The sequence below is a fragment of the Lates calcarifer genome, linkage group LG19, assembly GCF_001640805.2.
Source record: "Lates calcarifer isolate ASB-BC8 linkage group LG19, TLL_Latcal_v3, whole genome shotgun sequence".
NCBI lineage: Eukaryota > Metazoa > Chordata > Actinopteri > Centropomidae > Lates > Lates calcarifer.
The window spans coordinates 18282414-18516115 of record NC_066851.1 but is presented as its reverse complement, the minus strand read 5'-3'; the positions used below and the strand labels follow the sequence as shown (position 1 = coordinate 18516115).

At 40.8% G+C, this 233702-nt stretch overlaps 6 protein-coding genes and 1 long non-coding RNA gene across 9 annotated transcripts; 1 reads left to right on the top strand and 6 right to left on the bottom strand.

Moving 5' to 3' along the window:
• Positions 1–33230: 33230 nt before the first annotated feature.
• mbip (MAP3K12 binding inhibitory protein 1) lies at positions 33231–40723 on the bottom strand. The gene is made up of 9 exons (XM_018663765.2): positions 40574–40723; positions 39511–39630; positions 39108–39317; positions 38424–38520; positions 38000–38065; positions 37459–37608; positions 36910–37007; positions 33614–33652; positions 33231–33518 (listed from the first exon to the last, which is right to left on the bottom strand). Exons 1-9 carry the CDS (start codon positions 40691–40693, stop codon positions 33411–33413), a joined length of 1008 nt encoding a protein of 335 aa, XP_018519281.1. The 5' UTR covers positions 40694–40723; the 3' UTR covers positions 33231–33410.
• Positions 40724–59213: 18490 nt separating this feature from the next.
• Positions 59214–78746, bottom strand: nkx2.1 (NK2 homeobox 1). Of its 2 annotated transcripts, XM_051078126.1 has the most exons (6): positions 76479–78746; positions 76121–76180; positions 75467–75535; positions 75090–75173; positions 61281–61518; positions 59214–60539 (listed from the first exon to the last, which is right to left on the bottom strand). In XM_051078126.1, the coding sequence occupies exons 5-6, from the start codon at positions 61495–61497 to the stop codon at positions 59863–59865; spliced, it is 894 nt and encodes a 297-aa protein (XP_050934083.1). In that variant the 5' UTR covers positions 61498–61518; positions 75090–75173; positions 75467–75535; positions 76121–76180; positions 76479–78746; the 3' UTR covers positions 59214–59862. The 2 variants fall into 2 exon arrangements, with proteins under 2 accessions (XP_050934083.1, XP_018519287.1); XM_018663771.2 differs by lacking the exons at positions 75090–75173; positions 75467–75535; positions 76121–76180; positions 76479–78746 and having other exon boundaries at positions 61281–62763.
• On the bottom strand, positions 68946–71069 carry nkx2.9 (NK2 transcription factor related, locus 9 (Drosophila)). Its single transcript, XM_018663773.2, has 2 exons — positions 70479–71069; positions 68946–69972 (listed from the first exon to the last, which is right to left on the bottom strand). The coding sequence occupies exons 1-2, from the start codon at positions 70636–70638 to the stop codon at positions 69395–69397; spliced, it is 738 nt and encodes a 245-aa protein (XP_018519289.1). The 5' UTR covers positions 70639–71069; the 3' UTR covers positions 68946–69394.
• A 119-nt stretch (positions 78747–78865) lies between the features above and the next one.
• Positions 78866–84994, bottom strand: LOC108874835 (uncharacterized). The gene is made up of 3 exons (XR_007815154.1): positions 84861–84994; positions 81097–81455; positions 78866–80636 (listed from the first exon to the last, which is right to left on the bottom strand). It is a non-coding gene; the product is annotated as an uncharacterized LOC108874835 (long non-coding RNA).
• On the top strand, positions 84929–93713 carry pax9 (paired box 9). 2 transcript variants are annotated; one of them, XM_018663375.2, is made up of 4 exons: positions 84929–85287; positions 85942–86556; positions 88612–88751; positions 92654–93713. In XM_018663375.2, exons 1-4 carry the CDS (start codon positions 84999–85001, stop codon positions 92906–92908), a joined length of 1299 nt encoding a protein of 432 aa, XP_018518891.1. In that variant the 5' UTR covers positions 84929–84998; the 3' UTR covers positions 92909–93713. The 2 variants fall into 2 exon arrangements, with proteins under 2 accessions (XP_018518891.1, XP_018518892.1); XM_018663376.2 differs by lacking the exon at positions 88612–88751 and having other exon boundaries at positions 84960–85287.
• A 3236-nt stretch (positions 93714–96949) lies between these two features.
• Positions 96950–181180, bottom strand: slc25a21 (solute carrier family 25 member 21). The gene is made up of 11 exons (XM_018663702.2): positions 180931–181180; positions 180707–180794; positions 125425–125473; positions 113012–113095; positions 106406–106472; positions 105444–105503; positions 102398–102505; positions 102104–102268; positions 100300–100481; positions 98795–98847; positions 96950–98249 (listed from the first exon to the last, which is right to left on the bottom strand). Exons 2-11 carry the CDS (start codon positions 180774–180776, stop codon positions 98188–98190), a joined length of 900 nt encoding a protein of 299 aa, XP_018519218.1. The 5' UTR covers positions 180777–180794; positions 180931–181180; the 3' UTR covers positions 96950–98187.
• Positions 181181–183978: 2798 nt separating this feature from the next.
• plekhh1 (pleckstrin homology domain containing, family H (with MyTH4 domain) member 1) lies at positions 183979–211234 on the bottom strand. Its single transcript, XM_018663473.2, is given in 31 exon segments — positions 183979–185698; positions 186728–186874; positions 187521–187604; positions 187865–187994; positions 188278–188420; positions 188546–188687; positions 189025–189122; positions 189427–189582; positions 190239–190416; positions 190511–190608; positions 190705–190881; positions 191942–192054; positions 192839–192950; positions 193046–193225; positions 193459–193539; positions 194881–195039; positions 195449–195535; positions 195830–195940; positions 196095–196214; positions 196216–196232; positions 196695–196842; positions 196937–197028; positions 198471–198549; positions 198942–199340; positions 199342–199718; positions 200066–200248; positions 200609–200690; positions 201320–201403; positions 201503–201652; positions 202575–202637; positions 210942–211234. Coding segments are annotated over 31 exon segments (4287 nt in total). The 5' UTR covers positions 211086–211234; the 3' UTR covers positions 183979–185545.
• Positions 211235–233702: the final 22468 nt, after the last annotated feature.

The following is a 233702-nucleotide window of genomic DNA, read 5'->3' as shown; positions in this document are numbered from 1 at the left end:
TCACAGGGCTGAGTTGAGTTGAGACAAACATACAGAGATTACTTTGATGAATTCAGACAGGATAACACTCAATACAGTATAAAACTAAAAGTATCATACAAATAAAATATATATATATGTATAAAATAGACTAAAAGAAATGGTATCAGATCCCTTAAAGTCCCCATGGTTTACAATTCAGGAGTATGAATAACAAAGGTAACCATAAACTAAAAACAAAATGTAACTAAAGTGCCAAAGGAATCGGAGAATCAAACAGCTGCAGGGAAGCTAATCACTCAGCGTTTAAAGAATAAGCTCTTCCTTAAAGAGAAGAGCTGAGTTTGAGAGATGAAGACAAAATATGTGTTTTTTTACTTTATTATCAAGAAGTTTAGTGTTCCCCAACTGGACTTGAACTGGAGATGTTGCAGTTAAATGGTGAGCATCTTAAACCCTTTGGACATGGAGATGCCCTGGGGCCAACTCTTGACAATCCACTAGTCCACAGTGCAGATGTTTTGGTCCGGTCTCTCTGTGATTTTAGGCTCACTGTGTTAGATTAGGGCGAGGGCTAAGTTTATTGTAAGCCAGCAGGAAGTGAATGTTAGTGAGAGCAGTGTTCTCTCAAGTATGGCAAAACCAATGTGTGTGTGTGTCTTCTTACAGGGCGGGGTTTAGACTGGACTGTAGAGGGGTGAAGTGCCTCCGATCCTTGGGAGTGGAACGCATTTCCTTTTGTTGCCCTCCAATTTTTGACTGGTTTGCCCCAGCACATGAGCATGATGGGGCTGTTTCTATTATCCAGCTTCCCAGACCCCGACCCCACCCCACCCCATTCCTACTCTGTTCTGCCTGTTCCCAAAGCGATTGGCATTCCTGGGGGCCACCAGTGAAGCAGCTTTAGAGGGAAGGCCTGCTGGCTCCTGGGTGGCCTCTTGTGCATGGGCTCCAAGGGGAGGAGACAATGTCTTATTAATTGACTGGGCGTCTTGGGCAGAGTGCAGGAATTTGCAGAAGGGGGAGACGGAAAAGTGGGGATGAGGGATGAGCTGAGAGGGATGGAAGGGCGGGACGAACAGGGCAGATTCACAGTCCACCAATGGAGATTCATTGACCTCTATCTCAGATTTATTTCCGTTTGATTTACATTGCTGCTAGCTGGGTGAGAGTGGTGGTGATGTGGAAAAGAGGCTTTTCCTGTTTGTACAAAACTTTGGACTGTTAAGGTTTAGAGGTCAGCTGGTCTCTTTCATATTTTATTTAATCATTCCACATTATTAAAAATGTCAGGCTGTGCTGCACATTAAGAAGTCATCATCTACACATTAATTAATCCATTTGAGTTTTACTTTTTATGGGTCAGATGTTTGCTGATTTCCATTTACACTGCTACACTAACCACAGAGATTTTAGTACTGAGACTTAAATCTGATTTTAAAAGCCCAAACTTTCCAGAAATTGTGAATATGCCGGGTTAAACTTAAAGCAAATGATGCAGAAGACATCTAGAGTACTGCATTTGATGGAACAGAGCAACTATAATAAACATGAAGTCTTGAGCTTGAATATTTCAATTACTGTAAACATCATTTGGCTTTAACACTGAGATGGAAAAAGCTGATACAGACAGAGAATTAGATGATTTTAACAGCCTTGATTAAGGCGAGACTGGATGTTAAAGGATGTTTTATTTGCAATATGAGGGAAAACTTCCCCACGATAGAAATGATTCTGGCTTCCACTCCATACTTGAGTTTCAATAGCCAGTTGTGAAATGGTTTCTTAAATCCAAGTGCAGCATAAATGTCTCATCATTAAAATTTAAGAAATTTGATTTTCACTCAGCAGTTTTCTGTGGACGGATGTGCTCACAGAAAAGTTGACTCACATTGTGCAGGTTAAAAAACCTCATGGTGGGCAGGCAGCCGTCCCTCTACAGCAGACTCACAGTTTTTGTACATGTTTGATGGAGTGGGACAGGACAGGGAGGGGTTTGGTGGGTGGGACTGGTGTACCATCTCCCCATGTGGTCCCCCCCCAGGTGTCCTCACCCTAATCCTGTTACATGTGTCCCCCATTAGCACTAATGGGGCAGCCATTGTCCCCCTGTTGTGTGCTGTTGTGCCCTCGGCCCAGTCACCTTGAGTCAGTAAACTCAGCCCTGTCATGTTTGGACTGCTTCCCACACACAGGGGTCTCCATGACGATGGTGGACCCCCCCCACCACCTCTCACCTCCTCCCACCAGCAAGCTAACACAGTGCCGAGGCTGCTGGGATGCCTGCAGGATACATAGTTCATGAAAATGGCTTTATCAATAAAGTTTGCCTAATGATTAGAGAGCTTCTAAATATTCATCTTATCTCATATTTTTTCACTTATAATGAATAAAACACAAACGACTGCAGTTCATAGCTAAGCTATTATAGCACTACTGTCACCGATTAAAGGGTCAGTTCACCCCAATCCCCAAAAACAGCCATATTTTCCATTAACTCTGGTGGTAAAGGTAAATGGGTAAATGTGTTTTTTGTGATTTGGGTGAACTTATTCTTCAGGTTTACTGTTCAACTTATGTTACATTAATTAAAATCATTATTATTAACCACTCTCCCAGTACATTAGTTAGTGCAATTGTAGTATGAAGTTATTATTCACATCATCACTGCCCTCTGAAAACCATCTTCAAGACATCAACTTAACATGAGCTGAGAAGAACAGCTGTTTTCAGCTTTATGACAATACATTTATCCAATAATGCAAAGAGGTTTTAAATGTTTTTTTTAGTTTAAGGATGAGAAAGGTTTTCTCCACTTATTCTTAATCCATCGAGTTGATCTGAGAAATACAGAAACACCAAATCTGGTGATGCATAGACACTAAACAGTGATGACATGAGATTTTTATTTCTCTAGCTGCTAATTGACTGCTGAGATTGTAGCTTTGTTGTAAAGTTATATAACAAATTGTTTGGTTAAAAAAATTCTATCAAATGTCCTTACCTCTCTATTTTTCTGCTTAAAAACCCACAGCCTCTATTTTCTGGGTCCTCTAAACATAAATTTTGGTGCACCTGCAAAACCCCTTGTAAAATATCTTTTAAAACTAATTATATCCATAGAGACAGGGTGACAGTACGTATGTGTGCAAGAGGGAGACATGGAGAGGGGGAGAGAGTAGGAGCTGCAAAAAGAACAGGGCAGGGGAGCATGCATTAAGCAATCTTGTTTGGTGCATTTTCAGGTGACCTGGCCCCCACGCTGCATCCATCATACAGAGACTGATTGAGCTGACCTTCAGGCCTGCCCTGTCGACCCCCGGGCTTCCTGTTCTTTGTCAGCCTCTCACAATACCGCTGGTATCACACAGACAGGGGAGGTCTGAGAACCGACCAGGGGAGTCCACCCAGGCCGAGGCGGGGACAGTGGGGTGCTGTTGGGGTGGGGCTGGGGGAGCAGGGGTAGAGGGTCTTCAGGGAGGGAGCTGAGGACCCCCTTTTCAATTTCACCCGGTCTTTCCAAATGAGAGAAAAGGCAGAGAGTGGTGTCCTCTGTCACCCTGCCACACAGGGACCTTTAAAAAGCAGCCTCAGTGGTTTCTCAAGTGAGGTGTCTTCTCAAGAGACAAAAAAAAGAGGAGAAGAATGAGTGGGCGAAGAATTTAATTGTGGTTCTGTGTGACGAACTAGCAGTGGGAGGATTGCCACTCTAGCATTTGTAAAGGACTGAGCCAGTTCACTTGTCCTTCCTCTGTGCAGCTCTTTGGCCCCGTGAAATCTGAGGTGGGCTCAAGCACAGAACCTATACCATTGATCTTTCTCAGGTAACTGATTAACAGTCAAGGGAAAAGTACGCAAATCCTTCCTTAAAGATCCCTCCTATTAGTAAAAGTCCTGCATTCAAAAACTTATTTTAAGTACAGAAATATTATCATGAAAATGTACCAAAAATATCAAAGGGTAAAGTCTGCCTCTTCCTGTAGGTCAAAACCCAGGGGTTTACAGAGTCCCGAGATTCATCTGAGGGGTCGTGAGAAGATTAATTGGATAGGATGGAAGTAAAAACATAGACTTGAGAAAGCATATTTTAGGCAACTGTCCAATGTCTAGTTATACAAGGGAATCCAACTGCTTTTTGTGAGCTGTCACAAGCCAAGAGGGTTTGTGCACCCACTGGTTTAGTCAGTAAAGATTCCCTCCAAACATGTTTTAAGACATATAAAGTCCAAGTCCAACTCGCCAAAGAAGAGTCTGAGTGCGAGTCATCAAGGTTGAGTCTTTGCACAAATCTGTACGAAGGTTGCACACAAATTGAATAATATTACAGTATTAATATGTCAATTTATTACACCAACCCTGCCTCAGATAATAAACTGTCCAAGAAAATCATGCTAACACATAAAACGTGTTGAACTCAGATGGTAAGCGAGTACAGAGAAACTTAACTTCTCCGTCTTCAATGGATAAATGTGAAAACATTCCTCTGGGTTCAAACTGTGAACACTCTGCACAGTGAAGGTCAAATATCCAAGTGAAAGAGCAGTAAGTAAAATACATTTTTGAGTGGACAAAGATTTTAACTATTCATTGTATTTTATATGCTTATAATATGTCTTTTTAATGCAAAAACCTCTCAAAACATCTCAAATGTAACCTTTAAATATTTGTGTCAAATAAATGTAGAGGATTAGAAGTACAATATTCCCCTCTGAACTGTAGTGGAGAATGAGTAGAAATTCATGTAAAATGAAAAGTACCAAATAATTACACTTACTTACAGTTTGTGGCTCCCTCCAGTGACAGACAGGAAGTACGAGGTCAAAGGTCTATTCCTGTGTCACACCAACCCATGAGAACTGAGTTGAGAGAGAAAAACAAAAAGATAAAACGAAATGCATTGTATATTTGTCTTATATTTACAATTCATGCCCCTGGACCTGTGCAGCAGGTAGCATGTAGGCTAGCACATAGCATGAGCTAACACACACACACACACAGGTCTCAGCACTACACTCACACAGCAGTAATTGTACACGCTATAAAATAATAACTGTAACATAATGCTCCTAATTACTACACACATTTTAAACGAACATACCTCGTAGGCTGATTATCACTTAAGAGGGGTCCTTGTTTTTGTCTTCTTTCCTCTATGTAATGTTTGTTTAAATACATATTTTATATTTAAACTTCGCTAGACAGCTCATCTTGTGCCCGACTTCCTTGGCGCCTCGCTCACAAGGTGTTTTTAATTAAATAATTAAGCGTGAAACACAAGAGCGGCGGTGATTAGTTCCGCCTCTAAAACAACTGGATTACAGGTAGGAACCAAAAATAGCACGGTAAACTTAGGGTGTGAGGCAGTTACACAGTACTTGAGTAAATGTATTTAGATACTTGCTTCAGCTGCTGTTTGGGGAACAGCGTCACACATAACTAAGAGTTGAGCTGAACTAAGCATCACATCCATGATGAATTATCTGTCTTATAAACTTTCAGTCTTTCAGCCTCTCTCTAAACACCACCACCTTTGTCTCTTTCTCTCTGATTTTTGTTCTGCTGCTTATGCATTCATGCGCATGTGTGTGTGTTTGAGTTCACACACCATGAGGATACACGCAGCTTTGCCTAAGTGCTCACTGGTTACCATGACAATACTTCTTTGTGGGGGTTTGCAACAATCACCTACCTGTATTGCCTCCCTGAAGAAGTGATATTAGTAAGATTTGTCCTTGGATACTAACATACATGACTGCGTGAAGGACGGGTTTAATGCATTGTGTTAATTGATCCTGTTTTTTTTATAGAGCTGCATTCATCACATGGCCAAAGTAAAGTATTTTCCCTCCATACATGTGATGCTCTTTCAACACAATATGTGCCGAGTACATGCAGCATTGGATTTTTATGAAAAAAAAAAAAAAAAATCAATAATTCTGCATTGATTGACAAAATGAAGAATAAACCACGAGCTACAAGCAAACTTGTTATGTTCATTTCCACTGAGAAATAGTGTAATAAAAATGTCCTAATGGTCATCCCATCAATCAAAACAAACTGCCACAATGAGACAGACGCAGTGATAAAAGCATCATTTTAAATCCGGAGGACTAACTCGTTCTTATCTCAAATGCTAAAGGCATCAGCCCTCGAGGGCTACACATATTCCCTAGAGTTTTACCCTGAGCCAATTAAAAATTGTATTAATAGCAACATCAGTAGCGCCACCATGCGGCCAGTCATTGAGATTTAACATTTTGGCTAATAACTCATGAACTGTGAGACTTAAAAGAGTAATGTATTTTAAACTGCTAGCACGTGCTGCACTTAAATGTTTTATTTCCTGTTTGGGATTAATAAAGTTCTTTTAATTGAATTTGATTGGAGATGACGCACAGTTAAAGTTATGTTACATTATAGCTACATTTGTTTATATTACATACATTTACATTTGTTTTTTTGATATTCCTTACAGTCTTTCTAGAATTGGTGACCAGAGTTCATTACCTACCAAAGTAACCAGGGCCTGTATGAATAAACTGCTTTTAACTTTTCGGTGCAAGGTTCAGTTGCAACCAGATTTAGGTTACATCTGCACAAATAACTGGAGGACCCTGGCCACTGGTCACTATAATGAAGTCATCAAGGATAATATTAACAATGCAATCAAAAGGTCCACTGAAACAGTTTTATCAAAGGTAACGATGGCAGAGCCGTGTCCGTGCTCCTGTTCCACCGTCAGCTGTTCCTCGTCCCACAGCGTCCTGGCAGCACCTGGTCAGGATGCTGAGCCTCTCTCCCAGCCCAGACTGCAGGCCTGTGGCTCAACACACTGAAGCTCCACTTCTTTTTTCTTCTAATTCATTTGCAATGCTAATGCACAGGAGACAGCTGTCATCTTGCAGCGACCATGATCAATCCAAAGCCTGGGGAGGGAAAGGAGGAGGGAAGAAGGAAAAAAAAAAGATAAATAAAACTGCAGGGTAAATAGGTTGGCCTATTATCTTCTGGCCTTGCATGGGTGCCGGTCCTCGAGAACATGAATTTCAATGAAAGTCCCTTTCACTGGGGGAAAGAAGAAAGAGAATAAAATATGGAAAGATGCCTACAGAAACAAATGAGAGCAGGAAATTAAAAGTGGAATGAGGGAAAGCAAACAAGTTTTGTTTTCAGCTGCTTTGTTGAAATTCCTCTTTATAAAGCAGTGAAGGGCTTCAGGAAAAGAAGGGTACATCATCTTCAGCATGTATAGCATGTGAGTGAGTACTCTTCATTTAAGATGGAGATATCTCTCCTCATGAGAACATATATATCTGATTACTCAGGTAGGTTTTCTATTTCCTGGAAGTATGTTTGGCAAGCATTGTTTATAATAATTCAATACAGCAACAACAATGAATTCAATTGTGCACTGTAGTTTTTTCCCCCTGGAGGTAATTGATGTACCCTTACTGCAATAAGCCATTAATTTAAATACAACATCTCCTTCCTGTGATCTCAGTTAGATTGTGTTGGAACCATAGAGTCCAGAGAAAGACTGACTTTTATCTTACATTCATTTTTTTGTGTGTGTCATCTCTCATATTATAAAGCAAAATATGTTCAAACATTATAACTACATTTACTGAGGCTATGTACTTTCATTATACTTTTATTTTGCTTCCATTTTATTCTTAGTTCCATTTTATGCCATTCCACTATTCTGCCCAACATATAATTTAAAAGCCAATCATTGGCAGTCATAGTTACACTTAGAACTGTAATGATAAAATGTTATCAGTGTATTTGTTGGCTGATAAGTACCGCTGTACAGAGAAGCAAAACTAAGGCTGAGGTTATTTAGAAACAGTGTCTCCATTACATAATTTACCCACCAAATGAGTTTATATCTTGGCCACAAAAACCTATCAAAAACAAATCTGTGAGATCTGTATCAAGATTGTTTGGTTATATAATGTGTAATGTTAAAAGAATTGCTACTGGCTAATACATTCTTATTGGATTTATTGAACTCTGTTGAAAACTATTGATTCAGCCTAAAAAATCTAGTACTGGTTAGTTTTTTAGTTTTTAAAAAACATTGAATGCGTGATCTTTACTTGTAATGGAGTTTTTTTCATGTAAAAGATCTGAATGGCTCGTCTACCATTGCAGATATGAAAAAAGAAGATCATATCATTTACGTGGTGGTTTAATTAGTAGGGACAGGAGCCGCTACACTGGAGGTGCAGGGCAAGAATATTCAGACAGTACTCTGTAATTTGTAAACCACACGATGACAATGGAGGTCAGCCAAGACACAAGAAGCTATTACTTTCCCTTCACTGACTTCACTTTCTCTGCTAATAATGTTTGCCTAAGCTGGATTGAGGGAAATGAGGTGGAAAACTCAGAGCGTGTGTGTGTGTGTGTGTGTGTGTTTGGGAGGTGGGGTGGCTCTGTTTCGGTGTGGTGGGTGGGTTTGGTGTGAGAGGGAAATCAATTGATTCCTGTTGTTAAGGAGCAGCGACATTGTTTCATCTTAAGATGTCATCTCTCTCTATCTCCTTCTCTCTCTCTATCTCCCCCCACAGCTCACCCACTCACCCACCTACACACACACACACACACACACACACACACACACACAAACACAAGCCTGTTGATGTCAGAGGCAGCAGCAGTAATCCCTGTGCTAGGCTGCCCAGATCATTATAGACTCTGATCTGCAGTCCCTGAAAGAGGGAATTAGCTGGGAACACAATCCCAGCGACCTCTGTGACACGGGGACAAAGCCTCAGCTGCCGGGGGTCCACATCCCTAAACCAGCCCATATGGCTCAGACAAAACTGTTACAATGGCCGCTACAATGGAAACACGGTGGGAGGGTCTGCTGGCCTGCCTATGTGTGTGAGTGTCCCCCGCATGCTCTGACAGTTTGACTGTGTTTGTACACTAATATGTTGATCTTAGATTGTGGATTGTCAGATGGGAGGCATGGGGTGTGGGGCCTCTGCTCCAGTGAGCCAAAAATAAATAAATAAATAAAAATCCACAGCACTGTAAACCATTTTCTTCATGGAAGTACATAAAGCTGTGGTTCCCAGATTTGTCCACATGTCAGGTGTCTTCCATGCTGTTTCCCACTTCTACAGTATGGAGCAGTGAGTCAGACAGGATTTGAGGATCTCGGTGTGTGTGCTCCTCCTATACAGCCTATTTCCTATATTTACGTCTTTCCTTTGCCCTTTCCCTGTGAGCTGATGGGTTTCCTAAGAGCCCCCCTGGTGTGATCATGCTGAGCAGCTCTTTGTGTTTTTGGCAATTGGAAGAGACCCCCTGCTTTTAGAATACACACAAGAGCTTTCCCTCTCTCTCTCCCCCACTCTCTCCTTCTCTTTCTCTCTATCAAACACACACACACTTTCTCAGGCACTCCAGACATCCATATACTTCCTGTATAATATTTCCATCTCCCACTGTGGCTTCAAATAAATTCCCCATAACAACATATGTTTGTGCGCAGCTACAGGAATAATGACGCTGGCTTATCAGGAGCAAATAAAAACATAGCATGATGTTATCATGAAGCTACAAAGTCTGCAGAAGGAGAGAGATTAGTATTTGTTTCAGTCAGTATTAGTTTCCTGTATGGGGTTTACCAAACCTTAACCAGTTGGTTTTCATTGTAACCATGACAACAAAGGCCCCCTAACCTTACTAAATAATAAATTTTAACCGGAGCCATGATCTTTCTCCAACCCTAACCAAGTTGTTTTTTCTGCCTAAAACCCTAACCAAACCTTCACCACAGCAGCAGCATTTGATCAGAAAACAGTTTTATTTACTTTTTGAAAATGTGGTTTGTGACGGTTTGAAGTGCACAGTGCACTAAGAGGTCTGTGGAAAATGTTCTCCACATCTTAATGACAAAATGATGTTCCTAAACTTACTATACATATGCACACTGGACAGCCTTGATGATGGAAACTGGAGCTTCTATTTAAAAATAACAGTCTTCAAGGCTTAAAACAACAGTTACACCTTATTTCCAAAGGTCAATATAAAAGGTACAAAAATGTGTTTCTATCATACATTTAGAAAAACTTTGTCTGAATAAGGTTTGACTCATGACTTATTTGATACATGCTTTGAACTCAGGAGTGTTGTAAAGATGACCTCGTTTAGTCTTGACTTCTGTACTTCTGTATTACTGATCATATAATTTCATGATCACATATCTTTCTGCACATAGAATAGTGGAATTCTACTTAAGTAGATAATAGATAAGCTCATACATTGTGTGGTTGGTTCTGGAGTTTCATTCTGCAGTGAATAACAAATCAGTGAACTGAACTTGTTCAAGAACATTTTGCAAGTCGTGTCAGGTGGTTTGACCCTGGCAACCCTTTCTTTTAATTTCTCAGTTTTCTCTGTCTCACACCCCAAAAACAACTGTAAGTCTCAGACAACATCCACAGAGCCGACACTAACATATATTTTGTACTGTGGAGACTGTGGAGTATAACCACAAATAAAACCATCTCCATGTTGAATGAATCTGTCTGAAATCTACTCAGCACTGGTATAGATATATTAAATACAGTGTTATGCACATGCTTTTTCTTTTAGTTTTTAGTTGCTGATATGTGAAATCTGTGGAAGACTCTGTTTAATTTTTCTCTTCTCTCTATTTTCTAGTATCATAGTAAAGGATAACAGGCCCTCCCAATCTTTCAATGCTGGACAGCAGTTGTTGTGGCCATCAAAATAATGAGCCTTGCTCTTTTTTTTGGATGTTTTGCACACACTCGCATCAATTTATGCCTCCACAAAAGGAACAGCAACGATATATCTTTCTTTATTATTTTCACTTCTTTTAAACTGTTCAAGAATTAAGAGTGAATTCATTTCATACTCACCTGAACTAGTCTGTCACTTCCAAGCATCTAACAGCCTGTCCAATAACAAAGAAGGTCATCAGTAATAGTGCACACTGTACTGTATCGTGATTTCTTCTAACAATGAATGCAATTCACTGACAAAAAGAGGAGTACTCAGTGCTGCTAAATGGTTATAAGGCTTCTGTTTTCACCTATCAGGCTGAGTTATTTCTCTGATGGTCCTTGCTGATGTGAAGTGGGTTAGAGAGCGCACCACTTTTTGCTCATATGAGGCCCTTCATCAGATGTTTAAAACACTGAGAACAATTATACAAAGATTTATTGAGCTGCTTTTCAAGGTGAGAATACGAATGCTGAGCTACAATGAGCCTCCACATGACTTTCTTTCCAGGCATGTGTCCTTTTTTTTCACTAGTATTAACGTTTGGCATCATGATCCTTGTCGAGTCAATAGTGTTACAGCAGAGGTGCATTTTCTCTGAGGCCATATCCTCTCTTTCTCTTTTCTCTCCACTCTCTTCTCCACTCTTCACCCTCTCCAATTAGGGGAGCTCCAGCTGTGCACCAGTCAGGATCAGAGGCTCCTTCTATTAGCCAAATCCATTTGTGTAGCGATTGAATCACTCCCCAATCTTCTCTTTCGAACCCCCCCTCCTCCCAGGCCTCTGCAGCCCACCAAATACACAAACGCATCCATTCCATACGCCCACGCTTTCAGGAGAGCCCACACACACATGTCAGCCTTCCTGACAGGTCCACATACCCCACATAGAAAAACAGTATAGAAACATAAACCAACTGTGGGGATGGTCCTGACTAAAACTAAACATTTGTATATAATTCACACTGTCTGGAGCTGACTGATCCTATTACTGTTGATTTTTTTGGTGATGTTTTATTTTACAGGTCCACAACTTCTAGATAATGTCCTAATAATTTCTTTAAAAATATTCAGAGGGAAAAAGGGCCATGTTTGTAAGAACTGATTCATAAATTTTAAAATTCAAAACTAAACTAAACTAGACTGAAAGACTTTCTAGGTTACTCTAGCAATTGGAAATTACCATGATTCTTTCCAGAAAGCTTCTTAGGAAATTACTAGTAAATTATAAAATCAAGCATCACCAATAAACAAACCAGTATTTCATGTAGTAGTGTATATATTATTTGATGTGCAATGGACTGCTGAAATTACAATAAGCTGTAAAAAAAAAGAAAAAAGAAAAAAGAAAAAGATCCCCAATTATAGAATCTGTTCATCCAAAGAAAAGAATAAATAAGCAGATCAAGACATTCATGAATGAAGCCAGGATTATTTCCCCTTTTTTTGGTTAAAGTGTATTTATACAAAGTTATCCTTCAACTAAGCCCCTGCTGAAATTTTTCCCTCTCCTTGAGAGATTTTCCCATTTATTCCAGAAGGTGGCACAATTGTGTAGGAACTGGTCACAGGCCAGGCATTCATCATGGGACCATTGATGCAATATAAAAAGCCTGTCACCGAGGTCTTGTTCCTTAGACAGTCATAGAAAACAGTATCTCCATCTTTGTTCACTGCATGCTAAGAGACCTCTTGACCCTTTGCCCTGCAGACAGTGTGAACAAGTTGCCAAAATGTCATGGCTTTTTTTTTTTTTTTTTTTTTTTGCAAAAGAAAAAGGCTGTGAAAAAAAAATGTTGGGTGAAAAGAAAGCCTCAGATGAAGAGTATGTGGCCCTTCCACAGAGTCATATAATTCAAACTCACCAAGGGCAAGTCTTTTGTAAATCCTCTCCTTAATCAAGTGTACTTTCCTGTCTTCTGCTTGCTCTTGCCCTCTTTTCCTTATTCTCCCCCCACATTCTGCCTCCATCACATACTCACTTGCTTTTTCTTTCTCTCCGTCCTTGGCACTCTTGAGTGACAGCGCCTGGTCCTGGTCACATCAGTCTACATTTAAAAAAAAGAAAAGAAAGAAGAAAAAATCAGAGTGGCACTGTGCTGAATGTCAGAGATGATTCCTCAACAGCTTTAATGGCTGTAAATTTTAGCAGCAGGATTAAAGCACCAGAAGAGACAACCAGAAACAAACTCAGTGTTTCCAGGATGACTATAGCCGCAGGAGATTTGTGATATACACTAATTGTGAAAATGATTCAAGAATAGAGCAACATGACTTTATAAACTCACATTACATTATGAATCTCTGGTGTCAATGCACGGTTTAATATCTTCATTGAACTTCAGCTTTACTTTCCTGCTTGATGGGATTCCTCATGAGCTTAATGGGAATTTTAAATTACTGTTGTCACATTTTCAATGATTCTGTTTTTTCACTGAATATGTATTATATTTGTGACCTCTACTGAGGAGATTACAATTTGGGTTAGTTTATTCATCCTCTGTTTGTTAGCCTGACATCTCAAAAACCCTTTAAATGAGTAGTTTTACTGAAACTTTGTGGACAGGGGCCATAGACTAAAGAAAAAAGTGAATAAATTGTGATGTGAATCCAAATCCAGGTGCAGATTTGAGGTTTTTAAAAAATAATTTCAAAATCAAAAACGCAAGGCATCATAGTTTAATGCATGAAATTATCAAGTCACAGTTAGTTTATATGACTGTCACGTGTCAAATCACTTCAGACCTGTTCTCACAGAAATATGAAGCAGTTTTAATCAAACTGCAGTCAGATGTGAACATATCTACATGTTCCTGCATCAATTCCAGAGTCCTCAAACAACATTAATAGCCACGTTTTCTTTCTCACTCCATTAATCTGTAAATGTACAATCAGTATGAAATACAATACAACTGTTTTGCCATAAAGTTGACTTTTATGCTGCCTATAATGCTCAGTTTATGTTCAATGATTCAATGATTCAATTATATGTTTTAGCATTGAGGTCATGGTTGGTGATGGTGTTCTACTGAACCGCATAATACCTTCTAATATTCTCCTATAGAAACAACAAGAACAAAAAAACATTTTGAAATGTTTTGAAATATCATGTGCCACTCTGTGTGTCATAAACAAAGACCTGATGTCCATGCAGAAACATGTAGATGTTTAATAAAACAGCTTTATGTTTCTATGTGAAAAGGTATTGTTGTGCTTTCAGAGAGGTTGATCTGAGAGGGTCTGAAGAGCCCTTTTCAACTGATTTCCATTTCATTTCGTAGCATGTAAATTAATGTAAGAAGTAACTGTGAGTTAACATTTACTAAGTGGCGATCCACTTTCACATAAACTAAGTGACTTGATCATTCTTGATGGTGAACAAAACGATACATCCTGCATTATTACATGCATTAAATACAAAAATAGATATGTTAGGATTGCACTGCCTTGGCAGAGATATGCACTTCAATTGTCTTCTTGTGTGCAGTTTGTGTGTAACACAGGGTTTCAGGTACCTTCATATACATTGGTGGTGTATGATATTTGCATGATATTTTTCCTCTTTTCAAAACACACTACAAAGAAACATTTGGAGGTTGAGGCATTAAATGTATTCATGGGGGAGCACACTTCCTGATCCTCCTAACACTGATGTATTTTCTTGCCCGATTGTCGGCCCACTCCGCCCTCTTAAGTTCAAGCCTGAGAGATGCCTCTGGTGCTCTTGATGACATGAGTTTAAGAAAAATAGCTGTGGCTAAAAGGCTTGGCAAGGTGTTCTGCATGGGCATCCGAGTGTGTTTGTTTGAGGGGGTACACTTGACCTCCTCCCTCTCAAGGAGCGATGGAGGAGACAGTGGAGAGCTTCTCAAGGCTGTCAGTCAAACTTTTGCCTCTCGTGGTGCTGCTACTGCTGCACGGCTCGGCTCACAACTCCACAGCTATAAAACAGTGAATAAATTGACATGTTGAGTATTTGATTTTACACCTGTTTCAATGCAGTGCTGAATTTCTGGCTTTTTGTGCTTACAGCATTAAAAATGTTTGTGGTTTTACTTCTCAATGCCTTAGAGCATTGTGTGGTTGCTTCAGAGTGCTGTCCATTGTGTAAAATTAGAATAAAAACATCTGTGTAGACAAACACAGATAAGAGATAACATAGGGAGTATAACTGAACAATATTTTGAAAACTGCTCTCAATTTATAACTGATTTGACTCATTATCTGTGTATATTTTATTGTTGTTTCTTTATCTTACTGTTTCATTTTTTCATGTGAATTCTTTTCTGTTCTTTTTGCTATATACATAGTGAAAAACAAATAAAATTTGGGAATAAAAAAGAGCAAACAAAATATTATTAAAAAAAACTGTGCACGACAAATCATTGATTTTCTTCTTTGGGGAATATGGGAGCTCACTATGGCCAAAAAAACACTATTGTTGTCAGTGGAAGGCTGTGTGGTGTTCTTGACCTTTGACCTTTCTATGTATCCATTCAAAGGTGTTCGGGTTTTTAATAGATACTGTTTCAACAAAGTAACAGGAAACAGACTATAGATCGAGCTTAAGAGAAAGATTTATACTTTTCTTGCCAAGAGAATGAACAAATGCTTATTTTTATACACCTCATTAGGTTGGAATGATGTAGTTTAATATGTGTTTAGTGGAACTTTGGGCAATGAAGCCTTAATGCTACTAAACATGCAGCAAAAAATGAAAATAAACTTTCATTTTCTTTTTTTATTATTATTTAGTCTAAAAACCTGAAGAAAATGTCAGCTATATCCACTGTCACACATTGTCCAAATACTGTACATTCCCTCTGCAGAAACCTCCAGCAAAGAACAAGTATCTACCACCATCTTAGAACTTTGGATTACGCCTCTAAGTTGGCTTCGTTTTCACTGTCTCTCATCACTCTCAAGATGATAGTGCTGATTGTGATTTGTATTCTCAAAGCTGGGGTGGGAAAGCGCGTGGGTGTTCAGGGGGTGTAGGTGTTTGCAGCAGAAAAAGACAATACAATTAAATGATTAATGCACAGCAGGGCCACTGACAATTAAAACTATTATAGAAATTAAAATGGCATTATGTCACAGTGGAAAGCTGATGATACCCGTGCCGTCTTTTTAAAAGCAATTTTCATAATTCCAATAATTGAAATTACGGCATATTCATTCATTTACTGGGTGAGGAGGGCTAAGAGCGGCTACTAATGAAATGCAATCATTAGCATCCAAACAAAGTAATTGGGTAGTCTTTTATCCTTGGAGATAGGTGATAAGGCACAATCACCCCCATCACCCCCCTCCATCAAAATGCAAAAGCAAGTAATTAAAGCACAGACAAAGATGAGACCAGCGCTGCTGCTGTGCTGTACACCTCTGAAAACAGCACTGATTGCCTTGATTAGAGACCTTACTGTACCCTCTGATTTTGTTTATGGATACTCTGACATTCTTGGGGAATAGGATGGGGTTGGGGGTAGATGGATGAATTTGTTAAAAAAAAAAAATCAGGAAGGATGGGAAATTCTCCAAGATTTCTGTAAATATGTCGTAATCCACAGTGGTACCTAAGGGTCCCTTTTCTGCCTGTGATGGAGCTTGAAATCGCAACTAAATCCACATTTAGCTCCGTTAGATATTAGCTCCTTGTACATACTTAAGTTAATGGAAAATAGTGCCGCTGTGTGTGACAATTACCAACCTGCTCTAGAGGACAGAGCAGCAAGAAAAGGGAGGATGGTGGAGGTGGAGAGGTGAGCCGGAGAAGAAGAAGGGAGAGGTTGAAGTGAGAGGAAGATGGGCACATGAAGAGTCTTGAGAAAAAGAGCTCCTTCTCACTCATCTCTCTAGTGGGGACACCATTCTCTCTCCCTTTTCTTGGCTACCTCCTCTGTGGTGTTCGGGGCGCTTCTTCCCAGTATGTCGGCTCCCACCCCACACCGCCCTCCCTCCTCCTCAAGACCGCCATCCTTGGAGAGCGTCATTAGGCCCTCCTGGAGGGGAGTCAAGAATATAATGCGAGAGGGGCCACCTTCTAAAAAAGAACCCAGTGGAACCTTTTCTACTTGTGCCATCCCCTCATTAACACCCTCCTCTGCTCAGCGCCCGCTTCAAACTTCAATCTCACCCTTTCCTCTGCTTGTATGTTCATCTCCAGCCTAAGGTAGCTTGTGTATCTAACCCCCCCCCCCAAGGGCTGGGGAGGGGTCCTATTTCTTGCCTGTGGGGCAGTGAGTTGATATAGCCACCTCCTCCCATCCCCTCACCCCATACCTCCACCACCTCTGAGATGGACTGATGAGAGGATAACAAAAGGACCTGGAGGGGAAGAAACTCCTCTTCTTATAGCCTTGGCCCTGAAGCCCACCATTCCATTTTGCAGCCTGTGAAAGTAGGGCTTTTCATCTCAAAAGATCAACACATTTCTCTCCTGCAGGCACCTACACCATTTCTCTCTCCCATTTTCTGCCTCTGCCCTCTTTCTATACACCTCTCTCTTTCTTACTCGTTGGCAAATGGGAAAACTGTCCTTGGTTGGATTCTGTTTTTCAAAGGAATCAATTCTCCTTTGTACACACTTGATCTGACCCTGTGACAGGCATTAAGTGTGTCTTCTGCCTGATACAGAGGGCTCGTGTTCTGTGTGCTGATGGACACGGCCCATTATCACACACAAGTGCGAGCATACACACTCATAGAAAAAAGTGCACTTGTTCAAGATGTCCATGCATGCAGACACAAAACTGTACATGTACACAAGCATGGACTTGTGGACATATTACAAATCTGTATACATACTCATGCTACTCACACGTATACAGCATGTAAGTAAGCTCACACACGCACATACTCACACAAACCTGGTGTGGCCTGTGAGCAGGTGTGCAGAGAATAATGGTGAGGGCTGTTTGTGATTGAGGTTTAGGACCATCAGATAATGGCTTTGATGGGAGCAGTGAGAGGGTTGGAGAGGTCACAGGAGAGAAACGTTCAAAACTGAAGATACCTGAATCAAGAAGAGAGGTGAGAGAGTGGTAATTAGACATTAAACACAAGATACACACTAACTCACAGCTAAAACGTCTGGGTCTTTGGAGGGCAATAACCAGAGCTTCACGTAAAAGTACAACACTTACATGTGTTGGACTTGAGTCAGACTAGAGTTATTGAACTGATCAGACTTCAGACCAGGCTTGAGAAAATAAAAAAAGTCATGCAACTCCAATAAGTTTAACTCTAACACCTGTGACTGTGCTTAGAGATGAAAATTGTGGTGTAAGAGACCTGTTACAGATCTTAGCACTAGCATATTTTTATTCAGTGATGCTTTTAGGATTAAAGTGTTTAAGGGGAAAAACTGCACTCAGAGATTATTCTCTTTTCATGCTGAAATCCGAAAAACATAAAAATAAAAAAAATGAGTGGAAATGAAAAACATGGGTCCAGAATCACAGTGTTGGTAAGATTAAATAGAATAATTCTGAAAACATCTCACATCTCACTTTGTGTGCAATTGCACTACAGTTTTTTTTTTTTTTCTGTTGTGCAGTGAAGTGGCTGTCAAAGTGACAGAATACATGTGGAAAAGCTTCAGCATAAAAAGCTTTCAATTTTCAATAATTGGCTTGTGTTTGAATATAAAAACGGCATTAGATTTTGTGAAGAATGCACTGTGATTTGTTCAGGACAATCTAAAGTTTAGGACCTGCTACACCAGCTATTTGTAAATTCCCCAGTATCATTTTGTCTGTCCTAACTTCTTAGTGTTTACTAGCTACAGTAGTTTCACACTAGTTAATCACCATTAAAAACTAGTCAAACCTGCAATAACTGATTTTATGGCCACTTCATACAAACTGTGAATGTGTCAAAGTTGTTACATTATCATTCTTCATCAGTCATGTTTCTGGCCAACTGATAAATATAACTTCAATATTCACTCTCTTTTAGCTTTGTTTTTTGGCCTACACTAGAGGCTGACATTTTTTAAGCCCATGGCATCAAAATCTTTTTCCAGCCAGGTACCCAAAGTTGGTAACCCTGCAAAAATAGAGTCGGAGGATTGAGTGAAGAACCGACAGACTGTGCCCAAAACACACGACACGGGAAGGGGACGGGACGTTATTATGTTTGTGGGAGTGGGATGGGACGGGAGTGAAAATCCACTCGCATGTCACCCTCTAGTCTCCATTAACTCTTGAGGGAAATAAAGAAATAAATGTGATGAACAATGTTTGTTTTTTTTTTAGCTTACATGCTAAAAACAAATGAAAGAGAAAATAACTCTATGGAAGCTTTGTGAGTGAACCAAAAGTAGTTTAGTTATGACCTCCATGTAAAAAGCAGTCAGGATACTTTTGTTCTCTACCTTATACCTGCAGATGTTAAAAGCTCAAGAGACTCTGTCATCACAGTAAATACATAGGTATATAAATAGATGCAGTCTGTCTGAATTAAAATAAAAATAAAAATCATACTGCCAAACAGCTGTCAGAAGTTTTAATTTTGAGGATTACAATTAACTTCCAGATAGGACACTAAACCCTGGGCTGCTCTGATTTCAGTCCTCAGAAAAAAACACAGATCTCCATCACTTGTTCCTGTCCTCATTCTCTGCTCTACCTGTCTTTCTCAATGCTCTTTAATTGTCTGTGATTTCTCCCTTGTTGGTGTGTCTCACAGCTGATACAAAAACCCACCGAGTCTTGAAAAGGCGAAAAATGAGAAAAGAGGCTGAGAAAAAGAGAAAAGGGAAGATGGAAGAATGCGTTTGATTAGCGCAAGTTTGCTGTTCACGGCAGACTGTCTGAGAGCCTGTGGAGCTATTGTGTTCCTCTGTGCATGTGTGAATGTTACAGCGAACAGAGAGGCTAAAAAAAGACAGACATGGGAAACATGCACACTGACATTTCTTAATCAAATATGGCAATCAGGGGGCCAACCAACAGCATACCATTTGCAATCCCTTTTAATTCATAATCAAAAGCTGAGCAAATGAGGGAGAAATTGAGAAAGACTGAGTGGGGGAGGGGGTGGGGGGAATGAGGGAGAAGGAAAGAGAGGGAGAGGGAGAGAGAGATGCAGGTCATTACATCTCTTTTTACTGGCCCGATGAGAGCAATGTAGAATTAATCAGAGGCCATTAGGCTGTATTTACTTACCACTGCAGGCGCTCGGATCACTCACTCACTCTTTCTCTGGATACAAACCCTGATATGATCCTACTGTGCTCCGACCCCATAACAGAAGATAGAGCGGGGCTAAGAATAAGGGTATAACGAGAATGATCCTGCATATAAGTGTGTGTGTGTGTGTGTGTGTGTGTGTGTGTGTGTGTGTGTGTGTGTGTGTGTGTGTGTGCACATGAGCTTGTGTCTGTATTCCTGGACATTGTTGCATCAGGTGGATGTTGTATGCACTGAGGACCCGAGTGCTGCAGAGAGGAGAGGAGCTTGGAGAGATGCTCTTAAATCAGAGTGTGTAATCCCCAGTGGGGTCAGTCTACGGCCTCTGATGTTGACTTACAACTCAGGCTATCACACATCTCTCCCCCTCTCTCTCTCCTAATGCACCACAGCCATTACTCACCCATGTCCTGCCGCTGCCAAAATCTCTGTAATAATGGGCCTGGGTCTCCAAGAGCATCTTGGCACTTAGTTAGTGCCATTTTAAGAAAATGGAGATAAAACCTTTCTAAAAGCCCATGATTGAAAAGTTGTAACTAATAGCTTTTTAATGGTTGATAAATATGTTATTAATGCTTTATAGATCAGTGATGAACCAGGAAAAACTTGGAATAATCCCTGCTGGTGGGGAAAACTTACTTGGATCTTTTACTTGAGTACAAGTAGCAATGACATAGTGCAGAAAGACACTGTTTCAAGTAAAAGGCATGCATTCAAACTTTTACTTAATTAAAAGTACAGTAAGTATGAGCATCAAAAATATAATTAAAGTACCAAGTTAAGTCACTGATCATTCAGAATACCCCATTTCAGTTTACTTTATCACCATATATAACACTGGATTGTAATCATTGATACATCAGTATGACTGATTTGAATGTGAATCACTTTAAAGCTGCTATATGTAAGTTTTTGCTCTACATTAGCCAGTGTCATGCATTCTCAGCTGTTTATGTATCATCAAACTTATACATTAAACTTCATTCCTTCAATTGCCAAGAGCTGTCTCCAGCAGTGGAAACCAACATCAATGTTAGCTCTTGTTTTTCTTCCATTTCTTTCACTTCTTTTCTTCTATTGAGTTAGCACGCTAACCAGCTAACCAGCTAACCAGCTATTCCAACTGTCTTATACTATGACTTTGTGATAGTGAGTCACTGTAGTGTCCAGTCTATAAAGGAGTCCAGGAGTATAAAGTCACATAAAAGAGAATTACTCAAGTACAAGTACCTCAAAGTTGTACTGAAGTACAGTACTTGAGTCTATGTACGTACTGTAGATTACATTCCAGCATTGTTGGTATATATCATCCTCCAGCATATCTTGGTTGGTCTTTTTATTTGGCTCTTTAACTTCTAGTGAAGACCCCAAGGTTTCCAAAGATCAAAAGGAAATGAGATGTAATGATTTTCCAACCTGAAACACAAGAGGAAAACTGTATGTTAAGGGCTGTTACATCCATTCATCCATTTTTCCAGAATCCATTTATTATTGATTTGTGGCATTTACAACTCTGACTTGACGGAAGAGGAGGAACCCCTAATTAATAATTTACTCATTTGAGACTGTCTTAACCAGGAATATGACAGCATCTTTGTTCAAAATTGCTCAGCATGGCTCATGTTTATGTTCTAATCTCAAACTAACTTTTGCAGCCCTGCAAATAATGACTGTTTTCCCCTCAGGAACAAAGGTGGAAGTCGACATCATACTGACACACCTTAGAGGTCAGTCAGGGTGAATGGTTGTTCATACAGAGTGACATCAGAGACCATAGTTTGCAACCTTGATTTCCTAACCTTAACTGAGTAGCTTTAGTTGTTGAACTGATAGACATAAAGGTGGCAGATCAGAAAACGCTCTCACAAGTTATTTTTTTGTTACACCCATATGAGTTGTTTGGAAAACAATGACAACATATTTCATTGTCTGTTTACAATTATAATCAATACACAAGCCAATATACAACATAGACAGTCTATAAAGTCTATAATGAAAGGTCAAGGGTGTTGAACATTTTTAGCATCAGATTCGAGATGTACATGCAAGTCAGGTGGAGTAGCTCTATATTAATGTTAATTGCTATTTATGATGTAACTGCAGATCTATTATTTTATTATAAAGTAAGTGACCTGCAAATTGTTATTGATGATGTAATCATTTTAATAAGCAATCAAGTCTGCAGTTATAAAAGCTGGTACTGCATTAATAAAGGGTAGAAATGTTAACATATGAAAAGTTCTGGGTCTCATGCTTTTAAAGTAATCAGTCAGGTTTGCAGTAATACATGTTAGAGATAAACATGCAACCCTTTAAATATTGGTTTAACAATCTTCTGTTAGTCCATCAGGTCTGCAGTCTGTAACTGTGTCACTCATAAGGACTTACATTACAATAGCTACATTATAAATATTCACTTTACAACAAGCCTTCAGATCTGCAGTTATAAATGTTAGTATGTCATTAATAAAGGGATCTTCCTATAGAACAACCAATTCAGTTATAAATGTTAATAAATGGTGATTAACAGTTTTTGATTTGGATGCTTTGCAACTTGGTTCTGGATCTTTTTAATGAAGAGAGAGATAAAAAGAAAAAGCATGTTACTCCAGAGAAATATAAACAACAATCAAAGGGAATTTTGACAACGTGACAACCATAAAGCTGTCTTTTAATGCCTATTAATGGCTCATTCATAATACTGTAAAGAACTCATAAATTACTTATTAACCATTAATAAATGGATTAGTTACACCTGATAAAGCCTTTATAAAGTGTGCCTTATTAGAAAGTGGTACAGACTTTCCTCCTGCTTATTTGTAGAACCACGCCTTGTCGAAAAAGTATGTGTGCAGGGGTTTCTGGTTGTTTTGCCATGTGACCTCCTGAAATAGCAACTTCAGGGTCAGCTTTCAGTGACCACTGAGGTTAATTCTCCCAGTGAGACGGCACTTCAAAGCCCCTGGCACTGGCTGACCACGCCATTACAGCACAAACCTCTTTAAACAACTGATAGTGAGACAAAGGAGGCTGCAGCATACTTTCTGTGGGCGATATGAGCAAACAGTTAATGACGTTTACTTAAGATTGCCGGGGCTCACCACCAAAGGAGTCTGTCTTGGAAAGAGAAAGAGCCAGCAGAGAAGAGAAATAAGGGAAAGAACAAAAGGAAGGCAATTCAACGCTTTAGTCATTTAGTCCACATTGTTGTTTGTCTGTTTGTTGGGTGTGCCAGAGGAGTGGAGGAATGCTGTGTTTAGAAGTGAATAATTCGCCCAAGCCTTGAATGACACATACAGGCACAACTCTACCTGCACATAAAAGCGTATGACAAAAAGCATTTCATGAATAAAAGATAATTTAAGTAGACTGGAAATTTCTCAAACAGTATCGCTCATCAAGGTATTCAATAAGTTGATTTCAAAAAGAAAGAATGCGTCTTCATGTAGATCATGTTGAGTGGATCGATGATTGATTGTGTTTGGTGATTTTTTTTGTAAGATATAAACAAGACAGTGTATGTCAAAAAGCAATAGATTTTTTTTCTTACTTTACCTTGTGTAGTCTTGTTTCCACAGTGTTAGCGCCTCAGCATTGACACATTTCACCTTCTTCCACAGGTCTCTGAAAGCAGTGAAGACATATCCAGCTGTTTTGCTTAAAGTAAAAGTAGCAATACTACAGTGTTAAAGCATGCAATTGCTCACTGAAATCTATATTATCACAAACTATGTAAACATTGTATATTGGTCCATAACAATGCCACATAGACGATCATATGTTTCTTATCTGAATTTTTAATCTGCAAAATAACAACTAACTAACTAAAGCCATCAGGTGAATGTGATGGAGTAAGGAAGTAGAAGTATAAAGTAGAATCAAAGTACCTCAAAACTGTACTTGAACCTGCAATAACTGAATTTTGGCCACTTGGGAGCAGTGGAAACTCAACCCAGCACTGACATGTTAATGCTGATGTTGATGCAGGAAACTTAGTCATACAGTTGGTTATTTTCACATCCAGCAGATATGGAGAACATTAGCATTCATTTGGATTTATGTCTCTAGACAACTGAAGGCTGCACTTAGTCCAGTAATTAGTCTCTTTTAGCTCTGTGTTGGTTTCCACTAACTCTTTAGCTGCTAAATGCTCCACTATGTTCACTAGCAAGTCACTAACTGTGGATTTCTCACTAAGAGCAACCCCTTTCATGTGCATATAGTCACGTATGTAGATACAAGAGCAATTCCTCTTTCCAGAAAAGATTTTCTGTTAACTTTTCTGATAATCCACAAGTCTCAGTGGTCCATGGATGATCTCGAGTAACTCACACAAAGTTTCAGGAAAGAAAATGTAGGGCATCTCATAACCTCAACACATAAGACAGAAACCATTTGCAAGTCTTGATGTCATATGGGATAGGCAGGGAAAGCCATTTTGCCAAATGCTCCATCACCTTTTATATACATGTAAATGTAGTATCAGCACATTCCTTACTTCAGCCACATAGCTCAGGCAGGGTATGTATATCTAACAGGTGTGGCTGTGTAAGTGAACTGGAGCTCCCACACCTTAAAGTTTACCCTCTAACTCTCCTACTTCCCCCCAACAAACAGAGAGCCAGACTGCTGTCTCCGCCACACAGATAGGACTGCAGCCGTACAGTAAAAGGCACCCCAACAACAGCAGCTGATTCCTCCCACAACGTGTAATTTTCTCATTTAGCTCACAAGCGTTCGGCCCGACACCAATTAGCACGGGCCCTGACCTCAGATGTCTGTACCGGGAGACATGGCGGCGAACGACACACCACGTGGTGCACCTCAATCAGCCGCTTGCACCTTCTTTTCTATTTTGCAGCCATCAAATCATCGCCATATACATAATTCATACACCTCAGATTTGGAGGTTTATTATAACCCCTCTCTAACTCTGAGAGTATGATTATATGTCAGCCTCAACTTTATAAAAATGGAGGATGGGCTGTCTCTCTGTTCCATCTACATATCATCTCTCAAGAACCCTTGTTTAACATAGCCTCAGTGACTGTTGTTACATCTCCTGCTATTAAGACAAAGTCAGGCTTTATACATCACTGATCAATACCTCAAGATCAAGATAAAGCACTGCATGCTGTAATAATTTAAACCTTGAATTCAGATTTAATAAATGCTGATGTTTGTGCTATGCAAAAATGCAGAAGACACAGATTTTCTCATTTTTGGCTGGCCATGTTATGCAATACCAAATCTCACCATAGGGGGGTGGGGTCATACCAAAGTGCTGGTGCTGTCACCCATGCCCTCTCAAAATGAGAGAGCCATGAATGTCAATGAGGAGGGTGTAATGGGCTTTGGGGTAATCTAAATGTAATGGTAAGACGACTGTAGGGAGACTGGCAGCAGAGTCTGTTTTCTTATTCAGGTATATGATGGTGATGAGTGAATTAGGGAGACTAGCAACAGTATGTAAAATAATTTGTAGATCCTGCTTAAGGTTGTGGTTTTCTTACTGTGAACTGCGCAAAACTATCGAGTCTTCTGTCTATAAAGTGACCGCAGTGACATGTAGATATTAGTATTCACCAGTAGCTACAATCAGATGAGCTTTGGTTGTTTCTTCATTAACCTCTTGAGCTCATCTTGTTGTGGAAATTCACATTTAGTGGACTCACATTACATCTGGTCAGTTTCCTGATGCATTTATTTTGATCTAATTTGATGATGTTTGCACTTGTGTCTACAGACTTGTGATGTATACGTATTTACATATCTATATGTATGCAAGTGCATGTCTGTATGAGTCCATTTGCGTGTGTGTGCGCGCGTGTGCGCATATGTGTCAGTGTGCAGCATGCACATGTCTCTCCTCCTTGACGTCGTCTGTGCACCCCACCAGGCAGCTCTTGGCCCCCTCCTTTCATTGCTAAGAAACCATCCATTCTGTGTGAGTAATCAGAGCTGTGCCTCCAGGAGCCCAGCCAAGCCTCTCATCCTTGGGCTGCTCAAGAGCTGCTTTAATTAACCATCATACCACAGATGGGATCGATTTTTTTCCCCCCACCCCCTCTTTCTCGCTCTTTCTCTATGCCTCCCTCTCTCCTTGCCTCTCTCTCTCTCTCCCTTCTATCTCTGCTGCTTCTTTCCTGCACCCTTCTCTCCCATACACAAGCCCCATAATTGCACTGGAACAGTGCCAGCCGCCAGTCGGGCCCCAGACTGCAGGCCTCTCCTCTCCCTCTGTTCTCCTCCTCAGCCCCTGGCCTCACCTGCTCAATACCTTATTAGTGTCAGGATCTGTAGAGAGCCATTGCGGATTAACTAAAGAGATGTGAGATTGATTTCTGCCCCTGCAGATAAAATTGAAGTTTTCTTCTTGTGTGTGTGCATGAGTCCATGTATGTGTATGTGTGTGCGCGTGTGTGTGTGTCAACGAAGGACAGGGGCTGAGAAAGAACAGGAAAAGTGGGAGAGATGCTGCAGAAAAAGAGAAAAAGTCTGTATGATTTTTCATCTTCAGCCTCACAGGAGCATACTGTATGCATGTGCACATGCATGTTGTTTGTGTTTGCACATTACTATTCTCTAGTATGTATGAGGGTTTTTGAAATGAGGGTTTGCTAATTTGCTATTGGAAGACCCACTTGAGCCTCTGCCTCTCTCACAACAAATTAATCCCCGCTCTTGCTTTACCTTCATTGGTTTTCATGTGGCGCTATGAAGGCACTACACAGACCCATATCCCTCTGTGTTACACTGTATTCTAGAGAGAGCTCCTCCATCCATACGCATGCACACCCACCCACCTCCACCACTAATCTGAAAGTCCTATCTCAAATTCTAATCTGCCACAGTAATAGTCACAAGAAATGACCTGTTCTGGGAAATATGTTCACGAAAATAGCGCCCTATTGATTATTCATGGCACAGGGATGGCTATATGTGTGTCAACGAGGTCTCAGAGGCAGCCAGTTAGACGAGAGATTAACATCTATTTCAGAGATAGGTGAATTTCTGGTGGAGGAGAGGTGGAGGTGGTGGGGTGGGGGGTGGAGGCAGATTGTGTGTTTGGGGAGTTGCAGGGAGGTTGGGGCTGGAGCGGGGTGGAGGGTTGTCTCCTCAGGATTGTGCTGTAATCACAGGCCTCCGTCTGCATGGCACATCTCAAGAGTGGTGTCAGCTGGGCTCTCTTCTGTTTGCTGATAGCAGGGGGTCAGGCCTCTCTCACAAAGAGGTGCGTTTGATCCCCAGGTATGGGACACAGAGGGAAAGAGGTGACACCACTGAATACTAACAGGGTGAGCTACACGGCTGTTTATCTTTCATCTGGTGTGTGTGTGTGTGTGGGTGGGTGCACACGTTTGACATCCTAATGGTATTTGTATTTTGTAGGAAAACAGTTAGCTTAGTGGGTTTGAGGCTTGAAAAATGTGTTGTGGATTTATTTGAGAAAACAGGAGAAACTGAAACTAATGATACTATTCTGATACACCTCTAATACTAATATTAGTATTAATACTAATCTAATAAACATGCAGCAGATTAAACAGCTAACTAGCCTTGAGCAAAAGAAACTTTTCAAACAAATCTGCCCTGTTCTTCTTCTTGTGTGATGGCAGGTGCATTGCCTTTGTGTGTTACAGCTGCTGATTTGTATTGTGGTGTTTGTGCGTTTGTATAGCAGCCGTTGTGGTGGCAGTTGTGTAGCAGTTCATGGGTCCCAGGGCCCAGCTGCCAGAGTGAGGCAGAAGAGTCAGACATCATTGTGGTGTGATTTCCTCCTCTCCTTGCAGATGGAGTGTTTTTGTCAGAGCGAGGGCCACTGTGATTGCCTCTTCGCCACCGGTGTCAGCCCAGGATAATACTGCAGCCGTCCCCCCAGGAACAAAACAGGATCAGCGCAATCCATTTTCTTTTTCTCTGCCAAAATGGAATAATTTCAAAGAGACAATCCCTGGTAGTCTCCAAAGCCCAGGAAAAATCAAAAGACAACCATTATGGCAAAAAATCGTGAAAGAGGTGTTCCACCTTTCCCCTTGGCTCCGCCAAATACTATGCCCAGCTCTAACTAACAAGCACAGCCACAGATAGACAATGAAAGTGGATTGAAGAGCAAAGCTAGCAATCTCACAAAACAGAACACTAAAGCGACACATGAAAGACGCATGCACACAGACTGCAGATGAACAAGCAGCGAGCATACTCCCCAGTATGGCCCCTCGTATTAGGGCGCTACACTCAGATCTTTACATTCAAAATATGGTAGTTTTATCTATGAGGCCATACATCTGCAGCAATCCGAGCTCTATGGCAACCTGCCCTTTACAATCCTAATGACACTTCAGCAAAGTGTGGTGGCTGAGAGAGGGCGGGAGCTGGGAGGCTTTCCCTCAGAAAGAGCTGAGAGCATCTTATTGGGAAAAGGGGCTAAGAGTGTTGTTGTGATGCCTGACTCCATATTCTTGGGTCATAGATATTCAAGAACTTCACCTCCCTTTCCTTTCTCTCTTCCTGTTGCCAGAACACGTAAGTCGGAACACAACATGTCCTACTCTGCCACCTGCAAATGAGTATCAGTGATGTGATGGGGCTTGAACTCGATGGTTTGATGTGTAATAAAGACAGGGGCAGGCAGGAAGATTCTTCTACAGGTGCTTTCTGCTGCACATTGAGGTGCAACAGAAATGATCAAAAACAGCTTATCTCTACTTACCTGCAGCTTTTCTTTTGTACCTTCAAGAGAAATAATTCTTCACAGATTTCTCAAGAACTTGGCATGAGACATCACATGATGTTTGAAACTCTGCTATGCACAGGTGCTTGAAGGACAATATCGGAGTAGTAGTCCTATTATTGTACAGTGTGAATGAATGAAGAGTGATTGAGTGCAGTGCTCCACGCCACCTATATAAAGCAGAAGTATTGCAATGTGAGGGCCAGAGAGAGAGAGGGTGAGAGAGCTCTAGAGGCCTAAATGAGGTGAAGGGAAGTGGAAGTGTCCAGTAGGGGGTCTGCTGTTGTGGGAAGAGAGAGGGAGAGGAGGAAGGTGCAGGGGTGGGGAGGGGACAGGGAGAAGGGGGGTGGGGGGCTCGCTCTATGCAGTGCCTGGGCCAATGCATGAGGGTTTGGGGCTAAGTGTCTCATCAGCATCCAGCTCAGGTGCTGCCAGGGCCCACGCACTAACTATGCCCTGACTTGATTGTAATTGCCTGAATTCAACTCCCGCTGCTCCCTCCTGGCAATATCACAGGCACATTTAACTCCAGAGAGCCTGGGGACCATGCAGCAGGGCCACAGAGAGCAGCTGACTGCCTCTTGTTGAAGCCTGTGGGCTGCAGGGGGATCCTCTCTTGTGCTGTCTGCTTTGTGGGGGAGGGTCACAGGTGCATGCACCCCCCCCCCCTTCTTCTCTGGGTGTTTGTGAACATGAAACAAGTGTGACTGCATCGGATGTACTCCGACAGTGATGGCATGAGCATGACGGAGGTATTTGCTGTTTAAAGGTCGCCTTATGGGAAATGAAAATGTCCTGGGGGCCACACACAAAAAGCTCATACAACCTAACCCACAGTAGAAGTTATTTATCAAGAACTGAACTTTTTAAATTTCAGTGGTGTGTCTGCAATTTTCTATGAAAACCACAAATGACTTAACATAATCTTCACACAATCGGACCAAAAAAATAAAGCAACCCACTCCTGGCTCCTGTGTTTATCATGTCCAATTCAAAACCAGAGTATGCACTTGATTGCTTCATATTGCCACCTACAGTACTTTTATTTTACACACAGTCATGAAAGTCATTATCATGCTGTAGTTATGCTAATGTTTTGGATGCTGAAAATTACTCAAATTTGCTTTCAAAAGAAGAACAAAAACCTCTCCAGGTGCCAGAAATAATCGAGTGAAAAACATGAGACCACCATCAACAACTTTACAGTAAGCACATATGGGTTTTCTCCTAACAATGCATATAAATTCGACCACAAATCTGTGGTTAATAGAACATTCAAGCTGCCTACATTCGAGTCCCTTTGTTTGTGACATTTGTGACTGACAAGGGCACGAATGAAGTACTTCCCTCTTTAGCCGACAAAAGCCCTGATTCAAAAACAACATACAAAATTACAAGCAGAAATAGATTTTTCCAGTGGTAACACGTAATCTACGTTTCCCAATCGGCCAGCTTTGGAAACTGCAGCAGGGTTAACTTAAAAAAGTTAGCCTGTGGCGCTCCTCATCCTGTGATAATAGGCCTGTCTGTAATGAAGAACAGGCTTGTTGCCAACAGGTGGTCTCTTTAAAAGACCAGAGCCACAGCACTCAGGATGGGGAAAAAACTGCCATGGCAAAATGTGTCAGAATCTAATGTTCTGCAGAGTGAAAAGCCTGTTTTCTGTCTTTTGTTCCCAGCTAGAGATTCAGCCTTGTTCCTCATTGTTCAGGGCACAAACGAGCAACAGTCTTTTTTGACACGGAGCCACAGATGAATAAAGACTGGAGCTGACTAGTCACAGGAAAGAGCTTTCTTTTTGGAGGGCTTGGAGCCCATTAAGAGTTTGAGATATGAATGGATATGAATCCTCTCCTTCGACCCCACCAAAAAAAAAAATACAACTGGACCCATAGAAGACAAGGAACACCTCTGTGTCTTTTTGCTGAGGTTCCCAAGGACATTACAAGAAATCAGGCAGAGAGAGGACTGATTGACAGGCGGGAATTACATAGAGTCAATGAGGAAGTGGCTCTTTGTTAATCTGAAAGGCTACACTATGCCCACCCAACCTTAGAGCACTAACCACTGACACTAATGTTGACATTTTGACTTTATATTCTTGACATAAGCTGCAGGAAAGAATCCAGGTAATTACAGTGATTACAAACTGCATTGCAGTGATATAAACTTTACATTGTAGTTAAATTCACTGTAGGAAGGTGCACACATAATGTACTGATGTAATAAAGCAGACAGGATAAAGATAATGAGATATTTACTGAGCCACTTCATGCAGACGCTAGTCAGCGTGCTCAGCTCAATGGGCAGATGATGGGTGGATCCCAGCGAACGCAGCCCACAAAATACAACCTTTTGTTCAACTCCATAATCCATTTGTTACACTCAGACCAATTTGTCCTCATTAACCCTCATAAGGGGACTGTGTCTGAGACAAAAGCTCCCGGGGAACAATGAGAACACCCCACCCCTCCACCCACATCCACATCGCCACAACTCAAGTGCTCCCCTTCCCAGCGCATTGTGGGCCCTTGTTGCCCAGAAGGTTCCAGTCTGTGAGCAAGAGACGGTCAGAGCTGAACAACCGGGGCTCACCTGAAAAGAGGGAGCCAAATAAAAAAAGGAAAATTCCCCATTTCCGCATTAAGAATGAAATATCTTCTTACTAAACACAATGCAACGTCTTCTATTATATTCAGGTCACTCCATCAATCAACTCTGAAATAAATCTTGACATGACGTACAAAGGGCAACTCAAAAGAAAAGGAAGGGGAGTTACAGTAATTTCCAGAGACGTGAGAAAGTTTCTGTTTGTCACACCTGTTGCAAAATCAATCCAAAAAACAATGTACATTATTTTCTTTTGTTCTATGAGAGGAAGCACAAAATGTAAATGTAAAATTATCTTCAAACTCCATCCAGTAGCTCTGAAATATAGTCTTTTATTTAGACAGCCATGAACTGGTCAGGGTAGCTACATCAAAGCACCTTTTGTATTTGCAGTTAATCTAGACTTAAAAAAGGTGGATGTGCCAGTGAGGAGGATGTTACTCTCCTCTTTTTTTAAACTTGGCTCAAACAGACAGTCATGGTAACCCAGTACTACACTAACTACAGCTCTAAAGGAACCCGTACTTTACCTGATTACTTCCCTTTTATGCTACTCCTCTAGATTGCAGGGGGAAATATTTAGCTTTTTCCTCCACTAAATATATCTCACAGTGACAGTAGTACTACATTTAATATTTATTTGCTTAGTTTATTCCAGGTACATAGCATTAAACAGTGCCACATACTACAGCCTTAATAACTAACGATAATTTGCAATGCACAGCCCTAGGTCAGCCTTTTAAAATACATAAAACGTAACAATGAAACTCAAATTAAATAACTGTGTGGAGCCTGGAGAGGTTAAATTATCCAATGTCATGAACAGATGAAAGACTGAAGTAAAGTCCAAAAATATAAACACAAATTTGTGAAGCAGAACTTGTTTTTTTCCTCTATTCTACCCGATTAATCATCTCATGACCCCCTGTATATATTATGTCTCTTGGAGGGGCCCGACCTCATATGTTTGCAACCACTGGACTACCTCCACCTTGAGCAGCTACCACAGTATAATTGTGCTATATTAGCATTAACAATCAGCTGCATTCTGAATGCAGGACTTTTACTTATAATGGACTATTTTTAAATTCTTGTATTGGTGGTTGTATTTCTGATTCTTCCACCACTATAGATACCCTCAGAATAAAAATCTCAGTCACATAATCCTTCACTATGGCTACAAGATAATGCAATAACCCCTCTGATTTACTCACAGAAAAGAAATGGCTGTATGTGATTATTGTTTCAGCCGCTTGCTCGGTTAAAACTCTACCCAAAAACCTTTTATGATAAACATGTCAGTGTCAAACGCAGCGGCGTCCCATTTAATGCTGGTTTGTTGGGTCTCCAATATGTTTTCCAAACAGAGTTGCAGTAATCAGGTCATTTGTTATAATGACAACCATTAGGGGTGATCATCGTCACACAGCAGTCAGGCACATAAATCAGGTGCTCTCTCTCTCAGATTCATCTCAATTAGACTTACGCACACAGACGTGAACGCAGGCACACACACACCTTCCCAGCGTTAGACATTAAAGATGAAAATGTTAAACATCCATGAATTAGCTTTAAATCAAATGTATTTCCTGTTCTTTTAAAGGTGTAGTTCAATTTGCACTGTTAGAACTGGAATAATTTGTCAGTTTGTCAGAAAATTAGTCGCCAACACTCAATAATTCATTAGTTGCATAGTTAGAATTTACAAAAATATATTGATTACGGCTCTTCAAATGTAAAATTATGACGTTATATTAAACTGAACATATTGTGTTTTGAACCGTGGTCAGACTAAACAAGACGTCTGAAGATGTCACCCTGGGTTTTGTGAATTTTCCACTCTTTCATTGTGCGTAATAATAATCATTAGGTTCTACCAATAATGGATTGACTGATTGCAATCAGATTACACATTACATTTAACAGTTAATGTAAAGTTACGATAATGATGATGAGGAAAAAATACCTTTATTTACAGAGCAATTATATTTCACTTAACTACAAAACTATTGAGAGGAATTATTCTGATGTTCAAAGACATATCATGGCCACAGAATGAGGCTCATATGAAAACAGAGGAAACATGCTGAATTCATTGACAAATGTGTTGTGTTTGGGATTTGTGTTAGTTACAGTGGACACTCTGTTCCATATCCAGGCCCAAATTCATTCACCCTCTTTAGTAGCGCTGCTTTCACTGCATTGATCTTCTCATCCAGCTCTGTCAGACTGCAGACCTGAAGGACAGGGAGAGAAAGAAAAAAATGGTCAAAACAGGTTAACCTCCAATCACTCCTAATGCACAGAGAAAGGAAACAAAAAAGCTACTAACCTGAGCAGGAGACGTCTTTGGTCGCTTGTGAAGGTGACTCTACAACAAAACAAAACAAAAAAAACAAACAAAAAAAGAACTTAAGTACACATCAGACCTTTTTAATTAGTGCAATTTCTAAACCAGCCTGAGCTTTAACAAACATACTGAAGTACTTGTCTGCTCCCTTTCTTACTTCACCTCAAGGACTGAAAAAAAAAAAAAAATCATCAGAGACACAGACACAATTTAAAGGAAAGATATTTGTAAAATAAACTTAGGCTTGGAATTTCCTAATATCCACATGATGAAATGAAAAGAAGTAAACTTATAAGTAAAGAGCAGCAGACAGCCTCTAAAGAGAGGAATACCATATTTTATTAACATTCACTTAATATTAAGGTTATTCTTAATGGTATTTTGCCTTAACTGGAAATTTTAACAATACTTAGAGGCAGTAAATGCAGGGAGAAAGATAAAGGGGGTGACATCCAACTATGTCCTTGGTCAGAGTTGAACAGAGGACGTCACGATTAGATGGTATGTGTGTAAGAGTGCAGAAAGAAATATGTTTCAACTCCAAAACCTTGTGGAACTGTTTATTTTTATGTCACTGCATAATTTGTCAAGTAGCTTGCTTTGCTGTTCAGTGTTAAAAATGTTGTTCCTGAAGTCACTGGCCGACCGTGCACAGCTCCTCAGCAAACGCCAAACTACAGTATCTTCAGATATTGCAAGAGAAAAAAACAGAAAAAAGTGGTACTCCGAATATAAAAGACCCCATCAGTTTATTCAAAGACACTCAACATCTTTTGCTGTGCTCACACAAACATGCAGTGAGTCAAAAGCAGATGGAAAGCAGCATACTCAGAAGCAGCATGCTGTGCTGAGAAATACCAGTGTGAAGAGACATGCAGTATCTCAAGCACACTTACTCAGATAACTAAACACACGCTGGACAGACTCCTTCAAGATGGGAAATTAGAGTCTGTGTGACTCTGCTGAAGTCTGTCGGGCTGAATATGAAGTCCAATAAATTGCTGCCTTCTTTTGAGTCTGCTCTTCTCTAAAAAAGCACAGTGTAGTGAGAAGTTGTTGTTTCTCCGGTGAGCCATCTGCACTGACCTAAATGTTAAAGTAAATGTAACCAAACGCGTTGCATTTTTGATTCAAATCAACTTAAGTGTAACTCAAGGAGGGAAGCGTGTTGAAGTATCGGGGCATATCAGGGGAAACTCTATTAGCGTCACCCACAAACTCCTCTCAGTAAGTAGATTTCATTATGAAACAATTTTTTCCTGCAGCACACCAATATTCCACATGCCCATTCAGGCATCATACACATTAAATTCTGCAACTGACAGAAAGTGTGAGAAATGGACCAACTAAAAATACTCTTTAAGAGCTTCTCACCAATACACAATGACTCGTCTGAAAAAATGGCAAACTGAGTGAATTTTTTTTCTTTACTCTTTCTTAACAAATTCAAACATCCAAAACACATGATGTACAAACCACAGAGCAGCGGGACCTGGTCAAACATAGTGTCTACAGATTTTCCATTTTAAGATTTAATATTTTTCTGATATCTATCATCTTACATCATATTACCTAATTTCCCATCGTCATTCACTGTTTACTAATATTAAGGCTGAGTGAGTGGTGTGCTATTTACTTAAAATGGTCCATTGTTGCACCTTTACAGGTTCAGATCCCAGCAGCTTAGCCAGGTTTTCTTAAGTTCATACATACAAAACTTCAATTTGTTGCGAAATAAACCTCAAACCAGCACCTGCCACCTTGACTCAAGAGTCTAAAGTCGCTGAGTGGTGCCACCTGGCTATGCTACAGGAAAAGTTAAACTAGTTTTGATTCCATTGGGGAAAGGAAGGAGGGTTGTTTTCGATCCAACTCAACTACGTACAAGTACTTCAATACAAAATGGAGAAGCCGATTGTCACGTTCTGCGGTTCCCAAATTCTCCAAGATATAGCTCCAACAAGCAACTGGGACTTGAATAAGAAAAAAACAATGCTTTGAAACACATCACTTGTTTTCTTCATGCACCAATATTTCGACAATGGAGGAAAAAAAAAAAAACAATCAGAACAGAGTATTAAATTGAAGTGCTAAATGTTAAACATGGTTCTAAGCTTCAGGCTCATGTGATACAAGAGAGATGGCTATTTTGAGTACATATGTGCAGAAGAGTTTCCTCTTTTCCTCATTTTCCACTTAATGTTCAACAAAGATACTGTCTCTTTTCCACAAAACGAGCTCTGGAGCTACTGCCGTTCAGGATTCTTGGAACCTTGGTGCTATTCAGTGAACTAGGCCGCATTTCCACCAGTTTTGAGAGGAACCACTGTGATCAAGGATGTGTCATCAACAGAGGGAGTTGCACGACTGAAATCTTTCCAACCTGCAGACTATGACAGTCTCACTGATGTCAACACGGTTTACGATGGAAAACCTGCAAATTTTTTTATATTCCAGTTGGGAACTGACATTTCAGGTTCTGAAATGATTTATTTTTGATCAAAATACCCTGAGCCTGCTCAGAAGTCGGTGTGTGAACCAGAACAGAACCGGTTCCATGTTGGTGGAAAAGAGGTATGAGTCTGGTGAAATTTAACAGCTGCTGACTATCTGCATCAGAAGGAGGCACATGGCTGTCTACACCTCAACAAGCCAAGAGCAGTTGGAAAGAGCACGGACTGAAAGACGTATTTACAGAAGTGGCTAAAGCTGGCATAGAGCATAAGTCAAGTAAAATCTTATTTATATAGCACCAACTCATAACAGAAGTTATCTCGAGGCACTGTACGTATAGAGCAGGTCTAGACCACAATCTTTATATTATAAAATTTACAAATATTCCCACCATGAGCAAGCACTAGGCAACAGTGGCAAAGAAAAAACATGAAACAATGATATGTTTGTCATGTAAAAACAGTCTGATGTCCAGTTGATACACTGAATAGAATCATCTATGATAAAATCACGATAACTATATCTCAACAGGAAACACTAAAATGTCAACAGACTGTTTCAAAAACCAGAAATCACTTATCAGCTACATTTTGTTTCTGAACTGTAAGGAGCAATAGATAACTGAGATGTAGAAAGTGTTAAGTGTTCAAGAGTTGACATGTCTTTAGTGAATGAAGAATACATCTCTGGCTCTTAGGAGCTTAAATCTGTTCAAACTGTGTAAAATAAATCCTCTCTATGTGTTGGTTGACCTGTGCGTGGTGAGGTTGAGTAATAAGTAATAAGTGCTTTTCATTTGTCTGTTTCAAAGCCAGAGGACTCACCGTAGACTGAAAGTACTCGGGTGAGAGTCCTTCCAACTCCAGGATACGATCCTCCAGCTTCTTCAGCCTCTGGTAGACACTCAGTGGGACTGGACCCGCTGAGGAGTAAAACACTTGTTGAACAGCCTGAATACTGATTATTTTTCATAATTCAACAATCATAAGGTGGAGATTGGGAGTAAGAAGCACAGTCATAAGAAATCATGGGTTAGTTAAAAAAAAAAGGTTATGTCAGATCCTTTATTTATCAGGTAAAAACTAATCAAATGGCTTATTTTTAAATACTGATTTCTTGTCTTATTTGCCCAAAATAAGCTATTTCCAGATTAGTTATACTCTGTAATTACATCTCATAATCACACTTCCATGTGTTACACTTCCTCTGCCTCATAATGGTAACCTGGGACTTTTTCTGAAAAAGGGCAAACATTTCTGTTTAATTGGAAATTACCACCTGATTAAAGTTTTGCACTTAAAAAATATCAGAGCAAGTGAGACCACACTGATTTTAGTATTAATAAAACTTTTGTGTGTTTGTCCTCCTCTGACCTGTTGGGAGTTTCAGGTGATTCTCGATGTTGTGAAGTCGCTCTTCTATGGCTGTGTTTCCACAGTGTCTTACCATTGGGCCCCTCTGCTGCTCCCCAGCCTCTCCCCCACCACGAGTTTGGGGCCCATAAGTGTTTACCACCCGTGTAACTAGGGAATATAACACAGAAACAGAAACTGTAACCCAATATGAACCGGAGACTAGCTGACAACATGTCTAACAGAGTCTTAAGTCATGAACAATGCATGCAGATGCATAGATGCATAATTTCAGGCAAGTTGAACAAAAAACTTGTCATAATACATGCAATGCACAGTAAAGTGACATTTGAATTTAGTCGTATTGTTTTAGTTTGGTTTGAAATTATCAATAAACAAAATTTCTTGTTAAGCTTGTTTTAACAAGACTTTTAAGGATTATGGACTTTTGACTTTTTCAAAAATAATAGTGTGTAATTTAAAAAATGATGGCTGCAGCTCTTTAAATAAAGCTGTTAAGAAATGTCACATTGACATTTGCAGCAAATACTTATTTTCTTACCTTTCACATGACTTTTAAAACCTGGATAAGGAGTGAATACTGCATCTGTTCTGGCACAGCTGTTCTCTAAAGGGGAGAAAATTACTTTTAAACGTTAATCAAAATGTCATGAAAAAATGTAAATAAAAAAGATTAGAAAAAATAATATCTATATCCCACTCAAATGCTATTACCATTAATGTGTCATGATTTCTATTACTGGTGTCTCACACAGGCTTTGAATTTTAAAAAAGGCCCACTGTCTGATGTTTTTCTCGACTAAGCTGGTTGTGTTTTGAGGCCGAGTGTGTTACCTACTTCAGCCCCACTCTTGGAGCAGTTCAGCCTGACCTCTCGCCTGTGGAAATCAGCTCTCTCCCAAACATTGGCAATCTGTGTGCAGGCTCCCTCTCCACCCTGCCCCCAACCTCTTTCCCATTCTCACCCTGATTGCAGTCGATCACGTTGCAAAACTCGCGCACATTGTTTTCATTGATCTCCATCTGCTTGCGTTCCATAAATGCAGATATTCTCCGCTCGATCTAGGGTTTCAACAGAGAGACAACACAGATAATAAGACACGTCGCACTGATGAGCTATTGATAGGTGTCAAGAATGCAATGAGGTTTTCTGCCTACTTAATGTTAACAATCTGAAAACTGCATGCGGCAATTTACATTATGTGGAACGAGAAATTTGGTAGGAAATGATTCCAGGTAACCAAAAAAGTTGAATTGCTTGCCTATCATCATATGATGAAATATGAATACTGTTTGCTTGGCTACCAAAATAAATGCACAACAGAATGGGGCCTCTTGTCCTTCATCCACATGCAATCTCAGAGTAATGAGCATCCACTTCATAATCCATCAAGGACCTGGCCCTCTCTCAAAGCCCTCCAGCAATGTGGTCTGTTCTACCCGACCACAGCACTAAAGGACCCCTTATTCTCTGCCGAACTCGGCTTATCAGGTCTCCATCAAGCATTCGCCTCACTGCGGCGCGTCATGTGCACATCCTCGGGAGCAATTACTTCTGATTATTCATTTGCTTGACAGAGAGTAAAGAGGGCCCTAAAAATGTCACTTCCAGAACAGCTGACAGATCTGCTGACTGATCTGAGACCAACCTCTGACTTCCCAGCTCTGATCTGAACCATGACGTCATCAGCTGCCGCCTTGCTCTCTGTAGCCTCTGAGCTGGGAGGATGGTGCTCAGATAGTACAGTCGTTTGCTCTTTGAGTAAAGATGAAGTGACAGCGTCATCTGATGTGTTGCCCCTCGTAGATAATCGATCGCTTTCAGCATCCACCAGTGTCTTTAAGCTTTCTGAAACAGCCTAAATACACACAAAACTCATGTTGGGATGTGTCAAAAACAACAGTAATATATTTTATTTACAACTGACTCTCATTAACAACCAACAGAAAGGTATAGGTAAATATTAAATTTATGCTGTCCAATAAAATCATGCCATTTAACCATCATAAAAATATATAAATTGGAAATAACTTCCTGTGTGTCCACTTTACCTGTAACTTAATGATATGCTCCTGCAAACAACTGTAGACATTAGCAGCTGAAGATGATGGATGAGGATTCACAGCATCCGTGTTGACTTCAATTCTCAAAGCAGCATCACCTAATTTTAGCTTAAGTGCAAAAATACAAAGAAATTGAAGAAACACTGCCCTGTAAATAAGTATACAGCAGATTAAAAAGATATTGTGCACATTTGTCAGGTAACTGTAAACTACTTGGCTGATGATTTGAAAATCAATTAGCAACTATTTTGATACTCAATTATTCACTGATTCACTTTTCATCTATCTATCTGTGATTTGTGTACTGGTCAGACTAAATAAGCATTTTGAAAACATCTTAACGGAGCTGTGGGAACTTGCAGTGAACATGTTTTAAAATTACTTTCTGCATTTGTGTAAATAAAATGATTTATCAAGAGATAATCTTGGAGCCCTACTTGTAAACAAGTGGCACAATGTCACAATTATGCCACTAATACTGAACATGTACTGTAGTTTTAGTTATGTATACAGTAGATGTAGTTCATGTAGAGCAGATGTAAGAGTTATACATTTTACGTTTTGTCATACATTTGAACTTTATTCCTGCTTTATAAAACAAAGTGTAGGATAGTAATATCACAAATGCAAGTAATAGGAATGAGCAAATAGTCCTAAATTGAGAAAATTAATAATAAAGAGCTACAGGCTGCAACAAGACAGCTGCTATGGGGTAATAATGACTTTAAAACTGACGTAAAGTGGAGATATTTAGCTTAAGATGCAGGGAAAAAAACTTTTCTTGAGTGTCTGCTCGTGTCAAGTATTAAAGGTGTATTTTTAAATAGCTCACAAGTAAACACATGTGCAGATATGGTCTCATCAGTTTAATTGTCAAAACCTCCGCCTGTGTGTTGAGAAACAATGAATGAACGGAGGAGTCAGCTCGAAGTAAGCAGCTCTGCTAACACACCCGGTTGCTAAAAACATTAGCACGTAGCTAGCTAACTGCACGTACTGACAGAAAAACCGTCAACTCAGGGCTACGTGGTTCAAACAGGCGTCAACCAACCTCTTTCCCGAAGTCTGCAAGCAGCTTCAGTAACACACACATGCAGTCCGTGTAGCTGGACATTTCATTGGATTCATTAGGAGGAGCGTGATTTCCACTCGGCTTCATTGTCTCCGCCATTACTGTTCCAACGTTTACAGAATACTGCTCGCTGATTGGTCAGAATGAGGCGGCGGTGTGTGCGCAGTAGATAAAGTAGAGGGACACGGACACACACACACACACACACACATAATAATGTAGAGGATCAGAGGGTTTATTTAAGAGTACTAACACCACATTGTAAAACTACATTCACTGAAGTAAAAGTACTTAGACCCTAAGTACTAATATGCAGTAGAATTTCCCTTGTAAATGTGTAAATCGCAGGTCTATTGTTGCAGTATTTTCATTATTGATTAATTGTTGAGTCTAGGAAACATGAAAAATATATTGAAACAGTCCCCTCACAGCTTTAAAACCCAAAGATATTCACTTTAATGTGATTTGTTACAAATAAAAGGACATCCTTGGAAAAATGACTGTAATGATAAACTGATTATCATAATAGTTGGGGATTATTTGTCTGTAGATCGTTTTAGCCCTGCTTTAGATTATTATCACTCATACATTAATAATTAAAGTAGTATTATACTGTTGTAGTTGGTTTAGGTACAGACATTTAACTATATTATATAAGGCTGTAACTAAAGAGTATTTTTGCTGTGGATTAATCACATTATTATTATTTCTTTTAGTAATTCATTCATTGTTTGGTCTTTTCCTCTGAAATGTGGTGGACTAGAAGCATAATGTGGCATAAAAAGAAAATACTGAAACAACACAAGCACAAGTACAGTATTGGAGTATATGTACTTAGTTATGTTCCACAGCTGAAAGTAATGCTCTGTCTTGCTCTGTTGCTGTTTTCAAAATGTTAATAGGAGTAGATACTTTCAATATCTTCATTTCATTTATTTTTTCTAAAATATACAGTCCCCATATTTATAATTTATAAGCAGCAAATATTTAAAAAATGGTTTATAACACACTGTAATGTTTTATTAGGCACACCCTGGACTAATGCAGTCTACTGCAACCAGTCCTCTAATATATGTTATCATCATAAAGGTAGTAATGTTCAGTTCTATGTTGATCAATGACAAATGATCATATTTTATGATCTTAATCTGCAATTTGCCTACCTTATTTTAAACGATACATGTGTTTTCTGTTGCCTTCTAAAGTCATGTTTATCATTTTAAATTTGTTTCTATTCCTTAATTCTTTTTTTATGTCTTTATTTTCTTTTATTTTTATATCTGGGTTGCTGAATTTGTATGTATGTTCATACCTTCTGTTATTAGCTCTGTCAAAGTTTGTTTTTATAATGTTTAAAGGATGGAAAGCACTTTGAAATGGTCCTGTATTGAACGACATAAAAAGTTTTCTTTACCTTGCCATATAGCTGTAAAATAAATAGATAGTGCAGGTAATGTTGATATTATGAGGGGAGGCTTCAGTAGAATAAAAGGTTACTTATTTCTCATTAAGAGTACACAAATTCCACAAATACTCCCACTGCTCATACAATATATCAGTGCACACTAAAGCTTTTTAGTAATTGATGAAATGCAAGATGACTGATGCTCAAAAAAAAAAAAAAAAATCTTCTGGCTGTACTCACTCAAATGAGCATAATTATACATGCATCTATCTACACGAACCACAATAAGCCTACAATAAAATAATTGAGTATATTGTTCAGGATTTTCACTCTGATTTATATCTGCTGTCAAATGAGAAACAATCCGACATGGCTACCTGCAGACTCAAATGTGAGATTTGAAGCCACATTTAACTGTATTCTCCATCACTTACTTTTCAGACAGGAGAAAGAATGGTCTCTCAATTATAAGAACATTGTCCCTCAGACCACGGCGGACTGTGCAGCAGGGCATAGGGATGGGAACCTGGCCACAATGGCGTATTTTTCTGTGTTGAGTGACTGTGGGAAAATCTCCCTCCTCTATTCAGACATTTTTCCCTTCTTTTCATATAATGAGGAGAGAGACTGATGAAGGCAACAACAGAAAAAGAACAATTACAGGCAATGAGAAAGCACAACCACTCAGAACTCAATAATACTCTCTAGAAGGGTTAATCATTTTAGGAAGGGGTCTGAAGACAAGCCTTTTTAGTTTAATTCATCTCTGGGGTGATATTTTTTTCCCCCTGAAACAGGAAGGGAACTGTAACACTTGACATGGTTTGACATGCTGAGCCATTGCTGAATGTTCCCACACAGCGAGGAGCTCAGAAATTAAAAAACTGCTCATTTAATTTGCCTGGCTGCAGATCCAAGTGTAGTGATTATTATTTTTTCTCTTTAAAATGGAAAGAAATTTGATTTAAGGTACTTAAATGAGCCAAGAAAAAAAAAAACCTTGATGATATTTAACATTTTTTAACCAAATTTCACAGGCTTTGAGTGTCACTTTGTGCTTAAAGTATCAAAAGTAGAAGTATTCATATGCAGAATGGGTCCTGTCAGCATTGTATGATATAAATTGATCATTATTATTGATGCATCAACTCAAAAGCAGTACTTTAATTTAGTAAGTGTTCAAAGGTAAGTGTTCTACACACTATGTATTATATATTATACTCTAATCTGAAAAGTAAGTATGGCTGAGAAATACATATGGTGAGGTAAAAAGTATAAAGTAACATGAAATAGAAATACCTCAACTGTACTTGACTGTAGTATTTGAGTGAATGTATTCAGTTACTTTCCACAACTGGAAATGACTGAATGCACTTAAATGTAGCTCAAAACTGATATCTGCAAGCAGGTATAAAAATGCATTCACAGGCTGCTTTAAAATTGCTTACAAAAGAAAAATTGATTCAAAGTCCACTCACTGGATTTTCCCTTGGCTTTCAGCAACATCTGATGGCCTTCATCAGCAGGTGGAGTCTGCTCAGTTGTCACGAGGAGTGAAGAGGTAGCCTGTTTATAAGTGGACAAATACTTAATTAATGAATATAATGAATAAAAAGTATTCCCTAAAACTTCTTACATGTTTGTAATGGTGTCATGTTGTTTTGTCTATAATTTATTTCATGTTTATGCACATTTCTGAAGCTTAACATGAGTAATTCTATTTGTGGACAAATACTTTCATAACTTAAAATGTCCTTATATCTGCTCACAGTTACATGTATAATGTAACAGCTTTTTAAACATTCTGTGTGTATAGAAAACACATTCAATAGACAAACAAAAGGCAAAACATTTAGTAAAACTTGATTGTTTGAGAGTTTAAAAGTACAGAGTTATAATAACCTATTGCAAACTTTGAGGTGCAAGAGCATAAAAAGAAATTCAAAACCCAAAATGCCCCAAAATTAGCTGTTAATACACTGCTACCTTTGTGTTCTCCTTTGTAAGTTAACTAGCAAATTTTCTACTTAAGCTTACAAGAATGTGGTCTTGGCAAAGAGAGTGAATTTGTGTTATACAGGAAACACAGTGGTGGTGGTGGAGGAGGTGGAGGGAAGTGAGTGAAGAGGGATTGTTGCTGCCTCTTGCCTCAGTCACATCAGCCACCTGCAGGAAAGTAAAAAGGTCCGCTTTTGAGCCTGTCTGCTCCACGGCGGCAGATGATGTTGACAGAGCATGAGACAGAGTAAAGGCCAGACGGGAGGGTCAGGAGAAAGAGGGTGCACAATGTAGAGAGGCAAGTGGATTTCAGTGGGAAGGTTTTGTCTCGTTTTACTGAGAGGGGAATAATTAAATGTACTCCTTTCCTGTGGGTTTGGAACTCAGCTCCCCATGGCAGCTGAACATGTAGAAATGTCGCATTTAATATCCATCAACTGATGTTTTTTAACCATTACGGTGTATTTTGAGAACTCCTTGTTCACCATGGAGCAGGGAAACATCACAGTGAACAGAAGAGTAAAATATGCTGAGATGCCTGGTTATTTCACTATTCAACACTTAACAAAACTACAGCCATGCTAGCTGCTCTATGACGCTCTTTAGTCTTAGCAGTGTTTCACTGGATAAGCAAAAGATTAGACCTATTACCCATAGAGGAAAAGTCATGAGATCACCAAAGTCATTGGGATTCATCCTCAGGGCACCATGAATATCTGAACTAAGTTTTAATAGCAATCCATCCAATAGTTGTAGAGCTATTTCACTAATTTCACTCGTTAGCATGCTAATGCTAGCTAATTAGTGTTCAACACAAAGTAGCCTGGCACTGACACTGATAGGAATTATTATCATTATTTTGGTCACGAAAGTATCGGACAAATTCAACCTGTGACCTCTGACTGTGCCAGATGAAAAGTTAAGGGATCAAGTATAGGATAGTTGATCTATCATGTCTACCTCATGGTGGCGCTAGATGAAAAGTCAGGGGATCATCAAAGTCCATAGGGTTCATTCCCTGGACAAACATTATTGTCTGCACAAAATTTAATCATGATCCAGCCAAAAGCTGTAGAAATATTTCAGTTTGGATTACAGTGGTGAATCACCCCACTCAGGAGAGATGGCAGACCAGCATGGCTAAAAAGCCAACACTGACCACAATGAGACATGAAAATGGGATTTCAGTCCTCACACAGAGGCAAACCCAAACTCTCAGTGAGTTAATACATAAAATGGGAAAACCACCACACTCCTGCGCAATGCAGTCTCCACCGAAAGTTAGTCACAAAGGTAGACAGGCAGGTTATTGCTTTAAGCCACTTCTGACTCTGAAGAGCGTTAATGATATGGACAAATCGCAAAGGATCCTCATAAAGTTATTAACTGGCTTTTACTGCTGTGCACTGCTGTTCCTGCCACATTTCCAATCAGCAAGAGGAAGATGCATGGCCACCAGCACTCCAGCCCTTCCACATGCAGTCGCTTAATCAGCTTAATAAAGGTTCCCATACATGTATGGGGCCATTCAAGAGGTCTCTTTCCTTACCTCTGATCAGATAATTTTCCATTACATGCCTCTGACTGTATGTAAATCATACCTTTTTAGACAGCTCATATCTGACAAGACCACGTGACACATCACACAGGTGGCAAAAAAATCACATAACAAAACTATATCGCTGGTGGGATAACAAAAGCACCATTTGTGGTGTTGTGTTGGTTGTGTTGTTTTCGGTTTTCTTCCAACTCTAGTTGGTCAAATTTCACTTTTGCAACAAGGACGTCTCATACATGTCGTCTTAAAACTTCTGTTTAAGGATCATTCCTGACTTTGGAAACAACAGTTCAGAAAACAAGTGAGGTATCTAAGTCAAACTACAAATACCACAATGTAAGTCCAGCATTCAACACATTTAAGCATCGCAGAGAAGTATTATTTGCAAAATATATATTGCAAAAACACTTACTATGCAGAACGCCCCCTTTGCATTACACTGATGCATTAATATAAAAACAGCAATTCTGATGTTGTAGCTGGTCAATGTGAAGCTATGTTATTATTTAGTACACTGTTGGGTGCAACCTGTTTTACAATATGATGACTGGTTTTGTAATTAGGAATTTAATGGAATAACTAATCTTTTCTAGTTGACTTAATGTAAATAAGTTTGGCTAATTTCAAGTTAATTCAAATGTCTAATCATCTAATAAGTTCACTCAACTTATTGAGTGAAGTTTTTAAAGATTTTAAAGGAAAGATCCATTCGTGATGGAAATTGCATGTGTGTCCTCAGTAAATATTATATTAACTTGTGGTTGTTTCTTTTCATAATAATGAAAACTATGTGAACCACAATGAAGGCTGAAAAACTTAAGGTAAAAAATTTGTAATCTAACCAAGTCAGTGAAGGCAGACTTACATGTCGTCTTACTCACTGTTTTGGTTTTATGGCTTGCAAGGTTTCTGTTTTCTCACAGCTCTCATCAGCATGCAGCTGTCTTCAGAAACTGTACTCTACCTGCTCAGCAGGAGATACCACACAGACAAAGTTAGTGACAAGCTGGTGGAGAGCAAAACAGAGCTAAAAGAAGAGTGGATATTGGACATATTACACTTGCACGGTGGCCAGAAACATGACTCCATATTAATACCAATGTTGCTCCATAACTACTTTATGTATAGATAAGCAACTGTTTAGTAATAAGTTCTCCATGTCAACTTAAAAGGAGATATATGTCAGTGTTGTTTATCGCTTGTTCCTACTGCCCCCAAGTGGGCAAAAAACAAAACAAAAAACAATTAGTTTCATTTTGAGATAATTAAAAAAGCACAAATAACCATCTGTCTTAAAAAACAAAATGTAATCGTAGAAATTAAACTGATTCTTGTGTCATTAAACCCCACAAATTCATTGAAATATTACTGGGACATGACTGCCATCTTACTGACAGCAGCTCTCACTACAGCTGTCAAATGAATGTAGCAGAGTAAAAAAGTACAAAATGTCCTTCCATAATGTAGTGAAGTAGAAGTACAAGATTACAAAAAGTACAAGTCAAAAATGTACTTAGATACAATATTAAATTAAACATATTCTATTCCACCGGTGATCAGCACTGACACCTTCAGTTAAGACTGACCACGTCACAAGAGACAGGTTAGTCCTCTGGTCCTCTGTACATCTGAGACAGTAACCAGCGGAGCCTAAATGGCCAAAGTGAAGTGCAGTGAGTCAGAGTGCTCCAGTCATTCAGCAGTCTTTCCCTGAGAGGCTGTATGTTGATAGTTCCCTTGTCATTACATCCTCAGTCAGAACTATGGAGACTCATCTGAAACATGGCTGCCTGCCAGCACCAGATATACTGATGAAGACATGAAATATTTGCAATGCATAATGATAAACAAATGAGAAATGAAAGTGATGTTGCATAATGAGGATGTGAATCGTTTTTGAGCAGCAGCAGTAGTTTTAGCAGAAGCACGCAAAGTACATTAGTATACACAGACAAACACAGCTTTGGAAAAGTAGGTTCACTATTTGGCAGTGGTGGGAGAAACATGCAGGTCCTTTACTAAAAGAAGTGATAGTACCTGCATTCATAAAACTTATGTAGAGGTACAAATGTATTACCAAAAGGTACTTAAGGTACTTAGTATCAAAGTATGCAGCAGAATAGCCCAGGTCATAGTGTTATATTCTACAATTGGATACACTTTTCTGATATATTACTATGTAACCTGTATTCCAAAAATATTTAACTAGTTTATATATGGCATATACAGTGTATAAAGATGCATATTTTATAAGATGATCATGTGTTTTGTATTTAAAGGCTTGCTTTTTCAAAGTAACTAGTTGTTGTTACTAAAAAAGTATTACAATGGAGTTATAAGCAGAAATAAGTGTTTATTCATGTACAGTATTTTCAACAATTGTGATTTTTCCTATGAAAACATATTGCTATAATTACAGTTGTGTTATATTATCATTCATTATCTGTTCATATACCAGTACTCAGTTATGGATGTTTCACAGGAGAAGTTTAAGATGTTAACAACTACATTAATGACATTTTAAAAAGACCTAATATCAACTTACAGCTATTATCATAGTCTTATAAACCGCTTATTAGAATTTGTAAATACTAAACATAAAATAAAAGCTCAACCTATATATTTCAAATAAATGTTGTGGAGTTAATCTACAAACCCTGTTTCTGAAAGTTAAATTCTGAAGTAAACAAGCACTTTAACACAGTACTTGAGCAAATGTACTTTTCCACCTCTGGCATTTGGTGTATGTGGAGCTAAATTCATATTTCTAGTCATTTGAGTATGATTTTACTTTTCACTCAGACAATCTGTCTCACCTCAGTCTGGAAATCTGTCTCTTGGTGGCCCCGCGAATACATCTTGCTATATTACCCCCCCTTCTCCTCATTTCATGACACCATCCCTGCCCCCACCTTCATCCGACTGCACCTGTCACCTGGGGGCCTCTGCCTACATTCAGGATCAATTTACATAACCTCATTTAGCAGTTCACAAATCAGAGCCATTAAGAGCTACTAACAGGAACCAAGGGTTCTAATTTAGCTTGCCTTTCACAGTGGGAAAATTGTTCAGTTCAGGCCTACAAATAAAGATTCAGGTCTTGGCTTTGATTGTTGATTGTGATGGAAAATGTACAGATGATTAGAACAGATTTTCCCCCCGTATTGATTTCCTGCCAAAACACAGCAGGCACTGGTCCTGCACTGGAGAACCACTGGAGGAGGTGAGTGCTAAAGGGAGCTGGTTGCAGACATTGATATGTACATATATTAAAGTATTTAAGTATAAAATGTTTATTAAAAATCATAAAGTTGCAGTGGTTTGTGCAGGACTGATGCTACAAAATCTAAAATAAAGATGCTGAGGTGCTCTTAGATGTATTAATGGTTGTGTTATTTACTGTATATTATGTTTTTAAAAAAAAAAAAAAAGAAAGAAACACTATCTAGAATTTTAAAACTGAGGATTAATCAAGGATCTCATGATTAATTCAATATAACAATTTATCTACAATAGCTTAACACTGTCATTTTTGGTTTCTCTGTGCACATTAGACAGTATCCCTCAAACGGCAGCCACACAGTCATTTGAAGGATTTAAAATGCTTTTATTTACATTTGTGTGGCAACGTGACAGTAGCAAAACCAATTCAGGGAGCCGTGAATAAGTCAAGAGCTGAAAAATTATTTTCAATCTGCATTCAATTTGGCAAAGATGGGGGCTCATAGAATAAAGAGGCTGATTCAAATTTCCACTTGTTCACCACTAAACTTGGTGGTACGGCATTGTGAACATGTGCTTTTGGGGGAATTTTTGGGGGAGCATGTTTAATTAATCAACAAATCAGCGCTCCTCTCTCGCTGGTGTTTCAGACGCATATGTTTGCACTTCAGGCTGTAGGATAAGGAGGAGGCTCTGCATGAGATGCATCCAGCCAGCCGCCTACAGATTTTGTCTACTGCTGTTTGCAAAAAAAAAAAAAAAAAAAAGTGATTGCATAACAACAGTCATTAGCAGGCAGATAAGAGCTGCAGTAACAGTAGGCCTCACAGAGTTGGCAAGGTTTAGAGGATACGTGCTGAAAGACCCAGACACATGCATTGATTGTATAAAAAGCTTTGGGGGTCAAGTCACACAAAAATGAAAATGTTTATGAGGTATGATTCAGTAAAGTGGCCCTGTCCAGCTCTGGTCCAGCTCGTTTTTAGTCGTTTCACTTGAGGATAATTTATTACAAGTGTGCAGAGCAGGTCTATGTGGGGGTTGGGATTTAGCAGAATGGTGCTTGAAAATGCTATAGCAACCAACAAGAGGTTGTGGGCCTTTGGTAAAAGCAACTCTGATTGTGTAAAAAGGAGATAAGATAGCATACTGATCATGATGGTAAAACATGACATTTTAACATAACACTCAGTTAAACAACAAGAGATCAGACGTTTTTTTTTTCTTCCCCTAACTAAGTAGGCAGTCTAACAGAAATGAAAGTGAATAGAAGTGTTGAACAAATTGCATTTTAATGATTAGAATGGACAACATGGAGATTTTAAAATGAACTCAAGTGTGACTTTGTGGCTGTTTTAACCCTAATAAAGACAGTTTAGCTGATAAACAGAGAAGGACAGCTTTCCTCAAACTCAGAAGTCTCATCCTGAGTGAGATTAAATGCTAAAAAAAAAAAGGGGGGGGGGGGGGGGAGGTTGGACCCTAGCCAGTGTCTTGTCCATCACTCCTTAAAAAAAGGACAAGGGAGGAGACAACTGTTGTTGCTGTGTAGCCTAGACGAATTACTTTTAATGAACATGTAATTAATGGAAATAGACTGAACGGTTTCAAAGCAAACAACGATTCTAATTGATTTGCATTTCCCTTTTTGGGGCCGCTCCGATTCTCTTTGTCCGGCGTCTCTATTGATTACCAGCTATGTGTATCGCTCCGCATGTGTTTTCCTTCATTAAGAGATAACGGGTTCCTGATTACTCCCATCCCTGGGTTTAATGTTGCTTAATGTCTACTTTGTTCCCGTGTCATGTCGGAGGGCAGCGAGAATAATGAGAGAGTGGGTGGGCCGTGATTGGCCTGCAGTAAGGCAATAGTGTTTAGGACGCCGGCTGCAAGGGGATCAGTGGAGAGGTTAGAAAAGCAGAACCTTTTGGGCTGACTGAGACGCAGCATGTGGCCTCTGAGTCCGATTCACTCTCACTTACGCTGCTGTTTTCTGTTAAACTGCCATTTTACTATCAACACCTGACACCCCTTCATTGAGCTGCCTGTCAAGCCTGACATCCCTGAGATGCGTGTTGCAGGCTGCAGGCGTTGCAGGACCAAGTGTTCAACATAAATGCGCCTCCATGTAGAACATAGCTGCTCTTTGGGGATTAGGATATAAGCCCTTATTTTGTCGATTTCCGTTCATTTAGCCTGTAAATTGACCAAGTAAGAAATCACATAGGCTGTATCCTACTGAGCAATTCAGCAACCGGAATAACATACAGTGACAATTGGCCTAAAAGGAGAACTACTGCGTTGTGAACAGAATTGCATGTTAGCTAATTGTTAATTTAAGCGGCTCGCAGTGGCTAATTATGTCGGCACAGCCAAGCCATTTGCATGATGGACCAGCCACCTGCCTGAAGGCGCTGCCAGGGCAAACTATATAATTACTGAACAGCAGTGGGGCAATTTTTGACTGTCGCCCCTTTTGTGTCACATGAATTCCTCGTAATGACATATTTCATTAGGGGGGCAAATATCACCCCTCCTCCCGGCTGCCGAACAAAACACGAAAGTCTCAACAGGTCCTAATATACAGGACCTATTTACATCCACCTCCACCCTGTATTTTTATTAACCTGTAGTTATGTGCGTCTTTACTGTGAGTTAAATGGACGAGTCGCGCCTTTTCTCAGCTCGGCTCATGTAGGGCTGTGCTCGGGTTAAAATGGACCAGGCCTTTTCTTAAAGTGATTGCAGCCTGAACTCATTAAGCTGTCAAATGTCTAGGCTTTGGGATCTTGATTGCTTATTGTGTAGCAACATTCAAGGAATTTTTTCTTTTTTTCCCCTTTTTTTTGTCTGCAAAGAGACGCACCCCACTATTCACTCACACTAAAGAATGGACTCACTGGTGGACTATAGGGTGGTTTCCTCAAGTTTCTCCACTTTACTAGAAGTTTTTTTATTTCATTTTTGCAACGAAACGAAAGAAAAAAATAGGCCTAAATATTTTTATTGATGTAACTTTACATTTGAGCGTTTTCTCACACATTATCATTATACTATTCTAATATTCTCTTAATCAATAGTGGAGTAGGATATCCAAATCAGTTACTTAAGTAAAAGTAGCACTACCTCAACATAAAAAAGTCCTGCATTCAAAACTTTACTTTAGTAAAAGTATTGAAGTATTGGTAATAAAATGTATCCAAAGATAACTATGACCTGGATGAATGAGAATATTCACAGAAAAGTAATAAAATGTACTTAAAGTATTTAAAGTTAAAGTGCTAATTATGCAGAATTACCCCGTCAGATACATATTATTACATAATTGGATACGGATGTATTAATATGCAAGAGGTACTTTAGTGTTGAGCTCATTAGCTCAGCTACTTCATACAGTATTGGACCTAAATCTATGATAATACAATATACTAGAAGCTGATCACAGAGTGTGTTTTGTGTGTAAAATCTAAAACATTTAGTGGAGTATAAGTATAAAGTGCCAAAAAACAAAAACAAGTAAAAGTACCTCAAATGTGTACTTAAATTCAGTGCTTGAGTAAATGTACTTAGTTACTTCACAGCACTGCTCTTAATATTATTTAATGTGCTTTTAACTTTAAACGAACTTTTTCTGAGCTCGTCCCTATAAAAATGTTATATTTTGTATATTTTAAGTGCTGCACTGTTTATGTCATGCACATCAATTTAAATACACTTTAGGTCTTGCCATTTGAAAGAGATAGCCTCACACTATTCAACACCTTCATTAAATGGAGAAGTTATTGCTGCAGGCCTATAGAGCGAGCAGCGGGACCCAGGTCGGTCTGGAGGGTCTGGTGTTAACGGGGTTAGTGATGGCTCGTTGGTTTCTAAAGGACTCCTGCTGGTACTGTACACAGACATGACAACTGCGCTTTAGTACCGGGCCTCCTTTAATTGGCATGTTTAACGGGAGCACGCGCGCACACACACACACACACACACACACACACACACAGTGACACACGCGCACATTCAGGCACGCACACACCTATTCTTGAATTTCTATCCTTCTGAGGACCTACCATATTATGCAAGCTAAACCAGTCCAACAAATGTAACCTAACTCTGATTCAAATCCAAATTTTGATTTAATCTTAACAGTCACTCTCATCCTTGCCTGATTCCAATAACAAATCCAAATACTCACTTTAAATGATCTTAAATCTACCAATTTCCTTAATCTGAAACTCAAACTGGGTTCTCTAAGGACAAATTGTACAACAACAGACACACAGAGAACTGAATGATGACAATGTAAGCACTTGCATTAGTTTAGTTGGGCAGAGCCAGAAAGTACTTCATTAGTTTAGAGGAAAAGAGCCTATCAGCAACTGACTGAAATGGTTTGAGTATGACTGCCAACACTGTCAGACCTCATAGAGCAGATTACTTTATTGTTGTACATAAATGATGCTTTGTTTCATGTACAGCCCTCACTATTTGTCATATCTCAAAACCTATCCCTCAACCAGCCTCAAAGATGTCTGTTTGAGTAATAATGTTATTAATAAAGCTATATTTATTTATTTAGAATTAACCAGCCTGCCAATCTGTCTATGACTTTAAAAAATATAGGTATTTATGGTTTTCTTTGATATCCTCCTTTAGCATTCAAATTTAAGCATTAAATAAATGGCCAGGTTGAACAAACTGGTTGAGATTTAAATCAACTTTGACTCAAAGAAACAGGTGTATCTCAAATCTGTAGGCAAATGTGTATGGTTTGAATCAGAAAATAATGAAGAGTTCTCTGTGTTTACTACAGTACATCATTTTGACAAATGGGTGTCAAGTATGACAGTGAGGTGTTAAGTCTGGGTACAGTACATTTCACTGTTTGTTAGTCAGTCTAGGAGATGGTTGTTTTTTTGTTTTTGTTTTGTTTTTTTTTTTAATTAAACGAAGAGATCTTAGTGCTGTTATCACATAAAATCTCCCAGGTTTGTGATTTACTTGTCTTTGTCACTGCTGGCTTCTTTATGTGGTATGAAATGTTATGTGAAAAATTGAAAATACATTGTAATAACACACAAAATTACTTAAGGAACTTGCCCTTGTTTACCATGCCCCATTTGGTGAGAGCATGGCGGGCTAAAACTAGCAAGCTAACGGAGCAATATCTTTGTAGGAGGTGTGTGCTAAGCCATGCCCACATTTTAAACAATTAAAACACAAGTTAACGACTTGATTTAAATCTCTCCCATAACTTAACAATTCCACATATTATGTTTCACTCAGAAACGGGTCACAGCTAAAGCTAAAGACAAGACTTCTGTTTCACTGTGATCTTAACTTCTATGCAGATGATGCTCTCCTTAAAAGGTATTATCTTAACCAACAAATCCATTATATAAAAGCTAAAAATTATGCTGTTTCAAAACTTCAGAAGAACAACAGTTAGGTGGTTTATTAGCTGAGTGACCAGAAGGGAAAACATACTGTAGCTGTTACTTTGAAATGAGAAACACTAGTACATCAAAATCAGACAAAAGTTCCTCAGAACAATGACAGAGGCATTTTTTCCATTTCATACTTTTTGGGTTTACTTGCTTTAGTTACTGAATTAAAAATGTCATAAGCCTATACATTGGTTATTTTAATGCAGAAAATAAACACATAAACATTTAACACCTAAAACTAAACAGCTTGAGTTCTTCAGAAAACTTTATGCTTGTTAATAGCAAATGTTTGCGTCTTAAGATATCTGGTATATTGTCCATAATTGATTCTCCTTTTCATAAGTTTTGTCCAATGTTCTTCCACATGACTGACCACATTACTGATTAAGAGCAGATTTTTAGATACTAGCATTTTTATATTCATTTTTAGTGAACAACTGTCAACCACTTGGGCTAACTTTATTTGCATTTCTATCCTCAGACCTTTATCAGACAAAGGAAATGCAATATGGTGTCCTTATTTGTGTGTTATAATTGTAAACTTTTTCCAACAATTTTTCTATGTTCTGGAAGTGTGTTTCCTGCAATTTAAGTAAAAGTAGACCTTAATAGTTTCTAGGTCATTACGGTTCTGAAGGTACTAATTATTTAAGAGGGAAATTTCACTATTTTTAATCAGCGTTTTTAATTTTGACACAAAAGGTGTGTGTAAGGAGAATAGAAGTAGCATTAGCAGGTTTCAGGAACAACGTCCAGGCTCGAAGGTGAGGCTCTACAACAGTCTCTGTCTTCCTATGTATTCTGCAGCAAGACGTTGAAATCCTGTTGTCCAGTATCATTTAGCCAAAGGCTTGTCATGTCAAGATGACAAACACATCCATTTACAAGTTTTCTGTTGCTTTTGAGCTAAGCATGAAGTCCATTGTTAAGTCTTAAATTGAGAAATCTTGTGATTTGAGCCTTTTTTCCCCGCCTCAGTAGTATTATTAAAATGACGATAAATTGCAGCCAGTCCCAGAGAAATTTTCTTCAAAAGAAACAAAGCCAAATGAACACCGAAGACGTGTAAAATGCGCTTTGTTCATCAGAGGGAGGGAGAGAGAAAAGACTCCACTCAGCGAGCTCTGAATGCTGCATTTCATGCCTGCAACAATTATGCTGAAAGGTCAAGTATTACAGCATCTTGTGCTCCGCTTTGCATGCAAAGTATTCCAGTTCACAAATGACCCTCGTTTGCGCTCTTTGCACAATGGATTGAAGAAGCAGATAAACGTTGGACAATTAAAGATTTTTGCTGCTAGCTGACAATAACATTTACCAAAGGGGGTGATTGCAGTTGCTGTGTAATTGTGCTGTTTGTAATGCACGTGAATGCTAAGGCCTGCTGCAATGAAATGTTTAGGAACTTAAGAGAGAAGAAGGAGAGTGGCTCCTGTTTTAAAAGAGGAAAATGTATTATTTTAAACCTTTCTCTAAATACGGTTATTAAGAATTCTTATGAAAAATACCTTTGCCGAGTTTCTAGTTATAGTAGGATGAAAATTGTTTGATTTTTCTAATTTTGAATATTTTTCGACTTGGTGTATGCCCTATTTTCAGTTAATAACGCCGGTCTTTCTGCTGACTTCCTATTTACGTATGTATTTCAGCACCGTGGACAGCACCAGATTCATCCTTATGCATCTCTAACAGAAAAAACAACTTTAAAATTACACAAAACACACACAGACACAAACAATGTACATTTTTAAATTATAAGAAGCCACTCTGAAATTCACTGCTAACAGTTTAATTATTTTTCTGAGTGTTAAATGCCACACACATTCTCATATATTCATGGATAGGAATATATGTCAGGAATCACATTTTTACAGTCGCTACACACTAATTAACGAGATCAACGAAAACGTTTTTGTGTACTTCCTGCAAGTCTGATACTCTTAACATATTAATATATATGCTATGCTATAGTCATTTGGAAAATTAGTTTACTTGTTAATGCATATATTCTCTCTCTCTCTCAGATGTATCGTTAAAGTTTTACTCAGCCTTAAAAGTTTGAGTTCTGAGGCTGGTTTGAGGAAACCAATTCATAGTGCTACAAAGACAGACATAATCAACACTGCAAAAATATCAAATTTATTTATTTATATTTTTTTAGTAAAACCTGCAGTATCCTGAGTAGGCTATGTGTCATTTAGACTTACTGTTCTCCCTCCTGCATAGATATTTACTTACTATTTTAGAAATGTTCCCTGACACAGGGAGTGTGCAGTGTCAACAAACGTACAATTTATCATTTTTGTTAAGAAAAAATGCGAATTTAAAAACTAAAACAGGACTTGATCGTGGAAAACGGGCAAGGCTGACATTTTTAGAGTGTAGGGTTGCAACATGCATGAATTAGAAACCAAATTATATTCTTTAAAAAATCTTATGCTTTGCTTTATTTCCGCTTGTCGAAGCCACTATGAGCCACTATTTAAGTCAGCTCTTGCCTGTTTACTTCCTTGTGAAATTTATTGCAGCCACATTTGATATTCTCTTAAACTGTAAATTCATTCCACTGACACATAAACCAGAGGTTCCCAAAAGTGATTCTGAAGCTAAACAGGCGAATAAAATTCACCAGCTCGTCACTAACTCAAATGTGATTACCTTGAGATTAGGGACTAATTGCTTGGGGTTCATGGAGACCAGCCCACCATAAAGCCAGGAGGACTTGGGGAGTTGCACTGTGGGTTTCTACAAAAGAGAGCGATGAGAGCACACACGCTTCCAACAAGTCATTCTCAACAGCTACAAGCTGCACACAAAGACCACACACCGCGCCAAAGACATGTTAATGTAATCCCAAAGTTCTCACTTCTCTCCCGAACAAAACCAGCTCTGCAAAATACCTAATAGAAGATAGTTTCTGATGCTGGTAAGATTTCACTTTAAAGTCCCCAAAAGGGTTTTGGGAAACTGCCTGGTGGCCTGAAACTGGGACTTAAAATTATGCATACAGAAGAGAAGTGTGAATTTAGTTTCCTAATTTTGTGAAAATCACATTTCCCTAATGATTACTTGTCAAAAAATAAAGATATAAATATTTATTAAAAGCTGGATGTCTAAAGACAAAAGTGATTGTCGCCTAAAACTATTCCCTTCAGAAAAACAAGTTCACATTATTATAGTAGCACACTACACCTACATTGTATGAGCCAATGCTGAGTCCGAGCGAAAACCATATCATCAAACCTCTGACGGTTTTGAAAGGTTTCTTCGAAAGAAGAAAAACACATTTAAAGATCGCACTGACAGCAAAATACGGATAGATATTAGATAACGTAGAAGGCCAAACACATTTACAGCATAATATCAGATAGTTACGGCTGGAAATGCATAGGGTTTTTACGTCTTTGCAGCCTGGATACTGTAAATGCCAGGAAACAGAGGGAGGATAATGGGCATTAAACCCCTCCATCAAAACCAGTGATCCCATGTAAAAGACAGGCATTAGGTGGGGGAACAGGAATCAGGTGCAGACTAGGCCTGCAGGATTAATGCAGCTGCATGTCAGCGGTAATCGACGGGGTAACATAGCTACACCTTATAGGCATATTTGTAGCTTAAAAAGTGGACATTTTTGGATGTTTTTTTCTGTTCAGATATGCTAGTTGAATAGTTAGAAGGTGGGTTAAATTAAAGCTGTAAACAAGTTGCTGAAAGTCGTGAAATTTCAAATGAAGGAAGTGTAGGTTCAGAAAGGCCACATCGCCTATAAATAGGGAATACGTTTACTAAACTGGACCATGAACAGAAATAATCCTTCATCTTAAGACATTAGATAAGTATACAGGAAACTGTGTTTAAAAAAAAAAAGATAGCTACAGTTAAAGACATTTAAAGCTAAGGCCTACAAATAAAAATAGAAACTAACATTAAAAATAGCTTTATATAAATTCAGTGAAGTTAGATTGTATCTTATCCAAACCGAAGCTATTTAAAATTATAGCTATAATAGGACACGTGACAACAGTGGATTGAAAACAACTTATTTCTGCCGTAAACGAAAATCACCTATCGTTTCCTCCGTCGCTAGGCAACCACATTGTTTATCATTTAAGACCTATAGCTCTATTACGTGGCGGGAGAATAGTCCCTAATGATTATTATAGCTTTTATTTACAGAGCAAACACCTACAGAAAATAAATGACGGGTTATGTGAGTGAGTGTGTGTGTGTGTGTGTGTGTGTGTGTGTGCTCGTTACTGCGGCCGTTTGAAAAAACAACAAACAAACATGGTTGTAGCAAAGACCGCGTAAAAAATGTTTGTAGAGACTCGTGTTGTGCTGGTTTGTTATTGACGTCGGACACAAACAGCCTCTCGCCGTTTTTCCTTTCAGTTCCCTGATTGATTATTGATAAGGCAGCTGATAGCCCAGCGCCGACAGTGTTCGCCTCGCGCGTTATTCGAGAAGAATACGACGGTGTTTGGTCAGGGATTTCATCGATAAGCTGTCCCCTTTGAGCTGCGCTTGTGTTTGATGTTGGGAGCCGAGAGACCTCACCTTTTCTGACTCACACAGAAAAAACACACACCAGCGTTTCAAAGACACACACACAGAGAGAGAGAGAAAGAGAAAAGAAAAAAAAGCATATAAAGGCTCAGTTTACTCTGCAGGGCATGCTTGTGTGAGCTGCAGCATTTAACGATAAGGCTGAGAGGTGTGTGATTTGTCAGAGGATAAAACCGAAAAATAGGCTCCAGTATTTAACTGTCATGTCAGAATAAGAGCATGAGTGTTGATTTAGTGTTTAGTTTTGTCAGTGTGCCAAAGATATTTAGCAACATAGAGTGTTGGTTGTGGAGACGACCAGTTTCAAAAATGTACAGCCTAAATTTCTCACCCAAGACTCAGTAAAATAATAATAATAATAATAATAATAATAATAATAAAATACTGGTTTTGTAGGACCTATTTCCGCCGCACTTGTTAACATATTTCACAAAAAAAGCTTAACTGTCATGTTTCCATAATTTATTAATAGGACTGTTTTGTAGTAAGTCAAATATCTATATAAGTTACAAAGAAATAAAACGTACAAATACCAATGAAACGACAACAAACCGGCAATAGCGTCAAAAACTTTGTACAACAGATAGCTAAAATTCAAACCTTTTACAGAAATATACAAGCTAGATCTACGGCTTACATTAAATTCTATTATAAATCAGAGTCATCTGGCGTGTTTGTTTGTTTGTTTGTTTGTTTGTGTGCTTGAGAAAGGAGATTTAACAGCACCCATATTCAGCAGTCCTGTAGTCTATGTGCCTCCCTGTTCAGGTTCACTTTGTCCACAACTAATGCGGCCTATGTGACTGCTGATTCCTCTTTTGTCTCAATATAATTTACATAAATAAATCCCAAGACTTTCACATCCGCAGTTTCTGGACGAGTGTTTCTTCCACTTCCTTCCAAAAAAAAAAAAAGAAAGAAAAAAACTGGTGAAAATTTAAGAAGAGCTGCTGCAGCGATTTCACTCGGTTCTTGTTCAAACGCGCACATTTACAGTGAAACTTGTCGAAGTCTGCTGAAAAATGTTTCTTTTTTTCTTTAAATAGAGGAAGGTTTAAATCAAAGCCGGCGCCTCTTGTCACCACGTCCTGCCGTATAACAGGGCTGAACACTGCAGGGCCGAGCCGTACTCTGAGCCGGGGGAGTTGAGGTGGGAGAGGCCGGCCACTTGGCCCTGCAGTGACGGCGGACTAGAGGAGTGAGGCGCCAAATCTGGAGAGTGACCTGTGCTTCCCACCTGCTGGCTCTGATGCTGCCCGAGGCCGGACGTGTTGTTGGACATGATCATGACATTGCCCCCTTGCTGGTGGTGCGTCTGTGCGGAGGACGTGGGCGTGTGGCCGCTGCCCTGGCACGGCTTCCCGTCCTTCACCAGCACCGGCACGGCCACCCTCCGCGGGGACTGCTGCTGCTGCTGCTGGCAGGAGCCGCTCTCCTGCTGCATCTGCTGCTGGGACACCTTGTCTTTGGCCTGCCTCTTCATCTTGTACCGGTGATTCTGAAACCAGATTTTCACCTGGGTCGGGGTGAGGTGGATCATACTTGCCAGGTGCTCCCTCTCCGGCGCCGACAGGTATTTCTGCTGCTTGAAGCGTCGCTCCAGCTCGTAGACCTGCGCCTGGGAGAACAGCACTCGCCTCTTTCTCCGTGGGGTACTGGACAGAGAGCCCATGCCTTTACCCACGTCTGCCAGGGAGCTGAGGCTACCCATACTGCCCATGTTCATACCAGATGACGAGCCCATGAAGCGAGAAACTAAGAAAACAAATACATTTACAACAAGTGTTACACAGTGGAAAATAAGCGTAAAAACTAATAGAACGTAGTTTTAAGATCGGAGTCTGATCGATTTTTGATTGGTAAAACTGGGGGTTACAGCTAACTTCATTAACCCAAGTAATTACAACCCTGATAATTATTTTCATGGCAGTGCAAGACAAGAATATCTGCATTAAATCAATATCAGAAGCAGCTGAGCAGAAATAAAGTCTCAAAATGATTCCTAAAGAAGCAGGTGCCCTTATCCATAAACCCCAAACCCACAACGCGAGTCAAAGTCCAGATTCATAAATAATCAAAGTGTCAAATTGTATCAGCTAACAAGTGTAGCCAAAGCTCATAACTGACAGCGTGTTATTGTTGGATTAATACGATCAAAGAGTCGACACTGGTTAATAAATTATCTTAAATAAACGCGCAAAAGCTTAAAGAGAAATTTTGTTATTCACGCTCCTCTGGTGAGACTTTGTGGATTAAATGCATGAGGATTTTGCTTTATTTGTGCCCTCCATAGTAATAAAAATAAGGAAATCTTAGCTCGAGGGATATGGAGACAGAGCCCACCTTTGCGCACAAATGCGCACAGGTGACAGAAACAAAACAATAAGCGCTAAATGCAGCATAAACACGAAGCATGTGTCCAAAAAAACTCAATTTCATCACGTATCCTGCGATAACTCAAAGCTGGAGTCAAAGGTACAGGTGCAGGATACTCACTGGTGGAGAAGCGCGGGTCTGGGTTGGCTCCGTACCAGCCGGTGGCCGTGGCGCTGCCCCTCATGCCGTCCTGGTAGGACGGCAGGTCGCCCATGTTGCCCAGGTTGCCGTTACAGTAGCCCCCCATAGCCGTGTGTGACAGCTGAGAAACACCTGCCGCAGTCATATGGTAAGCCGCAGACACAGTCCCATTATGGCCCATGTGGTGCTGCTGCATCGCCGCCTGAGAGACCTGCGGCTGCCGGTAAGAAGTGAGAGGTGCCCCCAAGTTGTTATTCTCCATACTTACTTTCTTATAGCTCTCCTCAAGGGGACTCAAGATATCGGAAACAGAAAAAGGAGTCGTATGCTTAGGGCTCATCGACATTGTTCTGGGGCTGGAGAGGGAGAAATTAGAAGGCAAGGCAATCTCTCCTTCTCTTTTTTTTTTTTTTTTTTTTTTTTTTTTTTTTTTTTTTTTTTGGCCAAAGCCCCTCTGGTTCCTGTTGTCTCAACGTCGATCCTGGTAGATGAACACGTAGGAGAGCGCCTCAAGTCCGCCTTAATTGGATTGAGTGGGAGCTCGGTGCTGGCTTTGGTTTGTTTTAGCTGGGTGCCAGGTTTAAGGCTACCATCAGAGGCGGGGCATCGGCAACAATACAAAACAGCTCTAGCCTCTTTTTCGCCGAAGCGTAATTTCACTTACGAGACATGTGCTCCCCTCTCACTAACAATAACATAAGCGCTGTACATGCTCATAAACGTTCATCCTCGCGGCTGCAGGCGGTGTCCGGGGCTCGCTCGCTCTCTGCAGCTGCCTGCATTTTGGAGTTTGTGACTTGTTGCTGTCGCTGATAAACACGCGGCTGCACCTTGGGATCGCAGTGACCACAATACACTTTATTAACTGTAGTGATGTTTACGAGGGCCTCTTGATGAAAGGAGGCCTATATGGACTTGAGAGTTGGAGAACCACTCCTCAGTTGAACTACTGACTTTTAATGGCCATGAGAGGCCTCCAGTGATTGCAGGATTGTTTGTGTTATGCCTTATCGTACTCAGACATGCAAAAGTGCACTTGCGGGGAGGGAAATTGACTGATACTGATAAGTAAATAAATACACATCCGCGTGTTAAGTGGCTGCGTAAATGATTAACCCCCCTCGATTTTTTTCCTTTTGATATCATTGGACGCAAGCAGCGTGTTACCTAAATTCAGATACACACATTCGTCTCAGAGACCTGGTGAAGGAAGAAAAAACCTAACAACAACAAAAAAACAAAAAAAACAAAATAGAGTCTGGAGCAGGAGAGCCTCTCGTGTGAAGTTAACGGCGTTCAAGTACTCTCCTGCAGCACAACGCCAGGTAGCCCTCAGCAGCATCTTTGCCTTAATGCTCAAGGAGCCATAACAGTTTAACTCAATCACATCTCATTTCTAAAATCTTAACGCAGAAGCATGAGAAAGGATCTCTGCCTTTTTTCAAACCAGCTCTGAAGCCAAGAAATACGGAAAGTTTCTGTGCCTTTCTCTGGAGAAAAAAGTGTAATTTTACACAAAGATTTCAGGTGGATTTTTCTGGGCTTTTTAAAAAACAAACAAATGGAAATTAAAACAATTATTTTAGAGCGAAAAATGTGTAAAATACTCGAACATTAATGTATTTGTTCCCTATTATTATTATTATCATCACATTTATATTGGAATTCTAGTTGGGTATTACCAGCAGTAGTTTACTTTTTTGTTGTAATAATCAGTAATAGCATATTATTTTACATGTTAGTTCATATTTCAGTGTAAAGCAGGAGCCTTAAATACAAGTCATGGTTCGGCTGTCAATTTATCCTGTCTCCTACTTTGCAGTTACAAAATTATTGACATGTACAACGTTAGAAAATAAGCAGTGAAGAATTAAAATCGATGCAGTAACTTCTAACTTACAGAATCTGAGGATGTCAGGATCATACCGGAGTTGAAACTATGGCTACTGCAAAAAAAATAAAAAATAAAATAATTATAATAATAATAAAGTTAATATTTAGAAATTGTTGTTATTGTAAAGGTCTTGTCGGGAGGTCTAATGTCTGTCCTGCAGCAGCAGCAGCAGCAGCAGCAGATGCCACCAGCTCCTACAGCAGAGGTCTGCGCCTGCAGGTTGAACCGGTATCTCCTTATACTACAGGAATTAAAGAAACACAGCGTCTTCTGGTGGCAGACCCACTCAGTTGTAACACTGTGATGTTTTTTCCCTGTTGACTCTAATCCTGCGTTTCATTTCTAAAATAAAACCGTGGATATTTGTGACTATAGTGTTTGCTTTTTACTCAAATTAAGGCTGATGCGCTCTAAGCAACGAGCTGTCAAACCGGAGCCGTGGCTGTGAGTGTGGCGTAAAGTCTCATACAGCAGTGACAGTTTGTCACGGGGATCGTCAGCCACAGTTGTGTATTCTACTGGCTTGTGGCTGCCTGCATGTTACAGCAGGATCATTATCAGCGGCACCATGCAGACGCACTGGTTCAATTTAAAGAGCCCCGTAGACACCACAACAATCCATATCCACCTATTGCCTCACAATTATCTTTAATGAAGCAATATTGTCATATAGTCCAAGGCTAAATATTACAGTTAAAATAAATTGTTTGGATGATAGCCGAGGTGCGAGCGTGTAATTCGCAGGCCATATAATCGCAGGCAATTAAAATTACAGCATGCGTCTGCATCCAAGGTAAATCTTGCTTATGCCTTCCTTAATTACGGAATTTCGCAAGACATTCTTAATCATCTAAATCAGTACCTTTCCCCTGTTCTGGCACACGGCTATTATGGCCAATTAGCGGTAATTAGTCCAAATGTTCTGGCTAATTCCTCAGAATAATGAGGACACTTTGAAGTGGAGGGTATGGGGCTATCGAGCCTTTGTTATCGAGGCTTCAGGTTGTTGTTTATGAAGTGATTGGCGCATGATATCATCCAGAGAACAACTTCAGACGGGGAAAATAAGTAGTGCGATGAAAAGTAAACGGGAAGTTACTTGTTATTATCTTCCATTTAAAAAAACAATTTCTTCTCTTGTTTTACTGCAAATGTTCATGTCTACATAAAAATATCGCTGCAGAGACACTGAGGAGTGAACACGAACATGTAATTGAATACACATCGACAGAAATATTATATGAATATTTAAAATGTCTGTCCACAAAGAACAGAAATTCACTGTTGTATTCGCTAATGAACCACAAACACACACATCTGCACATTTATCTCCTATATGAAACAACAGATTATAGATCCAGTGATTTTAATGCTGACGTTACTCGCCATTCAAAAACCATACAGCGTTTTAAGTCCACTCCAACACAAAGACTAATGTTAAATATTATCTGTATCCTCAACAGACTGCCTCAGATATTTGCCTTCTTCCTGCTCTGACAGTACTGGCTCCTCTGAGGGTTTTTCTCCCCTCAGAACTTTTCTGACTTTTTCCTGTTTTTTTTTTTCTTCATCACAACTCTCAACACCTCTTGATCTAATAGGAAATGAGCTGCAGAAAAAAAACAGAAGCTGAGAATGAGGTGACAAAAAGAGAGCAGAAAATTGGACGCTTGGTGTGATTCACCATAAGACGTCAACTGATGATGACCTCAAGGCTTTCTTTAATTTCCAGCTTTCAAGTGAACTAAAGGAGGTTACACTAATTAATAACAACCACTTGTTTTCCTTCATCTTTACCCAAACCAATACACAAATTCACTTGTTGGAGGAAAGAGTTTTTTCTATGACCCTCCATCATCATGGTTAAAAGAGCAGGACGTTTGTAATATGGGACAAGTGACTTTGAACCTTTGAGCAAACACTGGTGCATGGCGTCACTCCGAGCAGCCACGCGTCACTGAGGGCAGCCATCTTTCTGCACCCAATCAGCAGCTGCAAAGCAACACACCTAGTGAGGACTCAGAGAGTAACAGCGCGGTGTTCTTCAGTGAAGCGCGACCCCTAGTGGATCTCCACACTCACGGTCTAGTCGTATCTGCTACAGGAGGTGAGGGACAGGGTTTCCAAAATTATACTGTGTATTATTCTGCCATCTAGTGGAGAGCTGGGTCATAAACGCCAAAGACCTTAGCGCAGTCACGTACTTAGTTAAAATGGAAAAGTTGTCAGCAGGTCACTGCTATTAACAGCTTAGGACTCCAGGTTCATTTTGGATGAATAGTGCCAATCTTCTCTGCACTAATTTTTTATCTTTAACACAGTTTGAACCGCCCCCACCCTACATGGCTGGTATATAAGCAGAAACTCAGCTGTAACACTTCTGAAGAATGACACAAACACCTATAAAATCTACAGATCCTTTGTGATAGTTGCTTAAAGTATTAGAACAGCTGAAGGTTGTGAAAAATATTGTTTTGTCATTTATAGACATAAGTATAAACTATAAAACAATCTATTTACATGTGGAATGGTTTTATTGTGCTTTTGTCATTGAGAGTCTATGTATGGCAACAAATCACTGAAAATATCAATAAGTCAGAGTTTTAAAGTTTTCTTTCAAATGGCATAAAAACACAAATGAGATTGGGTGTCTCTACATCTGTATATAAATAAAGTTATATTAAAACATGCTCAGAGGATTCACTGAAGAACAGACTGACTTCAGAGGGTTAAAGTGCTTTCAAAAGGTGCAGTAATCTACTTCTGAAAGTTGTAGGCTAACAGAGGATTACCAGTTATTATTATAAGTACATACTGCAGCCAGTATGTAAAACACTGAACTTATGAGCATGCACAAATGTCCTATATAAACCTGATTAGGAACTGTAACATTAAAAACCCTCCATCCTCCAACCCTCCATTAAATCCTATATTAACTACACCTTTGCTCTGACCTTTGATCATTATAATAGCTTTACCATTATTAATAATTTGTCTGTAATGTAAAGTGGTCACAAGCCAGAAAAGTTTAGAAACTGTATAAACACATTCTCCTGTTAATAAGCTTTTCAGTGCCTGTGACACCATGGACATAGTTTAAATTAAAACAAAAAAAACTAAAAAATCAGGACAAATATCAACAACACTGGTTCAACTTTTGTTCCATTTCTCATATTGTTTATCATATTGAAGATTTGTCTCAAAATGCTGTTAAACAACCAAACACCACTCATTCAACATGTCGGCAAACTATACTATACTATATACTACGTACTGTATTTACCGATCGCATCATTACACAATGGTCCACCCAGAGCATATCCTCTCTCCACCTGCCGTCATTCACCTGCAGTGAAATCAGACAGGGAGCACATCACTCTGAGCTGCAGGAGAGGCAATAAATCAGTGAGCCTCTCTTCCAAATAGTGTCACATAAGTACATAAAAGTAAATAAGTAAACAAACTGCTTATTTATTGATCCTTCTGGTTTTTAAAAACTTGTTTATCCACTTTTTTTCTCTTTTCCTTCCCCTTTTATTTATCTACCGTATGTATTTTTTATTGAACATGCATTATTTTTCTCTCTTAACAAACCACACGCACTATATTCAGATGTGAGTTTCTGCACCAACCCCTGACATATACACACTAACGCTGTATCCTTAGTCAGAGTCTTTATTAATATAAAGCTCGTCTCACTGTGTGAATACTTCAGGTCTGCCTATGTCAGATCACCTGCTATGTTTGGCTTCAACAATAAAAAACAAATCAGTGCTGTGCATCATAAAACCAAGACACCTAAAAGTGAAGCATTTCTTCAAATATACGAAACCAGCACAGACTAAATACATTTACATTAAACTTGCCTCAATCGTCTTGAAACATCTTTGCTTTAATTTGCACATGAAATTTGATCTTCTGCTTCTAAAAGGATAGAGAAGTACAATAAACCCAGAGGACATAAATGTGGAGTATGGCAAGCAGAGTATAAAGAGTTATATATTGTCAGCTTTGTAGCCAGGTTTTTAGACAAGCATGGTGTCTGCAAATGGACGAGCCAGCAACAAAATCCATCTACTAAAAAGAGGGCAACGTCTGGGGGACTTTAGTGTTTGAAATGTATAAAAAAGATTGGCAGTAAATGACTTGTGCTAAAATTTGATAGTACAGAATCAGTGTTTCTAAGTCTGGGTGACATTAAAACCTAATATATATTAAATGTTATTTGCAACAACTTAACAAAACTCCTCCTGTGGCCTGGTTTACGTGGACCTTATAACTTTCCTAAAAGGGGCCCCGGGGCAGGCCAGTGAGTAAAACTATAGGATGGGCAGGCTAATACAAGCCCATCCTTTTCAGACAATTCTTCAGACCAACTTAAAAAACCAATGGCAACCTCTAAAAGCCTGTCTTTGTCACCCTTAAACCCCAAGATGCTCTAAAACACCATTGTGCAGTTAAACCTCATAAATTTGTCGCAGGGACTGATTAAACATCACGGGAATTGAAACACTAAAGATTTTGTCTCTGGCCCTTTTGGATGAGGGACAATGGTCCATTCACAGGGAGACACACAGACAAAAAGAGTGTTTAAGGGGAGATGCAGCGAGCTGAGGGGTTCGGCCAGTCCCCTCCATATGTGATACAAGGTGGCCCCAGCAAGGGGGACAAAGGGCCAGGTGACAGGGACGATGGGCTGCAGGGTCACAGGACGAGCAAACAACATTATAGGGGGCGTGAAAGCAGAAGACCCCCCTCGTCACTGATGAAATACTGACATGATTTTAAACACTGAAGCATATTTTTCATTATGAAATAGTGAAATGAGATTGGAAATGCTGCAGAGGAGACATTACGACATGAAAAGGAGTCGAGTATATTCAAAAATGTCTACGAATATGAAGATTAACACTGTAGTCAGTGTTTTTCCAACTTAGATGGAAGTAAGTCACTGTTGAGGATAGTTTTAAACAGCTTCCTGAGTGCACACATAACGGTAAGTAAAAATATGTGCTGTGTATAGTACTATGCATCAGAAAACATCACGAAAATTCTTTTTCTTGCTTCTTAAGTCAACCTGCTCAGTTATAGTAAAATATTTCAGATTAGTGCCTGAGGAAAGATAGTCATCTGCCTTTAATTCAGACTTAAAAATCATATTCTCTTCAGACTTACAGTAAACAAACCAAGAGAGCTAATAGCCGTATTTAGCCCACTTGCCTGAGAATAACAAAAGTTAATTGTATAAAAGTGAAAAGCAGCCCATGGGCCCAGACGACAACAGGGTGCTACAGGGTGAGAGAGGCTGTAATGTTTACTGGGTATTCTTATGCTTAAGTAAATCCAGAGCCTTTAGGAGTAATGTTTGCTCAGCTTTTCGGTGCATAATTAGTTTCCTTTAACATTATAAAAGCCTCGGGGCCCTCTGTCATGACCTGCTACATATCTGAGATTTTATAAATTAAATATATTTTAGACTACAAATGATGATTTTAAAATCACTGGACAGATTTAAAGCCCAAAAAGAGCACATTTGAGAGGTTAAAACACCCTATAGAAAAAGAAAACCAACCTTAAACTAAACTTAAAGAGGCCTAAGTATATATTTGTTGGCTGTTTGTGCATCCATATGTTTTGTTTTCAGAAATAGATGCATATTATGCTTTTTCTTTGAGTTAAACTTGAAAAGAGTACATACACTGGAATTTTATCATACAAAATAAGGTTTTATTAATAATTTTGTTCACAAATAGAAACGGTTTCAACAGGTAAAAACTTTAAAGAAAGTCTCCTTAAAGACAACGAATAACATTATTTGTTCCTTCAAACATTCAGGCTATCATAATAGCTTTGCTGCTACCTCTTCTATCAGCGCCTAATGCAGCCTACTGTACATTATCTGCCTGCAACAAGTTATTTATACAAATATTACGTTTAAACGGCTTCAGAAACATACAAATACATTATCTCAGCGGATAATAAAAAAACAAAAACAAACAGGCTACACCAATAAGCCCGTGTATGAGAAAATATTATCAGCATTTTAAAAAATAACACGCGAAATATCAAATAAAATGTGCAAAATACCTTTTGTTCTCTAGTGAAAAATCTAAATGTTTAAGTTGCTCAAAAATCTGCTAAACATTCAGAAAACATTTGATGCAATTCTAAATGAGTTTGTGCATTGAACTGAGGCCTTTCATTTGAAAGAATTAAAGTGGACCGAGTCGCTCCAAAAGTCTCTCCAGGCGAATCTGGAGGCCGCCGCGGTGGGAAAGTGCTGGTACCTGGGAGGAAGAGCGACCGGGGAGGGATGCTGAAGAGACGGGTATGGCAGATGGAAGGGCACCGCCTGAGAGGGAGGAGGTAAACACGGAGCTTTCTCCGTGTCGAGTACGCAGGTGTGAAAAGGTTTCCCGTCCCGCACCAGGATCGGAACGACGAGCCTGCGCAGCACCGGAGGCTGCGCTATCTCCACGTCCAGGAGCGCTCCCTCTGCCCGGCCTCTCTTCATCTTGTAGCGGTGGTTCTGGAACCAGATCTTCACCTGGGTCGGGGTCAGGCTGAGGAGCCGGGCCAGCTGCTCCCTCTCTGGGCCGGACAGGTAGCGCTGCTGGCGGAAGCGTCTCTCCAGCTCCAGGGTCTGGGCCTTGGAGAACAGAACCCGGCGCTTCTTGCTCTTTTTGCTCTTGTCGCTCTTGTCGGGCTCCGAGTCCAGAGATGAGTCGTCCGGCTTGGTTGAGTCTGGCGAGGCCTCGACACTGCCTTCATCGGATGCTGCAGAAATAAATAATACAGGTTAGACCACATTTTAAAGAAATAATGTAATGATACTGACGTTTATTCTAGTCTCCCCTCTCATCCATCCATCCATCCATCCATCCATCTATCCATCTATCTATCTATCCATCTATCTATCTATCTATCCACCTATCCATCTATCTATCTATCTATCCACCTATCTATCCATCTACCTATCTATCCACCTATCTATCTATCCATCTATCTATCTATCTATCCACCTATCCATCTATCTATCTATCTATCTATCTATCTATCTATCTATCTATCTATCTATCTTTAAGCTTAGATACTTCCAGAAAGTGATGCATAACCGTCTAATATTCATATCTAATCGTCTTGATAAACGTTCCTTTCAAAATAAAACTGGTTAAAATTAAAAATATATATCTCTAGGGTATGATTGATGAATGTTTTTTCTAGACACTATATTAATCAAATCCAGCATCATCAGCTCGTAATGGCTCCAAACATGCACTTACATATGCAGGGGCTCCGGTCGCAGTCCATCCAGGAGGTGTAGGGCGAGCTGGAGGAGCAGGAGGAGTAGACGGGGGAGGACCGCGGCGCTGCCTCCGCATCCTGCTCAGGCAAATCCAGGATGCTCCTGACGGAAAAACTGAACTTGGTCGGCGCAGCCATCGCGTCCTTCGGTAGTTGCGTGCAACCCGGTAGTTTGTTTTTGCGCAGAAATAAACAAGCACTCGAAGTTAAGTCTGTCCAAGGAAGAGGAGGAGGAAAAAAAACACACACTGCAGCGGATCCTTTCCACTTTGCGCACTGTCCAAACAGCAGCTCTGTGTGCACCGGGGCTCAGTGTTTACACAAACAGCACTCCATAAGCTGCAAACACAAGGCTGCTCGCTTATAAAGCCTCCTCCTCCGCTGAGTACCTGAATGGCTGGAGTGCTGTCACCCAATGACGGTAGGTGAGGAATAAAGAAAAAAACCTCCGAGCTTCAACAATGAGCGAAGGAAACACTCGTCATCATTACAGATTCGTCCCGTATCGTCAAACGGGGGAAACAGATAATGGTAATTGTTGGAGCTGAATCACGTCTTGGGTGGCAACTGACAACAGAGCCCGTCCCATCATCAAACCACCACCCCCCTCTCCCCCCTCCCCTCCCTCCCTCCCCTCCTCTAGCCCAAACAACGTGTCCATCATTTGCATACAAAGTGAGCAATTAGCCTGATGCCTGCGAGTTGGTTTAACTAATACGTCCATTAGAGGCGTATTAATTGCAGGCGTGAGAAATGTTGACGTTTATGGACGGTGGAGGGTTCCCAAACATGTACATTTGCCCCAGAGACTTCTTATGTTGTACATAGACGTTTTTCAACAAGAAAATCTTCCTTTTTAACTTTTCTGAATGACTTATGATGGCATTTATTTCAGACTTTTTTTTAAAAGGGTAAATCTTAAATGTAACATTAAAAAACGAACCATGATGTAGTTGTGAGCAGGTATGAGCGTTTATTAATGTATTTCTCAGCAACCATAACTCCTCCTACGGATGACTGTGTTTCCACCCATTATCTATAAACGGATAATGGATGACAACACAGTAAAATACTCTTGTAATAATATTTAATATGTCTTCATACGAGGAGTTAGAAATGTTGACAAGTCCTGCACATTATATAAACACTCAAAATGTCCTTATATCTGCTTACAGCTACATTATTGTGCTTTATAAGCAATTTCCTCAGCGTCCAAAAAGGCTTGTAATTGCTAAACACAGAGGTTAAAGTAAATCCATACAGAAAATTCTGTTATAGAGGCAAATTATGATTATGTATGATTAATTATAAGTTCCAAACGCGCCCTATTCAGTTTCTGATAAAGTGAAGCACTGATGCTGACAAGATTTTATCAATTGGTAATCAAGATAAATTATCGACAATTAATCATGCTTCACGCACAGAGCTTAAAGGGATCACTGTTTAATCCGCTACTTTTCTCTGTTTTATCTCATTAATTTAAAAGTAAACAGCCGATCATCCTCTACCCAAACTGTCGCCCACAGGCTGATATCTTGGCTTTTTTTTGTCCAGACATATAAAACACATTAAATGCAAAGCGTGAATTCAGTCTTTCGTGGGGGGGTTGCCTCTCTCTCGTATTTGATATTGATATCGGCCCTCATCCACTTCAGCGAGGTGCATGAGGCCGGGGAGGAGAGACGTGGTGGACATGCCTCCCCAGTCGTCCTGGGTGGTCGGACGAGAGGGAACACAAATACATGCCAACCAGAGGAGGGGAACAAAAGGGGAAAATGTAGCCCCGCGTCCGAGACCCGTTGGAAGCATTTGTTCCAGTCAAGATTTTGCATTTGTTCAGTCCCGCAATAATGCCTGATTGACGCCCCGGCACAATGTCCTTTAACTTTGCAGGATAAATCCGAGCTTGTTCCGTGTTGTCATGGTTTTGAATGGAGCTGAATAGGATCTGGGACACTATCTACTGCTCTGCGTCTACTGCCGCCAAGTCTATAGTCCAGGGCAATATTACATGTGTGATTCAGGACGTATTAAATTCCTTTTAGATTTTCAGAGCTCAACAAAGTCGGTGACCTGTATTATTAGTTCAACATGCACTGGAATCAGCCTTTATCTCTCGTTTTCTCCCCATTAAAAGCCTTTACGCACATTACGCACAAATGTTCCGTTGGAAAACAAACAACATTAAGCAACTTTTAAGATATAATACTAAGAATATCGCCAAAAACTGGGAGGATTACACCCTCCTTCAAGCACCATTTCTGTGTACACATCGGCCTCCCAGTGGTTGACAAACACCAGAGGATTACAGTACCGCAGGTTTGCTGGAGTGGATAGTTTACAGAGAGCACTCGATTGGAGAGCAAAAACACGCAAAGGCAAAGAAAAGTCATGTCCAAAGAGCGGGAATTTTCTCTGTCCACAATGACCCAGCAGCCCCCTTAATCTATTTAACACCCACAGGCTTCAGCCAGAGAGGGTCCTCTGCAGCTCCCAAGAGCTCTCCACTGCCAAATATTTACTCTGTTGTTCAGCTCTCCATTCCCAATCCCTCCTCGGCCAAATGCAGATTTTTCTCACATGGTTCTGGAGTCAGCAGCTGAACTGACAGTTTTAACTGACACTGACTGTTTTAAAGTTCCTCTCCGCTCATAAATGTGTTTTGCTTATTATTGCTTCACTTGGATGTTTGTCCTTCACCCTGCAGAATGATGTATGTACTGTTTGACTTCAATCTGAGTTTAATACCTTCAAATATTGAAATCACGACTTGTCTGGAGGCCAGTTTTGTTCCAGTAACTGCAACTTACTCAAATGTGACCTGGAAACCTGAAACCTTTAAAAGACTTTTCAGTAAATTAGGAGACACTTTGTGTCCAGCTGTTAAACTTTTGAAATGAAAAGTTTTTGCTCATTCTGTTTTTTGAGGTTGAGGGAGTAATTTTCTTATGTTGTAATTAAACTTATTTTGTGCAAAACAAAAACATCAAATGAATATTATTCTTCCAAGCAAACTATTTTTATATGCCCTAAAACATTTATGATGGGAATCATCATACGAGGCCTCTTTTCTCCTCTTTCGTGTCCATACAGTAACCTAATGTCTTGCAGGTCAATTCACCAGTATTTGGATTATCAAGACTCTCACCCTCAGTATATTTTCTTTACTTTTCTTAACTGATGTTTTTCTTGTTGTATTACCTGTTTATTTTATAGGTTGTGTTTAACTGCTTTTATTATTATTTATTGTGTAATTCTAGTCTTGGAAAGTGCTGCACAATTAATGTCTAACAATAAGTAAATGCATAAGGTAGTACTTTAGCAATTTGGGGGATTTTTTTAGTGGAAAAAAAATTCTCAGTTTAAGCTCTAACTTTTAGTAGCTCTAAAACTGTAGTATACACTTTCTATCCAGCTCAGTTGGCTGGCCATCCTTACTTCTTTAAAACCTTCACCTTCAGTTTGTAACTTAAGCTTTCTGTTAAATATTTTAATTCTCAAGCCAAAGCTGAGATAATGAGGAAGCCATCTGGGTTCTTTTTCAGCAACAGAAGATATTACACACAGGCTAAGTCATACTTTTATGACAAATAAACAGAACTTCGCGAGTAAAATTGGTGGAATGTCGCTTTACCTGCTAATCTTAGTTACCCAACATCCACCATGGCACCACTGTACCACCTGCTGACGTCTACACTTACTGTCCAGGTCTGAACATGACACAGTGGCTCAAACATGTAGTAAGCCAGTGAAAAAGATAAACGCCTGAGACGTTTATCTGATTCCAGTCTGATTATTCATCACCTTAACAGCCACAATGACCCCTCTGTTCCTGCTGAGTGTAGCATCATGCTCCAGCAGCTGCACCTGCCGCCTGTCATGTCCTCTCCCTTCTCTCTCTCTCTGTCCTGTAAATACCATTAGCATTTTGGAGAGGGGCTGCGGGGGATAATTACTTGGCCGTCACATCACTCTCTCTCTGCAGTAAACTGGGGTCTTGTGAGGTTGCTTGACTGAGCAGCAGCTGTGTGTTTGCTGCTCAGTGAAAGTGTGTCAAAAAGTCAGGTCTGTTTATATGGCGCTTTAACACACAAAACCAGTGTGTGCCAATGGGATTTTCAGAAAAGAAGTTGCAAAAACAGGGGAAAGGGAGACAGATCCTGGAAAATCCAAGGATTACTATGACATTACTCAGATAGAGGGTGTTTAAAAGTACAAATGAAGGACAGCCACATGTAAAACAACATGGATTTTAAAAGAAGAGCTTAAACTTCTAAGTATTTCACAGCTTTAGAGAAGGCAAAAGCACAATTATATTCTTGATTTTAATGATAAATAAAATACATTTTTAAACGTTTTAGTCTTGAATTGAAAAATATATTTACTTGGAAAGTCACCATGTTCCATCTAAACTCTCTAGCTGCAGTGCAGTGAATGACTGTTTATTTTGATAATATCCTGTGAGCAGTGATCAGTCACCGCTCCAGTCAGAAATATAAAGAATTGCAAAATATTCAAACTTAAATTCTGAGTAAAACACATGCATACATACAAGAGAGTCTCCTAAAAAATAATGAAACATCACTTACTTTTTAGCAGAGTTGTCTCTACACCTGCAGTCACCATAGTCCAGTGCTGCTGCTCAGTCCCAGTACCTCAGCTGATGATATCGGCTGTAAATGGGAAACAACAAAACTACTGAACATTTGAACATCAGGATAGGTGCTTAATTATTACTACTAGTTATGTATTATTTTGTTCTGGAGTCAAAAGTAAATATTTGTAGATTACTAAAAGCAGGTGAGTCTTAAGCAGCTATTTATTACAACAAGACCATCATTTACTGTATTAAACAACATCTCATACACAGTCTATACTTTATACATATGGACTTATTGTTGTCTAATATCTATTGCAGTAACGTCACAGAAATGCTTTGAATTAAGAAAATGTTGAGTTCACTTACCTGCATCAAAACAGGCTCCATAGAAGATCTGCAGCTCCTCCAACTCAGAGGATCATCAGTGTTCACATTCTACAACAGCAGCAGCATTAATCATGAATTAGAACTGGTTTAAAAGAAACAATATCAATAAACAGCAACAAGACTAAGCTTTAGATTTTCTCTCAAATATATGATGAACAGAAAATTCTGTAAGGCACAGAAATAAATCTATGACATGAGGTTGTAAGGAGATAAAAATTGCTGTTATTTACAACTCCCATTCAAAACAGTTCATGTTCTCTACCTGTTTCAGTCTTGTTCCAAACTGTGTTTTAAGACCCTGAATGGTCACCGCTATGTCAGACATGTCTGATACTTGGTTGCCCTCTACAGGACACACACTGATACTGACAAACAGCCTCCCTCGTGTCCACACACAAGAGTTCAGTTCACTTCAGCCTTAATTAAAATCCTAAAGGGAAATGTGGTTTCAGCACAGAGCCACTATAAACAGCAATAACTCTACTCAGTCACCTCTGCTGGCAAACTGATATGACAGGTAATTATTTGATTGCATTTGTGAAAAAGAGTGTTTGTATGTGTTTCCTCATTCTCTGCAGCCAGTTGTGTAACTAAGGGAACATCAATGAAAACTGAATGCAGTGTGAATCGTACCTGCTGGGATAAAAATAGGCTGCTGGTCCTTTGTTGCTGCAGTGTTGCCACCATCCAGACCTGTACATGAACGGGCAAAGGCTCAGTCACTGAGGCTGCAGAAAATTGTAGCCTACAGGCATCTTCAATCTTAGACTGATCAATCATTAATTTGATGCAGTCAAATCTTTTACTTGGACTGATGTAGTTTAAAGTGCCCTACAAGTGAAGGCAAATTCAGCTGACGAGAAAAACTGCTCTGCACTTTTTCATGCACTAGAAGAATGTTAAATGAAAGCAGGGGGAATACACACAGAACTGAGGAGAAATATAAAATAACTGTACATACATACAGCACTTTAGATGTGAAGATTCTTACCCATCATCAACATCAGGAAGAATCATTCTGCAGAAAGACAATGAGCCCAAACACACAGACAGAGTCATAAAGCACTATCTTCAGCAACAAGAAGAACAAGAAGTCCTGCAACAGATGATCTGACCCCACAGAGATCTGATCTCAACATCAGTCTGGGATAAAAACTACTTGTGGCATTATTTAAAAAAAAACAAAAAACAGGTTAGATGTAATAAAATGTTCACTCATAGTAACCCTGCCATGCATTTAATAGCTAGTGAGTGACTCTAAGGAGTAGGACGAACTAAAGAGGAGAGACTAATAGTTTTTAAGTGAGGACTGACATTTATTCCCTACATGTCCATCAGATGGCGCCGCTGTATTTGGAATAAAAACGCTGTGTGGTTACAGTGAGTGTTGGCTCTGTATCAGCAGCATCAGTGACCCTGTGAAGACAGTGTGACCAACAGGGACACACAGGGAGACTTCAGAAAATTAAAACAGATGCTTCAGCTTTTTGGGTCTCATTCACAATTTTTGCCACCAGAGAACAACAGGAGAGATCTTTACCTCAGTGTGTCTGACTGGTTCTGCTGCTCAACAGTGTTCTCGCTTATTAAAGTGCCACTAACTCATGCGACTTGTCTTTAAATTGTGCAAAGAAATGCAGCAGCCTCACCTTGTCTGCAGGTCAGGAGAGTCACCGCGGTGCATATCGGAGGCCTCAGTGTTGAGTTAATCCTGTGAGATGTTCACTTCTTCACTGAGCACAAAGAACGGCAGCTCTCGATGAAAACTTATTCAAATTTCTATCATTCCCGAGTTTTATTCGTTTATTTTCCTGGCGTCAGGCTCCTAATCGAAGAACAAAAATATCAGAGGCCCAGCACTTTGTCACAATTCTCACTGACATTATGCATCTGACTCTGTCCGGCCTCTGTTTGTTTATGAGGATACTAAACCCTCAGTCCACTCAGTAATCTAATAACCCTGTGTAAGAATCTGACGCTCGTGTACCCAAACCTGACTAATTACAGGAATGTTTCTGCGCTTATGCTGGGATCTTAATGGATGAGGAAATTTAATATAAGTCCAATCCAGGTATGACTCAACGATTCCTCGGGTCTAGTGCATAACGCAGCGGTGTGGTCTGTATCAACACCCCATTTGCACTTTTCTGCACAAAGGAAAGGCCGCGTAAAAGCGCAGTAAAGGTAGAGCCCTCCATTTTTCCCAGTGTCCTTGGTCCGGGACAAAGAGAGCTCCAAATTAGGGCGGAATGAAATATTTAATACTAATGGATGCCAGGTGCCAGACGAACAGATGTCAAAGTGATGTATGCTTAAAAGTGTCGTAAATATTGTTTCTTTTTGTCCCTCTCTGCTGAAACCCAGGCCTGGCCTCTGAAACACGGCTACATACGTCGTTAACCCGCGTTCGTCCTCATTAAGGCCGCATTAAAGTTACCGCGCCACTCAGCCCGGGAGAAGTGCTAACCTGCAGAAAGACTTTAATGGTGTCACCGCCGTTTAGGCTGCAAAGGTTAGAGTCATCAGGCCGGGTTATTTTAAAGGCACATTTCCCCCTAAAAAATCTGCAGCCTCCGCACATTAAAGCTCCATATAGTCTTATCTCATTTGTATCAAACAGCTGGAGGTGACACCACTTCCCCTCTCCCCCTTAATAACCCGGATTAGGGGTGCTTTTGGGTGACAAACTGCTGGGGCCTTGTCGCTGAAGGTCTCAAGGCTAGCAACACACACACACACACACACACACACACGTAGAATAACTCTCCGCACGTGTGTATCTCATTGCAGATGTCAGTCAGTTTGGGGACAGTTAGTATGAGATGACAGACCTCCAACCCCCGCTGTGAAATAAGAAATCACTGCGCGTCCCCATAATAACCTATTAGTGGTGGTTTGGATTTCCCTCAGGATCTTACTGGGAACATTAAACCGGGAACTGTGAACACCGCTCTGCTGCTTTCTGCACGGATAATCTGAGCTGCACAGCGGCTCAGCGTCAGTGTGTGCTGCAGATATGAAAATCCGTCTCGCACTATTTTTTCTTGGGACCACAAAGAGGAATCAGTAGCGGATTACAGTCACAGGTGTCTCACTATAATTAGGGCCCGAGAAACGAGTTGCAGGGACCCTCTTGTTTCAGTTGCTTCTCTATTGACAGGGGATTTGTTTTTAGGTTGAAGTCCACTGATACTAAGTTTTGTATCATATCAGGTTGCAATGAATTTTACGCGGATGGATCTGATTATGAAAAACAAAGTTCTACATGGAAAATAGTCTGGTTTAGCCTACATAATAATAATAATAATAATAATAATAATAATAATAATAATAATAATTGAACATTATTTAGATACAGATCAAATGACAGCTTTGATATTTAACTTTCCAGTTGAGCTGTTCTAGTTGTTGCCTCCATTAAAATGTTATTTGCCATAAACTCAGAGTTGGGAAACAACTTAATTTTCCACGATTTCCGCGACTGTTAATGGTCATTACTGTTAACATAGTCGCCCATTGTTTTTTTATTTTATTTTATTTTTTAATTTTTTTATTTTAAACTCTGGAATTAGCTGTGTTATTTAGCTTGTTATTTAGACTTATTATGCAGTGATGGATGAAGCACTCAGATCTTTTACTTAAGTAAACGTAACAATATCACAGTGTAAAACTACTCTGTTACAAGTTACAGTCAATGCACTCAAGAAGACTTAGAAAGTAAAAGTACACAAGTATATGTATAGTTTAAGGTACCTAAGGAAAGGTGCTAATTAAGTTGACATTTCGGAATCATAACACTGGATTATAACTATTGCTACGTTAATGTTTATATCACATTAATGCTGCAGCTAATTTAATGGTTTTACTTTCTGCTGGGTGGCAGCTGGTGAATTTCACCCGAGGATCAATAAAAGTTTTATCTTGACCTACAATAACACTTCATAATTTATTTGTTGATTATATTTTATATAAATAATATAAATATATAAACTAACCAGTAACCAAAGTTATCAATAAATGTAGTGCAGTGAGTTAAATGTACAATATTTGTCTGAACTGAAATAGAGTGGCGGAAAAAGGAAAAACTCCAGTTAAGTACAACCTCGAAGTTCTACTTGAGTATATGTACTTAGTTATTTTCTAACGCTGCTCTTATGCACTGAATTTGCTCATTGTATGATGATGGATTTCAGATTTTATCGACTTGATGATGTAAGTGATTTGATCTTAAGTGAGTTAGTTTGTTTCTTTGTGCCTCTGGCTTTAATTTAGCTTCCTGCAGCTTTGCAGGATGAAGATGAAGATGTACTGTAATCTGATCCAATCGGATATTAAGGCCCACAAAGATGTTCGGTAGCTCAGATATTAGGCTGATATTATTATATATAATAAAACTAAGGCAAGAATATTATTTGTGTCCTGCTTCTAATTAATTGGCTCAAGTGCGTATTGGAGTTTTGGCTGATGGAGAAGGCGGAATCCACTCCCTCCATCTCCATCATCATCTCCATCATCATCATCATCATCTCCATCCTCATCATCCTACACAGAACAGTTGAATGCTTTTGACAGGCGCTGAATATAAATATAAAATACGGACTGCTGCTAAATTAAAAGAAAAAAAATCTCACTCTTTAACGTTTCGATCTTCGCGCGATATTTCAGGAGTGAAATTATTGCGACTAAAGTGACAAAGTAACGTTATCGATATTTACCTCGTTGATCTCGTCGCACATCTGCTTTAATTCGGTCACTGATTAAGATTAATTAACTCTAATAACTGAATATTAGAGAGGTTATATTTTTGGATGCGATTAATTGTAATGAGGGAAAAAACAAGCTAATGATTTAAGTTTGAGTTGGTTCGTTTTACACGTATATTTATCATTACATCCTGGATCACAGTAAAGTCCAGTGAGGAGAAGAGGAAGCTGGATGGGGTGTGACAAGAAAAAATATTCAGGGATAATAACACACAGACTTTCCTTTACACTGTCGATCAGACTTAATCGAAATCCTGCTGCAATCAGCAACGTTGTATGTTTCTGTGTTTACCTGTTTCCCAGTCTGCTCCAGCCTTAGAAACCAGGACAGGTTGTCTGTTTTGTCTGCGCTGCACTGCGTCTAAAAAAAGTCCCTCATGTCCTCACTTGTTGTACATGTGGAAATTAAAAACAAAAGGTGGTTAATGTGACTTTGCTCACACATGAAGAAGATAGCTGAGGTGGGAGTGCCTGTGTCATCACGGTTTATAAGTGGTTTTCAGCTACAATATTGAGAAGTAAACAAACTCAGGTGGATGTGAGCAGTGTCTTGGCACAGTACAGTCCTCTCTCTCTCTCTCTCTCTCCTCTACTGAAATCTTTGCGGTGCGAGAAAGAAATGCGAGACTAAAGCCGCTATATGATTTATAATTGTGGGTATTTGACCCTGAAACAAGATGAGGCAGTTTTGTCTCTCTTAATTTGAGGAAAAATTGGTGCTCGTCTCTAATAACTGGGTGAAGTATGACCTGTGTGGGTGATCATTAGAAAGACAAATCAGAAGGAAAAAAAATGCACGTTCCTTCAATATTTTACATATTAATGATGCACAGTTTACATGTTTACCTGGAGACGACAGTCAGCCTGAAATATTGATAAACTGATTTTTGTTTTCAGCTCTGTCGGGATGACCATGACCTTGATGGAACACAGGAATTTTCCTAGAGGAGAGAAAAAAAAGAAGCAACACAAACACATATTTGGCCTCCACACTTCCTCCATCATCTTGAGTCAATAAGAAGTTTCTAGCCATGAAAACAATTATGACCAAAGCAAAAACTTTCACATGAAAGAGAAGCTGTGATATAAACAGGTACAAGTGCAAACTCCCAGACAGCAGAGACTCTGTATATTCAGCTTCAGCTTCATCCAGCTGGGACAGGGGTTGTGTTTGCTGAGTAGTGAAGGTAAACAGAGGAACACATCTGTAAACAAGAGAAAAAATAATAATTAAAATGAACTCAAATCATCCGAGTCGAGAAATATTAAACGGAATATTGTGATAAATAAATCATCGACTGTCTCAGGTTAAACACACGAAAGTTTAATCACATAAAAACAGGCAACATTATCTTGCTATCAAACAGGTTTAACTACATAATTATTTGAGCACGTGTATAAAGTGTAATTCAGCTTCATGAAGAGGGAAGAGCTGCTGATGTTGGGAGGGGGCTGCACAGAGGCTGCAGGTCACTCTGCTGCAGAGAAAGTGCAAGAAACTCAATGATATGATTCACAAAATGTTCCTCAAGCATTAAATGATAGATAATCGACACACAGACTGGGTGTGATGGAAACGCTGCATTGCAATTATTATATTTTGCACATAAACCGTAAAAACGCCAGGCGGACACACAGCCTGTAACAGTGGAGTATTCAGTCATTTGCCTGCTGCATATAACAAGAAAATCCACGTTATCTCAGGCAGGAGGTCGCGAAAAAAGTCTTTTAAAAACAAAATGTGATGTTGTTTATTAATATAAGACAAATGTTCCTTAATTTAAAAAAGTGTGTTGCTAAATGTGAATAGTGGACAACAATACTGGTCCAAGTGTAACGCCATTCATTATGTAAAGGCCCAGTGTCAGATAATGTGGAGCAGCGTGCTGCCATCCGCCTCTGAATCCAGAGACACAGCAGGAGATGAAGAAATAAGTCAGCTGCTGACTGCTGTCGAAGCTCTGAGTCCATCGTTACACAATTTGTCTGACAAGTGATGCGTTTCCCCTCACACACGGTATGAACAATTCAATTCGACATGGACGATTTTGGGCTCGTGAACAGGATCAGGCATGTGACAGCCATGTAGAGTCTGGAAATCATGCGTGGAGGCCTGTTAACATCGGCGCGGCGTTCACGGACGGACGGAAAAAATAATTTAAAAATGGATATCAGTCGAATAGAAAGAAATCACTAGTCCTAATAGTTGTTTACTGAAGACTGCCTGTGTACATTTGGGCTGTACATGAAATACACAACTTATGTTAAACACTCACATTTACACATCCACTTCAAGAGCAAAATACTGTATCCTGACGAGATAATGACAAACATATGAGGCTTCTTTACTCCCTCTTAACAGTCTTCATTTAATAAAAAAATATTAATATTATTACTATTATTATGTAGACTACACGTGTCCATACTGATATACTTATAAAATATGTAGCAAGCTAATATAAAATAGCAGAAAACGTGGTTTAATTTTGACACATAATAATAATGATAATAATAATAATAGTTGCTGTGATCGGATCTAATGCAATAATTTTCTGACTGTGATAATCACATAATTTGCTGATTGTATGGGAATTTTCAGCGATGATTTCAGTAACCTGTAATCATTTATTTCAACCAGCGATTTAACACTGATAATTTCCAGTTGTTGTGTGACGTCATTTATCAGATATAAAAAACGGAGATGGCCTCCGCTGAGGCTGCAGAGTCTAGTATTATATCACACGAGAGGGGGGAAAGGAGGGAGGTGTATGTGCCCTCAGTGAAGATGGAGCAGTCTGCAGAGACCTTTGATCCCTTCACTGCTGACCTTTTGTTATTCCAGCAACCAGAGGCACCTCAGTGGAAACAAGTTGAGCACGTTTCCCCCCCACGGTAAACATTATCCTTGACGCATTAGTGGCCTGGGAGCTGAGCAGGGTGGGCAGGTGGGTGAGTGGGGGGTGCACGAGCAGCGATATGGTGGTGAATTTTAAAAAATGAGTCGACTAAGACCCCCAAGTCGGTCGTCTTAAGGCAAATAACCCGTCGTGTAAACAAAATATCTCGAGAAAAAAACATTAATTTACACCTCCTCAAAACACCCGTCTGACTGACTTGTATTAGTGTTAAGGCGCACACTGTAATCCGTGCAGCCTCAGAGATTTATGCCATCCTGAAAAGGTGGGAAAACTAAATTAAATATAGGTATGACGGGTTTGCTCTGCAGTATCCAGCCCACAGAGCCGAGCGTGTTGAAACAAATACTGAGCAGTACTTTATGTACATTTCGGCCTCTCGGAGCAGCTTCGGTGTTTAATGTCAGCAGAGCTTTTTCAACAATATTCCTAATTGCTGGGCTGTATTGGAGGCGCCGTTTGATGTTTACATACACGTTGATCCCTTTGGGTCGCTCAGAGATGAAGGTCAGTCATGAGCCGTGGCCTTTTAAAAAAAAATATGACACGAGAAAACCCAAAGCATGTGTCAAAATGGGGAGAGAGTGGAGGCGCAAAGTTATGGTGTGTGTTTGTTTCTCGTGTCGGGAAGCAACAAATCTTTCTTATTGCTTGCAAGTGGGGTTTCAGTGCAGCCTTTCCATGTGTGCAGGGGCAGTAAAGTTGGAAATGATCCCTTTTTAAGATATTGTTCTGCAAACGTTGAGCCTCGTGGGGTAATTATATAAAGGTTAAGACATAAAGGGTAATTTCTTTATCATACAAGAGCTCTAAAAACGTGCCTATCCTTAACGCTTGCTGTGCGTAATTGGCTAAAGAAAAGGGCAACATTTGGCCTGTGCGGCGCAAAGAATTAATGCAAATCAAATGGATTTTCAACTGTGAAATGGAGAAGATAAAATAAAATAATAAAAGTTCGCATGACACCTCGAAGTGTAATATTCGTTTCACACGTGTCTGAATAAATCAAATCATTTTTAATTTAAAACTGGCACAAGAGTTAAATCTAACTCTGCCTATTTATTTTCAAACTACATAACCAGACAGATTCTTTCCACAAGTTCAACACGTTCGCCTCATTTTCAGCAGAACAGAATCCAGTGAAGGATTTTTTTTTTTTGTTTGTTTTTTTTAACACAGTTTGACAGTGTAGCAGTCGATGCTTGATGCGTAAAGAGGAGTAAAAACAAAGGCGGTAAATAAGAAAGTGTGATAATCCTCTAGTGCATGGAGATACAATTTACCAACATCACGCTGCCAATTACATTACTCAAAACCAATCATTCATTTCCTCCCATTTCCTTAATGATGCCATTTAAAATGTTGAGATGAAGGGTGGTGTAGTGGAGCGTAAAGCCACCCAAAGTCAGATTTTCCACCTTTTTGTTTTCATAGCAGAAGTGGGTTCTTATTTTATTTTGAAAGGATTAATCCTACTTATAAAAACACGAGCACAAACGTAATTAATGAAGGCTAAACTTGGGGTTAAAATACACACATTTATACGCTTTTCTGGAAATATTGTTATTTTTCAGGTGATATTTCCTTATGATGGTCACCTTGCTGGAGTTTTTTGCGCGGCTCTTTCTTTAGTGCCACATCTAAGTTGAAAATGTGACGATCTAATCCAAAATCTTGATATTGCAATATACTCACCATATCTGTCTCAATAACAAACGCAATCATGGTGGTACATCCCCAGCTTTGCTTTCCGATGGGAGAGCAGGACGAGGAGGACGGGAGGAGGAGGTGGGGGGGATCTGTGTGGACTTGTCATGTCAAACTTTTGGACCAATGGCGATGCGGTTCTGCGCAATCCCGAAAGTCTATTGGAGAGCTGAGCCAATCAGCGGCAGAGAAGCATTGCAAGTCCAGCCTCCTGATTTCAACAGATTGAAATGTAAGCCTGTCTCCGGCGCCGTCAGGAAACAGATCGAGAATTTTGTCCCTCTTGTTCCTTATCGCACAAGAAGATTTTCTTGGACGCGGTTTTGGACAGTGGACACGCTGGACGCGGAGCAGGATCCACGCAGGAGGCACAAACCGGACACCGTATTCTTCATTTGCGGTTTTAACACGATGGGTGAGTTCTGTGTTGGATCGTCTTTTTTTCTCTCCTTCTTCTCTCTTGTCAGGGATGCAGCGAATGGTCCAACGTCCAGCGGCAAGGTGGGGAAATACGGCGAGATATTGTCTGCCTGTGATGTTTTGACCGGCCAGTTTAGCTGTTAATTCGGTGGGAAGGAACCAGCAGACTGAATTATTACATGTGTCAGTTACGCACGCGTTTTGGCATTGACTACTGGACATCCGTGTGAAGTTAAGCCTGCGTACACGGCAGCTATCAGTCAGGCACTTTTCACCCAAACATTACGCATAACTCGAAGTGATAAATATTTGTTTTGGAGTGAACTGATTTTTAGTAAATTCACTTTAAGCTCGAAAAGATGCGTCTTTTCCTTAAAGATGGATTTTTATGTCAACTATAAATAGACAGTAAAGAATTTTGTTGCACAACTGTCTTGTAAATGATAAAAACTTATCTTAACTAGATCAAAAAACTGTTTAACACTTGTTATAGTGGCTGTATTGGACAGTTATATCCATAGTAAGAAACAGAAGACCCTATGAGTGAGTGTTTTAACCCGGGTTATTAAAATCTGTGGTGGGCCTTGGTTTAGTTACCTAATCGCTGTCTCATTGTTCTGGTCTTTTGTGTGTTTGTTTTTGACACCAGAGCCAGCCTTCGGTGAGGTGAACCAACTCGGCGGTGTTTTCGTGAACGGCAGGCCGCTCCCGAACGCCATCCGGCTCCGGATCGTGGAGCTGGCCCAGCTCGGGATTCGACCCTGTGACATTAGCAGGCAGCTGCGCGTCTCCCACGGCTGTGTCAGCAAGATCCTGGCCCGCTACAACGAGACCGGCTCCATCCTCCCGGGGGCCATCGGAGGCAGCAAGCCGCGGGTCACCACACCCACCGTGGTCAAACACATACGGACATACAAGCAGAGGGACCCGGGGATTTTTGCCTGGGAGATCCGGGACAGGCTACTCGCCGACGGGGTTTGCGATAAGTTCAACCTCCCCTCCGTCAGCTCCATCAGTCGGATCCTGCGCAACAAGATCGGGAATCTGTCCCAGCAGAGCCAGTACGAGTCGGGCAAGCAGGCGCCTCATCCACCGCCGCAACCAACGTTACCCTACAACCACTTATACTCATACCCGACATCCAAAGTGCCCACTCCCCCTGGCATGCCCACCCTTCCCGGACACATGGCCATGCACAGGATATGGCCTTCCTCGCACTCTGTAACAGATATTCTGGGGATACGGTCTATTACAGAGCAACAAAGTAAGCATGGCTGCATGGAGGGCGGTTACATTTGTTTATTGCACTACATTTATCCAACTTTTGAAAGGGGTTTTGCGCGCAAGAGTGCGAATGCGTGTGTGTTTGAGAAAGAGAGAGAGAGAGGGGGCATTTATTTTTCCTTTGAATTACTCTAATTGTTCTTTATAGGCCTTCAAAAGTAACTATTGGGACGTTATAAACTCACAGGCCTCTATGGAGAGAGAGCTTAAATGCCATTTGACCTGCCTGCTGATATTGATTTGAAAGGGAGGCAGGTTAGTTCAGAAACAGATGGTCCGGCTTGCAGTAATAATTAAGAGGCGGATGTGGAATATTAGAGGGACAGCGGAGGTAAAAGGCGGTGAGATGAAGTGCATGAAGTGTGCTGAATGTTTGCCATGACTTGGAGCCAGACATTTTGTGCAGGGGGCTGCGCATTCAACAGGTTTAACTGTGATTCAGGCCTTTACAAAACAAAAGAGTCAGCTCACGTTAAGATAAAACTTTTCTGCAGCTGCCGTGTGTTGTGTTTGTAGATGTGTCACGCGCAGGTAGGCCCAGATAACTTTTGGGCTCGCGCACTCACGAAGACCCACGACTGTTTTGGAAACAGTGAAACAGGATCCGGCATAAATCAGTGTTAATGGTCGGCTCGGTGTTGTGAAAGGGATTTTCTGAGAGCTTGTTTTCCAAAAAGGAAGGAGGGGAAGTGCTGTCAAGTCCATTTGCAAGTAGTCCTCGCTGTCATGGATTCAGTGCTACCATGCAGAAACACGCCCCGGCTCCTCTCTCCCGCTTCTCACCGCCATGCGAAAACTTTAACTCGGCAATCTAAACAAGACAAATGTAAGGCAGATATCAACGAGAAATCACAAAAGGGGAGGAATGTGTTTTGAAAGCCTGCCTTTATAAACAATTTATGCTTTTCCAAATTATTAGCAGATGCTTGTGGCAGGTTTTTTAAACGCTGGGTTAAAGTTTTTAAAGCAGATTTTGGTGACGTGAGAGCTCATTTGCACCAGAGTGATTTCACCAGTCAGATTATTTACAAAATACATTTGGAATTTATGGAAAGGGACAGGTAAATTAAGACAATATGCGCAGGCTTAATATTATAAACTAATAGTTCTTTAACTTGACGCGTTTCGGGCACACACACAAAATAGGCTACATAGAGTAAAAAGCTATAGATTAATTCATGACCATACATCAAAATGACACTTGCAGTATCGTAGATTTAAAAAAAAAGCTCTGTGACGAGTTCTAACTTTGGTGGGCTTTGATTTCCCCAGTGTAAACTGTGGAAATGATATAACATCCATCACGCACGAAAAGAGGGAGACGGTGAGAGTAAATCTAATTTGTCCACCGACAGGAAGACGTTTTTGGTGCGGAGCTAAAATGTCCCCTGACCCACCAGAGAGTCGTCTTAACTTAAAACCATCTTCAACTGGGCCTCGATCTGATCTCCAGGGAGAAACCAAAACATTTAGTTTCACTCAGTCTAAACGCATTTTCTCTAAGGCGAGTGAAAAACTATGACAAGTAATTTCACTTTTTCTGAACAGTCAATGTTCTTCAGTCAAAATCCTTTAACAGAAAAATGTGAGGCCTGATCAGGTTTAATGATTAATGGTTAAAGAAAATTACTGACACAAGAGAAATTCTCTCAAACTTATATTTTAAGGAGATATTGTTTCGCTTGCAGGCAACTGGAAAGAATCTCAGGATCAGATTATTTACGTTTTGCTTTAGATATTCAAACTTATATTTTTGTTTAACTGATCAAGAAAAGAAGAGTTTACAAAAACTTAAAGCACACGAAAGCCAATTGACAAATGAGCCATTTGTGCGTGAAATGACAAATGACCGTGGCTTTAGTGCAAAATGTCACAGGGTTTATTATGTCTCATGCAACCTGGCTAATCTGGGCCTGATGTTTTTGTAGCCTATGGGAAGCAGCGGCCTGTGCGGGTCTTTTTTTTTCTCCTAATCTTAAAAACCTCTCTCTGACTATCCTCTCTTCTCTTCTCTCTGTCTCTTTTGCCCCCCCAGTTAGTGACAGTCCATCCTTTTCCAGCGCCAAACTAGAGGAATGGAGCGCTATTAACAGGACTAATTTCCCACCAGCAAGCTCTTCACTAGTCAATGGCGTGGATAAACCGCATTTAGAACCTGAGGCAAAATACACACAGGTAAAAAAACAAAACAAAACAAAAGGACATCTCTCATTTTTTGTAATCTCAAATGCAACAAAAGTAAAGCGAGTCTACCCAGACTCCTGGCAATCAGGCTATCCATCTAATTGCAATCTTTCTTTTTATATATAATATTTTAATAATTATGTGGCCTGGAAATTTCCCCCTCACAGCATTAATGCGCTCCTTCTGTTGGCTATGGTAATGGGTGCATTTTTAAAAAATAATATCTTATTATCTTTTATTTTGGCTTTACAAGGTGAACTTCCTGTAGGTCCTGCTGCATGGTCAGTGCTTTTATGAATCATTACAGTGTGAATTATTTCCTAATTAGTAGGTTAAAGAGTTTTGGAAAGCCTGGTTATTCTCTTGATTTTTGTTTTCCAGCTTGTTGGGCTCTTGAAATTAATTGTAGCATGTTTAACACTCAGGAACTGGCTGGACCCAGCCAAGTCAGCAAACTAATATAGCTTAGTCTATTATACTAGACTATAGTGGGAAATTATTTTGGAAGGCTATTTTAGTGGGTCCATGCAGGTTTGAGCCAAGACATTGGACTGCAAAGAGGGGACACTGACCACTGCAAAATTTAACTGTTTTTTTTTTTTGTTTGTTTGTTTTAACAGTATATATACACACCTACAGATATTTTGTTTTAAACCACTGTCGTGTAGGCCTAAACCTTTGGGATATTCATTATTTTTCTCTGAGCTGTTAGAGTCGATAAACAGACATGAAGTAACCATATTTAAAATCAAGCAGGTTCGAGAATAACACAACCATCGACGACAAATTTCACACGTTCAAATCGATTAAAGAAAGATTAACATCTCAATATTAATGTCTAATTCGTATAAATTCCAGTCACGATAAAAGCAATTTAGATTTGTATCGTTTTTTTTTTTGTCGTCTGTACTTTTCAATCCAAAACTAACTGTGGTAATCGTCTTCTCATAGGCTTTTATTTTCGGTTTTCTAAAGTAGGGAACAAATGAAGGGCTAGGATGACACCAAGTGTGTGCGTGCATGCGTGCTTGTGTGTTTTTTCTTATTTTGACAGGGCGTGCGATTCTCGTCAGGAAAAAAAAAAAAAAATTTGTGCCGCGTAATTTATTTTGCCACTTTATCACGGGGGGGTTCATTCCCATTACGCAGAAAACAGGGGCCTATACTCCGAGATTAGGAACGTCCAAAATTACTGCAGCACAATGCAAACACACTAACTGTCTGAGCGGTTAGCCAAGCGGCTATACAAAAACAGAAGTGAGCCATTAAATGTAGAAAATAACAAGTCTATAAATTACAGAGTTTATTGCATGAAAAACAAAGAATGGTGAAGTGAGTAGACTGTTCCACCAAAAGACTGAGGATTAACCGTGCCTTTGTCACTCAAGTTTTATACAGGCAACTATTGTAGCTTCCTCAGATCTAATGTTAAATAGATGCGTAATTTAATGTTTGTGAGACAGACACAGACACAGTAAAAGAAGAGAGATGTCATGCAATGATCGCGTTAAAATATCACGGAGGCTCAGAGAGCTCCACGGTTCATCTGCTGCAAATTTTCAAAGTAAAGTGTCTTATTTTTTTCTTATATCTACAGGCCTATTTTTTATATTTTCCATCAGAATGACAGTCAGTGCAAAGTTAATTAAAACTATGACGCTAACATTTTTTTTAACTCAAACAGCAGAAGGCCTAAATCACACACACTCATTTCTGTATAAAGGCCAAAAGCTGCGGTTAGTAACATGTGGCCTATAGGCGCTGCTCAGAGGGCAAAGCGGGCAGATGCACCCATGGGACTCTCAGGTTTTTCTCTGGCAGAAGAAGAAGTAGAGGAGCATCATTAAAATAAATTCAAGGTTAAGTCACGAGCTTAGTGCACGCGGCGGCTCGGAGATGAATCCCTTAATGTTTCGACAAGTGACTGAAACAGTCAGGAGAAAGTTACTTTTAAAAACAACAAGTACGTGTATTTAGTTTCGTTAAAGATGCGTCCTCGCTGTGATTAATATGCGTTTGAATATTTAAAGGGTTTAATGATTTATTTAAATTCTAAACACTGGGATCAGAGCGTGACCAGGTGAATCCGTCTGAGTTGTAATTATTTGGATGAATGGCGTCAGTGCCTTTATTATTCATTCCTCAGCTCTGGTTTAACAGTGATTCAAAAAGGCGTCCAAAACACAAACGAAAATATTATTATTAACATCTCCTGATTAACAAATAATGAACCTAAATTAATTTATTAGAAAATATATTGGGATATGAGACCATTTTAAATGTAATGTATAAAATCTGTAGGTTATAATGTTACATAATATATTTTTGAATGTTTTAAAAATTAGCATCTTAAAATTCTAAGATATTAGTATATTCACTTAGATAATGGGGTGGGGAGAGGAGGGGTAGACAAAATAACAGGTACACCTAAACAAACGATACAAACTGATACAAAAGCACTGACATAAATACACCCTTTGTAAACCTTTCTGTTGACTTTGTGTCAGACAAGTGTTGATTCAAGTCTGTGCTCATTTGTGAAGCTGCAGTTAGTGCTGTTCTTGTAGCAGTGGATTGCATTATACAGAAAGGTGTCTCCTGTTATTTTGTATATATGTATAGAGGCTGTGTGTGTATGCATGTGTATGGATGTATATTTATGTTTGTATGTGCTGCATGTGTGTATGCACTGTAGTTGAGTGTGTTGCATGTTGTGCTTTTCAGTGGAAGATAAAATGTTTAATTACACTAAATGATTTAAATGGAAAAACATTATTTTACTCACAGCCAAAAGCCGGTGTAGCATTTTAAGAATTAAGCTGCAGCATCACTGAGCCGAGTGAAGACACCCAAACACCCACAAACACTGACACACACCCGCAGACACCCACAGTCACCCAACACAGACCCACAGACACCCACAGGCGCGTGCACACCCACACAAAACCAGTTTTCTCTCCATAGTTATGTTTTATAAATCACCACAAATGTCAGTTCGGAGTATTCTTTTTCATATCTATTTTAGAAAAATAGCCTGTGTCTCTGCCAGTCGAGGAAGTCTACAAAAATAAGTCAGAACATCCCAATTGTAAGAAATAATTCTCAGTAGTCGCAGACCACCCAGGAACAGAAATTCGGCCTCCCTGTTGAAATGCTTTGGTGAATTCCTCAAGTTAAGTCCTGTCCCTGTGCCAGAGAAGCAAAGCCCATTCATGCTTCAAACTCCATGCTCGCCTCATTCTCTATCATATTTCCCCTCTTCCTGCCCTTTCACTCTCAATCTCTTGTGACATCTGTTTTGTGGCGCCCCCCAACCACCCTGTCTCCCATCGTCTGGCGTGGTATATCAACGCCGCTGGAGAAAACGTCCACTTTCGGGCAGAAAACAAGCCCCTATGTACAGATGGGCAATCATGCATGTATGGTTTTTATACATGTTTAATATGTTCCAGGGGCATGAGAGCGCATAATTGATCATTCATACTTTCATCAAAATTGGGAAAATGGGTTTTTTATGTGGTGGCTGTGAAGTTAGAATTTCGAGTCTCTGCTGTTTATAATTCACCCAACCTCACTTTTCCTTTCACTTTCTCTACAACTAGGCCTTAGATTTTTTCCATTACAACTCAGCTGCCTGAGTGTGTGTGTGTGTCTACCTGGGTTGAGGTCAACAGCTGAAATTTGAAGTCAAAAATTTCTAAACTGATTTTTTATGAAACATCTGTGGTAAATATTTTCTATTTTTTTCCAACTTAGAGGGAAACCAAATAATGAAAATGACTAACCATGATTTCTGCCTCAACCAGGGAGCGCAGAAAACAAATCAACAGACGTTTAACACACATCTTCATCTGCTAATCTTCTCCTTTTTACCCCTCTCCTTTTCTACCCAGACGCCGAATGGATTGCCCACAGTGAACAGCTATGTCACAGCACCCAGCATCCCTCCCTACCACCCTCCCACCCAAGTGTCACCCTACATGGGGTACAGCGCCACCACGTCGGCCTATGTGACCGGACCCACATGGCAGCCGGCCAGTGGCAGTGCTCTATCTCCCCACAGCTGTGACATTGCCACCCCTCTAGCCTTCAAGAGCATGACGGCCAACCGTGACTCCATCCACCCAGTCACCGCCTCGGCGCTGTGAAGTCAGCTCCACAGACTGATGGGAGGGAGGGAGGGAGTGAGAGAGAGAGGGGGAAAGAATGGGGGAGGGGTGGGGGAGGAAGAGATGACGAAGACAGTAGACACCATGTCTGTCCCCCATGGCTTCATTTCATTCCCTCCTTTCTATGAAGGACTCAGCCCCAGGACTCATATTTGTGCGACCCCCTCCTCCACCTCCTCCTGCCTGCTACACACAGTCAGACCAAAGACACACGAGGAATAAACAGCCTGTCAATTTTTTTTTTACCACAAACTGTTGTCTGAAAGAACTTGCAGGACAGGTGTACTGAAGGACTGATGTATGACTGCTACTCCATCCATCAACACAATTCCTCTCAGATTCTTTACTGCACACTTCTGCAAATGTGTTTGGGCAAAAACGGGGTAATGTATAACTTCATGAATAAGCAATCAAAGAAGAGGGGAAAAACTTTGCATTAGTGTTTCAGGGTGCTTATTAATTGCTATTGTTTTTTATGTTTGTATGCTTTATGTTGTTGTTGTTTATGTTTTGATAAAAGTAACTGTCCTATGGTGCATTGTTTTCCCACTTCTCTAAAAAAAAAAAAAAAAAAAGTAGCCTATGGAGGAGCTCCAGAGAGAAGTTTATTTATTAGATTAAGGTACGTTGAATGAAGTGCAATTAGCCTTACAGACAGCATGGGAATCTCCACGCATGTTTAGACAAAATTGGCCTTGGTCTTATGTTGGAGTCTAGAGCATTAACAATTGACAAATGTTGCACAATGAAATTGAATGTATCTTATTAAATTGTTTGGCTGTTACTGGTCTTCATGAAGTTTGCCGGTTGTTTTGGGAGGAAATCCTCAACACTTTTTTTAAATCCTGAGAACAGATGAAGTGCATCACAGCTAAAAATATTTATCTCTCCCCTCTCTCTCGCTCTGTCTGGCAGTGCAGCTATGCTTAGTTCTGGAAATGGTAGATCTACTGGCCTGTTTTACATGAGCAGGAAACTGCTTTTCATAAAAAAATGTGTGTGCTCGTACAAGGCCTGTATTTTCTATTACCACGTTTCACGGCTCACTAGGAAAGCTCATCAGAAATGCTTTGAGTGCACACGGCATTTGCCACCACATAAAGCAATAATTTTAAAATCTTTTGGCTGCTGAAACAGCACAGATAAGGTACATGTCCTCTCAAACTCATTTCACTAAATATGGCCCTTAATATGTTTTCAGAAAAAAAGTATTAGCTGTGTGACAAAGGAATACATAGTTTAATTAAATTAAATTATACATTTCCATTAATAATTAGTCCTACAAAATGATATTTTGCACATTTTCTCAAAAACATCCAATTAAAGCATACATTTTATGTTGAGGGTGAAATGATAAAAATATAAGATGCTATAGTGTAAAAAAAATTATAAAGATATTTCCTAATCTCACGGTCTATTCTTTCAAATGTACAGAATAGGATGCCTTCACTAAATATCTCATAAGGAAGTGACATGACTTCTAAAGCTCTACTGTCCTTTGTAAATAATAGTGAAGGTATTCTGTCATAACTTATAATTTGTGATAATTTTTAAACAGTTTTATGTGACAAGGATTTCTGCTTTAGGATTTAGGCGTGTGTAAGACACAGTAAATTAGAACATCACTGTTGCGTTACGATTTGAAACCGGTGTGCCGAGGACTCCCAGACTCTTGGGGTGAGGTGGAGTCCATGTGCATTCAGAGAGCCACAAATAGGCTCATTGGCCTGCGGTCTCCAAGGTCATCAGACATGTGACCCAAACGCGAACCTCCAGCAGCCGCAAAAGGGCCAAATAGGGCTTGTCAGGGCCAAGTCAACGTGTTCATTACAAAAGAAAAGCATGCAGGCCAGCTGACAAATGACATGTTTGCAAAATGATGCAAAAATACTTTCTGAAAGTTTTGAGGGGGGAAAGTGTAGTGTAATAAATTCTGAGTGAGTCTGGCAAGTCCTGTCTAGCCCTGCAGTGGAAACCAGAGATTTAAACAAATAGGGCTCCAGTGTGGACACGAAGCTGCAGATTGATAACTTGATAAAAGTGCTCACCTGCTCTTTTACACAGCACTACCTGCTGCTGAGGGTTCAGGAGGTGGCTGCTTAAGTTATGGCCCCATGTTTCCATTCCTTCTGTGTTACAACATAAACAGTCCCCCCCATGTGACAGTGTCAACAGCCTTCCACATGCAAGGGCTGATTTGACTTGGAAAGCACTCTTCCCCGCATCCAGTGGTCACGGACCGTTGCTCAGGGATCGTAGTGTTTCTATGACCGTATGTGAACCACATCACAGAGACGTGATGATCATACACTCTCCGTACCAGCCAGCCCTCACGGCCACCCTTTTACCATCCACCATCCATCACGTACAGCAAATGATAGTTAACTCTCTGAGTGGCATGAAAAAGTCATAACACGCTCTGTTTTTTACCTCAGCCTACACACAACAAGGCCAAACAACTTTTCCTTTCAACTAAGCTACATGCACTGAGCATAGTCTTGTTAGCCTCCTCTGACTCATACAACAAAATTAAAATGTGGTTGTCTTAATTGACACCAGTATTTAAAAAAATAGGAACAGTGTGTTTTCTAGACAAGAGGAACAGCTTCTCGAAAGTCTAATAATCCTTGTTCTTGTAGTATAATGTTGGTCAGCTTTATGGAAGTGAGGTCTAAAAGGCGTGGTTTTAAAAATAGGGGCAGACACGTGTTTATAATTAATGATGTTGAGTCTGACTTCAGTGTCATATGGTTATCTTTACTTCTCCACATGCAATCAGAAACAAGACAGCCATTTGCAGGGTAACACAGAGCAGAGTATGTAACAGTGGGCAAACACGGCTCTTCATGCGTGTTTCTGCTCAATGAACATTTTTAAAAGAAGCTGACGACAGCCAGAATGTTTTCTTAATGCCTTAAAACAGCAACGTTGAGCAGACAGGTGAGTAGAAGCTCTTAAAGAGAAAAAAAGTCAGCTGTGCTTGGAAAATCACAACATGTCTGGTTCCGCGTCTTCGGTATGTATGTATGTATGTGGCTCCTGTGTTCAATCACACTGACATGAATCACTGTTTTTAACACGGGACATTTTAATATATATTAATCATTAACCATGTCTGCACTGGGAGAGACAGGTACAGCCATGCAGGCTTGTCAGAGTGGAAGCCACTAGATTGAAATGTTACAGGTGAAGATGAGAATCATACATGGAAAGGGTGTAAAGGAAAATGAGGAGAAGGGGACTTTGCTGCTGAAGATTTATGATCAGCGTGGTGTGCAGGGAATCCAGGTGAAGGGTGGCTCTGTTGCTCAGCTATACCAGCCGTACACACGGCGCATGTTACAAGCTGTCAGGCCTGAAACAAACATACGCATTCAGAACTCCATTACAGAAAGGACAGGTTAAGCGCTTACAATTCCATCAGTCTGCAAGCTGCAGTTGTTAGTCTATCACCACAGGCACCCTGGGGCAAAAAACCAGGAGCCGTTCCATTCTGGCAGAGAGAAACTCCCACGTTAATGACGACTGTCAAATGCCAACGTGGCTCAGTATATGCTACCACCAGATGAGGTTAAGATGAGTCTCTTAGAGAGCAGCCACTACCCCTAAGGCTGTGCAACAGGTGTGTGTGAGTGTGCATATTTGTGCAAGAGATAGACTGGCAGAAGGAGAGAATGTGTGCGGTAACCCCCCCTAAGTCCTGCAGCCACATTTGAATTTGTTAAGCATGTTGTTTTAGCTTGCACTAAAGCTACGCTCAGGCCCTGACTCCCTGCCACCGAGAGAGAAAAGACTGACACTTGGTTGGCCAGCACAGCTTCTACTGGCTGACAGGTTCTCAAACAACAAAGTGCCGTGATGGGGGGGTGGGGGTGAAGAAGTGGTAAACTGAAGGAAGGTGATACGCTTATATCAATGCCAAGCCGAAATGCTTCAGAGAAGACAAACACGGGACAACACAAACTTACAGTTACAGGACACACAAGTGCTCAACCCACACCCAACACACACAGTGAGGAGTTTCATTTTATCCCTCTTTATTTGTTACCAATACACGCAAGTAACTTTATATTTCATATTTTAAAATGCAATTTAAAAAAAAAAAAGTCAAATTAACACAGTTCTTACTAATAAAAGCTTGACACATAAAGATTTCATACTAGTCCAATTTATAGGAGGTACATAAAAATGTCAGTCATGCAAAAAGCTCTGCAACAGGCCTCAACATCACTGTATAAAAATTCTACACACACTTCTACACACTAATTGTAATTAAGAATTATCAGGCACTACTGTGGCAGTTTGGTTTGTTTAAAGTAAAGCTCAGTACTATGGTTGTGATCACAGTATATATTTGCAATCATGTACGCGAAAAGTATATAAAGATGTGTATATACAGACTGTTTGTGCGTATAGACACGTGTGTGTCACTGTGTATCGTTGCTGATGACATTACTTTAAGATATTAGTTAAATTTGACTTTGACTTTGGATGATCCACTGTATCCAGCAGAGCTCTGGTCAGGTTGGTCTAAGAGGCGCGGCTGAACTCAGTTTGTGCTCAAGTTTTGTCAAGTGACAGTACATGTACAGTGCAGCTATATAATGATGATACATACATATATACCAAAGTTTTCTATAGTGGGTCTAGATGTTTTTATTCTAGAAGATCTGTTGTGATTATCCTGTAAACATGCCTTTGCTCTACTGGCAACATAAGCAAACGTTACCTCAACTGTCATTAGATTTTCAAATATTGCTGAACTCTGATTGGTTCAGAGAAGAATGTGACATCATTTTTTTCCCCAACTGAGCACCTCCCATTCAAACCCACTCACTATCATGTGAGATAACCACAACTGTTCTAAATTTGGAAGAGAATATTGTGCTCATGTATGAGCCCACTGCACATAGTAAGAAGCCAACTGAGAAAATAGGTTTTCAGGGCCTTTAAAACCTATTGATCCAGCGTTGAAAACCTGTTTTTTTGTTTTATACAGAAATGTGTTTTGTCAGTTTTAAAATATTACAGCTGTTTTTGATTCCTAAGGAGCTGACTTGGATGAAGATGTGGGTTTTCCCTTAGAAAGCTGCTTTCTAGGATAAATTGAAATGTTGATTTGGTATTTTGAATAGCAATATTGTGTATTCCAGGTAAACAAACTAACTACATAAGAAGAACTCATTTGGTCAGATGTGACATTAGCATTGAGGCACAATCCATAAGGCACTCTTGTGGGTTTTCTTTTCTTTTTTTTGTTACCAGTTTCTCTGTAGCCATCCAGACACATATTCATACACCAGCAGCATCACTGCTCCACCTGTAACACAACAAAAGCCACAGTGAATAAACCTGCATTTCCTCCATAGAAAATAAGCCGCATCAGCTATGGGACCAATAGAAGCCAACAGCTAGCATCATGTGATCTAAAGACTTCTAGGTAACACACAGGAGTAAAGTATAGCTTTGCATCAAAGGCTTGCGGCTTCTGCATACAAAGGGGATATTATTGACTGTAGCTGACAGTTTTTACATTAAAACAGTGCATAGATAAAAAAAAAAGTTATCAAAGTACATAATGCAAAACAGTAAGAATTAATGCGTCTGACAGGGAAGTAGTGACTGTCCTCGCTTCATTTCATTGGAAATATTCATGCAAAGTTGAATATAGCAGCAAAATGCTTGAGGAAGCTCCGTCTAGATTAATAATATGAGAGTTCCAGGGCATAAAAAAAAGTTACCAGTCTCAAAATATATCATTCAAACAAGAACTATTAGATCAAGTTAAAAGTTTTTTCATCTATAGCAGACAATCTGTGGTTATAAGGATGATTTTAATATCAATATAGGGAAATTTTTTGTTACCTGGTCCAAGCCTCATTATCTTGGGCACCAACCCCTTGTATAGAGCCAAATACCTATAACAAAAAAAAAAAGAAAAAGAAAAAAAAAAGTAAAAATACAAAATATTATAGTTATAATCCAGAATATGAAAATATAAAGATGTAAATATCTCATGGATATGATAAACCATGTGGTGGAACATCACTAAATACATTTAAATTATTAAAACTATTAGCATTAAAATTAGCCCAGCCTTTACAAACTGCAACATTAAGACTTAGACGGACTTTATTGATCCTTTGGATGACTTCCTCGGGAAATTACATGAAATTAATGCAATGTACACATTAATGCATTATTACAATTATTAATATAATCTAATTCTTTAATATACATTATTCTGAAAAGGGCCATTCTACATAATAAGCACTTTCACATTTACTTTTGTCCTTTTATTGTCAAATGATGCACTCCCCTAAACACGTACTTAGTATTTCTACACTGTGGCATTACTACTTTTGTTTTAAGTAAAACATCTGACTACGTCTTCCTTTTGTATATGTGTGTTCATGAACTTGCATGGGAAATGTGTGCATAAGCTGCAGTGTGGAGGTGAGTTCTTGCCTGTCTGTCTGTCCCTCATCCAGTCAGGTACATAGTTGAAGTCTAACGGCCAGCGCTGGTGAGTACCTGCCCCTTAATGCATTCAAGGTGATCAGTGGCTGCCTGCCTCCGCCTCGTGCTCCCTGTCCTGCTCCCTGCCCCCGCCACTGATGGCGTTAATAAGGCTCAACCCACTTCCTCCCTGGCCCTCTGTCTGATTAGATTGACCTGTGGAGCGCCGCGCGGCTCGTTAGGGTCTGCTTAACGACGTCTCCCATAGGGACCACTAATTAGCTGGGACTGTGTTGTGTTAGAGCAGGGGACTGGATGTGGCGGAGGGGGCACCCTCCACGCACCCCTGCGACGACAACGTTTCAGTGCTGTTCCTGCAGCAGCCCCCGAGGCTCCTGTGTCCACTAACTACAAACATCTCGCTGGCCCTTGTCTCGTGGAGCTGCATGGGGGAAAGTGGAAAGCCCAGGGCAATTGCTAACATAACATAGATCTTTCCTTGAAGCTTCCATTTAGAGCTGTCATTCTTCGAGGCTAGAAAATATGTTAACATTTACTGTAAAACTGACAGACTGCAGAAATGTATGATCACACACGTGGGGAATACAGCCCGGAGTCTAACGTCACTATTTGGTTTCCATTCATCAGATCACAGCTTTGCATCAAGTTATTCATGCACTTCCCCTGTGCTTAGAATAGGAAACTCACACCGCACAATGAAACTCTGCTAACTTGTGGCTGCAGCTGGTACATTTGTCTTCTCTGACAGCCAGCTTGAAAGATAACCAACTATCGATTGCTAAAAAAACAGACAAAGTGGCTCATTAATTCTTGGATTCACCATTGACAGTGTTTCAAAGTTTGTCCTAAGGATGGCCTACTTATCCCCCCCACCCCTTGGTTGCTCATACCCCTCCTCCCGGTAGACCAGGGCCATGGTCTGGAAGCAGGTGCGGTACTTGATCTCTCCTGGCACAGGCTGGGGTCCTTGGATGCGGCTCTTGGCTACATCGAAGGGAATATTCACACAGGAGGAGATGGTCCCAGATGCCATACCGATAGCAAACTTCCTCAGGAACTCAAGTGTAGGGTCCTACAGCAGAGGAGAGGAGATAAAGGATTAAAAACAAATATTTGTGTGTGGCATATATACATTGAACAAGCACGATTTTACTGGAAACATTTGTAGAGTGGGCACAAAACATAAATAAAGAGAAAGTAACGTCATGGAGCTGACAAAATAAACTATGATTTATGTTGTATAGTGAGAGTGAGAAGAGGATGAGGGGGCTTGTGCATATGATTGCAAAGCTGGCATGAAAGCCCTGATCATTTTATGGTAGCGGGGGGCAGATTAGTGCTTCCTGACTGTGGTGCAGCGTTCTGATTGGCTGAGCAGAAGCACATGTTCTTTGGGGAGCCAAGACAGAGGATTTATAAACAGGGTTCATGCAGGCAGACTGGGGAGGCATATGGGGACAATTTGGGTAATTGGGCTGTGACTCGGCACAGGGGTATTACTGTACCAAAGAAGCCCAGACTCAGAGAGCTCTGACAGCTAATTGGCCAGGATATTTTTACAAATGACAGCAGCCTCTTTGGTCCAGGCCTTTCTCAAGCGGCTGGACACCCTGAGAGTCGAGGTAAATCAACAGCTAATCCCACTTCTTCTTTCTTCGTTTTTTTTTTTCAAGTGGGATGTGGGGAAGGGGGTAACGTACCCACGGCCTAAGTACACCCATCAACCCACTTCCTAACAGCCTTAAGCAAACATCTCCTCACACATTCACTTGTGAATGATGGCAGTGTGCTATCTGCCTCCTCTGAACTATTCAAATGGCGATAGGAGAGAAGCCGGAGCTCGGCCAGCTGAATTTGACTATGGACATGTTTAAGTTTCAAGCTCATTGCTCACGTTGCTGACAAAAAGGCTTTGGAGAAATGCCACCATCAGCTCAGCCTGTAAGCTGTCGGAGCCCACAATATTTATCCTTTGCTGCCTCAACAATGGCCATCGTTAGCCTCTAACAAACAAGATCATTCCATCAATGTACATACCGATGGATCATTCCCAAAAGCGACAGCCACAATCTGAGAAGAGAGCTATTTGAGTCATCTAGCCACATAATTATCATTCGCAGAGGATGACCACTTGGTTCTCTGTACATCATGCGTCACTGGAAAAATGTAGAAAATATAGCAGAGCCTGAGCTCCCACTGTAACCTCCTCTTGAAAATAGTACCGTTGTCTGCTTCCAATTAGTTCATTGGAGTTAATCTAATGCTCCAGTTTGTACATGTGGAACTGGCGTATGGTAACGTTTCCATTAAACAAAATTAACTTTTGTTTGGGCCATCAAGCCCTGCCGGATGTGTAATCTGAGACTTTGAGGATGTTATGAAGAGCAAACAGACGAGGTATTAGCAGAGCTGATCTTGCAAGCTCCTCTCTGATTTTTACTTCCTCCTCGCCGTGGCAGTCGGGCTAACTAATCACACAAACACTTGCTATTCCCCGCTGCTGAGGTGGCTTGGACACCATGTGTATCATATAGCCTGAGGTTAGCGAAAAAATTTGGTGTAGTCAAGGTTACAAACAACAAAGCAAAGCTAAAGAGTGTGTCTGTCACTTGGCTTGGGGTTTGCATTTGTGGGCAAAAACCAAAACAGAGCTGGAGGTCGGAGTGTGATCATAGATTTTGACTGGCATATTACCGGGTTGGTAGGAATAGCATCCTTGACATTGAAGTAGAAGCCAAAGTAGATCATGTTGAAAACTCCATGGCGTCCCAGTGTTGACGTTAACCCTTTATTCAGACCCCTCAGTCCAAAGCCGTCCGACTTAATGATGCGTCTGGCTTGAGCAAATGAGGAGGGTTGCTGTATTGGAGAAAGTGAATTTAAAAAAAAAGGTACATGTCAAAAGTGGACATAAAACAGCTTGGCCTTCAGAGAATGTGTACATTACCAACACTTTACAAGTTAAGACAGAATTTTATTTCTATCAACCTCTTTGAAGGAATCTCTGTTGGCCTGGAGACTGACTTTCACCACTTCGAATGGATTGACAACAATAGCCTCAGTCAAGCCTGAGCCGAGCCCTGCTGCAGACAGAGCCTGTAGGGGAGATGGACATGATTTAGGACTGAAAGTATGGAGATAATATTTGGGTAAAGACAGAGAAGAATAGACAATGAAGAAGACATGTCCAGGCTACGAAAGCTCACTGCTGAACTGTAGTTTTATTTTTGGAAACTTGTTCCCCAAGTCTCTTTGTTCAGTCTGAAATGGACATTTGTTTCTGTCATGGCTGTCATTGTTATCGTTGACAAATGTCTGAAGACACACAAGAGACCTGTGTTTGTTATCATTTGACAAAATGTCAGATGACAGATGGGCAGGAGAACGAAAGAAAGAAATAAGAATGTGTGGAAAGTGGCAAGGTATTTAACACTCATTAAAAAAGACAGAAAATTCCATTTAAGGAAGCAAAAAACCCTAAAGCAATCAATTATTTTCTAATAATCAAAGCACCTCTATTAATCTCGTGACATCCAACGTGATATAAGATGTAATAAGCACTCTAGGTATTTTAAAAACATGTAATTAACAGTGGATGTTGCAACACTACATGTATTTGCATAAGGCTGTATATGTCTGCATGTGTGTGTGTGTATGTGCACGTGTGCGTGCTCAGAGAGAAGCGTAATGGGAACATGTCAAGAACGTGTCTATAGCTCATTACTCTTCCTGCCTCTTTATCCTGCTGTCAGAGCCCCGGGACCCATCCTCTCAAACATGCCTTGTGATGTTTACACAGCCAGCCAGCCACGTTTTAATTCCTTATTTGTATTATTACTGTGTGTGTCCTCATTAATCAGAGTGAAGGCATTCAGCTGTGCCATGCTGAATAGGAGAGAGAGAGAACCATTCAGAACCAGTCTGTAATTCACTTGCACTAATGATCAGATGTGATTACAGTACTTGATACGCACAGGCCTCTGAGGGAAATGGGGTTGGAGACATTTGAAGAGGAGGAAGAAGATAGTGAGAAGGAGGCGGAAGAAGCGGGAAAGGAGAACATGATGGATGGGACAGGTAAACATTTCTCCACCAATGGCTGTAAAAACAAGCCAAGGATATGCGCCATGCTGGGGCGGTCCCGATGCTTAGCTACAGGTAAGCCATCCATCATGGCTGACACTTGGCTGCCACCTGAATAGGCGGTGTGTGGTGACCGCACCTCAGCAACGCAAATCTGTCTAGCTTAAAACTCTGACTCAACGTAACAGAAACCAGATTAGTCAAGAGGAATGAAACCACTTGTATGTTCATGGACTGTGGTATAACCAGTCTCTAGAATTAAAAAATCAACAAGCAAACATACAGTAGGGTATATTTATTATGTATTACATTATTTTAACACACTGGATTTGAAATTAAACATTATGTGTGAAGTTTAAGTCATGAATACAACACCTTATTGGGAGGAAACAGTAATTCTTACTGCAGCAAAGAAAAGCAATCTTATTTACCTAGCACATCTCTTCTCACTTTACGTGCAATAGAACTGCACCAAGTAATGCTGCCTTTCTCTCTTTTTGTCAACACTGCTGATTACATGGTTGTCTCGTTTGAATACGTTTTATTGGAATTCTCGGTGGATAAAAACCAACCAGGGATTCCATGCTTATATGGTCAGTGTGAGCACACATGTTGGTCAATTGATCTGTACAGTGTGAGCGTAACAGCTGCAGTTTTTGGCCACTCAGAGAGGCGGAAAAAAAATGTGCCGAGTGAGTTAACATAATGTACAAGATTAATAAAAAAGGCACAGTGTTTGCCCAGCTTTAAGTCTGCACTTTAATTTTATAGTTGTGTCATTTCATATCCAGTGTGATGGAATAAATATCCAAAACAAAACCGACATGATATTTACAGTAAAGACTGCACTCTACCAGTAAAGTTTTTTATTTGTATTAGCTTGTAATGTTTTAAAAATATTACATTTGAATGTCTTGGTTATATACAGTAATCTTTTTTCCCTGCTTTCAAATTCTGTTCATGCTAATCACCATACATGCTCTCACACTGGGAGCCAGTAAAATCAAAAGAAAACAAAGCCTCTGTAATAAAAATAGCTCCTGACAAGCTGCCAGTTACACTGGCTTCACACAAAGCAGTACCAACCAAATGTCTTTTAACTCTCTTTTAATGGCGGTTCTGTTGTGTGGAATGGAGCGCATGCTCGTACAGTCGTAGGTTCAGGCAGAGACATGAAGTGCCAAGCTGATCAGCTGATGACCAGCTGATCTCCTGAGGTGCCAACTACACACCCAATCATAAAAGAGAGCAGTCTATTGAAACACCATGCTTCAAACATCTATGCCACTCTGTGTTTTTTTTTTTTTTGTAATCATACAAATTATGAATAATACTATAGTTCACTCTACTTGTTTAGACAGGGATGGTACATTTTTAGAACTAAGTAGCAATCTAAACACCACCCAGTTGTTATTGATTTGAGTTGGTTCACAGACTATTACTGACCTTTGTTATACCATTTATGATAAACTTGAATGTATTAGACATCATGGATGCTGCCACATGTACTTAAGACCTGAGAAAACTGTTATCCGATGCCTTTATGACTTAATCCACACTTGAAGATTTTTCTTTTATTCCTTTCTAACGTGAGATGGCCTTTGGTTTATGTAGTCAAACTGTCTTTATGTCAGTTTTCTTTTTCTATTTGTCAGAGTAATAAACTCTCTCTGTCTTACCAAAAAATGTAACATGAATAATAAATTCTTTAGATGTACTACTGCATTACCTGTGTTTGTACATGAAACAGCAGTGAAAACTGTACCTTGACAGCAAAGTTTACATTAATTAATTTGGCTGGTAAAATTATTCTTGGCATTTGTCTTTGTTTTATCAGTCTATGGCAGGAGAGCTGAGTTGTTGGTTTTTGAACGTTCTTCCTGTCCCTCGTGTGTGTGTGTTTATTTTACAGGTGAAAGTGTATTCAGGTGTTTCTGTGTCTGAGACTTACCACACCAGGAGACAATGGGGTCAAATTCAGCGCCTTCTTGTATTGCTCAAAAGTGAAAAACTGTGGAGGAAAGATCAGGATTAATGAGGTGTCAGAGAGTTACAGTGCATTCACAAGCCGACGTCTCTGCACACATACACACCCACGTATACACAAGGACACACACTATTAAAAGGCGGCTACCTTAAAAACACACAAGGAGCCATGAAGTTTGGTGAGCATTGTTATCAACTCAAGCACATGAAAATTAAGCATTTTCAGTGGAAAGCGGAAAGTGTGGAGCACATTCTCGAAAGGAGACACATCCTCTGATTTGTTTATCTGAGCAAAGGGCAAAATGCCAGCAGAGGCGTCTTAATTTACTTAATTCTTCGCTCCAGACATTTCTCACCATCAGCCAGCTTTGTTCACTGTGTGAGTGATTACCCCATCTTCTCAGTGTGAGTGCTTATTTTGAAAGTTCACACATCCTCGTCTCCAGCATCTCATTACAGAGCAGCTCCAGACCAGGCATCAGGCCCCCTCTGTGCCCCCCCACCCCACCCTCCACTTGCCTACCCCAACCCCCAACACCCCATTACATGTTGTGTGAATGTGAAGCCAGACACACACACACACACACACACACACACACACACACACACCACACACCACACACCACACACACACACACACACACACACACAGGAGATTGGGCTCAGAGAAAAGCTTGCTGTAACTACTTGTACATCAATATTTGGTAGGATGACAGAACAAATAGGAGTGGTGGAGGAAGCAGACATGGCAGAGGGAGTCATGTGTTTAATCAACATGTGTGTACCATGTTAGAGCAACTGCGGTTTGGGTGTTTTCATACGGCAGTGGAGCAGTTCACAGTGTAACCAGAGTCTGAGCGTTGTTGCATCACAGGCCAAGAAGCTTTGTGGCTTTCTATGAACAAACATGCACATCCTTCATCTCACCTTGACCGCTCTCTTTGGTGTCTCTGCCAGAATTGGAGGTAGAATTCCCTTGTAGAAGCCAAAGACACTGTGGAGAGAGAAAATAAAATGTTAAAAACAATACTTATCTGATGACTTGTCAAGCTCTACTTGATATTTTGATCAAACACGACGTAGTCGAGACCTGAAACAATTAGTCAATTAATCATATAGTTGATTGAGAAAAATGAATCAGCAAAGAACCGAACATTATGTAGTTCTAATATCTAGTTGAAGATTACAGCTCTTCTTTCTCATGTGTGATAGTAAAGTGAATATATTTGGGTTTTGGAGTGGAAAAAACAAGCGGTTTGAAGATGCCGCCATATTCTGATATTTTATAGACTGTAATCAATCCATTAATCAAGAGAATAAAAGCAGAATCAATAGAATTAAAATAATCATTAGTTGTGTTTCATTTTGAACTTTCCATTATAAATGTGTCATCTACAAGCCCTCAAGCTAAAATATGACATGAGACACTGACATGTCCTTTTCTCAGAAACGTCAAAGCTCCTTTAAAGACATGATTACGACTAACCTTTAAGGAGCTTAAATTTTCTCACATCCTGGTATGATCTTTTAACATAGCACCTTCTGTATGGTTACTGCATCAGTCCAATTTTTAACAATACTGAATATAGATGGCAGGCCTAATACCATGCTCACAAAATGGAAACAGAAAGTATATTACTGCTGCTTGGCAACATAAATACCAAGATACATTTTCAAACCACAAACCTTGGTAAACATCCTCTGCAGGAATTTGTGGAGGAAATGATTTGAGAGTTTATTTCAGCATTTGATATACTGGATGTTGCAGAAGACGGTAGCTAACTATAATTTTAGTCAATTTGGTCGTTTGCCTTTGCTCAATCATACATCCAGCCATGATTTAAAGCATACTTGAAGGCAGGAAAAATAATAAAATGATACAGTGAGTTATGTATATAGAAATGTGTGCCTACATTTAACACAAGCTGTATTTAGTTAGAAACTGATTTTATGGAGTATATATACAGAGTAAATGGACAGATAGTTGGTTTTATTCACTTCCCTTTTAATGCATCTCTTAAAACACTTATTTGATCTTTCTAATTATCTTTCTAAAGTGTTCAGAATCTTTATTCTACCCATATAACTCATCTACAAAAAGATCACTTATTACCTTATAACTGAAACATTTTATAGCTTCATTTTATTTTTCCATATCAAGATTTTGTTTTTACTCATTTGGGCAAAGTATGGAAATGTAACAAAGGAGAAGGTTATAAATTCCTACTACTCCATGACCAGTTTTTGATGTATACGTGTAAGGAGATAGTACTATGTTTTCTGTTTTGTAAAGATGGCACAAAGCATGTTTCGTATACATTCAGAAGTGCATACACATGCATTTCCCTCACTCTTTGATTTAGTGAAAACATGGGTGGAATAGTTCATTGGTTTGAACTTGTAGAGGACCGGGTAGATGATGTCAGACAAGTTGCTGATCAAAGAAAAAACATGGTGCTGATTAATTTTCAAATATTTTCTTTATAATGTTTGTGTCCAAACAGTCTTTCTCAGACACTACTGTCCTGCCTACCTGCAGCATTAGTGGCCAACAATTTATTATGTAAAAAATCATATTTGTGGTTTAGGGCCCAGGTGTGAAACACAGCACACCTGTAGAATCACATACTATTGAGTCATTAGCTGTTGTGTAGATAACAAACAGTTACGGGTGACAGCAAATTACTTTTCCCCTGCTGCCATTCTTAAATGTTGTTTTAAAGGGATTGACACAAAGTGAAACAGGTAAAACAGGTTTAAATCTTTAACCAAGAGATACAGCAAACACATCATCTTCTCATTTTGCAACCAATACAGATATTCCAGGCATTGTAGGGTTAATTATGTAATTATCACCACCCTTGTTCATTTTTATACATAATTAACCATAATGCAGTAGCCAGTTATAGAAATCACACACTGTGTCTAAACAAGAGTGGAGCAGTTCTCACAAATTGTCCAACTGTGATATAAATCACAAGTGAAACCACAGTTTTTAGAAGCATGTCTGAGTTCAGACTGAACAACATGACCAAAAGTGTCCATTTATTTCTAATGGAGCTGAGAGACCAGTGAACCTGACCAAAATGTTAACAGTCAACAAACCGGTTTCTAAAGCTGGATAAATTTTTTTTGCGGTCAGTAGCTGTCAAAAGCTTTTCAGATTTTCACACTTCCTTGTTTCTTTACCAGGGGAACATGTTTCCATGAGCAAATATTCTGTCTATAGAAAATGCAAAATATGCTAGTTCCATTCAAAGCTTCCTGTGTGTTGAGCCAGACGAACACGCATCTCAGAAACACTGAGTTCGATTACACGATGGAAAGCTTTTACATCACTTTTTCAGATGAGTCCTGACTGTTTAATTATGACAAAAGAGCACTCCACTAATTCAGCAGTGGTAGTTTTACACAGCAATGAGTACATTTTGTGTAAGTGTTTATTAATGTACAGAATTGGTCAGCAATTATAACTCATCCTATGAAGACACAAGTGTGTTTTGCATATTAATATTCATTATCTGTTTATACAGCAGCCTCCACTTACAGATACCCACACGGATAAACCCTTACTATCTATTTACAAACCATTTGAGAGACAGACGAACACATTGCTGGTTTCAGTCTTTTCACGAGATGGTGAACAGTAATAATAATATTAAATATCACCAGCCTGATCCTTTATCAAACCAATTAATTTATCTGTAAACATTATAGTGAGGGCATCCAGAGACTAGTCAGCCAAAACAGAGTGACGCCTCAGCTAAGTTGCTTGCAGGTGACATAGAGAGACAAAGTATAAGGGAGTGCATATTGATATTATACACAGGTCTGTGGACAAAGAGTACAATGTGGCGTGACCGACTGTATCCTGTGAACACCGGCACCAGCTCTGTTGTGACAACATGGTCTACAAGTCAACAGAGATGATCTTGGTTGATTGGGTCCAAGTACAAATATTTTCGCTGCTGGTTACACATTTCCACTGAATATGACCTGAGAACAACAAGCTATTAAACAGAATCCACAAGAGTGATGCCAGCTTTCCAAAACTGCAGTGAACCACAAGTAATTATCATAACACTTGTCAAGTATCAGGTGACAGAGTAAACCAATTTCATTAACACCTCAAGTTACACAAGTGATACTGGTTCCAGGTAATTGAGCCACCAGAATAAAAGTGGAGTAAGGCAATATGGCAAAGGAGAATCCTTCCTGGAAGTTAAATAGTAATTCCTCATTTTGTTTGTGTAAACAAGTTATTTCAGTCAGACGGAAGGCCCTTTCCTCTGCTCTCTTTGTCCATGCAAATGCTGGCCATAGATTTCCCGGGTGTGGTCAAGCTGGGGAGCCACCAGGTGATGGAGGAGGAGTGAAATTTGTTACAGAACAAATATGGCCTCTAGTGAGTGGCATTCATTTGAATCCTAATTTGATTTCCAATGTAAAGTACACACAAAGTCCCTTTTTGGCTTCTTTAAACAAATGGCCTCCTGACAGCGTGCGGGGGAAGAGTGGAGGGGGCAAATGGATATGTGTGAGTGTGTGTGTGTTTGTATGTACTGGTGTGTATGATTTGTCTTTAATTTTCATAAACCTTTCCTTTTTTAACAGCCTCCATCCATCTGGGGAGGTGGGTAGCACTGATGGAACCACAAAGACACATTTGATTAAATAAACTGGCCAATAATATCCATCTGACACAAATTCTGACTTTCTAACAGTGGAAATGTGTAAGTGCATAAAGTGAAAGATCATTTGAGTTATTATTTGTGTTTTATTATTGTGCTGATTTTCACAGCACTGCCATGGGGAAAATCTTCAGGGAATATGAGCTGCCTCAGGGAACTTTTTAATGTAAACAACCGGCATGCTTCATCTGCAAATATTTGCACTTTCCCAGTGTCTGCTGTAACCTTGACATTGTCACAGAGAATCACCAGTGGCCAGGATTCACTGGATAAAGGTACAAACAACAAGTGTGTCTACTTTAGGCATTATAGAAACAATCTAAACTTACTCTGGTGTATCATGTACACCATTGAGGTAACAAATACGATTCATTCACAGTTTCATTTATTGATTTTGTGGCGGGGGTGAGTGGAAGTGAGAACTGATATTTATTTATATATCTGAGTTTCTACTTACAGTTCATGTTTTAGGTGATCAAACATTCACACACTATTACATTTTATTGTCTCTAGTGCAATCCATAAAGTGAAATGGTAAACTGTAATTTTCTAAAATATCTCCTTTGACCCTAAACGTGGACAGTGCAGTGTGTACTAAAGTGGTTCACACCTGGAGGCCACATTTTCTGAAGAACTTAACTCAAACAGACTCATTTTTTAAATTTGTAGTGGGATAAGATAATGTCAAAAGAGAACTACAATTATTAGATTTTTTTGTTATGAATTAGATAAGAGGATTAATGCCATAACTACCTGTATGATAAATATCAAGCTACCGCCAACTGAACTGAACAGCTTGGAAAGTGACAGGAAACGAGCATGGCTTTGTCCAAAGACAACAAAATCCATCTACCAACACCTAATTAATTAATGCGCCATGTCTTGTCTGTTTAATCTGGACAAAATCAGAGACGTAAAATGACAGGTAGCTCTGGGCATACAAGCAAATTAGCAAGCTTCCCAAAATGTCGAACTATTCCCTTAACCTGATTGCTGCTTCATACAAACATGCCTGTTTCGCCCCAGCTAAACATATGTAATATGGTGGACACGCTTATCTGCACTTCTTCACACTTCCATGAATGTATATATATTTTTTGCATGGGTGGTCCCAGCTGGAGTCAACCCCACCCCCTCACCAATCCATGCATACACTGTTAGTTCCAGGCATTACTCATTGATCTACTGTACGGAGGCCAATCGCTCTCTGCTGTAATGCATGGACCCTTTTAATAATCCTGTGGCCGTGCTTTGGGTCCCGACCCAGTCTCTGGATACCACACTGGTAAAGAATGCTCGAGAATAGAGTCTTTTTGTTTGCCTCCAGACGGAAACACTTAACACATGCTCACGCTGCTGCACCCACATGCAACAGAAAAAAAGAGGAGTGTGGCCTGTAAGGCAATACACAACCAAGTGTTGGTGAGCATAGTTCACACTGTCACACACTTATGAGCACAGCTACAAGGATTTCATGGTAGATTTTCCAGATTTAATAACAACCCAATGTGAAATTTTGACTCTTTAACAGAAAAAATCTGTAATTTCTTATATAAAAAGTAAAGCATGTAGCTTTAGTTATTGTGTCCAGGCTTCAGAGTGACTAAAAGATGGGGTCATACGTGTGCATATTTCCATGTCTTTCTTCAGTTTAATCACCAAGCTTGAACTGAGAGCTCAGGTTTCCTCCCTCATCGCCTCAGAGAGAGGGAGGTCTGGTGTTAGCTCAGTCCTGCCATGAGCTGACGAGAGATGTTTATTTTTAATAATAATTCTACAACAGCGGGGCCTAACACTATTTGTGTAAATTATAACTAAGTGGTTTGGCCTGGAGGTAATCCTCAATGTGCTACTGGGGAGTGATTACAGCCTCCGCAAAAATATACTGTTAGTGATAATTGGTCAACACGTAAGTGAATCTTCCGTCTATGGGGACTCTCCGTCACATGCTTAAAGTCAAATAGCTGTCATAGTTGATGGTAAGGATGCTGTGTAATTTGGCAACCATTTTATCGTGCCAGAGAGTTCTCTGGAAATTCATGCAGACCTACTCCCAAAGGACACACCCAAAAAGCATGCAGGCACACAGGCATTAAATTTCACACAGTGAGTGCGTGGGTGTGTGTGGGGTGAAGAGGGCACAGCTACTGTAGCAGGATAGCTGTGTCTGTTGAACTACAGCCAACAGAGGATTTCCAACTGTCACTAGCCGGCTTCTCACGGTGCGCCTGCTCACACCTCGCAGCAGATCAACTTTATATCCGCTGTAAAGCTGTCGACTCGCCGTAAACAGAGCGAGTGGCAACCACTTTCTCCTACGCCTGCACTGTCTCACAGACCTGTCACAAGGCAGCCAGAGGAGGAGGGAGCGTGGCAGGATGACAGTATTTAGTTAAGTTGTGAAAGTTGAACATTTAGGTTCTAAAGGTAATAACAACTGTACTCAGGTACAATGAGTTGTAAGGCATGTTCAGTAGCTTGCTGCAGGATATTTCTGCAAGCTGCTGACAGACACATCAGCTACCTTAAAGCAACCAACACCTTCAACTTTCCAGCCACAAGAACACCTGCCTACCGTACCTTTAAGTTACATTTAAATAAAGCAGCATGTTTGTTATAGATATCACTCAAAATTTTGCTAACTACATATGTTTTAACCACGACAATGATTTATCAGCCATTTAAACACTAAACCTGCAGCCAGTTTGAGTGAGGAAGGAAAACTTTATTCCTTCGCTGCACACAGGAAACAGGAAGCCAGATGTGACTGGTGCACTGAAGAAACTGTGTTTAACTTTTTTTTTAGTCTTGCAGTTGGCAACGACTGTTGTGGAAAACCTACCCTTCATTGCGGAAGATGGTCCGGAAACAATCACCTAGGCTCTTGTAGCTGGTGGGGTCACTGCTCCCCCTCTGGATCTGGAATCTGCAATGATAAAGTTCTCATTAAAGTTTCCATTAGTACAAATTTTACATACATCAACGCCACATTCAAACTAGGGTCTGTATTAGGCCTCTATTACAGGTACCCCATTGTTGTTACTTTAACCTTTTTGTTTTCTTTCTTCATTGTCCTCGTTGTCTGTGTAAAATGTGTGCAGAACAAATCTGATCTTTATCATGGAAATGAGCTAATTTCCCTCCCTCTCTCTTTCATCATACGCCTTTTTTCCTCCTCTGCTAAAATGAGAGGCTCCTACCACCAGGTCCCCCTCAGCGCAGGGGAGAGCTCAAACATTTATTTAACCCAACCGATCCAATTAGCCACCCAACTCCACAGGACCAGGCCTTTTTGCAGCGAGCTTTTCAGCTGCTAACATGCTAGTAAGCCAATTGTAACAGCTCTTCAGTTACGTGTAAATTTTTAATATGATGGAGCCAGTCGAAGGACTTTTTGTTGTATAGCAAACATGCTGGTACCTGCCTAATAAAGGCTGGTGAGCTGTGTGTAAATCTTTTACATGAGAGACCAGTTGGGGGTGAAAGAATGAACGGAGCCTGTTAGAGATAAAGAGTTTCAGGTATTGGTACTCTAAAGGGGATGAGAAGAGATCTAGTTATATACAGCCATGTAGCTTACACATGGATCCTGAATTCCAAAAAAACAAACCTGTCAAACTACGTAGTCTGGCAAGATTACATAGTGATTATAAACTTAATTCAGATGAGTGACTAATAAAACACTGATTACACAATATGGGACTTGACAACTTGAACAACAAGGTGGACATGAGGGATCAGGGTTGAAACAGATAAAGAAGTTTCGAGAGTAGGAGGAAACAGGACAAGAGAAAGATTCCCTCCTCATATGGCTTCAACTGCCAGGTCACAAGGTCAGCAGTAAGTCGTCCATGCGGGTGCCTGATGGGGCCATAAAGAGCCCCCAGGCTCCAGTGGAGGGGGAGTTTAGTGGGGTGAGCGGCCTTTCATATCGCTAACAGATTAACATCTTAGAGGGGTGTCCCTCAAATCCTATTTGGTGGATTCCCAAATAGCTTGTAACCCATTCCTGAAAACCAGTTAAAACAGCATAATAAATAGATGTCTGACACCATATTAAAGAGAAGAAGAAAAGAAGGACTCCAGGTATGAGGGGATGGTGGAATACAGGGTACAGCGGGGGGGCAAAGACCCGGAAGATTTAAGACTACTGGGACTTGTAAACAAATTCAAATCTGGCTTAATTAAAGGCATATGACGCTGGGGTCAGGGATGGTAGAGACCCTGTTCCCAGTCTCCTCCCGTCTCCTTTACTCTGCCTGCCTCGACCCGAACCGGCCCTGAGAGAGTGTGGTTGCCAGGGCTGTGGTCCGGTTCCAGCCCCCTGACTCCACTTGTGACCCAGAGGTCACCTCATTTCCTCATGGCCCTCTCCTACCCTGCCATAAAAGCCAGGGACCAAACAGTATGGCCCAGAGAGTGGGAGATAATAGGGAGGACCAGAAGAACTTGTGGCAGCAGGGGGAACCGTCAGGCCCCTGGCTAGGAAGCTGCTAATGTTGCTTTTCACGGCAACCAAGGTGGAAAATAAGATTCTAAGCAGTCCTGGTTAAACGTCCTGCTTTTAGAGGATTTGTAGAGACAAGAAAGCTCTAGTTTCTGTTAATAAGGCCTTAGTGAATAAAGAGATGTACTAGTTGGCTGAAAAAGAGCAAAAGATAGCCTCCAAGGCTCTGGCAGATTCACTTGGCCTTGGAGTCAGCCATGCAGATCATAAACTCTGCAGACAGAAGACCCAAGGAAAACCCTGGGGCTTCTTTAAAACACACCGCTTGGAGCATCTCATTCAATCATCAGCCAAAGCTATTGGAGATAGAGTATACTCAGAGTATACTCGGAGGTGATGAGATCTGTGAGTTCATCAAGAGTCTCTCTTCTTTTCCCTTCTTACCCACATCCCACTCTCCATGCATTTGTGCTTTACAGGCCCTGAGCTGCCCAGGTGAGGGTGAAGGCAAGGGCAGGTTGGTGCTTCTGTGAACGAGACAAGCACTCGGGGGTAAATAATCCCGAAGACCTCGTCCACCTGACCCCCACTGCCTATAAAAGTACAAATTCGCGGCGTCCACGGAGAAGTCAAAAAGGTAAATGAGGGCGGAGTAGCTGGCTTGAGCCCCCTTCTTTGTATTTTTATGGACACTAACGCAGTGTTTGAGGGCCTTGCGAGGCCGTGTCCGCTCCCAGACCCCGGTGGTAATGGGCTCGAACTGGGGACCAACAAGACGGGCTGTCACCTCAGAGAAGACGAGATGTTGAGGTGAGGCTCATTAATGATGGTGTTAAAAAAATGCCTATGGGAAGGGGTAGGGGGGGTTATTAGGTTGATCAAAAGGCAGAGGCTTGATGGGCTTACTTTTAAAGGGGTAGGCTGAGCTTTTTAGGAGATCTCTTAAAAATATGCCCTATTAAATGAGGGGTATTCCCTCAGTGGTACTCAAAGCGTGGCGATTTTGATGACTTGCTCAGTTTAAAATTTAGGGTCTAATAAGCGCTGATATGAAATCTTATTTATAGCTGTTCAGGCAGATCCACATATAAATTAACACCCGATGCAGAGAGGTAATGACCTAATCTACAACAGGTAGTTATCTTTAGCTATCTATTATACTGTAATATTTCACATTGTGCAATTTTCTCCAAGTATGACCGTTTGATTTATATGTGTTGCTGTGTATTTGGATTGGTTGCTACAGCGAAAGCCTTGATCTACTCATGCCTTCCCTCTTGGAATGCCAAGTGCTTAGACAAAAAAGGAGAGACACAAAATATGACTGAAGGAGAAGAACTGAATCACCGGGGGGGAGGGATGAAAGTTGAGCAATTTCTCATGTTAGATCTGAAGTGCATAAGACAATCCAGAAGGCAACATAAAGGGGAAATCTATTTTTTACAGCTAGACAGTTAATTTTAATGAGCAGGATCATAAAGATGGTAAAAGTCCATTGCATTGGTACATGAGGTTAAGAGCACTTTTCCGACCTAAATGGTCCAACATGGCGAATGCGGCCAGTCGTGACTTTAGCCATCCAATTGTGCTTCAGGGTTAAAGACTGTAACCAAAAATAAAAGGGTCCTTTTTGGATCCAATAGCTGCTTGTTTTGACAACTCACTGTTGTTGACAACGGTGCTGACTGAGTCTCACTGAAATAAAAATGTTGTTTGATGAATAAAAGAGTATAAAACAAGTAGCATGATACTTGATGTCTAAGAACTTGTACTGTAGCATTGAACATGCCTTTATTTATTTGGGATACACTCCAAATTTATGATGACTAGCTCTTGCTCCTATGTGGTTTGCAAGTCCTTTTGGACAAAAGTGTCTGCCAAATAAATGTAATGTAATAATGCTGATTTTAACTGGCTTCCATTGTGCGCAGTAACACAGCAAAAGAGCAAAGAAAACAAATATTGATAGAGGGTATGTATGACAAAACTGTTAAAAGAAAAAGTGTTTGAGTGTGGCAGGAGGAGGCTAATAAAGACAGACCTTTGGAGAGCGGAATAGGAAAATAAAGTCGAGGGAAAGAAGATGCAAGATGCAAGCAGAGGGGAAGTGATAAACCTTTGGCGCTTGTGACACGGCAGGCTGCCAGAGCTTGATCTGGACCAGGCCAGGTTGGGTTTCACCAACACCACAAACCCTCCTGGACCTGGGACAGCCCAGGTTAGGGACATGGCTTTGGTGTGGATAAGGGAGAAAAAGTTACTCTGGCTGTTAAAAGGGCTACGACATCCTTCTGTGATTCTGGATTCTTTCTCACGCCGATAAAACTGACTCCTCTGATTCCCTACGGTGATGTTGGGACCAGTTTGCCGGTCCAGATGTCTGCTCATATACTGTGACCTCTGTGACCCGAGATCAGACTGCGTTACCGTGGAGGAGCAGGAAAAGAGCTGCATAAAACAGCACGAGAACAGGCTGGGCAGGTCCAGGCCAAGACTGAGACTCAGATGTTTTGAGCATTACAAACCTCTGGTTGACTGATAGATCACTCTATATGTTAGAGTGGACTGTAGCAAATTTAGAAAGCCACTAATGTTGAAGTGGAGCAGATAGGTGGAAAAAATGAGTAGCCTCACTGACATTTCCAGTAAGTGGTTGCATAACAGAAAGGATTTCTTGGGTGTTTAAACTGGGGTCTCTTAACCTCTGCCAAATGCTGTTAACTGAAATTATGGTGCTAATGTTAGAGTAGTAATTTCAATTACAGCATGACAAAACAGCAGTTCTCAAAATACTCTACAGGAATTTTATTAAAAAAAAATATTTTTCTGCCGACCTGAGTGGTCTCCTCAAGAACTTTTCTTTATAAGTAACCAAACTAGATTTAATTGTAATATAAGAGAAAAATACAAATCCATGCCTGAATAAAACTGAGAAAAACAGAGGCCATGACAGAGGTTGGCAGCCCAGACAAGCTATGTCGGGATTACCCAGTGTTAGACTGGTCCAAGCCAGCGACAGTAACGGCCACTTTGATGTGAGGAAATGCTGCAGGATTTTGGAGACTCCCCTGACAGCAGGTTACCACTGGCTATAACACAGGCAGCTCCAGACAGAAGACAACTGCCCTGCGTGCTTCCAGGGGGAAACCTGAGAGTCACTATTACTACATTGCGCTGTCTTGTCTCAGCCGTGTCTCAAGAGGCCAAGACATAGAGCTCTGCTGCAGGCGCCAACAACCACCTCAAAAAAGAAATGAGGTTTTATGGGGGCCTTTCTCATTGCTTTGAAATGACTCATTTCAGCTTTAAACCTTTATAAATTTCATTTTGGGTCTGTAGCGATACCAATTTAGAACCATATAAATGTTGTTTTGTAAAGGTAGAATGATCAGTAAGATGTAGATTCCACAAGCACACATGGATAAAGGTATCTAAGTGACAAACTACCATTACTGTTATCTTCCTCTTGAACTTCTTTCTGCATTTAGCTTTCCTTTCATCATTTATCAGACATATCTGTCTCAGACAAATACTGCCACTCTGTTCTCAACTGGTATTACTGAGTAAGAAGCAAGGATTAAGATTTAAGGCCAGTTCAGACTATACCCACTTCAACTGGACGCCAACCAGATCCTGTGCCAGTTTTTTGTAAGTGCAGCAAACTCCTGTGAGTGACATGAAGTGTTATGGATCCAGTCAGCGATAAAGACCTTCAAAGTAGCAACCATGTTTTTAAACAAGCTTGAAATGCATAACCAGTGGGACTAGGACTTAACTACTATGGAGGAAGTGTAAGGCCCGCTGCAGGGTTCTGGCGCTGGTCGTTGCAATTCAGCGTGAACCAGCAAAGCTCTGCAATTACGCTGAACCCCCGCACATGCCTCTCAAAATTTGAAATATTACGGTCTGCAGCCACAACGACTGTGTGTGGGTCTTTGTTGATGATTGGCTTGTTGGACTGTGCTTCACCGGAGCCAATCACTCTATCTACCACCTTCTCCAACAACATATTTTTTAAGACAAGAAAGAAGAATGAGGCAGCAGGCAGACACACGTGCTGTGCAATGGCCACATTGCGATCGTTTTAACAGAGAGACATCACATGCAGCTTTTAATCAACTTCAAGAATGGCCTTTGTGTGTGCTTGCTATAGATTTGTTCATAGCACTCTTTCAGAGCACAATGGCAACTCCTACAAAGACTGCGACACTTGTGAATGTACAAATTACGTGTTGTGGAGAGTGTGCACACAATGCACACAGTTTGGTGCAGGGACCATGCTGAGCCCTTAAGTGTCTGTTCAACACTTCAAGTGCAGATGATCAAAACTGCATCAACAAAGGAGTAGGTGAAAAAGCAAGCTCACATACTTACACAGTTTTAATGACTTTTTAATGAGCACAGAGTTGTGACACTGGAAACTGCCAGGCAGCTCTGCATCCACTGCTGCTTGGTCATCTACTGTTCTAGCAGTAGCACCAAGGTGACAACAACTAGTTTGCCTTTCTGAGTAACTCATAAGTGCAACAAACTGCTTGCAAGAGGTTGGAAAAGAAGTGATGGAGGCAGGATAAAGGATGTACAGACATGCATGTGTGAGTTTTGAGAGTCCAAAAAAAAAAAAAAAAAAAAGATGGGGCAGCAGGGGGGCAGCACTGTGGTTGCAGCACAGTCAGGGTCTAGTGAAATCAAAGCACACAATGCCTCAACTCTGTAATTAGTGTACTGGAATGTGAAGCCCTTCACTGATAATGATTACAGGTGCTCCAGTACGAGACACACACACACACACACACACACACACACAGACATGCACATCTGCTCTTTATGTGTACCTCGATCTATAGCTGAAATCTCTAATTCTGTAATCCTGCTAGTTACATCTCCAACATCTGTGAGCAACTGCAACAACATCTGTCGCAACATTAAAAATAATGGGTTAGTGTTTTTAAAGTTTATTTTTCTGGCATTTTGCCTTAGATAGTTGACAGGAAGGGGTAAAAAGAAATGGATGTTGCAGTTACATGGTATGCATCATATACTGCTGAGACCACCAGGATGCCCAATTTTTAGGTCCCAAATTTCACATTACTCTATAAATTAGAAATTGTTTTGTGAATCAGAGTATGGTATAGTTGTCCATGATACTTTCCTGTATCACAATATGGGATTGTGAACATTTGTATTGTGGTTTCGGTCTCAGTTTCAGAATGGGGAGGTTTTTGGGAGGTGTTGGAGGTTTTTTCTTTAATTTTGTGCTGTGTGTAGTTATAGAAAATGAGAATGAAACTGAGACTCAGACTTCATTCAGTGATTTTTTTTTTAACATCCAACACCTGTGTTTTTAAAATACTCACTTTTTGCAATATCTACACATGGCAACTACAACACAATTCAGTTCAGGTTAAGATCCCCGTTATGGGAAGTGAACCATATAAATATGGTTATGGTGAGGAAGAAACACCTAAAACACTTGGTTGAGGTGTATGGAAAAAATCACAGTTCCAGCGAACAACACAAAGGTTAATTGCAGGTCTGTGACGGGATGTGAACTCTCACCAACATGAATGCTGAATGTACTTCCCCATCCACCAGCCCACACTGCCACACCCTTACTTTCCGTCTTGCCACACATAGGGCACACTTCCCTCCTGTGTTCACACTGAACAAAAATCATCAGGTGTAGAATCATTAAATGTTGTGATTTTTTTAGATGGACTGATGGGTAGGTAGAGAGGACTATCTATCCATCTGTCTATCTTGCACATGATCATGTTATTTAAAATTTAAATATATGAAGAGACAATTGGGTTGAGCCATTATTTGCGTACAGAAGATTAAGGCATCACCCAAGAGAGTATGACAGGAATGCAAAGGCACTGCATTTAATCCTGCCAAATATGCTGCTTAGCTCTGCTCATGAAAAGACTTGCTCACTAACTTTCGAACCGGACTCACAACTCGCTCATGCTCCAAAGCAATGCACTGACTGAGTCTGGGTTATTCTCCTTGCATGTGTTTGACTTTACACTATGAGTAAAAGTCTTGCCCTGCAGTCTCACAGTGCCGGGGGGATTAAGAGCTGGCTTGACGACCGCTGACCTGCCTGCTCCTTTACAAGGAAAGATCAGCTATCAGGCTGCTGCTGCTTTGTGCCCTGCTGTTTGAGGGTTGTGTCAGGGATTCCTCCATAAGTGCAATGGGGTTCACCAAGCAGTTGGGGGGCGAACGGAGGTGGAGGCTGGAGGGAGAAGGAGGGGGGGGGGGGGGGGGGTTGAAGCCTTTGGGCCATCCTCAGCGCTGTCACACGTTTTGCCCCCAAAAGGACTAGACGTCATCTGTCAAAACTCTCATCAAAGATCACTTTCAAGCCCCCCAAGTGTGGCACACTTTCATGCGTGCTGTGACCAAATGGAGGTAGCGTTACCATGGATACCGCCGCAGGCAAAGGGCCAGTACCAGGTTTTTCTAATCAAGCTTGAAACAGGCTACTGGCAGACTTAGTGGTTTGCAATGACTCTGACAGGCATGTCATACAACACAATTTACAGAATTGCATAATTCAATACAAGTCTTCCAAGAGACATGTACAACAGGGACTTAAAAGAAAACATTACATAATCGCTCAACAAACTACAAATTTAGAAGTAATGATGGAAGTTTAAACAATGCATCCCACATGATGCCACATGATGCTGATGATGTTGTTATATAATGAGGTTTATATTAACAAAAGTTGGGGCTAATTCAGCAACAGGCTAACAAAGATGGTTGCTGAAAAACTGAAACCACACAAGACAGAACGGGAGGAGTTAAAAAGCTGGATAAAGAGTGGTTATCTGAGAGAGAAAAAAAGATGACAAGCAAGGGAAAAATTGGAATGAAGGAGCATGAAAGACAGGAACAGCGAGGGAGAAAGTTTTGGTGTAGAGGAAGAGCGGCGGCGCAGGAGGAGTGGCTCAGTCATGAGTTACTGCACAAAATACATCTTTGGGGCTTATTATGGCAAACACATCAGATCATGTGCATGCTGTGGAAACTGCAGGAAGTTCACAATGACAGGAGAGGTTTGCTCAGGCAGACGCAGACATGAGGAAGGCGTGGTTTCACTCTCTGGGCGGAAGGTGAAGGGGGTGATGGGAAGTTTCTTTCAGATGAGCATGAGTATGTTTGCGCATGCATGTGTATAAGGGTGGAGCTCCATGTAACAGGATCTCGACATGAAGGGAAATGTGGGCTCAGTGCAACTCTCTAATGAGAGGGAGAACCTGATCAGAGTCAGATGGGGTGCCCCAAGCGCACAGCCCCCTGCAGAAAGTGCCGCCCGACACCCTTTGTTACCTCCAAGTGAGCTGAGACCAGCCCATGAACCATGTAACTAGGTGGTTTCCAGGTTAATGAAAAGCTGTAACTCCGGTCCCACTGTCTCTCTCCGCTAAACTGACGACCGTCCTCCCTCCCCTCCAAACCCCGCACCCTCCATCTTCACCCCCACATTCCTGCCCCTACCCATGAAGGGGGGGTCAGGGTCAGGGGCAATTAACTGTTTACTTTGTGTGAAGTATGCTACATTTACATTTTGGGCTGATTATTATCCAGAGTGACTCACAATGAGCTTAATGTTTCAATTTTCTGGATTCACTTTAATCTTTGAATTGGGCATATTAAAAGCATCAAAGAACAAGAAACAGAGCTGTCACAGTTGCAGATGTGAAGTTGCATGTGTAATAAATAGTTGTCCTAAACTTTAAATAGTTCATAAAAACCAATAAATGTCAGAACTCTTCTCCAGCATACCACACTTAACCCTCCAACGATTTAGGCTATTTTGCCATGATCCCCCCCGATGACTGGCACCCAACTGTGTGTGCATTCTCCAAGAAACTAAACTTTGAATATGACACACAGAACATAATAATGTCTCCGCCAAGGTAGTAGAAAAGTGGTTGCGCCAAAGTGCTAAAACGAGAAAACAGGTACTGATAAGTAGAATAAGAAATGTGTTAATATTTTACTAATTAAAGTGAGGCTTTTTTCTTTGAGTTTTGAACTGTTGGTTGGAAAAAATCAAGCAGTCTGAAGAAGTCATCTTGAGCTCTGGACACTTATATTTTCATTATTGGCTGAAATTTTACAGACCCAGCAAAAAGCAGATGAATAAAAAAAAGAATCTACAGATTAACCAATAGTAAAAATAATTGTTAGTTGCAGCTCTACTACTGATACTCTTTTCTAATGGTTCAATTCAAACTACAACCAGCTGTATTAATAGAAATGTGTACTGTATTACTGTTTTGTCAAAAAATTTGTCAAAGACAAACCTCTACTGGCTCATTTGTCACACAGCTACAAGCAATGCCTGCTTATCTTAAAATGGCCAATATGAACATGTACAACTCTCTCACAGCGATGAAAGAGGCTGTAAGTCAGTCTGATGGAAGGTGGGCTCTGCAGGAGTCCCTCAGATGTAAGATAGATGTACTTGTTAGCAAAGGTGAGTAACAGGGGTCATGGCTCGACTGGTCAGTGGGCACGCTACGGGGAGTAAAAGCCAAACAACAAAGGCAAAAAGACACACTGTGAATCATCTGACAAGACTTTTACTTTTTAGGTCCCATATATATAGCAGTGTCCAGTGTGGTCAAGTCAAATATTTTCACACTTCTTTTATTATCTAAAAGCAGTTTTGTTGAATAACTCTGTCTTAATGGACATGCTTTGCTACTCTGATTTAAAAATAACTTGAGTAGTCCAAATTTTGTGCTAGCAATCATGCTGAAAGTTATGGGTCAACATTTTTTTCAAATATCTGGAACACAGCTATTCATTTATCTGCCAAAGCAGTCAGTCTTGGAAGATGAATCAGTATTTGTTTAAAGCAAAAAGCTGCCAAATGGTCCTGACATTTTTTTGATTCATAACATTAGTTGGCTACTGGTGGAGTGCTGCTACACCAATGGGGCAGCAGCTAATCTTAAATCAGCAGCAATTCACCACCACCACCCTCTTCCCTCTTCTTCTCCCCCTCAGAGAAAGAGGAGAAAGATAAACCCTCATTTGGAAAATAGGTAAACATCAGCTCCCAGGCAGGTACACACTTTGTCAAGTTTACTTTCCAAAAAAAAGGAAAAGGGAGAAAGAACGAAAAAAAAATCCCTTTGATTCTGACTTGGTGGAAAAAAGTAAATTTACTCCAGTTGCTGTTCAATTTGGACTGGTGGACATTAAAGCAGGAGCCGGTGCCTAATAAGAGCCATGCCAGAGAGAGAGAGAGAGGAGAGGGAGGGGAGGGAGAGAGAGAGAGAGAGAGAGAGAGAGAGAGAGAGAGAGAGACCCAGTGGAGGTGTGTCTGTGTCTGACTCACGGCTCCAAGGTTTCTGCTAATAGATTTCAGCTCCCTCAGTGTCCCAATTAGCTGGTATGTATGCTTGGTTTATGAATTCATGTGTGGATATTAAGTGTGTGAACAAGTGTGTAAACATGCATGTACTGTATGCATGCATATCTATATGTGTACTGTACATTTCTGTGTGTATCCGTCATTCAGAGTAGACACTAACCTCCTGTTGTTTAAACACTTGTGACATATAAATGTCAATTAAAATAAACAGAGAGACCGTTTCTTACATTACAAAAACACCCAGAGTATAACCTGAGCCAAGACCAAAAGGAATCAATTTACACAGACACATTCACAGCAACAGAACGTTTATCAAGATAAACACATGGCGACGCAAACAGAAAACAAACAGATAAAGCTGTCCAGTTTTAGAGCAGCTTTTACCACTTTTTAAGGAAGAGCATTACAAAGAAAATAGTGAGTGCACTTTTAACCCTGACCCTGTGTGAGGACGGACAGGCAAAGCTCACGACTTACCTGTAATAAACCCCCATAGCTTCGACACGTGAGCATAAATCACACCATGCGCCTTCAAAGTATCAAATATCGACTAATACAACACTGCTCGCCCCTTGGCTTTTATCCCTGCGTTTCCTCCCCTGTGTTCTGGTGGTGGTACTGCCTTCAAAGTGCAACCATCTCACTTTTTTAAAAGGCACACCGGGCAATTTATTTACCAAGAAACTGCTGCCGTAAATGACAGAAAAAGCAGTAGAATTTACTGACAAGTAGTGAATGGGGCAGGGGGGCTCAGAACGAAGCCAGAGGTCTTGGCTGGGCCTGTGAAAGACTATAAAGGTTTAGTAGTAGCCCACGACCTGTTTATGGCCGGCTGAGACACTGTGGTGTGAGGCTCTTGATCACTCTACAGCTCAAGACTAGTGCCGCTCTTGCATAACACACAAACAGGAGACACTAACGGAAAACAAGCCATTAAACACACCAGAGTGCATTTAGTGGCATCCGATTTATTCTGCAAGTCTCCATCTTTCTCAGGAACCACAGGCCAAACCCAACCCAAAAAAAGGAAAAACGTCTGATCCTTTTTTCTTAAATTAAGTAATAAGGTAAAAAATTTGAATGATTTGAAAACATAAAACATCTAACATTAACATTGTGTGGGAAATGAATGGGTAAATGATGCATTTCATTTTCCACAAAATGTCTAAGGCTCTTGGCATTGGTGCCCATTTGTGTGTAGAATGAGTGCAGCATTGGCCAGGCTTGCCGAGCTGGGAAAAAAGACCTGGTATGTGCGGAACTTCACTGCACAGACCCAAATACCCACCAAAAGGATTCAAGGCAGATGTGAACTGAAATGGCTTTCTTGTAAGTAGCTTATGCTTTAGGTAAAGTTACACAAAATATGAGCAAATGTATGAGTTTTTGGGTTCAACGTGCAGCTTACCTTGTCTTCACCACATCGAGGGGGTGCATCAAGCAGATCTCTACCAGACCTGAGAAGAAAAAAAGTCAGGTTAAGTTACTTTAAAAACCACAGACATGTAGGTGAATGATGGTTGTTATGCTCTCAGTTTTCAGGATAACTCAAGGAGATTTTTCTGTCTATTGATTTCTGATGTTGTGAACACTAGTGTTCATATGACTACTTCATAGAAAAGCTTCATTTATGCAGTATTTATGCATTAAGGGGTAACGGCATAGCCGCAGAGCCTCCTCATGAATGTAATTACATGTCAGGGCTACAGCGGCTACACAGATACCACATGGGGGCTGCAAGAACGGTGATCGGCTGCTTGAGTTTTCTCCTAAAATTTACTGATGCTGAAGACTAGGTAGTCCCCTCTCTTTTTCAGGAACACACATCTAGCAAAGTCATTGCAAACCTTCTGTTCAACGCAAGTACAACTCTATAAATGAACGAATAAAACTGCGTAGAATGCACAGGAGTAGGCTATTCAGCAAGGAGATGAGGCAAAACAGAGGTTACCTTGATGTAACTCCAGTTCTCTAAGCAAGCGTGTAACCCACTGTCGAACCCATTTCTATGGGGAATGTAATTAAAGCAGAACATTGCCTGATCCCGTCAATTTGGGGTGTAACGATCCTCCAAATCCACAGTTTGGTACAGACCTTGATTTTTGAACCACACTGCTGACTTGAATATGTATGGTGGGGTGCACTCTCAGGGTTATTATTCATTTTATAAACTACTGTTACTTTATTATGAGTGGAACATTAAAGCAGGAGTGGGAGGAGGGGGATTATTGCAGTCTTCCTATGCCACAATAGGAGTGCGTGGACATTTCTATTGCAGTTTGTGTCTTGTTTCAGAGTCGTTACACCTCTAACATCAAAACATATGTCTCAAATGAGATGGTACCATCAAGTGGTGCAACTGAACACTAAACTAAAAAACCAAAGCCTATGTTGCAGATGGTATGACTCCCATTAACCCTGTGTATCAAGCATAAATCTGGTTCAGGTTGATGGAGATAAAATGGATAGTAGACTAACTGTTTTAAGTCACTTCTCAAAACCAGCTTTTCAAATATGAGGATTAGCTGCTTTTCTCTGGCTTGTATCACTGTAAATCAAATCTTTCTTTGAACTGCTGGTCAGACAAAACAAACAATATGAAGATCTTTTTTAGGCAACAAACAACATATTTAAAAAGTTAGACAATCAATAAATAACTGCCAAATCAGTGGATGCTGAAAATAAACATTAGTTACAGCCATATGCTCATTGTTGTGACCTTAAATGTCTTTATTTTAAGAGTATGCACATTACACTGTTAATGCATACCAGTCACATAGACCAAATGTGAACTTGTGTGCACAATGTGAAAGTTGCCTGACTGTTAACCAGGGCAAAAGTCAGTGGATGTTTGTTCATGTGATATTTTCCCTTTCATTTCAAAGCAGTTTTAAAAAGTAAAAGTTGTTTGCAAATGCATTTCTTGTTGCCACCAAATGGTTTTGACACACAGCCAGTGCCCGTGCAAGCCAGCCCTCCATAAAAACCTTATCATCATTGTGATTATCACACTGCCTAATTTAAACGCCAACTACTTCAGTAATTGTTGGTGTTTTGAGCTTTGTGCCCTCCTTGTGAGAACATGGTCTGAATGAGTGATCCAATGAGACATCTTTCCAAAATTCTTGTGAGTGACTATAATTCCCGACATTTTGAACAGCTGAAGCCACCAACCATATCATCCACGCAAACCCAGTACATCAGCTATGTGCCAGCAGCTGGAGAATCAATGCAACCGGGTGATCAGTGAGGGACTCTGAGGTTTCACACACACGCTAACTATGTGCATCTGTGTTGAAAAGCCACTGCTTTGGCACAGAGGCCTTCTGACTCAATCAGGTTTTTTTTTTCTTTAACTCACGATTCTTACTGCATCCCTTTACTGGTGCTCTGAGGGCTTCCCTTGCAGATTCCACTGTGTGTACACAGCTGCTGTGCTATATGGGCTCTTTCTAATTTGCTCAATTAAACATATTGTCTATAAAAGAGTGTGTCTTCTGGGGTTTTTCCAGGGAAGTAATTATCAAGTGAAATAGCACAGAAAAAATGACTTTGTCTGCAGTTGCATCTTAATGTACAAATGGGAGAATTGAGGAAAAAAAACGAAAACTACTGAACTAAGCTACCGGGAGGAAAGAGTCAAACAAAATTCCATCTGTCACGGCTCAGTTGACCTGACTATGGTTGTTAATGATACCGCACTGAAGAGGTAAAAATAAGCCTGTGTTGGACACATCATTTTCAGGCCTTGCTGTTAGTAGGCCAGCAGTTAAGATGAGTCGCATCAAATCTTTCAGCAGGTAATCAGATTACGTGATGAAACCAAACCTGCCCGTCTACTCGATCAGCCTGTGCAAACACTTAGATGCTGGGAAGTGACCGAACATGCTCCAACAGGTGATTCTACTGGTAGGAGAGGTTTCTACAATACTGTCCAAACAGCACATTTGGACACTTAATAAGTAAGGCAAAGAAAGAGAAGACAAAAAAATGTAATCTTAAAAATTTCCCCTGCGTACTTGCATGCAATGCACATTAAAGTAACACAGGGTTCATTTTATAGCAGAGAAACATGACCTGCTGGGGAAATATCAATATACAAGAACTTAACATTTGTTACTAACTATCTGCAAGTCTTAAAATCACTCCTTATCTGTTCTGATTATACCCCCTGGCAAAATAACTTTTCCACAGACTCACAGGCTACAGTGTGAATGTTCATTGTACACTCATACTGAAGGCTGACATTTCAGGCTGTAAATGTTTTCAGTTTTAGTCTCAATATAATCATGCTATATTTGTATTTTTTACTTTTAGAGACCATTTCTATTTTTAATCTCAGCACAAGCATAACCCTCAGCCACTGACTGGATGTTGGATGTCAGTACAGGACCACTGCAACGAATTCACATACACAGTAAAGGAGAGGGTGTTTGTCATCATTTATTACACTACTGAAGCTTAAGGGTACTAAAATTTCTTTCTGTGGGTAGACTATGTGACTATCATAGTTGTAGACTGGAAAAGGTACAAAATGGATCAGAGTCTGGAAAATACTATATACTATACTGCAGAGAGGAAAGGTGCTAGAAACAGCAGCAGTAGAAAACTGAGAGAAAAATAAATGCGCTTTAATTGAACAGATTTTGACTATCTTAGTGTGTTTGCATTTCCATCATTAATAAACTATAAAATACATGAAGTAATATCTTCAGTAATAACCAAACAGAGAGCACTTCTGCAGGAGACTTGTACCTGTAAGTGACGAGAGTGTCTGTGCACATCTGGGCACTTCACTTAAAATGATTCACTCTAGATTTTGGGCCTCATCGTAAACCTCAGATTACAGGAACTCTTAAGGATACAAGTTTCCAAATGCTTCATTAACTTAGAAAGGTAACATTAGTTAACACTCTTTACTAATTAGCAGGCCTGTCCCACTGTGCAATTCAGATACAGTGATTAGTTCAGTATGTTTAAGTGTGTGTGTGCTCAGTTCTCAGGCTGTCAGTACTCTGTGTCCAAGTGCACTGTGGACCAGAGTCTTTAGATATGAGATCAACGTCAGTTAGAAATGCATGTTGTGCTATACCTCCAAGTTGGCAGTTGTAGAAGGATTAAGTGATGACAAGTGCAAATGCAAAACCAGGTTGTGTTTATTTGAGCATCTGCCAAACGCCCTTGCAGACGAGACACCTTAAGAACAGCTGATGGCAGACGAGACGACAGGCTGTAGGGGTTCGAAGAAAAACTTAAACAGGAGAAAGTCTACAACCATAATCCTAAATACAACTGACCATTGTATGCCATCCTGCACGGCAGTTTACTTCTGTCGATGTGGCTAGATTGTGGGTTTAACACACAGGACAACTTACTGAGATCCAGAAAAGTTATTATGTAGTTATTATGTGACAATTAATACAATTTACGAGTAATCTGGTGACAATATAATGTAATTTTTTTTGGTGTTTAGTCACAACTGTTGTAGTTGGTGATTTCCTTTATGTCCAAGAATGCCTTCTGACAGCTCTAACTCAAAAGGATTCCCTGTGTTGTATATGTGAAAGAGCAACAGTGAAAGTTTTTCAGTAAAGAAAGAGTGAGACTCAAAAGAGAACAATGCACTTATGTGCCTTGTCACTCAAATGGCAAAAAAAGCTGCAGAAGAGGGCGTTGTATTTATATAACAAATGACAGATCCACAAAAGATGCAACATGTCACTGCACTATATTTCAGTCTACTGAAGCCATGTTTAATGGGGCAATTAATTGCGGATATTTTATTCAGTTCCAGCTACACAGGAAGCATTTAATAGTTCACTGTTACATGATGCCTATTTTGATTCAGGTTGGAGCCATCTTTGCATCAAGGATTTAAAACGCCAAATATATAATTTTCTCAACTCCACTGAGAGGCAGCTTCTCGTTCCACTGTGCCCCAGTGCATCATGCTCTTCTACTCCAGCTGTCAGCACATACTACTGTTTAATCACAGAGCACGGCAGTAGTGAACCCACACACTTTCGGGAGCACTTTACACCCCTCCATAGCCTCTAATGCACAGTCACTGTGCATGGTGAGGGCAAAGTGAGGGGATGATGCCACTGAGTTGCTTGGTTCAGCCTTTCCCTTTCTTCAGTCTAGCTCCAGCTCCTCCTGCAGGATCCCTCCTCCTCCAGCTGCAAGGAGGGGCGTAATATCACAGTGACCTGCCATCTGGTTGACGTTTATGGCTTTGCTACGCATCAGTGAGTGACATATTGGGAGATTCCATTATTTGAAGGTTCTTTTGTTTCTGAACCACAATGGCACTGACAGGGCTTGTCATCCAGCGCCTTGCAGACACACACACACACGGTTAGGCACAAGTGCTAATGGCAAAGGAGTGTCTGGAGCACAGCCATTAAGACACACTCTTACATATACAAGACTGCTTTGCCACAAGTGCATTCTGTGCCAAGACACAGCGTAAAGGCTAATTGTGCAGTGAAAACAAATGAGCTGCAAGGATATGGTGCAATATTAGGCTGATTTTATACTGTGACAACATATAGTTTTGATTCAACGCCTGGTTTTCTTATTGCAGAGAGCTGACGTCATGTGCAGTGTTTTAAACAGCCATGGAAGCTGGCTTTTGTTTCGGGTTATCGGATAAGAAGACCATATGGCAGAAACAAAGAGGTTGGGTGTTACAAAGTGCTGCATCATTCCATATTCAGCTGGGGTGACCTTGTGTCAACAATGCAGTAGGTCTCTGGGATGGACCCAACAAGTAGCTTCACTGGTAGCACCACTACTGCCACTGCCGTTTGGGCAAGACATTCCAAGTCGGACTGATGACTTGTCTTCCAAAGAGAGAAGATCATACATCATGCAGATGAGATGATTATCTGAGTTAGTTTTGGCTCGGGAATGCACGCAGTTTGCTCCCACGCAAAAGTGAGAAAGAAAAACAATAGTGCGCGAGGGAGCAATTGCTCAATGGGTGCAGGTGTCATCCATCATGCTGAGACACTCACTGAATGACTGTAATTCCCAGCAGCCACAGGGAGGTCACTACCACAGGAAGCAAGACTCCCCCAGTTAAATGGACGAATACATGAGAGACATACTGGCCACTCATTTCACATGCTTACTTGACCCGGTAAATGCTACAGTCTCTAATGATAGCTTACCAGCTATTTTCTTAAACATGTTAATAACAGTTTCTTAATTACCTCCATTAAATAATGAATTCTAACTTAAAGATGTGACATTTGTTTTGGTTAACAAAACCAACAACATGAAAACATAAATGAGGTCAGAGGCAAAAGATTTGTTGAATAAAAAAAATAAAATAATGCGTTTCGCATTGCTAATTGTTTTGTAAAAATGCTTCTAAACAATGCATTTCTTGGTTCACTGAGTGCCACAGCAGAAAATTACAGCTCGTCCTACAGTTTCAAGGAGTGAGATGAGGCATGAGAGTATCATGATGACAGAGCTTCACCTCACAGGCCCGCTCCGGTTTTGACAAAAGCTCCTGACTGAACCTGCAGGTGATATTACACGCCTCCATGTCCTCCATTAATACTTTTCAAAACACATCGGATCTGGAATGCTAAACAAACTCTGTGAGCTGCTGCTCCCCTGCAATTTGTCATCTGCAGTAACAAAGCCAATGTGATATCTATCAGTGACTGGGCTGGCTGCTCCGATTTAGAAATTTAGATTAATTTCAGGTTCTTTTAACACCCAGGCAGAAATGGAGGTGAAAGAATGAAGAATGTCATGGTGATAAATGGAGCAATAAATAAAAAGACATGCAGGTAGAGATTATGAACTCCTGGGAGTCACCATTTAAACAACCAACAAAAGATACAATTAGAAGTATTTTTTTCTTTATTCAGTTGCAAAGAGCATATTTTCACCTCTAAACTTGAATCTACTTCATACCTGCTACTCCTCAAACATTGTACCAAGCTGTGTTGTTTCTAGCAGTGTTTATCTTTCATACCATACAATTAAAGTCTGTGTGTCTACATTTTTCTGGAGCAATTATTGTGTTAGTTTATTAAAATAGAAACCTACTATGACAGGTGATGATAAATTCACACTGCAGTTGTTAGAAAACACTTGTGGTTGGCATAAACAGGGCAAATCTGGGAAGTGGATGATATAAATGTATCATAAAGGTACCCAAATAACATGAGGCCTGCCGGCTTGGGTCAGGCTAATAAACTATAGTTACTACCAAGTGAGGTACGCTGTGGTATTGAAATATTACCTTGGAGTCAAAGCTGTTTTTAAAGCAAACAGCCAGTGTAACAATTCCAAACTGATCACATTAAAATTGAAATGGAGTATAAACCATTTTGATACAGTTATGGCACAAGCACTCTGTCATAAGAACATGTATAATCACCTCATGGGGAGAGGAGGGGGTTGTGGCAAAAGAAATGCCTGTAATTCCTATATATTAAAGGCAATTAAATAAAAAAGGAGTAATGTCATTAATTCAGAAGGAGGCAACCATTACTAAAAGTGATTTATGTTCCTCATCCAGCTCTGCTCTTCTGTCAACTGTGGATGAATCTATTCTCAGCAAATTACTGGGAAAAAATAACCAAAACCAGCAGGAAAAAAAAACATTATATTAACTCCAGCTTCTAAACCAAACACAAGTGTGGAGGAGCTGATTATGTAGGAATTTACATATTTATAAGATCTTATAATGGCTCAAAACATCTGGAAGAGGAAGAGGGGAAAGAGAGGGAGAGAGAGAGAGAGCAAGAGCTATTAATCACAGATATCACCAATCAGGCTTCCTGTCTCGGGACATGCAGAAGCATCTGAGTTAACTCCCCAAACAGTCCCTAATTCTGCACTTGAAAAAGCTCAAAGGGTGCTTAGAAAAACAAGCGGGGCCATCTCCAATGACAGCAGGGGATTTTTTAAACTGAGGGCCCCTGATGAAAGGTGCAAGCATCCCAGCATTCTGCAGGCCTGCGTCAGCTGCTAGGTTTTTAAGTTATAATGGCCTCCAAGGGCACGGCATGGATCCCCACAGTAACCACTCAAGGTTAAAGTTAGAAAATGAACAATCATTCAATCATTATACGTTATTTCATATTTATTTATTTAATGTTTTGAGTCACCACACAAATAAAATTAATGTGAAAGAAGGTAAATTTTAACAGCAAACCTTCTTTCCAGGATTCAAATTCCAACACAGTGTGGACAGTTTGCACTGGGACCATCTTCCTTGAGGAACAGGTCAATGTTAAGTGCAATTTCACACTTAACGGAAATCACACTTTTAAACTAAGCTACACTGAAGGAGTTCTTAATAAACAGGACATATATCCTGAACAACTTCAGGGCATCCTGTTTACAGGTCAGTTGTTGTCAATGCATGAGTTGAGATATAAAGAGGGGTGAAAAAAGGAGGAGGAGAAGACGCTTCATACGTTTACTTAACCTGACACTTTTGCCTTTTTTGCATAACAGTTGGCCAACACCCTCACAACTCAAACATCTCATTTGTTTATAGTCTTTACTAAATCACAAAATATGAACAAAAGCTAAATAAATCATACAATATATGTACTAATATATGCCATTCATAAATGATATATAGAGTTTTCTGTTGAGTATGCTGTCTGCAGTTTAGATTTATCATTAACAGCCATGCGCGTCATGCCACATTTTTCCCCACTGGCTATAGGCAGAGACAGCTTGGGTATGTCCCTGCCTGTCAAACTTGAGATGAACTCTGTTATATTGATGGAAATGTAAAGGTGTGTGTGTGTGTGTGTGTGTGTGTGTGTGTGTGTGTGTGTGTGGTGTGTGTGTGAGGTGTGTGTGCTGTTGGCTGGGTCAGGGCCTGTGCTGCCTGTGCTGAATAATGATGAGTTAGTGACAGACTGACAGGTAGACCGTGCCAACAGTGCAGCACAGCAAAGTGTCAGAACCTCCCTCCTCCATTACTGTCACATTTTTCTTCACAGCTGTGGTCACCCCCCCCTTTTTTTTGTTCTTTACACAACATCACATGCAAATAGCTGCACCAGCAGTGCGGAAGCGGGTGACAGGAGGAGAAGAAAATGAGACAAAATGAATGCAAAACCTGGTGTAACTGATGTTTGAGAGGAAGTGCTCTCTGTCATCTCAGCCTGATTTCTTTCATGAGAATCGCTTTTTAAACAAATCGTCTCCAACCCCTGCAGGACACCTGTTACCATCTAAATAAACTGTATAATCCCCCAACAAAGGTGGGAGAGATACAAAAATCAGCATGACATACAGTGGTCCCAGTGCCCGTGGTTCCCAACCTGAGGGTCAGGAGCCCATAAAGGGTCACAAGATAATTTACTGGAATGGGAAATAAGAAAATAATAATAATTTCAGTTACATAAAATGATCACTTCTTACGCTTCAATGTTTTTCTTTTTTTTATTGTGGTTTTACCTCTTTTAGGCTGGCAAATGTGATTCAAATCAATGAGTCAGGTATCCACAACATGAATATTAATTATTTTTGTGAGTTCAAAAATGATTATGTAGAGATTTTCTTAGTGAAATTACTACAGAAAAGTAAGGACAGAGACACAGGGCCATAACTAAGTCCTCAAGGCTGTGACTGTGGCATTCCCTATTAGCAACTACTGTCAGTTTATGGAGAGACGGTATAGGACATGGCTTTAAAAAGAAATGTTCTCTTAAAAAATTGTATTTCATTACAAAGGGCTCAAAACATTGTAGTATTTGTCCAAATTAGGGGATTAGGGCTCAAAATCTAGGATTTTTCTAATGTAATAACATTTAAAACTGAGCGTTTAACTGTTATGAAACAGACACAAGTTACACTTTGTTTGAATAAGCACCTGGACAAGTAAGATGTGTGTTTTTCACACTGACATGACATTGAAAAACAAGTCTAATTGTATCATGGACACATCCCAAGTCCTTATTTAAACACATTAGGAACGTTAGTGATTTTTTCCACAACGCTTTGCAGCCACATATTTTAGTTATTATCAAAATGCTTCTACAAGTCATAACATTTGCTGAATAAGCAGCTCAAAACCATGTAATTCTCTACTTCAAATTAAAAAAAATGAAATTCACCAAGATTGCAATAATATGTTTTAACCTGACAACACTGTAGTGCTAACTTATCTCACTCCCCTTCCCCTTACCACAACTTCTTTCTGTACTTCCCCTAAAACTCACCTGTCTGAGCCATTTCATCAGCCCTTCACACATGCCTACAGGTCAAATCCAGCCTGACAGCCACAAAGTACATACTTCTTGGCACCATGTTTTGATAACTAGGCTGTAATTACACAAATTTTATAACAAAGGCATAAGTGGTCATGTTGCAATATTATTAAAATGTTAATCAAATATAATAAAGATGTGTTTTTTTTTAATTGGAACTACAACATAACAACCAGTCAGTACAGCTGACAGGTTTCACTTTAAATCCATTTAAGTGGAGTCCTTGATTAAGAGAGATTACAGGTAACCAAAACAGTAACAAAAAACAAACAGCTTGCCATCACATCAAACTCTTCTCTACTATCATCTATTTTGCAATCGAGTGATCTAACAGCCTGACAGTAACGGACAAACAGTCAATGTTTATTTTCCTGCATCACAGGTAAGTTTATGCTTTAATTAAATATAACTGATGAAACAGATATGGCCCTGAAATGACTCAAGTACATGTCACTATATTTCACTACAGTTGGAAAATGTCATCTAATTGCCAGAATAGTCAATAATCGTGTCATCTGATGTGTGTTTACGTGTGACCTGGCTTGTTTGAATGCACCCTACTACAGTCAGTACACATCAGTTTGTGGTTATCAACCCACACTGTTCTAGTTTGAACATGTTGAATAATTACACCATTGAACAACCGTCCTGGCAAATACTGATACTGCAGGGGGAAATGAGGAGAAAACATTACAAAACTATCATTGGGCAAGGTGTAGGACAGTAATTTCAGGGTTACTTGTACCATAGTGAGTACTACTGCTGTTAGCAGGGATTGTGGAAAGTTTGACTACTTCTGCTAATTTGAAAAAACAGAATGTGAATGTGAAAAATTGATTTGTGTTTAAAGAAATACACAAAAAATATGAATAGATGTAAGGCTGTTCTTAAGCATATTTGTTGTTAGGCATCCCTGATACCAGATGTCCCAATCATTTTCCCTCATAGTCAATGTTATGTGATTTGAATATAATACAGTATAATAGAATAAACCTTATTGTTCAACAGAGTGGAAATTTGTCTTTGGCTCAGCAAAACATGAAAGCTGTACAAGAACAGGTCATATGTAAAACAAGTAACACACAGAACAAATGTGTGGGGTGTCTATGACTATGAGTGTTATATCACACGTACAAAATATTAGCAACTCAGCTACAAAATATCTAGGAGAGAAGTTAACTGCAACTCCGAAACTGCATTTTGGCAAGAAACATCCAATCACACAGCTTGAAATTCTGTCAAGTGTAACAATAACAGCAAGCTGAGGCTAAAGATTATGCCACGGAGAAAACAGATTTCAGTTCACATTGTATTTCTGGGTCAATCCAGCAGCTATGGCACCATGTTTTGTTTACAACTAGAGCAACTTAGAGCCATCCACCATGCAAAAATGACCTGATTTCAGGTCAACAGCTGAAATAATTAAAACTGGTGGTCATAACATCTGGTCATAATATCCAGGACAGTCCTATGTTTCTATGTTAAGTAAAAGTGAGGATATAGTTTAATGAAATATTCCACCCTCTCACATCTCTGTTATTAGAGGAAAAGCCCTGCTGCTACGACTCTAAACAGTATGTATGAAAGCAAACTTGACCAAAAGAAATCAACATTTTTCTATTATTATCAATCGTGTTAAATAAGTTAAATCACTTCAAACATACACATCTGGATTATGAATGGAGATAGTTGAAGCTCATCTAACAGGGCTGTGAGGTTATGTCAGACTATAAAAAAAGGTTGAGAACCACTGGTGCACAGTTCCCATTTGAGCTACAAAGTGGCTAAAAGGGTTAACCTGGTGATACTGGACATAACAATGCAAGAAAAACTACTACTACTACTGTGATTTCAGAACTACAAACTAACAAGTTTCCATATTTTCTGAGCTTGTGCAGAGCACAAGGAATAGCCCATTATGGTGAGCCTTTATATAATGGTGCTGAGTGATGTGAAGCAGAATAGTAAATGGGTAGTAAGTGGACTTCCCACTGCAGACACCACCATCATTAGCTTCACCACCACGTCACCACATCACTATAACATCACCACCACTATTGACACACCCACCTAGCCTATAACCTCTAGTCTTCAGCCAATTCACCTTGTGTAAACAAAGATTACACCTCACCCCATCCCCAACCCCCAGAGGGGAGAGCTGTGTCGTTACTGTCACCTAGTGGACGGAGGGGAGACAGAGATTGATTAATACACATGGAGGTGAGACGGAGGGAGAGATGGAAAAGACATGTGGGAACCGTACAAAAGATGGCTCGCTGCCTGAGAAAGAAGGAAAGCAGCTGCAGAAGCATGTTCCATTCAATGTAACAAGAAAAATAGACATGCACATTATCCATCGCTAGAGCTCCTTTTCAAATGGGATTATCCTACTTTATCATAAAAACTTTAAAGATTCTAGCCTCCTCGTGACCGTCATTAACGATCCTGTTATTTTATAAACGGACGGAGCTGACCACTCGACCAAAACAAGCACAACTTTCTCCGGAAGCTCACCTGAGTCCATAAAAGCTGATAATAGAGCCAATAATTGGGAGGGAACAGCAATAATGGAGTTTTAGTGAGGCAGTAAATTCTTTAATTAGTTGTTAACACCCCTGTCTATATGGATAGGCTGAAGCTCCCCCATTGCTCACTGCTGTCTGGAATACGCTGGATGGACACTGAGGCAGAGGGCCAACTGGCTCATCTTTAAAAAGAGAAAAGATCATCATCTTTACTGTTAACAGGCTGTTGAGCACCTGTATGTTATAACAGCGTGCAGCTGGGAGGCATCTAAAGCTACAAAAGCCGCCATGTGCATAGCAAGCTGCTGGGAGATATCTAAGCCTACAAAAGCTGTCATGAGCCCGAGATCTAGCTTGAGGTTGAAAATACAGTCAGGGTAGAAATCTTCTGTGGGCCCAGGCCTCTTGCCACCTGGAAGAAAACTCTTTTTGGCTGACATTTTGGGATGCATCATGGTAGGGACATTCTCCAAACATACAATCTTTTGCGGGTAAAGAAATAGGCTGCAAGGTAGATAAATGCAAATGATGCAGGGACTGAAAAACCAGCGGACATTCCTGACGAGTGATACGATCTTTCAGTCCACAAACTATCCATGGTAGGAGTGATACAGTAGAGGAGAGAGTGAATAAGCCGACAGGGTGGTCCGTCCTTTCTGTACTGGGTTTGGCTGACGGACGTGAGAGGGGGGAAAGGAGAAGAGCTGCAAGGCTGCAGTAGTAGCAGGGGCAGGACCTGCGGCGGCAGCAGCAAAAGGGAAGTACCCGCATGGTTCACTCTTGTCTTAAGCCGGGAGAGTTAAAGGCAGGAAGCCATTACCAAAGTGTAAATGCACTCAGCCATCACTGCTTAAACACAGTCGAAATATGTTCCAGTACATGAAAAAAGTAGGGCGTGGGAGGAGGTCTGTCGTATTCAAACAAAACAGGCCTTTCTTGTCCCTTTTAAATAAAAGACTCAGGACAAGTGAGGCCATACACAAGCCTAACCAGCTTCACACATATTGTTAGCAAGCTCGCTGTGTCTCTTTTCCAAACATTGCATAACGCAGCTCCAGATGCACACTGGTGGTTTGGGTCTGATGAGAGACCGTGATTATGTTACATACGGCAGTGGTTTGATGCAATAATTATGCAATCAGCAGCACAGCTTTGTGTTATGTCTATGATTTATCAACATTATTTGAAATAGGGTAATTAATTTGTCGCAGGCGAGCAAGCAGACTGGCTTAATGGCTCACTGTGTGACAGGGCATATCTGACGGCTTTTGTTTTGGCAGATGGCCCTGTGCCATGTCGCTCACCCAGTACAAGGGAAACCGTACTCAAGCTTAATCACAACACAGGCCTTACCCTTGTACTATCTGTGTTTTCTAAGTCATACACAAACAGACTATAGATCTACAGATAGGGGAACAGATGCAGAGAGGCCTGGAGAGACAGAAACTGGTTCTTCATGCATGGTATGAATAAAGTCCAGGAAAAAAAAGAGAGGTCAAACCAGGGAAATCCAACTTAAACTAGAGCAAACATGGCATTATTCCTGCAATCTTAGACAGTTAAGTCAAGATTTGTATACATGATCACATGTCACTCAAGCTGGAAATGAGAGGCAAGGCTCTCTGGTTGTTGTCATTAAAGAGACAAACCCTGGAGCTGCTCCATTGGCACTGAATGACAGACCGACTTTCTGAACCGACTCAGTGTCCGAGGTGATGCCGAGAAAGGTCAAGCAAACATTCTTTGACTCCATAAGTCTCCGATTCATTGTCAATGGAGCGGATCCACGTTTTTGTCTTGTGATGGCATCAGATTATAGCCTCGGTTCTCTGGTTTCTGCCTTTGTGAGGGACTTGTTTCAGAAGGTAGCTGAACCAAAGATCACAGAAATACAGATGTACACTGCTGCATTTAGAAACAACTATTTGCAGTAGCCTCATATTTATACTAAAGCACTGGATGCTGCACACATGAAAATCTTTGTCGGATACATATACCAGGACACTGTAGACAACAAATACGAGAAAAAAACAAACACATATAGCAAGATTCTGAGCTTCACTGAGTTTCTTTCACATGTGTGGATTCGAAATTGTTAATGAAATTCAGCAACACGCAAGAGAAATAACTCCATCATCCTGTAATTGAGGGGTCAAGATCTCCTCGTTGGACAAACTCCAACTGAACCGTGCACGGATGTGGTGGTCGCTTTTATCCTGCTATTTGTCAGAAAAGCTGAAATAACTCCCAACTGTCAGTGGAGAATTATGAATGAGAACCAGTTTTGGAAAAAAAAGGGGGGGTTCACAGTAACCAGACTAATAAAATCAAAAAGATGTGTTTGAAGAGTTCCAAAAGGTAACATACATCATCTGAAAACCTCTGATTAATAAAATGGAATAAATGAAATCACACTATAACAGTTTATGGACTATTTCTGAGGTTTTAAGCCATTTCATTTAATTACAAACTAGTATAATCTTCAATGAGTGAAATTAAACATGCTGTTGAAATCTTGATTTATAAATTTCAGCCATGGTTTTTATTTTTGCATGGAAATGGAAATGCAGTATTTTCTTTAGGATTTGGGTATGTAAAGGTTCATAAAACTAACAGATGACACCCTGGCTCAGACTCCCTGCAATGTGTGGGGGCTCCTGGGCAGCAGCCAATCCGGTTTTGGGACAGATCCTAACATGTCCTAAAAGGATCCGTCAGTTTGCTTATGTTTAGCCATCATTGAGGCCAGTTTGGCGACAGTAGTTGCATGGCCTGTGTACATTTGAAGCAAGAGCGAAGCGCTGCGGTGTGAGAGTAGCAAATGCTTTTTGGGCACCGGCTTTGCTATGACAGATGCTGACGATGAACTCTTGACACTGGCTGGACCGGTTTATGTTCAACATGTGTGTCTCCGTTACTGTCTCTGGTTTCCAGAAGGCTGCCCTGGCTGGTTTACTGTGGACGTAGGTATGTGTGGGTCTATGTGCGTCTGTGTTTGTCTGTGCGGAGGCCAGGGAGAGATGAGAGGAGCAGCAGGATCTGTAGCTATCTGGGAGGTTGAGCATAATGACACACCGGGGACAGATTAGGTTCCTGTCCATCAGGGTTCCATCAGGAAGACTCTGATTTACAGCCGTGCTGACCAGCCAGCCTGCCCTCCACCCAAAGCAAACACACACGGAAAACACCACCGCCTCTGTGTGGTGGCAGCTGGTGGGCTCTAACACATGTTGCATTTGGCTACTACATTCGTTGGTCAGTTTTTGACTTTTAACATCAGCGCAGAAGTAAGCAGTGCTTTGGAGAAAAAAGATGCACTTCAAATTACAGCTAAGTCAATTCTGATGTTAAATTCTTCACATATGTGCATATGTGTAAATGTCTCTCTAGAATATATAAGGCTATGCGTGCTACTACCTCCCCACAACAGTGAAAGAAGGGAGATGGACAGATCCATTAAACAAGATGTCACCCCCAAACACAACAATGATTAATCACACACTGCAAATTATAAGCACCTGTATGAATGAACAGCAAAGCAAAGCCCTCTCCCACTGTCTGACTGCATGCTTTCACTCTCTCAGACAGCCTCCCCGCCACCTTTACAACCTCCCGCCCCCGGCCCCTTCTCTCCTCGCTGACCCTCTGCCCCCCTCACTCGTACTAAGAGGAAGTCTGCCTGAAAAGAAATAACTCACCACGTACACAAAAGGCCATTTTGACTTAAACTCTCCATGAAATGATAGATTTTGATGTTTTATGCAGAACCAACCTACAGGAGCTGTGAAAGAAATGTACTTGCAAACCAAACGTGATGCTTGAATGCAGTATGATTTTACATCAAAATGTGGAAATTAATGAGGGCAGGCAAATATTTTTTTTTACTTATGTTGGTAAGCCTAAAAGAGGTTTATTTAAGAAAAACAACCTGATAAAATCATTGGAAATTAAGTTTTCAACCTACACATAGCAGGGACAAAATTAAGTCCCTGTTTTATTCATTTTCCAAGACACTGAATTCACTTTTAGAAGACTGTGGCCCTCTGTGCAAAATCACCTGAATTCATTATGCTAACAAGCCAGCCCTGCTGATAGGCACACAGGCTGATGTGAGGAAATGTGAGTTTGATTAATGTGGGCAAAATTGAGCTGTGCAGACTGCTCCCCAGCCCCAGTTAAAGGAGTCGCCTGCCATCAGGCTCAAAAGGCTTGCAAGCTGCAAAGCAGGGCTCCTCGACACTTCACAGCAAATCTGCAGCAGACCTTCTCTCTCCTGCCACACAAAACAAACCTGGCCCCTGCCTGGGCCTGAATAAATCTAACTGGCACACAGGGCTCTAAATGAAAACCACATACTTGATAGCTTACACAATGAGGGAGATGTGCTTTGTGTTTTGTGTTCATGTATACACATATCAAATAGACCTGAGCTGGCTTGTCTCGGTCTGTGATCCTCCAGTGCTCTTAAACTAGCCAGACCACAGCAGGCAGGCAAGAGCAACGAGGCTAACGAAGCAGACTCTTTAGAGAGCTCGTCCCAGGAGACAGACCATCTCACGGAGCCCAGCCGACCAGCCGGCTGGATCCAAAAGCAGCAACCCAAGCAATCCCTAGCCCCTTAGGGGAGTGTGGCCCACCGCCGCGCATCAAGAAGGCATAGAGGTGGAGAGGTAGAGGGGGAGAAGGGGGGGGAGGGGGAAGCAAAGCTGAGCAACTCACAGAGCCCCCAGGTACCTGCCTGTACAGTCGCCTCTCTCCAAATGTTTACTTTGGACCAGACTGGCGGCCAACTGGTTGCAATTGACCCTCTACCAGGACGAGTTAGAGAGTGAACATGAGACTTTTCCTTCTGGGAAAAAGATGGAGGAAAGCCACACACGTACACAGACCCTCAAGCACACATGCGCATACAAATGCATATCAACAGATGAAAAGCAAACAAAAACTACACAAATTACTTTAATAAGCCACAAAAAACTCCACATGCTTTAAGAGGAACCTGTTTTGCTCAGCCTGGTGCATCAGAGTAAAAAAATGATGACAAAAGCTTCAGACATGAGCTGGAAAAAGGCCAGAAGTCAATAGCAGACCCCAAAAACTACACAAGTCCACCTGCCACAGGTGTTACAGCTCAGGCCTGCTGACTCTCAGTCTGGTGAAAAACAGGGTGGCTGGCACACAGCACTGGGCAAAGTCAGACTCTGTCACCACCAAAAACACACTCTCCTGCAAACTTTGAGCCCTCCTCTGCAGTCCTACGTGTTAACTGGCTGGTCAGCCCCTTGAAAGAAGGGAGAGGCTAGGATGTGATGCAGGCGGGTTGCAGAGGGGAGGCCCGCTGGCCACATAGACTAAATAAAACCTCTTAATCCTCATAAACTGCTCCATATGAGTATTACATCCCTAACTCTGCACAGGACTTCCAAGGGAATGGAACTCATTTCGTGGGTAAAACATTACCAGGATTCCTCCTGTTGCTGCCTGGCTTCCATAATAGGTTCCGTGTTCTGCTGAGGCCCGCTCCGATGCGACCTCTCAATTTCCCCGGCAAATATCGATGACAGAACGCGCTTATGATGAAAAATGCCCCGGAAAATGTAAATGAGGGGGCTGGCTATGAAATGATTGCTGTCTACGAGTGTGCATGTGTGTTCAGACAGGCAGAGCATATTGCCCTACAAGCATGCAAACTACATGCACAAACCCTTTAGGGATTCCTTGCACCACAAGGAGAAGAAAAAACAGTAAAGCCGTCATGCCACCCACTTGCTAAACGTGATCATACAGGCCCGTGGAGTTGATATGATTCATCAATAAAAATCACATTTAAAATAAACATGTCCGTGTAATCATTTCCCTTGTCAGCTGGCCTATTCATGCTCAGCACGCAAGCCTTCTCGGTGTACACCTGAGCAGTGTAAGCATGCGTCGGCTCTGGGCAGGAAACAAGGCGGGGGAGGGGGCAGGTTGGCATTTCACTCCAGGCCAGTCATTTGTCACAATTGTCACAGAATGCACAAACACAAATTACTGAATTATAACTGCGGATGTGTGTGTCCTGCCTTGGCTAAATCAAGGCAGTGCTGGGATCTGTCATAACACAGGGTCGGTGTCTGGGCCACCATGAGGGTGGAGGTGGTGTGGGTGTTTGTGACTGCTGTTGTAGCTGTTTATTGGGGTAAACACAAGATGAATGCATGAGTGACTGCCATGGAAGAGGGAGGATAAATAAAACATAGATGAATAGGGAGGTAGAGAGAAATAGAGCTGGTACAATAGATACCAAACATGTATTAAAAGGTGCTAAAGTTAGCATTTTAAAAACACCAATAATCTATTGGTGTAACTGCTGTAAACACATCATGGAGACAAACAGTAGCGTCTGACTCACACAAACTTCCCTGTTTCCTGTCAAAACCATGATGCTGATTTCTTAGGTTATTAAAGAGGATAAAACATTTATTGCAGACAATAAACAAATTGGATAGAGCCGATACAAGTGGTTGAATAATTATTTAGCAAATTAATTGGCAGCTATCGTTTAAGTCGTTTTTTTTCCCCTCAAGCAAAATTGCATTCACAAGGTTCCACCTTCTCCAGTGTGAGGATGCTAATTATCTTTGTTTTATATCATTGCAAACTGAATATTTGAGTTTTAGATAAAACAAGAAAATATTATTTTGTATAACATGACTAATACCGGCTTTTTTCAGACCTATACTGATATGGATATTTGAGAGATCAAAAAATCTGATAATGATATATCATACTTTTTTCTTAACAAACATGACGATCTCACGAGATTTTTTTTCTTTAAAGATTGTGACCAAATTATATCCTGAGCAGGACTCACACTCGCTCACACACACACACACACACACACACACACACACACACACAGACACACACAGACACACACAGACACACACAGACACACACACACACACACACACACACACACACAGAAAAATCAACTTAATGGTGACACTGTTTCTAAGGTACCTCAAACCTATGCTGATATTTCTATACTGCAGTTTCCTGTTAATTATCATCCGACATGCTCGCCAATATCACTATATTTGCAATAAGCCAATACTGGCTGATATATTGACCAGGTCAATTTATAAACTACAAGCTTGGGCTCTGGGAAACTGTTGGCTTTTTTCACCATTTTCTCATTGTGGCAAACTGCAGTATACAGGCTAACAATCCTTTTCACCCTGTTCCCATGATTATGCTATTACTCTGGAGTTTAAGATTTGAGACCAAATGTTTCAGCCATCTGTATCTATCAGGCTCGAACTGAATTCCCAGTGTTACTAAAAGAGCTATTGGTATGTGTCTGACTTGCTCTGTTGTACAGAGCAAGCGAGTGTGTGTCGAGGTGAACCACACAGGTACGGTGGGCCAGACACAGGAAACGTATTAACATGGACCAACGTTTACTCTCCTAACCACAGTGTGTCCCACAGGGACATGGATAAAAAGCTCAAGCCAAAGCCTCTTCACACACACAGACACACACACACACACACACACACACACACACACACACACAAATCCAAACATATAAATTCAGATACACTAGACAGTTACACAGACAAACACACAATAATTTAAATATATATTGCAAAAATGGAGACATACTTGCACACAAACACACAAATTAAGTCACACACAGACAAAATCAAACATCAATTAAAATATTTAAACATACAAACAGCGGCTGATTCATGCACACACACACACTCACATTCAGACATCAACACAATTTCTCTCACACACACTGACACTTGCATTGGTTTCTCCACCTTCCCATGTTAACACCTGTCCACATAGACATTCACACACTATCCATTAACACCTACATAAAACACCTACAGGCACCCGTATTCTATTAGAGGTCAGCGCCCAGCTCCTCAATTTCATGGCCCATGTATGAGGGCGGCAAAGGTGAATGTGATGACAGAAGGGCAGGCAAGCTGCAATGCTGCAGACGGACTATCACTCACTAATATACACACAGGCTGGAAGCATGGCTTGTACACACCCCTATACATCTCAGTTAAATCTCTGAGCATCAGGTGCTAACACAAAACACAAGTATCTAGTGGAGACTGTGTGGAGCAAAAACAAAACCTCAATGTGCAGAATGTAAATGGAGGAAAAAATACTGCTTAGATTTTTTTGATGAACAGTTTTCTGAATGATCTGTTAACTGCATATTTCTCTACAGCTATTTATATTCCTATCTTTAAATGGCAATCTCATTGTGCTTTCCATTTTTCTCCTGTTTTACCCAGCTACTCTCTCAGAGGTATTGAGTTCTCCCTGGCTATCTGACTCTCTCTGAGCTCTTTTCTATTTCATTCCTTCTCCACCCCCCCCCTCTCGCTCAGGAACTATGTCTCTTCCATGGCTGGGAGGTTGTAATTTGTTACAGGCGGCTGGGCAGGCAGAGAGGTCTCCCTCTTATCTGGACAGGGGATCACTAGGAAAATCATATCAGAGGGAAGGCGTGTTTAAATATAGCCGTAATTGCCGCAATCATTTCTTGCTGTCTCTTCAACTCCCCCCCCACCTCCTGCTTTAAAGGCCCCACCCTCCATTTCCCTAACTTTCTCCAGTCTCCCCACCAGTCCACCAACTCCCCCCCTACATACCCAATTCCCCGACGTTTTTCCCCCTGGCTTTTAAGAACGACCTCCCTCTTCCCCAGCGTTTCCTCCTCTAGTATCCAGTTAATCCTGGCTCATGGTGTGGGCTGAGGGGCTGACAGTTGCATGACAAGGAATGTTTCCCTTTGTAAGAGCTTACTTCCTCCTCGCGCAGTTTTAGCCTAATTGAAATGTTTCCTATTGAGCTCAATCAAGGGGGCAATTACCTAATTATTCGCTTATGCCTAACTCGACCCTGTAAGAGAGAGACGGAGAGCTGGGGAGAGAGAGGAGAGGGATGGAAAAGAGGGGAGAAGAGGAGGAGGAGGAATGGAGGAGAGAAGCAGGGATATTGAGATAAAGGCAGGAAAAAAAGTGAGGGGGAAAAAGCAACAGGAAATAAAGAAACAAATTAGTGGGAGCATTTTTCTTTCACTCGAGGGAACAGATCCTTAAACTTTCGACTGTGTGGTGAACAGTTTGATAAGAAAGCACCTTGAAAAGGGTTAAAATATGTACAGTGGAAGAATTATCTATTCTAACCAGGTATTTAATGAACACATGAAGTTGAAATTCCTTGATTTAAAGTGACATGACTAGCTTTTAAGTACTATAAGTTGGAGCAAACATTTCAAGATACTGCCTCTTACTTAAGAAACTCCATAGGTGAAACTCTATTAGGAACAAGTGAAACACATCTTTAGGATCTTTTTATGAAAAATATTTCAAGACTGAATATAAGACTAAGTTAAGATGTCCACTTTCTGCAGAGCACAGAGGAAAAAGGTGGTTCTCTGAGAAAGCGTCTGGTTTTATGGGCTCATAAGGAAAAGTATTATCAAAGAGAGGAGCGAGGGGGATGGCGGGGGGAAACGAGAGGGAGACATTAAAGGACCTGGAATGTTTTGTCCCAGCTCAGCTGGCCTCCAACACATTTAATAATGAGACAGGTAATAAAACACACTGGCACACGCAGCCTCCATATACACACACACACGCACATATCACAGCCAATGGGGGACGTGTTTTCATATGTTTTTTTCCAGGCTTTCCTGACATTAAAATAGATTGCCTATGTCATGTTCTGAACCATAATAAACAAAATTTTATAGCTCATTTGAAAATGGAGTATGTTAAAAAGCAATCAGTACATCGTTAAAAGTATCCATCTTGTGCAAAGTAAAGCTTTACTTCTGAATAATTTATTTCAGCTTTGTGAATAATGTCCCTCTGCCGCACGATGGATGGCGTAAATATCACTACCTGTGTGAGAGGGGCTGTGTATGCTCTGATTTGAATTCTGCCCTTCTTCTCTCTCATCTCTGTGAGCCCGCCCCTATCCGCAGCTTCAACAAGTGTTGGCTGGACGACTCTTAAATCAATCATTTAAATATATGGATAAATCAGCGAGCCGTCTGGGTTTAAGCACACATGCCGTAGCTTAATTCACCCGAGCAAACGAGCACAGCAGCCATATTTCAGCCAACATGTGCACCACTGTTGTCTAAACAAGCGCTGCGAGGCAGGCCGCAGAGGAGGGTCCTGGCTGGAGGTCATGGAAAGCAGTTATAATGCACGCACACAAACACACACACACAAATACATATACACACACACACACGTAGGCCGTGAAGGGAGTGAAGGCCCTGGCTTGAGGTCATGGAAATCAGTTATAATGCAGCCTTTCACCAGGGAAAATGAGAGGAGCAGGGGATCACAGACAGAAGTTGCTTTCCTGTGACACATGTGAGCATGTCGAATGCATGTACACGCACACACATGCTCTCTGCAGCCTAAGAAACACACAAAAATAGGCAAGCAAACATATAATGGCCTGATATGCTCAGACACACACACACACAGTCACACTGACCTCTACGGTCCGCAGAGAGAAGAAAAATGGAAGCCCACTCTCTCACAGGCTGGGTGGGCTGGTCAGCTGGACTTAGTGGGGCAGTGCAATTGGGAATTCTGCTAAAACGCTTTACACACAAATGCAACTACACAGACTTTTACATCACTATTTACACAATTTCATAGAAACTTCCTTTATGTCTTGAAAGCTAAACTGAAAAACTAGGATGAAAATAAATTTTAAAAATGACAAAAATCTACTTTTATAATGTGAAGTTAAAATACTAGGCAGTGCGAGCTGGGCTGAGGCAGAAGAAGAGGAAAAAGAAAGGCACAGTAAGAGAGAGCGGATCTGCGGAACGTCCAGGTGGTCCTTACCCCCAGAGCTTGCATGGGTACTACACTGACGTGAAGGGCAAAACCTGAAACCCATGCAAATGTGATCACCAGAGCTGGCCTTGATTGGGACGGCCGCATATGATTAAATATAATTGCAAAGAACCTTTTCCAAATGCCTCGGCGGTTTTTTGAAAAAGTAGGAAGGAAGGATTTAAAACCAATTCTGAGCCTTTTCTGAGAAATTAGAGAGAAAAAAGGAGGTGTGTGTTCTTGTGAGAAAAGCAGAATTTTGCAAGACGGTGAAACAGAGAGAGATAAAAAAAAATGTCATTTACTTGTCTCAAATCAGGGCTGGTTTTTACATGCACACGCTGAGCAGAGAGGCTTTGCTGGCAGATAAAGTAGGCTGAGGTTCAGGGGCAGACCCGTCACACTTGGATGATTGATGGCTCAGTGTGAATGCTAAAGTCAACAGAGCATGAGCACGTCTCAGCAGCCCAGCCTAGGCCTTCCACTCAGCACCTATTTAAGGGTCAGGTGCTTCAGAACACACTCACTGTGCAACTACTCCCATTATCTTATCAAAGCCTGCACTGAGAAGTAAATAAAAAGGGGAAATCACCACTCAGTTCAGAAAACTATGAAGTGCATGATATTACTGAAAAGTGGTACGTGTGAGCTCTTGATAACAGAGGGTGGGTATTTTCCAAAGATCTTTTTAGTGGGAAACTGCAGCAAAGAAATAACTTCAATGCACATGCGGGCATGTGAGTATTGTTATAAGAAAGACTTGGAAAAAAACTGGACCTATCCTTAAAGTAATCCTGTGTGGGTTGATATAATTCTCCTACTTCTTAAGCTAAATAAACAAGCCCATTTCAAAAATGGATTTCAAAACACAGACTCAGCGAATAAGTGCATTTCTTAAAATGTTTTAACTCATAAATTTTCATTAGTGATTGATAAAGGTATCATGTCTGAGAAGAGCTGCAGAATGGACAAAATTATAAAATGTCTGGGAATATCACAGTTTTCCACAGCTCAAGATGATGTTCTCAAAAAAAATGTTTTTTTCCAAAAGCCAAAGATATTCAATTTACAGACGAAGGCAGCACATCCGCACACACTTGATAAGGGACTTCAACGACTGACTCATTATCAAAATCATTAATTAATCTTTCGCTGATTCATTTTGCCCTGAAATCCATTTTTTTTCAACCAGATTTTGACTATATAAGATTTTCTACTTTTTTTAACTGTTATTTTACATTAGAGATTACTGTGTTTGTTTCTGTTTTTGCTCTTTTCACTGTTTTTGAGTGGGTGGGACTCAGTTGGAAAAAGATGCTGTCAGGATTTAGGAACATCCGAATCAAAATCTGATGACAGTTTTTGGGCTGTTTGCTTATGTTGCCAGCATTGTGAATCAAATCTGATCAAACCGCACCCACACAGTCCCGATGAAGCCGATTAACTGAGTGATATTACCTAAGAGTGTTTTAGTCCAAAGTCTAACTTTGCTGCACAATTAGTGACGAATGTTTGAGAAATATTTAAGGAGCATTTGGGGATGTGTGGCCAGGCAGAGGAGGAGAACATTTTGTGTGAATGTGATACATGCTCCAGTGTGTATATAACCCTTGATTGTGTGAGGAAGGATTTGGAGGGCTCTGGGTCACTTGCTCCTGGGGGCAGGTGTCCACCCTGTTGATCTGTGGGGCTGTTCCACTTCAACACTTTGTCACCTAACGCCTTTCTAACCTTCCAAACTCTCCACCCACCGTACTCTATCATGCCCTCAGAGAATCCAGGTAAGGGAAGAAGTCTGTCTCTTTGGTTCTGAATTTAAAGCACTTCCACTCCCATGTCACACTGGATGCAATTAGAAATGTGGAATTCCTCATCTACATCTGGGAGAGATGAATGTGTTTACAGTTCAACAGGAGGCCTCCTATTGTTTTAAGGAAAACCTGGGTCTTGTTTTCATGGTTTTGGCCATCTTTTCTATTTTTTATGACATTTTACTCACCAGGCACACTTTACAACAGAGTGCATTAGGGGAAGTGGCAGGAGCGGTCAAACGAACACATGATAACTCGGTTTAGATAATATAGCTGAACTAGGGATTTGTTTACAACCTGTCTGAATGTCTCATGTTCTTTGCCCTAATGGACTCCTTTGTTAAGTCTGTTTATAGATGTTGCTGTGACCCTAGAAATAAAGTTAATGAGTAAACATTTGTGGAATAACTGAGAGGAACGATGGTCAAAACTATTAAAAAAATAAGACTTGTCTTATAAAAATGAAGCTTTTCTTTACTTTGCTGGATTGAAGCAGTGCTTTTCCAATTGCACAATGGTCCCTTGAACTGGCAGGCCACCCTGTCTGAACTTTAAGGCACCAAGTATATAAACAGCAACAGTTACTGATTCATTTTGGAGATGATGGACAACAAATAGCTCTGGAAAGTCACAGATAAATGCCTTTAAGTTGCACTATGATATTTGCCCCTTAGGTTTCAACATCAGACCTACAGAAATCAAACACAGATGCACTACAAACACACTTGCATACATGTGAGTCTTCAGTGGGGTTTGGTGCCGATTGGCGACATCGGCGGGGCAGCGCTGAGAGTGTGTTTAAACAAAGTAAAATTCAATTGTGGAGATGTAGCTGGAGTTTGAAATTTGGTCCATGTGCTGCACAAACATATGTTTAAAACGCAGCAGATATGTACATATACAACAGAGTGGAAATGGCTGTTTGCTACTTTGTAACCCCCCCAGAAAGAAAGCAAAGACAGCAAGAGCAAAAAGAAGCAGAAATAGAGTCAGGAAGTGAAGAGAAAGAGACAAATCCAGACAGAAATAGTCCTGTGGTCTGAGTCATTTTCATCAGTGTGTTTGTCTTCCACTCCAAATGAATGGCAGATGCTACAAGGTGGGCTACTAACAACATCAAGGCTGCTGCAACAAATAGCAGACACACATGCAGGCTCGCACACTCTCCAATACATGCACTGTTCAGATTTATCTCTGATACAGTGTTGCTGTAATCTAATGTTTGATTAGGAGCAGGCCAAGTCGTAGAGGAGCAAGCCGCAAGGAGATAAGATTTGAGGGGCGGAAGGACAAAGAAACTGAGACAACTTTGACATGCTGTAGCTGTTGGCTGGAACGGGACCCAATAAATCACCTGGATTTCAGGCTCTGTCATGGTTCCACCCAGGACTGTATGTATGCATGTGTGTGTGTGCATGTCTAGGCCTATTTGCAGATGTCTCCCCAATGGGCGTACAGCTCTGACAGGACCTACACACCCCTGTATATATGAGTATACTGTATGTGTGTGCATGCCTCAAAGTGTCTAAGTTGTGTCTTGTGAGTGTGTGTGTCTTCCTGTGGGGCCTGCAGCTGTGACAGGACCTACATCACAACACAAACATCAGGAAAATAGCTCAGAACACAATCACTGGATCACACAAGATCAGATTCAGTGACTCAGCAGGGGCCTGGGGAGCACTAACGGAACAATCACATGTAGACAAAACACACAGTTAGTGTGCATGCACACAGACATACACACAACAGGAACAGCATTTAACCTTCACTCTGTAGGGGGATTCTCATCTCTGATTTCACCAATTTCCCCCTGTTGATTTGCTCCCGGTTGGAGCCAGATGAGCATGAGGATGGCACAACAAAGCCTAGCGCTCTTGATCTTCCTCCTGGTCATCAGTGTCCGCATCGTCATCCAAAGTAACTGCCCCCTCCCCCGCCGCCTCACCCACCTATCCGCTCACCCGCTGCCACCCCTCACCCCCATGGGTTGGGTGCCTCCCAGCTGCAGCCCGGCTCGTCCTGATTGCGCCTGATTTGGGTTAAGTGATTATTACCCTGCTGCGGTTTGGGTAGGGACTCTCCCACAGGCTGGAAACAAGGAAGGAGGGAGACCTCTCCCTCCTAAACACACACTCTCTCTCTCACATACACACACACACACACAGTAAATACACACACGTATGCACACACACTGTCTGTCTGTTTAGGTGTGTATCTAAGAGAGACGGACAGAAAGGGAGAGACTGCCTGAAGGGAAAAGATGACTGTAAACACACATGACAAAAAGACAGACATCAGAGAAATGTGTGTGTGGGTGTGAGTGAGTATGTGAGTTCATCCAAGTTTAGAGCAAATTTTAAACAAATTTCCAGAAAATCGACAGAAGAAAATTTGACTGAATGTGTGTTTCCATCCTCTATGTGTTTTATGAATACTACATAAACAGTTGGTGGTGCTAATTCTCCAGTCAGATGCCATTAAAACACATGTAGAAGAAGAAGGTGGAATGAGGTAATGTAATTTAAAAAACCACTAGTCAAACCTCAAATTAACAAAAACCATGTGAAAATCATGATGGAAATATGGCATCATGACGCCACTGTTGTCTGTTTCAGGTATTAATTTGAGAAATGTTATGGTCGCCTCATCAGTCCACACATATTTGATGTTTTCATGTGCTGCAATATAGTGGAATGAAAGTGATGTTCAAGTGTCATGTACGTCATGATTTATTCACCACGTCTGTTTCCACTGACTGTGTTGCATTTTGTTTTTCTGCCTCCTGGCGCTTTTTTGTTAAATATGCAAATTGAAAATGTGCATAAAAACAGGTGGATGAAAATGGTGAGAGAGAAACCAGAAAAGAGAGAGACAAAAAGACTTCAGAAAAACAGACCAGTGGTAAACATACATATGACATAAAAGCTATACGTCTCAACAAACTACAGCCATACACACACATAAACTAAAGCCTCCATATAGCATAGTAACAGGGACGTCAAAGCAGAAGCGTGCGGGGAGGGAAAAAGCGAAAATGTTCCAAACACATATTTACGACCCAGAGTTAAACTGTCTCTCACTCTGTAATTCTCTGAGCTTTTTTACTGCAGGCTGGGGGTGAACAAAGTGCACGTTCTGTTATTCTACCGTCCGTCTCGTCTTACATCCACCCATCAGATTTAGAGCTGAGGTTTCAGGGCCCCCGCTACAGAGACTCAGGCCCTTCGCTGCATTAGGAACACCCTGAAAATTGGGTAAAGTTCAGGATGGGTTATGGGTTGCTATTCATGTTCTCTTCCTTTCTGATTTGCTATTTCTGGAGAGACAGTGCAGTTTCCATGGCCAATTTATGTCCGCACTTATGCTAAAATGCTATTTTATGACAGATTTTTGGTTCAGATCTCTCAGACTTTGATTTGTGACTCATGTAAGAATAATGAAAAAATTGTGACTTTGGTTTACTGTGCCTTCAAAAGGTGACCTGCCCTTTCAAAAGCCAAGAGCTAATGTTAAAGTACTCAACTGGTTTAAAGGGAATCTATAAACATCATGAATACTTTACCTGAAATGTTTTTGATATTTCCCATTTTCCAATATTTTTCTAGGCCTTAAACAAAGCCTATGATACAACTCATACTACACCTAGAATGTCTAAGCACAATGAGCCAATAGAAAGGTACTTTTCATCCAACATTTTCAGACAGCAATAAGAAGCTTATCCGTTTATCTGTGGTTATTTCAGGATATTATGCCGTGCCACTCGCAGAATCCCAAAACATTTCCCTATCTACTTATTCAAATCAAAAGCAGAATTTTTTGTTAATTTAACCATCCTATCAGATGTTCCTATCATTATGAATTCAAGGTGTCCTGGGTTCACATTGTAGATAATGAGTGAACAGCTGTAGTCCAGCTTTGGCTCCCTGAATGCAGCCCATTCCAGGCCGCACAGCTCCCAGCTAAGATACTCGGCCCAGCAGCACATTGAAAGAGAAACAGCAATGAGTTCAAAATGAATACACACAGAACCTCCGCACGGCGGGGAGCCAAAAAACACACCATAATCTAAAACATACCAATTTAATCACGGTGGGAAAGATTCAGCAAGGCATGCACACCTGCTCAACGGAGCATTTCCACACGGGAGGGATATTTCACAAGTCCAACGATGAATTTTAATCATGTGGCTGCGGTGGACAGAATGCAAAGTAACTGTCAAAGCCAAAAATAGTTTCATCTATGGAAATGTATATGAATTAGCAGAATGATCTTAAACATGGCTGAGTGGCATAACAGATGGTGTTTTTTCAATACAGATCTTAAAAAGAAGTAACTAAATACAGTATGTTAAGGTTCATGCTACCATGTTACACTCTTCATGCTACATCACATTTTAACATAGAGCAGACCACTTTGATTTGATTTTCCTTTTTGGTATTATATTCACAGCTTCAACTCAAACTACCTAACAAACATTTTCACACTGCAAAGTTTTTTTGTAACTGCCTACACTGACGTTGAAGTACAAAGAAACATTGCACTATAATGAAAACTGAGACAACATCTCTAGTCTTACAGCTGACGGACACAAAGATTTCTGGGACTATTATAGTAGAAATTATACTTTGTTATACCAATATTATTCTTATAATTAACTTATAAAAAAATCATTGAAAAGGCAGGTCTTTCCTTTTATTTGTAGTAAAGCTACATCTAATGACCATTACCAATTAATTTTTGCATTTGATTTTTTTTCTATAAAATGTGAGAATCTAGTGAAATATGAGGTCCTTACGTTCTTTGTTTTGCCTGAACAACAGTTCAAACCCTAAATATAATCAGTTTATTGTCATTTATGACAAAGAAAAGCTATATTCCAATTTGCAAACTGCAATCAGTTAATGTTTTGCTTGAGACCTTCAAATGTTCAACCAATTATCAACTAACTGATTAATCTACAGCTGTAATGTCCTGTCTTTAGTGGCTGTGGAATAAAAATATATATATTTTTAAGCAAATTAAAAGAATTTATTCAGAATTTTAATTCAAATTTCCATTCTTTTTACTCTTACCTCAATTCTGCTTTTAAAAAAAAAAAAAAAATGAATTTGACTTTGAATAATCCAGAAATTATAAGAGCTCAAAACTATGCACAAAGTACTAAAACATATTCCACATTTTCAACAGTCCCAACATCTTTTTACACTGTGGAAATACACAGAGGCAAAATACAATAAAAGTTCTGTTACATTTTGTATGTTGCCTTCATTAAATCAACAGTAATAGCCTCAATATTAATAATGCAACTAATCCAGCTTACCAACCACATAATCATCTGTGTCACATCCATCCACATATCTCCTGTTCTAACTTTAAGAGCTGAAATGCTCACATGCACATTTAAATGTACAGTATCCACCCACTAGTGGATCACTACATTAGTTAAAGAAATCATCCGAGTCACTTTACACATCATTGATTCTGTGGCATTTGTTCTGACACAGCAGCTAACACACATGGGAAACATATTTGCAGGACATGTAGATTTGTCAATTACATAACGTTGCTTCCTTTTACCGAGTGCGTTTGGTGGTAGGACGCACAGATACTAAATGTGTAATGGAACAAACTACCTTGAGATGGTACTAATGAGTGGGATGAGACAACTCTCAGTCTCGTGGCGCAAAGAGCACAGATCCCGAGGCTCAACTACACGTACCAAAAAAACAGTGTGAAGTTTTTGAGGAGCAAATTGGTCTGCTTTTAATTATGTAGAAAAGCAGTTGGACATTAAGGCTGGAATGCAGGGTGTGAATAGATTCTTCAGCAGCAACTAATTTCAGATGTTTACCACGCATGAGCTGTTTTAAAAGTTGAAAACGGTGTACCAAAGTGGAAAACATAACACTGAATGGTACTGTTTTAGAGATGAAGATAGACAGGAACAGAGTTTGACACTGGCCGCATGGCGCACTGCTATAAATACACAAAACATACAGCCCACTGTGCTCCAACGCACCACTCTCTCTTAATGTGTGAGACTATTTCATGGCTTTCATTTTCTTTTCATGAATCAGCATCACCAACATCATGACAGGATAATAAATACAGCACAAAACATATGTTGATCAAGACGTTTACATTGGAAACAAGAGTGTACATTGTTACTTTAGTCTGTATTTTTCCTGACACGCCCATCATCTCTAAGCGTAGACCAGTGACAGCGTAGAATTAAGCCGAATTCATACCAGTGAATCATGAATATACAGTAGTGTATTCTCAAGCTAAGAAAACTACAGCACTGGGCCACTGGAGCATCGCACAACACTGCACACTGTTGTCCAAACAAGGGCAGAGGAGAGAGAAAACATCAACTGAGAAGGGAGGGGGACCCCGGACCACCAGGGTTATCCCTCTTCTTCCATATTTACTTAAACTTTCATGGTTTGGCTCAGGTCCTAGAGGGCCATCTTTCACCCCACGTTTTCCCCTCCTTCACGCCCAAAAACAGCATGCAGCGAAAAACGTTTCCTGTAGCAGCAGCCTGACTAGTATGTACATCCTAAACACACACACACACACACACACACACACACACACACACAGAAGGACGGTAAATGCCCATTGGTCAGTCTGACCTCAGGGTAAGGTCAAGCAAATGGGAATGTTTGCCACTGAGGGGTTTAAATAAAAGGAGTGCAAGCTGCTTTGCCATCCCATTTTAGTCGTTGCAGATCTGAATCTCCACACAATGGAACAGTTTATTGGTACATTGAATCAACCAAAGGTCTTATTGTTAGATTCTGGAGCCTTGTGTTAATAGGTAAAATCCAAGATCCAATTTAAAAACAAAATCCTTTATTGGCTTACTTATCTTTTGGCGCATCTAGTGGTAAATACTGTCGGTAGCTTTTCTTAAGACTTATTTCATATGTATTATGTGTTTAAAGGGTATTCTGTGGATTATTCAGAGTAACATGGATACCAATTCTAGAGAGATGTTGCTGAATTTTCTTTTAAAAGCAGTTAGTATTGAACCTTCATAAAACTGGAGTACTCACAAGAGACAAACTTAAAAACGGTCATAATTGATGCAGCAGAGGCTGAGATATAATGTCTAGGAATTGTATGATTCAAACTCCAAAACCACTGAATCCTACATTACCCATAATGCAACTCAACAGGACTCTTTCGTTGGACCCTCTCTGCCTGGTAAACACTTTCATCTTTTAAACTCCAAGTCGTCTAATATACGCTTTCAGTTATAAATTTGTAATCTGCAATGCCAAACTGAAAAAACCCTGATGGCATCAGTATGACAGCATCTGGGTTACTGGCCCTTTAAGTTAATAAGACGCAGGCACAATATTTCAGTCAGGTTCTGAAAAAGACAACAGAAAAGGCCATCTATATCTGCATGTAAAAATAAGTTGGACACAGGGCTTCTGGAGGGCAGGAAGATGGACAGCCTCCCTGTCTGGCTGGGTGAGGCAGCTTACTGCTGGGGGAGGAATGCTGTGGGTTTTCCACCTCCCAGGGGAGCTGAGACCAGGATGGCTGGTTGTTGTTCTACAGTCCCAGGAGAGTCTTCTCACTGTCTATCACAGCATCAAAACAACTGGAATCGGTGAAAAATATCCAGATAATGACATCACATGTGTTTTCTCGTGGTGCGTGGAGGTGCTCTTGCCCATGGCTCTCAGAAGACCTCCTTGTTTGAGTGTGTGCACATCTTCACTCTCCCACACACGCCTCCAATACAGACTTCCCACAGAGGTCTTGTGCTTTGACAGGGAAGGTGAAGGGGGTGGAAGGTGGGGGCAGTTTTTTTTCTGGCTGTGGAAAATGGAGGCGAGTTTTATGACCCATGTTCCCTGTCCTCCTGTAAAAATCACACCAGCCGTTTTCCAGCGTTGCAGCATCATCGGCTGCACAGCCAATGAAAACAATGGAGCGTGTGGAGAAGAAACAAGGCAAACAAAGAGAAAAAAAGGCCTCTTGGACGGAAATACCTGCAGCTCTACTTTATACATATACATCATCCTTTCCCTTCCCATCAGACTCTGAGGTAGACCCCTTACCTACTCACACACATGTAGAAATCTTTAAGTCTCACAGCCTCAGAGAAGTTCTCATGAGTTTTCAGTGGCAATCCAAACTGGCAATCTTCCAGAGCTCTCTGCAGGCACTTTGTTTTGCGGAGGGGGGTCTTTTGGGTCAAGCCCAACAAAGATGCATCACTGCAAAGACCCACCACGTGTGGGTGGGTAACTGGGCACAGTTTTGTAATTCCATATTACGAAAGGAAAGCTGCCAGGCTACTCTGCCTTCGCCCTAATTGTGATTGTCAGACTCTCTATTGAATTATGCGATGAGAGGGGGAATGCCTGTCTCTGCTAAGCCTTGAAGATGAGAGAGCAGGAAACGGCAAAGTGGCTGTCCTGTGAGGTCCTGTCTGTAGAGGTCGGATGAAGACATGCATTGTGTGTATGATTCATATGCCACATCGTGTTAGAGTACAACAAGGGCTGAGAGGAGGCAGATTGGCTTGGAACACTAGAGGAGAGGGACAAGGCATTTGTATCCTCCTCTGCTTGTAATACATGGTAACAAGGGTGATTTGCACAGCTAAATCAAAACCAAGTGATGGTGACATTGAAGTCTAATGCATCTCAAGATGATGGAGCTCTTCAGTGTGTTTCGCATCGAAGCCCACTGCAATCCATTTGCTTCTCAGGAGACTCAGTCACTCGAGGTAACATGAAGAGTTAGTTAACCTGTGAGAGCGTGCTTGAACCCTAATGCACTGCAGATGTAGCCGTCTTAGAAGTCACACGTTTTATTGAAAGCTTGCTGCACCGCTGCTTCGCTGCTTCTCTGTCCCTTAAAGGAAAAGTTTAGAGAATGAAAATTGTATCTATTTATCTGGGGATGTAAGGAATGATGTTGCAGCCACTTTGATCAAGACACACACGTTTTGTGTTACAACAACATGACTGCTGGGTTATTTGAGAACATTTAAGAAAAGAACAGGCTGCAACCACCACTAAGGCAGCACTAATGCAGGATAGGTGCAAGATGGATGCATGATAGGGGACTTGTGTGAAGGCTTCCAATTAACATGCCTGCCAGGCAGGCACATTACTCATGTAGTTGGAAGGTCTATTATAAAATTGGATACGCATTACAGAGACCTAATGTGGGCTCCTGGCAGTCCTGCACACTGCCTGCGGTGAGGCTATCTAACACAGTCAGAGGGTTTTATCTGCTGTTATGATCAGACCCACAGCAGACCTGCCTAAACACAGCTTATCTCCCCCGGCATCCCAGGTCACATCCAGCCCGGGGAAAAGGTTTGAGGGAAAGCTCAAGATGTGCGAACAAGTCCCAATCAGATGATTCAACCTGAAATCATATGAGAGAGCAGAATCTAGACCTGACAAGCACCTCTAATTCTTCATCAAACCCTCCCCCCGCTTCGAGGCTCCTCCTCATCCCCTTCCCTCGCTCTCTGGACCCCCACCTCCACCCTGGCTCCATTGCTCCAGGAGATCCTATCATTTCTCCCGCAGACTAGATTTCTTGGGTGACTTCAAAGCTTGTTCACTAAGTGTTTAGAAGAATGCAATGGAAACAGGAAAATAATGTTCTGATTTCTGTAAACTTTATAACATCTGCTTTTGCTTAGCGCTGGTGCAGTGTGAAGCAGGGGCTCCATACTGTGTACAGTTTGGGACATTTTTTCCCACAGTTTAAACAGCATCTCGCGCTCTGTGCAAGATGGGAAGGGTATAAAAAAATGTCTCAAGCCTAAGGAATATATTCTAAAAAGTAAGAATGACACTAATGAAGCTTTGGTAGCAGCAAAAGCTGTTTTTTTCATGTAGGGCAGTTTAATTCATTCCCATTTTCAGCTATGTCACAGACCATTTGAAAGGCAGGTGAGGGTGAATCCCACAAGAAAGGTAATAGTTTAACCCTCTAAGACCTAATTTCCATCTCTGTTTGTATAACCTTCATCTTCTGAGAATTCAGAGGATGCAGAGAGTATATTTCCACTGAGAGGGAAAGGAACCAGGCGAGGCTTTGCTAGTGTCCCAAAAGGCCTGTGAGTAATGTTGCTGGCACCGTACAAGCATACACACAGACTAACGCTACCTCCTTGTGTATACACAAGATGACAAGCCGTTTTTAGGGCCAGGCCAGATAACTCCATCACAATCTCCCCATGCTAACAGGGCAGCATGACAAGAGCGCCGTGTATACACACACACACAGCATCCGACTGGCAGCCTCAGGGCTCCTGTCTCCTTTCCCCTAACTCAATCATGCTCAGGTTTCACTCTCGTCCATCCGAGGCTAACTCGCTTCCTCTCTCTATCCCCTCACACAGCCCCCCATCCTTAAAATCCTTAACCCACATCCCACCCATACTGTATCAGCTCCTAGTCTGATATACATGCATGTAAAGAAAAAGGCAAGGGTTATACAAACAGCTTCCCAAAACAGAAACTAGTGAGATGCTATCAGCTCAAACCATCAAAATAATTAAAAAATAGTGCATATTATAAGGGTAGAAAACAGCCTGTGTAGCTTTTAATAATTTTTTGTATTTGTTCAGACAGTTGAAAATAGAAACGAGACATAAGAGAGTAATTTTTGGCAGGTTTCAGTCCTAGGCCAATGAGGGCACACGTGTAGCCTCAGAGACAGCAGCCCTAAACATTTAATTCTCCATGAACACAGTTAAAGGGAAAAATCGTCCGTAAATCACTCTGACACTGCTGAAGAAAAATAAGCATTGGCCATGCACCTTGCACTTCTCCATTTCATTGTTTGGTTGTATATTTTCCATATTCCAGTGAAAGTGCCAAAATATCAAAAGCATTAAGTCACATCGAGCTATTTCCAGTGCAGCTACAAAAGATGTTTGCCAAGTCTACAAGGAAATGTTTCAGCTATTAAAAAGTTCAAATGTCAGAGTTTGGTATCAGTCCCTCAGAATTAAAAAGGAAGGGCACCTTTCTAAGATCCCTCATTTTTCTCTGACATTTAACAATCCAACAAGGGAAAATCTATCATGGAGGAGGAGAAGATAATTTCCCCACTGACAGCAGCCTCAATAAACCAGAATGCATTGCAGACACAAGAGATAACAACCTGTCTTTCTTAACAAGCCAAGAAAACACAGACTCCCTTACTTGACAGTTCTGGCAGCCTTACACACAGAAACCTTCCTCACAGTGAACAGTACTTTCATCAGGTGGTTTGGCCTTTTTATGGCCTGTTCAGGATGACAGAGATTCAGCATTGTTTATTTAAACTCTTTTTAAATTCTCACCTCTCAAAAAATCTAACGCAAAATATTTTAAACTTTTGACTGAACTCAAACCTTAATGCAACAAGTATAGTTATCCTTTCTATGAATTCTTGTCAGGTAGGTAAATTACTTACTCCAGAGAACCATATCATGTCTACCCTGTTTCATGACCGTGACAACTTTTCAAAACACACAATAAATTATAAATTTTACAAAAATAAATGATGCTGGATAACACGGATTATCATTTCAAGCATTTCTCAAACATCTGCAAATTGAATTTTAGCCTATGACCTAAATAACAATAAAACTTGTAGCTAAACTTGTGGGGTCAGGTGAACTGGAAATGCTGAATTGACTATAGGTGTAAATCCAGGGTTCTGGCTCTTGCCCAGTGCATACTGACCCATGAATGAGGCAATATAGAAATTAACAGATGTGCTTAAACACACACAAACGCTGATATACTGTATGTACATACAACAATGCAGGATAGGCTTACACACCAAACCACTGGAGGTACTCAGAGGTTAACTCAAGCTGAACTAGGCCACAAGTGGGGGGCGGTAAATCCTTGTCAAGCCTGTGTGCCTGTGTGAGGTTGAACATGTGCTGGGTCCACCCTGTTCGACCCTGTTCTGTTCTCTGTTAACCTGGACTTCACACGTTTACTTGTAGAAACTGTGACAATGCCATTTTGTTTACAGCATTGTTGTACTGCACATGTTTAAGGGTTAATTACTTGCAGATGCAGTGCTGGGTTTGTTTCTAGGATGAGGGACTAACACACTGAGGGTGTTAAACACTGGACATGTTGGAGGGTCATATATGTTGGGTTGTCAGACTCCGTGCAACATGCCAGGCACCGAGTTTGTCTAAGCAATGATGTTTGGTATGAGGTCCAATATGAGATATGCAGATGTGTTCACACTTGGCTATAATACAGGAATAATCTGGTGTATTCTCAGTCACCTGTATGTGCGAGAGACTATTATATTTAAGTTTCAGGCATACAGTATGTGCAGTGGTCAACGGATGCACCAATGCATAGCTGGCAGGTTTTACAGGCTTAATACTCTTTAAACTAATTTCCTCACATTGTCTTCTGTTTTTCAAAATGTTCCTGCAGCAGGAAAAACAGCAAATGAGCAAAAACTAAACATGGGACAGAAAAAGGCAATAATAAACTGATGTGAGCGACACCGAGGGGAGGAACACCAAGTGCTGAACTCAGGACCCAAGAAGATTGCAACACGTTATCAGATTTAGAGACACACAAAGTGGACCCAAATATTTGACTATTTGGATATTCGTTTATTGGGTAGGTATTCAGTTCTTTTCTCTCTTTTTTTTTTGCTAAATGTAGGCCATCAATAAAGGCAGGCTGCAAACTGGTCTACCACAGTGGGAAAACAAGCATGAAGCACAAAACTGAAGCTACAGAGCTCAAAAATGGTTTCAGGTTTCAAGAGATACTGACAAACACCAAGACCAAGAGTGATTTGGGATGGCTCTGTGAACAAAGGGGAAGTCCACCAGTTTCACACATCAGATTCAGTTTACTTGTCATGAGGAGTACTACACAGATTGTGAAAATGGTTGTATAATGCCCTCTGTGGCTCTGGAGAAAGCTTTCTGAAGTCAGACATGGTGGTATCATGAGTGCGGTTTGGTTTGGCCTCAAAGACTACAAACTACACTGGAAGTGTGGAGTTTGAAAAACGAGAGAATTTACTGGACAGGATGGTCTAATGCCACATTAACATCATATTAGATTTGTTGTTTCCAACTTGTCGATAGTCAATAACATTCATATCAATATCCAAAGTCATTTTCTCCTCTTGAACTCCTCTGAAAGCTCCAGATATACTGGACTCACTTAACCCAACCGAACAAATATGGAGGTCTCACAACAGTCAAATACTGTTGTTGAATGTAATTAATCCCCGGTTTAATGCTTATAGTGATTTATTGTAAATCTACTGTATCTTAATTCTCACATGACCAACTCAGTAATCATAGGACCAACGTGATTACGTGAATTTAGTGTAACACTAAATCACCGGAGTAACCCTTTTAACTTTTATCTCATTCGATTCTATTTCCATTTTATTTGTGCTTCATGATAGTTGAAAACCATGGGCATTATTGCAGAAAAAAGAGCTGTTAATGTTTAACAATACTGGCAGCATTTTCAATGAATTATACTAATACAGAGTGAAAAACTCTATATCTGAATGTTACGGTTTAAAGTGAGAGCTGCTTTGTAAGTAAGAGTGTACATGACATGGTTTCTAGTAGAAAGCACAAGCAGTGACACTTTCCCTAATGGCCATCTTTTGCAGCTGACCATGTCTGTCAGGCTGGAAGGGAGGAGTTTTAAGAGCTGCTAATCTTCCCTGGTCAAGACTCGCTGGGTAAACATTAATTTCATGGCCAGTTGGACTCAGGTTATGTCTGTTCTAATTTGCCTGGAGGAAAATAAAAGTGACATCTTCCTTCACCAGTGACCAGCTCTCCCCTCTATCGCCCACAGTCCCTCTCTCATCCAGGTCCACTCATTTGTTTCCTGCCCTAGACGCCCACCACCATGATGAATGGGCCCAAGCTCCATTCAATTACGCCCAAAGTGCGAAGACGCAGGAACAATGGAAACTGGCCTCAGCAGTGCGGTGCAGGCCCTCAGCATTCTTCGCAACAATTTAGTCTAATTAGCATCAACTCCTGCCCCATCCATCATACTCCTCAAGAAACATAAACAAACTGTCAGCTCTAGCGTAACAAACAGATCGCCCAGCTACTTAGCACAAATTATTCTTACATGAAACGCAGCTTCTCAGGCAACCTTCCCCCCCTTCAGGCCATCTGGGGGAATGGAGAGCTATTAAAATTGAAGACATATGTTTCAGTCAAGTTCAACTCTCCAGAGTGCCACGGTGGACACAGTGACAGTTTCCTCTGCTGGCTGGGCTCTGATGGGCTGGGGCTGAACGACTGACTGAATGGGGTGTGGTGACCAGGATCAGTGTGTGTAAGGGTGTACATGTATACCCTGTATGTATGCGATAGTACGTCATACATGTGTGGGTTTGTATACAGTATGTTTGTATAAGGAGTATATGCATGTGTGTGCGTGCATATAGACCTGAATGATTCCATGTTTTTGCATTGTCAGATGATTTTTTGACTGTCTTCAGTATAGACCAGCAACAACTAGTCAATTAATCAATCAACAGAAAATGAATCAGAAATTTCTCTAATAATAATAAAGTAGTAATAGTAGTATTTGTATCTGATGGTTCCAAATACCAGAATTTGCTGTTTATCATTGTCTTAACATTACAGTAAATTGAATATCTTTGGAGTGCTGGTTCGACAAAAAGTTATTTGAGGACATTGCTTTGGGCTTTAAGAAACTGTAATAACCATTTTCTGGTGTTTTATAAACCAAGTGATTAACTGATTATGAAAATAACTCCAAGCTGCAGCTCCAACTCGATGATTTTGCCTGAGATAAAAGATCCTGACTTCTTTTGGCAACAGAAGCCAAGCGCGTCTTCTTAATCTGACTCTATTAGACTTAACTATAGTATATTCCCCATGTCACTTGAGTCATTATCTACTTTCATGCCTAAAAATCAAGTCATGAAAAAGTATTTTCATGTGTCCAGCTTTGATATTAGTGAAGACTGCTTTGAAAAATATTCTCGTCAGTGTGTGGTTTTTTTCAGTATCACTTTAAATGCCAAATACAATACATGCTCAGGATTTTCCTGACTTCAGCCAGAACAATCATTATGAAGGAGCTACAGTAATAATGAGAATGTAAATTGCCTGGCTTTCTAAGCAGGCACAGACTACACAAACGAGTTGTTTAAACAATCAACACTTAACAAAACCAAACACGTTTTGATCACATTTCAGACTTTGTGTTTGATTGTCTTTTAAGAGTCTGTCTGACCCACCCAGGAAATGCAGTAACCAAATTTAAAAACATTCTCTTGGTCCAAAAATCCTACTCAAGACCTGTTGTGGTTGCATTAAAATACAATTTAGAACACTCTGCTCACTCTTATCTCAGTGCTTATAATCAGTTATGAGGCCTCTATGATAAACACGCGTAAATAAATTAGCGCTAATGAATTCAGAATAAAAAATGTCTTGTAAGAATGAAAACAGGGCATTAAAAAAGCCACAGCACTGCTGATTGGTGTAAATTGGAGCTTGTTTTAGAGTGACCATGTGCTGAATTGGAACTCCACCAACTCTCCACTCCAGAAAAACCCCTCCCGCTTTACACGGACCATGCTTAATTTGTCAATTTTCCATTTCCTTCTTGATGTTCTGCAGAGTGTGAAATGCTTCACTAATTATCTAGGAAGTTTGGCAGGAGAGACTTGTTGTTTTTAGAGAGCTGATGGCAAGCTTCACTCATCCCAGCAAAGAAGGAACTGTGCAAACTCACAATGACAAATAAACCAGACCTCCCCTTTCTTCCATCCCAGCCTCTGTTAACAGCTAAAAATGTTCAACAAAATAACAAAATCGAGCTAAACGAAACGTCAGCACCAGCACTCATTTTTCTTTCCTCCTTAAATGTACTTATTCCACATTAAACACACCACAGTGTGGGGGGAAAGTCTCAAACCAAAACCATAGGAGTTGAGAGAGGCTTTGACAGGCAGACTGCAGAGGAGCTGGATGCCTGAGCCAAGGTGAGAGTGGAGGGTTATTCTAATCAAGCTAATTCCCTGCAAACCTCAAAATGATGTCATCCAGTGTTTGCTCATTAGAGATTCTTGTCAAGAGGCCAAGACTAATTCGCATTCAGTCGTGAATGCAAATATGAACCCCCTCCTTTCTTCTCTCTCTCTCTTTGTCTGCGTCTCTTTTCACAGGACAAATTTAAAACTCCACATTGAATAAAATTATGGAAGGGAGGGGGGCCAGCTCCACTAGAATGACTAATATATGGATTACATTTGTCATTTAGTCAGCTCACAGAGCCTCAGATGAAATCCTGTTTGATTCACCTATATGCAGAGACACCCATTTCTCCCCCTTGCTTTCCCACAAAGCTCAATTTTTCATGTGAGGTTTTTTTATGCAGAGCTTTCCACCCCGTTTCTTCCCTGATGGGTATCACTCACAAGCCGTTAAGCTTCTGAACTGCTCTCTGGCCCCGAACTGTCAGTGCTGTGACTCAGCTCGCGAAGTGATTCTCAGATCGAATGCACAACTGGATCAGAGGGTGAGGCGGACAGTGTGCCAGTGTTGTCTTCTGTTGCCACTCCCAAATTGTTCTTCTCGTTTTTCATCTACTTGTCTTTATATGAACTGTTCTCTATGAGCACAGCAGGCACTGCAGCAATGGGCAAACAAGCTACATCATATACTTAACACCCTTTAAATCTAGTGTCATCAGATAGTCAGAGAGATTAGGGCTGCAACTAATAATCATTTTATCTGATATCTAATTTTCTATCACATAAGACCAAGAGAAGGTCTCCTGAAAATTTTGAGATCATCTTCCTCTGTTATTACACATACATTTGTCTAAAGATTCTCTTTTGTATGATATTTCCATACACAAGAGATAAAATACTAACATTGTTTGTAAGATAGTCTGAAACCTATTAATGCAAAATTATTTTACATTTCAGGCAGGATTAATTATTTACAAAAAGCAATCCAACAAGAAAAGTAAACATCTATACATTTCTGGAATCCAGTAAAACCACATTTGCTCTCACATTTATATACCCTCATTATGTATCAATATTACATCGTGTACTATGCTGGGAATATTATGCGGGTTGTACATGTTTATAGGTTTGCACAAACATTTTCAAGCCACCTTAAAAAGACGAAAGAAAAATAACATTCGGAGCCTCAACCGCCAACAAACTCTCTCCTCCCTGATCTACCATACTGCTTACAGTGTGATGAAGCTGACTAAAGGATTTTATGCAAACAGGCACGCCTGGCCGAGTACAGTAAATCACTCCCTCTGCTGACGGTGGTGGGAGAGCTGCTGCATTTCAGGTGCTGTTCATCTGGCAGAAGTTTCAGAGGCCTGCCTCCAGAGAAAGAAAACAAACCCTGATCCGCTTCCCCACGAACGGCTCCCTACGAGCCAGCCAGCGGCCTCCAGGAGGCTGTCCAGCCGCTCCGGCCCCTTGGACCAGGATGTTTGGGTTAGAAAATGACTTTGCTACTCCCTCAGCCCCTTTCTCTAATTGCCCCAAGGGTAATTACCTTGTCTCCTTTCCACTTAAGAAAAACCAAGAGCCATAGTGTTATTGTATCAAGTAGAGAGTAAAGTTTGCTAAAATTAGCACAAGTAATATTTTTATAATAATTATTACAGTTAGAATAATAAATGTATTAAACCAGAAGCTGTAAGTGATGTAAATATCAATGAACTATTAAAATAAAGAGTCTAATAACTGATCAACTTACATTCTTCTGTTTACTCAGCAGCTTACAAAATGACTGAGGAACTACAGTTAAATGATCCTACAGAAAAGATTTTGCTAACAAAACATTTCCTCAAGTAATCACAATAAAAACATCTGCAAAACCACAGCGGCCTGTGTATGATCACTCAAGACGTTTCCTTTATGGAAGGAAGAAAAAAAAAAAGCCATACCATCAATTTAAAGTAAATTCTGAATATGATGGGGGACCATAATCGCACAGGCCTGAGCGTGTCATTCTACCTTCCTCCGGCTGGGGACTGATAGATTGGTGCAGAGTGCAGATTCTCCCCTGGGTGCGATATATCAGGCTGCAACGGTCCAAGTACCATTATGAAACACACCCGAGAGTACCGCAATTCAGGAAAGACCAGAACACCAATGGAGCTCTCAAAAGATTTCTTCTTGTGCGGTATAGGCAAAGACAGAGGAAAAAATTTGACTGATAATTCCCCACTAACCATTACACACCACGTGCAAACCTGGAAAACACAAATTCAGGCCGGAAAAAAGAAACCACTGAGTTAGGATACAAATAGGGAAAGCAATGAAAAAACAAGTTCACCTGCTCTAATATACATGCACCAGACTCAAGGGAGACTTGTGCCATGTCTTGAAAAGAGACATACTCTGCTACAGTTATTGTTGGATTCAAATCCTCCTTTTGAAGACGTCAACATCAGTGCCTCACTATAGAAACAGCTGGCCGCCTGTGTGTTCCTCCAAAGCTTCTGGGGGATTTCTTATCGAGAAAGCATCTGTCAGAGCCTCTGATTACAGAGCTGCCCAGCTGAGCACTCGCACTGTCAGACTGCTGATAACTTAACCTTCCTCCGTCCCATTTCTCGGCCACTGCTCTCCCACTGGACCCGCATCAAACACTGCAGAGCTGCTGGGCCGCCGCCCTGTGTGGTCTCTCTGTTCTACTGAACGCATCTCAGTGTGAACACTTGTTTTAAAACTCACACAGGCCATAGAAAATACCGGCCTGTGTCATATCTGAGTCATGATTTGGCTCTCCGTGTGGGGTGAAACAATTTCAAGAATCAGTGTGCTGAATGAAAGCTTGGAGGCCTTTCAGAATAAATGTGGACAACGTCTGCTGTGTAAGTCGTTTGTACTGGTAATATTAACATTTCCAATGATACCTGCGGCAAACTAAACACAGATGTGAAGGGATTATCTCATATTTTGAGAGTTGTATGTCTCGCTTAAGTGAAATCATTTGCGCGTACATGTGAAAGGATCAGTAAAGTTATCCATCTTAAAATCCATTAACTTCACCGTACTTTACTGCTAAAAGTGCCGCTGGGAACAGTACAAACTCTTAACTCAATACATTACAGAGGCGGATTAACAAAATGCAATATGGCTCTCTTCTGCCCTCTAGTCACTCTGCCTGAGTCATCATATTCATGAAATATTTGGATCAGATTCTGCTCTAAAGGCAAAACATTTTAATCCTCATTAAATAGCTGTGCAGCAAATTAAAGCCAAAATTTGAAAAGCCTGGATTTTTTTTTCTCCTCATATGTTTTACTCTCCGTCTTTTTTATCAGAAATCAAAACCAGATAAGTTTAGAACATACTGCAGGAGCAGGATATTCGTCCTTGGGGCTGCAGCTTTACCAACAGATGAACATTAACACACTAACACACTGCTCTTTACTACAACCTGGCAGCTCTTTTACGTCTCCATCCCTTGCTCTGATTTCAAACACACTAAAGAGAGCTGGTGCATACCTCTAACTGTTCTTTATAAGCTCTTTCCAGACTGTGACATTTGTGTGTGCTTTGATTTCACTGCAGGACTCTTTGATTTCAAAATGATAATGAAATGGTAAACAAATTCCTAACATGACCTTTCATTCAGTTTTGTTTCTCATTATCAAATTTTTCCTTGTCCTCTGCCAGCGTCCCTCTCTTAAGTATGTCATCCTCCAAACCACTCAAGATCAGAAATAATACAAAGTGTCTATAAATTTGAGCTTCCCTAATTAAAGCCTTGCCCCGGGACATGCTCAAGCATGGCCACCAGGCACGGGATATATCCTCTGAAACGACACAAATTGGCCCATGAGCACAACAAATTACATTATGATTACTGCACTGGCCCAAATGCTGTTCATCTTGATAGAGTTAACCCAAAGTGGGCAGGCCTGTCTCCCAACTACAGAGCTAAAAAGGGGAGAAAGAATTACAGTTTTTGGCCAGGGCTTACTGTAAAAACCTGTGTTGTAAATTTCCAGCTCATCCAGAGAATCACAGGGCAGACACACACAATGCACACATCCATACACGCACACACACACAAATACATATACACGGAAACAGCCATGTAATTCAGGGTTTTTAGTTTGTCCGGTTTTGTTTTTGTTTTTTTGACAGTACTTATTATGTTTATTTATATTTCAGCGCTTACAGCAGGAGCACGGAGGGTTTGTAATTATTGTATCTGAACTCTTGAATCATGTATCAGATTCAGTTGAAATAACATGAGGTTTTGCCTTGGCCTTGACTTTTTTTTGAAGATTTCCTCAAACAAAACAAAAACTATTAAACAAGAGATCAAAAACCTGTGAGCCAGAAAAATCAGCATTAGGAACCCCATCCAGTGGTTTGACGGCGGTGCAGCGGGCCCACGTGTCTGACCCGATACCAACTGTGGCTATGAGCTACAGGGCAGAAGGTTAAATGCCCAATTCAAGGCTTTTCAACACACGTCAGGATTCATGAGGAACAAGGTGGTAGAGGATAAACAGAGAGCATGTTGCAGCTCTAGAGTGGCTAAGCAAAAATGTTGAAACACTTAATTTTTTGTTTATAGCTATTCAGATTTACTATTATTTATAGAACCCTGAATGCAGCAATGTCCTATGAAACATCCACACACTGAGATAATAAGTCTGCAGGAATGACAGACAGTAGCTCTCCAGAGGAAGAGTTTGTTCCTACTGTGACTTAATTAGGAGGTTGAGGACAGAGTTGGACTCAAAAATATGCACACATCTGAAAACATAATCCAGACACATACGAACATACACACACACACACTTAAATATATCCATTTCCTTGGGTGCATGTGCATGCATGTATTGCACCAGCATACACAATTATATCCAATTTCCCGGCATAAATTTCTCACTTGGATGCACATACACGCAAAAACAAACAAACACGTACACTTGACCATTCCGTGGCATGAAAACATAGCCCACACACGCACACTCAACCATTTCCTTTACACGAATACATAACCCAGATGCATGCAAACACACACACACACAAACACTCAAACACATACACAGTCCAATCTCACAACTGTAAACTTTCATTTTCTAACAGGGTCACTCTTTCTTTGCCCCTTGACTACTTAGTCTAAGTGCTCAATTAAGCATAGCTTGTTTAGCTGATCTCCCTCCCAGTTTTATTATTGTTGCCATGTGCTGTAATATGTATGCCTTCACTTCTTACTTTATACCTCTGAGTGATCTCAGTGCTTACTTTACATCTGTCCTCTTTCTCAGTTTTTGTGCTGAATATACCCCCATACACATATATAATAATGACTTATACTTCTGGAATGCTGTGGCGAAAGGTGTAGAGCACCCTCTGTTTGCTGTATGAAATCATCCAATGATGCGATGAAATACTTAACGCCACAATCTAAAATCAGCTCCACTGAGCTTCCTGCGGCGCAGTGTCCTGGTTTTAATAATTGGTGCCTCTAAATAGGAGGCAATGATCCAGAGAAAGCCTCCCCATGTTGAGCAATCATAATTATCCTCCTGAATCCACCCTTACCATAACACTATAATTATTATTATTATTCTAGGAACTTGCATGATATGTCCTGTGTGTTGCAGTGCCTGACCATGAGATTAACAAGAGGCTGTTATGAAAAAAGTGAGCTCTGACTTGACTAAGAGAGTATAAATGAATGGTGTACCGAATATATGATGCTTAATACACTGAAGCATCATTGTATCACTGACCATGACTGGTCATATTCATCTAACTAGATCACAAATTATTCCTCTAAATCCATTTGAAGTAAACCATTATAGGCCTTGAGCATATTGATAACTGTCCATTTACAAAATCAACAACAATGTGATTACTCCAATAAATAATCACTGGAACATGGGCAATGAAATTATGTAACTTTGCATCATCATCATCATGATCATGCCACGACTTGATGTCTGTAATTTGTGGTATCAGTGCACCAAAACATCCCATATATCTCAACTGCAACAACTATTGACACTTTTTCCCCTATTAGCAATTCGTATTTGAATGTAAATCCATATGACCTGAACAGCATTACAGTCAGCTATATGTGTCAAGGCACCACAGTGTTTAAAGCTACTGTTTGCTTAGTGGAAAAACTGATATTTAACTATTACTATTAACTAGGCCCAATTATTATCAATTAAAATCAAGATTTATTGAACATTTGTAAGCCTATTAGGGTTTTCACGGCATAAAGTATAATAATGGATGCAATAATGTAATATTATATGTTATGCAATAATGCAATCATGTCATTAATGATGCAGTAGTGTGGCACCTAACCCCCTGGACTCGGTCCCCGACTAGCAGCAGCCGATTCAGAAGTCACGGCAGTGCACGCGGCCTCTCTTGGCTGACTGCTGGAGTCTTTTTAGCCGTGCGTGTGCCCGTGCGAGCTCGAGCAAGTACAATCCGGTAATTGCGCGTTGCGCGTCTTGGCTGGACTCACTTCAGTCTCCCTCCCCGACGCTTGGCCTCCATCGGTCCCCCAAACTCCACCAGTGAACCGTTTTCATAAATCATGTCATTAAGATAACGTCGCGAGCGCGGCTGGGCCTCATACATCACATCACAGGCTCGCACTAAACTGAGACACACGCTTTCATTTCTGTCCAGATTTTCTGTGCGTCGACGTAGCTGACGCATGGCTGTGTTGCAGCCTGCATTGCATCTGCATTATAACAAACCACCTCAAATATGAACGTCTGAAAAGTACCATTACCGGAAAACCAAAAAATACCAGTCAAACAGTGGTTGTGTGACAGTTTCTGGAGATAATTTTACGTTTAAAGCTTGTTTTACACGGCTGCAACCTCTCGCTGTGTATTTGAGGATTCAGTTACCTCTCTCTTGGGTCTGGTGCACCCAGAATCTGACAGAGACAGATCACAGTCTGAGGCAGAGGTAATTTCCAGTGAGAATTGATGATACACTTGTCAAATAGGGATGATTCACGTGCAGCCAAAAGCCTGTAAGCGGCCTCACCTGCAGACACAGCTGAAACTGAACCATTTGTCATGTTTCTGATTTTGCTGCTGACACTACATGAGCTCAAATTTAGATATGATGGATAAATGACGGGGGGCATGCAGTCTGTTGTTATAGATTTTGTATTTATTAAAATAAACAAAAATATATTTAGATTTTTTAAAATGTAATTCTGAACTATTTGTGGAACTTGAACAGAGACTGTACGAGGCTGCTCTTCACAGACATTTCTGCAGCCATGAGGGATTTCTTGTTTGACTTTATCCGACCTGGATGACTGAGAATCTTCATGCTGTCAAAACGCGGTCATTAGGTTCGCTGATTGTAACACAGGAAGTCAGCCAAATATACAGCACCACCAGCATCCAAAGTCTTTTAAAGCAGAAGCTCTTCCAAAAAAAAAAAAACATCCCCTGTGGTTGGTTTAGAATGCCTCGAAAGACATTATACTTCATGTTTTTGCTCAGATATTTTCATAATATTTTTAATCATTGCATCATCGTATGTTAAAATGAACCTAAGTACCCTTAATACTAAAACTAAATATAATTATTTAATTTCAGGCCTCCTCCTTTAGTTTAGCCATGCAGAAATTGTGCAAAAGCCTTCATTATTTTATCATCACCATTTTATCTAATTTTTGTACAATCTATTCTGGGATGCGAGGCATTTGTAGTGCATTAATTAGACTACCATTACACTTAATGCCTGTTCGCATTCAACTAATTTCTTATGACACTGTGATCATTCACATTTAGCGAGGACGGTAATTAGTTGACGGAGATAATAAATCTTGTATGTTTATTTAAAGGATTCTTGGTGTGTTGTAATTTTTCCATATTAAATGAGGGGTTACTTTAATTATTCAGCCTGCAGCGTGCAATTTATGCATAAAGACGCAGAAGAAATTCACTCAAATTAATGTCTGACATCACTTCTATCGAGAAATTGATTATCGGCCGTTCGATAAGAATTCCTCTAATAATCGTTGCTCTAACGTTTACAGGCTCGCCTCGACGGTAAACCCTGGCCTCGTTTCTGAGACAGACACGTGTAAAGAGAAGCACTGAGAACAAAAGACAGATGTGTCCGGTTAAGTAGCCATCCTTCAGCACTATCATGGCTCATTTTAACCAAGCCATCCACGACCCCCATCGCACGGACATGTGTCTGTCAGTCTGTCGAGGATGGAACAGAAAATGTAAATGGGCGCTATTTAACGTGAGCCAAAGCACACATTAAATATGAGGGACGTGAGCCTCCGCATGCCCTCCTAAGCTGAGACAAGAACAAAAAAGGGAGAGAGAGAGAGGGAGAGAGAGATGGGAGGTAGAGGGAGCTGATTTAGAGCAACAGGCCAAGAAGCACCCCATCCAGAATCAACATTACTTCAAACATGAGGTCATCTAAACATCTGTCTACAACATGTCCGCCGGGAGTTCAATCAAAGCCCCGCTGAAACATGTACAATTGTTTCTGGAAATAAATATTAGGCCTAATTCGGCTGTGATTGGTGCAGCCACTCGGGAATAGCGGAGGAAAAAAACACTCATTGCTAACTGCAGTTTCTGTCAATGGATAACCCCCCCTCGTGCAACACACATATATTCACGCACACACTTTGTTTGACTTTATTTATTTGATTTCCCCTCTCCTCTTTTCTTCCTCTCCTTCATTTAGACTAAGTGGCTTTATTTGTTCTTTCCCGACTGATTTCAGGTTCACTGTTTAAAACCAATTAAATCAGGAGAGCACCGGCGCAGTCTGAGCGAGGCTCTGACAGTCTGGACGGAGAGCTGCAGTAATCACACGCAGGGCGTCTGTCTCATGTCGTTACAGTCCATTTGCTGGAGACGGATCGATTTACTCATGGAGTTTTAAAAAAATGCATCTACCAAAGGAAATAACAAAGGACTTAGAGAAAACATTACAGCAGGGACCGTGTAACTAGAGAGATTTTCATTTTCGCGTATTCAATCATAATGACATTATTATTTTAATGACAATTTTCTGCTCCTACCTCCATATTTTAAATTAACTTTTTTTTACCGTAAGAAAACATAAATTGTATTGTGTATTTTTTTCTATAAACAGTACACAATTACTTACAAGCTGCCTACTCTGCAGAGCAGCCGCACATCACTACTGCCACCCTGTTTGCAAAAGTTAGAACTGGAATATAACCACTAAAAGTTGTAACATCCCTTTACCGTTAAAAGAAATATAGTATGCAACTACTGCCCCCTAGTGGACAAAATATGAATGGATGTTAAAATCTGAATTTATAGCGCTTACGTGATACACAACTCTGTACTGCAGAATATTAAAGTACTACCACAAAATGTGTGGAATTTACACTTATTGGACAAGTCTGTAAGTTACAAATTTTGACTTCTCAATGTCATATGGTCTTATTTTAATACATTCATAAGGCTCAAAGAGGTAAAACTATTGCATATTTGACAAAAAAGGAAAGATTGACAATAAGAATGTAAATTTGTGTTGCAGAACTTGTTTTTTTTTTTCCTTCCCAAATTATCTCATTAAACAATGTGTCCTGTTTTACATGTTGCAAACCCTCCAGCACACTTTTGCTTTGGGGAAAAAAGTAAATAAAAGACTAAAGTTGATTATTAAAAAAAGCCAACCAAATAGTTTTGTTATTATCATTTCAGCTCTAAAACATAAACGTAAGAGAAATTCATTCTAATATCAAAATATTAGTAAACCTTATCATACTATCTTCCAATACCCGCTCAACACATAAACTATCAGCTTATTACAGGGAGAGACAATTAGTTCTTGATAATCTGTACAGAGAAGTGGAGCTCAGTTAGAGCACTGACCTTTCATAAAGGTGAGAAAAACATAACTGGCGCAAACGTGCACCACACAATGTCAAACTGTGGTCAGATGACTTTAACAGAGCACCAAAATGACCAGCTTACACATAAATTAAGACCCGTCTCTCTCCATCCTTGTTAAAAGTGATTTTAGATGACAAAAAAAAAGCTCTGGAGGTAAGGTGGAGGTGAGGAGAAACACTGAGCTCATTCTGCTCTGGTATGAAACCTACACACTCCCATCATCCTTTGGTGAGGACAGACAGGAGCCCCACAGCCTCTAGATGGGGGCTCAGGACAGCAGGTTGTTAGACCCAGGGGGCTTATGACAGGTACCTGTGACACATAATTTCTCATAAAAACATCATCTGAAACAAGTCACACCCTGAATACTTCATAATTACACCAGTGTTTATTAAGACAGCATTAAAAGAAAAGTTCATTGTCAAATTAGAAGACATTATCTACTTGCCTTCACGTTTAGCTACCAAAATAAAAACTAACTAAGGATAAAATTAGATCTGAAATTATTAGTTGATTAGTAAATTAATCAATTACTCTTTCATCAGCAAACTTTTCGGCAACTTTTGACGAGTGATTAACCTTTCAAATCAATCGTGACATTTCTTCCCCAATTCTGACATTTTACAAACCAAACAATTAATCAGTGTCATCAACTAATTAGTCAGTAACTAAAATTTGTGAACTGCTTTCAACCAGAAAACAAACTGTCCATCACCTTCTCTGTAATGCTGAAGCAGCACTATTGAAAGGGTTTTGTAGTGAAACAAATGAGCTCTAACCAAATGTGTTAAGCTCATTATCTCTTTCTGTGCTCTGCCCCTGCACTGGAGCACAGGTGCTCTCTCCTGCTGGGAGCCACTGTTATTCCTTCTTAAATAAATCACTGAGTGAGCAAAGCGATTGGAGAGAATGAGGTAAATATTGGACTTTTGGAACCAGGGGACAAACATTTGGCTGTAAAACATCTGAAATGTACTGCACAAGCTGTTCAGAGAAACTTGTGACATTGTACGATTTTTTTTTAGCTGTAAAAAGATTACATCATTACACTCAACAGCATGACTACTTAGTGTTGGGAGTCATACAAATTTCTCCTGGCTGTAACATAATACTGTAGGTATATGATGACAATTTTAGTTTTGGAGTGAGGTGCTCATTTAAGCAATAAGAGACCTCTGCCAGTAACCACAGGAATACTGGTAGAGGTTGCAACAACAATGACATCGAAGCACTCCTTAAACCTCTTAACAGCACATTTTCACAACAGAGACATAAGTAAGAAAGCTAAAGAGAGCAGAGAACCAAGAGAAATGTTGCAGAGGGAAGAATGTTCTAGGCGTCACTGGCAGCACCAGTGGTAGAAGGAGGGAAGTGAGCATAGTGTTTGCCACAAACTGAACTGGAAAATGACTTCTAAGCATGTGTCAAATCACTGGTATTAATTATAGTCATATTTGTGCAAAGGGATTTCAAAAATATACGTTATACCTATTTAATCTAAATCTAAATATATAAAAGTAAACTATCACAATATTCTAAACAATAGCACTAACGGTATTCTCTAAAATAAAGATTTACATTGTGTTATTGTGATTTCCCTATACTAGAAGGACACTGGACAGAAAGACAACACCCCTCAGTGTTGATGAACTTGGGAAGTGAGCACAGCAACAACACCAAGAATAAAAAACATGAGGGAAATGTTTTGTGGTCCTAATTGATTACAGATGTTGCCTTGTAAAGCACAATAAAGGGATATTGTAATGTAATGTGCTGGTCAAAAATACTTAAGATAACAGGAACATCACATTTGATTCTGCAAAACTAGCACTCTACTCCAACAAGCACAGGTAAGTGACAGAACAGATGAAGAGCAGAACATGGGAGGTCACCAAAACGTTATTCAACTAAAGATACAGATGACACAACTGTCACACAAGCAGTACGAATGCTTTAAAAACAAGAAAAATGTTTTTACTTGAATAACTTTATATCCTCCATGTAGACTGAAAAACATTTATGAAAGAAAAGGCTTTTTACTGAGCAGCAATTTCTTGCGTCACATTCATTCCACAAATACACAAACAACCAAAGTCCTAGACCGGTGGTCACTGAGCTGCACACCCAGAGTTATGGACTGAGACTAAAATTCCACATTAGCTGTTTATGAGGTAAAGATTACCCATTTCCTATGACTGCCCATACAAAAACTTAAACCAGTGGTCTATCACTCCTGCAGAACCGCTGACAGTAACAGGAAGATTTCATTTTTTTTTTACATTTAGGGCGGGTTGCCTCCTCCGCGTCTCTAGTCCAGGGTAAACTGCCAGAAATTTCTAACCACCCTCTCCACCTGCCGTTGTCTGTCTCTGTCTTTACCTCACACCTCTGCCTCAGCAAACACAAGCTGGCAGCTTGTCAGTCATATTATGCAATAAGCCTTTTACCTTACTACCGACAGTGAGAACCGGAACAGAGTTTTTGTGAAGGTTAAAGTTGAGTGAAGTAGAGCAGAGGAGCGAGAGGGTTCACTTCTGCTCACTTCCCGGTTAGGCACAGCGTCTAGATGCACAGCCTACATCTAGGTGCAGTGTTGACAAACTGACAAAAAGCAAACTAATAAGAGCGCAACTCCCGCACAAGTATTGTAAAAGTAGCCCCAATAGGACAAGGGTTTACAAACTGAACCCTGTTTTTTTCCGTTTGTTTGTATACATTTGGGAAAAGTAAGTACGCCGAGTTCGCCATTAATACTTCATGTTTTCCATGTATCATTTAATGTAATGACAGCCATGAATACATAATTTTGATACCGAGGAAAACTTAAAAACGTGATGATTCTCAGGCCAGTTTTGGAGTTACAAGCAGCATCTTGCTTCTATGATTTCTATGTGGGTGCGATGCATAGTAGAGATAATTATGTCCTAGGAAGGTGTGTCACACTGAATCTAAAAATATATGTATCATGGCTGTGGGTACAGGTTATTTTAAAGCAGCCTACTGTAATTGGCTCTTTAAGCTGTGGCATGGTGTGTTGATCGTGTTTTCGCCTGCGATAACTAGCTTACTGATGTTTTTCAGATCACCGCACCTATCCCTTGCTCCTCTCAAAATATATTTGCTTCCTTTACAATTTGAATATCGTTTAAAACTCCATCATTGTTACAAAACAAAACAAAAAACTCCAACACAAATCAACTGAGGCTAGCTTACAACCAATTTCCAAAGTCCACTGAACTGCCAGGTGTAGCTAACGGCACAGGTGAAACGCATTTTCTCATTACCTTGGACATAACTCCGGACATTTAAACCTTTAATAAAATTAGTTAGCGGGAAGAACACTGAAAATACAAACTCACCAGATGGCAGGTAACCTTTTGGCGAGGTACGAAGCTGCTGTTAAGTTATGTAAAAACAAAATTAATCCATAAAGAGAAAAAGTTTGCTCAAGTTGACTTCAGCGTCCTCCATTAACGTCCAAACAAATTATCAAAAATGGCGCGAAATTTCTTCTTCACTTTATGACACCGGTGCTGCTCTGCTGCTGTGCGCTCAGTGCTGCCACAGATGGCCGACACCGGTATTGCAACAATACTGACGTGAGAGGGCAGCCCTGTTTCTATAGCTTTTAGTCACCTGTGGCAGCACTGAGGACCTTGCTCATGTCAACATGGGGCAGAATCTCAAAGGATTGTTTCCAACATATTTTGGAAGCTGATGTTGTTTTAAGAGCAAATGGAGGCCCTACACAGTATTAATATGGTGTTCCAAATAAAGTACTCACTGCTGAGTGTGTATTGGTAATTATAAAGCTATAATTGTTTTTTTCAAAAATCTATTTATTATTTTTTTAGTTCAAGTCTGTGTTCAAATCCTGCCATCGGAAAATGATCTGGAGACAGCTATACGCATGCGCAAACTAATTTCCTGTCCCAGCTGTTCTTCGTGAAACACAGGGGGATCCGACATGAGAGAGGGAGGGAACTATCTTGATAACACTATGATCTTTGATCGTGTCCATAGACCTTCCGCAGAAGACATAATTTATTCGCTTGTCGATTTGCCACGCATGTGCGATAATGGCAAGGAACATCTTGGCCTGTTCTTGTGGGAAAGTCTTTGAGGAGGGTGCCACTACATTTTTGTGCAATGGGTAACAATCTAGCTGTGCTACACTCATTTAGCAGCATGCAGCTCTGAAAACTCTTGCGTAATCTGAATCAATGGTTTTAAACAGTTGGAGTCAAACATTTGTTGAACTTACCAGCGGAACCACCGGCAATGATCTGATGAGAGGCTTCCCGGAGAATGCTCTGCGGCTTTTTGGTTGTCATTTTTACAGTTTCAGGTTCCTACCGAGGAAAATATATGAGATTCAGCCGTCACAAGCTCTCTACATGTAGCCGTCTATAAGTAGAATTAAGAGATAATATCGTGTCATACGGCAGAGTTAGAGTGTGTTTTAGCTCTGGTGAACACCCAACCAACCTGTCCTCTCCTGCTCTGGAGTTAGTGTGGTCGCTCGGTTGTGTCTCGTCCCGCCGGCTTCAGTCAGTCACTCAGTCAGTTTGTCTGCTCCTGTAGCCTCACGCTGCTTTAGTTCAAGCGTAGCACTGATATCTCTCCGAGTGCTCACAGTGCTAGGCTAGGCTAATGTGGAATCAATTAGCAGCACCAAAACTGCTGGTTCAAATTTACCCTCCCTTTGCCTCACGGCTATGAGGTATGTGAATATTGTAAACAAAACAAAAAAAAATAGTCTGATAAACTCTGACCCCCGGCCAGTGATTAACATGAAACAGTCACATAATGAGCACAAAGGTCATTTGATGTTCATTAATGCATAAGCTTTTCACCAGTAAAAGCGAATGAATAAAAGTTTAACTGACTTTACACAGGCTAAGACAAACGACTAAATGCCATTATTTCTGACATGACTTTGATGTTAGGTTATGTACCTATGAATATACATTGAAGGCTACTGCAATGGTTGAAAGAAAGTAAGTACTGTGATTAAATACACATTTGAGGTACTTCATAGGCTCCTTCCTCTCCACCACATTTCAGACGAAAATACGTTTTACTCCTCTACATTTATCTTAAAACTACAGTTATTAGTTACTTTAAATTGTTTTGTTGTTGTTGTCTGACAAGCAGTTCAAGACGCAGAGACATCCAGTTTACAATCATATAAAAGACAGAACAACAGAAAATCCACCTGCTTGAGAATCTAGACTGACTAATGACTTAAATTATTATTATCTAAATTATTCATGATTAATTTTCCTTAAATCAACTGACTGCATTTGTCATTTTAACTTTAAATTTAAGGCTTGAGTTCAGTTCTAGGTGGAGCCACATCCACTATATCAGTGAGAGACAGTGGAGGTTTGATAGCACATGTCTTAAAGAGATTATATAGAACCACAAACATTTAGAATAATTTTCATGAACTGATACTTGAGCTTGAATTAAATGTATAAATGTCACCATAGCTTGGCAGTTTTGCGTAAGAAACAGTACAGGGCCACAACAAAACCAGATATATGAAATGAAATATAATAGAAATAAAGTTTTACAACCAAATATCTCATGAATGAAAGATTATAGTGACGTTACTCTGGAGGAAACCATCACACTGGATACTTATGAGAAAGAACACATGGGTTTTTATGATTTAAAATAAGTTTTAGACTATACACACACGTCCCTCTATATACGCTCTATTCAAGGTAAATATTGTTTTTCAAATCATGCCTCTTTCATAATTCATACAACATGCATAGTGACACAGTCCCAGCCAGTAAAATACTGTAAGGGTTTACTGTGAGGGTAACAAAATTCTCATCTATACCACAACACTGGAATCTTTTATTTTAAATTCAGTTTGATTTAAACTCTTATAAAGCATGTGGCCCGAGCCTAACTGCACCGTGGAAAAATTACAGAAGTTATTTTCTTTTTTGATGAGCAATGAAGGCACGCAGGACTTCAGCAGTGAGCCCTATAACGAGCATTTCGTTTTGTATAAGAGCAGCTATGGAACAACAAGAGCTTCAGACAAGCCATAAAAATGTGGGATTTACAGCATATATTTGGCAGGAAAATGCCATTACCACTTTGACCCCCTTGGATAAGAAAAAGCAGAACAGCTTCCACCCCTGCAACCTCAACTCCAGTAAAACATGTAGACTGGGCAAGCTGTGTACAACCAGCACAGAGGGTAAGTATTTAGTTTATGGATGTGCTGAATGAGAGAAGAAGTTTTTTAGTGAAATAGTGTGTAGACACAGTGTTCTTTTTTTTTCTCAGAGAGGAGCTTTGACTAAAATATTAATCTTGTTACTATTGCACAAGCCCTGCGTTTCCTGAATAGATTACACTTACTGGCAAAATGTGTTTTGTAAGGGAAAGCCAGTGAAAGTTTTGCTCCAGCACTAAGAAAACAGGCCAAGAAAATGACTGATGCATTCAAGAACAGACCTTATTTTTGAGACCTTCAAATGTTGAAGTACAATAAAAATGTGGCTCTGTTTATGTGATCACTGAGAAGCATGTTTACCCAAAAATGAATGTAACAGTAACATCATCTTTGTTTCCGATAAAGTTATACCTGCTGCATAAATACTTAACAGTACATAAATACAGATACTTAAGTAAAAGTGGTAATACCACAGGATAATAATACTCCATTACAAGTAAAAGCAAAATTATTATCAATAAAATGAATGTCAAGTATTAAAAGTAAACATACTAAGAATAGAGTATGGATATTTTGTTATAGCTTTTTGTGAACAAAATAGATTATTCAGTATGTGATTTTCCTTTTATTTATTATATTGTTATATATCATTATTGAGAAAATGCAAATGTCTCAAGTACATGTACACAAGTATCATATCACTCAGCCCAAGTGATGCATTAAAGGATAACTCTGGTATTTTGGAATTTTTCTCATGTTTTTGGTTGTAAATGATTGATAGGAACAAAAGTCTTTGGAATTGGTGCAGTGTTGAGCAAGAATGGTGTACCCAGCGAACAAGAACAGCTGCTGTAATGTAATCTAACAGTCAACACCAAAGTACGTCCACTAAAGTGTTTGTTTTTGCCACTGACAGGCTCAGATAGTGATCAGATCAGATTAGTGTCTGACAACATTATAAGGTTCCCACAGAGATAGACCTTTTAAAAAAAAGAAGAAGAAGATATCTTTTGTTTAACCAGAAACATTGCTATATATTGCTACCAGACTCCAATGACAAAAACAGTTATTTTGCCTCGCTAACACAGGAGCTGCTGGAATACCGCTGCTGCTGTCATTTTGTGAGTTTGTTTTGTACTTTAATGTCTAAAGAGCATTTAAATGTTGTAACTATTTGAGGTGAAGCTGTTTATGTTGCTGTGTGGTTTAATCTAATAAATTGTATTTTAGAAGCAGATATGTTAAAACATAATCATTCACCACTGTAAGGTATACAATTTGAGTGAAGTAATGTAAAAAAAATTAAATACAAATACAAATAAAACAATCTAACAGAGGATTGTACCATTTACTTTATTACCACACACACATACAGTACAGGCAACATAAAGATAAAGACACCATCTCTCAAACATCTGTAACACATTCTAATACAGGTACAGTAACAGACAAACTATTCTTAAATTACTCTGCTACATAAAGGAAACCGTTTTCCCCACACAAACGTGACAGTTGTGGAAAACCTTTCCTTTTAAGCAAAAGCCAAAAAAAAAAAAAAAATGTTGGAAGTAAAATAAATAACTAATATGGACATAAGCAAGACAGTGGTTTGATCCAAAACAGTTCAAGTCATTAAAATATTTTGGTAGCTCTTTTTTAAAACTTGTCCCCTCCTTTTTAAATCGACTGTAGATTATTGAAACAGTGAGTGATCGGACGATGAAAACGCTGCATGTCTTGAAGTTTTCAGAGAAAAGGAACATGTGAACACTGCGCTGTTTAAATTTCCCAGATGCATTAGACATACAGTACATCACTGTTTCTGTCCCATTACCTTATTGAGTACCAATAACATTACATTAAAAGGTGATCTGGACAAAATTGTTCACATATGTTCCATTTTTTGGCCTGCGTTATGCTAGATAAGGGAACTAATATTAACTTTCACATTAAAAATATTAAAGGATTATATAAGTTCCTTAAACATGACCTCAGTTTCTTTGGGGAAAAAATTAGGAAAGTCAAATTGTACAAGCCCAAACTGATAAATGTATAAGTAAATTGGCAGACAGTTAATCTGCAACTATTGTTTAAGTAATTTATTAAGCAAAAATGCCAAAAATACACTCAAATGTGAATATTGTCTTTCTTTTTCTCCATTATTTTTGAGTTTTGGGGCTGTTAAATGAATCTGAATCAAGCCAACCTGGACTCTGGGAGCCTGTGATAAATATCTGTTACTATTTTCTGATATTTTATGGACTAACAGAATCATAGATTAAATGAAAATAAAAAAATAGATTAATTGATAAAAATAAGTGTTAGTTGCAGCCCTAAATTATAGTAATATTAGTGTATTATACCAAATTAAGACACTATAATCTATGAATCAGTCCCTTTCTAATTGCACAGTACCTCTTACATGTATTTAAAATCTGGTTCATTGTCAAGTATGTGTGAAAATTCATGGTGAATAATTACAGCGACACACAACACTGTATCTCAGCCAGCCATGCTCTCAGACAACAGCTTTGTTTTTTCTGAAAGAGAAGAGTCTGAGATCTGGAAGACTGGAACATGAAGGAAGTGTGACAAATGGCAATCAGCAATAACGTCCATTTTCAACAAATCTGAACATGACCTTATGCCTAATTTAAGCAGAGTTTAAACACTCTCTTGTTGTAGAAATAAATAGTCTAACAAGACTGAACCTAAGAGTTCTAAATCTAAATCTTCATAAGAAACACTTAAAAAAATAATCTCCTAGTACCTGTTCTGTGAGAATGAAAAACCCGGACATGCGACCCAACACACTCCAGATGAACGCCGACTAAAGGTACCTGCTGTCATCAAGCCTCCCTGGAGTCAAACAGTCTTTGTTGTTCTTGTCGCCTGCAGGATTCACAGTAAGGTGGGGCCCTTGGTGGTGTAGTTCATGGCGGGGAAGTGCCTGCTGTCCACGTCCCAGTGGCCGAGGGGCTGCTGCGAGGCAGACGGGAGGCTGGGGTTCCAGTGGTTAATGTAGCTCGCCATGAGCAGAGTCAGCTCCAGTATCTGAGACGAGAGCAAAACCAGGGCAGGATCAGAACGAGATTAATGGCTTTAACATTAGGAAGCGATTGTATTTCATTGAGTTTTTGGGATCTGGAGACCCAGTATTGTCCACAGAAGTTGTGAAAACCTGAGAAACCCAACTGATCTGTAATCAAGAATGAAGTTACTCCCATCAGCTTCACCCATAGTAGTAACACAACTCTGTGTTAAAGCTCCACAGAGATTCTGCACATAAAATAAGACAAACGATCTGTTCTCTCCATTAGCTCTCAGCTGTGTAAAAACAGGTGTATATTTCCTCCCTTATCTTCTGAGCTCCCTCGTAGTACTTCAACACCTCAAACACTCACTCCAACCACCCACATTTCCTTTACGCATAAGCTGCTGATGCTATAGATCAGTGGTTCCCGGCCTTTTGTTAAGACGTATCCCTAAAGCCCTATCAGATGAACTCAAGTACTCCTTCATCAACACCACCTGACACGTTCCAGATGAGCTCATTTGAATTATTCACCTTTATTAATTATATAAAAGTGTATATAGTTATAGTATAGTTTTTTTTCATATAACTGAAAGTGTTTGGCCTGGCTTGACAAAGCTTCCATTTGTACTACTAGCAGCAGAAGCTTAGAGTTTCAACCAGTCATCCATGATTTTTAGCTATTTGCTTTAGCCCTGTATTTTAACCATTCAAACATTTCTTCAGTTATCTATTTCAGTAGTTTATCCTGTAGCAACATCACACGTCTTTCAATCTCAAAGGTGGTCTTCAGGTGTTACCGCTGATTCAATGTGTGGATGTACTGTATTTGTACTTAATTAAACTGTAATTTAATTTTTTTCAAAGCTACCCACATACCCCCAGCAGCAGAGGTTTCTCCCTGGTTGGGAAAGACCGCTTCAGATCGTCTGACAAAATGATGACTGACAACCTCACCCATGGAGGCAAAGCAGAAACGTGGCTCCGGTTTTCAACACCCACAAATCAGTCAGACTAAGGATTTGTGCCGATGCACATGGGTTGCATACCTTTGGTTTAGCCATTGCAAAGACCAGCTTCTCCACGCTCTTCTTCCCGACTCCGGGCTCCCTCTGCTGGCTCGTGACCACCATGAAATCATCACGACAGCCACCAAAGGTAATCACAGACTGGTAGCAGTACGTGACCAGCGTGTGCTGGAAGAATGAAAGCATTGCCAGTGTGAAATGTGCAGTAAAACGGATATAAACAAGGAGCATGTTCAGATTTTATTGCTGATCCCAGAATAGGGTTTGGAATTCATCTGGGAAATCATTTTGGTTTCAGCTTTTTTTGAGGGGCAAATTGAGTGTGATGCAGCGTGACATAATTTCCAGTGACTTATTGTGATTTTTCACTCTGCCTTTTTCCCCTGACTTTCTGGGAGAGCATGAGCGACGCTGCCCGCCAGACCAAGAATGGAGCAGACCAACATGGGCTGTTGAAAATTACAGAGCTCGCTTTAACATCGTTTACATGTTGGAACTGCTATCTGTCAGGGTCAAGAATGTCAAACTGGAGGCTGGCTATTTTATTTTCCTGTGGATTTCTGGTGTCTGAAACACCACAGAATAAAAATCATTCCAGACCAGTGGGTCAACAAAACTTTAACTGTGGCCTAACCAGCTGAGCACTGCAGTTGTGAAAAGGAATCTAACTTTTTGAACTCTAAACTAAAGCAAATGGAAATATCCAAAAAGACAGATCTAAATCTAAATTTTCAAGTTTTCTAAATAAATGTTCTTTTTCCATAACAACATATGGCAAAGATGGTCAGTGTTGATGGAGGTATTTGAAACTCACCATTGTGTAGTCCAGCACACACAGTCCATCCTCATTGACTGCCAGCCACACCTGACTCTGCTCAACTGGAGAAGGAGGGACAGGCTGTGGACGGAGGAAACAGAGGGTCGTGTTACAGGTGTAAGTCACACCAGCAAACACCTCATCTTCTTCTCTGAGTCTTCTTCCTAGTCTCTAACTAGTCCAAACTGCGCTTACAAGCAAGATGGACGGTTGCATTAGGGTTCGAAATGAATGAAAAGCATAAACTTATTTTTGATGCACATACTTTGTAAAAAAAAAGAAAAAGAACACAGAGTACAACGTTAAGCAATTAACAACAACTATATAAACTTTTTATTTACCTTGGCACTGAAGAGTTTGGCTCCAAACAGGGGCCATTTCCGAGCCACAGTTAGATATATTCTCACACACTCGGATGCACTGCACCCACGTAGCATAGACCACTTAGTGGCCAGACGCTCAGTAAGGTCTCTGGAAGAAGAAAAGGAACATTGCTGGGTTTAAATATGATTTGTATCTGCATTATTTAGGTTGAATTAATGACAAAAAACAGAATCAGTGTCTGATCTGGCCTCATGTGACACACATGCAGACGGATCAATCTCATGGATCAATGTATGACAAAGGGCCACCGCTACGTTCGTCAGACTTTGTTTTTGTAAACAAATCTGCATGAGGACATCAGGTTTTCAGGTTCCAGATAAGAACATGTTGAGTGATGTATTTATCTGGACAGCAGCAGTGTTTGTTTTACCTGAGCTGCTCTGAGCTGCAGTCCTGTTTGTAGCGTTTGGGGTAGAAGCGCTCCAGGGCCTGCAAGAGAATCAGCTGAGATTTAGACTGAGGAGAGCCGGTAGGAGAGGAGACAGCCGGTCGCTCCAAATCACCATGTTCAACCTGGAGTAAAAAAAATGAAAGAAGAGAGAGGGTTTTATAACACAAATTCATTCAACATTGCAGATGATATGGAAGGTTTTCATGAATCAAAATACAAGTCCTTTTAGTCCAGTAAGTTTACAGACCTGTGCCATGAGGGCAGCCACCTCCAGAGCCAGCTCTTTGTTCACAGGGAAGTGGCCTTGCTGAACTTCATCATTCACCTGGTATGCCAGCAGGAGGCGCTCTCGCTCCGTCTCTCCTTTCACCTGAGATCTGAAACACAGTCTGTACGTGCACAAAGGGGAGGGAAAAAAAGAGAAAAAAGTTGTCATGAAACTTGTTTTCCCAGTATAGGCTGGAATTATACACACTTCACTTCCAAGATGCAGGAAATCTAAATCCCAGCACTTATAAAATTCCCTGCAAAAAGTGAAAATGGCAGAACACGTATCACATCACCAGTTTTTACTGTGTGGTCTGTGTTTTGCTTTTAAAGGACTTTTCTTTGGACGGATGTTTATGACCACATAATAAAAGATGCCAAGGTACAGTGTGTATATGTGGGTGGGTTGGAACATGTTTGCATCTTGAAAAGCCCAAATCACTAAGAGATGAGTCCAACCTGCTCTTGTACGTTAGTCGAACAATCCGCGTGCCCTCGTTTTTCCCAGGGTGCAGTTCCTTCAGGGCCTGTTCCCACTTGGAAATTACATCACAGATCTAACAAAAGGCAAACAAGTCAGCCTCACAACATGATGGAACAGCTTCAGAAACCATAATGACAATTTATCATGATTGAGTGGAATTAATTACAGTTTATGCATCTGAAAATCAAAAAGTCACAAAAAGTTTGGACAGCTTCAATTTGTCAGAATAGTCCCAAACTACTCACAAGTGATCCTCTAAATCATTCGGTAACATGAGGCTAATGATTTGGTTAGATGCACCACAGAAAGCTAAAAACCTCAGTGGTGAGTGGAGGGTTTTCTTCCATCCACTTATGCTCAGTGACCCACAGCCCTACCTTGGCAGACGGCTGCAGGCAGTGCTCCAGGTCTTTGCCAGATGGATCATCAGTGAAGAGGGCAAACCCAGACAGCTGAGGCTTCCTCATGCCAATCCTCTGGTTCAGTGTGTTGAGGAACTCTTCAACTGTGGTGGAGCCATCGAAACCTACCACCTACAGCACATGAGAAAACAAAGGACACGCAGTGATGATATACAGCTGCAGAAACACAACACAGTAGCCTCAGAGCCTGCAGTTCTGTCCCTGTAGGTCTAGTCTAACCTGTGCCACCTACTGATAAGGAGAGTAATAGTTTAGTCCTGCAGATATCGACTAGCTGTGATAACCAGTCGGGTATCTACAGGTCTAAGCTGCTGCTGCTTTCACTCTCCTTCACTACAGGCGGTGCCGAAGTGATCTGACAGTGACCATAAACCTCCTGTTTGAGGAGAATCTGCAGTTTGCTCAAAATGAGTGAGTGAATCTGTGAGTGAGGGCACTACACTGGTCAATTAAATAGGTGCCTGTGAATCATCCTTGTAGAATATTTTTTTTAAATAAACTGGTGTACTGTTAACTTTGTGTTCATCAAGATGGAGAATAAAACTGGACTGCCATCATCATAACTTTAAAGAGAGGTAAAATGTCTCATGTTTTGGCACCTGATTCGCTCTCAAATTTGCATTCTTTTAATGCAGCGCTCTTTTCAGTCCACAACAAGATGAGACAAGATGAGACAGATGACACACCTTTAGTACAAAATGTGTTTGGATCTGTCAAAGCGAGACAGTGACAAACAGGATGTGTGTATTTCTGTGGCTGTGTATTACCTGATAGGTGTTGTTCATGAAGTGCACTGGGATGCTGAACGGCAGTGAATGGTGGTAGGGGTTCCTCAGCAGGATGGAGACGATCTCCATACGTGAAGGTTTGGCCTCGCGCTCTCCGTTCTGCAGCGTTCGCTCCACAGACCTCTGACAGTACACTGCGTACTTCCCTACCTCGCTCCTGTGTGGGGAAAAACAAGACAGAGATATAAACCAAGCACTGAAAACTGCCTCAGAACAGGTTTTAGGTATTAATTGTTTTTTTTTTACTGTACCTTGGGTCAGCGTTGCGTTGTAGGTACTGTCTCAGGTACCAGAGGAAATGTTGTTGAGGAAGGAACAGAGCCACGCACAGAGACAACAGCTGCCAGCACTAGAAGACGAGGTGGTACAAGCAGAAATAAATGAGTCTCTTCACATTCTCAGAGCTAACCACCATCATCTGTATCTGTTTCGTCTTTTGTCTGACCTGCGTGAGGGAGTAGTTGTGTGGCGTGCGGTGGTTGGTCTGCTTGATAAGCTGACAGTACATTTCATTCTGCAGCTCCGGGTGGGTCAGGCACACTTGCAAAGCGTTCTGGGCCAGGGATGTGTGGTAATCGACTGATGGAGACTCGACCAGTACGTTAATGAAGAGCTGACAGGACTGCAGAGGAGCAAAAACACTTTTTATTTTTCAGTGTGATGTTGAATTTCACTGAGCTACCAGCAGGAGGAGGCAAAGACGCACCAGAAACTATATACTTTAATGAAGGCAGCATGTTGACAATGAATCAGGGGTAAAATAAACAGAACACTGGGTGATGATAATATTCAGGTCAGATTCAAAACAACCAAAACATCCTGGCATGAGATGAGTGAGAGCCTCAGTGTGAGGAAATTCATTATTTTGTTCTCGTTCACTGCGCTGGTCGAAGACAAAGAACCAATTTAACAGTTTTCATCAGTCTTGTCAGATTCATTAATAATTCAAAGACGTGAAGTAGAACATAGACTTGAAAAGCATGTCACCTCCATTCATTCTTTCTCTTTGTGCGTGTGTTTGGGACTGTTTTTTAAGGCTGGCTGCTCAAAGAGAGAGCCGATCCATTCAACCTTCAATCCTGTGGCCCTACTGTAGCTGATGGGGCTGTGAAGCGTGAGTCGGGGCAGGGTGGGGGCTTCTGGGTGGGCGTGCTAAGAGCTACAGAGATGAAAAGAGAGAAGAAAGATCTTCCATCTTCCTACAAGGGTCCCTGTTCTGCTCTGATCCCACCCCCCCATTCCTGTGGCTTCCATATCCATTGCTGCCGCTCTCTGAAGGCCCTGACCTCCCAGGGCTCCTTTCACACTGGCTGTAAACCTGAGGAACAGTTAGCCTCAATCAGAGCAGATAATCAAGGCCATTATCTCTCTTCCACACTTTTAATGAGCTGGGGCCCTCGTCCTCGAGCCTTTGATCTGGTTTCAGGGCAGGAGGGAAGAGAAGAAGAGGGTCACGGAGCGCATCCAGGAGTAAGAGACGATAAAGGAGGGGCTGCAGTGGGGATGAACTGGAGTAGGATGGATGAGGTCTTGAACAGACCCTCGCAGTGAGAGAGGCAGGCAGAGAAGGAGAGAGGGATTTGGAGAAATGGATGAAAGGAGGAGGAGAATCAAAAGTAAGTGGGATGGAACAAAAGAGACAGAGAGAGACGGAAAGAGGGGTGAGAGGTGAAGAGGCTGACCTTGAAAAGCTTGAGAGCTTCTGTTTGCAGAGCCTCAGAGGGCAGAGTGGTGAGAGGCGAGCGCAGACCCTCCTTAGAAAAGCTCAAGGCCTCGCTCCTCCACAAGGCTGATTCTGGGAAAAGAAGCAGTGCACACACACACACACACACACACACACACACACAATATACCCACACAAAAACAGACAAACATAAAGATTGAGTTTCAAAGCTGTAATGACTCAACAGCTGACAAAAATTCACACACAGTGCTCCAGCCGTAAACACTGTCTGCAGTGTGGAGCAAGGCCTTCAGACTCTGTAGATCAAAATAACACGTAGCATGCTACTGAGTAGATTTGTATCCACTTATAGAGAGACTCTACTATATGTGTTAAAAATATATTTTCAGTGACAATGAAGAACGTGCAGTGTTAAAACTCAGATTAAAACTTTTTTTGTACGTCTACGAGGTATGAGACAGCGTTATACGTTTTGAAAAATATCTTTAATTTGTAAAGCACAAAGTTCAAAGAAAGAATCCTGTTCCATCCAGTTTAGAAAAACATGCTGCTACAAGTATGCTTGGTATAAGCGACATTTTAAAAATAGGACACATGTCTGCACTGCTCTGGATTTTAATAAAATGATTATAGTGACTGACGTGGCAGGACAAGCTTCCTACAGCCTGTTTTTTGGACTAAAAAAAGATGACTTTCTAATGTAATTAGGGCATTTTAGTTACTTCTAATTGACTTAAGAAAGCAAAGCAGGATGTTAAAAGTAACCAACTCTCCATTTTTGTTTTCCGAACTAAACTAAATTCAGAGTCAAGTCTCAAATTGCCAAATTATAAATCAGTGATGACTTTATGAGATACTGGTGAAGCTTCTTTACTATGGAATTTAAATTTCTCACCTGGGTCTCCCTCTGCATCAAGGAGTTTACCAATCAGCTGCTCGTAGTCTGTCCCCACCTTGAAGGTTGCGCTGCTGCCGGCTGCCACAGTCAGGTGATACAACCATGTGTCCTGTGAAGAATAAAACTTGTTAATATACAAGCAGAGCACAAAAAGACAGATTTGAATCCAGTTTAACATATTTAAGACTTTTCATGTTCCTGTACCTTCTCCTGCTTGGTGCCAATGAGCAGGTACGTAGGACTCTGGTCTCTTGGCTGGACCACTAAGGTGCAGTGGGAGGAGAGGAAGCCTCGACTACCTGCCTCGTAGTCCTCATCTGAATCACAGGAACGATCCACTTCCTGTACCGATGCCTCACGCATCTGCAGCTGACCCAGAGGCAACTGAAATAGAAAAAAAGATGCCATAAATATCAATACAGATAAATTTAGGTGTATCTGATTAAATAAAAACACTAAATTGACCTCCCTCTTTTTCTTGTGTCAGAAGCAGCTGTAAACACTGATCTTTAATTTGTCAAAAATGTATTATTCTGGACAGATTATAGCTGGTAAAACACACAATTGAAAGGAGATGGGAGCATGTTAAGAGCAGGGAGAGACTTGTTTTTGTGAACCTTGTCTTCCTGGTTACGATAGTAGTAGAAGACTTTTCCAACCAGAGAACACCACACCAGCTTTGAGTGTCCATGTTTGACCTGAAACAGAGAGACAACAGCAGAAAAAAGTATGAGAAAAGTTTCAGGAAAATATCCAAGACTATCTGGCTATTTGTCAAAACAGTAGTAATATGAGACTATACATATTTTTCCAGTATTCTCTGAAACTCAGACCAAAACGTTTTTTAAACAGTTTGACAGATGTTAGCCAGAGAATTTCTGATTTCAACATCTGACCAGCAGATGTCCCAGAAGGCGTACAGGCAGTGTGGGTGTGCAAATCATTTCAGAGAAACTTCAGTGACTTCAACAACAGTTTAAAAATCCAAACTGTAACAACAGATTGCTGCCAAATGAAAACAGTCCATCCAACTCTGATATCCTTGCTGCTCTCAAATTCATTTTAGCAGGAATGCAGTTGCATGTCTCTGAAGCTGACTTCTTTAGAAATGTAAATGGAGTGGTTGTGTCACTGGAGGATGCTTTCAACATGTAGCCAGCTGTGCATCCCTCAACTGGGGTCACGGGGGTTAACTGTCCTGAGAGGCACAACAGCCGACCCCCCCTCCGCCTTCTGAACTGAGATCACGTCATAACCATCAGATCAAAGCCAACTGGCAGGAAGAGGATTGGAGGGGGAGTTGGTGTGAGGACGTGGGCTCCATCATCTCTGCTTGAGGCTGTCAGTCATCCGTCAGAGAGCCATCACACACACACACGGCACATGTTTAAGTGTCCTAACTTGGGGTAAGGAAAGGCAGGGAGAGAGAGCCAGGGTGGGTGGGGGGTTGGGGTTGGGGGCAGGAGGGAGGAAGGCTCTGTAGCATTCCAGCAGCTCTGGTCTCACAGCCGTGTCCCAACGTGAAAACGGTTTTTAAGAATCTGCCTTAAGAGTGCTCTGTCAAACCCTCCCCACCCCAGTGACAGACGCTTCTATATCTGTCTGAAGGAGGACGTTAAGGCTGAAAATGAGTTATTTCTGGCATTCTCCTCTTCAGGGAGAAAGCCTGGCCAACCTATACCTGTTTCAGCTATGCAGTGGAATTAAGATAAGGAGATAAACTTAACCTAATAAATGTAACCACATTACCAACAAACACATAGACACATAGCTGAAAAAAAATGCTGATATTTCGACATTATTGTATTTAGTCTGGATTTGTGGGATTCCAGATGGTAAAATCAATTAATCTATTAGAAAATTAGATGAAAGCAATCAATCATTTAAGTCTTGCAAAGCAAAAATGATAAAAATTAATTTGCTCTAACTACAACTATGGAATTAATTTATAGGAAACAGGCTTTTAACTGACTTCCTGTACTGTATCTTCTTGAAATTATTGTTATTAGTATAAGTGTGAAGACTTGCAGGCTCCTGACCTTTGTGAGCCACCCTCTCACAGTGGGCTTGGCAGTGGTCTCCACAGTAACAGGGCTGCTGGCCTGGACTTTGAGTATGTTCTGCAGGACTCTGATCCACTCCTCCAGGATGTTGGGTGAGTCGGCGGTCAGATAGAAGGTCTTCTTCTCTGTAATCAACTGATTGGACGAAAGGGAAGAAATATGGGAAAAATGCTAAGCCAGGTCGACTGAGATAGCATCATCGTGTCAGAGCAGATCAGAATCAGCTTCCGAAGAGCCAGGAAAACATTCCAGTCCAATGCTATACCTGATGTCATCTTAAGCTGCTTCCCTGGTATGCAGCAGTAAAGCTGTACTGTGATGCAGTGCTATAATAAGAGAGCCGGTGCGTGTCTAGCTGCATGTGCACTCTCACAGCTGCCCTTTTCTATTTTCTTTTATACCACACTCTTTCAAATTGTACATCTATAAAAACTGAACTACCATTTCAATTCTTTGCATAGCCTCCAAAAGAAAGTAGTCATAATGTGCTGTTTAAATCGTGTTTTCCTCATCTTGGAGTATTCTTACAAAAAGTTCCACTTACTTGAAATGTCTGTGCACCTTCTCCACGCATTATACGGCAGGACGAGTTGAGCTCAATCTGACCCTGAGGTTTCCTGATCACGTCACTCTGAAAACACGCACATGTACACACAACAGAAGTCTTAATTTCTGTCCAAAATTATGCAAAAAGCCCATCAGAAAATTCAACTGCAGTGATCACAGATGCATTAATGTATATATTTTCAAGTCTGGTCTGACCATCTTATTAGTTACAAGATGTTCAGATGGTCTTTGAGCCTTTGCTCGAGCTGACCCACACGTAAACACATAAAATTTAGAAATATTCCTGAAATGTTTTCTGTTCAGACAGCAAAACCTTAGAAGGAAGCAGGCGGGTAGGCTCACGACGAGACACACTCACAGGAGATTTGTAGTAGAGGATCTCTCCATTCCTTAGGATGAACCAGCGACGTTTCCAGGCTTTCACCTGACTGCCCATCTTCAGCAGGTACCCAGACTTCTCCAGCATCTCCTACACACACACAAACAGCACAGAAAAGCTCTCCACTTTACATTCATTGCCACGCTGTCAGTAGAAATATGTGGATTTAAACTGGCTAATTACTGCCACATTCAGTCATTTTTTAAATTGTGGAGTAACACAGCCCAAAGAGCCCTTTACTCACAGGCCCAGTGCTTTCACAGGAGTAGGAGGATGTCCGCTGGACTTTATGTTCCGGTTCTGAGTAATCACTGTCCAGAGAGTAGGCATCAGGAGGAATGGCATAGTCACTTTCGGAGCTTATCGGAGGACATGGACACACCTGGGTGAACAGAAAGTACAGTAAGAAAGATTCACTGGAAGTAGTTGAAGGGAGAAAAGCACAAAAAATAAATGATACATGTCTTGATTGAGAGCCAGCAAGCAACAGGTGGTTGAAGACAGAAGGTTCTTAAATGGAAAATCCAGACTTACACTACTGGATATCATCAGTGTGTGATGTTCAGTGCATCCCAGCAATTATTTTATGTGAATTTCAGTGCTGAGTATCTCTAGTCACTGAGTGTTGTTCTTTGCTTTCCCTTTAGCTGTATCATTGTCTTCAGTTAATGTATCCCGGTACTTTCCATACCAATAATGCAGCATCTTGCAATTGCATAGCATTATGTTAATCAGAAAAAATCATATTGTTGCCTCTTTTATACTGGATAAAAGCACTTTCAGAAATTTCTGGATCTAAAAACTCCATTGCCAACAAGCGTACACCATAATCTACCATCCTCACCTCTCTTGACGGCACGTGGGCTTCCAGGGACACTGCCCTTCCTGTCCGGGCTCAGGATGGAGGTCCGTAAACTGGCCAAAGAGCTGCTGTCATCCTCTGACCCAGAGTCATCATCAGGCAGAGGTACACTGCTGATCTGAGTGGCTTTCTAAAACAAACAATTGAAAGAATATGGTAAAGTAAAACACCACCTTCAGTGCAGTAAACTGTCAACCCTCAATAATAAAGAACATTTCACTCACCCCTTTCAGTGTGGTATAGACTGGTACATTAATATTCTTATAGATCAACTGGGTGAACGGACCTGCCGCTGGGTACTGGGGTAAGTTGGACCCTGCAACATAAACAGGAAAACAGTTCAATCATTTCATTTAATGTTTATTTTTAGAAACAAGGCCATCGCACGGATCAACGGCAAACAGCACAGCATTTACAGCTTAACACAAGACTGTAACTTCTGCTAAACAGTAGCCACTGCTAAAAAAAAGTGCACCAGTAGCACAGCTAAACAAGAACATACAGTCAGCTCACTCTGTAATGTTCATAATTTGCTAGTATTAGCTAACATTAGCAAACATAAGCTACTGGTCATTCCAAACCGACCAATCAAAAGCTGTAGCAGCATGTTAAACTGAGCAAAGGTGCATTTCATTGATTGTGACTAAGTACCATTATAAAAATAACTCAGCACAACCAAAACAACACAAGACACAAACAATGATACAATAAAAATACAATAAAAACTTTCTAAAAAGCATCTGATCATTCATGGCTACATCACTGATATTTAAAAACTGTCAAAACGTGAGATTAAAAGCGATGTAAAGCACCTTCAAAATAGACTAATGCAATGTTTTATTTATCAGCAGTGTTGGAAATTTAGGTCACATTGGGAGGGTTTTTGGGGGAATATGAGAATAGTGACAAATAACTTGAATGAGAATAATCAATTGAGTGACATGACTATTCTTCACAGTGGCATTACATGTGTTAACCTTAGTCTTAATATAGACCAGGTTAGGACGAACTGGATCCACTTTGTTTCACACACATTTGAAACAGCACTGTAGCTTTTGAAGTAACCGCTGGTGGAAAAAAAAGGGAACAAAGTACAACTTGTCCATGGTATTTATTTTGCCAAAGATCAAAATCCTCCAACAACAGATGCACCTTAAGGCACAAACATGAGAGGAAGCTGAATAAGCTGAGCAAGCTATGACTTAATCCACAACAGCCCTTTGGCAGTCAGCTACGTGTACGTTGCAGTCAGGAAATTCAATAGTCAGAGAGCTGTCAAACATTACTGTCTGCAACCCGACAAATGGATGATGGTGGGACAGAAAGCATAGCAGTAATTACACCCAGACCACGTCCTTTCATTGCAGCTGATTAAAAAGCAGCGTCTCCCTCTGTTCTCTCCTCCCATATTCTTCCTTGGCTCCCTAAAAGCCCACATCTGCACAGGTGTGTGGAGCCTCGGGCCAGAGGAAGTGCCATCAAAGGCAGCAATGACAGATCCAAACCGACCACACTCGCCCCCCACAGCAGCCTGAGCATCAGCTGAATGACATGTCACTTCACAGCACTGATTCATCTCCCATACCACAGGCAACACCACCCAGGATCATGACACACAAAGACGGACAAGCACACACACAGGGTTAGACATGCAAAAAGTCTTCTTACTGTCCTCCTCTCTGCTTCACTGCAATAGCAGAAATGTAATAGCAGTGTTGTGGAGGACTAGTGTCTTGTTTCTGGCTGCAGGAGACTCACCTCGTCCGGGGCCCCTGGCTCCAGGAGTGGCCTCTGATACTCTCATTCCCGACTTAGCCACAGCATAGATACGACTCTCCTGCAGTGAGCAAAACAATCAGAAATGTATCTCTTCACTTTTAAGACAGTACAACACCTCGGCCTCAAGATCGTCACTAAATAAATCTTCTAGAGTAATAGCCGATTACCTTAGTTTAGAACAAAGACTAAAACAAAGGTAAACAGCTAGCCTGGTTCCTCTTGTAACAAAATCATCAGCATCTTTAAAGCTCACAAATGAACATGTTACATCTCATCTGTTTAATCTGTAAAACCCATAGTGCAAAAATGACTGAATGACTGAAATGAAGTTGTGGTTTTACGGGATGTTAAGGACCAGACTACCTTCCTTTAATCTCTTATGGTTTCTCAGACCTGAGTTTTGGGCAGGAAACATGCATAAACTGAAATGATAACACTAGTTTCTCATACCCATGAAGGAAAGCGGTGTAAAGGAGGCGTTGGAGGCTTGAGAATTTCTGGATCCAACCGCTCCAGCTCTTCTGCAAGCCCCACAAAGGAGACTCCGTCCCGGGATGACTCCTCCTCTGATCCTGATCCCTCCACCACCCCGTCCATGCTGTCGGGAAGCCCATCATCAATGTCTGTCTCTTCCACAACCTGAGAGAAGGGCGAGGTGGAAGTACCGGTGCTCTTAAGAGTGGAGGAGGTGGAGGATGGGGTCATGATGTCTATGTTAACGTTGAGATGGTGGAGTCTGTCCAGGCTGGGCTGCGGCTGGCTGTAGTGCTTCTTGACCAGCTGGATGCTGTCTCTGGGGGTGAGCGGAGTTCGTACTTTGGGTAAAGTCATGCTGGTGCCTGACTGGTGAACCACAGGGCTGGGGAGGATTGGGGAAGGGGTTGTTGGTGGATGGGGAACGCGACAGAAGCGGGCTTTTGGGTGTTATTCTGATGGACGGCTCCGGGGAGCTCGGTCCGTGGGCCATCTCGTAAGCCGAGGACGAAGACGAAGAGGACGAGGATGAGTGAAGGCACTGAGAGCGGAACTTGCTGTTGAGCTCATCAGAGGAGTTGTCTCTGTCCGAGCATCCCTCCTCACCCTCTGGGTCCACTGGGAGCTCTGGTCTGCTGATGGAAACAGGGCTGCTGGGACGCTCCCTGCTCCAACCCGGAGAGAGAGCATCATGGGCTGCAAGGTCTCCGAGGCAAATCCCTATACTGACCTGTTCAGGAGGCCTTTTCACATCTGAGAGGGGAGAATTTTGGTGCAATTAGATTTAAGCCAGCCAACATAAATTGAAGGAAATGATGTTAAAGAAACTGTAACTGTAGGAGTAGTTTTAAAAGAGGTCTTGATTGTAGTAAGATATTTGTCACTGTAATTACAACAGAATTAATAAAGTTATCAAAACACAATTCTTAACCACAAATGAGCATAACAAGATTTTGGAAACACTGGTTTTGGTGAGCCTCACAATCCATCATTACTGGTTCTGTTCCTATCATGTGATCAGCCCAGCTTGAATTAAAGATCACTGCTTCAGACGCTTCCTGCCACCCATTCCAAGATAAAATGAACCGGGGGCAGCACACCTGTTGGTGAGATCTTGATATTAGAGGCCGCCCCACGAGGACCTGTCTGTCTCCAGCTGTCATCTTGGGCAGGTGGTGTGCCGGGGCAGCTGGGAGGAAACAGCGGGCTGTTGGGCACCAGGTGGGTATCCATTACAGGGGAGGTGGCAGGGGATCCTGAGGACGCAGGTTTCTCTAAGAGTGCTGGAAGAGAAAGACAACACCAGTAACTATTTTGAACTAGAGCACTGGGAATATACTCTATCAAACAAGATTAATTCTGTACTGGTCTACATGACCTTTTACTGAGCTACTGGTAACAAAATACTTGCATTCAGAGGGTGACAGTGAAAGAAATTTAAATTCCTATATTACAATTAGGAAATATTAATGCATGCTCTGTCCTCATACGCAGTCCATCCTTTAAATCGAACTGTTGTAAGGAATAGTTCAGTTTGTTTTGGGAAATATGCTTTCTTGCAGAGAAGTAGACATAAGGATCAGTTTATATCACTCAAAATCAGTTTATAGTATAGTTTTCTAACCACCTATAGCAACACTCACATTGCAGTTTGTCCTGCAGCAAGATTATCTGTTCTGTCTGCTTCAAGTTGGCCATTTTCAGCTGCTGGTTCTCTTGCTCCATCTGCAACAAGGTACATATATATAATAAAACACATACTAGAGTAGCTGGTAGCATCTATTTATACCAGTTATTGTGGAATCAATTGAATGATGGAGTTTTGGAGTCGTTATGGAAGCCCTAAGAGGCAAATGAGAGGCAAGTCTGATCTAAACTGCTGACTAAAAAGGTTGTGCCAGGATAATCTCTCTTAAATTTCTCATTTTTTGTGAAGGATAAGTTGCTTTCTAGTAAAACTCAGCAATATTTACTCAGAAATATTTTCCTGGCAAAACCTTTTTTTCAACTGTTCCTAAGTTAGCACAAGAGAGAAGATCATTTGGATCAGAAACCACATTTTTTTTCTCACTTGCCTCTCAGAGCTTCCATACGAAGCTGAAATCATAACTCAAAGTTTTATGTACTCTCTAAAAACTTCTTAATTTCAGAGATGCATAGGTTGTCATTTAAAAATACGCTTTTTAAAATTCCCCAGCACTTTTCAGGTAAAACTTAAGTGTATAAACAGCTGTAAATAATATACTTTTAATCATAAGCATCTGTTGTTGCCACAGATAATGTCTCTCAGGGTGAGAGCTTTCCCAGAGGCTCTGACTTCAGTCATGGATGTATCTATACATGTCTGAGCTTACCTCTCTGAGCTTAAAGGTGACCCAGTCTTTAATCTTAGCAGCCTTTTCCTCAATAATTTTTGCCTCCTGGGCTCTGACTAAGATCTGCAGTCAGAGAAAAAAGAGTTTGTGGATTATTTCAAACCTACATTTTATGAACATAAATGGACATTTCTGTGCTTTATCTGATGGCTCCATCCATACCTGTTTTTCCAGCTGCATCTCTAATCTCTTTATCACAGCATCTTTCTCTTGAACCTGATTGGTCAGGTCTTGATACTTTCTGTACAAGGAGCTCTCTGATTCGCTGGTTTGTATGTTTGCAGACTTCAGCTTTTCTTCCATGACATGGATCTGAAATGCATAATTAGAAGAGTAAATGCGCACGCATGGCCAAAAGACAGCTCAAATTTGCATGGGTCGTTTAGTTTTGATGGGCAGCAGACAAAGCCAAGAACAGAACACAGAGGATACTTTTTCCCCAACTCCGGTGAGGAAAAAAGTATTTCTAAGCCCCTAGGTACTTCTATTTTTAAAGAAAGACTGCCATTAAATTACCACCTACAGTAAACACCTGGAGCAGCCAGTAATGACAGCAAATCAGAGATTAAACCCAACGGCAAGAGAGACAAAGTGTCACATGTATGAGGTTTCTTATCCTCAAACCGCACTCTCTTTTTGTTAAGTCACATCAAAGCTTGACTAACTAGTGGTTAGAAGTCCAACAAAAAAACATAAAACCCAACTGAATATGAGACTTTATGGATCCCAAATTTAGGACTTTTTATAACATCAGTCAGTGCTGAGCATGAGAGTTCATTCTTCAACTTAGAAACTGTAGTTTTACAAAATAAAATAATTCAAGATCAACTTACTAGTTTTTTCTAGAGCTTTTGCTTAAGCAGATGGACTCTCCTGTCAAGTTTTGCTCAAACACAATCAGAGCAAACTCCAATCACTGAGGAGGACTTGAGATGCAGTTGAAAGCTCTGGATAAGTTTAGCAAGTGGACCTTAAGTTAAGGTATTTTTGTCAAATCACGCATTGAAATTTAACAAAAAACAATTCATTTTAAATATTCATTCATTCAATTCTTGGACGATAAGATCATCATGGCCTCAAAGTTACAAAGATTAAACTGTATTCTTAATTTTTATTTCTAAGGTTTACTTTTTAAATGTGAAAATGTTTTAATCACTTATGATAGAATTGCACAAACCAAAGTAATCAGTGATATCTAACACATCACCAGAGCAAAGTCGGACTGCCCCTCTACCTGTTTCTCAGCACTCTCCGCCCGCTGGTCGGCCTCCGTCACCCTCTGCTCCAGCTCCTGCATCTGTGACAAAAGACAAAAGAGGTTACCATGGTTTTTGAACACAGTTCAGTCAGTCTCTGTATGGGATGCAGGAGGTTAGTGGTGGTCATGGGAAAATCCAGAGCTCTCACAACTACTAAAAGTTGGAGCTGGACTCCCTCTGCTCCACAGTATTTAGATTTAATACAGCTACAGCTCAGAACTACAGGTTCTGACAAGACACATCGTGTAACCTGTTACAAAAGGTCTTATTAGACAATTAGACCACCAAGTCTGTAGCCTGCCTTTACAAACACACACACCTACAGACGCTACACTTAATCCTTCATAATCACTATTGCCATAGGGAAGACATTTAAAAGATTAATGTACTAGGGAGTTTTAACAGACTAGCCAAGTTAGGAAAGCACTTGAAGAAAATTAAAATGAAGAAGAAAATGTTGCTAAATCAGGAATGGAATCAATAAAAGTGGTGAGAAAGAAAGAAAAATGAAGGGCAGCATGAATTCAGCAGGGAGGAAAACATCAGCCAAATCAGAGAGACAGAGAGAAGAAAGCAGCACAAGGAGGATAATCTTCTGTAAAATCAAACAATTTACTATTTAACAGGGAGTGGCACTTTGAGCAGAAGGGTAGAGAGACACTGTAGAAGCAGCAGAGAGGCTCTCAGAGGAGGCTGAACATCTTTCACACTTGTACCGCTGGTCAAACAACAGTGTGATAGAAGAATGCTCGCATGTGTGTGCACAAGCTTGCGTCACCTTTTGTGCAAGCATGCATACTCGTGCTTTCAAAGGCAAACACTGCCCATCCTGCAAGTATGCACACATCTGCAAGTACCCTCTCTCTCAGCACGCCATGCACACACACACACACACACACACACACACACACACACACACACACACAAGTGCATGCACAAAAATACCCCCAAATGCTTGCGCACACACACCACTTCAACACTGGACACCCTTTTCTTCTGAGTTCAGTGACCCAGTTGAAAGGAGAGCAAACATACTAATGGATTCACTCTGCTTGAGAGATGCGTTTGAATTCCTCCTGTCATCTTTGTTCCCTTTCCTTTGTCTTTCTTTTCTGCCTTCTTGTCACCTCCATAAAGGCCCCCTCCTTCCCAGAATCCACCACTCACTATATTTGAATGCTTCCTCGCAGCCAGATTAACACTAACTAAACCCAGAGTGCATCTGCGAGAGGGAGGCGTGGGTGGAGGCTGATGGTTAGCGGTTGGATGCCTCCCCAGTACCTCAAGGTCAAAAGTTTCTGTCATGAGTCAAAGGTTTGAGCCAGAGAAGAGCAAACAGCAGTCGTTCTCCATTCAAGGAACAAAAATAGGAAGAGTAAAGCAAGCACTTCAGGTGAATATAAAGCACCTCGGAGGTCACAGCGTTGGACAGATGTGAGAAGTGGTCATCAAACAGCCTTTTGGAAGACAAGTTAAAGGTCGGGAGGTGGAGGTGGTTGGACCTTGAGGCATGTGAGCGAGGCAACACTGTGAGTGTGAAGCTAAAACAGAAGCCTAAACAGAGAGAGTGTATACAGAAGGAGCCAGGCCTACATGTCATAAATTAACTTCATTAAAGTAAGAGTGCTGTGTGTTTGAAGTCACTCAGTTCAAAAGAGAAACTAACTCTGTGCAGAGAACAGCTTCAGCTTTGCAACTGGGATTAAAGAGGCCTCCTTAAGGCAAGTTTTTTGCAGCTGAGTAGAAAGATGAGACATATGCATCAATAGAACCCCTTCATCAATACCACCATTCATGTTCTAATTATTCTGTGAATTTAAAATGAAGGCTTTGAACTGTCAATGTTTTGATTGGTTTTGTTATGTCTGTACTTGTACTACTAATGGCAGAAGATAAGTTTCTTACTTTTAGCAATCTTAACTCTTAATTCATTAACTAACTATTTTAGCTGAATATTTGAACTGTTTACTTTACCTTTAACTGTTCAGACATCTTTGTTAACCAATTTTCACACACTGCTCAAAGACATGTTGTGCTCAGGTTACAGCATTTAGTATGTGGATATATTATTATTTTTACATCAAAAAGTATATTAGATACCTGCAGCCATACACCTGGTTGGAAATCACTGTTATGTCTCATCTCCGCCTTGAGTTCTTCCTCAGTCTGAGCAATCAAATGGGCTTCTGTAACCTGTCGGTTATCAGATATGGATACAGACTGCGGCAGATAGTGGTGTCAGTCTATCTGTCTGTTTAGCTGCTGCAGAGTCCAGCTCATGAAGCCTGAGTCACTGAGCAAGCGTGAGACAGCTATGCCTGCTATCCAGCATTTGTCAGGGCACAGTGCAGCTCACTAACCTCTGCTGCTGAGAGGGCTGAAAATGGATGAGATGGGGGTCGTGTTTCGAAGAGCCACATATTAGCAGTTTGAGCTAATAGGATAAAAATGTCTGTATAAATGTCTGTATAATATATATTATTTTTTTGTCGACCAATCCCCTAAAACCAACAATAAATTGATCTAACTAAAGTGTTGTGTTATGCATCTAAAGCCTGATATTGCTTTTTCCTCTGTGCCAAATACCCCCAACACAAAACTCAGTGTTTTGACCCACACTGTTGCAGTGGGTCACATGTTCCTTCATACAGTAAACACAGGCACTGTCATGTATTTGGAGTCGAGCCCACACACATGACCTGCTGCTGTAAATACTAACAAATCCACGGCTGAAAATAGGCCCCAACAAATGCACTATTTACTCCTGTCAGAGTAATGTTTGCTGAAAGCCAAAGCGCTCAGCTGTTTTGAAAACCTGCTTAGCCTTTTAGACAATTAAAAGCATATATTTGTGACCTGCTTCAGTAGGACTGAATGGGCTTGGTTGGTGTTGAGAGTCACAGACATCCTCATCCTCAAAAGTACTGATATAATAACAAAAATATAGAACATCATCAGCCTTATCCGTTACTGTTACCTTAACTGAGATTAAGGTAAATCTTTAATCTTTAATTTGAGTATATTTAGGAATATTTAGGTATATTTAGGTATATTATTTATAGGAAGCGGTGTCTCTGCTTTAGAGTGGATTTCAGAGGGACTGATAGTATCCAGGGAGGCAGAGATAAGATGAGAGCAGGCTACAGACAGCAGATCATCTGCAGCTAACAGATCTGCCACAAGCTAAATATCTGTTTATTGTTACTGCCAGAAACAGTCTGACTCTAATATAGTTCAGATTCCCTGGTGTCTTGATTATTAAAATCTTTCAGCATTTTAAAAAAAAACATTTTCTTTCAGTTTCTTTTTATCATTCATGTGATCAAGATCTGAAAATGTGGTCATTGTCTGCTCCTGTTTGTGCACATTAGTACGAACTGCTCAAGAGCATTATCTTAAATAGTAAAGAAAGTAAAAGAAGAGTTATTCAAAACTGGTTTCACTGTGAAAAAGCTGTTTACTGAGGGTTCAACCTGCCTCTCAACTTTAATCATTAACTCTTATATTGGATGCTTAGTAATGAGTCCAGTTCAATCATTAAATGTTAAAACCGCTTGTAAAAAAGAGGGGAATACGAATGAACAGATGAAAGGAAAGAGAGATAAAATACTGGAAGAGTTAAATTAAGGCACAAGAGGAACATCAGTGCTTAAGTTGACTACTCCAAGTAACCTATAATCACTATGCCTCAGTGATTCTCTATTAAATCCATTTTAATCATTAAATCATTATAGATATGGGTGGGTGTTTTAATCAGTGGGACAGCAGATGAAACCTCACAAGAAAGCTACTTCTCCCCTCTCCCTGAGTAAAAGCCAAAAAGCCTTAACATGAAACACAAAGTGAGGCAGTTGAACTATTAAAAGGAGCTGATCCAAACAAATCCTCTCATGAAAAGAAATATTTATACACACAAATGTGAACCTGGTGATCTCTCTGCAGTCTTCCTCGCTGACTGATACCACCGGTCTGAGTAAAATAACAGTGTGTTGCTCCTCGAGCCACGTGAGGCTTATGGAAGAGATTAATCTAATTTGTCCTGTATTAGATTAGCCAAGTAATGGAAGGAAACCTTGAAGTGGGAATACCACCCAATTTAAAAATTCCTCTGAATAAGGTATTACTATATTCTGGGACGGCAACTGAAACTCGAACCCAAAGTTCCTGGATTTAATTCCACAAAGCTCTGATTCAGTCTCACTGAGGATTCTGATATTAAACCACTCTTGTAAACCTCATCTCTCAGAAACCCTTCTGTGGGGTCTTGATTTGTTATTTACTAGATTCTGGATGTTTTGGTTTGTTGAAATATTGTCTTGAATTGAAATAAAGCGAGTCAGCTGTAACTGTAAAGCATTTTTTCCTCGTTAGTGTGATTTATTGAATCTCGTGCAGTGCTGTTGTTTTGCACCCCATCTTAAATCTTTTTAAATATCTAAAGATATTTTCTATGCATCATTTTTAATTTGAATGTGGCAGCTTTGAGCTTTTAGTCTGCCACTTCCAGACTGAAACATCTCAACAAATATTGGATTGAATATCATGAGATTTAGTACAAACATTCATGGTCCTCTGAGGATGAATCCTGCTAAATTAAGTGATCCCCAGCCTTTACTTCTAGTGCCACCAGCAGGTCAGAATTTATCTAATGCTTTGGTTTATGACCAAATGGTAGTGTTAAAACCTTGCTGGTATCATTCCAATAAATTAGAGAATAGAACTCTACTTTTGAGTGCCAATACACTGGGATGTAAACAGATGTGAAAAGTGGAGGGACAGATTTAGCTTGTTTGTTTGACTTTTTATCTCCAAAATAAGTTTTTTTCCATAATAAAGTTGTGTCACTCTTGTGCCAAAAGTAAACCAAGTATTCCTGCCAATCACTTTTCTAATATCTTCTTCCATGTTTTCTGTATGGAGAAGTTTCAGTTTTTATAGCCTATCAGCGGACAGCTGTCGATTACACATTCCCAATCCACAGGAAAAACTCAAACAGATTCTTAAATGGAGTAATCGTCCTGTTACACTCCTCACAAGGCAAATGGGGCATCTCCTCCTCTCTCTCTTCTCTCTCACTCGCAGTCAGCCTCTGGAGATAAATGCCATGTCACAGGCAACCACGTCAGCTTTTTTTTTTTTTCATGTTTTTCCATACCAAAGTGGGTCAATGTGTAAAACACTCCTAACTTGGCAAGAGAGGAGATGAAGAGCGTGAAGCAGTCTTTCCAAACAGCAATAACATGACGGAATGGTAGTCACTCAGCACCACCCACCCCCCAACTCCCCCACCAAAAAAAAAAAAAAAAAAGAAAAAACTCAGAAAAACACACTCAGCAGCATGGGCCTCCACTTAAACCCTGCTCAGCGCTGTGTGTGTTTTTGTCAGAGTGTGCATGCATGTATGTTTATGAGAGATAGAGCGAAAGAAAAAGTGAAAGACTAAAAAAAAAGAACTGGATCTCTTATTCTTGGCGACATGGCCAGAAACAACATTTAACAATAAATGTTGTGTATGATCTGGAGAAACGGAAATTTGAGTAATCAGCCCATTTTGAAAATGACTATGTACGTATGCCGTGTTTATACAAGTGTGCATGTGTGAATGTAGGTAAATTAATGGTGGTTAAGGGATAAGACTGGCATTGTTCTATATTTTTCTTATTGTCAAAAAATCCCATGGAAAGACAAAAATCAGCACTGCATTAACAATCAATCTGCCTCTCAGCATCTTGACCAAATAATCTGGGTACTGTAGTTTTCAGTATATGTTACTCATACAGGAGAGAACAGTGAATTTGTTGGGGACTATTTTTAGCTGCGGATTGATACATATTTGGTGCATTAGCATCATTTATCACCAGAGTGGTGTATAGGACTGATCCAAAACAAACTGAATTCCTAAATGTTCATTAGCCTGATAATGAGACTGAACTGCCATCTTGTTTCACTTCATTCATTCAGTCTGACATCATTTAAATAATTTCCAACTAAACAATCAATAGCGAGTAATGTATCCATCCAGTTTATGTTATTTTCGGTCGTCACGCCCAGCAGCCACTGTAGCAGCAGGCTTTTTTTTTGCACAGTAATGACAGAACTATACTGATTATTACTGACTTCGTTAGACCACTTAGTTAATCAGCTTGCAGCCTGTGCAGCTGCCTCAATCTCATCCACATAGATGTAGCTATAGGAGTTTGGGATTTGTCACTTGTTACCTAAAGTGGTGGAAACAACTGTCAACGAGCACAACATCAGAGATCTGATATTATAATAATAAAGGAGCATGTCATCCATAGTAATGGTGTGGCTTATTTTATAAACAACAATGGAGCCACAAGCCACAGAGAAAAAAAAAAAAAAAAACACTTTTATTTATGTTTTGTGGATCATCAAATGCTGCAAGAACTTCAGCTGGTGTTGATGCTCCTCCAAGATCATTATAGTGGAACCATTTATTAATGACTTTTTCTCCCTTTGTTCGAGTTATGAATGTTAGTGAGAGTGTGTGTTTGAGAGTGTAAGTGTGCTGCATGGGATCTCACAGAGGAGCTGAAGGCCTGACAGAACCTGACAGAGGACACAGCAGGGAGTCGTCCAGCTCTTATCAGCCACAGGGTTATGTTTGGACTGTAAACATCCTGCTGACTGACTGAATGAACCACTCGACTGCTCCAGAATTAGAGATGATACAGAGAGCGAACCACTGTGACACTCAAAACAAAAGCAGCTCTGAGCTATTTGAGTTTATAAAGAGCGGCCACTTGTAAAGCTACAAAGAAAACTGACTGAAAACCGTAGAAAACTCAAGACAGGAGAACAGTTTTTCTGCTACTGATCTCATTCCTCCTCTCTCTAATCCAAACATTTCCACTCTTTTACCAACAAGTCTTCAGAACTGGACTGAATTTCCTGATGACAGTTGATTACTTTCCAAAGTGTCTGGTAGTTGGGCTTTACAACAGCCACAACTTTACAAGCATTTGGCCAGCTTCTTGCGGTTATTTCCCCAACTTGAAGGGAAGCACCAGAAGTGATGAGTTAAACCTTAAATATTCATTTTGGCTGAAACTATTGCCAACCTCTCATGACACAGAGTGAGTGGACCAAATGTTTACCAAATAAGCGGAGTAATCTCATCTGTCTTTGCACACAAGCATAAACACACAGTCATCCACACCTGTATTTCTAACTGATTCACATGCATTTATTGTTTCCTCATGCACAAAACAGTGCCAGAAGAAGGAGAGGAAGACGATGATGGGGCAGGGAGATCTGCATGTAGTTAGTCAGAATATCTAGAGGCATGTCTTATTTCCACTGTAGTACTACAGTTCAAATGGCCACACATTCTGTTCATATTAACCTATACATGTAAAAAACAGTGTCAGGTCAAATCTCCAGGCAAAACTCATGACACATTTCCTAGCCTGAGTTCAACATCTTCTGCTTGTTGAACTTCAGTTTCTTCTGTGCTGCTGCAAATGGATCTGAACCCTGTAACCCATTCATTAGTTTTATGACAAACCTGCCAGTTTCTCTTTCACAAGTTGCCTGTTGGCATTTTAGGTGTAACAGCTGTTGTTAGGGCTGTGGTAAGGAGGAGAAAGCTCTCAATTTACTGGTCAGTCTTTGCGCTGATCCTCAGCTACAGTCACAAACACTTGGAAGAGAGGCGAAGGGGGAGATTGCATATAAAATTAAAAATAAAGTTCTGTGTTGTGGCTGGCTTCAGGAGCTCAGCAGACTGGACTCATTCACCATATTACCTCTTTAAGGCTACTCCTCATCCGAAATGGGTGTCGGGTGCTTGCTAATTGTATGTTAGCTGTCAGTTAAGCTAGTTCAGTCAGCTGTGCAGTTACACCTGCCAGTTATTGGGTGTATTTATTATCATTTTGATGAGTGAATCTCCAGTTTTAACCTCTGAGCTGGAGCAAATGCAAGAGGACTAAACCATAAAATCTCTGACCGTGTAGTGTGCTACATTTACTCTGCACCCATTTTATTTGAATGTCTGAATTCTGTGTGAAATGTATCATCTACACAGAATAGCAGGCCTGTCATTTTTTTGGAAAGTCGGGTATGAAGTAGCATTTATTCGTTTGAACTCAACTCAAATTCATTGCATTTAAACCCCCCTGTCAGTATGGTCTATATATTTTCCCACGTGCTGATGATTTATAACCATCTGAAATCTCAGTTGCTGCACACTGTTGAGTAAACTTGTGAGTGTCTGTTATATAGGGGGTAGTGAATGAGTAAACAAGGAGTGATTTCAGACACAGCCTCTGTGTGTAAACTCTGCTCGCCATACTACCCATGATGCTTTTCGCCCTTACCTTCTCTGCCAGCAGCTCTCGGATTTTCCCCGCCTGCAGTCGGAACCTCAGTAGCTGCATCTCCAGAGCGATGCAGCGTTTCTGCCAATCCACGCTGGCCGCTCCAACAGCTCCTGACCCGCCGCTCTCCAGCACATCAGCCATGGCGAGGATTCAGAGGTCTGCCTCTGGACTCAGACTGGACTGAAAGACAGAAAAACAAGTCCACTCAGTGCCTGTATGGTTTGAGTTTGTTGATAAGAGTGTACTTTGTGAACTTTGATGTAAATCTCAATAATAGGCAGCAAATTAGCCCCAACTTGATGCACAAATAATGGCGTGGTGCTTCCTCAAGCGGTCCAGCTTCTGTTTTCATTTACAGCACAAGAGATCTAACCTCTAAAATGCTCCCCACTGACCGCACTTCCCATGATTCACTGAGGAAATGTGTATAAACCAAACACTAATGATGAGTCGACGACAACATGAAGCTTCCTCTCACTTTCCATGTCGCTCTGTGACACATAACCACAGAGAAACATGTTCCGCAAACACATACATACAGTACACACATTATATACACAAACACACTGCTTAGAGAGGGATCACCACAGCCTGAAACTTTCTCTCCTTTTGAGTTCCCGGGCTCTCTGCATGCCCACACACACTGAACAAAAACTCAGCAGGGAGGTTCTGTGTCAGTGGGGGAGTTGGGTTCATGCGTGCCGGCTCCCAGGCCTGCCAGCTACAAAGCAGGTCAGAGCTCTGTTTTTTAGCCAAATTACCTACTAACCCAATCCCCCTGTCTCTCCCCCACCACCCCTTCCCCACCCACAACTCTGTAGCCATGCAATCCCTTCTTAATTACAAGGCAGGAGTGAAATGGGATCCTGCACGGCACAATGGTGTCTTTCTGCATGACAGTCCCATCACAGCTAGAGAGGGGGGCCGTCAGCTCGCCTCGGTAAAGAAAGGAGGAAAGAATGTGTGAGAATGAATGGACCCGGGTGCTGAATGTGGGAATCTGGGGCGCTGAAGTTATTTTTACCTGAGGAGGATTGACTAGTGGCTATTTTTCTCTGGCAGGAGACTCATTCACAAAGGTTAAGGCCCTGCTGTGTGAACTCAATAAAAACCTGATTATGTTGAAGTTAAAGTAGCCATAACAATCAGCTTTGGGGTTATAACTCACAAGAGCTTGGTGATGATGCTGAGAGAGTTTGAGGAAAAAATTGTGCATATCATTAAGCAAAAATGAAACTGAATGAAGTTCAAGGAAGTTAGATAGGCTTAGTATTCACACAGAAACACAGACAGAGTCAGAGTGCAGCCAGACACTGTCAGCAGAACAGCAGACGTTCAAAGTCCAGCAACTATAACTGCACCATGGCGCTCCCTACAATTAGCATGCTCATAAATACAGGCCTAGCAAACAAATTACAGAAGTCATGCATGTGGAGGTTTTGCCAGCCGACCGCTGTGCCCAGGCTGGACAGTCAAGGTCCAGCTAACCGATGTCTCGCTCTCTCTCTCTGGGGCAGACTGGAGCGCATGAAGGTCAAGGAAAAGCAGGATGCTGGGGGGAGGTGTGTGTGTGTGTGGGGGGGGATCAGTCAGTTTAAATAAGCCCTGCTGGGCCACACTGGGGCAAGCCAGGACAGAGGAGGCGAGGCCCTCCTCCAGGAGCTGAAAGAGCCGGGTGTAAACAAGCCATTTGCTGGTTAAACACTCTCAACACTGCCTTGCTAATTCTCCCCGGAACAATTCCCTTAGCACTCCCTGCTTGTTGGACACGGGGGAGTTGTTACAGCTCATGCCAACTGGTGCCAGGAACCCAACTGAATAATCAACAAGTGTAAAGTTAAAACTTTTTACTGAGCAGGATGAAGAGAGAAGGTAATCAGAGGTTACAGGAGGCCAAATCTCCTCTCTCAGCTCACTGCATCAGCATGTATAGGGATAAGATCAACCCCACAACACCAGCCTGTCAAGAATGAGGTCATTTGCACTGAGTGTGTGGGAGTAATGTAGCCCAATGCTTAACTTTTGTTACAGCTAAGATTTAAACCCGAGTCATTTTCTCCTTTTGCATGATCATAACCCTCCATTGTGGGATGGTTTATAGAAACACAGAGGACCATTTTCCACTGGGTCTGCTGTTGTGTGTGATCTGATAAATACTATTCTCTTCTGCAGTATCTTGTCTGTCTGTCTGGCATATGCAGATGTTGAAAACATTCAGGTAGGAGGAGAGGGAGAGGAAAGAAAAGAGTGAAGACAACAAAAATAAGCTTCCCAGGATCTGCAGGGCATGGTAGATCCATGTTTGGTAAGACTCTGGCCACCCAAAGCGGGCGGGAGGTGCATGAGAGAGCCGAAGCCCACAACGGTGAGACCTCTCCTGGCTGCAGACAGACACGAAGGCCCTGGGAGCTTCTCTACTTCCATCTAGCTGCAAGATCCTGCACACAGCCGCAGCCAGAGCAAACACCAGGGAGGACGACTGAATGGAAACACCACCGCAAAAGATCCCGGCAGGATAGTTTCTACGGCTGCCACCGCTGACAACCGCTTTCTATTGGCTGCACTGACAGTTAAACAGCATTACTCCTCACACTGAGTGAGATCTAATATCCAGCAAGGAGAGTTTTTACTCAAAATGTGGAAGATATCATAGGTTGTAATAAAGTTGTTTGGACGGCACAGCGTCTTATGGGTTTTTATTCAAGCTGTGTGACTGCTCCTTTGCCATTTCTTGCTCAGTAAAAAGGACCAAGGGTGTGCGCTCTGCTCTTCAGAGGATGCAGGGGAGCACATGCACAAGTCTCAAGTCAGCCCTTCCATTGACTAGGACGTCCTTAATGACCACATATTCAAACACACACTCCCCCAGCCAGCCGTAACTCTTCAGTGCTCGCTTACCAGAGCACAGACAGACACAGATGGAGATCACACTCAGAAATAGATTGGAAACAGACACATGTGCACACACACACACACACACACACACACACACACACACATAGAGACACACTGCTGAGCATGCAGCTGTGGTGATGTAAGTGATTAGGTGGTTCAGTGATATCATCCCCACCAGACATTTCAAATCCCTGCTCTTGTTGTCTCTGCTGAGGTCCAACTTGGCTTCCCCACGTTTTGGCATCCCCCCCACCCCCACCCCCCCAAGCCCTTCAAATAAAAAAATCAGACAGCATGGGAGCATGTGTGTAAATCTGGGTCAGTTGCCGCAGATTCGTGTCAGCGTGGCAGATCTCGGTGTGTACGAAAGGAGACAAAGACAAACTATCTGAGAGCGCGAGGAGTCAAGTATGGGTGTGTTAAATATTGCCTTATCTTACTCCTCAGTGGCCCCATATGTTTAACAAAGGGGGACCTCTGTCGACTCCCATCCGGTCAAGTAGGCCTCACACTTTTGTTTAAGTTAGTACCTCACTATTTTGGTACCATTTTACAACTACAGCTGGGATGTATTCCTATAAATAAAGGAGCAAAAGCTCCAATGCAGCTTCACATTTCTTAACCTTTGACCCTTTTCTCAGAAAACAGAGAGGTTTATGTCATTAGGTGCAAAAGGAGAATGTTTTAAAACTTTATAAATAACACCATTTGCCCTAGTTTTTATTGTTATCTCGCAATAATTCAGACTCAAAGGGCAATTTCAACAGAGCAATTCTTCAGATCAGACATTTAAAACACTGCAGAGGCCGATGCAAGTCCTCAGCGTACATTTTAAATTATGAATATATCTCATCTTAATCCCCCCCACCTCCATTTATCTTCTTATCTATCTTGTCTTACTCCTCCTCCTCTTTCTATCCTCCTCAGCTCTCCTCTTCCAACACCTCTCGCTTTCCATCCTCCCTCTCCTCCTGCAGCACCTTTCCCACCCTCCTCCTCCTCCCGTCCTCCCTCTTCCCTCCCCTCCCTCCTCCTACCTTTGCCGGCGAGGAAAAACTGCCAGCTCTCTCTCTCCCTCCCCAGTGCAGGTTAATGACAGGCCTCAGCAAACTGACCACACTCATTATCAGTCTCAGCCTTAAATACAGGCCCTGACATTCCTCTGTACTGAGGTGTAAACATCCACCTCTGCAGCAGCTCTCCTGTCCTGCAACACATACACTTTAACGTCTTGACTGTCATGCAGCACTGCAGGGCATGGACAAAGGATGTGTTTTAGGGAAGGAATGGCATGAGTTACAGTGAGAGACACCCCTAACCATACAGTGTGAGACAGAGTATATATCTTCTGTTCATGCTTTAGCTTGGGAAGGTGTTATTTAACAGCTACGGCTGCTCTTAGAGGAGTCACATTGATGTATGGACCATTATGATTTCTCCAGATGCACAAAGGATGAGAAAAATGTGCAGGTGTGGCACAAATAAAAGTGCACATTTATTTGGATTTAGGCTTAAAATAGCTCTAAAAACTGTTGTTAGCGCTTCTCTAAGGCCAAGCAGTGGCCAAGACTTTGTCCAAAAAAGGCCACAAGGAACAGGTGTGCCAGACGCGCACTGCTTAGTAGAATAGTAGCAACCGTAAAACCGTAGGTCAGCAAAAAAAGTAGTTGAACCAAGCATCAGACATCTCTCAAAATACATAGCTACAGCTGCGGTGCTTATGACCCAAGCAACCTCCCGCGTCTTGGTTAAATGTATCCTTTAGCATGTGCTTTAAAATCAGTGTATAATGGTGCAGAGGCAGAAATAAATCGGAGCTCCTATAGCGGAGCCCCTCACATCTACTTTACCTTGTGACTTTGTTGTCTCTCCCCTCCTCTTCAGTCGGCTTTCTCCGCTCACGGACACCTTCCCCGGTAACTCGTCGCGATCCGGCTCATAACTTCTTCCTCTTCTCTCCGTTTGACTCTCTCCTCACTCTCGTCGCTCATTCATTTCTTTTCAGTGTTTTCGCGTCTTGTGTCGCTCCGTCCCCCGCTGCTGTCCTTCGCTTTCTTTGGGAGCGCAGACCTTCAGTGGGACTCACTCACACAGCTCCATTCAACAGACTCATCCCATATTCCTTTAAAGGGCCCAATGCGGGATCAAATTTCTCCAGGAGTCAGGCCCCCTTATGTGCAGGAGCTGCTCAGGATATTGCATTAAGGCTGGCTTGTGTTCTCCCTTTAGGATGTAAACACAGTCTAGTGAGGGTTTTCTTTGAGCTGAAGGGAAAAAGTTTGTTGCTTCTATAGTTTTATACGGTTGATACATTAAAGAGACAAAACACAAAATACTGTATACCCGAGGATCAGCAAATGTTCATTAACTACACTAATATAAACTGGACAAGTTGAAATGTTGACCTAATAATGGTGCTATGTCATACTGATGTTTATCTACCGTGTTTAGAGATGCAGTTTAGCATGTTACTGTGCTAACATTTGTGTTAAAGTAAAACTGAGATGGAAACATCATTGGTTTTACAAGCACTGGTCATGAACTTAAGTACAAAACAAACTGAGAGTTTTATATGATGATGCTTCTTCAAGGAATCATCACAAGTTATACAATTAATCCTCAATGGGACAAGAATGACTGCACCAAATGTCATGGCAATCCATCCCCAGACCAAAATGATGGATCAACCAACTAACAAAAAATCATTGTGAGAATATGTCATATCTATGACGAAATAGAAAAACCTGTTTCTAAATTTCTCATTTTAAAGTTTAGATGTCTTCCACTTGACTGGAAAGTCCCTTTCGAGTTAATGCTGCCACATCATAGTAGTTTCAGCCAGCTTTGTACCATCATAATGTTGGAACTATGTTGACTTTCCCTCCTTAGTTTCTGTACCCAGAGTTGTTAGGCTGTTACTAAAATTACAAAAAAATACAAAGCATACAGAAGTTCAATTTGCAGTTCAAATAACTGTTGTGGAGCTGACAAATAAGCAGGGATCTTTGGGCGCAAGCAACATGTAAGGAGAGCAAACATACATAACGTTATGTACGAATATGAACCATTTGACCTCTAAGTATAGAGTATAAACTAAAATATGAAGCTCTTAAATCTGCAATTTGACACACACAACAAAATTATAGCTAACCGTATTATAACTAATAGTTGTTAGTGTACTTTAGTGACGCAAATACTGTACTCTCACAGCTTTGCAGTTGAATACATTTACTAAAACAAATGAACATGGAGTGAACGTGGGACCTTTAGAGACTGAGGCCTTGGGGTAGTTGCACACATTGGTGACGTCACAAAATCTTCTTGTACGTTAATGTCTTAAACTCTGAGAAATTTTCCTCCTTCACCAGATGAATGTGAAAATAGTACCAGACTCTGCACCTCTGTTACATTCTGCACAGTGATGCTCAAACATTCAAGCAGAGGACTGAATAGGCAAAACACATTTTTGAGTTGTTGCATGTTTAAGTAATTTTGAAGCAGTCTGTATAGTTATTACCTTTAATTAAAAATCATGAATTTAAAAGACCACCATGAGTGAGCACTGGTACGTCCAACTTTTAGGTTTTAAGTAGCCTAATTACAGTATGTTTGTTTATTGGCAGGGCTTGCAGGCTGGGCTTTACTGGAATCAAAAGTTGTTAAACCACCGTATGGAGCTTTGCAACTGTAATGAATCATTATCTAGGCAGTAAAAGAATTGTGAAGGGATAATTTGCAAAGGTTTGAGACCACACCGAACAAAATTCAAGTGTGCTCAGGTCTTAGATCCCAAGACCCAAGAGCTCCGGCCTTCATTCCCTAAACCTCACAAGGATTCCCTCAAATGTCAGAAGTAGTTCAGATTTAGGAGCTTTAATCATCAGTGCAGTTTAGAAACAAATGGGGCCTAATCAGAGAAGCAGATTTGTGGCCCTGGTGGGAAGATCGGTTTCTTCTCTCTCACATCTCCATCTGGAACTTTTTATAATGTCTGTCTGAGCCTTTGACTTGTTGCATGTTACACCCAAATAATCCACATAATTTCTTACTTATTTTTTTCATATAACATCAGATATCAAGTCAAACAGAAGTACAACACAGTTTCAAGTGTCTTAGTATGATAGTAGAGTTTAAAGTCTAATTATAATATGTCCTGAAACTGAACCATGGCATGATTTTTTTTTTTTTTAAGTTTGCGTGTTAATGTAACAAGCATGCAGTGGTGTGACACGCCCTGCTGTGTCCACTGACTGAAGTAGTCCCAGTGCACAAATACAGAGTGCATGCATGAAGACAGAATCACTCACAGACAAAGACAGAATCAGATACAGATCACACAAACCTCTCGCCTGCCGGTCTGTGCAAAATGTGGGCCAGGATGCTGCGTGACATGGAAACAAGATCACATATTCACATAAAAGCACTTAGAGGATAACTTTCACATGTTTTTGGGTGTAAATGATTGACAGGAACAAAAACCTCTGGAATTGGTGCAGTATTGAGCAAGAACAGTGCACCCGGCAACCTTGAACAAAGTCAAAGTCATCCACTGAAGTGTTTGTTTTTGCCACTGACAGATTGTTATCATAAATGTCTGACAACATTATGGATGGATTTTGTGTTTAACCAGAAACATGGCTATAAATTGCTACCAAACTCCACTGACAAAAACAGTAATTTTACTTACAGACAAGGAATGCAGACTGATGTTCTATCTGTTTATTTGTTATTTTTTAATTTACTTATACAGAGGGTCTGAATACTTTCTAAATTACTGCACTCTTCAATCCACTTCATAAGACATCTGAAATGAGAGGTGAAGGAGCACTAGAGTTATAACAGTTCATCCTGAGAGGAACATGAATGTGTGCATCAAATGTCTTGACAATGCATCCAATAGTTGTTGACATTTCACTCAAAACCACAAATGTGCACCTTGTGGTCAAACTAGATAAAAAGTCAGGGGATAACCAAAGTTACTAGGATTAATCCTCTGAGGAACATGAATATCTGTACAAACTTTCATGGAAATCCAGCAAAAAGTTGTTGAGATATTTCAGTCTGGACTGACCAACCAACACACTGGCATTGTTATCTAGAGTGTTGCTGGAAAGTCTATCTTATCTCTTTTGACCTACATTTGGATGAAACCGGATTTCTCACAGCCCTTACTATAATCTGCTTGGACAAATATGATCAGTGCCAATTAATTTGGACAACTCAAGTATTAATTTAAGACTATTTCCAGTCTTCGTTCTACTGTTGACCTTTCAGTGAAAATGGTTTCAAGTAGATTTATATGGTACCTGGTGCATTGTTTTCCATTTTCAGAACTGATATGACTCTAGATGCCTGTTCAAAACTATCAGAAGCACTAAATGACTCTAATGGGTGTGAGGTTTCACAGGAACAGCGCAACAATGCTGAGAAATACACTTTTTTCCTTATATGATTAACTGCACCTTTCTGGGGAAAACGTTTCCAAATTCCATCCTGGAAGAGGTCGATTTGTAACTGGGAGGGGTGGGTTTACAGCAGGGATTTTGGTGCTGTAGCCGACCAGGCCCTTGTGTTGCACAATAAGTCAGTGCCTCAGTGCTCTCAGTCAAAACAACTGGTGTCAGGCCTACATGGTTTACATGCCGATTCTCGGGCACGGCTGCCAGTGCAGCAAGGGGGAGGCAGGACAGTAGAGAGGGAGCTTAAGGCCAGTTTCACCAAGTGTTTGCAGATTAATGTGTGTTCTTACAGCTATTTAACCTCCAGAGCTGTGTGGTGACCCAGACTGTGACTGGGTCACTGAGCAGAGCTGGGAGACCCAACTGACCCATTGAAGTGCTGGATGATGGGGCACTCGGAGGAATCCTACAGAAAGTATTAAATACTGAAGACTCAACACAGCAGACAGCAGGTTGAGAAAATGAAGGGAAGAAAAGATGCTGGTTTGATGACTGAAACTGTCTTTGCAGGATATGTTTTATTAAGCCCAAGAATATCCAACAATAAATTGATCCCACAATTATTTTTCGAGTGGCCAAAGCCTGATAGACCTCATTTCTCTTGTGTTGTTGTTGAAAAACTATTAGAAATCCATCAATAAGTGATAGAGTTGCAGAAGCTATGTTCCTTTAATACGATGAACATGACCACTATAATTTGGTTCAAGTCCATCCAATACTCTGCCTTTGCCGTAAATTCTGGTGAGCACACCAAATCCACAGCTGGAAATAGCCCCTAAAAAATGCACCATTTACTCCTGATTGAGTAGCTTTTACTAAAAAACCACAGAGCCCAGATGTTCATGGAAATTATTTCGCTTTTCCTTTTTTTTCTTTCTCCCTTTTTTTTTTTAAATTAAATGAAATGAAAGTATAAATTCACGACAAGCTTTTAAAGATTTACGTCTTGGGGCTGAGAGCCAAAGATAGGCAGTGGAAGCTCTTACGCATTTTTTTGGTCTTTATACAGGATTTGTTGACAGAAACAAATGTAAAGTAGAATATCAGCAGCTTTATCTTTTGATTGCTCTTTACTGTTTACTGTAAATTGTGCTTTTTAAATGTTGAATATGAACATTTACAGAATTCTTGCTTTCTAGAATATTGCATGGCAAAATATGATGAAGTTTATGGAAAGATTAAGAAGATTTTCGTTGTGGTAATTAAATTCTAAATAAAAAGCCTTGCAGGACCATCACAACCCTCTACAACTTAACCATCTGCCTTGCTGGTTCCTGTTGTATCTCAGGTTATAGACCAGATTACACTAACAGTCCATCTGTTTCAGAAGTCATCTTCATTGATGGTAGCAAGACAGAGTCACAGGGTACACTGACACAGATTTGTCAGGACTGTTCAGCTCAATAAGCCACAACAAAACAAGGAAAAATCTGCTTTCAGTTTTCATTCACTTCACATCCAAATGGAACAGACTGCAGGAAAATCTCAAACTAGAATCAGTCATTCCACTCTTGCATTTAAAAGCCATAATTTTAGCAAACACAGCAGTTGAAAGCAGTTGTTTTTATGATGACTTTGCTTGCATTTTTTTTTATTTGACCAAAGCTTCTTTAGTTTGAGTTATGCTCCTGTTTTTATGTGTTTACTCTATTTTCTTGTATTTTGCATATTTTCAGCACTGTACTTGAGCTGTAATTGACCTTGTACATAAAAATAACCCTCCCACAACATAAATAAAGATGAGTGAATTCACATGTCAAAGGTTGGTTGACTCATTATTGACCCATCTCCTACAAAGACACTGACGGTGGTTTGAATCTTCTCTGCGGCTGTTGTTCGGCCACTTGTCTTGCCCATCACAACAGCACTGAAGCAGAGCATTGCCCCTTTTTTCTCACATGTTGACTGGTTATTTAACTACTGGGGATTTTGTTAGGCTAACAAATAGGTCTCCTTTTCCCTCTCTGATGTCTTTTGAGCATTTTATTGCCATTTGGCCAGCCGCGCTGGAACCACAGTGGGAGTGGAGCATGATGGAAACTCCATATAAAAAGAAAATAAACCAAACTCACTTTAACAGCAACATTGTGAGAGAGAGGACAGTGCCGTGGATGAGAGATGTAAAGGATAACATGTTTGACACTGGGGGGAGGTGATGAACATACATTATGAGTTTTTATGGCGGAAAAAACTACTCACCATTTCATTTTTTCCCCCTCTGTGATAACAAGACCGTTAACTCCTCTCCCCTTTGCCTCCTTCTCCTCTCTATTTCTTTTCACCGGTGTGCTTCCTCTCACTCTGTGTGTGGTCTGCTTGATGAGCTGCAGTGTGGCTTCAAGTTTGCAAAGGCTAGTGTTGCAGGTAGGGGTCATCTCTCTTTTGGCCACTGCTGTGAAAAGAAATAGTTGAAACCCCTTCCAGTTTTTACACTCCAAAGCCACATTGTAAAAACCACTGTGTCAAAACTGACCTGCTTTGGGTCGTCAACACAACTTCACCCCATGGACACAAAGCCACCCTAGACCAGTTTTGGGCCTTTGTTGTGTTGTGTGATCACATTAGAAATCAAAAGTGTTTTGAACGTCCCCACTTGAAGGCAGGGTGAAAAGTCTTCCCTTAGCACTGTTAGGTTGGGGGCCTAGTTTAGGTACTGGTTAGGCCTAAGGCAGGATTCAGGTTAAGATAAGAGGAGACATTTATTGATGTAGGAGCAGACTTTACAGGTCATGTACAGTGGGATTATAAAGCATCAGAGCACATTGTACATTGTTTTCATGTTGCTATTTGATACATTGGTATTGTAAAAATATTGATTACAGCCACTTTAAGGTGAAACTTTAGCTTGTTATGTCTAATGCTGAGTTAAAATAAGCACATTTAGTTGATATATAAGTCAAAAATAATATGAAACAAAATAATACCAACACTAGGTAAAAACAACCCCTGGGGTACTGTTAACACAGTGTCATGTGTCACTGCTATATCGACCCAAATAGGGTCAATTTCAAACCCGGTGAATTTTTTTAGTGTGCACACTATGTGACTTAATACTGGGCATGTGTAATAGACATTAAAGCAGGGGTTTGGGCTGGCATTGTGCATACTGTCAACATCATCAGCACTTAGGAGCTATTGGAAAATACGTCTGGTGAGTGAGATGTAGAGCAGTGTGCCTAGTGACAGTGGCTTTGGAGGCAGACAGTGTGAGTGTGGTCAGACAGTGATCCTTAAATCACAGGTCCAGAGAGTGATGACTGTTTAGCCACTTCACAATAACATTCATTTCATAAAGCTGAATGTGGGACTGCATGCATGTGTGCGTGTAGACATAAGTGGGTATGCAGTGTGTATACAATAAGCATGTGTGTTTTCACGTGACTGTGTGCTTGTCTGTGCACGGGATGAAGCCCTGTAAAGATCTAAATTACAACGCAGAATCCCGTGGTCATGCTTTGCAGCGATTTACCATAGGTAAAACCCAGCCGGAGTGTTTACAATGGGCTGGAGTGCAAATCACAGCCAATCCACAAACCACCAGACCACAATTGTTGAATATAGTTTTTCACCCCGACCAGAGCTGTGAAACTAGCCACGTTCACGTCCTGCGGTCACAAATTCACAGCTATAGTCGAGAAAGATTTCACTCTGACAAGCCTCCAGTGTCATATCTGATACTTTTAAAGCTCTATCCCCTTATTGGATTATGCAACTTCCCTTTATGAAAATATACATGTGCACCACAGGGAAGAGTTTGGCGTCTTGCTGAAGGACATTTAGATGAAGAAGAGATGCAGCCTTCTAACCTTGCAGCTACAGGGTGGTCGCATTTAGCACCAAGCTATCCTGAAAAGATATCATGCAGCTGTTAGAGTAAAAAAGCTTAAAGGAGTGGTGCAACATTGTGGGAAATATGGTTATTCTCTTTCTGCTGCAGAGTTAGACTAGATGACTGATATGACTGTCATGCCTACACAGTATAAACGTAGCTGAAGACTTGCTGATTAGCTTAGCTTAGCATAAAGAATAGAAACAGCAGGGCTGGATCAGTTTGAGGGTAACAAAATCTACCTACCAGCATCTCTAAAGCTCACTAATTAATATGTGAAACCTTGTTTGTTAAGTGTGAAAACAACAACTGGCCATTTAATTACAGTTGCCAGAAAACCAGCAACCAAGAATTTGGCACATAACACAATGTCAAACTGTAACATGCCAACTCTCAGAAAGAAAGCATGTGATGGTATTGCCTAAAATGTCAAACTATTCCTTTAAACTGTCCTGGATGAAACTTGGAAACAAAAATGACAAAATAAGAGCAGTGATGCTATGATCATAATAAGCATATTCCACAAAATGTCAAACTACTCCTTTATTGTTTAGACGCATTAACAGGAGGAGAGGTCACTTTGATAGGAGACCTTTTGACTCCTAAGAAGTTAGACTGTATACAAATGTGTTTTCTCTTGCACTGAATCTGTTGCCACAAGATCACATCAGCACATCAAAATTCAATTAAACTGTATTATTCTTTGTCACTGCACTCACTGGCTTTACTTGGGGGGAGAGAAGAGCTGGAGCTCTTCATTGTTGTTTGCAGACTGTCAAAACAGAGTAAGGGAGAGTGAGCGGAAACGTCCGCTTGCACACATCGATGGGGATCTCAATCCATCATGGTGATTCCCACAGACAAAACAGTCAACACCAAGGACAGACAAGATCTGTCCGGACACAATGCGTTCACTGTTTACACTGGGAAATCTTGAATCAAGTGAGAGAGAGTGTAAGGAGTCAGAGAACGATGGGGTGAGAGATAGAATTAGAGTGTACTGCCAGATAGCGTGCATGATATGTGTTTAGAAATTTGGAAAAAAAACACAGTAAAACAGGGTGGAGGTAGAAAAAGCAGGGCGTTCTGCAAACAGAGGATGAGGCAATGTCACATGATCTTTTGAAACCATACGGATGGGGAGCTGTGAAAGCTCGAGGACAATGGAGAGTATGAGAGCATGAAATGGAGAAAACCCAGCATTGTAAACTGTGACTCTCCAGCCTGAAGGCTTCACTCCTCTGGGGAGATTTTGGCTGCGGTCCTGCCCTGTGACAAGCCACGGTGTCAGCGGCTACAGAGCGAGTGTCTTGCACGCAGAGATGATAAGATTCAGCTCTAATAAGCATCTCATTTGACACAAGCAGAGAGGATGTGAGGTTCAGGTGCCATCATATTCAAGAAAAGCAGAGACAAGAACTCATAGTTGACAAAATTTAAATGCCTGTGTGTCTTCACTGCTGTACAGTGTTTCTTTCCAACTTCAATCTTTCTAAAAGAGCAGTGGTGGAAGAAGTATTCAGATGCTTTACTCAAGGGAAAGTGCTGATTAGTTATTCCAAATCATACCTAAGTAAAAGTATCATCAGCAAACAATACTTGTATCAAAGCACAAGTACTCATTTTGCACAGACTCCACAGAGTCATAAGAGAAATTTGAGGGGTCATGAGATGGTTAACAAGAAGGAAAGGAGGATTGATACCGCTCTCATAGCTGTATCTACAGAAGCTGGTTAGCTTAGCTTAGCTTAGAATTAAGACTGCAAAACAGGGGCGATAGATAGCCCTGCTCATTTGAGAAGTTTTGTTTTTCCCCAACTCCACTTCCTCCTGCTGGCCCTCTGGGGATGCCTGTGTGAATGTGTGAATACATCTGTTGTTGGTGTTGATGCTGGGTAGTGAAGAGTGAGAGGTGAGTTCAGAGAGAAGGTGTGAGGCCCACACAGACCTTCCACCATGAACACACTGCCTCGCTGCTGTATGTTCCACCTGTTGAAAGCGTGAAGAGGTCGAAGAGTGTGAATGCCCCACAGAGGGATTAGCACCACTGCATCCTTGTTTTTACAAGAGGGAACAAAGTACCACACACATCAACACTGACAAGGTCCTGTTTTGGTCAGAAAACATCACATATGAACTCTCACTCAGCAGAAGAAGTTAAAGAGTAGTGAAGACTTTACAGAGCGTCATCTTTGTCTCACATTCCCAGATGCTGTTGCTGCATCGTCACTCGCCGTTTGACGTGTTGACAGGGCAGAAAACAGCACAAAATGACCTCCTGGAGGGAAACTGGAAACCATATCCCCAAACCAGACGTTTATGAAGCCATAAATCCCCTGGTCAGTCAGCGCTGAGAGGTGCTTGTTATCTGCCAGCCAGCTTCTGCAGAGGAGGAGAGGAGACACTGAGGGCGGCTTTGTGTAAACACATACCAAACTGGCTTTGTTGTAAAGGGACCCACCAGAGGGTCCACACAGGACTTCAATGGACAAGGAACAGGATGGAGAAAGCTATGACAGACTTGTAAACCTATACCCACCACAGACACAACACACATACACACACACGTTCCTATACATACACTAGCATTAGAAAAGAAATGGTGTTCAAGGTGAGATGAGATTTTATAAAATGGCTAAAAAGGAGACACATTTTTTGTTGCAGTGCACCCTGTTCATGCAGTGCACCCTGTTCATGTAAACTCATGAATGTCTGTGCAAAATGAATCCATCAAGTAGAGGTTGAGACATTACACTGGATAAGTGAAAACTTTAACCTCCAGAACTGGTGGTGCCAGATACAAATCAGGGGATCGCTAAAGTGATTACAATCAATCTTGTCTTGAGTGACTTCTGGGTCTGTACTCATCTGCCTGGACTCATACAGGCATATGCTCCTTCTCGGCCACTGCGTTCCTCCAGGGCGCTGCCATCCCTGCACACATGGCAATCACAGCCCAGACTGTTCTCGTTTGTGGTTCCCTGATGGTAGAACAAGCTCCCAAATGCTATCATTCATCATGTATTCCTGAATACTGTTGGTGTCTCCTGTTGCACTGAAGCTTTAGTGTTGTAACTCTATAAGTCGCTTTGGACAAAAGCATCTGCCAAATGAGTGAATGGAATTTTGTGCAGAACATGGACCCATGTAGAAAATTGTATGGCAAATCATGTGGTAGCTATTGATATATTTCAGTTTAGACAAAGGTGGTAGATCAAGTGGCCGACTGACACTGACATACCTAAAGTCATGTTGCCAACATGGCTAGAGAACAGTGTTGACTGTTTATTTACTGATGAAGTAAACCCTTTTTTTCATAGATGTCCAAAATGGATTAAGATTCAACCACATTCAACAGCTGGACTTTGTCTCAAATTTGAGCTCATGATAGAAATGAGATGGGACATCGGTTCTGACCACACTCCACTTAACAGGTCTGTAAAAGCACAAAAAAGTGCAACTCCAAGCAAATACAATCAATAACTGTATAAATCAATAAAATAATGAAGTTGAGATTAGTGGGGAGACCACATGCATGAAGTTGAGGGTTTATACCGCCTCAGAGTAGCTGTAAAAACCATGAGCACTGCGTCTTCTTCTACCGGGAAAAGGGACAGAGAAATGTGAGAAATATGAATTAGGGCTAGTGAGAGGGGGCCAGAACAACACAAACACACATCTTGCTTATTCCCTCCAAGCTTTCTTTTCCTGGAAAGATCAGATGTCGGCCTCTTTCATCTCAGCGAGCGGGAAGCTGATGTCATCCCCATGTAGTCAATGACTCTGACAGCGATTTGGTCGCAGAGAGGAAGAGAAAGATGAGTTTGGAGGAGAGGAGTGACGAGGGAATTGAAGGAGAGACGGCTGAAGAGTGGGAGAAGGTGACAGGGGAAGACAAAATGAGCGAAGAGAAAGTATTGGGAGAAGGAAAGGACAAAAATGGAGGGGGAAAGGGTGAGAAGATGTGTAGAGGAGAGGAGAAAAAGGGAAATAACAGTTTTCATGGGGAGAGAAAAAACCAGAGGGCGTAGGTTAGAGGGGGGCAGAGTGATGGTTTTAGCAGACTCAGGCATAGCAGACAGCAGTATAGAGAGGAGAGGAAAAACAGCTCTCTGCTACACAACTCAAGAACCAGACCATAGTATGGTTTGCCTGCTTGTGTGGTGCTGTCTGTCTGTGCGCGACTTTAGCAAAGCTGACAATGACAGAGGACTGATGGAGGAAGAGAGGGAATCAAAATGACTGATGAAAGGGAATAAAGGAGGGAGGGAAAGAGGGAGAAAGAGGCTCTGACTTTGCTGTATTTTCTGAGGTGCGCGTCATAATTTCAGTGATGCTGCCCTCTGCTGGACAGTAAAAGTACTGCCCTCTTATCCACGCTTTCTTTCATCTTCACCACAAGAGGCCGCCAGAAGTGCAGCCTCTCTGATACCCACTGAGGATTCATTCGCCCATGAGCTTCAGTCCAAATCTAGGGCAAAGATGAGAATCATGACAAGCTGATTTTGATTAAAAATAACCTAGTTGTTTCAATGAATCTCTCCTGTTTTCGATTTCATGCTAAACAAGTTTCCATTTTTGCCCCTTTCCTGCTAAATGACCTAGTTATCTATTTAAAGAACTATTGGCTGTAATTTACAGACACTGGGTTGAAGAGGTTAGGTAAAATGCCAGGTCACAATTAAAACATGCAAAGCAAAGCCAATAAATGTATTATGTATTAATGTAGATATTTGTTTTTACATGCATTGATATGGTTTGCATGTCATATTGTGGTAGTGGTTATATAACAATGACTGGTTTTCATTTCTTAGATTCATATTAATTCATAACGAGTGAAGTTTCCACATCAACGACTTATCAAGCCTGTGTTTGACAGAAAATGAGGACATCACTGTGAAGCAGGAACACTAAGATTTTCAAAAAGTAACAAAAAAAATCAAAGACATTTTGGAAAGCTCACAAAAACATAACCTCAATCCAGGACTAAAAGGTGCTATAACATTAATAGAAGAGAAGATATGTCAAGATAATATCACATGGCAGATATAAAAGCAAAAGATGACAAAGATTATCAGATCATTCATCTGTGCCTTTCAAAACCATGACAAATCACTGCTGACAACTAAATCTGTTTTACTCTTTGACAAAGCTGTGGTTAAGGTTTGGTTAGGTTTAGGCTCAGAAACTACTTGGACGTACAGCACTACAGGGAATCACTGTGGTTTGGGTTAAAATGACTAGGGGGAGCTCAGTCATCATCGTGACAATAATAAACAGTTGGTTAAGGGAGCGATTATGGTCTGAAAAGCACATCAACGTTGACTGTTAGTTTGAAACAAACTGCAGTCTCCCATGTGATGTTTTGCCTGTGATCCAACCTCCCTGACCTCCTCCACGAGCAGAATTCAACAACGGCAGCAAACTTCCTACTTTGCTTCGATCGTAACAAGTACAAAGACTCAAGGACTTTTGAATACTGCATGTGAAGACGTAATAATATTTTAGGTATCACCTTGTGGCAGAAGACAACACAAGGCCATATGTGGGTGTTGCCTTTCTGGCCCTGATCAGTTGAGATTATATTGTGTTTTAGTGGTTCATACAATATTAACAGACAAACAGGATAGTGGTAGCTCAACATGCACTTACTGTTTATCAAACTCCTTCAACTTTAAACAATTAAATGGTTTCAGATGCATTACATTTAAATTCCAACCACTGTTCTTTGCCTTGGTCTCTGTAACTACACATAACTGCACGCACTGAAATGTCAGCGTTGTTATGTTGCTCAGTTTGATGTTATTTTTGTCCTCTTCCCAGCAGACCACTATCCAGCTTAATCCGTCTGACTAATCAATGTCACTATTGTCAGCCAAGGACTCTGAGTACCTCACATGTTTGAAAAATTGCTATAATTGGATTTTCTTTCTTTTTTTAAAATGTCAATTGGTAACACTCGGCATCATGTTTTTCACATGCTGGATATCTGCCGTTGTGTTTTTCCACAGTTTACATGACTAAATGGAAAAGATGAATGTTTCAGGACATGTCAATGCATCTTATACTGACTACAGATGCTCTCTGTGCAGGCCTATTGCTTAATGTAAGAACTTCCAAGAGAGAAATATGTTATACAGCTGTCAAACACAACAGTTAAGTTAATGACCAAATGTTCTGCTCAAGAGTCTTTGATGGCTTGGCTGTACACAGATATAACAATAGAGTAAATAACACCAGACTCTTGAAACAAACAACTCCCTTCTGCTGCACCCCTCCTCCAGTTCTCAGAAAACGCTGGTTCCTTTTAAAAAACTATCACCATACTCGCAGCAACAGATGCTTCCATAACTAAAACACACTCACACTGACACAGTCAATTTGTCCTTTGTCCAGTTCTTGTCGGTTTAGTCTTTAATCTACTCCAAACTGACCGCCCCCCCGCCGCCCCCCAGCCAGCGCCTCATTCTCCACATCCAAAATGAAGCAGGGTGGCAAGAAAGACAAGTAGTTGTGTAAGACAGTTAGGGTGGATAAGTTTCTGAAAGGGGGGTTGTTCAGCAGTTACACATGACAGAAAGCGTCCTTCAAGTGCGAGCCCCGACGAGGCCGAGGAAGGAGGGGGAGGGGGGCAAAAGGTCACGACCTCGGTATCGGCTTCTTGGTCGGGGGGTGAGCATCCCGAAAAAAGAAAGGGACAAGACAATTGAGCACTCTCTCTCTGCTCTCAGCCCCAGCAGCCACCTCCCGCTCTACACCCCCAGCAACGCCACATCCCATTGAATAACGGACACTTTGATCAAAGGGGAATTCCAGCTCTCCGTCTCTTGCTGTTCCTATCGCGTTGTACTCAGTCAACTGGAGCGAAGGATGGAGGACATACTGGTTATTCAGTTCATGGTATATGATTAGGACACAATGGAGCCTCATGCTGTGTCAGTTATATGTGTTTGTGTTAAAGCATCCTCTACTGCCCTATACGCAGACACGCATTCACGAGCATCAACACACACACAAGTACACACAGTACACATCTTGAGCCAGCTCACTCTACGACCATGACCCTATGGCAGGTGGCGTGAGGGCCACAATTGCTTGGGTGTGGCTGGAATCTCTTCTCGGCCAGCTGTGGAGACGCCGGCCAACGGTAAGGATCGCCTGAAGAAATGCTACTGAGGAGGGGAAAAAAAAAACAGGACAACGGGACAAGGGGGGGAAGAGATCCAGGCAGAGACACATAGGAGAGACTAAGTCAGGGTGTCAGAACTGGAGGTCCAAGCTGGGCTGAGAGTGTCAAAGACTCAGAGAGACGAGCTGATGGACAAATATATGTAAAATGGTTGGTCTAAGGGAGACGGACTGCAATGGGTCACTTATTAGTAGGGAGTAAATGAAACAGTTGAACAAACTGCTCCTTGATAGCCACCTAGGATTAAAACTATTTACTGCAGCATTATTTTTTGAACTCATCATCAAGCATATATTTGTGCATATAATGTTTCAAATGATGTTACTTCTTTTGGTTTCCTATATGTGTTACCGGAGGACGAATGTTATATATTTTTTGATATTTGATCAATAGAGTTGTTCTATAATCCGATGTGGGATGGACTAAATGTTTGGCATGACACTAAAATAAAAACTAACAAAATAAGTATGTATACACTTTCTGTTTAGATCACTCAATCAATCCATTAGAGGCTGAGATACACTGACTATTTGTCCCTTATATGGGTCACTGGAAATGCTACATCCTTCGTTTTCCACAGTGCACCTCCTAGTGTCTTTTCATTAAATCCAAAACCTCTTTACCAGAGCCACAAAACATTGTATTATGCAGCTGTTTCTGCAGTTTCCCGAGTAATACTCCTCATGACCATAAAACCGATTTTGATATGTGAAATCTGTGGAGATCCCCTCTAAACACAGTGTGGGCTTGGCAGAAGGCACTACCAGGAAAGTAAGTTTGGGTATGCTGGTGCTGTGACTGTGTCTGAACTGGTCTGAATACACTACGTACAGTGTTTCTATTGTTGTCCCAAATTCGCCGCTTAATGCTCAGTTATTATGTTTAATGCATCTTAAATCAGCATCTCAGCTCCTGGTCTACAGCAAGAGCCGTGATAAGAGCCACTTTTGACCCCTACATGGCTGCCATCATTCTCCACTTCAACTATAAAAGCCCTGGAGTTTCACCATCTAACACTGCAATACATGTAGTCACAGTATCTACAGTTTTTTCATTGGTTCATGCACTGCAGTGTCTACCGTGGCAACATACATGCTCTTTGTGTTTCTCTGATTTCCTCTCTGGGATTTGTGTCATCTGAAGTGTGTCTGTACAGCTTTTGTGCTGCATTAACTGCACATTTTCCACACCAAGCGAGACTAATACAAGACCAGGAGGGACTGAGCTGGGATGGCTGTGTGCACTCACTACTGACAGCAGTGTAATGACACAATCTTTTATTTAGTTGTCTACATTTTTTTTCCTTCACAATTCCAATAAGTTCTTAGGCATTAATGGATAATTCTGGTTTATCATTACCATATTTTATCTTATATATCATAATATTTTAGCAGTTTGAGGTTGTAAAAACAAAACAAAACTTACAGTATTTTGAAAACTTTCCCTTAAAGGATATGTCCATTTTAAAGGAGCTATATTAGTATTTGCTATGGCTACATAGCCAATGTTAACATTAGCAGCTGTTCGCTCACCAGTTTAGAAAAACGTTCATCATTTCTTTTCTCACCAACAGCTGTCTCCAGAAGTGGAAAGTGATTCTAAAGTTTTGCTTCTAGCCGTATCTCTTCTTTGCTTCTTCTGAAGTTAGCATGCTAACCAGCTTAGCCTGTCCCATCACTTTACAATAGCAACTTACTAGAGTGTCCAGACTTGAAAAAGTAGTGCTGCTCAGAGGGTGTATTCTAACTTCTTGTATTGTAAATGAAATGATGACTGAAGGTCTTGGCAAGCAACCATCATAACCATCTGCTACCAGCAAGAAACCATGTTCAGGAGCAGAGAAAATGTTAAAAGAAAGTTCTCAAAATACAGTAAGCGTTTAGTTGACACAACTTCAAATTAACAAAATGTTACAGGATGGGTCTTGAGGTACAGTGTTAATGAAATAAAGATTCTCATAGAAGATAACATTCAGTAATAAACTCTACATCAGATGTGACAATGTAGGAGCAGGGCGGGGATGTGTTATGTAGGGCTGGTCCGCCACACAGGGCAGCCAGTGTCTCCCTCCTGCTAGGGCCGGAGTTTCCTCTCACCACCTGATTCAGCACCCCACATCTGCCCTGAATTACCACACTAACGGACGTGCCCAAACCCCCGGAGCTGGCCAACAAGGGGCCGAGGCAAACAGATCCCCATGACACACAGACTAATGCAGCCAGACGGATGGCCCACAGGAACGCCTCACTTGTTCCACAGAGGGAATGCAAAACATCCTGCGCTCAGCAGCACCTCAGAGTACACTGCACATCTGGGCTGCAGATGTACTGTCAGCAGAAAAGAGACGAGAAGCTGCTGTACTGTTCTGCATGCGTGCTTGGATGCTTGTGTGTATGAGTGACTGTGTGTATCCATATTTACACAGGGCACACATTCGTTTTTATATAGAGGCGGTGCACACGTGTGTCTATGTATGTTACCAAATGGGCCATGGCAGAAGCAGCAGTTTTGTGGGTGGAAGGAGAGAAGATCAGAGGCGTAACTTCGCAGGAGTAGATACAATCAGCCATTCAGAGCTGGATTCTGTTTAGAAAGGCGTGGAGGCTCGACATCTATGAAGGAAGAGGAGTTGTTTCAGGTCAGTGGAAGACAGGCACACAGATGGACACAGATGTTCTGTCCAGTACATACACTCTCTGTCAAAACAGGGGAGGAAAAAAGGAATGAGAAATGAACAGAAACACCTATAAATAAATATAAATGCCTAATAAAAAAGGAGTTCTGCCCTATTCCTTCACATCATAACAGCAAGTCTTGAAACATGCATGATGCAATACTTCAAGAAGGAAAGCCTTAGATTTGTGGAAATCTGGTGTGCAAGGAGGTCACAGAGGGCATCTTACTTCACTGTAGTGTTTCTGAACCAAGTCTAGAATTGGTTTTGTAACATTTACAAGGCTGTTATTATCTCACAATATAAGATTCATCTGGAGCAGCTGTTACATGACTGTGGAGAACAAAAAGGTTGTGAGATGATGTGACTCATCTCATGACCAAAGATGGTTGTCAATAGCATTGCTATCATGTTTAAGAAACAACATGTGCTGTTGTTGATTCAAGGCATCACTTGTTTTTCCTCAAATGTAAAATCACTGTTATGTAAGAGACAGGGTTAGAGAAAGCTAATCAGACCACATTATGTCTTGTTACATCAGGTTAGCAATTATCTTTAGGAGTTGTCGAGAAATATTACATTTGAGAGTTGAAGGAAATAAAAGTAGATTATTTGCATGAAGAAAGATGCTGAACAAATATCTTTGTTTACCATAAGCAGCAATAATAGTTAGAAAATGTTTTTGTACTGGGAGATATTAAACACCTTTAAA

What these genes read in the sequence shown, in the direction of transcription:
- mbip (XM_018663765.2), bottom strand. Translation starts at nt 40,693, where the DNA reads ATGGCGGAGACAATGAAGCCGAGTGGAAATCACGCTCCTCCTAATGAA. An exon ending in AGCATATCATTAAGTTACAG is followed by an intron (nt 39,318 to 39,510) that starts GTAAAGTGGACA and finishes GTGTGTATTTAG; the next exon opens with GCTGTTTCAGAAAGCTTAAA. An exon ending in CGTGATCGACTGCAATCAGG is followed by an intron (nt 38,066 to 38,423) that starts GTGAGAATGGGA and finishes TCTCCCCTTTAG; the next exon opens with AGAACAGCTGTGCCAGAACA.
- nkx2.1 (XM_018663771.2), bottom strand. Translation starts at nt 61,647, where the DNA reads ATGTCGATGAGCCCTAAGCATACGACTCCTTTTTCTGTTTCCGATATC. An exon ending in AGACCCGCGCTTCTCCACCA is followed by an intron (nt 60,540 to 61,280) that starts GTGAGTATCCTG and finishes TTGTTTTCTTAG; the next exon opens with TTTCTCGCTTCATGGGCTCG.
- nkx2.9 (XM_018663773.2), bottom strand. Translation starts at nt 70,638, where the DNA reads ATGGCTGCGCCGACCAAGTTCAGTTTTTCCGTCAGGAGCATCCTGGAT. An exon ending in CGACCGGAGCCCCTGCATAT is followed by an intron (nt 69,973 to 70,478) that starts GTAAGTGCATGT and finishes TTATTTCTGCAG; the next exon opens with CATCCGATGAAGGCAGTGTC.
- pax9 (XM_018663375.2), top strand. Translation starts at nt 84,999, where the DNA reads ATGGCGATGCGGTTCTGCGCAATCCCGAAAGTCTATTGGAGAGCTGAG. An exon ending in GTCTATTACAGAGCAACAAA is followed by an intron (nt 86,557 to 88,611) that starts GTAAGCATGGCT and finishes TTGCCCCCCCAG; the next exon opens with TTAGTGACAGTCCATCCTTT. An exon ending in CTGAGGCAAAATACACACAG is followed by an intron (nt 88,752 to 92,653) that starts GTAAAAAAACAA and finishes TTTTCTACCCAG; the next exon opens with ACGCCGAATGGATTGCCCAC.
- slc25a21 (XM_018663702.2), bottom strand. Translation starts at nt 180,776, where the DNA reads ATGACAACCAAAAAGCCGCAGAGCATTCTCCGGGAAGCCTCTCATCAG. An exon ending in ACCATCTTCCGCAATGAAGG is followed by an intron (nt 106,473 to 113,011) that starts GTAGGTTTTCCA and finishes CTCTCTCCACAG; the next exon opens with TGTCTTTGGCTTCTACAAGG. An exon ending in CCCCATTGTCTCCTGGTGTG is followed by an intron (nt 102,506 to 105,443) that starts GTAAGTCTCAGA and finishes TCTCCCCTACAG; the next exon opens with GCTCTGTCTGCAGCAGGGCT.